Genomic DNA, 288,358 nt, shown 5'->3' on the forward strand with positions numbered 1-288,358 from the left:
TCCCGCAGTCGCATTCCCTCCCGCCTTCTCGTGAACCTCCGGCGCTTTCCCGTGCTTGCTTGCCTGCTCTCCCCGTTTGCCGTTTTTCCCCATGTGGCCTTAGCCGTCTTCTTTTCCATTCCCCTCGGTTGTCCAGATGCTTTCCGACGAAGCTTCGCTCGCGAAAGATTGGAGGGTCCAGACAGCCCAACCCTGCCCTGCCATTAGTAGCGAGTGTTTTCCCACGCGTCTTGCCTCTTAATCTTTGCATGGTAAAAATCGAGGTGCGATGGAGGGGACAAGTACGCCGTCATTATAATAGATGACCTCTTTAAAAAAAACAAAAAACCTCTGATTATCTTTCTACTATTCTCTCCCTGGCCTCAAGAGTGCTTTTCTTCCCCTTTTCTATAACACAAATATCCCTCATTTTCCCTTTCTTTCTTCTTTGCATTTCCTCTTTCGCTCCATTTGCTTCTGTGTTTTTAAAGAAGAATTTTATTGTGCAGATTCAGTGAGAGTTAATTTAATTTCACTAAGCCTTCTGATTGTAATCTTCATTTGCTTTCTTATACCTCCCCCCCAACATAAACATGGACTGAGGTGGGAAATATGGCATAGCTGCCCACCTGCAGAAGAGACTTCGGTGGGTAGTGCAAGGTGGCATCTTTCCATAGCAGGACATTTCCTTTCACGATTGCCCCTTCTTCCTCCTTTTCCTTCACATCCTCTCTTCATGGTTTTATGAGATGATGAAGATCATGACTATTATTTTCCATCTTGCCGTTTGTCAAGTAGGTGGAGCAATAATGCCAAATGAAGCAGGGTGCGAATGGCAGGGATTGGAGTTTCTAGGGGGAAAATGAGGAGGTCATTAACTCTGAGTATCAGTTGAGGCATTTCTGCACTGCTGAAATGAAGAGCTGTCAATCTATCGCTCCAGGTCCATTTATGAATTAGCATTGAAGTATATATGCCACATGACTTTACTGGGCCATGATTGATCTTTATCCTACTTGTATTGCCTCTTGGATTATTGAAATCTTCTGACCTCTTTCAGAGGTATTGGGTAATAAATGTGTGCCTTGAGGCTACCCTTGGATGGTGTCAGAATAAGGGAGAAAATACTCTTACCATTTAAGCCTGGCTGTCTCATGGATGGGACGTGAAAGGAAGGCAATATCCTGGGAACAAAGCTGAAAAGTGTTACCAGATAATGTTTATGACTTAGTTAGGAACAATGGGAATTGGGCCTTGGATAAAAAAAATAGCCTCTTTGCTAAATTTCTTCAACTATCACTAGTTTAGAAGATTCTGGGTAAACATAGTGTAGTGAAAACTGGGGGAACTAATTGGTGTTTGTGAAATAATTTAAGCCCCTTCTCCAGCTTTTATCTAAAATTTGGGTATTGTTTGGGTATTGTTCTTCTTACTTTGCTCATTTATCCTTTATATTCCAAAAACATTTTTATTTCCTGCAGCCTTTAACATAGTTTTTCATCCTTTTATTGATTTTAATTTAATATTAAAAGAAAAGGGTTGTTGCAATTTATTAGAGGACAATTTAATATTAACTTTTTTTACATTTTGTCCTTGCCTTCTTTGTTCTTCATTTTCTTCTGTTTTTCTCTCCCTGTCTTTACTGTTACCTGTTGCTCTATGTATCCAAGATGCAGCTTAACAGATATCACATACAATACAGCTTGGCAGCTGTCAGGGTCAAGCTTTTCCCAGTTCCTAAAAATGTCTTGTTCTGCCAAGTGGAGGATGTAAATCTTGATAATATTAGCTTCTTGGCGCCTTTTTTGGCATCCAAATCTGGCTTCGGTGAATGGGGTCAAAGCATTCTATTGTGAATACTCAGCTATTACCTTACCAACCTGTGGCAAAGGGTTAGAATATAAAGAATAGATGAAGAATTGTGCTAGTTTACTGCACTTTCTGTCACCTTATAGGCAGAAAAAAAATATTCTAAATAATTATTAAGCCCTTTCATAAACATTCAGTATTCACACAACCATAAGTCAATCAAGATCTAAATATGCCTGACAAATGCACAACAAAAGTGTTCTTACTTTACAGCAGTGGTTCCCAAACGTGGCAACTTTAAGACTTGTGGACTTCAACTCCCAGAATTCTCCAGCCAGCAGAGCTGGGAGTGGAAGCCCACAAGTCTTAAAGTTGCCACGTTTGGGAACCACTGCTTTACTTACACTGAAATAAGTAAATAAGTAAAAATTGATACCCACTCTCTGTATAACTATTTATAGCAATTTTAAAAAACGTTATTTCAAACATATGGGGGACTTACTTTTGCACTGACTCTGGAAGAGCAATTTAAGATCACCTAAAATACCAGCAAGATAATTGTGTTGCATGCTTTAAAATGTCTCTGTGGGCGTCTCTATATTTTGTGTTCAATCACATATGTTTAATATTTATTCAAACAGAATATATACCATAAATAAGAACTTTTGATGCTGTTGGTATTAGTACAAGTGTCTAGAGGGGTATTGTGGGCATGTTATTCTGCAGCAAAAAGGACTTAAAAACTCACTTTATTATCATGGAAATTTTTGTGGATCACAGGCTACTTCATCAAATGAATGTAATGACAATGTTAACACAGTAATTTGAAAGCTGTGACACTCATACTATTCCAGTCTCATATAATTGCACAATTATGTTATTCTGGTAACAAATTAATAGCTGAAAAAGTGAGTGCTTTTACACCTCATCTAAGACGCTTCCTTTTGGTTGTACCCAGTAGATATAAAAGTGAAACATGCCTCACAGAAGCAATTTAATATTTTTATAAGCAATAGGAAAAATAGTGCTTTTTCCTTCAAGATCTATTAAACATTGTTTTAAAACTATTTTATTCTCTATTTTTAAAACTAGCTTTATTATTTATTAACACTATTTTATGGCGATTGTTTAAAAATATTTCGTTTATTGATCAAGGCATTTTATTTTATACATCATTTAGAATCTATTTTATTTCAAAATTTCAAATTAATGAATAAGATCTACAAATAACGTTTTAGAAATTTGACTTTATTATGTTCATATTTTTTAAAAATAAAAGGAATTATCAGAACCAAATATGCTAAAGTCAGTTATCGGATGTAGGGCATTTAAGCAGAGTAGTTTTAAGAATCAGATACATTATACTAAAACAATTGGTAGAAGCAATACAAACTGCAATTTCAGTTAGATCCCTCATGTAAAAATTTGAATGACCATTCGATTTCAGCAGAGAGATATAGCAAATGCTAATTCCCAAGTACTATGTACTCTTCATCCAGTTTTTTTGTGGTGCAGTAGAACTAATTTCTAACAGAGTTCTAGTCTCACATATTGTACTATAATGATACAGAAATCCACCTTCTCATATATCCTCATTTTTATAATAGAAATCTGGTAGTCCTAGCATATTATAAAAGATTGGCAGTGATATTCTGGGAAAGTTGAGCTTTTTCAAATATTATCCAGTGTTACTGATTTTCTGAATGAGGAAAAACATCCAGAAGGAAACAACAGTTAAGCATCCAGTACCATCAACTTTGAGAAAAGTGAAAACAACAATTTTATAGCCTTAACCTTATCCTCACTCCCAAATGGGACATTTAGAAAAGCAGAATGTGAATAATGTTTATGACTAAAATGAATTTGCCTAAAGGATTTATTACCATATAAAATGTGCCATGGGATTCTCCGTGGCCTGTAAACTTCATTCATCTTGATTGATTTGAAGTTCTATTTCAGCTGAATATGGATAAAATACAAGGTAAAATCTCATCTGCACAGCTTACATACTTATAAACAACTTGCCAGCAACTTGTACAGCATTGGTAGGTCCTAATCATAGCCATGATGGCGCTGGGGATAGCATATTTTGTGATGTGTTCGTGCAACATAGCAAATGAGCATATGCACAGGAAGAACTAAGTTGTATAAAATTCTACTGCAGTAACATTTTACATAGGGGACATGGTGGCTCAGTGGCTAGGATGCTGGGCTTGTCGATCAGAAAGGTTGGCAGTTCAGCGGTTCGAATCCCTCACGCCAGGTAACGGAATGAGCTCCTGTTACTTGCCCCAGCTTCTGCCAGCCTAGCATTTTGAAAGAATGTAAAAATGCAAGTAGAAAAATAAGGACCACCTTTGGTGGGAAGGTAACAGCATTCTGTGCACCTTTGATATTTAGTCATGCCGACCACATGACCACAGAGACATCTTCAGACAGTGCTGGCTGTTCGGCTTTGAAACGGAGATGAGCATCGCCCCCTAGAGTCAGGAATGACTAGCAATGACTATGTGCAAGGGGAACCTTTACCTTTATCTAACATTTTACAATATATTTTAATGAAAAATACTGGGAATTTTTTCTGTCTGGAAGTATTTTTCCATGGTGATCATTCATTTCTCACAAGTGTAGACTAAAAATTATGTTCAGAATAAAGCAGAAGTTTCTCCTGTAAAAAAAAAAAAATCCCCACAGAACTTATCTTTGTAGCTGGCACTGTACATAAATTATCAGTACTGGTTGTGACTTCATTGGCTAGGTACTCTGAAAGGTGATAGTCAGCTTGTTTCTCACATATTAGTGCCTGAACATTTTGTCTTATATCTTATTTTCCACAAGGTGAAATGATCTGTGTCCTATTTGTCCCTTTTTTAATTGATAGTTAATTAAAGACAGTAGCCTCTTCATACAATGCTCAAAATAGAATTAACAGAAAGAAACACAATAAGAGGATGGGAAAAACTTCACTTCTTTATTGTCATTGGTCAAATAGATAGAGAAATAAAAACAATGCAATCATAGTAAATCAGTGGTGGCGAACCTTTCCGTAAAGGCGTGCAAAATTGTGCGTGCAGGCGCAATAGCACTTGCGCCCACCCAAATGCAATATACCCCACCCACCTGTGCACACACCGTACGTACGCGCATGACCCCCTCATGCATGCACGACACCGTGCATGTGCGCATGATCCCTCCCGCAGGCTCCAGAGGCTTTCCTGAAGCCTGAGGAGGGAGAAAACAGCCTTTCCCAGCCACCCAGAGATGGATTATTTCTGAACTTCTGGTTGGGCCTGACTTTTGCCCTCCCCAGGTTCCGGAGGATTTCTTGAAGTTTGCAGAGGGTGAATACGAACTCCCCCGGCCTCCCAGAGGCCCTCTGGAAGCCAGAAACAGGTCATTTCCGAACTTAACAGTTGGCCCATTGAGCCCGTTCTTCGCCCTCCTGAGGCTCCAGAGGCTTTTCTGAAAAAGGAGGGTGAAAATGGCTTCCCCTGGTCCTCCAGAAGGCTGAAAATCATCTGGCCAGCATGCGCATGCGCGCTGGATCTGATGGCTCACGTGACGGAAGATATGGCTCCCTTGCCATCTGTGGCATGCGTGCCATAGGTTTGCTATCAAGGTACTAGATGATGGTTCTTTAAAGATGGCTCTCCTCTCTAGCTGAACTAGAATTATTCTCTGCCACCAAAATGTTAATTGTTTTTAGTATCTTGAACTCATTAGATTAATTGGAAATTGCAGGCCCAATATATAAGGAACATATAAAGTGGAGGAGGAATTCTGTCTTAAATTGATTTGATTGAGGTCACAGGCCAGGCAGCCCCAGTCAAATGGATTGCAACTTCCACATGAAATATGGTAGTATATATGTCTCCTTAGATGCCAGAACAAAACAATATCTCCTTTATATAGCTTCCCCATATGATAATGTGATGGGAAAATACAAACACCAATCTAACTTTAGTGTAAAACGGTCATGAAGAGGTGTGGCTGAAAATGATTCACTGATCTAATCTAAATTTCATATTCTGGAAGCATATGAAACAAAGTGAATGCAAATAACAGGTTAGTACTGAGAACTACTACTCATGGTGCATTTAGATATTTATCTTGGGCATATTGTTTATGGAATATACTATTAAAATTAGAGTTACTATCTTTAATCACTGTGAAGATATGTACATAATATTCAGTTCTGTCTCAATTTTTCCTTGCTACTATAGTGTATCTCTCATTGTGATAAATAGCATGTTATTTATGTGCATTTTTACTTAGAAGGGATAGAAGGATAGAACTAACAAAGTGAATGGTATACCATGCCTAAATCAACATCAGTTTGATTTTTATTTTAATCAACTCCAACGCATGGTTGTAATTCTAATCAAATCTTTCATAATTCATTCTGGAGAAAGTAACATTTTTGTAAAATCTCTGTGGTAAGCATGGATTTGGACTAAATTCCCCCTTCTAACTATTTATTTATTTATTTATTTATTTTGTTTATTTATTGTTTGGATTGCCATTTGTCAAGCAGATCCCCCTTCTAACTATATTATTTATTTATTATTTTTGTTTGTTTGTTTGTTTGTTTGGATTGGATTGGATTGCCATTTGTCAAGCAGATGTCCCATTTCTGAACCACCCATGTCCCTCAAAGAGAGAAATCTTCCAAATGACATAGTGTTTATGTTTCTTTAAAATGCCATGTTGGCTATTTAATCAGAGAGAAACTTAACTCAGCATTCAGAGCGAGTTTTAAAAAATGATATAACTTTAAAAGAAGAACCAGGTGGCAGACAACTACCCAGGGAGAAGATTAAAAACATATAGCATTCAAAACCACTAAGTGCAGGACTTGCTGAAAAGGCCAGGTTCTGATAGCATTCCTGAAGGACTATGCAAACTTCTGAGGAAATGGAGTCTCAGAGGGCAGGAACAAGTGATGTCTCATATTATGGGACTCTCGCAAAGTAACATTTCTTCAGTAAGGAAACAGGAGTATGCTTATTCTGTTGGGTCATTTGAGACAGAGACAATTAGTAACAGAGTAGTAATGGAACAACAGAGTTGGAAGGAACCTTGTAGGTCATCTAGTCCAACTCTCTGCTCAAGCCGGAAGCCCTATACCTGTGATGGCGAACCTATGGCATGTGTAAGTGCCATAAAAACAACAACCCTCAAACAATAAATCAGTTTTAAACTAAAATATGTTGTTGTTAGTTACAAAGTTATATCCGACCCATCGCGCTCCCTGGACAACCTTCCTCCAGGCCTTCCTGTTCTCTACCATCCTCTGGAATCCATTTAAGCTCACGCCTACTGCTTTGGTGACTCCATCCAGCCACCTCATTCTCTGTCGTCCCATCCTTCTTTTGCCCCCAATCTTTCCCAGCATCAAGCACTTCTCCAGTGAGTCCTTCCTTCTCATTAGGTAGCCAAATATTTGAGTTCCATCAATAGGATCTGGCCTCCTAAACAGCAGTTCATTTAGTGACCATTTGAAGTACGACGACAGTGAAAAAAGTGATTTATGACCGTTGTTCATACTTATTACCATTGTAGCATTCCTATGGTCATGTGATTTATATTTGGACGCTTGACAACTGACTCACATTTATGACATGCAGTGTCCTGGTGTCACATGATCCCCTTTTGCGACCTGACAAACAAAGTCAATGGGCGCGCCAGATTCACTTAACAACCCTATTACTCATTTAACAACTGCAGCAATTTACTTAAGCAATTGTGTCAACAAAAGGCACAAAATGGGGCAAAACTCACAACCAATTTCTCACTTAGCAACATAAATTTGGGGCTCAATTGCGGTAGTAAGTTGAGGTCCACCTGTAGTCAAGTGTCATCTATACAAGGATCATGGATTTGGGCAAATCCTGGGAGACAAGGGGAGGACAAAGGTGCCCGGAGTGCTATACGGGGTTGCAAAGAGTTGGACCTAATTTAATACACAGTACATAATTAATGTATATATTTTTTTAAAAAACTTAATATTCCATTACATTTAAAAATAATAAATAAAGAAACCCGGATAGGAGTGGGGAAAAAGGCAGATTCGGGTTTAAACACCCAACACTGGCACCTCAGTGCAAGAGGCGGAGAAGGGAAGGGAAGAGGCAGGGCGGAAGGACGGCGTCGAGGAAGACGAGCCGAAGTCACCAGCTACCTGCTTGCTGTCCGAGCACCCCGCGATGGTCTTAGGAGTGGTCATGGGAGTGAGCGGCTCCGGGAAGTAAGCGCAACTTCTGGGATGGGAGGGGGAGGAGAAGAGGAATGCGCGACCGGAAATACAAAAAAGGCCGCGCTGCCTTGTTGCCGACAAGGGAGGGAAGTTTACTTTCTGTCGCTGCGCCCGCGGGGAGCCTTGCCGGCGCCCGTTGAGGGGAGCCGGGGCAGAGGCTTATCTGGCTTGCCCCATCTCCCTGGCGAAGGAGCTGGGGGCGGAGGGGGTGCAGGGAGGGTGGTCGTCGCTGACCTGCGTGAGAAAAGCAGCGTGGGAAAAGCAGCGTGGGAGGCTTTTGTTGGGCGGGGAATCGAACTTCCCCATCTATCCCCGGGCAGCAAAGGTGGGAAGGCAGAAGAGGGCTGTAGTGAGCCTTTGGTAAAAATGAGGATAAGATACACACACGTATATGCACAGACGAACAAGCAAAAGACGCACCGCATTTCGGCTAGGGACACTTCCAAGTCATTTCTGATGTCTTAGTCCTAGTAAAATTCAAAAAGTAGGTCAGTTTACCCTTATGTATCCGGTCTTAACTTAAATGAGGCTGGGAATTAGCAACCTGGAATTAAGGAGATAGGAGAAACTTCCCAACAGGATAATTAACCAGTGGAACAGCTTGCCTCCAGAAATCTCATGGGTGCTCCATCATGGTTTTTTTTTAAGAAGAGTCTCTAGACAGTCACTTATCTGAAATGGTATAACTTACCCTGCTTGAGCAGGGGGCTGGACTAGAAGACCTCCAAAGTCCCCTTCCAGCTCATTCTATTAATAGTCAGGAAATGCCTTCTCATTTCAAGTTTTATTTCTGTGAAGCTTCCATCTAAATGCAAAGACTTGGTTCTCTGGAAACTAACTAAAGGAGTACACCTGACAGTCATTCAGAATGAACAACTGAATGTATTCAAAGATGATTACAGGTAGTCGTCGACTTACAACAGTTTGCTTAGTGCAGTGATGGCGAACCTATGACACGCGTGTCAGTGCTGACACGCGTAGCCATTTGGGGTGACACGCACAGGATTTCATGCGATTCATCCTCGGCTCCTGCACGGCCGCCGAGGATGAAAGAATCTGTGCTGGAGGAACGGGGGGGGGACGTGTGGTCTCCCCCGCCCACACTCACTTACTGTATCGCCGCCGCCCCTTTCTGAGCGCAGGGGCTGCTGGTAAGGCGTGCGTGCCGTGCGCACACACGTCATCAGCGCGGCGAGGGAGGACCCGCAGGAGAGGCGCGCGGGAACAGTGCGCGCCTCTCTCCAGTCAGGCCGGCACAGAGAGTCTACACCTGGGACTGTCGGTTACGACCGCACCACAGGGAACAGCGGAGTGCCAACGGGAACTGTGAGCGCCATTAGCAGCAACTATAAATTGTGCAAAATTATGTTTTTGTCGAAGTGACACACAACGCGAGTTATGCTCGATTTTTTGCCGATTTTTGACACACCACGCCAAAAAGGTTGCCCATCACTGGCTTAGTGACTGTTCAAAGATACAACGGCACTGAAAAAAGTGACTTGTGACCCTTTTTCACACTTACGACCTTTGCAGCATCCCTGTGGTTACATGATTTACATTTGGATGCTTGACAACTGTCTCAGTTACAATGGTTGCAGTGTCCTGGAGTTACACAATCCCTTTTTGCAACCTTCTGACAAGCAAATTTGGGGGGGGACGACTGGATTCACTTAACAACCGTGTTACTTATTTAACAATTGCAGTGATTCACTTAACCAATACGACAAGAAAAATCGTAAAATGGGGCAAAGTTCACTTAACGAATTTCTCACTTAGCAACATAAATCTGGGGCTCAATTGTAGTTGTAAGTAGAGGATTACCAGTGTTGTGCAGGAAAACAATGCCTTATAATGCTTATAATGTAGGGATCTGGGAAATAGTGCCTTACTGATTGATTGGGGCCACTTTAGGATGTGCTCCGATGTTTGGGAGGTAGACCTAGGTGCTTGTGGACTTGTCTATTCAAACCTTTCTCTGTTTATGTGGCATGGTTAACTTTAATCATTGGACCACTCCAAATCATATTCCCCCATGGCCATGAGATGTGTATGAATTAATAGGACTGTGAAGATTCAGAGGCCATAAGATCCAACGTTATGGAATGAACATTAGCATCTCCTTAAACCAAAAGTGTCTTTCCGACTCAAACCCAGGAAAATATGCATTTGGTTTACATCCGTGCACATTATGAAGCAGTTTTTTGTCTTTGAATCTGAATTACTTAACAGATTAGTTTGCCACTGAATTATTTATCAATAAAATTATCAATAAAAAGCAGGATAGAAATGTTACAAATATAGAGTACAAAAAATACATTTGCATATTTCTTTGCAAGTATATTATTGGAATCCAGATTCCAGAAATATATATGGCACCATTCTCTACTTGTGTTTTCTTTAGTACTTACGCCCAAGCACTTGTGAGAAAAAGAGTGACATTCATTTCTTTGTTTAAAGCCTTGCCATAATTATGCAGTTAACCTTATGAAGAACAAGCATCCAGTATTGTGACTAGGACATTCACAGCAGGTCTAGCAGATGCAGAGAGTATGTTTGGCCTTGGTCTTCATATCTGGCCCTAAAATATTTCACTGAACAAAGTCTTCTGATACTTGTGTGGCTCAAATGATTTTTCCTGAAGAGAAGCAGCAGCAGACTGAATAAGAGCAATTTTGAGTCAGATGAAATCATGTAGTCTCAGTTATTATACAAATAGAACTTGTACTCAGATCCTTGATCAGTTGGTTATTAGTTATTTGTAACTGAGACATGTTCATACTGAGAATTCCTACAATTTACTAAAATAGAAAAAATATATGGCATATTATTTATTTTAGCATTTAGCCAAGCGAGGTTATAAATACAAGATATGTTTACAAATAGGCTGAAAAAATCTATTAAATATATAGAAATAATTTATTTTACACTATGTTGATTGGAGATACTTCACATTTATATAAACCTTGTTTACAATGTTTAGAGTTATATTTCCCTAATAGCATTGTTGGAAAATCTTCTGATGTAAAAATGTAATTTTGTATTGCATAAAGGAATTACTATGGGTGTGTTCACTACCCACACAAACATGTCAAAATTAATCTGGTACCAGAGTAGAGTAGAGATGGCCAAATAGTTACCAAAGAATAGAACAGAGCATTGAAAGAATAAACTTGCAAGGAGTTGTGAGTTGCTTCTTCGATGAAGTTGCTTAAAATTGTTATAGTCATCTACAGCTATTACACTTTATGTTCTTGGTTATTTATTTATTAAAATTATTCACTTTCCATCATAACCATGGAAGTGTGAAATTTATGTTCCAAGCATGCTGTTTCATGGTGGCTGGGTCAGATGATCCAAAGATGCAATCATGGCTTTTTCCATCTGATTTTTGGGCAGCAGCCAGTATATCAAAAGTGATTACAAATTTAACTATATATAATTCACAATATCTGTGTTAGTTTTTCATTTGTTTGTCAAATTCACCATCAAAAATAATCCCTAAATATGTTAAGATTAAAGTGTCAGCTGTGTAGGTACATGTGTTGGTGGTTATCAACTTTTAACAGAGAATTATGTCCGTAATTGCAATTTAAATTGTTTATTTATGTCCCATCATCATATATGCTATCCTCTGTGGCGTTAACTTCACAGCAGGCCTGTAAAATAAATAAGACAGAATTCATGTTAAATTCTAAAGTACATTAGAACTTTATTGCTTGGGATAGAAAAGTCTTAATTCTATAATTCTCAGTACTAATTCCCCTATTTTTCTAGAGGATCTTTCAGGGAGCATAAAAATTGTAGGGAAGAGAGAATCAGCAAAACATTCAATATGACTGCCCATCTGTTTTTTGTTCTTGGAAATATTTGAAATAGTGAACAATTGCCTTCTCATTTCCTATCCATATAATTTGAAGAAACTAATAGTATATATTGGAAACTAGGTATTTTTTACAAGTGGGCTGTTCAACCAATAAATGATTCTAAAACATCATCCCTGACCACTTGAGAATGTTTGGGGGCAACAGATGGAAAGAAAACCTCTGATTAAGACATGTGTTTTAAATGACCAGATTCATGCATGATGCTAAATCAAACCAAACAACCTTATCATGATGTGTTTATCTGGACTTAATGTTTTCTTCTTTGTATGTAATTTTTATACATGCTTTATTTTACAGATCCACAGTGGGCACACTTCTGGCAGATAAGGTAGTTAATATTTGTATAATTGTTGATTGTTTATTCACCATTTCTTACACGTATCTTTGAAGGTAGATAACAACTGTAATAGCTCAGTGCAATCATAACATATAAATATGAAATTCTTAAGAGTATTGGAAAGCTAGTTCCTTGATCATTCACACTGTTTATACATTCAAAAGTAGCCTTGATTTTGCATCCATGCTGTTGGTTTGCCTTGACATGCAGAGGCAAAAATAGTGACGCGACCCACAAATTATATTTCTCTTGGCATTGCATACAATAGAGTTGTGGCCTAGGTTGATTTTCCATGGCTTCTAAGACCCAGCAGCCACAACAATCATCGCGGTAACCAACTGACATTATGAATGTGATTGTATAAACTACTGTACTTTGTATGTGTATCAGGATATTTGACACAAGTTACAACATTTACATGATTATGTCATCACACATACCATATTTTGCCCCCCTCCGATAGATGCCCATGAAGCAAGTTGGTCTTAATTCTTATACTTCCCAAATACCAGACAATAATGTTGATTGGGGAATTAAGAAGTTATTCCCAATGTAGCTGGAAGGCACAAGGTTAGGGAAGGCAGGAAGTACCTGAGACAATAAAACATATTGTCATAAAATACAGTTTATGTATATAAATTGCATATATATATATATGCAAATATATATATGTTTTTTATTTGTGCTGATAAATAAATAAAGGGAGAAATAAAAAACACAAATATAACAAAAGGCAACAGTAAAAATATTGGGTTTCTGTCGTGATGGACTCTTGTGACGAGCCGATTGACAGATGTTGGAAGCAGTTAGCTTCCTCCCATGATTGGGGCTTACCAGGGGTTGTGACACTAATAAATATATATTTATATATATATATATATATATAATTTGGTGTGTGATATTGTGTATGTGTATAATATATATACATACCTACACACACACAGACACACACACACACACACAGAGTGAGGATACGGTCTATTAGATATATTTATTTCCTTAATTTGCAGACCTTTAATTTTGAGAGAAATCTTGTATTATTAATGTGAATCATATGATATACAATTGCTACAACAATTGCCTTTGCTCTAAAATAATTTTTTTTATTAAAACTAAATAACCCATTGTTATGTAGCTAGGCTGGAAATTCTATGAGGGTGATGACTATCATCCAGAGGAGAACAGAAAGAAAATGGCTGAAGGAATACCTCTAACTGACCAGGTATTGTACATAGTCTTGAGGTCACTTTCATCTAATAAACAAAATTATTAGTGATGGAGCTGGAGACACTTCATTACACAAAAACTGGATGATCTGAAGATACCAGATGAGTGAATTAAATACTCTGCTTCAAAACTATGTCATTTGATGTCACTGTTTCCATGGGAGTCAGTCTTTTTCGTCTTGAAGAGCATTGTATAAAATAGTCCTAGATGATCTGATTGTAATTCAGCTGACCTTGTAAGGAGTCTTTTCATCCAGATTCTCCCAAACTGATAGCTGGCTAGTCATTCCTTTGCTCCCTCAGTAAACTGAATTTTAAATAAACCCAATATTGATCATACATTAAGTACATAGGTTTAATTATTCAACAAGACATTCTGGAGTATGACCTTAAATGGACTCAGAAAATATTTCTAAAAGTTGTAAGAATTAACAAAAAACCAGCAGTTTGAACTCTTAATGCTATGGGCCAGGGAGTAGAAAAGATTTGTCTTTCAATATCAAGAGGCATTATTTGAGAATGTTTCAATTATTAAACATTTATACCTGTCTCACATGCAAGTAAGTCAATAATCAAGACTTTGTAACTAGATTTCAACAATATATGGAATGAGAACTGCAAGGTACAGAATTTGATTTCGGAAGAGGCAGGGGCACCTGAAGTCACATTGCTAACACTGAGTGGATAATGAAGGAGTTCTAAAGATACAGCTATTTTTACTTTATTTCTTATTCTAAGGTTTTTTATGTGATAGACCAGAGCAAATTGCCAATTGCCCTTGAAAACATGGATATATCAGGCCACATCATCTGCTTATTAAATAAACTGTATGAGAACTAAGAAAGAAGAGTGAGATGGAATATGGAGCAATTACTGTATATAAATGGTTCAGATTGGGATAGAAGTGCACCAAGATTTATATTCTTTATATTTATATTTATTTAACAATTTCAATATTTATCCTGATACATGCTGAACTAATGAATAGAAATTGGAATTGAAATTGTTGGGGAAAACTAAACTACGAAAGAATGTTGGTGATTGCATTTCAATGGCTTGTACAAAATGTGCTTGGTATTATATGTCATTTATACAGCTGAACTGATGTCTCCCCCGCTCCCCGCAAAAGATCAAGAGCTATGAATTTTATATGTGATCTGTTTTCTGTTCCAGTGCTGACAGTATATGATTTCTTGAAAAGGCGATTACTTTCTTTTTTAATGAATGAACACATATTCCATTCACCTTTCAACACTGGAGTTGTCCACTCAGAGTTGTCAGTTATAAAAAAATTGCCTAGTGCCATTTAAGTGAAAATGTGATGCTTTCATAAGCAACTATGAACTTTGAATAAGATAGTTTAATTGGATTATACCAAGAAATGTATTAATCGTTTTGACTAACTTGCCTCATTTATGACAGAGGAGGCAGAAATTGCTGCCATAAAGAAAGAGCTATATGTTGAAGCCGATAAATAATCTTCACTAGTATAATGAGGCTTTGATACACTTTTAAGATTTCTGACAGGAAATATTACGAATTGCTAATGCTAATTGCTTTTGCAAATGATTCAGATTATTTCAGGTGAATATGCATTATTTGCTTAACTGGTCTGTCTTGTTTTTTTTTTAGGATAGGATACCATGGCTTTGCCACCTACATGATATATTAATGAGGTAAAAGAATGTTCCCATTGTAACATGAAACTGGTCCTGAACACATTCTGTTGCTGAGCATGCAGTTCATCTAGCTTTAGTGTCCCGAGTTTGGTGAACTTCAAAACTCCCAACCCCCTAAATCTAAGTATAAATGCTAGGTATTAAATATGAATAATTTTTGAGACATGGCTTGGAGTAGAGTAAGGTATCCCATAGATAAAGAGATGTCCTAAATCCTTTGAGTAGCATTGTTTCTCTGTGACTGTAGGAAGCAAACTTCTATAATATTAAGATTTGCTGTATATTGATTTTTAGTAGATCTAACCTGTTAACAATCAGTATACTGTTAGCTTTGGGATTTCAGTGTTGGATAAGGATTTGTTGAACATGGTTAGTAAGGGATGGACTATAACAGAGGGTTCCAAAAAGGTAGCAGTTGAAAAAGTGGGGGAATTATGTGGTTTGTTGCAAATTATTTAGTTGCAAACTAAATAATTACATAAACTGGTGAATTGGGACATCAGTCAGAATGCCTTTGTTCTGGCAGTTTTCTACACACAGAATTTTTGCATGGGAGAATTTAAAATATTTCATTATCTTAGTATATCTTAATTGTCTGAATGCCTAATTCCAGTTCTAATTAAGTTAAAACACACACACACTCCACTAATGCATAGATATTGTCAAATTCTAATTTTTACAGAGAAGATGCATCTGGACAAAGTGTCATTTTAGCTTGTTCAGCTCTCAAAAAAGTGTATCGGTGCATTTTGGAGAACGGAGAGGCTGGATGTCAGAGTTTGAACAATCAACAAGAAGAAAAAGAGTCTGCTCCAAGAAAGATCCTTTTTGTCCACCTGGCAGGGCCAATAGAGCTCATTGCCAGCCGCCTAGAAAAAAGAAGGGGACATTTCATGCCACCAAGTCTACTCCAATCTCAGTTTGATACTCTTGAACCTCCATGTGCGCCAGAAAATTTTATCACTGTTAGCTTGGAAAAGCCTGTTTCAGAAACTGTATCTGAAATCGAAAGACATCTTAGAAGTTTGTATTGATGTTTCTCCAGGCTTTCTTGTTTTGGAGCCTGATAACCGCAAATAAATGTTCCTCTCCAGTAATGGTATCCTATTTTCTTCATTACGGGTTCGGTAGCGGGAGCCCATGCGCATAAGGTCCATGATGATGTCTGGGTGGGTGGGCAGAGCCTTGCGCCGCCACCACTACCGGTTCACCCGAACTGGTGTGAACCAGCAGAATACCACCTCTGTTACTCTTGCATAATGTATTCTCCTGATTAAGCAACATATTTATGTGTTATTTACTATACTTGTAGCATGAACAGAAAATTAAGCCTGCCTAGTTTTTTTATTTATTTATTATCTTATACTATTTTTTTAAATTGTATCATAATATTGACATTTATTTTAAAAATTGCAGTTGAAAGTTTAAGATAAAACAAACTCTTGGTGAGCAGTCATATACTTCACATACTTGCTGAGTGAGAGAGAAGACTGCTGCTGCATTTGGTAAAATGGAATATCAGAAAACATATAGCAGTATCCTTGAATCAACTGGAAAGGGATACCATTGTAATTTAATAGTAGTAAAATGCTGTCAAAAAAACCTAGAATTGGAACATTGAAAGCAGGAGGACTGCTTATTCTAAGGTGGCTAATGCAAAACCATACTCTGCATCTATCTATCCAGCAAGGGCATATTATTTTTACTGTGGAATCTACATTTTATTTTGTATTAAAAGGCAAAATCATAACATCAAAACTCACTTTTGTCATCATATTTTATTTTAAATTATATAGTCACCCATCTCAGCATGATGAATCCTGGAGGCTAACAATGGTTAATATCCAACATAATAAACACCACAAGCCCAGATTCATAGCTACCTCTTCAAAGCTTTACCAACAAGAGTAAGAATAATTTATAATGTTCCAAACAGCAGGCACAACAATTGAAAGATATTCTTTCTAGGTCCCACCAGTTGGCATTTATTTATTTATTTGAGGGTCTTGTCTCCTGCAAGCAGCACCTTCGCTTGAACCTAGAAATCATTACTAGAGTTTTACAATAGGAGTACCTATATGACATTAGATTCCTACTCTGATCTACCTTGAAGGTCTGATAGGTAGGGGTAAGCTCTTCTTCATCCACCCCCTCCCCCCTATCTTCAATGCTGAGAAAACATACGCAGGATCCCTTGGTTGGTCAGTAGTAGAGATAAAGCCAGGTATTGGAATATTGATATTTCATCCCATGCTTTCAGATAGCTTCACCAGCAGTTTCATGTAAATGTTAGTAGAGAGTGGTGAGGTACCATCTAGAATCTGCCCCATAGGAAGGAGAGAACCAACATAACCCAGTGCTGTTTACTTCCAACCAACCAAGTTGGTTCATAAGACTACCAGGATTAATTGTATGGAAAGCCACTCAGATTTTAAAAGGATGTGTACAGTACACCATTCGAATTCTGCTCCTGCCAAAATGTCAGGCACAACCAGACCTGTGTGTAAGGTTCACTGCTTTATTATATCCTGTCTATTATAGAGGAATCCCTCCAGACTGCCAGCCTTAGCCAAGTAACAGGTAAGATTCTATGGAGCTCAAGGGGGAGTCAGTTCTGAACCTCTTGCAGCTGCTCAAAGACTTGAGGTTAATTCCGTGCTCTAGGCTTCCCCGCTCTCTGGTTGGAGGTTTCCCAGATCATCTACAAGCACAATGTAGTTTTACTGTCTGACAGCAGAACTCAAGACTCTACTCTGAAAAAGCTCCTCTAACTGAATCAGTGGAATATCAGCCTCAGGAGGCACCAAGTCAGGAATCACCTATGACTGATCAAACCAGGCACTATCAGAACAGCTAGATGAAATTCTGCTTCTTAAGCTCTCAGACTTTGGAAGTTCAAAGAGACTACCTGGAGAGCAGAGCAAAATCACTCAATAAGGTTCCTTGCAACAACAAAAAAAGGTATTACTATCTTAATTAAACATAGCTAGTGGTAGTTGTGAACCATATTCTTCTGTGGGAAACAATTATCTGATCTCCTGTTGTGTCATTCCTGTGAATTCGGGTCATATAAAATCCTGAAACTTGACTTTGGAGCTAGGTGACAAATCTGACTTGGGTATCTGAACTCTGGACTGGATTTTGACCTCTGTATATTCCTATTGAAAGCAAAAGTGCATAGACAAGCTTTCTTTCCCAGAGCCTGTTTGATTTACACTCCTTTTCTTTCCTTGTCTGCTCTTCATCTACTCAATCTTGAATAAATTTCTATTCTCACCTAGCAACTGTGGGTGTGGGCGAGTTCAAAACCTGGTCTCGGTTTCATGCCCAGATCTGAATCCTAAGAGGTCCAGATAATTTGCTTCCATGTTAATATTCTCTACAAACCTCCCCTTTTAAAGAAACAATGACATCACACCTTCACTCAAAGAATTCACCAGTTAAAATCCAATCACATCATTTCAAAAGATATGGATCTAAATATACATCTGGTTGAGCTGGTGTATGTAGTCTTCAGTTACTATCCATTCAGTTAACATTTGAAGTTATGAAGGCACTGAATGAGACTTGCAGCTAGTCCTTAAAGTTGTGGCCATCAGAGTCCTGGAGTCATGATTGCCATTTGCAACCTTCACTGCTGACTGGACAGTCAACGGGAAAGCGGGCAGATTGCAAATGGTGATTACATGACATTGAATCTAAAAACTGGAACTGCTTAACTACTATTGTAATGGTTGCATACAACCATCAGTGTAGTCAAATGACATTGTACTTTATGACTCCGTTGCGTAATGATGGAATTACTGGTCCCAATTACTATTATTAGTAATTACTCTCCTAAGGCATACTTAACTCATCTTAAAGTATCTAACCCTCAGAGGGCCTTTACTCTGGCACACCCACACCTTATTTGTCCTTGAAGGCCAATACAAGATCATCCCTACCCAGAGAGACAAGGCCTGTGACTCTGGATATGCATAAACTACAGAACATGCATATTCATCATTACTACATAAAAAACGAGGAGACAAAAAAACCAATTTTACACCTCCCTGCAGCTCTTGGATACCATGCCTGTCACGTTGCCAAGTTCTGCACAGCCACTCTTAAAATTAACCAGATAACCCATGCCACAAACCAGTTTTATTATCTAGCTTTTTGTTCTAGTGCCTTATATTTTGTTTCCTGTGCTCCCCTATGTCCATCTATTTGCTTCTACCTCTCCATTTAGGACTTGTTTTTATATTTTAGCTGTTTATAATTGTATTGCATTTTTAAATATTTTAATGTATTCCATTCCCCTCATGCTAGCCTTTGACCTTAATAAAGGTTTGATTTGATTTGTTGACCAAGTGCTGTGGTCCAAAACCTCTACAGGTATTCCTTGACTTATGACTGTAATACAGCTTGTCTATTACAGTCCTAAGTCATGACAGTTGTAAAATGGGTTAGCCATGTAACTGACCTATTTTATGTCAGTCATTAAGCAAGTTCATTGTTTGCTATGAGCCAATTACCCCCCCCCCCCCAAAAAAAAAACCAGAAGGAAATGCCAGGTTTTGGCAGAAACGCCATAAAACAATTATGTTACTCTGGGAGACTATAAACGGCCATAAATGCAAGCCAGTTGCTGAGTGCTCAAAATACGGCCACATGAATGCTGTATGTGCATGAGAGAGAGACAGAGACAGAGAGAAATATCATTGGAATTGGGTCATAAATATCCCCAGGGAGTCATTGTAACATTGACCGGTCACTTAAGAGACTTTATCCACTTACCATGCCTAATAAGTTCAAACTCCTCCCAGGTAACCAAGCCATTTGAGCTTCAATCATCCACATAGAATCTGCTTCACAGGCAAAGTCCAACTTGGAATAAAGGTACCCTATTTTTCAACACTATAAGACGCACCAGACCATAAGACACATATTAGCTTTAGAGAAGGAAACGAAGAAACAAAAAGGCCTTTGCCTCCCAGCATCCATCCGGTATTCATCTGGCTAGCGTCCTTGCAGCAAAAAGCTAATAGTCTGGTCAGCTTCACCACGTTATTGCAACCCTAGCCCGTGGCTCATCAGGGCTCCACTCCATTGCGCCCACCACTGGTCAAGTGAGCTGAGCTGCTGCTGGGGAATACTGAAGTCTTCGCTGCTAAGCAGCTGATTGGTGATTGGATCGGCCACTCGGAATATCGTCAATCAGCTGTTCTAGGTGGCAAGGATTGCTGCCACTTATGGCCATCACCATTTGGCAGTGGCTGGCACAGGTGGCAGCAATCCCTGCCTAGAACAGCTGAATGGCGGTATTCCAGGCAACCGATCTAACCACCAATCAGCTGCTCATCAGCAAAGGCTCCAACATTCCCCTGGCAGTGACAGGCAGCACCAACCCCCTGCCGCAATATTTGCTCTATAAGACACACAGACGTTTCCACCGACTTTTTTGGGGGTGGGGAGGGGGGAAATGTGTCTTATAGTGTACAGTGACTTTATCTAACAGATATCCAACAGCATAGCAACCTTGCAGATGAACCTTCAACCCTGGGTTTTTTAAAACTACTGGCATTTCACCACCCTTATATGATATAAAACTGAATTGTGATCCACATTGGAACCCACTTCGTGATGGTTGAAAATTTCTGGCATATCTACCAAAATAAAGTAACTTGAGACACTTCTGTATTATTCTTTGCTTGCTTACTACAATAATATGTTATCCCACCCTGAAAAATATACTGCAAGTCAAAACTTCACAATTTAATACATGGTGAATGTGTGCTTTATTACCTCCAACAGAAAGTGTGTTGCTCAAAATAATGGCCTACAGCAAGAGTGTCATGGCTGTGACTTTTAATTAGAGTAACAGGCGATAAAGGGACTGGAAATACCAGTTACCATATGTTGTTTTGAAAAAAGGGAAACAGGTTATGTGGATATAGCTAAAAGGGAAAAGGCAGCACTATGTTAACTGAGCCAAGTCGACAATTATGGTTTGTTGTTCACATAAATCCAATAATCCAGAATCAGAAAGTTTTGGTCTTAATTCCACGGGTGGCCTGCTATTGGAAAGGAAATGACTTTTTTTTCTAACCCTTTGTTCCAGATATTGACAGGTGTAATAATTGTTACAAAGATTATTATATCACAGGGTAGATGGAGAATCACAAATGTTACAATGTTGTAGTCATAAAGCTACAGCTTTGAAGATGAAATGTTGCTTTTCTGTTACTGCAGAATGCTGAGACTGTTCAACTCTTTCAAAGATAGCTACCGAAGTTATGTTCAAAGCATTGCAGACTTAGAGACTTACATAAAGTGTGCCCTCTGGTGGTAGAATTATTAGTAAAACATTGTTACTTGATGTATCTCAATGCTGGCATGTTGTTTGAAGATTAGAAACATTCTGAATATGCTTAAAATTATCACGCATTTCCATGATATATTTTATTATGCCATCCGACAAGTTCTTCATATCTGAAAGTATAGCAAGCATTAAATAAATTTAATGTTTTGAGCAAAATTCAGAATGGGAGACGTGTGACACCCCAACCCCCCCCCCAAACTTTCCATTTGAATAACATCTGGAGTTAATGTTCCTCAACACTGACTCCACGAATGAACTGTAAACTAATGAAACCTACAAATTCCAAACCAATAGTCCAAAAAAATGGGGGAGGGAAGGCGGAAATGCTCTGTATGAGATAAACCTACTAATAATTATTCATTTCACACATTGCATTCTACTGTAAAATGATTTGCTTTCTATGTGGGGGAAACTTGGTTTACTTAGTAAACATGGATAAATGTTAATTAATATATGAATCCAATCTTGTATGTATGTGTGTGTGTGTGTATCTATCTATCTATCTATCTATCTATCTATCTATCTATCTATCTATCTATCTATCTATCATTGAATATCATTTACATTGATCACTGAAAGAATATTTGGGAAGTGTTGTGGTGGTATCTGTACTAAGAAGTATGAATGTTTCATTAAATAAATTACAATTGTGTAATTAAAAATTAGAGTGGAGACATCAGCCAATTAAACAATATACAACTGAAGAAGAAAATATGTTAAGATCAGTAATTGTTTTAGTCTTTTTTTTTTTACTTTTCATCTATCTTTATATTAAGAATTCAAGATCTACAAAAATGGTGTAAAGACAAAATCCTCCCCCTCTAAACCAAACTACAACAGCAAAAACTACATAGTTGATGTCACATCTAACAGTCTCTGTGTAACTGGGGACTCCACCTGGCAGTCAAGGGTGTCTCTAACACGGTGAAGTAGAATGGTTCTTTTCCTCAAGCCTTGTGCACAATAAGAAGCATATAAATTGATTTCCAGGATAGAGCTCCATATTTTAATTCTCATATCTTGTTTTAAAGAAAAGATTAATAGTTGATCTGAAAAAACAGAGATACAGCCAGAGAGGGGGGCTAGACTGACAAACAATTTGATCTAAAGCAAGTAGTTTTGGTTTTCACACTGCCAACGTCTTCCAGCTCAATTCATATGAAAGGTTGGCTAGGAAATCTATTACTGGACCCAGGAATATTTGTTTAGAGCAAAGAATGCAGCTTGAGACCTCAGGACTAAATATGATTTCCCAAAATGTACTACCATAGAGTAATCTTTAATGTGGCATGAAAGGAAAATAAATGATTGATGTTTATCACAGTAATAGTTAAAACTCAAATGTAACGATAAATCTATTAAAATATAATTTAGTTAACATTAGAAATTCAGCAAAAACCCAGATAAGCTGATTTGAGAAAATGTAAAATGTTCAAATATGTGAAGGAAGCTTCTATAGCAAAATTGTTTCAGATAATACTTCATTTCCAGAAAGAGCATCCAAAATGCATATTATTTGGACTGGGAGAGAAGGAAGCTGAATAAGATGGTCTCAGCTTTAATACTGTATTCTGAATTTCTTTATCAGGATAAAATGACTTTAAATTGTTGCTCACAAAGAAGTTTAATTTATTTATTACCTGTGCACAAGAGAAATAACTACCAATAAAAACCCAAAAGATATACAGTATTTTTACATGGTGGTTAAAAGTAATTAAGAGTATCACATGACAGGGTCAGTGAAAATATGCATCAATTACAAATCATAATGCAAGTTAGAATCTCAAGGGGATAAAGTTGAGAAGCTTTAGCCAAAAGCAGTCTCAGATCAAATGTGCTCCTCCAATCTGCACAAAGATGAAGGTAATAACAATCAATCCTTGTGAATATTGAGACAATGTTACAATATAATTCTGTACATTTATCAAGATCAGATCAGCAATCTCAGTATTTTAAAAGACTCTGCCAAGCACTTTTATCAAGAGATGCTCGCTAAAGATGCTGTAAGATTCTATTACATTGGAGATGTCTTGCACATTTCATTTATTCTGGGCTCTGAGATATTTTATATTATTGCAATGAAAAAAATCTGCTTGGAAAAAAACTCTTTTTCCAAATGTATATACTTTTTAGAGATAAAAGAGCAAGAATAGCTAAATCAAGTGGTATAAATCTTGCAGCATTTTGCTAGTAAGAGAGACATGCCAAGTCACAATAAGCAATATGTACCCACAAATCATAGCTTCAATTAGTTTCCTCTTTAATTTTTATTCTACATAAATTACTATCAAAGGCTAATGTTTAAAGAAGCAACTAAATTGGACAGTTGAAGGTCAGATAAAACCTGGTCACTCAACTGTGGAAACGGATTTCCATTTTTTAAAAAAATCACAATAAATGCAAAATGAAGAAGTGTTTGATGCATGCAACAACCAAGTGAAAAGCATTGATTCCCACTGTTCGAAGAAAACTACTGCACTCCACCTTAAATGCATCAGACTGGGATTAGTTAGAACAAGACAATTCCCAAGAGTCAGAATGAAATAAAGCTGGTAATTTTAAAGATTTAAGAGCTGTTATCAAAAATAAATTACATTTGTCAAGTTTCAGAAACGTTGCTATGATGGCTGGGAACCCAGTAGCCTTTCAATGGCTGCATTGATGTCACCTCCTGTTGCTATTAGAGCTTGTAAATTGGCTTCACGGTTCAAGAAGCCCATTGCGCTGAGCTGCTCCAGTTGCTGCTGAAACCTGACTTCAGGATTTTGTAGTTGCTAAACAGAAATAAATAAAAACTTTTAATACTTTTTTACTTTTCCATTCAATGCACTTTGGAGGGAAAAGAATCAGAAAGTTAATTTCAATCACTCTTTTGTAATCAAATATCCTATTATTTCCCAAAACATTGTAATGATGTGAAGCGGAATACTGTAATACCGAAGTAAAATCTTATAGATTCAAATGGTTTCTATCCTGAGAACATGGGTAATAATAACATAATAAGAAATGGATAATAAGAATTCCCACAAAAAGTTCATACAGAACTTGCAGAGCAGATTTATAAAAAAAATCTGCCACATTCCAATTATCCCTCATACCTGATGCATATGCCCTAAATATGTGGGGCTTTAAAAATACATCGTAAGGGAGGTTAGTCCAAGTTAGGGAACACAATGTACAAGTTATATCGGCTAGCATGAACATCATGCTAAAACCAAGAAAGGATAAATTACAGCTTGAATATAAAGACATGACTATTACTTTGTTTCTGTGACTAGGAGGTAAAGCCAGCCACCTCATCCAAGGATAAATATTAATTTGGAAAATATTAAAAGTCTTTGAATACATACATAATGGCTCGGTTGAACATGTAAACCAAATCTGGAGCAATAGACTTGTATGCACCTCAATGACTTGGAAATCAAAGCTGTACCACCATTGCTTTGGACCATTTATACCAACCGTTTCTATTGGCTATGCTCTCTGCTTCTCTAATTCCTCCCTAAATCAGAGGCTTGGTCAACTCTTTTACCTGAGCATTTGCTCCAGCAAGGGCCTGTAACATCTGCTGAACAAACTGCTGGTGTCCAGTTTCACTTGTTCCTGAAGCTGGGTTTGTATTTTCATTTGCAACTGAAGTGGGCACTGTTGTTCCGGTAGGAATAGCAGTATTCCCTAATCCAGCACTTCCTAAACCAGAATTTCCTAGTCCAGCTATACCAGTATTAAATCTGCATGAAAAGAAACATGGAGACAAATTATTTATACTGTGAACACTAAGAATCATACATAGAAATGCAAGTAGCCAATATATTCGAGATGGACAAAAAATGTATAGGGAAAATCACAAATTGTACAAATAAAATTCTTGCCCAAACTTACCCAGGTATAAGGCCTGGAGCTTCTGTTGCTAGAGTTTGTAAACCTTGCTGAATCTGTAGCAAAGCCTGCATTGCTCTAGGATTTGACATTGCAGATAAAGTATCAGGGTTCTGCATCTATGAGAATGAAGAGATGTTCATTTGAGAATGATTGAGAACGTCTCCCTTCAAAACTGTAAATAAGCAGCCAAACTTTTCATTTTCTTTTTGAGGAAAAAAAAGGTGGCAAACCTTCGGTTCTATAACTGCTTGAGTTCTCCAAGCTCAAAATCTTAATGAAGAATTGAGCTTTCAATAATGCAAGCAAATGTTATTTATCTCATGCCATGAAGGGAGGAGAAGAAAGAGAAGTACATGGTGTAGGCCTTCCAGGAAAGAAATGGCAGAAGACAGCTCCGGAAAAAGCAGAGCCAATAACTGCAGCAGAATGAAGGGCCAAAGAGCAGACCAATAATCAAGATTCCCCCCCCCCCCCCCACACACACACACAAGTACTTCAGATAGCTGCTCCCAAGGAGAAGATCCATCTCAGGCTGATTTAAAGCTCTAGTATGTAAGGGAATAGTCATCTTGCTCAAACTGTGATCAGTGCCTTCAAAAGGACACTGGGTTTGCATACAAGCAATCCCCAGGTTAAGAACAAGTTCCATTCCTAACTGTCTTTAACTTGAATTTGTACATAAGATGGAACTGGTAGTTACTTACTGCCTATTACTAAAAATGGCAGATGGCATTTTCCTTCCTTGAGCAGACAAACTGTTGAAACCGCACAATGTTTTTATTAACCTCTGAAAACAAGCTGTATATTAAAAACAGGTGTCAGCGGCTTGTCAGTGCAAAGACAAATATTGGTGTTTGCCACTTTTAGTAACAGACAGCCTGTTCATAAGTACAGGTTGTCCGTAAGTTGGCCATTCTTAACCTGGAGATTGCCTTTACTTCCTTTTCTAATCACTTTTGGAAATTGTTTATCAATTGTGTCTCACAGCACTAGGTGAATCTCCTTCAATACTTTCTAAATAAGTTTTAAATACAAATGAAGGAGAAAGAAATATTTCATTATGCAAATTGTACCACTAAAGTACAATAAAGTTCTTAAAAAATGGGCAACATTCTGGGAGTTTGAGGACAACATTGGATGTAACAATGATTTTAACTTTAGGGGAAGACTTTTTAAAGTTATAGGCAAGCCTATTATTTGACTTACATTACAATTTTCATGCATTTTGTGGCTGAAACTAGTGAAAACTATTTACAAGAATTTTCAGCAGTGCAGACAGAAGACTTTCTAAAGGATTCACAAAGAAACAAGTTGCAAGAATACACAAGACACCTATTCCTGTACAACAGAAAAGTTCAAAAGGATGAATTACCCCTTTTCTTAAATACTAGAGGTGATCAGATTGTAGCTCAATGATCTGTGAAAAGTTTCATATCTTTTAATATAATTATCAGATGCAGTGTTAACATCCTCTTTTGACTTACTTGTTGAAGGAAAGTTGGAATTTGTTGTCTCATTTGTTCCTGAAGCTGTGGATTTCCAGCAAACAAAGGGTTGTTCAGCATCATCTGTAGGGATAAACAGACATTTTATCATCATAAAACACTAAAATAATATAATATAATAAATATAAAAGAAAATAAAACCCAGGTAAACTTCCACTTAGCAAACATATGCTGAAGCCATACAATCTTTCATGTATGTTGAACTCTCTCCTTACCTAGCAAGGCAAGAGGCACAGACACATGTAGGTAGTTCTTGGTTTATGTTCAATTGCTTAGTGACCATTTGAAATTATGATGCACCTCCACATGGCTACTTATGATGCAGATTTGAAGTTACTGTGCAACCCCCCTAGTCACATGATTATATTTTGGCAACTTGGCAACTCGCATTTATAGCTATTTGCAGTGTCCCGAGGTCACGTGATTGTAACTTACCGTTTTTATTGGAAACCTGTATTAACTTCTGATTTCCTGTGAAAAGGCCCATTGTAGACAATGGATTTTCTTAACAACCATAGTGCTTGCTTAACAACTGCAGTGATCCACTTAATGACCACTGCAAAATGGGATGTAAAATAAAGTGCAATCATGTGTGACCCATTTAATGACCAGCACAACTTGCAACTGTAATTCCGGGCTTCATTACAGTCGTAAATCAAGGACTATTAAGCAAAGCAATATATAATATACATATTATAGACAAAAGCTGAGTTTATCATGGTAATATGATTTGCAATGTGTCAATCCAGTGTGTAGTTTGTAAGCTATGGTTAATTGGTCAGTATTCTACATGAAACTTGTTCAAACAATAATTAAAATAAATCACAGCTCAGTAGAATGAAAGATTCAAACTTCTGGTAGGAATAAAGCTTCTATATTCTTACCTAATTCATCTCAATCCACTCAATTCCACACCTTATTATGCCTATTTACTGCCTCATCTTTCAACTTACCACACCTTTCATCATTCAAAACTGTGTTCCTCAATCTATTAATTAGCTAAATTTCTTTTTATCCTCTTCACTGAGCACAAATATTTATACATTTCCATCTGATTTTTCCATTTGAACATCCTTTTGACAGTCACTTTGTTTAAGCCTACTTTGATGTCATCTCTTCAAATTTTTAGTTTTTATCTTATTAATAAATGTGCTAGGAAAACAGCTTGTTTTTACCCCAATGGTAAAAGTTTGCATAGTCCATTACTAATAAGTGTGTACAAGGCAAATTGATAAAATACACCTTGCCTAAGAAAAAGGGGGTTCCTAGCATTCCCCCCCCCCATGTGCCTTATTCCTTACAAAAGGAATAAGGGCTTACAAAAGTCACAAAAGAACCAGCACCAATCATTAGGCCTCCTCTGACTTCTCAGAGATTTAATTCAGGCAGTTCAAAATTTTATTAGCATGTTATAATATTTAGTAAATTAGTATTTACAAAACAACAAGTATAGCTAAAAGGAAGCACTTGGCACTGGAGGTGATAGAAGCAAAGGTACATTTGAATTTCACTGGATGTCTTGAAAGGTCTTTGAAAAATCAAATATAAATAAAAACAATTTCAAAACAGGTCAGAAGTGATTGTGGCTGGAAACAATGAAGTCAAAATGGTCATTAAAACTTTGTTGAATTCAGGAGAAAATATCAGGTATTTTAATTATTATCACTTGGACCAGAGGATAAGGAACAAAGTGGCAACTTACCAAAGTGGTAATTTTTTTGCTATTTATATCTATATAAATTAATCTATTATATTACATATATCTATGTAATGTAGTAGATTAATAGAAGTCCACATTTTACTAGTTGTGGGATAGACCACCGGTGAATTCTAATTCAGCATGGATTTTTGTCAAGGACTTACTTGGGCTGCAAGATCGGGATTCTGGCTCAGTGACTGCATCATGCTTCTCATGTAAGGCGCAGACAACATGTTCTGCATCAACTGTGGGTTTTCTGTAATTTGCTGCAACAAGCTCTGCATGCCAGGTGTGTTGAACATACCAGCTTGAAAGGGGAAAACAAAGTTTCAGCAACACAATGCCATGGCATCATCTCTCTCTCTTTTTGACTTAGATGACCACCCATCTATTCAGTGCAATTATTTTAATCACCCAGGACCAAACAAACATGCAATTCAACAGTCAAGATAAATGAAGAAATATCATGCTTATAGATATTTTCAGTCATCCAGGTCATGGTTGTCCCAAAGGTGCTTTTTCAAGAGGCAACTGGACTTTCTGGTTTTTCGTTGAAAACATTTCCCTGCTCATCTTCAGCTTTGAAGGAGCTTCTTGGATGAGAAGTGAAACGTCTTCAGAGAAAAATAAGAAAATCCAATTGCCTCTTGAAAAAGCATATTTGGATAAGATACCATGTTATTTAATAATAGTCAATAAGCAGTATTTAATTTGCAATCCAAATTCATTAACACTCAACTTAATTTAGAACAGGACTAACGGGCATGCCTTTCTAGATAGGTAATTTGAGCAATGAGCTAGTGTCACAGTGGTTAGAATGCAGTATTGAGGGCTAATTCTGCTGACTGCCTGTAGTTTGGCAGTTCAATTCTCACTGGGTTAAGATAGACTCAGCCTTCCACCTTTCCGAGGTTGGTAAAATGAGGACCCAGATTATTGGGGACAATATGCTGACTATGTAAAGGAAACCGCTATAAAGCACTGTGAAGCGGTATATAAGTCTAAGTTGCTCAGTGTTATTGCTATTTTGAGAAAATCAAGTAAGTTGTTATGTAAACATACCTCCTAGCCCAGGACCCAAATTTGGCATTGCTGAGCTTTGTCCTGTGCTTTGTCCTGTGCTTTGTCCAGTGCTGCTGCTTCCAACACTACTGCCTCCTACAGTATCTCCACTGTTGCTACTGCTGCTGTTTGGGGAGCTCTGTGTGGTACTTTGAGGAGCCCAAGGATTTGGTAAAGGGTCTCGGTTTTCTGTGCGAGAAGGCTGGCTGTCTCCACCTGATGAATTGCTTACTAATGAAGCAAACGGATTGCCCCCAAACTATAAAAAAGTTAGGAAAGAAAAAGATTTACCAAGCAGGAAAAAAAAACCCAATTCCTCTGGAAAAAGAATGGTCCATTAAATTTGCAGAACCAAAGTAACCCAATTGTTCCACAGATGGCCTCACCTGTATCAACCTATTCATTGTTTCAATTGTTTTCTAAGATTTTACATTAAGACTCATCAGATGAGAGTTGAAGATTTTCTGCTTTGTTAGAGATCTTCTGGGAATGTTTGGCTTATATATGAAAGCAAACAAGAGTGTACAGAAAACCTCTAGCCACAGAGTTAGCAAAGCTATGTCCACGAGATGCCAACACGTCTATGATTTCTCACTCATCACAAGTGATGTCCACGGAACCGTAAAGTTTAAATAAACATTATTATTTAATTAAAAATGATCACTATATTACAAGATCATCAAATATTATGGGATTTCATTGTTCTCATCTCAATCAAGACAATATTGTATTACATATACTTCTGATATTTTTATATAATTACATGAAATCCTGAGAGTGAGTTTCTTGAAAACTCACAATATAATTGCAATTTTTAAATATTTACTTTCAACCTTACTTTTTGATTCTTGCACTATTTTGCACAATTGCACAATACTGTCCCCAAACGTTTCTACATTAAGTAGAATATCTGAAAAAATGTTTTAGAGCAATAGTATGAAATAACTTTACAAATTATTTGAAGGAATTTAAGTCAAGGGTTTTGATTTTTTAATTAAGCAGCACATTACATTCAGCAATTCATCATAGCATCAAAGGAAAAAAATAAAATAGAAGCTAGATATTCATTGCTAAACATTTCTTATTTTAAGCACCATTACAAAAAAGGTTTCTCAAAAATGAAAGCATCACATGATAGGTACTGTATTTTTCGGTATATAAGAGGCACTTCTCCCCCAAAACTGGGTGGAAATGTGTGTGTCTTACAAAGCGAATGTTGCCGAAGCCCCACCCACCTGCCAGTTCCTATTCTCCCAGCAATTTGCCTCCTTGCAGCAAACAACAAAAAGCCAGGTCAGCTTCAGCTCAAGCAGCTGATTAGTGGTGGGATTGGCTTCCTGGAATACTACCAATTAGCTGTTCGAGGCTGATGAGATCACTGCTGCTGCCTATTGCCACCTCCGTGCACCCCATTTTCGGCCTTTGCACGCTCCATTTTTGGCTTGTTCCAGGCGGCGGGGATAAGTGACAGTGGTGGGTATCCCCGCTGCTTGGAATAGGCCAAAAAGGGGAGGTGTGGAGGTCGAAAATGGGGAATGCAGAGGCACCGATATTTGGCAGTGCTGATGGGTGCTGCTGCCAATGGGCAGCAGCAATCCACAAAGCCTGGAACAGTTAATCAGTATTATTCTGGGAGGCAGATCCAACTGCCAATCAGTTCTCCTGCTAAATCAGGCTGTGCTGAAGCTGACTATGCTCTTTCCTGTTTGCTACAAGGAGCAAATTACTGGGAGGCAGAGACAGATTTTTTTTCTTGTTTTCCTCCCCAAAAGCTAGGTGCGTCTTATAATCCAGAACACCTTATAGTCTGAAAAATACAGTAATTATGTGTCTAATGACACCATAGTAGTAGCTTTTCTATTTCCTCATTTTATAGCTTAGCAGGATATGTATACTAAAATTCTTGAAGGCAAGACGAGAGAACTCAATTTTCATTCCATCAAATAAAATGAAGGATTAAGTTAGCCAGTTAATTTCAGCTTAATTAAGGTTCTAGGATTATTCACCTGCTCCTGTGCGGCATTCAGCATTGGCTCCTGTATATCTGTGTACATTCGTCTCAAAGCATTATAGCCACCAGGTATACTTTCAAGATTACTCAAGGCACGATCCTGATTTCTCATCATTTCTTGCATCATTGCAGGATTTCTAGCAAGTTCCAAAGTCTAAAAAAGTTAAGTAAGCTCTATTAGAAAAGAACAATTCTACCAACAGATACATATATCAGGAGCCAAAGGCCACTTTCATGCTTATTCCAAAGACCACTTTCATGCTTATTAACCTACAAAAGTATAATAGTTTTGTAATTAAGATTAATTGTGAGAGATGTTAATAAAAAATAAGGAGAAATTCTAGAAAGAAACATCTGCAAGGAAGATTTTTGATAGTTGATCTCATAAATAGCATTTCTGTCTGAATTGCAAAAAAATAAGGAAAATGGAAAATGTTCCTTTTCTTATATATTGTGTGTCTGCTTATTCTCTAATTCTCTATTCTCCTTTCCTTTCCAATGGATGTAAATACAAACATTAAACATTAATTCTCTTCTTGCTAATTATCCCAACCTCAGGGTGAGCATTCCAAAGAGCAAAGGAATAGGGAAAAGGACTATGAGATTTGTTCTTCTATTTAGTTTCCTTGTAAGTTGCATTCTGAAAAACCTTTCCAGCCATTTGGGCTCACCCATTTGTTTCAGGTCATATCCTTCTAATGCTATGAAGCAGGGGTGTCAAACCCGCGCTGTGATGGCATCATCATATGACATATTGTGACTTTTCTCCCCTTCGCTAAACCAGGCGTGGGCATGACCAGCACGTGATACATCTGGCCCATGGCCTACAAGTTTGACAGTCCTGCTGTGAAGCAAAGGAAAGCTGAAGTAAAGCACAGTTGTAATGTGATTTTCACTTAGCAATCACTTCACTTAATAACCAAGTTGCTAATTCCAACTGTAGCTGATAAATAAGGCCTTCTGAATTTGGGTTATAAATAGTTATATATTACTTTCCCAAATCACAACACAGTGTAAATGCCTACTGCTACAAACAACATTCAACATTGCTATTGTTGTCCTATCCATGTGTGTGAATCTACCTGGTTAGCTTTAGTGTTACAAAAGATGCTAATCCAGAGCAGCTCTTCTTGTGTTCTTATCTCTGGATGCAGCTAATAACAGCATGGATAATTCATCATTGAAGGAAGGGATGTTCTCGGCACTATTTAAAAAGGTGCCCCTGAACCTCCTTCTCAAGAAGCCATTGTTGGACCCACCATTCTGAATAATTTTTGCCCCCCTCTCCCAACTTCCCTTTTTGGGGAAGGAAAGTCTAGATCTAGATAATGTATCTCAGCCAGGATCCTCTGGAGCTGCAGCACAAACATGGACTGTCCTCTACATGGGCCTGCACTTGAAAATATCCGAGAGCTGCAGCTGGAGCAGAACTCTGTTAAGCTGAACCAGGTACCAGTTTGCTTCCATGTCCAATTAAAGGGGTTGGTTATTACCTTTAAAGCCCATCATGGCATGACCAGGCTACCTGAAAAACGTCTCATTCAAATTACATCAACCAATCTGACCCAGTCAGGCAGAGAAGGTATGTTGTGAATCCTCTTTATTAAGGAATTTTGATTGGTGAGGTCTAGGAAGGCAGCCATCTCTCCCATTGCCCCTGCCCTATGGAGTATCTTGCCTCTAGAAGTGAGGCAGACCCACACTTCCGGCCTTCTGGAAATCGTCAAGATCTGGCTCTGCCAGCCGGCATTGGGATCTAAGAATGGCATGCAAATTTGAGGGATTGTGGGTGATTTGAGGATGCTCCTTCTGCGTTTTTTAAAACTTTTAAAATTTGTTTTTACCTATGTTTCTTTTCTATGCCTGCACGGCTTGTATTTGTAAATTACCTAGGGTCACTTAATTGAGATAATGGCTGTATAAATTTGATAAATAAACAGACTGTATTTTTAAATACCTTATTTTTTGGAGTATAAGACACACCTTTTTTCCTCAAAAGAGGCTGAAAATCTGGGTGCGTCTTATACATCGAATACAGCATTTTTTTGCCTCCTGAAGCCCCACCCCCTGCACCAAAATGGCCGTGCATACCCTTATGGAGGCTTTCAGAGAGCTCCCGGGGGCTGGGGAGGGCAGAAATAAGCAAAAAATGGGCCGTTTCCCCCCCCCCCCCCAATTTTTTGGAAGTTTGCAGAGTGCAAAAACTTTTTTCCCCTCTTGGAAAGCTCTTTAACTGATGAGAATTACATTGATCAAGTGCTGTTCCAGCAGAAACAAAATCTTAAGGTTTGTCAGCGATTTCCTTCTCCAGCACATGGATAAATACACCTGGAAACATTTACCTATCTACTCTCTCTCCCTACCTACTGTATTTATCTATCTATCTCTATCCCTTTACCTACCTACCTACCTACTCTCTCTACCTACCTACTGTATTTCTCTTTCTTTCTCTCCCTCTCTATCCCTCTACCTACCTACTTTTTTAAAAAATTTCCTTTTCAAAATCTTGGTGTTTTATACTCCAGTGCATCTTATACTCCAAAAAATACGGTATGTAAAGGATATATAGTAAAAGTGCAATGGCTATTCATGATATCTAGGGTTAACCAAATAATTTTTGATTAGGTATGATGAGTGACTAAACTGCGCTCAATCTGAACATGCTTAAAATATAAATATTCTGTGATTAAGATTGTATTTTGAGAGTCCAGAGTTCAAATCTTCTCCAACGGAAGAACTTGCAACATCTTTGAAATGTTTGGTGTAAATGCAGATGATTGGCAATATTAAGTTTGATTGGCCCAAGGTATGAATCATTATAAACCAACTTTGAATTCATCTGTATAAATATAAAGCAACAACAAAATGAATATATATATATAATTATCTCATTCATGATTAATAAATGAACTATGCTCTTGCTTATATTTTATGTATTAATTATAAGCTATTAATTTACTGCTTACGGTGACAAAGTCATGATCTAATACCTATTGTATGATCAAACTGTTAACTTACCTGTCGCATAATATCAGGGTTATTGAGCATATGACTGATTTCTGGATTTCTCTGTATCAGTTGCTGCATTTGAGGGTTGGCCATAATTAATTGTCGCATTAGGTCTGGATTTGAAAGCATGCTTTGAACGAAGGGATTCTCCATAATCTGAACCATCATTTCTGGATTGGACATGAGCTGTCGCTGCATTTGACTTTGTAATTCTGAAAAGTTTGAGGTACTAAGACCTAGGCTACTCAGACTTGCAAGTCCTCCAAGACCACCTTCAAGAAACAACAAAAATATTAAATATTGTTTCAGGATTTATTCTGTATCACTTTTTATTAATAAGGCATTTGTTTAGTTAAGGAAAGTTTCATGTTCATAAGTTGGTATGCTTTGTTAGCTGTCCAATTTTGTTTTGTGCCATTTTTTGAGATAATTGTGTCCAATACTTAAGGATGAATGTTAATGTCATTTGTACTGACGCATCTAAAAGAAAAATGTGATGACAGTATGTGGTTCAGCAAGATTGCTGACATTGTTAAAAGTAGTTGTCTTTTAGGCCGAAAACCAGTTTGTGCCTATATGGCTCTCCCTCCTTTGTTCATAACAAAATGGTAATGTAATCCTTAAGGAACTGTTTCTTCTTACCTTAACAAAAAAATAATGATTTGCTTTAAAAGTTAGAAAAGTCGAATTATATTCTTGCTTCTTACAAGACAATAAAAATATAGCACAAGTAACAGAAACCTGGTAGAATGGAGAACATTTATGGGTTTTTTTATTTGTTTATATAATCTCATAAAAATGCCAGCATCTCAATAACTCTGCTTATTGGAAACCAACAGTGGACGTTCCAAATGGCGATCACATCACTGTGTGACATTGCAACATCATAATTGCAAGCTGGTTACCAAGTGCCTGAAACATAATCACGTGACTGCCTTGATGCTGTAAGTTCCCCTTGTTCAGGGCCATTGCCACTTTGAATGGTCACTGAATAGTTTGTGGCCCTAATCTATTTAAATTCAGTTTTACATCCATACAGTATCCCTGTGTGTACAACCTGTGTAGTGTGAAACTTTGGACCAATATTTCCAAAATACTTAAAGTCACATAAAGTCAATAAAGTCGATTCCCAAACTTGGGTATGGCTAGCTGATGAGAGCTAAATAGCTTGAAATAGATCTATACTAGTCTCCCTTTATTTATTTATCAGCATAAATATAACATATATATATATATATATATATATATATATATATATATATATATATATATATATATATATATATATATATATATATATATATATATTTCCTATTATTTATGACTGGTCATTTACTATAAATTTGGAAAGTCAAGATATATCTGGCAATGAACAACACAAATCACACCAAATTAAGTCTTATTTAGAGATTATCCTTATTAAGGGCCTTACCCAAACCAAATGGTGTGGTATTTGTTGGATTTGTAGAGGTACTATTGGTTGATGCTGTTGTGGTGGTAGTAGTAGTACTCCCTGAAGTACTTGTTTGTTGAGCTGAATTATCATGTGATCTATAAAACATTTAAAAAACATTTCTGCAATGAACAAATTTAGTAAAAATGAGGAACAGAAAGGTGTTTGAAAGCAGCAGTTCAGTGATAAAAATGTCTGATTAACTTTATTTTATTCAAAGTAATTATGGTTGGATTTAAAGAGTCTTGTAAGATCATGCCAGTTCTCAACTGATGAGTCAATAGATTCCAGACATTCCAATGCAAATAGAATGCATTACAATTTACTTTTTTTTCTTTGAGAAAAGTGAAGAAAAAACAAAGGGAAATTAAGATGATCATATACACTGACTTTGCTATTTTCAATCAAGTCTAAATCAAGTCCTCTGCATCTAAATTGAGTAAATTGATAATCATCATATACCATGTTTTTCGGAGTATAAGACACACAGACACACCAAGAGCATGAAAACGTTGGTGCGCCTTATACATCGAATACAGCCATTTTTGGCCTCCTGCCCCTGCATCCCATTTTTGTGAAAAATGGGCAAAAAATGGGCTGTTTTTCACCAAAACGGGGGCGTTTTTGCCTTCCCCACCTCCCACAAGCACTCTGCACGCTTCGGCAGGGCTGGGGGAAGGGAAAAATGCCCCCGTTTTGATGAAAAACAGGGCATTTTTGCCCTACCCCAGCCCTGCCGAAACCTGCAGAGTGCTCCTGGAGGCTGAGGAGGACAAAAACTTTTTTTTTCTTACTTACCTCTTTGAAATCTTGGTGCATCTTATACACCATCTTATAGTCCGAAAAATATGGTACATATTTTGTAATAGTGTACAGGTAGTCCTTAACTTGCAACCATTTGTTTGTGACCATTCAAAATTACGATGGTTATGAACCATCACAAAAAGTTGAAAAAAACTGATCTGTGCACTTACAACTGTGGCAGCATTTCCACTGTCTCAGGATATATGAAAATATAAACTCTTGACAACTGGCATGTATTTATGAAGGTTGCAGCATCCCAGGATCATGTGATCATCATTTGTGATCTTCCCAGCTGGGTTCTGATAAGAAAAGTCAATGGGGGAACCTGGATTCGTTTAATGATCATGTAATTCATTTAACAACTGCAGTGATTCGTTTAACAACCATGGCATAAAGGTCATAAAATTTTATGTGACCTAACCACCTTGCTTAATGGAAATTTGGTCTCGTATGTGGTCCTAAGTCAAAGACTACCTGTAACATTACTATATTTTTATAGTTTTGAATGGGATAATTTTGTGCAAAGAAATATGAAAAAAACTATAAAAGACATATTCATCAAGTAGTCTTATTTGATCAGTACCATTGTACTGCATGCAGAACAAATGACCATAACTATAATCTGAAACAATTACAATGCATTCAGAAAGTATTCAGACCCCTTCACTTTTGTCAATTTTATTATGCTGCAGCCAGATTCTATAGTTGTTGAAATTGATTTTTCTCTCTCATTAATCTACATTCAGTACCCCATAATGGCAACATGAAAACAGAATTTTAGAAATATCTATGAATTTATTTTAAAAAACTGAAATATCACATTGGCATAAGTTTTCAGATCTTTTGTAACAATGTGAAATTTAGCTCTGATGCCTCTCATTTATCTTGATCAATGCTGACATGTTTCTATACCTTGATTGGAGTCCACCTGTGGTAAATTGACTGGACAAGATTTAGAAAGGCATACACCTCTCAATAGAAGGCCTCATAGCTGACAATGCATACTGTAGCAGAGCAAAAGCCATGAGGTCAAAGAGTTCAGAGACAGGATTATTGCAAGGCACACATCTGGGGAAGGCTACAATTAAATTTCTGCTGCACTGAAGGTTCCAAAGAGCACAGTGGCCTCCATAATTCTCAAATGGAAGATGTTTGGCATAACCAGTACTCTTCAATAGCTGGTTGCCCAGTCAAACTGAGCAATTGGAAGACAAGGGCCTTAGTAAGAGAAGTGACCAAGAATCCGTTGGTCACTCTGACTGAGCTCCAGAGATCCTGTGTGACGATAGGACAGAGTTCCAGAAGGACAACCATCACTGCAGCCCTCCATGATCTGGGCTTTATGGCAGAATGACTAGATGGAAGCCTCTCCTCAGTGCAAAATATATGAAAGCCAACTTGGGAGTTTCCAAAAAAGCACCTGAAGGACTGTCAGATGGTGAGGAACAAGATTCTCTGGTCTGATAAAACCAAGACTGAACTGTTTAGTCTCAATTCTAAATCTTATGTTTGGAGGAAATCAAGCACAGCTCATCACCCACCCAATACCAACCCAACAGTGAAGCATGGTGGTCGCAGTATCATGCTGTGAGGCTGGGAGATTGGTCAGGCTTGAGGGAAAGTTGAATGGAGCAAAGTACAGGGATATTGTCAATGAAAACCTGTTTCAAAGTGCTCGGGATCTCAGCCTGGGCCGAAAGCTCACTTTCTAACATGACATGATCCTAAGCACATAGCCAAGACAACAGGAGTGGCTTAGGGACAACTCTGTTAATGCCCTAGAGTAGCCCAGCCAGAGCTGTGAGTTGAACCCTATTGAACATCTCTGGAGGGACCTAAAAATGGCTGTCCACCAATGGTCACCATCCAACCTAGCTAAGCTTGAGAGGATTTGCAAGGAAGAATAACAGAAAATCCCCCAATCCAAGTGTGCAAAGCTTGTCGCGTCATATCCAAAATTTTGTGTTGCTCAAAACTATACACAGAAAATTTTACTTCCTTCATTACTATGTTGCCAAGGTATTTAGCATATCAATTAAAATTCAACAAAACCCATGATATCATTTGATTTGTAACCCTTCTTTTCTGTTCAAAGGACGTTTAAAATGGATATACTGTACATCACATCATGTTGTTATAAGAAATTCAGATTAATTTGATGGGTGTGCATACTTTTCTAACAAATATATTACTGATCACAAATCAGTGTAATATTAGTATTCTCTTAGTTAATTTTTCTCTCTTCTCACTCTAAATTAATCACAGTTATATGTAACTTACTTAAAATATATTTAAATCACTAGCACTGATGATGTTACCTACTTTAGGTAATTAAACATCTGCCAGAAAACAACCAAGCTCAGAGAGCACCAAGGACCCCTCATACTTAAAACATTGATACTGTTACAATATCTATTCAACTAATCAAACAGAAAGAATACAAACCTAATTAGTAGCTATTGTTTGATGAAAAAGGCTATGAAACCTTAGAACTGCCATAACATGATGCAAGGTAATGAACAAATTGCTATAATTGTTCAGCTTGTTCAGAAGCATATTCCAGAAGGATTTTTGCTCCTGGGGCTTATTATAAAAAGCAAATATACTTCAGAACTGACAGAATTCAGCACACTTCTTTCTATTTGGTTTTTATTATTTTTTAAAAAAACCATCTGAAATAATATGAGTCATTAAGATGAAATAAAACTATTAATCAGAGGTTTACACAAACCAGCCTACCTGTTTTGTGTCTTAATGACAAGGTGAACAGTAAGTCCATCATGAATTCCATGTTGGGTCAACGTATCTTGATCTTTTAAGATTTTTCCAGCAAATATCAACACAAGTTGGTCAGAGTGAGCCTTGAAGCGCTTGGAGATTTCTTCCTTAAACTAAAAAAAGGGAGAAATATAGTTTAGATTATGCATTAATTTGTTCAATTAACTTAACATTTTTAGTAACAGATTACCGTACAATTATATCAACTGCAGAAATTTGGCCCATTCAGGTGCCAAATATTTTATAAGACAAAGTATACCATAAACCTACAATTAATGCATATGAAAACTGTATCAACTATCTTTGTATAAAAAGTACATATCTATCTATCATATATATCTATATCTATATCTATATCTATCTATCTATCTATCTATCTATCTATCTATCTATCTATCTATCTATCTATGCTTAAGAGAAGGCATCTCCATCCCATGGCCCACATGTGGCCCTGAACAGCTAGTAATGTGGCCCCTAATAAACTTTTAATGTGATTTATCTCATCCCAAAGGATTGTCTCATCCCATCCATGGCAGCAAAGGAGGCTTTCTAAGAGCCTGGGAAGAGCAAAAACAGCCTTCCCCCCTTTCACGAAGAGAAGCCTCCGGAGAGCGAAAAACATCCCAATGCACAAAAAGGAAGTGTGTTCCCGAACTTCCAGTTTGCACGTTGGGTGGTTTTTCGCTATCCGGAAGCTTCAGGGTAGCCTCCAGAGGACAAAAAACAGTCAAAAATCAGCTTGCCAGCACACACATTCGTGTGGAGTTGACAGAGCAATGCTTCGAGTGCCCTCAGAAATGTCTCCACGTACCACCTTTGGCATGCGTGCCATAGGTTTGCCATCACGGCCCTATGGTAACATGAGCAGCCAATACATTTAGTAAATAAATAAAAATACATTAACGATATTGTATATTTTATATGCAGCATAAGAGAATTATTCTTCATTTGATGTGGCGCAGGAAAGCCAAACGGTTGGACACTCATGATTTAGAACTTCATTCTGCAGACTTAAATACAGTCAGGTCTACATATCGCATTGAAATGTGATTAGGTTTAATTTATGTGGTTCACAAATTGAACTATGGATAACATTATGGTCAAGACAGAAAATTTTAAATTTGACATTGGTTTAAAATTTCACCTACATTTACCTATAGTTCAGCTTATTATTCAAACAAAGCTAACATATAATTTATCAGGCATTAGTTTACTAGGAAAATGAGTTAGGGTACAAGGAAAGGCACACGTCAACTGAGAATACAAATGATCGACGTCTCTTCTTTCCCAACACTTGCAAAGTCCTTCCAATGATACAAAAAATTCAGAAATTGCCAAATGTTCTGCCAATACAGAAGTTGCCAATCTAAATGAGAAAACATGCCGTGTAAATGTATTTACTGTCACAATTTAAGCAGTCCTTCAAAATGCCAAATTGTTCTTCAGCTTTAAAAATGATTAAGGATCTCTATGTCTGTGTTCTGTTCAAAAGTTAACAGTTTAGAGCCAGTTTGATCTAATGGGTTAAGATCCCAGACTAGAAACCAGGAAACTGTGTGCTAGTCCTGCCTTAAGCATGTAAGCCAGCTAGGTGACTTTGGGCCAGTCATTCTTTCACTACCAGACTCATCTTACAGGGCTATTGTTGTGGAGAAAATAGGAGGAAGGAGTATTAAGTATGTTCATTGCCTTGAGTTATTTATAACAAGTACAAAACCAGGATTTAAAATCTAAAATAAAAATTACCATTGAAAATTGGTCATTGAAACGGCTACCATTGGTCATTGAAACGGCTATGTAAAATACTGAAAATATAGTCCTCTGACATGCTAAGCAGAAGATTGGAGAGGATGTGCTTTGAATAACTGCAGCAATTATAATATTCAAGAGCACATGCATATTCCCTACAGAAATATTACTCTCTATTGGCAAGCAGATTATTATAATAGAAACTGCCATAATTTTGCAATTAAGACAATCAAATACATGACTTACTACTAGATTTAGAATTTAATTTTTCTTTCATTTGCTTTCATTTTTAAAAGGTGAAAAGTAAAAAAACCTAAGCAGACATTTCAATGCTAGATTCAGTGTTTTTTTTGTTATAATAGTTTATACAGCATGCAGAATTCTTCTTTTAACACAGCATTTCTTTTACTTCTAACACAAACAATAGACTCATCCTACTGTAAGCAATATATGACAGTCTGGCCTCAAACCTCAAAACCAAATGTTTGCTTGTTAAAAATGAATAATATAGCCAAGCTATAATCAAGCAATATGGAGTTAGAGAGAAGGCCATAGAGAAGTAGAAATAACTTAACAGTATTTTATCAGGAATCAGATGCACACATAAATTGATTTGTCTGTATTCTATTTGATTTTATCTCACAATTGAAAAGAAACTTCTACAATTATGTTTTGCTGAATAGTTTTTTTTGTTGAAAATCTTATTCATTAAAGTCTAGCACTAAATGGTAATAGATTATTATATCATATAAAATAAAATGGCAATATCCAATTATTTAAAATCAAGTTGATCCTATCGACATTTACATGAAGCAACTTCAACCTAGTCCAAAGTTCCCAATTAAAAGAGCATGGATGTGAAACCTTTGCCTGCTTTGTGCATTTGTTTGCAACTTATTTTCTATAAGTAAAAATTACTTGAATATAACCTCTTCAATTTTCATGAACTCAGGGTAAATTTTTCTCAATGGAATCTGTTCACACTTTCAACTGAAAATAATTAAATAGCAAATAAAAAAAATGATATTCATCAAATGTGAACAAACCTCTCATCCTTACCTGGAATCCACAAAGGCAGTCACTAGCAATATCCATACATTTTTTTAAAAAAACTATCTGTCCAGGTTTCTATTAGAAAGAGAACCACTAGATTATTGGTGTCAAACTAGATCATGTCACGTGACGTGTTACAATGTTTTTTACCTTTGCGGAGCCAGGGTGGGCATGGGTTGCATGTGATGCATCCAGCCGGTAGGCCACCAGTTCGACAAGCCTGCACTAGATCCTTCCCCAAATTCTTCAAACACCTGATAATAATTGGCCCAAAGAATGGAAACTTGCAGCCCTTAACCTAATTTCAAAAACTTTGGTGTCTTTGGATAGAAGGTAGAATGAAAGGACAGATTCAACAGGCCATCCCAGACCAAAACCATCTCAAGTAAGATCTCACAAAAGTCAACATTCCTGTCATTGGCCTGAACAAAACAAGGCTATCAATTAAAACACAAAACTTGCACAATAATGGTAATGAAACATATATAGGTGCATGCTCACAATGCATTGGTTGATCTAAAGTGCTGCTAACCAACATACACAAAACAATCATTATAGTATTTTCCATATCATTCAACCCTCAAAATAAGGATAAAAGGCCCAAAAGACCTACTGTGATGACCCGGGTCAAGGCACAAAGGTCACACAGCTGAGAGTTCAAATTTCCCTCACACTCCCATGTTCTTGCCAAGTCCCAGAGTGTGTGTGTGCGCGCGCCATGCGCGCACATGCGCACAGCGTCTGGCTGCGCTCAATCCAGCAAAGCAAAAGAACAGGGAAATGAGTACACAAAACAAGGAACAACGAGTCCACAAAGTATGGAACAAGGTATTGAGTTGACAATGTCAGGAACAAGACATTGAGCCCATGAAGTAAGGAAGAATCAAGCAGTCCTGCAAACCCCAAATGTCTGTACTGGCACACCAAACTCTACTAATTCAGTGTTTGTTCCCAACAAATACCCCTCCACACAGTGTGTCCTTAAATTTCAGTCCCCAGGTGTGCTTTTGAAGAGGGGTGGGGAGCTCTACTTCCAAGTCATTGGGTCGGCCTGTGCTGTTCTTGCCTTCTCCCCACACTCCGCCTGAACTCCATCTTTCATGTCCACTGCTTGCCCTCTCTCAGACATCCTGCTCACATTCCTCCCTAACAAGCCGTCCCAATCCTGAGGGGCTTGGGATGGCTCGGCCTGCTCCTCCCCACATTCATCCGAAGACAACAAAGATTCCCCATTGATCTCCATCAGCTCCAGCTCCGGCTTGTCTTCCTCTGCAGATTCAGGCTTCAATGGGGGCATGACACCAGCCATTCATTGGTCAATGCCATTCTCCCCACAATAGCAGTGACAAAGATGAAACCAAATGCTTCTCCAAAGTACCTGAATAACAGTTAACCCAATTTGTCCATAAAAAGAAAATTATAGGAGATATAAATGCTTGAGTAAGCTCAAGCCACATGAGTAAAAGCTTCATAGGCAAATTCTTACGTGAACCAAATTAAAATGATGAACAACTAGCAACCTTCTCTAAGCTACAAATAATGTAGGTGATGAATACCTAATTTGAAAAATCAGCAAAGAAATGCTGGACTTGGCATTTTCCTAACAAGGAAACCAAAGCTGGGAGCCACCCAGAGTTGGCTAAAAGACAGGCAGCTATGTTGTAAAATAAATTAGATCTACTACATATTAAGAGCCATGGTGGTGTAGTGGTTAGAATGCAGTACTGTAGGCTAGTTCTGCTGGCTGCCAGTAATTTGGCAGTTCAATTCTGAGCGGCTCAAAGTTGACTCAGCCTTCCATCCTTCTGAAGTCAGTAAAATGAGAACCCAGATTGTTGGGGGCATTATGCTGACTCTGTAAACCACTTGGAGACGGCTGTAAAGCACTGTGAAGTGGTCTATACGTGTAAGTGCTATTGCTATTGGGCAATTATATGAAATTATCACAAATGTTAAAATAGTACACTGACTCAACATTGATAGTACAATGACAATAGATACAACTGTACTTAAAAAATATTTTGAAAAAAAATGGGAATCATAACCTTAGTGCTATCCCAACAATATGAATATCTCATCAGGAAACTCAAAAACTGCATAGCAGCAGCAAAAATTCAGACAATAGTTGAAAGAAGCTCTTGCATTAGCAACAGAGCAAGAGCTCTTAGAGAAGAGGAAGGAGGTCAAAGGAGAAAATACACTCAACAGGATTAAATTCTATAAGCAGAAATGCAAAGTGAAGCTAAAAGAAGACTATGAAAACGACTGAATTACAACTTGTGAAAAGGAGGAAGTGAGAAGCAGCATTTAAAAATGCCAGAAGGAAATGGAACAGAAAGAGGAGCCTTCAAGAAGGATACCAGCACAATTGATAATGAATATTTGAAAAATGCAACATTTTCATATTATGATCTTTGCCTCAAAAAAAGCCATGTCCATGTTGAATTTATGTAAAAATTCAACAGTATCAAAAATGAGGCTTTTCATACAATTTGACAGACAATATCAGATAAGGCCAGAGGCCCACTCATCATTATCTTTAAAGTTTACAAAACTGATAAATCAACTGACCACATTCTTTAACGACTACCTAGGCACACGTGACATCTCTGACCAATGTAAATCTTCAAAGACAATTCTTATATTTAAAAAAGGGACTCCAAAAGTTTGCTAATTATCATCCAACATAGTTTCTCATAAGCTCTTAAGTTCATTCAAGTTATAATGATCAAAATTTGAAAAAGTTGACACTAGTTATGAAAGGAAACCAATTTTCTCAAAGGATACTCAACTATCAACAACCCCGCATAACTAGTTAATGGAACAAACAAGAGAAATCTGTGTCTCTATACTTGGTATTTGCTAACTGTCAAAAAGCATCTGATAGTATATAAATGAATGCAACCAGAAATGCATTGAGAAATCAAGATATCAATAAGTTAACCCAGTTAACAGCAGATGGCTTAACTGACACCACTATCTTTTACTGCCCATCAACATCCGATTACATGGGTTTGGAAGAAATACCAATATAAATTAAATGACAAGATACCCATGTGGGCAATTCCTAGACACGCAATTGAAAATATGAATACAGCACAAAAACAGGACAGAATTACTTACAGACAGCTTCTTACCTCGGAAAGGGGGGTATTACAATTAAAATCTTTAGAGGTATTAAAAGAGGAGAAGGTAGTTCAAACATGGTTCCAGTATGGGCAATTACAGGCTAGGTGGAAAATAGATCAAAAAATTGGTTTTATCCAAGTTGAGGATAATCTGTTTAAACAAATAAGAGATCAAAGCTTAATGCATATAAAGAGGATATATAATGTATTAATACAGATGGATTCGGAAACAGAATTAGTTAAAGATTGTATGATAAAATGGGCTCAAAATATTGAGGAACCAATAATGTTGGATACATGGGAAAGAATCTGGGTAAGAAATGTGAAATTTACACAAGCTCAAAATCTGAGAGAAATTTTTTACAAGATGTTCTATAGATGGCATTTAGATCCTAAAAAGTTGGCTTCTATGTATCCGAATGTACAGCCTAAATGTTGGAGGTGTGGTTCTCTCGATGCTACATATTATCATATATGGTGGACCTGCCAAAAGGTTAAGGCATTCTGGATAAAAATATGGTGGGTCATGCAAAATATTTTAAAAGAAGGATAAAGTTTATTCCTCAGTTATTTTTACTAGGTATATGTACTGACTTTACAGTGGTAGAGACTAATTTGATTCTGCACCTAATAACTGCAGCAAGACTGTTGGTGCCGCAATATTGGAAGAAGGAAGACTTGCCTACAATCCAAGAATGGACATTGAAAGTGACAAACTTAGCCGAGATGGCTAAAATATCGGCATATCTTAAAGATCATTCAAATGAGAAATATAAACGAGACTGGAAAAAATGGATTGACTATATACAAAATAAATACGGGACCAAGAAATTCCAGTTAGCCTATGCTTAAGATCAGAAATGATTTAAACTGTTAAAAGTTAGTTCAGTAAGAAGAAGCTAAGGTCAATGTAGAATGTCATTAATTTCTTTATTTCTTTTTTCCCAATAGATTTTAGACTGTGTTAGTTAAAAATCCATACCGTGTACGGGTTCTGGGAAGTCGGGGGGGGGGGGGAGGAGGAGGAGGGTTGGGGGGGGGAGGGAGGGAGGGGCACACCAAAAAAAAATTGTACTTCAATGTCTTAATGATTGACAAATGATGAAATATTTGTGTTTTTTTTTTAAAGAAATAAAATAAATATTTGAAACATCCTATTACATGAAGTTATTCAACAAGTGATGCAATCTCTCTAAAGCTTTTCACAATGGATCTCAAATGAAATTTTCAGATGGCTCAACTGGGCAGATAAAGGCAAGAAGCTCATCTACCTGCAGTTTTAGCTGATGATACTGTAATCATCAGCCACAATGTCCAAGAGGCCAAGCAGCAGCTAATTGAGTTTAGCTGCTGCTTGGTAAACAGAGCAGTTGGCTTGGAAATCACCAGGAAAAAGATTAAACACTTGCAAAATGTATTCCATGAAAAGAAACTAGAAGATGAGTTGACAAAGGATGTGAACTCCTATACTCCACATTGGCTGGGAATCAATGCCATGCACACAGCGAACTAATAGATTTTGTACCAAAGAACTATAGCATGACTCAGCTTTAACCACATAACCACATAAACCAATCCTGTACCACGTGGAATACATCAAAGCAAGTGCAGATACTCTAACCTAAGAAAATTGGAAGTAGAGAAGCTTCAAGCAACATAGTGTAAAATAGAAAAGTGAATACTTAAGATCTTGTTCAAAGACTGAATCCAAAAACAGACATTTAAGCCACCCGGAGTCCTTCGGGAGTGGGCGGCATACAAGACCAATCAAATCAAATCAAAATCAAACATTTGTATCAATATTTAAGGCATTGACAAAGTTGTTAGCCACCTACTGCTGAAATCAATCTTGGAATTTTTCCTTACAATAAATGATGTACTTTCTAAAGAGCACTTCTACATCATGTGTGTATATATATTGGGCATATGCAAAATAAAAAACCCACTGTCAGGTCAAAAAAAATATTCATGGAATTAATAACTGATTAATACTCTAAATGAAGAAACTCATTTTATAAAACTACATGAATTTTTACAAATACTATACACTTGAACATGTATAGCTATAAGTATACCTTTATAAAGAGTTTTAAGTTATACCTGTATTGAACAAACAAACATAAACTTATGCATAAAGTTCAGGTATGTGCCTCCACCTGCTGCAAGCACCTTCCCTTTTGATAGTATCTACCTATATTTGAGGAACACAAGATGAAATCCTTCACTGCAAATTATGGGGTTAGCAGAATTTTGATTCTTTATGAATATAGTATTTAATCTAGTAACTATTTAACAATATTCAGATGCACAAATTTCCATTTCTATTATTCAAATTTTAAAATATACTCTGTACACAAACAATAATTATATGTAAATTCTATCAAATATTACAACACTTTGGTTTGACTATCCATAATCTTCAAGACAATCTAACATGAAAGTTTCAGACACTAGGAAAGAAAAAATATTTTACTTTTTTTAGATTAAATCATATTTATAAATTTATAATAAATTTATCATCCAATGTTTAGATGCTCAATATGTCAGTTTGTAACCCAAACATTCTGCTAATATGGGATGATTCAGTGAGATGGCAAATTAGTTGTTCTTTTTTATAACTTTGTCTAACTGGGTTTGAAAAGCTACATTAGTTCTCAAATGAAGAAGCATAATTAGATACAATAAATATATTTCTTAGTTTAATAACTAAATTTAATCTTTGTCGTAGCCTTCCTAAAACCAGCACATTATTGTACAAAAAACATGAATCAGAATTCTGATAATAGGTATGGTTGACTACATTAAAAAACTTATTCCTTCCTGAACCAAACAGTAAGATACTATAGAAAGTCCTATTTTATTCAGAGCCATAATCTACTGTCTTTCTAATATTGGTAAAAGAGAATTTTCCATTCCTATGACAGCTTGAGGTCTTTTTGATAAAGTAGTCAAATACTATGAATACTTCTTATTCCAGTTGACAGAATGTAATAAAAACTCACCTGTAGAGTAGATAAAAAATTCTTATCTCTTCATAAATAGCATAAAATCTTAAAAATAATTTTAAAACACCCTTAGAAATTGACATGCAGTTTTCTGAACCATGCTTTCTTAATATCTTAAATTTCTTAAAGTATTTTTCAGCCATATGTAAATGATATGATTGACATATTATGCAGAAATTATAATTTAAAACGTCTTGGCACCTAAGTATACAAGAATGTAAAATAACAAATTCTGCTTTTGAAACATTTATCCAGACAAACTTATCTAACAGGAGTATTAAAGATTTCTCATAGGCATTCTGATCCCACATTTGCTTCTTTTCTTGCTGTAACTTCATACTGTATTCTTCAGATGAGTATTTGTCCCACAGATATGACAGTAACTGTATATTGTAGCCATATAGCAAAACATATACAATGAAGCAAGTCATTTAAATAAATCATGAAATTGGAAGCTTCAAAGCCAGTATGCCAGAGAAAAATAATCTATACAAATTGGTTTCTAACATCTATAAAATTATTATTTTTTAAATAGCAAAAAGTTATTACATTGGACGTAATACTTATGGCCAGTCTTCAGTTTTCAGACTAAACTTAGTTTCACTTTAATTAAATAAGCTGTTTACAAACTCATACATCCCAAATATTTCAAATTAAAAATACCTTTAAAAACTAATACTTGTGAGCAACTTGTATATTTCCTCTGAAAGTGATGATTCTTCTAAAAGTCAAATAATAAGGAATTTTGTGTCTGTTATAGAGTTTAATGTTGAGATAAAAATGAAACTCTAACTTCTCTTTTAAAGAGCAGTATGAACCAAAACTTTACCTCCAACTCCATAGCTCATGGCCCTGGACAGTTAGTAATGCAGCCCCCACAAGAGCATAAATCATTATGTGATTTATATATATATTATATATTTTACATGTGTCCCAAGATGATTTATCTTCACTCAATGTGGCCCATGCATATAATGTGGCCCAGGCAAGCCAAAAGATTAGACACTAGAATGCTAACCAGCCTATTCCTCGAAATAAAACTAGAATGATAAAAAAAATATTACTGGTACAATGAATATTCAGTTTATTTAGCATCAATACATTTCCCTTGTTTGGTAAATTTTACTCTGTTGAATACTTGTTAAATTTTGTTCACAGAAATTCTAGATTTTGCCAATAATTTCTAAATTTGTCTTTATATTACAATGATGTTTAGCTCATAAGTTTCCATCTCAAAATTGAAATTAGGCCTAATTCAAATTACAATTCCAACATACCACATTATTTTTCTCTATAGGCCAGAGCATAGTCGTGTTAACAGGTTGGCAGATAGTATGCTTAAGAGCATAATGCCACACATATATATGTTTAAACATCTGCAATACATGGATTTTGAAATAGAGGTAGTCCTCGACTGGCAACCACAATTGAGGCCAAAGTTTATGTTGCTGAGACATTTGTTAAGCAGATTTTGCTTTATTTTATGACATTTCTTGCTACAGTTAAGTGAATCACTGCAGCTGTTAAGTTAGTAATATGGTTGTTAACTGAATCTGGCTTCCCTATTGACTATTATTATCAGATGGTCAGAAAAGGTAATCACATGACCCCGGGACACTGCAATCATCCTAAATATGAGTCAGTTGACAAGCATCTGAATTTTTAATTACATGATCATGGAGATTGTGCAATAGTTGTGTGAAGAATGATTGTGACTTTTTTCAGTGCCATTGTAACTTTGAATGTCACTAAATGAAATGTTGTAAGTCAAGGACTACTTGTATACCAAGACCATATTTCAAGAAGACCAGTACAGATAATGCACCATGTATCATTCTGTATCTACAATATGTATTACTTCTCTATCATGGATCACTTCCAGAAAGCATTCTTCTACAAAAGAAATTATGGTACATGTCAATTACTACAATTCTTCAACATGTAAATATGTAAAGAAAACAAAACCCATGTTCCAAACCAAGAGACTGTATAACCATCTACTTGTTAATGTATTGTAGAACATAGGAGCGGAATCAGACCAAAGGTCTTTTAACTCCACCGTTTCTTTCCTAGAGCTACAAGCACTCTCCCCACTCCTGTCCACAGAGGCCTAAACCATCACCAGCAGCCATTTCAATAGAAGACACGGGGCTCATGTGAAGAAGTAGAAAACCAGCCTGTGCTTGAAACGACTCCATACCTTCCATTGGTTTCCCATGCTAAACCCCCAAAGGCCTGCTAGCACGTGAGAGCTGTGCTCAAGACAGAAGTGAAGATTATACCATCACCCCCCCTTTTTTTTGTTCCTTTCTAAGGCAAAGCCTAGGTCCCTCGTTAGCATCTCCGGCCTCCAAAAATTACATCCAAGTGTTCCCATTGGTCAGCCTCCCCCTTCTCAAGAACTGGGATCTATCCAGGACACACTGACTGGGAAGTAAAAGCCCCTTGAGCCACACTTCTCTCCACAAACCCACCTGGAAGAAAAACGCTTCAGCTTCCAACTCTGAAGCCTAGTCCGTGTCCAATCCCTTTTTCCAGGGCTTCGATGAGGCAACAACCCCCGGCCCCCGCCAACAGCTGGGCCAGTGACTGTGCAGAAGCACCGCGCGCTCTCCCGGCCTTTGGGCGGCCTAGGCGCCGCCGGTAGGAGCCACCGGGTGGTCGGTGCTTCCCTCGCCGCCGAACGGTGGTACCGGCCACGCCCCTCCCCCTGCATAGCTCTGACTCCCCGCCTCACCTGCCGGATGCTGCTTGTTTCTGGCACCGCGAACTCCTCCTTCTCTTTCGGGGTTTTCACGGTGACTTTAATGATCCGCGGCTCCGATGCTGAGGCAGACGCGGCCGGGACGGGGGGATCAGTGGGGCTCTGCGGCCCAGGAGGGTTCTCGCCGCTCTCAGACATGGCGCGCGCGGGGCGGGTGGACGAACGGCGGGCCGGCCTCCTGTGCTCGTTAGCCAAGCCGCGCAGCGAATGCTGGGTAAGGTCGACCCTCTCCTCTCTCCTCACCGCCTAGCGCGCGCGCGCACCCCACCACTATAAAGGTCTCCCACTCTCGGAGAGTTCAACGGAAACAGCCCGGCTCAATAGTGGCGCCTATTGATGACGTCATGGATCGGGGAAGTTACTAGAAAAGAGGAACTGACTTGGCCGGCGCATGAGAAATCTAATAGAGGGCTACGCGCATGCGTAGAACGAGACTAAGATAGTGAGAGCGCGTGCGCATTGGGCCTTTATTTTTTTACTGCGCAAACGCAGTTGAACTGAAAGGCCTAAGTTGGCATTGTTAGGTGAGCAGCTACTCTGACGTTGTCGGGAAGTACTTGCGCCGCTTGCTGACGTATTTTTTGACGACTCATGGATGGTTGTGGCGCAGTTTTTAGGGTAGCGTTTGCTTCGTGGAAAGCTTTGCAATTTTAAAAGCTAAGGGAGTGTTTCTTTAATACTCTCTCCAAGTGGCTCTGGGGGACGAACTGTATTAAAGTTTCTAGAATCATTATTCATAATTATTTAAGAGCGCCCTTGAAACTTTTATTCGATTGAATATATATCGGCTCAGGAAGACGGCTGAAGGCATAACTCTCTGAAATCGGAATCCACAATGAATTGTAAAGCCAACGAGAAATTGACGCTCCAAATACAGTTTCTACTTCTCTACCCGCTTGTCCGGTGGCCAAATCTAGCTAGGATCAAATAGAACGCAGAAGGGTCTGGGGCTCTGGGCTGGGGAGATCAATAATAGTGACTGGCATGTTTATTCTACCTGAAGTGTTGATTCATTTCAAAGGTTTATTGCTTGCACTTTCAGTTTACATTCCACAGTAGCAGAAAACATCTAGTACTATTGAATTTTGGCAATTCAACTTGAAAATACTGGGGGGTGTTTAAAAATGGCAAGTTGGGGCCACAGAAATCTCATGGTCTACCTACTTCTCAGCTATTAGCAAGATAAAGAACCACTATTACACATACTGAGTAAGTTGTGCAAATCTTGAGACGCACTTCATTTGAAGGAAGATTGGACTGATGACCAATTTTATGTCACAACATTTCTATGAAATGCTGTGATAGCTGCTTCTAATTGATAGAGTAGTTGTGTCATTTCACTTGCCAAAATGGGTTCTGGATATACATAAACCTACATCTGTTGAAGCTGACTGACAGATCATACCCATTGCAACACTGCATGAAGATGTAACAGCTTCAATTCTAAGAGGCACTTGGGAATGCCTCTCTGAAGCAAAGAACCACATTAAAACAGATGAACGTAATACTTTGTTTAGCTATTGTATGAACCCAACTTGCGTGGTTCAGTTTAGAATTAAAAAAACTGCACAGAATAACCCATGATTAAAATACCTATTTGTGTGGTTCAGTTTAGAATTCAAAAAAACTGGACAGAATAACCCATGATTAAAATACCTATTACCATGCATTTTAGCTAGTCCACATTTAAAACACTTGAGAATCAGTCTTAAAGGTAGCATAAACAACCGAGATCAAAATCACCTTTACATTGTCTGTACACTAAATGTATGTTTCACTAGTAAATGTAAATGTGCTTTTCGAAAAGGCAACTGGACTTTCTTGGTATTTTGCCTTGAAAGCGTTTTGCTTCTAATCCAAGAACAACAAAGACCTGGATGACAGAATCTCCACTGACATTTCTCTGGTAAAGGAAAACAATTCCACTTTGCTTCATGTGAGATTATGAGAACTAAAACCGAATTATCATTGTCTGTCTAGTTCTTTCCTGAACTATACCTAAAGAGCAGACAGCCTACTTAGCAAAATGTACTCTTTATTACCTGATATCATTGCAAGCAATAGACATCTAGTGTGGGATGAAAACTTGTTTCCTTATTTTAGGAGAGCTGAATTTCTATTGCAGCTATAAACAACTATATTCAAATGGGTTTATAAAGTACATGTTAAAACTAAAAAATAGAAAAGTTAAATGTGTATGTTATTTAAAATAGCGTCTTTAAAAAATGAATTTTTAATAGATATTTTTGTCTGCACAAATAAAAGTTCAACTATTACATAAGTGACGGCTGATGGTGAAAAGATAAATAAAATTATATAGAATCTTGTTTATACTAGACTTCCAAAATATCTGTGTTGTATTAAAGTGTTTATCATTTTGCCGTTATAGCTGATTGAATTTTTTTTACAAACCCCATGCTTTGAGCTGTATCACAGTATTACCACATTCTTTTCTGTGTTATTGCTTTCCTAAGACAGCCCAAATATTATTTGTAACTGCTCATCAGTAAAACACACACACGATAAAAATAAAAATATTAAAAGGTAAAAATAACCTTGAAAGAAGAGCCATTAACTATTATTTATTTTTCAATGAAATTATACATACTAGAATAATAAAAATGACAAAATTTTGATTGATGAAAAACTAGATCTGCAGCATTAGAACACAGAGCTTTAATGTATTTCATTTCCAACTTGAAATCAGAATAGCAATATATTGAATTAACTGTTAGTTAATTAAACTGTAATCACTACCCCTTACCCCCCCCCCAAAAAAAAACCCCTGCATAGTTAAGCAGTAATATAAATATACATTTCTGCAAAACCCTGAAGATCAATATTCCTCTTTTTGGCTCTAAATTTAGTATAAATGAAATCATCTGCCCTGGTCAGATTCTGAGTTTCTTTTCCCTTTTCTTCCACCCTGAAAAAACAGAAATGAAGGGATATTGAATTAATAATGATAATGAGAGGGGGGGGAGGAGAAGAAGAAAATATATGTTTTTTAAACCATCTGTACAGCACCAACAGGTTTCACAAAAGCATTCTAAGGTAAATTCTCTTTTAAAAACCCTTCTAAGCTGCTGACCTTTGTGATAAAAAAATCAATCAAGTGAAGTTCAAACTACAGATTAAATTAAGACAATTTGTTCAGTGACTGTTCAAAGTTATGGTAGCACTGAACGAATGGTGCTTACAGCTGTCACCCAAAGGTATAGCTGTTGCAGTGCCCCTGCAGACATTCGATCAAAATTCAAGCACTTAGCAGCTCACTTGCATTGACAATTGCAGGGTCGATTCAACTATCCTCACCCGCTCTTTCGATCACTGTGCACACTGGCATTCCTTGATGGCAGTAGCATGGGGTTGAAGTAGAGGCCCTGGATCAGGGGTGTCAAACTCATGTCATCACAATGTCACATGATGCATCACAACTTCTTTCCCCTTTGCTAAACTGGGCATGGGCATGGGCGTGGCCAGCACGTGACACAACCTGACCTAGGGCCGCAAGTTTGACAGCCCTGCTCTACGCCTTCAGCAGTCTCAGGTGGCAGCTACTGACATCTCTACTTCAACCCCACCATTGCCAAGGATTGCCATCTCAAGTGCTATGCTACAGTTAGCTATCCAGCATCACAGTCCCAGATACTCCCATATCCTGCTGAATCTCCTGCTGTTCTCCAATGACTCTGCCTTTTGTTAGTCTTGCTGCCTTGTACTCTACTGGTCCTGCATTCACTGGCCCATACTTCCTAGCTCTGTTTCCCTCAGCTGCCCTTTATCGTCTTCCACTTACTATTGATGAGGGGCACCTGGCCTAGCCCTATGCAAGCAGCAGCCAGGCATTCTTCCCGAGGTCTTTTTTCCTATTCTCAAAATAGTGTGCACTGTATTCCCCAAGTTTTGGCAGACTTCTGAGGCCTTCTAAATCCTCAACAGAAGGCTATGGCTGCCATTCTCCAAAGTGCATGGGCTGAGCACAGGATGGCAAGGCTAGTGAGCACAGGGCAGGCAAGATTGGCAGTCTGGAAGGAGCAGCAGAGTACATGGTGGCAAAGCCAGGAAGGTAGCACAATGAGTGGTACACAGGATGGCAAGGCCAGCAAGATCAGCAGAATAATAGAGCTAGTGGAATGGAGGGCAGGCCAGCTAGGCAAGTGGAGGCTGCAGATTGCAAGGTGGACAAAAGGGCAGAGATGGCAGGGGAAATAGGCATGTATGGGGTAATTGAAGAGAAGACACCCTTTATCTTATTGAGCCTCAGAATTGGAAGGACCAAAGCCAGAAATAGCTTGGATTGTGATGGGTCATCCCCTACCCATTGGAATGGGGTTAATGATATAACAGGGAATACTATAATTGCCATCATTAAATGATGCAGTCCCATGTCATGCTTTAAGACCACATTACTAAATTGAAGGAAATTCTGATCTCAATTACCAATGTAACTTGAGGACTAACTGTATGAAAAATTCTTATCAATGTTTAGAATAGTCTATCCTATAATAGTTCTTATATTCTTTCTATTCCCTGTAGTTCAGCAATTTCCAATCCATCAGAGAAGCATTTTAGTAGAGTAAAAAATCTCAACTGAAAAAAGGAATATATTTTTTAATAGCTTGTATTATTATTTAGTTTTATTATATACCGTATTTTTCAAACCATAAGGCACACCTTTGTCTCCCAAAAGGGAGTGAAAATGTCTGTGCGTCTTTTAGACGGAATATTGTCAAAGCCCCGCCCACCCACTGGCCATTTTTGCCCTCTGCCCGCCCTGTTTTCAGGCCTTTTTTGGCCTGTTTTGGGGGCTTTTTTCAGCCCATTTTCGAGGCTTTTTTCAGGCCGTATTTGAGGCTTTTCTCAGCCCATTTTTTAGGCTTTCTTTGGGGCTTTTTTGGGGGGGGGAAAGGACTGAAAATGTGGCGTGTGGAGGCCAAAAACCTTATTTTTTTGTTTTGCTTTCCTCTTCTAAATTTAGGTGTGTCTTATAGTCAGGTGTGCCTTACAATATGAAAAATGCGGTAGTTAAATATTACCTGGTATCTTGTTAATTCAGATTGAAGTATTTTCACTTTAGATCTTTCTTGTTCCAATGCAGCATGAAGACTGGCAACCTTAAAAAAAATCAAATAGTTACTCTAAAAGCGATTTATTAAAACAAATTTTACATTTTTAATTAAAGTTATATTTTAAACAGGATGACATTATATATCCTATTAGAGTGAAAAATATAATATGGTTATATTATTTTACAAAATGAGTTTATAGTGTATAGCGTATGTTATGGTGGTTCAGCCAGTGGATTAGGAATGGGAAGACAGGTTCTAGCCTTGCCTCAGGCACAGAAACCAGCTTGGTGACCTTGGGCCAGTCACTCCTTCTTAATCCTATACCAGAGTTAGGCTGTGCAACATACTGGCTGAAAAGTAAAACCTCTTGTGACATTTTGCATAGATTGCTTTGCAGTGTGAAGTAAGAACAGTGCAAAATGTTATAATCAAATTGGACAAACACTAGGAAAAAAACATTTTGTGTTCTAAACATTAGACCTAATTCCTTGTTGGTGACTGTTCACAATTTCAGCCTATGATAGCAATTAAAACAGAATTTTGAAATTTCCCTGGAATTATGTAAATAACTGCAAATTATTTTTATGTCAATATTTTTCTACAAGGATTCAATAGACATATCCTATTACAGAACCTGAAGCAATTTCTACCTCTGAAAATCTGGGAATGTAAATCCTATCTTAAGCATGAAAGCTGATGAGGTGACTCTAGGCCTGTCACTCTCTCTCAAGCGAACCTAGCTTGCAATTGTTGCTGTGGGGAAAACAGGAGGCTGGAGATTACATATTTTCATCACTTTATATTAATTACCTATTTGTGGCTTTGCTTCACTGACCGGCTGATCTTCCCCATGGTTTTCATATACAGAGGCGGTGTGGTACTATCCTGGAAGTGGGCGCCATTTAATAGTAGCCACAATGACACAAAGCAATCTCTGCCACTCTCAAAATGGCTCCCATTTCCGGGACAGCACCATGCAACCTCTGTATAGAAAGACCATGTGGCAGATCAGCTGGTTCTCCTTCCCAAAGGTTATCTTCAGAAAAGGTCAGAGAAACGAAGCCTCATATAGATAATTTAAGGCAGTGAACATACCTAATTTCCAGTCCCCTGTTTTGCCACAACAACCACTTTGCAAAGTGGGTTGGCCTGAGAGTATGTGACTGGCCTAAAGTTACCTACTTTTCATGCCTGTCAGGATGTACACTTTCCTGATTTCTAGAATATGATGCATTGGTTCAGCTTCTGTAATAGAATATGCTGTTTCCATGACAGGCGACAGTCACAGAAGGCCCAAGAGAGTGGTACCCAGTGGGATGGAAAGTGGACATGGGGTACCTTGCTGTAGGAGAGGCCCAGGACAGGCCTCATGAGCTGAAAAAATGCTGTCTTTACAAAAGAACATTTTTCTAAGTATCCTACACTCCCTGGCCCTCAAGAATAATGTTTGCTTGATTGCAGTTTAAGTGGGAAGGTCCTATTCTAGGAATAAAACTTCCTCAGAATTTTTCCAACAACTATCCTGACTTGCTAATTTACAACAATATATAAAAAGCCACTGAAATATTTACCTGTAAAGTTAACTCATTCTTAATACTTTGAGATTCATCAACCTGAAGGAGGATTTCAGCTTTATCTTTCACTATAAAGTCAAACAGAAAAAATGTTTATTTCCCATATCTTCAAAAATGGAGTAGAATGGTATGCCAGCCCTGGCAAGCTAAAAAAGAAAGATGGGGGCCTGCACTAAATTTAAGAAATCATAGATTGCATAGATCTCCTCTAAGGTAATAGAACACATACCAGCAGAATAGAACTATTTTTCCTCAGTATTTTGTTAAACTGCTTCCAGATAGTTGAGTGATTGTAACAGTTCTTTTTTAAAAAATGAAAAATTTGAAAACATATAGCAGTACTTACTTTCACCTTCTTGAAGCATTTTAAGTAGCTGCGCATTTCGTGCTTTTACTTCCTTGTATTTTACCTGAATATTTAAAAATAATAATTAATACAAGTGATATATTTCACCAAGTTTGTTTCAACATAAGAGTGTTGCCTGTTAGTTCACATATGTTAAATGCATTGATGATAATCAAAATTGAAAATTCATTCTGCAATATATGAATTTCAGAAAATAAATATAATTGCATATTTAAAATGTTCAATTTAGGAAAAAAGTCCAAAGATAAGATCTAATAATGAAACAAAGGACAAGGAATGACTGGGTAGATTCACAAATCTCAAAACAAGTATTAAAAAGGAATATTTGGGCTATACAGGTAGTCCTCTAGTTATGACCGTAATTGGGTCCGGAATCTTGTTTGTGAGATGCCACATAACTACTATGCATAACAACCATATACTGGCTCTTGCAGTTGCAATCACTGGCAGTCACCTGAGAGAGGGCCCGGACCTCCAGGGAGTAGTGAGGCAGGAAGAGGACCCAGACCTCCTGAGTCTTGTAGGGCGGGAAAACAGCTAGATCTCCCACTATATCTGAGAGATCTGGGCTCTCTTCCAGATCCCCAGGAGAATGATTGCAAATTGTTCAGTAGCATTTTAATTAGATTTGAGGTCTGTTTCTCGAAGGCACCGAGGGATTTTCCCTCTAAATTCTTTGGATCTCAAATTAGGCAAATGTGCTCTACTGAACACCAGCATTCTGAGCCTTTCAGACCACTGGCATTTTCATTTTATTCTCCTCTCTGGAAGGCTCAGAGAGGGTCTGGAACAGAAGGGAAAACAATACTGAACACCAGTGATCCTAAAGACTCAGAATGCTGGCATTTGCTAGTGTTCTTACAGGATTTGAGGTCTGTTCCTCCAGTATGCAAGAGGATTTATTTCACTGCATGGAGAAGAGGGGAAATGCCTCGAAGAGCTGGGGAGAACGTATTTCAAATCCAATGCCTCCCTCTGCTTGCAACCTTCTCTGCCAGATTTACTTATTCATTGCCCACCTTTATTATTTTTATAAACAACTTAAGGCAGCAAACACATCTAATATTCCTTCTTCCTATTGTCTCCACAATGATACTATGAGGTGAGTTGGACGGAAAGAGATTGACTAACCCAAAGCTACCTTTCTGGGGAAACCAGTAGAGAAGATTGCAATGATTATCATATGATCTCAGGACAGTTGGCAACCAGTCATAAATGCAAATTGGTTGCCAAGTGCCTGAAATGTGGTCATGTGACTAGGAGGGGCCCGGCATGACATTTTATGATGGCCAGAGGTGCTTTATGGGCTGTAAATTCTCAGGAAAATACATACCTCCCATTGACTGATTACACTCTTTAATTGATGGATTTCTGCATCTTTCTTTTCAAGTTCCAATTTTGATCTTTCTAATCTTCCATCTTTTAGAAAAATACCCTATAAATCAAGAATTAAAGAATATAAACTTAAGGTTTATATCAATTACAGAAATATAGAATATTAATTAATGCATTTTCAAATGCTGAAATATGTTCAGTGATGCTATACATCTACATTTATTATATGTCAGAATCATAATAAAACATCTTAATAGAATTGATCAGATTAGCAAAATTCTGTTTTATTTTAACATGTTTACAGTACTTATAATATATGATCATAGCCTGTCCTTGCATTTTATTTGCTCATGGAAAGGATACCTTTTCTCACTCTAAACAGATTAATTAACAGGAAATTTAGTTTGTGAATCTAGTTTACAAAAAACCAAATAATCCAGGATTGAAAAAGAAATCAATATATTTTTGTTTGCTTGCAAAAAACGCTAGCAGACAGAAATATAACAGGAAAGAATAGATTGTTTTTATTAGTACGTCATCCATAAGTTGTGACTTTGCAGAATCCTAGATAATTTTCAGTACCCATTTATCCATTATATGGAAACTGAATTTTAGAGGTAACGAGACAATCTGTGAATGTTTAAGGCATAGTTTCAGAGACATTTATTTATCAGATTCCTCAATGACAATGACAGAGCTTCTAACATACTACCTTCACTGAAAAAGTTATTAAAAATTCCAGGAAATATTCAGGAAAATATCTGTCTTGAAAATAACCCATTTGAAATGTATAGCATAGTAAAACATCAGGAGGTGACAAAGAAATGTTTTATGACAGTTTCTATTATTTCATCAAATGTTTTATAACATTTGTCAAATTTAATTCCATACGAGTCATGGATCCCAGATTTTGGATGCATTGTGTAAGTTCAGCCATTTGAGGTAACTTCATTCAAAAATTGTTGCACTACAATGCTGTTTTCTCTAGTTAAAGGTTACACAGTGACAAACAGGAGTGTTTTAATAATATACTTGACAACCATGACTCACTGGGTCATCATTTCAGAGATATTTCCTTAACCTAAACAGATAAACAGAATCACCAAGGGTAGGCAAAAACAGCAGTCACAATGAGAGTAACTTCCAATTTCCTGCTGGCCTCTACATTGATTTTGCTTGGGGAAAGTTGGTAGGGAGCATCGAAAATCATGACTATATAACCGAAATGACTGCAGAGGTGATACAATGGCTACAATTTTGCCAACAGGAGTGGTCTAAAGATTCTTCAAATTTTAATCCAATGGGATTGAATGTAATGCAGTAATGGATTCTGGACTTTGGATGTTTAAAGCTATCTCATTTGAGGCACAGATAGTTCTCAACTTACGACCCCACAATCTTGATCATAATTCATGATGATCATAAAGCGGGACAGAGCCGAGCTTACCTTTTTTTGCTAGGTCCTTAAGCAAACATAGCGGTTGTAAAGCAAATGCAATTGTAAAATGAACGAGATGCTTCTTAAGCAAACATCAAGATCACTAAGCAAACACATTGTTTGCTATTGGATGATCTTTGATGGAAACTAGAAGTAAATATTGGAAACCAGCAAAAATGTAGGTCATGTGACTGTGGGATGCTGCAAATAGCCCTAAATGCAGTCCAGTTGTCAATTGCCCAAACTAGAAAAAATTTGCCAGAATAGAATCCAGGTTGTAAGTCCCATTTTCAGGGTCCATTGGCACATCAAGAGATTGCTAAGTGACCATCTGTAAGTTGAGGACTACCTGTACCTTGAGTCACAAATTGTTGCCCTTGGATGCAGCCTTCTGGCCTTAGAATGTTCCAAACAGACAGGAGAGTTTTAGTAGTACACGGGACCACTTGAGACCTGTTAGGTCATCTTTTCAGAGATTATTTCCTTATCAGATGCCTCAGTACTTTCAGTAATTGCTGAACTTCTAATGCATTGTCCTCACTACTAAAGTTGGGATACATTCAGAGATGTAGCTGCCTTGAAAATAGCCCATTGAACTATATAGCACAGTTAAACATCAGCACACAAATGTTTACTGCATTTTGTATTATATCATATGATTTTATGATAATTTTATGTCATCAAATGTTTCACAAAATAAATTTGTAAAATTTCAATTCCACTGGAGTCAGTGGTCCTGGATTTTGGATTCATTCTGTAAGTTACCCAATTAGATGCATCTTAGTTGAAAAACTGCTGAAACAAAAACAGTATCATATACTGTTTTATCCACTTAAAGATTACAGGAACAAAAATTTATTATAGAAAGATTATTGACAAATATTTTTGAAGGAATATGCAGGTTCAATTCAAGACAGGTTCAAAAATAATCTGCCAAGAGTTGGCAAGGTAGAGTATCCTAACCAATATTAACATTAGCTTTCCTGAGCATCTAAAAATCTTTCGTTGCTAGAATAATTTGCATAATTGCCAGATTTATGAAAATAGCAACTCTATTTTATTTGTGGACTTTTCTGTAACATGACAAACCAGCTACTAATTTGTTTGGTATTTATTTAAAATATTTTTATCATGCACTTGAAATATAAAAGCTCCAGAGTGACTTAACTAAGATTAATAGATAGTCTGTCTATATATTTGACACAATAACAACAAAGATGAAGAAAAGAGAACAAGCAAAACCATAGCCCATTCTTAAGGTGATGTAATTGCTTGTCAGATAATTTCCAATATCAAGAAATGTACTGATTTTTTTTGCAAGTCTTATGCTGCTTGTTTCTCCTTTGAGTTGTTCGGAATAATCAATGTTGACTCTTCTAATTTATCTATACTCCTTATACTGCTGATATTATATGTATTTAATTCCTCTTAAATATACCTGTGTGCGGTCACAAAATGTACTGTTATCTATTCCATAATCTGTGATAGGCTCCCTTCTTTTTTCTTTATTTAGAATTTTATGCATATCATCTTCCAGTCTATTGAAGAATTCGCCATCATTCAAGAGAGTATGTGGCGAGTTCAATTCCTGTAAAGAAACTATAATTAACTTCTAACAAAAACCACCCAGCAGCTAGACAATTATTGTTTTAAGGCTCATGGATCAATTTCAAAACAGAAGTTATAAATCCTTATCAAGAAATCCTATGCTCATGGATAGATTTAAATATGAACTGTCACTGTTGATCAAGTTGTAATAATTCCCCATGCTATTAAGATAACAGGATGCATACAAATGTGTCCAATGAATGTAACACTGAAGTAGTTATAAGAAGTTGTAATAAGCCTTAAAGCCACGTATGTGTCCTTTCTTGTTTTATAGCTTTCCATCTATTTTAGATAAGCCACCTGAAATAAGAGTTCTCAAATTATACTGTGACCCCTAAAAGAAAAAAATGAATTTGTGGAGGCAAGATAGAACCATTCTTAAAATTTATCTCAAGCTTTGTTATAGGGCAAAATTGAGAGGGAATTTTGATAGCACTTCTGTTTTGCTGCTATGGTACTAAGCCTGATCAGCTTTCAAACGAAAACATAAATTTTGCACTTGCTCCCAAGCTGCTCATGCTCTCCCTGGGAGAGTAATGATTTGTTTGAGAACTGCTATCCTAAAAAGTACAGGTGATCCTTGACTTATGACCACAATTGAGACCAGAATTTAAATTGCTAGGAAAGATGGTTAAGTGAGTCAATCCCAATTTTATGACCGTGTTTGCCACAGTTGTTCAGCAAATCACTTCAGCTGTTAAGTGAATCCAGAGTTCCCCATTATTTTGCTTGCCAGAAGCTGGTTGAAATTGTAAATGGTGATCACATGAACCTGGGATGCTGCAACTGTTATAAATACATGCTAGTTGCCAAGCATCCAAATTTTGACCATCTGACCATGGGAATACTGCAATGGTTGTAAGTGTGAGTATCGGTGGTACGTAATTTTTTTCAGTGCCATTGTAACTTGGAACTGTAATTAAATGAATGGTTGTTAGTCAAGGATTACCTGTAGCAAACATTAACTCTAATTTATTGAAACTAACCAATGATTTTAAGCCTCTATGATTCAAACTAGGCCTCAATAAATTCAATCATAGTTTGTCTTGTAAAACTCAATTGAAAATAGGCCTTGAATTGCTCACAAGCTATATTGATATAAAACTCATAATCCAAGGGGAGCAAGGGAAGCTCATGTAATATTTGCCATGTGGACTCCATTAAACAAGACATACATAATTATTAAGAAAGAGCCCTCAAACAAGGAAGAAGAAAGTAGTGGTCAATCAATAGAAAGGTAAGGCATGAGCAAGCATAACGGATACACAACAATGAACTGGAATTTGGGATTATTATTTTGGACCTTAAGAAACCCTATTTTTTATTACAAATTTATTCAGAAAAATGTTTAATCAGTCATTAGTCACAACTAAAGAATGTATAAGAAACAGAACTAAACAATTTGTATTACTATTCGTTTAATTTAGTGGGAAAATAAAAAAAAATTCCTATCTTTTTGAATTCTCAGTTATCTATATTCTCTGAACAAAAATGTGGTTTGGAATATTTGAAGTTGTGATGGAATGTAGTTGGCTGGATTCCCAGGAAAGAGGAGAGGTGTATTCCAGAAAAATAAGAGACAGCTCAGTCCTGTTATTTTGTGTGAGAGAAAGCCGGTCTACAAAATTTTAGAGTTCACACAGTATATGGCAGATGCAGATATTAAAATACTTAGTCTGGCAAGATTCTGTCTATAGTGGAAACATAAAACAACGTAACTAGGAAAAATAACTACATATTATTGATTTTAGGCCTGACAGAGGTGCATTCCTGCAGCGTAATGATTTCAGGCCTTTAGAATGGTAGCAATCACTAGCTTTCTAGCTTTTCTCCCCTAGGAAACTACATAGCAAATATAATTGTTTTCATGATCATGCAGAAGGTCTCTTCTCCAAATTACATTAGCTGATGACGCAACCTTCCAAAGATCACAAGAATGGAGTCTACTTGTGGGATTGTATGAGGCAGCCTTGATGGAAGACCATGCTCCACATTGACTGGGCATGCCTGAAGCTGCAGAAAAAGGCAAAAATAAGTGGACCAAAATGTGGTGAGGTGGGGGTAGGCTTTATTCCCAAGACTCAACAACCAACATGGTAGGTGGGACAACCTGGATTGCAGTCATTGAGCACAGCAGTCAAATGGATGTCTTCTTAATGACTGAGAGTCCTATCCCAATTGTAGTCATAAGTTGAGGACTACTTGTATATCAAACTGTAGAGGTACAGGAAATGGCCTTGAACAACAGGAGTGGTCAGGTAAGAAGGGCGCGAGACTGGACCAAGAAAATAATGTGAGAAAACATCTCAGAAAAGCCCTTCCCTAGTTCACACAAAGATAAAGGTTTCCAGATCCAATTGCAACCAGTACGGTGCCCAGCGTCCACATGAATGCGCGCAGTGCGCGCATGCATACTTACCGTCTGCAATGCTCCGCAACACCTCCACAACATTCCAGCTGCTCGGTGTGCTTGCGCGGAAGCCCTGAAGAGCTCAAATACAGGTAAGGATGGTGAGCGGGCTCTCCAGAGCACCCTACCAGAACAGTAACCGGTGCTTCCGGCAGGCACCGGTACACCCGTACCGGGGTGTACCAGTTGTAACCCACCACTGGAAGGAGGGGAAGAAAACTCAGATTTGCCAGATTCTGTTACCATAGCTGCTACAATCAAATTAATCTGGGCCTATAAGGTATTCACTTATTGGTCTAGTCAGGGGTCCCCAACCCATAGACCGGCACCGGGCCACAGTATGCCAGAAACCGCTGCACCAACAAGCAAAGGTCTATCCATGGATGTAACCAGCACATGAAACCACTCCCTCTGGTCTGTGGAAAAACCTTTATCCACGGAATTGGTCTCTAGTGCCCAAAAGGTATGGGGGCCACTGGTTTAGTCCATCTTCTTGGGAAAAATATTTCTCTGGGCTATTGAGGACTGGACTATCATATAAAAGAAAGTATTCAGTAGCAATTTGCCATATATAATTGAAAAAGTTATACAAAATAGCAATCAAAAAATAAAAAGTATGTCACTTAGAAATTTAGAATAATTAATGTCATGTTAAACTCAAGAACATACCTCTTGCCTTTTGGGAAAATGATCTGAAACATAGAAATGTCACAGGTAAAATTTTTAAATCAATCTGAAGGCCCCCCAAAATCAGAGTTCAATACCATATATTTACAAAAATTATAAAACAAGATACCCTAAATTTAAATTCCTTGTTTCTTGATTTAGCAAGTTCTTGAATCCAAGCATTAACCACACAAGAGAGTACCAGAGTAGTATTTTTGCACACTAACTGTGGAGGAAATAGAGATAGTTTCCGAAGAGAAGGTATGGGAGGAGTAACCATGGGTATTAACCAAGCCTTCTTGCCTATTGGAGACTGAGGAAATCTTTGGAAGCCACACCTCCTACTGTTCCTGTGGCTACCCAGATTAACCTCAGTCTCGACCTGAACGGAGTGTTTTTTCCTCTCCCTTCTTTCCGAAAACTCAGGAGTTTTTTTTAGTTTCAGCAAGGTTTACAGCAAGGATTTCAGATTGAAGATCATAAATTCGTCTCACCTTCCTTCTGCTGTGCTCCGCGCCACTAATTCAAGCCTCGGCTTGCCAGCGCGCGCGCAGACGCCCGCGGGGCCACCCGGTTGCGCCGAGGGGGTGGAAGCCCTAAAAAAGCTACAGGCTCGAAAGGAACATCCACGCGATGCTCGGAGGAGTCCAGGAGAACCGAGAACCCTTCGAGGATTGCGAAGGAGGATCCTGGCGGCGAGAAGAGACTCCCAACGGCACCAGCAGTCGCCATATTGGATCGCCACCATCTCAGGAGCACGTGGGTGAGCACGTGATCAGCGTTCCGACGCCGAAAGCGCTCACAAGGCACTAGGAAGCTGGAAGAGGCTCCCTTTCTGCTCTGCCCCGCCGGTGATCCGGGGGGTAACCCAGGGCCGTGCCTGCCTGCAGTGGAGACCACAGTCTAGCGAAGAGAAGCAGCGGATCCAAACCCCAAGGAGGGGAATCCGCCTTACAGCCGGCTGCAGAAGGAGGACGTGGGTGAGCAACGAACTGTGAGTAATGGCGGAGGCAACCAGGAGTAAGGATCCTAGACCCAGAGCCCCAGGGGGGGTGCGGATCCGGAGGAGGGGCCCTCTAGAGCGATTCCTCCTGTCCCCAGAGGCAGATTCCCAGTTAGGAGGGACAAGGCCAGGGCTCCCAAGAAGCCAACCTCCAGGAAGGAGGCCAGAACAACCAGGGCCTCGGCCAGGGAGTACAGGGCGACCATCAGCCCTTCTCCCTCCAGATCTCGCTCCCCCCGCAGGCCTTCAGCCCGGGCTGAGTACAGAGCACCATCCCCAGCCTCTCCAGAGGGCTCTCTTAGAGGGCGCAGCTCCCTTTCTCCTCCTCTCTTTCCTGCCCCCTTAGCGGACTCGAGAGCGGATCCCTTTGGCCGCAGAGCAGCCAGCCCAACCCGGCATCGCCTAGCACCTCTATCCCCTGAACCCAGGGAATATTCCCAGCCACCAGAGCTCCAGCCTGCGCTGCCTGACCTAACCAGCAACTTCCAGGACATGCTAGCCAGAGCTCTGGCCCAGGTTATGGCTTCCAGCCTAACTCAGCAGCCACAGGTCTCCAGGAGCAGAGCCCCTCAGGAGCCTCCCAGAGGATAGAACGATCGCCCTAGCACCTCGGCTGCAAGGGAAGCCAGGTCTCCCTCCCCATCCACGGCTAGTGAGGCATCCGATCTAGAGGAGGAAGAACTTAAAGAAGTGGGTTTTTCAGAGGATGAGGACCCCCAGGTGGAGGAGGATTCCACCGTGGCGGGCCTTTTTCCCCCCTCCCTATTCAGTTCCCTATTACGCAAGGCAGCCGCCACAGCGGATCTGGATCCACCCCCCGGATCCTAAACCTACAACTGAGTCCTTTGGCCAGAGTAAGAAGAAAAAGGGACCCTTTCATAGGTCCCCTGTAGCTAAGGAGGAAATTCCTACGCCAGAAATGTTCATGGAGGTGCTTAAATCGCAATGGGTAAAACCAGGGTCTTTCCCCACCCCAGGGGGGAATGAAAGAAAATTTTATAATCTCAATCAGGCTTTCGCCCAGGCTTTACAGGTACCTGAAGTGGACAATCCGGTGGCCACCCTGGCATCCTCTTCAGCGGTTGTAGCAGGCGACACCGCCAATTGCCTCAAACCTGAAGATAAGAAGGCAAACATAGTTCTATGCAAAACGTTCCAGGCCATCACCTGGGCTATCAGGGCGGCCGCCTATGCTTCTTTCTTTAATAGGTCCACGGTCCTGTGGTTGGAGCAACTGAGGGATAGGACCCCAGCATCTGAAGTGCGACTCTTACAGGACATCTCCAAGATGATGGCGGCAACGCAATTCTCAGCGGACGCCACCTTGGATGCGGTAAAGTATGCTTCGCGAGCTATGTCTTCCTCAGTTGCTTCTAGGCGACTACTCTGGCTACGTCATTGGCAGGCGGAATCCCGGATGAAGTGGCACCTAACCGGCGCAGACTACACCGGGGAAAAGTTATTTCGAACAGCACTGGACCCTCTTCTTGTAGAGGACAAAAACAAACAGAAAATCCTCCCGTCAACAAACAAACGGTCGGACTTTCGCCACGCGCCGTACCCCAGGAGAACCTCCTACAGACCACCTGACGGAGACAGTCAAGGCCAGAGGTACCAAAACTCCAGATTTCACAGGCAGGGGGATAGACAATTCCAAAACAGGTTCAGGGGCCAACATCAGGGCAGGCGGCCCTTTCGAGGAGGAGGCGGTCACCCCTTCCGCAGATTCAAGTGATCCGAACCCGGATCACCCCATCGGCGGTCGCCTCTCCATGTTTGCGGATGCCTGGGGTCGCATCACATCGGATGAGTGGGTACTCCAGACGGTAAGGCTCGGGTTTGCCTGGAGTTCCGCTCCCTTCCTCCCAGTAGGTTCCGCACCTTCACCTCCTCCTCAGACCCGACCAAAAGGGCCCTTAAGGCCAAGGCCATTAAACATCTCCTAGACATCAGGGCCATAGAGAAGGTCCCAGAGGGGGAGAAGGGGTCAGGATTCTATTCGAACCTATTTCTAGTCCCTAAGAGCTCGGGGGGTTGGAGAGCCATCCTGGACTTAAAGTTACTCAACTCCAGGGTGGCATACCGAAAATTTAAGATGGCCTCACTGAAATCTATCCTGGAAGGCATCCGGCCGGGTGACTTCCTAGCATCCATCGACTTCACAGAGGCATATCTCCATATCAGGATCGCCCCGGAACACCGTAGATTCCTGAGGTTCTCCCATGAGGGGAACCATTTCCAATACAGGGCCTTGCCCTTCGGGTTGGCCTCAGCTCCCAGGACTTTCACCAAGGTGCTCGCAGCAGCAGCTGGTCACCTACGTTCCCTCCTTGTCCGTATATTCTGCTACCTAGACGACATCCTTATCTTGGCCAGGTCTCCTGACTCGGCTGCAAGGGACCTGGGTACCACCATCGACACACTCAGATCTCTGGGGTTCTCCATTAACCTGGAGAAGAGTCACCTCGTGCCCTCCACTAGGCTCCTTCACCTAGGGTCCATTATCGACTCTGTGGCGGGGGAGGTTTTTCTCTCCCAGGATCGCAAGGACAGCATCGTTAAGATGATTCACGAGGTTCGCAAGTCACGCTCTGTCCCTGTAGTTCTTCTTTCCAGGCTCCTGGGGAAGTTCATCTAGTGTATAGGGATCTTCCCGTGGGCCCGACTGCCAGGGAGCTCCAGTGGCTCCTGCTGCCACATCAGAAGGCCGGGACGAGGGACGCGACCTTCAGGATCTGGGTATCACCCCAGGTGCTGCTGTCCTTCCGCTGGTGGCTGTCTCCAGCCCTGAACAGAGGCTGCCTCTTCAGGGAACCGGCAAGGATGACGCTCACCACCGACGCAAGCCTCTTCGGCTGGGGGGCCCACCTGGAGAACCAGATCACCCAAGGTCAGTGGACCCCAGCAGATCTAAAGCACAACATCAACTGGTTGGAGCTCAGAGCCATCCACCTGGCCCTTCGACACTTCAAAAGCAGGATCAGAGGTCAACATGTCCTAGTCCTGACAGACAACATAGCGGCCAAGGCACACGTGAACAGACAAGGCGGCACCCACTCCAAGGCTCTCCACGACGAGGCGCTGCGCCTGGGACACTGGGCAGAGAAACATCTGTCGTCCATCTGAAACCCTCAGTGGTCCATCGATTCCCCTCCTGGGACCTGTCCATGGTCCTCCAGGCCCTAACGGAGCCTCCGTTTGAGCCCCTGAAGGAGGTTTCCTTCAGTTACTGACCCTTAAGGTCGTTTTTCTGGTCGCCATCACTTCGGCCAGAAGGGTCTCGGAGATCAACGCCCTCTCCAGCAGAGCAGACCTCTGCACTTTCTTAGATAACAGGGTCGTCCTCAGACTCGACCCTTCTTTCATGCCCAAGATCAACTCCCCCTTCCACAGAGGGCTAGAGATCATTCTTCCGGATTTCTGTCCCCATCCCTCCGGGGAGAGGGAGAAATCTTGGCATAAGTTAGATGTTAGAAGGGCCCTGCACACATCTACCTGAAGCGTACGGCGTCCTTTAGACGCTCAGAGGCCCTCTTCGTGTCCTTTCAACCATCCACCCGAGGGGCTAAGGTCTCCCCGGCCACCATCAGCAGATGGATCAGAGTGGCCATCTCACAGGCCTATGAGGCTCGGGGTCTCCAGGTCCCGCAGGGTATCACAGCACATTCCACTAGAAGTGCTGCCACCTCAGCTGCCTGGTCCACCCAGGCTCCATTAGAAGAGATTTGTCGAGCGGCCGCCTGGGCCTCCCCGTCCCCCTTCATTAAACATTACAGATTGGACGCCTACGCCTCTGCGGAGGCTGCCTTCGGCAGAAGGGTCCTTCAGGGCGTCCTGGACTCGCAGGGGGGCTCAGGCCCGTCGAATCCCTCCCAGGACATCTAGCTTTGGTATGTCCCATGATTACTCCTCCCACACCTTCTCTTCGGAAACTGGCAGTTGGACTTACCTGAACTGCATGTTTCGATGAGAAGTGTGGGAGGAGTCACTTCCCACCCGTTAAGGCGCCCCGCGCCGTGGGGGGGGGGGCTGAGCACGTCCAGGTTCAAGCAATGGCTAGGAGGAATTTGTGTTGGCTGTTTCTTTTTCCTTCCTTTCAGATGCCGTTACAGTCCATCGGTTAATCTGGGTAGCCACAGGAACAGCAGGAGGTGTGGCTTCCAAAGATTTCCTCAGTCTCCAATAGGCAAGAAGGCTTGGTTAATACCCATGGTTACTCCTCCCACACTTCTCGTCGAAACATGCAGTTCAGGTAAGTCCAACTGCCATTTTGAACCTTGATATCCAATCTCTTTTTCTTGCTTTCACTGAAAATACTGAGTAGGCATTGGGCAGGAGTTTAAAAACTCCAGAATTCAAGAAAATAGAATTTTGGCCTGCTCTACTGAAGATGTTTCCAATTCAACTAAATTTCTAGCAACCATGTTTATTCAAATTCTAATTCATTAGTCAATTTGATTTTTCCATCAATATGTTAATTTTCTTTGCTCTTAACAGTTAAATGTCTTTCAACATCTACCCCAGCAATCAACACAAGCCAAAATACATTTTCTAAGACATGTTTATTCTCTGAATTTTTAAACCATAAACTGCCTTTATCTTGAGGAAGATGGAAAACAACTGCAGTTCAATCTGGTGATTTGCCAGGAATGCCTAATATCGTCCTAAACCATTTCTCTAGGTCAAGGATTACATTTTGCAGTGACTTCTGAATTCCTGGATAATAGACTTCACTCAGGTTCAACTGCTCTAAACGTTAAATGATGACCCATAAAGTATAATGTAATAACATGGATTCCTCAGGAATCCATGATCTTCTCAACTCCAAGTACTATATGCAATGAACTGTATTTGTGGCTGCCTTTGAAGAATAACTAGAAGCTGCAAGCTGCAATGATTCTGACATAGAATCCCTGTTCATAACATATTACAATACTTTCAACAAGCTTCTCTGGGTGCTTTCAGATTAGGACTGAGTTCTTATCTTGAATTTTAAAGGGATGCCAGCAGAATTAGCTTGGGAATGCTCTTATATGCTTTTCAGTAGAAGGTGGAAAAGAGCATTCAAGAAGGATGGATCAAAGAGCATTTTCCTCTCTCTTTATTACATGCAGTTAAGTAGCCTTAACTGGAAGACAGTGTATGCAATTTATATGTGTTGTGATCATCAACTATAATTAAATATTGCTTTCAGCATTTTTTTATATTTAATCTACCATATTAGTCGTAAAAAGTTTCTTAGTGGTAAAAAGTTCAATGTATATGCCATAATGTAATGTAATGTTTTTATGATTACATAAAAACAATCTGTAAAACATGCAATATTTTACAACTAACAGCATTTTCAGTAATTTTAATATCTCCCATTAATTTCCTGAATGCAATTCCTTTTAATTGTCTTATAAATCAGTTTCCTCAACCTGGCAAAAGTTCTAAGTTTAAGGACTGTTCTGAGCATCTATTCTTGTTCACAATTAAAAATAAAAACATACCCATGTTAGAATCAGACTGAAAATCTTTTAAAGACACTGTGAGAGGTTTGTCTTTTCCTTGATGAATTTTTCGTTTCTCTTTTTTGTGTATCGTCTTTGATGGAAGAGACGTATTTTCAACATGTTCATATTCCTATAACAGAATATATATTTTTCTAATTATTTCAAAAATGAATATAGTAAACTTCTATCAAAATGAAATTAAGCACAAAAAGGAAATAAAACATATCGTGTAACATTTTGATTGGTGCGATTCATTATTTTGGGATATTTTTCCAAATAGGTGAACTCTATTTAGCATTATACAATGAATTATATAACATTATATAACATTAGTATAAACATTTTCTTAATTTGCTATTCACTTGATTGTCCCAAATGCTTTTATCCTTCATATGAAGCAGCTCTAGGCCTTAGGCATGAAAGTTAACTGAGTGACCTTGGACCAGTCATTCTTTCTCAGTCCAACCCAACTCACAGGATTGTTGTGGGGAAAATAGGTGGAGGAAGGCATATTAGATATGTTTGCTGCCTTGAATTACTTATAAAGTAATAAAAGTGAGATAAGAATCTAATAAATAAATAACTTGAAATATGATTCTATAGGTTTTACTGTCATGAATGTATTACTTTAGTGAACAGAAATGATCTTACAGGTTGAATTCAAATTTTATATTATCTTATATATCTTAAATACTATATATGAATTAGTCTAGCATTGCCAGAGTATACTGCTAGATTCCACTCAAGGGAACATAAGCAGTATGTGTCATCATGAGTAGTCAATAAGTTTTAACATCCATTAATTTCTCTAATAAGTTGCATAAGTTGTATTTTTTGTATTATTGAATTATGTAGATTAATCAAATTTTGTAGACTATAAAGAAGAAATGTGAAATTAAATTATTTGTGGACACAATAGTTTAGCACATTGTATATTATTGGGTTTCAAGGAATAACCTATGAGGGTTCATACCATGTTTCCCCGAAAATAAGACATGCCCTGCTAATAAGCCCAATCGGACTTTTCAGAGCATGCACCATAATAAGCTCTCCCCCAAAAATAAGCCCGCTCCCAACTATTTAAGCACATACGCAACCGGTCCCTGCCATTACCACTGTACCACCTACCAGTACAGCTTGCGGGGCAAAAGGCGAAGCAAAGTGCTTCCAGCTCCCACCCTTCCCTCCCACGCAAAAAGAGCCCGCCACAAAAACAGCGGCAGGCCAATGCGATCACCCCCTCCCACCTGTTCCTTCTCGCACAAAAAACCACCATCTACCCCAATGGTAAAAGCAGCCTGCCTGGTTCCCTTCCGTCCCTTTAGCGAGTGGTGGCAGGTGGGGGGGGAGAAGCGAGACGCGCATCCTAGTGCTATCAGAGACTGACAGCTCCATTGCGTTCCTCACCCTTTTGTCCATTGAATCCCCTTGTAAAAAAAACTTGCGAGTTGAACTCATAAAGATTTTTTTACAAGGGGATTCAATGGGCGAAAGGGCGAGGAATGCAACAGGCCTGGAAAGGTAAGAGGCACATCTCGCTTCTCACCCACCTGCCACCCCTTGCTAAAGTGACGGCGGGGAAGGGAACCAAGCAGGCTGCCTTTACCATTGGGGCGCGGTGGGCGGTATTGGCCCGCGAGGCGCACCTCTTACCTTTCCAGGTTTAGGAAGTTTTAGGAAGTTTAGGAAGTTTATTAGCACTTGTATGCCGCCCACTCCCAGGGACTTTGGGCGGCTTACAGACAACAAGGAAATATAAAAAATTAAAAATAGATATACAATTATTTAAAATTACACAACATACCTACCACTTAAAATGGGGCTGGATGCTGATCAACAGCCCCAGGCCTGCTGGAACAGCCAGGTCTTAGTAGCTTTACGGAAGGCCGGAATAGTAGTGAGGGTCCAGATCTCTACGGGGAGATCATTCCATAGGGCTGGGGCAGCAACAGAGAAGGCCCTCCTTGGGGTCACCAGCTGACATTGACCCGGCGATGGCACCCGGAGGAGGCGCTATCTGTGTGATCTTATCGGTCTTTGGGAGGTAAATGGCAGGAGGCGGTCTCTCAGGTAACCAGGTCCTAAACCATGTAGGGCTTTAAAAGTAACGACTAGCACCTTGAAGCGTGTCCGGAGACCAATGTGGAGCCAGTGCAGCTCACGGAGGATAGGTGTAACATGGGTGTATCTAGGTACACCCATTATCGCTCGCGCGGCTGCATTCTGGACCAACTGCAGTCTTCGAGCACTCTTCAGGGGCAGCCCCATGTAGAGCGCGTTACAGTAATCCAGTCTTGAGGTGATGAGGGCATGAGTGACCATCCGAAGGGCCTCCCGGTCCAGATAGGGTAGCAACTGGTGCACCAGGCGAACCTGGGCAAAGGCCCCCCTGGTCACAGCCGACAAATGATGTTCTAATGTCAGCTGCGCATCCAGGAGGACTCCCAAATTGCGAACCCTCTCTGAGGGGCGTATAATTTCACCCCCCAGGCTAAAAGATGGAATAACTGGACCATCCTTGGGAGGGAGCATTAATAGCCACTCAGTCTTGTCAGGATTGAGTGCAAGCTTGTTCGCTCCCATCCAGACCCTGACAGCCTCCAGGCACTGGCACATCACTTCTACTGCTTTGCTGAGTTGGCACGGGGCGGACAGATACAGTGTCTGTTCCTCGCTCTTTCGCCCATTGAATCCCCTTGTAAAAAAAACCTTGCGAGTTGAACTCATGAGGTTTTTTTTTTACAAGGGGATTCAATGGGCGAAAGGGCAAGGAATACAACGATCCTGGAAAGGTAATAGGCGCGCCTCGCTTCTCCCCCCCAACTCTCACTAAAGGGACAGCGGGGAAGGGAACCAGGCAGGCTGCCTTTACCATTGGGGAGAGGTGGGCGGTGTTGGGCCACGAGGCGCACCTCTTACCTTTCCAGCTCCGTCATGTTCCTCGCCATTGTGTTCAGGGAAGCCCCTGGTAAACAAAATCCTTCTCACAATTTCAAGAAGTTTGACTGAACTTGCGAGAAGGGTTTTTTTTAAACTAGCCGCTTCCCTGAGCACAATGGCGACGAACGCGATGGAGCTGGAAAGGTAAAAGGCGCGCCTCGCTTCTCACCTGCCCCAGAAAATAAGCTCTCCCCTATAATAAGCCCAAGGCCATATTTCTCAGGGCAAAAGAAAATAAGACCCTATTTTATTTTCCGGGAAACATGATAATAATAATGATCAGGAAAAATGAAACCACTGTCAAAACTTCCACAAGACTTTTTTCTTTATTTTTCCTGGACAAATACACAGTGTGCTTCAAAGTTTGAGAAACTCTGTGTTGGAGAGATACTGTCCAAGCCAGGTGAATGAATCAAATGGGGAATTAGCCTAGAATCCCTACATGGCCTAAAATGGCTGTCTGATGCCCACCTTTTGAATGCCGTTGAATCTTATCTAGTCTCATCCAGATGCAAACTATAACTCTGAGAAAATTCCTGAGAAGCCTGTGTAATTCTAATAGGTTTGAGCAATAAAAGAACTAACTGAACTCTTTACATGTCTGGTTGTCCACACTTGACACACTATAATGTATTACTTAAAATTTAATAATTTACTCATAAAAAGTGGTCTGTTTAAATATTGATTGTAGAAATATAAAACCGGTATAATCACTATTCATATTAATGGGCCATATGAAGGGGACTTACACAACACTTATCATCATAGGGGTCACAATACCACAATGTTTAAGAATCATTGTTCTAATGGCTTCTTAATATTGTTTTGGTAGAATTTCCTATATATTTTTTTTATTTCTCCTTTTTATTGGAGCAATTTGTAAATGTTGTCAAATATAATTATTCTACATAAATCACAACCTATCTGGACTACATTGGGGGAGATATAAACAGAAAAGGTATATTGTCCTCTCTTATAACGCACAGTTCGTTTTACTTCTGGTCAAACTATTTGAAGAAAATATGAAAAACACCCAACAGTCTCTCACCATGAATCCTGCTGTTGGTTTATTGTCCATATTTCCTATGGCATATTAATTGAGGCAACATAAGCAACTGATTTTTTATTGTTGATAAATTTGTTACAAGACGACTGAAAGCTATTCTACATCTTTCATTAGAGTAGTGGCATTTAGAAGCATGAGAAATTGCTATGGGTGAAAAACTGACAACAACAAAGAACTGAGCATGAAAGTCTGTATTTCTCCCTAAGAATCTAGTTTACAAATCTGGGATTGCTTGGTGGTGTGCCAATGAGGTAGTAACCAGTTACAATTTGCTTAGCTTGCAAATCTAGGAAAATTCAACTGGGAGCTACAATCTGCAAATTTAGCACTTCATCTTCTCATATTTCTTATGAGCATATTTGATTTTGTATTTTCTGGGTTTTTTAAAAGAAGAATCCAGATAACTTGCAATTTGTGCAGCGACGTTCAACAAATATGGCCAGGAAATTTAAAAAATGGATAAACAAAATTATCTTTAAATAAAAGAAGAAATTAAATCAGTTGGCTTTGACAAAAGAAAGGCTGAACAAAAATATGAAAGTATCAAGTACTTGAAACTCAAAAAAAAGTCAATCTATTTTCTGTAATTCCAGATTTCAACTCCAGATTTCAACATCAGGAAAAAAAATTCCCTTAAGGATAATTCAATAATGGAATGTTCGGTGAGGTAGAGAGTTTTGTGTCTTTTGCTATATTCAAGCAAGGTTTGATTAGCTACCAATTTAGGTTACTTTAATTTTTGCATATAATTGTATGCCTTACCCAGCCCAAACAGCTCTTTTAACTCTTTCAATTCTATGCTTTAATAACCATTCCATTAAAAGTTAGACAAGGAGCAAAGGTGTCCTGTAGGTAGTATCTTAATAAACATGGACACTAACAGTCAAATGGCTGCTCATGGATATGAATACCAATGTTAGTGTTGCCAGAGTAGAAGCACTGAGGTTTTTCTTGGGGAAAGAACAAAAATGTGTCAACTATAGGCACCCAGATTTATTTTGGTTCTTACAAGAAAAGAGGATTACAAAGAAAAAGCTTATCTACACATCTGAACGTCCTGAATTTTTCTGAGAGACTTTGAGAGCTTTACATACATCCAGCATACGCCTTCCCTCCTGGTTCAACATGATGAACAAAGTCCAAAATCTTAGCTATAATCACCTCTTTGCAATAGTAAGCTGCAGCCCTATCTAATAGCATCATTCAGAAAACAGAAGAAATACGACATCTGATAGATAATTTTTACCTTTTCATAACAAAGAAACAAAAAGTTCTAGGTGATTTCATAGCTGTTTAATGTGTTTCCATCTAGGTGCTTTAGACGTCTGTAAAACTCCAGTCTCACCTACTTGTGCTTTAAATATGTGCTGTTCAATCTTCAATCATGGAGGTTCAGCCATTCTGTATCCGGATGGAAGAAAGGACCTTGGCCAAATATCTTGCAACTGGCAGCTGCTTCATTCCTGTTGATATGAGTCTTTGCAATTACATTGTCACCAATATCAGCATATGCTTGCCCCTCAGCCCAAACAGGAAAGGCAGTAGTTCTTATCACTTTACACTATGGCAATCTGAGGTAGGTGCCCTGTTTCGTGCCAGAAAGCCCTCCCAATATATATTCTCAGCTTTTGATACTAATATTTCTTTTACTCTGTTATTGCTTCCCCTTAAGGGAATTGTTCTTCTCAAAAACTGTTGATGTCCATCATGTCAGAGAAGCTTTCATTTAGACAAGACTCTGATGAGTAGCACTTGTAGCACTGAAAGGCAATGCTTCACTTAGGTGATGATTCTTTGGTCTTGATTCCCTGTCAATGAGGGCAGGAAAACGAGGTCTAAAATACAGGATGTGAGAACTGCTCTAATTGCAGAGCTATCTTCTTCAAGGAAACTGTGGAATCTGCAATATTTTATTGAAATGCCATGAGATTCCCAATATCCAAGATGTGAAATTAAGATGGACAGCAGTTTTGTAACTATCTTGGAAGCTGAGGAAAACTCAAAAGGGTGAGGATATGCACTGAAATGTATTTGAAATATAAACCAGAGAAACTTGCAATGTCTTCAAAGGGTGGAACTATATATTTAGGCATCTATGAGATCACCGAAATGATAAAGTCTCCTTTCAATACAGCACATTCGAAAGATCTGAACATCTCCGTACAAACTGATGTGACTTTACATGCTTCTTGAGGTCTTTAGAATATAATGACTCTTCCATTTCATTTTCTTGGGACTAAAACAAAAATTGAATATATGTCTGAGATCCTGTTGTTTGAAGGAAGTGCTGTTTATCAGATGAATAGCACTTTTTTCTTTTTAAAATTTTAAAGAGAGAAAAAGCATTTTGAATTTTTGAAAACAGTTCAAAAACAAAGCCCTCCTTGACAGAGCATGGCTCAGTGATCTAACATACACACTTCACAGGAGACTACAACTTATTAGAATCTTTTCTACTACTAAGCGTAGGGTATCGTGCTAAGTTCTATCTTTTATTGTACCTTGAGGAAGCAGGTTTTGGAGTTGCTTATTCTTGCTGCTCATTTTATCTTAATTTTATTATTTGAATTGTTTAACCCAGTAGTTTTATACTTTTCATTACATGTTCATAAGAAAGAAAAATAATTATTGGTGATTATAAGCATAAACATTATCTAACCTGAAAAGAAAGGATAAAAATCTCTGCCACCAAGTTCACTATTTGTGCTTTTTGGCTGAGGCATAATGGAGAAAAAATGAATCTAGTCATTTCTCGGGTCTTCTTATACTCTCTTTATATTTTAACATGCATGTCATGAAGAAGTTCCAAAGACACTACGGCCCATTAAGGAGAGAAAGTCTGCCACATTATTAGCTCTCATAGCTTTTGCAGCAGTTTATATGATATCACCATATAGGAAACTCAATAAAAAAGTCTGGCATTGCCTTCTAGAGTACGTTGGAGGAGAACCCAGTCATGAATGTCTCCTCTGCTGTAAGAAAGCAATTCCTTCTCCGAAAAGAAAAATGTATTACAGCTGTTGACTTAATGACTGAGTCTGAAGCTTACAGGATTTGGGGACAAACAGGATTTGGGGACAAAAGCTTCCTGTCATCAGAATTCCTTATGGCCTCATTTTTATCTTTGAAACCCATTGTACCAAAACCCATCACAGGTACTAAAAAATTGATCACAATCTATAGTTCTTAGGTTATATCCTAGTGGATACCTATGGAGTTTCTTAGGCTGTTTGGGGCTAAACCTTCCCAAGCCATCCATGTGTTGCATTTTTGCCCTCCCCAGCCTCCAGAGGTACTCTGCAATGCTCTGCATGGCCCATTTTTGCCAAAAACAAGCATGTTTTGGGGCTCCCAAGCTCTCCGTGCATCATATTTTCGCCCACCCCAGCCCCCAGAAGCACTCTGCAGTGCCAATTTTAGCCAAAAGCGCACCCATTTTTGGTGAACCGGCCATGCAGAGCACTGCAGTACTTCTGGGGTCCAGGGAGGGCAAAAACGCAATGCGCGGAGGCCAAAAACCTTTTTTTTCTTCTTCCTGTAAATTTAGATGTGTCTTATAGTCCAAAAAATACGGTACATTTATCACTAACTCAGCGGAGCTACACTAACTAGTCACTGTGCCATCTGGACCTTCTTCTGTATCATAGCAAAGAGCAGTGACTATTGAAGGAACAATCAAAGCACATAGGTTTTTCTTCCTTCTTCCTTGTCCTGACTTGGGACTTATCTCCAACCCTAGCCCTGAGATTGGAAATTCCTGTTTAAATGCCTAAAATAGATGCAGGAGGAGTACATGTTTTGATTTCCTCCTTGGAATGTCTATTATACTATTGTAAATTCAAGTTCCAATTCATTCCTCAGAGCTTACACGGAGTTCTTCTTAGCAAAAAGGTATTTTAAAGAGAGAAAATGATATACCTAGGAAATGTTTATAGGTACATTTAAAAAAATTAAGATTCTTTTTAATGGACGGTAGGTAGGTAGATAAATTTCAGCATTTCTACTATTATTCTGGGAATATTTTTCCTACTAAAACAAAAGTCAATCTTATTACAATATTATTACAAAGACTCTTATAATTTATTTTTACAAAATCAGTTTTATAACTAGCAATGGAACACCTGCCACCCATATTTTGAACTGTGATCTAAAATTAGAGAAGATCTAATTACATTTTGTTACTCTAATTCCAATACCATACTGAAAAACAACTCTTTCACAGATTACTTTCTTATGGGACATTAGAAACCAATAGATAATTTGGTATCTTCTATTTTCTGCAAGCACCTGAAGACTCTACTGGTATATGAAATAAATTAGAAAAGGCTCAATACATTTGTAATATAAAGGCAGTATCACTGGTTTTCAAGAACAAGTTTCAGTGTGTTGTATACATTTTATTCGTCTTTCCCCTGCTTCAAACAAAAATTGTAGTTTGTTGTTCCCAGACAAATTAAATCAGAAGGCAGAGTTTGTTGTTTGTTTATAGATCCTGATTTTTTTGGACAACCAAGCAGAATCCCAGACTTCATGTAACAGAAAGCTATCATTTCTTAATACTAATAATTAGAACAAAACCGAAATGAGAAGAATGTAGGTATACTAATGCACAGCTGGTTAATATGTTAGTTCTAATTTATGGTTCTATGATTTGATTAGTATTTTTCAGATGAAATGATAAATGCCTATAATTTAATGATAAATTGAAATTATATAATTTAGATTAATATTTTATTAACTGATTCAGGAATTTTATAATTCATTTTCAATTTTATAACACTATATTTTAATATAAGCTATGACAAAAGATTAACGATTCCTTCTCTTCTGATGTTTTTATATACACACATAATTTTTGTCAATGGATGTTTCAAAACAATATTGAGGTTAGATTGGTAAGCCGGTTTATTTAATCAAGTCATGTTGAATCATATAAAACCTGTACCTGTACCTGTACCTGTCTTTAGGACTGGACTCGCTGGCAATTGGGATTGGAAATTCCACTGTTACATGATGTGATTCTTCTGAACAACACGTGATCACATTGCTTAGTGGTGGCAATCCCGGCAGTGCTAGTTGCTATTAACAAGCGACTGTATCGCTTGTTAAACAAGGAACTCACTTGACCATGACATGAGAAGAGTTGTGTGTTGGCAAGGAAGCTGGCAGATGAGAACTATGGGTATGTGAGTGCCATAGGCAGCCAAGTGTTTTAAGCAGGCACTATGAAATGTGAGCGGGTAGAACCTACAGAATACAAGCAGGTAGCGAATAAGAGGCGAGAATGGGAGTGACTTGTGACCCTCCTGCTGGTTTCCCCATTGATTTTGAGGGAAGCCAGCACAGAAGGTCATACATGGCAATGGTATGACTGCAGAAACCTGAATGTTTTAAGTACAAGCCAGTTGTTTGTATTGCAGTCACATGACTGCAGGGACACTGTAAAAGCCACAACTTTGAGGAAAATTGAAAGTCCACCATTGTTCAACAGCCTTATATCTCTAAATGGTCACTGAATGAGTGGTCATAACTTGAGAATTAAAGAAAGAAATTAAATTAAAATAGGAAGAAATTAAAAAAATATTTCCTTTTTAGTGCAAGAAAAACAAAGTCTTATCTCGTTATAGACAAGATTTGATAACACATTTTAAATATGAGATAATGAACTGAGGTTTTCTTTCCTGACAATATTTAAATAGTTTTAAGCTTCTCAAAACTTTTGTACATTAAGAAAATAATTGATATTATGGTAGATCCAGGATCTGGAATGGATATTTATTATGCTTTAATCTTAATGAAAGTAAGAAATACCTTTTTGTGTTCTTCATATTCCAGTTTGCTTAAAAGTAAAGCTTTTTCAAGGTCTGCTTCAAACATTTCAGAAGTCAGCTGAAAAAACAAGGTGGAAATGCAGATGTGACAAAACATTTAAGTATACATTAAGTAACATTTAATTTAAACCTATTCTTTGATGAAGTGGACTCAGACAATTTGTCACTGTCCTTTACTGTATTCCTTAAGTGAAATTAAGAAGACCAGGGTAAAAATGGTAAAATCTTGCTCCTATGAAATAAATGTATGTAGCAGCATGTGTATAAATACCATGTATGCTGGATCTACACATCATTTTTCTCATCATTGATGTCTTTAGTAAGGTTTAAGGCAATTGTGTTACAGCTGATGTTGTACAGTTCCAAATTCAAAAATATAGTAACATAAATTCTGAATCAAGGAAGACTTTGCTATAACTCAGGGTTCTCTAAAGTAGTCTAGCTGATTGTCAAAAGGAGGTCAATAAATGGGAACAGATTGAACTTGGAAGAGTTTGATGATTTATGAAAAAATTCACCAATCTCTAACCAAGTATCAGTGTCCATTTTGATGGTCATCAAATGCATCCTTCCCATTAATGATAACAAGTTACAAATTTAAAATGGTATGTTAAATCCTGTATTTATCATATTTCAAATATTACCCGTATATACTCGAGTATAGGCCGACCCGAATATAAGCCGAGGCACCTAATTTTACCACAAAAAACTGGAAAAGTTATTGACTCGAGTATAAGCCTAGGGTGGGAAATGCAGCAGCTACCGGTAAATTTCAAAAATAAAAATAGATACCAATAATGTTTTTGAATATTTATTTCAAAGAAAAACAGTAAACTAGCGGTGTATTCAATGAAATACTTCACTCACCTCATGATGCTGATGTCCCGCTGTGATGATGATGTCCCGTGCAGCCGCGGGAGCGATGTCCCGCCTCCTATGACACACGGCACAGTGATTCCTATCATTGGATCACTGTACCAGAGGAGGTGGGACATCGCTATGTGGCTGCTTGCCATAACAAGGAGGAGGTGGGACATCGTTGCAGAGCGGCAGGAGGGGGAGGAAGGGGAATCGTAAGACAGCCCTGCATTACATTAGAACGTGAGGAGGGGGGATGGTGCGGTGCGCGCTGCGCGGCAAACTGACACAGAGGGAGGGGAAACTCACAGGGGCACTGGGCCATTCACGAGTGTCACCCAGCGGCATGGCCCCGCCCCTTTTTCTCCTCCATTTCAGGCAAATTTTTCACTGACTCGAGTATAAGCCGAGGCGGCTTTTTTCAGCCCAAAAAGTGGGCTGAAAAACTAGGCTTATACTCGAGTATATACAGTACTTGTTTTTATAAATATTATTATCTATTATACTGTAGTTGCTATTGATATTCACAAAGATTTTTTATATATAATTTATGTTTGGGGATTGATAAACAACCTTCAACTTAAAAAAGAGGTTGATGAGCTGAAAGGTTTGGAGATCCCTACTCTAAATAAATTTGCTCAAGACTGCAGTCAATTGCATACAAATTCTATGCATGCGTATCCAGAATTATATTCATAGGACTTACTTTTAAGTATATCCAAACCTTAGGCTGCAATTTTATATCTACTTTTTTGCCAAAAGATCTAAGCAGCACTAGTAAGAGCCAATGTGATTTAGTGATTATGATGCTAGGTTGGCACTGGAGAGCCATGAGTTCAAGTCTATGTTCAGTCATGGAACCATACAAGATGACTTTTGGGGCAGTCACTCTCTCTCTTCAGCCAACCTCCTTAAAGTTGTAGCTTTAAAGTTGTATGGCAAAATAAGGAGTGTTAGAATTTGGCAGTAATATATTGAAAAGTAAAATGCGGAAGTACCTGCTCATCTCTTTGCCTCCATTGTTGCCAATCCTCTTCTTGGGAGTCTTTCCTCCCTGTATGGTTGAAAGCTTGTTCGTGTAAAGAGAAGCAGGCTCCCTGGGAGGCTTTTGGAGGAATTTTTTTAAAAGCAAGATTTCTGAGCTAAAAAAATGAGAAGAATGAACTATTTTCACATACGAAAGAATGACTCGCTGAAACTGTTTTCACAGTTTAACTGTATGGTGATTTATTTCTCATATTAAGGTAATTTAGGGTTTGTTTGTTTTTTCAATTTAACCGACACTTAACCTCATTTGCTTCACTCTGCTGCTGCTCCTTCTTTTTCCTCCTCTTTTCTCTTTTCTTTTCATTTATAGTCGACTTGTTGCCTGCAGTTTGTGTCTTTCCACCACTTTGATTACTTCTTCCCTTTCCAGATTCTGAATCGGAGCCACTGCCACTATCAACTTGCAAAAGAGCAAATCTAGATGCAGTTGTAGGGACTGAACTAATTACAGCAGAAGCCATTTTAGTGCTGCAAATGTCTGAAAACAGATTTCCAAATCACAGTATTTTCTGGAACAAGAAGAATATAATAGTAAATTATGGATTCCTTATGGCTCAGCATAAATAGAATGACAATCATAGCTATTTTGACCAGGCATAGAAACTTAGCATGATCAAAACTCTAAAAATACATTTCAATCTTAACTTGTGTAAGATACAGGAAAATAATTGATAATTTTTCAATAAGTTGTATTACCTAGTATAATTGTATCCTGGTAGGTTCTAAATCAGTGTTTTTCAAACTTGGCAACTGTAAGACATGGAAACGTCAACTCCTAAAATTTTCAGAATGCTGACTAAGGAATTATGGGAGTTGAAGTCCACATATTTTAGAGTAAGTTTTTTAAAAAACTTCTTTCGCTAAGAAAACTGGAAATATTTTTATAATTAATATGACCAGTAGTATTTTTTCCTAAAAACAATTCTAGGAAGTTTGCCTAAGTGGTAGAAATTTTTTTGCAGAAAAAAATACATTAAAAAAATAAAAATACTTACAAGGGAAAATGAAACCTCAAAATTATTATTGGGAAATATAAAGCAAAGACTCATGAGGTGATGCTTATTTCCTGGCATTTATTTGTTAAGATTTTTTTTTACCCCACCTTTATGGTTGGAAACGCAAGACAGTATAAGACTCTCTTAAAACATTAAGCCCTAATGCAAACATAGCAACACTGCTTCTCCAAATCTGCCACACATTTAGATGATGAACAATTACTGTGAGAGTAGCTGCTGTCACTTTATTTTTAGTGAGAATTATAAAAGAGTCTTTGTGGATTGTTTCCAGTGATTTGCATAAAAATATAGAATGATTTTAATTGGGAGTTATCTGGAAATATAATGTTGATGTTTTAATGATTCAATTAGATATATAATTATCTTTATATAGCAAACACAGAAATATCTGTAATAAAAATACGGCTTATACTCAATTTTGCAGTATCTGAATGAGATAAGCTCCATATTGTTTTGTAAAAATATAAATAAGACATAGATGCTTTCTCTACTTTCTGGTGAAAACAACTAACAGATTATTTCTGTATCTTTGATCTTCAGCTGAGAATAAATGCTATAGCCAGGATGATATTCCACTATTTTTTCAGATACAGTATTTCAGATGCTGCCATTTAATAAGCTAGTTTATACTTATGTCTCAAACTAGGTGTTATTTTTTTTGTCTCCAGGAATGTCCACAAAACTTTTACTATTTTTGCTTCCAATTTCTTTTTAAAAAATTATTCGTTTAATGCTTGTCTTAAAAGAAAAAACTTCTTTCATCCTCTATAGTATTTATATTTCTTGTCAAGAAATACTAAGTCTAACAATTTACATAAACAACATAAAATGAGCTTTAAACATACATATCTACATATTTTAATACCCTGCGTGGACTGAATTGGAAAAAGTCTTCCAAAAATTTTGCAAAATGAAGTAATAGGAATTTATATTATTCAAATAGCTCACCAAAGCTGAAATCCCTTTTTTAAATCTGTTAAAACAGTCTATGTTATTAGTACGAAGTATCCAATTAAAACAATCCTTTTGTTACTACACTTGAAAGAAAACATTGTGTTCACCAAAAGCCTTGGAGGAGATATTTTCTATTTACAGACAGGAGGGCATAGACAATGTAGCCCCAAATAATGCTTGAAGTTGTGCTGTAAGAGAATTAGTACCAAGAGCTATCAGGCCATTCTTGGTCAGCAGGAAATTATACCACCATGAAATTGGATGCCATTGCTGATGCCTCTCCTCTCCTTTCTTCCTTCCTTTGAGGCAATAGGTAACAAAAAAGAATTTTATCCATCTAGTTACTGTTCTGCAAGTAGACAGTTTCATAATATGGGGAAAATGCTGTTCAAACCACTGATATCATAGTTGATTTAAACCCATTTCACCCCTAGGCTGGGAATGAGATAAATAAAAGCTAAATGCAACACTTTGTGGAATGATTAGGTGCAAAGTGTGGGCAATAAAACATGAAAAACTTGAACGTATGTGCCCTCCGCATTTACTCCAAGTAATACTTTCTGAAAGCTCTGTTTGTTCAAATCAACAAATTGGACCCTTTTTCTCCTCAGGAAGATGGCCTGACCAAGCTTTAACCCCGGGAGTTTTGTCACAAATCAATTGTGGCTCCTTGTATTGCTGCCTTCCGAGAGAGCTTTTGCTCAGTTTCAATCCTGGTCGTCAAAGTAAAAAGGCGCCGCTTTTCCTTCTGAAAATAAAAATTAACGGGGTTTCTTCTGCTCCAGGACCGGGTCACTTCCAATATAAACACGGCCAGGCCGATCTACAGCCATACCAGCGAGCCTTGGGCGTCCTCGCCTCTCCCCTCTCTTCGCCACCCACCCCCAGCCCAGCCTTTTGAGTTCCCGTTTCCCCGAGAGGGGGGGGGCAGGCATTTCTTGCTCTTTTCGAGGGAGACTCCACACAGAAGCGGTTAAAGGAGAGAAATAAGAGCCCTCACCCGCCTTTCTGAGCCACTCTCGGGGGAACAGACGGAGCGACGGCGGCTTCCCTGCAGGCTAAGCGGGCAGTTGCCGGCGTCTAGAAAATGGCTCGGACGTTGTGGCCGCCAGAGAGTTCGCGGCGACGGCGGGAGGACAGAGGCGGCGACGGCGGCAAGAACGGGCGAAGGCGGCGCGCGGAGAAGCGGCAGGGCTTCGCAGGCGGGAGCGCGCGGACGTGCTTCGCTCGGCCGCTCGCTCGCTGAGTTTTGTTTACGTCTCGAGTAGCCCGGCTGGTACACAGTACCAGAAAGGGGCAGCTAGCGCATGCGCAAACAAAGTGCGTTTGTGACGTAGCGAGGCCACGAGGAGACCCCCGCGCGCTTGCGGGGAACTCGGCGTGAGGCGAGGGGCGGCTGGCCGGGCGAGGGAGGAAGAAGGGCGAGAGGCTCGGTTCCCAAATCCACACCTACGATGTAATACAAGAGCTGGAGAAAACTAAAGGGCCAAAATATTTCCAAGTCCCTCGGATGGTCGCGCCTGGCAGCTGAAGTCTTGCGCTGCTCATCTGTTACCGACCGGGTTGCTCGATGCACCTAATTGTCCCGCGATACCAGCGGCTCTGTATACTGGTGGGAGGAGATGGCAGCAGCACTGGAGGTAAATGACTTCAAGCTATTGAGAAGTTTGCTGCTGGGAAACGTGTAGCGCTGTTCTAATGTATCGCTTTTTTATTTCGTGGCTTCACATAAAATGCATCACTGAAATAACTTTTCTGTAGGAACCTTCTGCAAGCTGACTTAATATCGCTCTTGTTTGTAGCATAGCATCAGTTTAGGAAATTTATTGGAGATGCTCACTCCCACAGACTATGGGCGGCATACAAAACAATAGATAAAAGTAAAAGGGTCCCCTCGCACATATGTGCTAGTGGTTCCTGACTCCAGGGGGTGGTGCTCATCTCAGTTTCAAAGCCAAAGAGCCAGCACTGTCTGAAAACGTTTCGTGGTCATCTGGCCGGCGTGACTAAATGCCAAAGGAGCATGGAATGCTGTTACCTTCCCACCAAAGGTGGTTCCTATTTTTCTACTTGCATTTTTACATGCTTTCAAACTGCTAGGTTGGCAGAAGCTGGGACAAGTAATGGGAGCTGACTCCGTTAACGCGGCACTAGGGATTCGATCTGCGCATCTTAGCCACCGAGCCACTATATCCCATATACAAAACAATAAAAGCAGTTAAAAACACACCATCCCGCAAGCAGCCTAGACCCAAATAAAGCAAATCACAAAAACATCAACCCCAGACTTAAAACCAAAACCAGGTCACAAGCCCAGGAGAGAGGGCACCCTTCATTTCTCTGAGAGAAGCCATGCCAGAGAGCAGGAGCTGAGACAGAGAAAGCAGGCTTTCTCTTACCAAATAGTAATATTTAATTAATTCACTGTGCCCTACTGTACAGGTAGTCCTTGACTTACAGCCACAATTGAGCCCAAAATTTCTGTTGTTGAGACATTTGTTAAGTGAATTTTTACCCCATTATCCAACATTGTCTCAGTTGTTAAGTGAATCACTGCAGTTGATAAATTAGTAACCTGGTTGTTAAGTGAACCTGGCTTCCCCTTTGATTTAACTTGTCAGAAAGTTCAAAAGATGATTACATGACCCTGGGACACAGCAACAGTCATAAATATGAACCAGTTGCCAAGCATCTTAAATTTGATCACATGATCATGGGGATGCTGGAAATGTCATAACTGAAAAATGGTAATGTCACTTTTTTCAATGCTGCTGTAACTTTGAACAGTCACTAAGCAAACTTGTAAGTCGAGAACTACTTGTATCTGGTGGGCAGCAACAGTTGGAGACAGGTGGTCCTTCAAATAACCAGGGTCTATAGTGTAAAGGTCTTTATAGGTAACGACTAGCACTTTGAATTGCACCTGGAAGCCAATTGCCAATCAATGCAGCTCCCTCATTAGTGGTTGCACATGGGCGTACTATGAGGCACCCTATACTGTGCATGCAATTGCATTGCAGTATAGGTGAGGGTTGGGGAGTTATGAATGTTTAAACTATGAACTTTAAATGTTGTACACCACCTAGAGTCACTGTGATTATATATATTTGTTTGATAATAATTAAATTTTATACCAAATGTAATTTTTGCATGGTATTAAAAGGCATTTTCATTTAGAATGCATTACAATAAGGTGACCAGGGCATGAGTATCTGAACAGCCTCCCGGTTAGAAAAAGAACTGCAGAAGATGAACCTGCAGATAGACCCTGTTCACTACAATTGCCACCTGTTTTTTGAGAAGTAACTATGAGTACAGAAGGACTCCAAAGTTGTTCACCAGTCTAGAATAGGGAACTGCTACCCCATCCAAAGCCAACTATGGAAACATAATCAAGTTTAGAAGTCAGGAAAACGGCTACATCCATTCAGTTTTGTCAGTACCTGAGCTGAAATCTGTTCTGCCCCATCTGGATCTGAACAACCTCTAGACATTAGCTAAGCACATTGATAGATTCACCTGCACAGTCCAGAATTGTGATATGAATTAAGATCACTGGTGTACTGATGATATCAAATTCCAAACTGACAGATGACCTCCTACCAGCTCAATGATGGCAGAACATGAAAAGAGATCAGGGCATGAAACTGATATACCTTAAGACAGGAGTGTCCAACTTTGGTAATTTGTGAACTTCAGATTCCAAAATTATGAGAGAGAAAGTCCACAAGTTGCCAAGATTGGACACCCCTGCTTTATACACTTTATATATTTTTGATCTTTATCTTTTATTTCTCTTTATTTTAGGAATATAATTGTTTATAATTGTTGGTTTTTATCTTTTAACAATTTTTGAAATAATTTCCTTTTAAGATATTTTATTATCACAGTATCTTGTGGCATACAGGCACTACCATGCATGTATTCAGATGTAGGATCTACTGATTGGAGTAGGCATTAGGGAACAGGTGGGATTACCACTATTAAACCTGGATAGCAGTGTCCTTATCCAACTCAGTGGCAGTAGTGGTGGTAGTATTCCTCAAGCTTATAGTTTTGTGTGATTTCTCTTACAATCGACCATGGTATCCTTCTGCGACGACTGCGGGAGGTGGGGGTGGGAGGCACTGTTTTGCAGTGTTCTCCTCTTACCTCTCGGACAGGTCGCAGTCGGTGTTAGTTGGAGGGCAGAGATCGACCCCTAGGCCCCTAAGATATGGGGTGCCGCAGGGTTCGGTCTTGTCCCCCCTACTTTTTAACATCTACATGAAACCGCTGGGCGAGATCATTCGGCGGCACGGGATAAAATACCACCAGTATGCGGACGATACGCAGTTGTATGTGTCCGCCCCGTGCCAACTCAATGAAGCGGTGGACATGATGAACCAGGGACTTGAAGCTGTTAGGGACTGGATGAGGGCTAACAAACTCGTGCTCAACCCAGATAAGACCGAGTGGCTGTTGTATTTCCCTCCCACCAATTCGGCAAGCATTCCACCTCTCAGGCTGGGGGGGTCAAACATTATACCCCTCAGACAGGGTCCGCAACTTGGGAGTCCTCCTGGATCCACAGCTGACTTTCGAACACCATTTGTCAGCTGTGACCAGGGGGGCATTTGCCCAGGTTCGCCTGGTGCACCAGTTGCGCCCCTACCTGAACCGGGAGGCTCTCACAACAGTCACTCGTGCCCTTGTGACCTCTAGGCTGGAGTACTGCAATGTGCTCTACATGGGGCTGCCCTTGAAGAGTATTCGGCGACTTCAGCTAGTCCAGAATGCGGCCGCGCGAGCGATTGTGGGTGCACCTCGCTTCACCCACATAACACCTATCCTCCGCAAGCTGCACTGGCTACCTGTTGATCTCCGGGTACACTTCAAGGTGCTACTTGTCACCCATAAAGCCCTACATGGTAGTGGATCTGGGTACTTGAGAGACCGCCTACTGCCAATTACCTCCACGCGACCTATTAGATCTCATCGATTAGGCCTCCTCCGAGTTCCATCTGCCGGTCAATGCCGACTGGCAACTACGCGGAGGAGAGCCTTCTCGGTGGTAGCTCCGACCCTATGAAACGATCTCCCCGTGGAGATTCGTACCCTCACCACCCTCCAGACCTTCCGCACAGCCCTCAGAATCTGGCTATCCCGTCAGGCCTGGGGCTAAGACTGTAACCCGCCCGAATGGTATGAATGTTGTGTTTTTAATTATGTATTGTCTTTATGTTAAAAGTTTGTCTCCCCCTCCCTTTTGGGTTGTGAGCCGCCCTGAGTCCCCCCAGGGAAAAGGGCGGCATACAAATAAACTTCTATACTATACTATACTATACAACATATAGACTGAAGTGATGGACAATTTGAGGGTCCTCTTGGACTCTCAGCTTCTATTTGAAGAGCATGTGGCAGCCGTGGCCAGAAGGACCTTTCCACAAATTCATCTTTGAGCCAGTTGTATCCATTCCTGGATTGAGAGACCCTACTCACAGTCATGTCTTGATCACCTCCCTTTTGGATTGTTGCAATGCCAGTAGTTGGGCTGCCAGTAACAACAATTGATTCAGAATGCAGCGCTGTGGGTAGCTATATTTACACAATCAATGCATGTAACATCACTACTTCATGAGTTCAGGTCTAATTCAACATGCTAGTTACAGTACAATCTGTAAAGCTCTTCAAGCCCATCCAAGTTTCTTGGGAGACCACTAATTTCTACTAATTGAATCGGCTCATCCCATGAAATCTGACAGGATCTTAAAGCAATGTAATCTGCTTGAGAAAGACACTTTCTTTATTGCACTGCCTGCCCCCGTTATCCCTTGAAATTCAAATGGATGCAATTCTGCTATGGTAACCTTTTATAATGCCTTCATAATTGACTTTTCTCCCAGGTTGGTGAATGGGAGGTTCTATAATAGTTTGATATTGAATGATTGTAGGCTGGACTTGAATTTGTTGTAATTTTAATTTATCCTTGTTTGGTCCTGTTTTATATTAGTTTTAAACCCATGTTAACTGTCCAGAGTTGCAATTATGAGTTGGGCAGCCATGTAAGTTGAATGAATGAATGAATGAATGAATGAATGAATGAATGAATGAATGAATGAATGAATGAATGAAAAAAATGAACAGTACTATATATGTGAATTACCTTAATTTTTTATATGAGTGTTCTCATGTTTATATTTTTACATAGAAGACACTATGATAGTATGATAAAAATTCCAATCATCATCAAATGAATCTAATGAAGTCTAGATCTTGCCACTGTCCACAAAATAATTGCTATTGCTAAGGTATGGTAATCATGATTTTTTTCACTTCTTAATAAAAAAGCATTAAATCTGAAATCATGTTTATGTTTACTTGAGAATCACCACTGAGTTCAGTGAGCTTGTCCGATAAACATGGATGAGATCCATCTGCAGAAGGATCACTAGAATAGGAAACAGGTTAAAAAACAATACTGCTGCCAGTTTCTAAGTGCCAATGTACATATTGCTTTTAGCAAACAAAACAGATGCCTGAAAATTATTACCCTATATTATTTAAAACTCTCAACAATTATATTGACCCAGCCCAAGATGTTATTGGCTAGTTTCCCATTGCTAAGGACCAAAGCATGGTATATGTGCGTTTGTGTGTGTATATCAAGAAAATCAATGAAAATAGTGGCTACACATAGCTTTTCCCATAAAATTCTGGATTTCTCATTTCAGTCATTACTTATTCCAGTGTTATTGAGGAAAAGAAACATTATAACCTCACATTTAGTGAAGTATTCTGGTTTACAAGTTCCTAAATATAAAATGTATCACTACCTTTGAAAGATTGTAATCTCAGATCATAGACAAAAAACAATCAACAAAAATGTATAGGAAAACACAGCTAAAAAAATATCACCACTATTTAGTTATTTCAAGGCTCAGTTCTAATACAGTGATCTTGTTTGAACAAATTTGCTGATGCATTGTACTCCTCTTTGTTTTTTCTTTTGTGGAAGTAGCTAAAACACAGAACTGCTACCCATCATTTCTTAACTTTTTATCCAAGAAAATATCTTAGGGTGTTCTTCTCTTAATACATCTGGCATACAATTCTGGCTTCTGAAGGCTAAAACTTCAGTTTGGATAAAATAATAGCCTAGATAAAAAATTCCCAAGCTTAAGCACTACTGCTGATAGGAGAAGCCAAATAGGGGTAAACAAGCATTACCAAAACTCCATTTCCACATACTCTGAATTGAACCAGTATGTCAAGCAACTACATTTTTCAGATGATTTCATCTTTAAAATAGTACTTAATGCTTCTAAAATTGTATTTCAGAGATGATCTGTATTTCTGGTTGTGAAACTAATTACACACAAATGTACCATACAGAAATAAATATATTTCTTGGTAAAAAGATTTCTCTCCAGAAATAAAAGGAAATCAACATTTATCTCTGCCCCTTTCACCAGCAGAAGCTTTTATTAGATTAGAGTAACTTCTGTTTCTAGAACAGTGACTCAGGAGCCAAATATTTTGAAAAGATTTGAAAGAATCTCTGGCTTTATTTTAATTAGTAGATTTAACTTCATCTTGGGTTAAACAGTGGGATGTACAGATATTCTCTGACATAGCAAAATAATTTTTATTACACTTCAATTCAATTAACTGAGCTTATCCCTGTCTATATAAACAATCACTGGAATAGATTTAATGTTGATTATAGAAATAAAAAGTTTTACTTCAAAAATGGTATCCATCAAAATTATACTAGTAACAGATCCAGGCCTAGTTCAAATATGACTCTTATAGCCAAGTAAGTTAGGGATAAGGTTTGCATTTGAGATGTAAGTGTGTATTTTAAATGTAAGTTTTAGCAATCAGGGATTTTCAATTTTTTCCTTTTGTTAACTACTTAATATCTTAGAAAAATAGTTTTTAAAGGTCATTTCTACTTCATTGTATGCTGTCCATATCTATATGGGCATCAGGGCAATTGATTTATCTAAAAATTATCAATTACAAATAAAACGATAGCCCTTTCTTCACTATGGTGTTTTTTCATAATCATGGAAGGTATTGAGTACTTTGTTATTTCTTTGTTCTCAATATTATGCTACAAGTATTGTGTGAACCAGTTCTCTGTATTATGCAGATTAGTATAATGCTGCACAGAACTGAAAGAATAAAAATCTATGTTAATAAAAATAAGTAAAAGAAATCTTTAAAGACAAAATTGTTCCCCTTTATATACTACTATGCCAGTGCCAAAAAGGAAAGATTTCTTTAAAGCAAAATAAAAGACCAAGGTGAAGAATAACCGCTAACAATAATTCATACAAACATTGTAACTTCCTGTAATAATGTGGAAAAATAAGAAACTGCAAAATTGCTTTCTGAATTGTTACATAGTATGGTCATGAGATTTTCTAGGCATTTCAATGGAATCTGCAGAAATAGAATTTATAGTAGCTCGTCTTGATAAAAGCTCAGAAACTGGGATATGGCGTAATTCTTTACGGGAAAATTTTACTGGAGTTATTCCTTGAAGTTGGGTCAGTGGATTGCTTGTCTGTGAATGAGTAAATGCTTGTGAATGAGATTTCATGAAATGTACTTTCCCTGTTGGCTCCTCATGATTATTAGGGGTAGAGAGTACAGCGTCTGTAACTTCCTCTTCAAGTGTTTCCAGTGAAGTCTGCTGTGTTCCTATATTGCCTAGGGTGCAGTTTATTTCTTTCAATTTCCCTACAGTTTGGGGTCTCTGTCCATGTTCTTCTAAAGAAATACTTGTTTCTTCTTGATTTAGCATCCCATCATTAGAAGCATAACCTGAAATGGAATATTCAAAACAACAATTAACTTAAATGCTTGAAAATAAATATTACAGTTTTTACTGTTACAAATTTCAGCTGATTCAATTATTCACTGTTATTGTAAAATGACCTGTTTGTGCAGTTAAAAGTTAATAAAGAAGAATATTGGCATTTGGATCTTGTATTACTCTTTCATTTATGGAAAGGATTTTAAACCTGAAGCTTTCATTAATGGAAATGGGATGTGTTTGTGTGTGTGTGTGTGTGTGTGAGAGAGAGAGAGAGAGAGAGAGGCAGACAGACAGACAGATAACATTCAATTTTCAGATATTGTCCCTGCTATGCTGCCAATACTTCCATATCTTTGCAAAGGACACTTATTAGTTGGAAATTAAAATCAAAACCAGAGACTGCATTTGCAAAAATTAAAAATCTTTTATCTGAAATCTTGATTTGTGATCTGAAAATTAAAATTTAACTTCTGTTTTTAAAGTAAGTACCAATATTTTTCAGACTATAAGACACACAGATGTATAAGACGCAGTAAGATTTCGAAGAGGTAAGTAAGAAAAAAAAGTTTTTTCTCTCTGGCCCCTAGGAGCATTCTGCAGGCTTCAGCAGGGCTGGGAGAAGGCAAAAACACCCCCGTTTTTTGCAAAAATTGGGCCATTTTTCACCAAAATGGAGGCATTTTTGCCTTCCCCCAACCTTACTGAAGCCTGCAGAGTGCTTCTGGGGGCTGGGGGAAGGCAAAAAAGCCTCCATTTTTGCGAAAAACGGTCCAATATTTTCAAAAATGGGATGCGGGGGGCAGGGCTTTGGGAGGTCAGGAAATAGCTGTATTCGGTATATAAGACACACCAATATTTCCATGGTCTTTTAGGAAGTGAAAAGGTGCTCTTATACTCCGAAAAATACAGTATATATTAAAAACTATTATAAATAAAACAAACGTAAAAAAATTTCACAGTGTCTGTAATCCACAAATCTAACATTGCAATCTAATCCCACTCAAAAAGAGATAGGTGGTACTTAAATTTGATAGATAGGTGGATCAGTAGATAATAGGTAGATCATAGAGAGATCTTTATGAGAACTTTTCTCTTAATGTGAGTTACTATTAAGTTTTAGTTATATTAGGATTGTAGCTCTAATATTCATACATTTACTTTGTTTAGGGTGATATGTTGCTTCCCCAACAACATCCTTTAATTTCTTCTTTAAATCTCGGCTGGTTTTCTTATAAAAAAACAAATCTCGTTCCAACTGCTGAACTTTAGCTTCATAGGCTTTAATAGTTTCTGCAATATTTTCCCCTTCTTGGTCTAAAAAAAGATAGAAATTTGTTTTACTATGATACATTTTATTACAACACAATGAACAAAGCTACATTTCTTTCACATCTTGCTAGCATTTTGTCTCCAACTTTGTGAAAAATAATGCATGCATGTAAATATTTAAAAGAACTCCTATGATTTTAAAGTCATAGAAAAATGAATAACCATGGATAAGAAAACAAAACATAATTGAAGCACCTAACAAAAAGTAGTTCATTGAACTTGTGAGAATTAGAAGAAATGTGGTCATTAATGTTTTTAAAAAGCAGAAAATTGTACCTATCATAAAGTAATAATTTACTGACAGAAAGAAAGTCATTAATAAGTTTGAAGTTTACTTCTTTAAGCAATAATGAGATCAAGTTGGAAAAAGTACATCTAGATGAACCTGAGGATATTGCACCCAGGTACAGATAGTCCTTGACTTAAAACCATTCATTGAATGATGGTTCAAAGTTACTACAGTGGTAAAAAAGTGATTTACCATCCATTCTCAAAGTTATGACCATCGCATCTCCCCCATGGTCACTAATCACAATTTAAGCACCTAACAACTGGCCTACATTTATGACCGTTGCAATGTGTTATGATCACAATTTGTGACCTTTTCATCTGCATTTCAACAAGCAAAATCAATGAGGGAAGACAGATTTGCTTAAGGTTCAAGGTTTATTACACTTGTATGCTGCCCTATTCCCGGAGGGACTCAGGGTGGCTAACAAACCAAAAGGGAAGGGAATAATACAGAAAAAAGCAAAAGGCAAACAAACAAAATACGGAAACAATTTAAAAACAGTCAACAGCCACACAGTTCGAGTGGGGATGGAAACTCATCAGCCCCAGGCGTGTCGGGACAGCCAGGTCTTGACGGCTTTGTGGAAAGCCTGAAGGTGGTGAGGGTCCGGATCTCCACGGGGAGATCATTCCAGCGGGCCGGAGCAGCCACAGAGAAGGCCCTCCTCTGGGTGGTCGACAATCGGCATTGGCTGGCGGATGGAATTCGGAGGAGGCCTAATCTGTGGGATCTAATAGGTCTTTGGGAGGTAATTGGCAGAAGGCAGTCTCTCAAGTACCCAGTCCAATACCATGTAGGGCTTTATAAGTGACGACTAGCACCTTGAAGCGTATCTGGAGACCGATAGGCAGCCAGTGCAACTCGCGGAGGATAGGTGTAATGTGGGTGTACCGAGGTGCACCCACAATCGATCGCGCAGCTGCATTCTGGACAAGCTGAAGTCTCTGAATGCTCTTCAAGGGCTGCCCCATGTAGAGCGCATTGCAGTAGTCCAGTCTTGAGGTCACAAGGGCGTGAGTGACTGTTGCGAAAGCCTCCTGATTCAGGTTGGGACGCAATTGGTGCACCAGGCGAACCTGGGCAAATGCCCCCCTGGTCACAGCCGACAAATGATGTTCTAAAGTCAGCTGTGGGTCCAGGAGGACTCCCAAATTGCGAACCCTGTCTGAGGGGCGTATAATTTCACCCCCCAGCCTGAGAGATGGAATACTTGGCCAATTAGTGGGAGGGAAAAACACAAGAGACTCGGTCTTGTCAGGATTGAATACAAGCCTGTTTACCCCCATCCAGACCCTAACAGCCTCCAGGCACTGACACATCACGTCAACCGCTTCGCTGAGTTGGCACGGGGCGGACAGATACAGCTGTGTATCGTCCGTGTACTGGTGATATTTTATCCTGTGCTGCTGAATGATCTCACCCAGCGGCTTCATGTAGATGTTAAACAGGAGGGGGGACAGGACCGAACCCTGCGGCACCCCATAATTAAGAGGCCTAGGGGTCGACCTCTGCCCTCCGACTGCGACTGCGACCACTGTTCCCTCTAAGGTGCGCGCGTGCGCGGCCGCGCATATGAAAAGAAATCCCCGCGCAGCAGTTTCTAACTGCCGCGCAGAGATTTCTACCAAAGCAAACGTGGGGAAGTCCTTTGCAGGCGGCTAGAACTGGCCGCCCGCAAAGGACCTCCCCAGACTTGTTTTGATGAGCCGCCAGTCCTCTTGCTTCTTCTGCACATGAGCTGGCTCCCGCGTTATCCCTCCCCCTTCCTCCTCTGCCGTGCTTTTGAGGCTGCGGGAGCTAGTAGGAAAGCGGCCGAGGTGGAGGCGGCAGCTGGGCTCTGGGTTACCCCTGCCGCCGCCTCCACCTCGGCCGCTTTCCTACTAGCTCCCGCGGCCTCAAAAGCACGGCAGAGGAGGAAGGGGGAGGGATAACGCGGGAGCCAGCTCAGGTGCTCCGCGTGGACGGAGAGGCACCACTGCCATAGGCGGGGAAGCCAGCGGGAGCTTTGCCGGTGAAGGAGAAGAAGCAAGAGGACTGGCGGCTTTGAAATGCAACCCCCTGGTCCCGCCGGCCGCGGATTTGATTCGGCGTAAGTGGGGGCCGAACACATGCTGAGCCGACTTTGCGCAGTGAGGTGGAGTAATTCAACCCCCCCCCAAAGAACGTGTGTGTGTGTGTGTGTGAGAGAGAGAGAGAGAGAGAGAGAGAGAATTGGATCAAAATTGGTGGCCAAAGGAGTGGAGGGAGGGAGGGAAGGAAGGGAGGAAGGAAGCCCTGCCCCGTGAAAAAAACTGAAGATGGAGCAGTGAATGAATAAACCATAAAAGCAACAAACAGTTAATGCGTAAGTAAGCTGAGGAGCAAGTTCTCAACTAAGGAAGAAATATAAGAAAGAAATATAAAAAGCTCAATATGCCAAAACACTTATTTTAGTCTTCATTTAATTACTTGTATTGTAGTCTGATGTAACATCTTTTTAAAGTTAACGTTAGTTAGAAAAGATAGGGTACAAAACTTAAATAATAAAAAAATTGTACATTCATTTTGAAAAATAAATGCAATACTTGATTAATTTCATATCTTTATTTAAAATAGTTTTGGCATGGCATATGATTTTATTGACTCAGTTGGAAATGATGTGGATGTTGTATCTGATTCTGAGGTATATATATTCTTAAGTAACATAGCATATTGTAATATAAGCATATATTATATACAATATAGCATATTGTCCAAACTTGCTAGACTATTTAATTGATCTTACTACTTTAAAGCGGGATAGTTTCATGATAAATTATTTTATTACATTTATGTTGCATTTATATATTATATTTATTACATTTATATTCCACATTATATATTTGTATTGTTATTTTAGTGTATATTGCCAATTTTGATAGATATTATATTGATATATCAATACTGATTTTAATCATACTAAATAACAATTACTGCTATTATTTATCAGCATTACATATTTACAGTTTTTAATATCGAGTTAGTCATATTTTAGAATAATAGCGTTATCTTTTAATAGGATAATTGGCAAAATCTAATTCACATGTGATGGGTTGCATGCCAAAGGAATGTGAGAGGACAGGTTGCCTGCAAAATGCCAGGACCCAGGACCCTGTTGGTGCCATGTCTCTCTCTAGCCAGTCTAACAATCTAAAAGCTGAGCAGAGAGCCTTTTTTTTTTCAGGGTGAGCGGAAAAGTATAGTGTTTGAGTGGCACTTTTCATGTCTGGCATTCATCGGGCTGAAACCTCGCTCGCAATTGGCACTTGACGCTTGGAAGGTTGCGCAAATGTCCAGCAGACGCGACAGCAGTTCAAACTGTGGCTCTCTTAGGTGCTCAGGCATGAAACTGTGCAGCTCACACACTATACTTTTCCGCTCACACTGAAAAAAAATTAGAGGGAACATTGACTGCGACCTGTCCGAGAGGTAGGAGGAGAACCACTGAAGAACGGTGCTTCCCACCCCCACCTCTCGCAACCGTCGCAGAAGGATACCATGGTCGATGGTATCGAAGGCTGCTGAGAGGTCAAGGAGCACTAGGAGGCATGACCCCCATCCCTGACTCTCCAGAGATCATCGGTCAGTGCGACCAAAGCAGTTTCCATGCTGTAGCCAGGCCTGAATCCAGACTGAAAGGAGTCTAGATAATCGGTTTCATCCAAGGACCGCCGGAGCTGAGAGGCCACCACTTTCTCAACAACCTTCCCGACGAAGGGGAGGTTGGAGACTGGACGATAGTTATTTAGAATGGCTGGATCCAAAGACGGCTTCTTGTCTCACCACCGCTGCCTTTGGGGGGGGGAAAGAACCCCTCCCGAAGGGAGGCGGTAACTATCACCTGGATCCAGCCCCGTGTCACCTCCCTACTGTTCGCAACCAGCCAGGAAGGGCACGGGTCCAGCATACACGTGGAGGCACTCACTGCTCCCATGGCCTTGTCCACTTCCTCAGGAGTAACAAGTTGAAAATCAATCCATAGATGCCGCTCAAGACCCTCCCCCAGTACCTCGGCTGGCTCTGCACAATTGGAGTCCAGGTCTGCCCGAAGCCGAGCAACTTTATTCGCGAGAAATTGGACAAATTCCTCAGCTCTACCTCGTAAAGGGTTGCCCGTATCCCTCCCTTTCAGGAGGTAGCGGGTTATCCTGAACAAGGCGGCTGGGCGGGACTCAGCGGATGCAATCAGAGCGGCAATATATGTGTTTTTAGAAGTCCGAATTGCCAGAAGGTCAGCTCTGATGCAGGTCTTTAACAGTGCTTGGTCTGACTCGGACTTACTGGACCTCCAGCGGCGCTCTAGGCGTCTCTTTTGGCGTTTCATCTCCCGGAGATCCTCAGTGAACCAAGGAGCCCTCCTGGATCCACTGCCTCGGATAAGCCGTAAAGGCGCAATCCGGTTGAGAGCCTCCGACGCTGCTGAGTTCCAAGCAGCGACAAAGGCCTCCACCGGACTGTGGACGAGAGCATCAGGTACAACGCCAAGTGCCATTTGAAAGCCCTGAGGGTCCATAAGGCGCCTGGGGTGGAACCACCTAATCGGTTCCTCCTTCCTACAGTGGGGGATTGGCCTTCGAAAGTCAAGCCTCAGTAGGAAGTGGTCCGACCATGACGGGGCAAGATCTCACTACCCCTCAAACCAAGATCACAACTCCACTGCTCCGAGAGGAATACGAGGTCGAGCGTGTGACCCGCTGAGTGAGTCGGGCCCCGAATTACTTGGGTCAAGCCCATGGCTGTCATGGAAGCCATGAATTCCTGCGCTCCATCAGAGTGCTCGCCGAGCGAAGGCAAATTGAAGTCCCCCAGCACCATAAGCCTGGGAAACTCAACTGCCAGCTCGGCTACTGACTCAAGGAGCGAGGGGAGAGCTGTTGTCACGTTGTTGGGAGGCAGGTACGTTAACAACAAGCCCACTTGACCCTCAAGGTCCAACTTCACCAGAAAGGACTCACACCCGACCAGCTCCGGAGCAGGGATCCTACGAGGAACTAAAGACTCCCAGATAACAATGGCCACTCCCCCACCCCTTCTCTGGGGTTGCGGCTGATGAAGCACCTGAAAACCCTCTGGACACAGTTCAGTGAGGGGGACTCCTCCCTCCGGGCCCAGCCAGGTTTCAGTAATACATGCTAGGCCTGCCCTCTCGTCTAAAAGTAGGTCCCGGACGAGGGGAGCCTTGTGAACCACAGACCTGGCATTTAGCGACAACAGCCTGAGACCAGGGTCCTGACTACTCCTGCCATCTGGCCTTGGAGTGGGACCAATAGGGCTGGAAGGAGGGATCTCTGTGACGTAGCGAACCCTCCTTCCCCGGTAATGGCTCGCCCTAAAGTCCCCGCCATATCTGCCCCTCCCTGTTATGACCTTAATGTTCCGGTCCACTCCCGTGTCCATGGTCCCTCCCCCCTGGCCACCGTGTTCCCCGGCAGGCCCTTCGAACCAGACATTCTAAGGCTGGGATTAGGCATAGGCCCCCCTGACACTTCTGCAAAGCACTCAGTGCAGGAGGTGCCCTGCAATGGTCCCAGCCTACTCAGACATACAGAACCATACTATCACACAATCCCCACAAACAAATTAAAAGCAGAATAACAACAATATAGTTAAAAAGTGGGTACATTCAGTCAACCACACTCATATCAAACACTCACCATACAAAAAATTTAAAAGCCGCGCGGTAATACCAAAGCAAAAATTAGCTCAGAATTGTCCAAGTGTGTAAGAAGGAGTTGATATCCCGATCTTCTCCCACAAGGGGTAGGGTCCAAAAGTCTGCAAAACAGTATAATGACCACAACTGGAGGGGGGAGTAAACTCCTCAGCCACGTCCTCTTTGTCCATTGCCCACTCTCTCTGACGGAGTAGAGATGAAAGATGACCGGGGAGGGCATAAACAGGAAACCCACAAAGGCCGGCGACAGAGTCATAAGTCCCAGTTCACTCCCCGATGATAGGGGGAAGAATAGTTGGAAGGCTAGCAGGCCGTAGGCAGCAGATATCACAGAGCCAGCCATGGGCCACAACTAGCTGGGATCAAAGCACAGCCTCCTACAGGAACAGGGGACGCCAGAGGACTGCTCCCACAATGCTAAGAACTAGAATTAGTAGCGGAGGTGGGGGGAAACCCCACTCTTAGCTGAGCTGCCACGCTCTCAGATGGTGGCAGCAAACCGGCAGGTCATCAGGCTAGCAACCCCCCCCTCCCCCTAAGGCTAACCCTAACCCTAATCGGCCCTAATCTAAACCCTAAGCTTAACCCTAACCCTGACCCTAACGCTAAACCTAACCCTAGTCAAATCTAACCCTAGCCCTACATCTAACCGTTGCACTGACCCTAACTAACCCTAACCCTAACTAAACCTAGCCCTAACCCTAACCCTGTCCCTAGCCTGGCCCTGCAGCAGCACACCAGCGGTTGAAGGGTCGGGCAATTGAAGGGGTCGCCCCCCCCAAGACAGGCCTCCAGTAGCCGCCCCTGTAGCAACCAATGGTGGTCTCGGTAGGTCGAATCTCCTTAGCCAACTCCTCCAGGCCCCAGCATCCGAGCAGCAGTCAGATGAACCGATTCTGGCAATCTCCCGAGGTCTCCTGTAGGTGGGGCGCTCAATCCTCTCAAGACCTCTCTGCGGTCTTAGCAGACACTTAGCAGAGACAAAGAAATGTCGGCCAGGGGGCAGCCAAAGCCGTCCCTAGCTCTTCCCGCAGGCGCAGTAGTTCAGCGTAGCAATATGAAATAACAGCTCAGTCAGGTGATTTAAATAGTACTTCAAAACGGAGGCAGCTGCAACAGTGATGGCCCAGAGCAGCTGTAACCCTCGTTTCACAGTCGCAGCACAGTTGCATGCACTTAATCATATGATTCACTTAATAACTGAAGTAAAATGGTTATAAAAATTGGGTCAATCACATGATGACTGCATTGCCTAGCAATCAAAACTCCGGTCCCAACTGTGATTATTAGTCAATGACTACTGGTATGTTCCTCTATAAATTGTAGATACCAAGATCCTGTTCCCCTGGTAAAGGAAGTCTTCAAAAATTTTCCCTTTCCCTCTGTGGTCTTAATTCTGACCCTGCTACTGGATAACTTTGATATAAGACTGGGGAAAGTGGAGCTTTGAAAAATTATCTCCCCTTTTCATCAGTTCTAACATCCAATGAATGAATTTCTTTTCATAGAAAAAGAAAGTCATTCTTGACTTCACGTGTCTAGTTATGTATGGAATGTTAAAAGAATATGAATAATCAAAGCATGTTTACCTGAGTTTATTACAACTGACATTTTAAAGCAAGAGCTAATATAATAAGTGTCTCATAACTTTGTCTGTAGTACTATGAATTGTAATTTGTGGGTAAGCTGTGGCTGTAACAATATTTAAAGATTGTATATTTTACATTAATTTTCAAGATTATACAAGATCCAATACCTTTACAGTGAAGTAGTATCAATTGAATCTTTTGTTCATGTTCTTTTTGTTGAAGGGTGAGGCGCCTGTCACATTGTAGCATGAGATGTTCAAGTGCCAATTCAAGTTCTCTTATTATATTTTCTTGTTCCATTGCCCTCATTTTCAATTCTTCAGACTGCAATTGCAATTTACGTTCACTCTCACGGAGTCGAACAACCTAAAAATAAGTAGTATTTTCTTTGTACAAGTCTGTTTGAATATAAATTTAATGCATTTCTTGTTTAGGATAATTAAAAATAAATAAATTTGTAAGCTTGAACAGGAATTGTTAATAAAATCATCTAATTTGAATGTGCTATGAAATATATGTTTCACTGCTGTCAGAGTTATAACACATAATTACCAGAAACAATATTTTTAGATAATTTGTGATACATGCACTCAGATAGAATGGCTACTTTTAAAATATGTGTTATAATTTAAATTAAGAGAATAATAGAACATAAATATCGGGAAAAATCATCTCTCTGTCTAGTGTAAGAATCCAAAAACAAATAATCAGTTTTTGTATGGTATATTTTCATTCAAATTTTATTTTTACACAACTTCTGTTCATGTATTATCAGAAGTACCGCTACATCAGTGGCCATTTTGTACCAATAAAAAGAACAGGCAGAATTTCCATTGCTGAATACTATTCTGACAAACCTTGTTAAAGTACTTTAAAAGAATTGCGCGCAGTTCAGTAGCAGACAATGATACCAACTTTCCCATCACACTGGCTTCATTTTGGGTAAGGATCTGTGATGACACTCTGATTGAGTTTTGATGGTTTTGTATGCTTTCATTCTTATAAGCAATGGCCGCTTCCAAAGTTTCAATACCTTCCTCAAGCTGGAATAAAACATGTTCTTCCTAGGAAGAAAGAAAACAGAAATGTCAAATGTATTACAATAAATCTGAAGGCTATTAATTAATCTCACAATTCCTGTGATTATGAACATACCGTAATACATTATTATAGTTATATTTATATGTGCTATATATATATATTATGTGTTGCAGGAAATGTTAAAAGTCTAATTATGGCATTCAGTTAGTACAGTGATTTTCAAACTATTTTGAAGAACTCATGGGTTCTTCAGAAGCCTATCATATGCTTCTTAGCGAAAGCAGAAACAGTATATAAGCATCTACAGAAAAGTAGCCAATTCTCAAATTTCTCATCTATTGTGCTTGAAAAAAATCTTTTCTGTCTATAATAGAATTATGTATGCAAATTGATTCTATAAACACACAATTTTTAACAACTTTCCCTTATTTTTTTGTTTAATGAAACCACATTCCTTAGTTTAACAAAACTACATCTTTTAACACAAGGATGTCAAACTCAAATTCATTGAGGGCCTCTTCAGGGCTGTGGTTGACCTCGGGGAGGGGAAGCGTGACCAACTGGGTGGGTGTGGCCAACTGGGTGGGCGTGGCCAGCTTGACACCATTCCTCAAACTGTTGGCATGTTTCCTCTTCACATTGGGTAGACCGGGCTGAAGCCACGCATGTTTGAACTTTCCTCTTTGCATTGGGTAGACCAGGACAGCCCCATGGGCCGGATCTGATCACGGGCCAGATTTGGCCCATGGGCCTTGAGTTTGACACCCCTGTCTTAACATATAGGGGCTGCTGCTTTTTTAGGAGAGAAGAAAATACACAAAAACGGAAAATGGGAGAGGAGGGCATCTTTCTTGGAGATACTTTTCACTGTTCAATTTCTTCTGAAAGGTTTTAACAAAATATCATGATTCTTTAAAAAAAAAAAAAATTACCAGCTGTACATATTAACAGTTTGCCTATTAATTTGATTGCATTTTGATTTTTCTATTAACAGCAGCTAATTGTTATCAAATAGATAATAACTTACTTCTGCTGATAACACTCTGCCATTCTTTAATTTCTCATCCACGCTGTTTCTTCTTTTCAACAGCTGATCCCTTTCTTTTTGCAAAGCCTGAACCTCTTCAAAAATCTTTCCTTGTTCATCTGTGGCAGTTCTTTGAAGCTGCTTATTTTTGTCACAAAGTTCTTGATCTAACATACTTAGACGGGTAGATAATTTCAAACTATCTTCATTGAGAGCCTATGAAATCACAAATGAAGATATCATCCCTTTAAGAACAATAATTTTGAAGAGAGATGTGGCACTTTAAAGACTATTCTATTTAACCTGGCATAAATCTTCATATAATATATTCCACTGAATACTCTTTAGATCTTAGGGTATCTTCATTCCTCATGGCTGAACTATTAGTATGTACAATGACTATAATGTGGACTAAATACAGATAGTGTTTAGCCAGATTTGATGACTAATGATTTCACCACAATTTCTTTAGCTTCTTTTGTGATTTCAATTTAATGGCCATCTGGTAAGAGCATCTACCATGTTACGCCTGAGCTTCTGCTCAATTTAAAAGGTAAGTGAAAGGGAAGCATATGTCTTAGCAGTTTAACATTACAGACATGAGGGAAAGTGTAGAACTAAGGAGATGGAACAAGTTAAGAGTTTCTGTTAATGGAACTCTAACTACCCTAAAATGTCAGTATTCATCTTGCAAAAACAATTCCACAACAATTTAATAACAACTCCACTTGCACCATAGCACAGAAAGAAGTTAACTTGCTATTTTGATTAACAGAAAAAGAGTAGGCATGCAAATGCAAAGTCAATCTAAGAATGTCACAAGTACTGCTTCTAGCAAAACCGTATCACCTATTTTGATAACAGACTATAGTGTAACAAAATACATTTTCTATGTTGGTTTGACATAGTTAATGTATTGTTTATTATGGGAGAAAGAGCCAAAAAAAATCATTACAAAGCATTCAGCAGTAGATGTACCCCATATTTCTCATTAAAAATTAGTTAATTTGAAATTGCTAAAACATTTTTATACTGAAGACAGAAAGCTGAGTGCAAGTGCAGAGTGCTAATTTCTAATTTCAATTCCTAGCATGCAGCAGTATTAAAAAGTACCTGGCTGGATCTCAGTTTTTTAATTTCCAAATGGCTTTTCTCCTGCATTAGTGTTTCCTTCTTTAAAATAATTGCTTCTCTTCTTTTTAAATCTTCCTCCAGAGCAGCTAACTCTTGATGCTGATGCAAAATCTTTTCTATTTCTTCATCTAAGCACTTCTTTTTCTCTTCTAATTTCTATATTGAGCAGAAATGATGCACAAATTTAGCTCCTCAATTATACTAATTTTAATGCTGTAATACTAAAACCAGCTTAAATAATGTTTTTTTCCCCCCCAATGGGCTAAAAGTTCCAATTGGCATTTATAGTGTAATTTTATGCACATCAATCCAGAAGTAAGGCACGTTCAACTCAATGGGACATACTCCAAAATTAATAGTAGAGGACTATTTAATTTAGTCAGGTCAAATGGCATACATCATAAAACACTAATTTGTCCATGTACTAAAAAACACAAACTTTTAAGTTATAACATCAAATCTGACAGATACAAGATAAATCAATACTTATGATTTTCAAATTAGTATGCACATTAAGGATCCCATCACAGTGTTTTTATAAATAGAAATATGAACATAGATTTTTTAAAGTACATTTTAAAAGATTACAAGTATATCAATGTATACTTCCAAACTGCCTTTTAAAATAATGACTTCTATAGATGTAGATTTTACTGGGGAAGTGGGGGTTGTCCTTGATGCTGTTTTTTTTATTTTCCATGCTTTATCACTCTTTGTTTAAGAAAAATAAAAACAAATTTCTGTGTGGAAGAGCATTCTGCAACCTGCAAGGTCTCTTCCTTCCCTTCCTTCCCTTTTTCTCTTTGGAACTGTGAGGCAGCTGAATTATCTGGATCATGCTTGTACCTCAAATACAAAACAAAGAGTTCTGAATCAGGATGCACTGGAAGAATAGAATGTACTTTGGTTCTCTGTAGTTTTGCCCACCTCTGAGTTCTGTATATCAAATATGTTTGCTTATTTCAACTGACTTGCGCTTGTTTTGCTGTCAGATGGGTTAGGGTTATTGAGGGATGGTTGACAATTACCTCAGCAAATGTATATACCTATTGTATAATCCCAACAAGGATATTTCACCAAGCAGGCAAAAATGTGGGGGATATGAGATTATTCATTTATTCATAAAATGTATATGCTGCCTATCTTTTAACATTGGGAGGGGAGGGAGAGCAGAAAAGGAACAAAAGCCAATGTTGCATTGGTGAGTGCTGAAGAGAGGGAATGGGAAGTTACATAACTTGTCCTCCAGCTGAGGTTCTAGCGCCAGCATTAAACTATCACTAATCATAATAAACTTTTGAAATACTCTATGTTCTTAGTTAAAAATAAAAATTTCCCCATAAGATAACAGAGTTCTAGAAAATCATATAGGCCAAGGGCTAACATGGAAAACAAGATTATCTGTAATCCTATAAATGTGGAAAGGTTGATTGTATGATAAATGATTCACACGACCACATGACTGGTAAAAATCAGATCTTGTTTGCCTCCCTACCCCAATTCATAATTTTCTTTGATTTATCAGTAAAGCATTTTTTTCCAGAGTATCACTTTCAATTTAAAAAAACCACAATTTCTTTAGAGTTTAGAAAAGCTATAATGCTGCTACATTTTGCCAAGCTTTTCATTGTTAACTCATTCTATTACATTACTAATGTTAACCTTTTATCTTTTATCTTTTAAAAATTATTTTAGCTGTCTAAAATACTTCTTAGAGGAGAAAAACCAGGAATAAGCCACAGAAATTAAATACTAAATAAAGAGTTGCAGGATTCAAGCCATTTAGTGGCCGTATGTTATGGATAGAGTAGAGCAAGGCTATCAAAAGCGTTTTAGCAGACTAGCATTACAAAATTTCAATTGCCTGCAGTTGTTGGGGAGCCCCAGTTGAGTTTCTTTTCTTAAATGCAGCAATCTCTTCATCCTTTAGCTTTAGAATCTTCTCCTGCTGTTCTGTTTTTTGTTGAAGTTCCTGTAAGTAATTTTTTTTAAAACACATATTACTAGAATATTGACTTTTTCAGTTCTCATTTTGAAACAAATTTTAGAGGCACAAAGAAGACTGAAGGAATTTGCCCACCTAGTCACCAGGAGTTAAGACTGACTCAAAGGTTCACATGTGCGTGTGTGTGTGCGCGCGCGCACACACGCACACACACACACACACACACACACACAGCAGTAATCTTTACAAGTCTCAACCGTTGATATAGACTTTCTACAATACTGTAGAAAGCCTGGAATTGAAGTAAAATACATGATGTCTCAAGTAAATTTAGAATTCAAATATGATTTGAATTAGGAACCTTTTGGGGGCTCGACTGTAATATACAATTTCTGAAACCTTTATTCAATGAATAATGACATGCAGTTAATGTATAGATTTGTGGAAATGTTTACACATAAAATTGTACATTAACTGCATATTATATTCACTGAAGAAGTGTTTTATAAGTTGTGCATTACAATCAAATGAAATGAAACTATTGTCATTAAACATAGTTATAATTTACATCTGAAATAAAAACTTTTACCTTGATTTTCAATTGACCATGCTGAATTCCTGTTTCCAATATTTTCTTTTTTTCATTCTCTTCCCGCAATTTTTTCTGTAATTGGGCTTGTTGATTTTTCATGTGATTAATATTCTGTTCTAGTTCTGATATACGTTTCTTATTCTGGGTAGATAATGATGCTAGATTCTTAGTTTCCTGTTGTTTTTTCTGTATGACCTGAAGTCACATAGTACATTTTATTTCATCAGTTACTGTTATATAATATACTATTTTATTGTTTGGTTAGCTTTCTAATTGGACTGTTTTACTAACTTGCTGCTTGTTTAATTATGGTTCATTGCATATATGACTAGCTTTGGACATTTTCAACATACAAGTGAACTATATATATTAAAGTGATTTTCCTTTTATTTATAGTTTTGCTATCTATCTATCTATCTATCTATCTATCTATCTATGAAAGACACAAACTATAAATAAAATGAAAATCATATTAATGTCTTGGTACTTGGCACAATATTGAGTACATCATTAATTACATTGTCAAGGATTTTTACAGGTGGAGAACATTACTTTCAGAAAACAAATCTATTATTGGAAATGCTCAATAATTAAGTAATTTTATAGCTTATTTCTTAATATCCAGGTTATATAAAATATACAGAATTATATGGACAAGAATTGCATAGAGTAAATGAGCAAAAAACTACATTTCTGGAGAAAAGATCCATACTATATTTGGAAGAGAGATATATAGATAGTCAGATAAGAAAGCATTGTAGTAACACCCCCCCCCCCATTGAGTAGATTTCTGATCTCCAGTTTATGTTCCAAGTCCCTTTGTTGCCACGGCTATTAAATCTATTCTACTATATCGCACGCACCAACCTAGCAAGATTCATGAATTATGATGATATAAAGTATATATTTTCTAGTTGAGAGACTAGGTGAGATATTATCTTGTATTTTTTTACAGATTATGCACAGGTTTTTAATGAATTTCTCAACTGCAAATACCTGAACTTTCAGTTTTGCTGCATCCATTTTTTTTCTGAATTCTTTCTGTAATCTGGCTTTTTCAGCAATGTCCCTTAGTTCCTTGTTCCCCAGTTCTTGGAGTTGCTTTTGTGTTTCTGCTAAATCAATTTTAGCCTGCTCTGCTTCATGTTCCAGTTGTGTTATTTTCAGAGAATATTGCTGACTTACCGATCGAGCATCATTACCTTAAAAAATATTAATTTTAAATAATGGAGATCTCATTTGTGACTTTTGGCATTGTAGCAGCTATTGTTATCATTTTTAAAAACCATTTAACATATTTATTACCAACAAAATTTAAAAACTGGTCCAAGTGATATTAAAGATGGCTCCTCATAAACATATTTTTTCTCAAAATAACCAGGTGGTAGATTAGGCAACAAAATTAAAATAAATGGTTCAACATAATTTAATGTAACTTTTTAGAAAAAAATCACAAACTGAGGATTGTTCCAATGATAAATGCTGTACATTGACTTTACACTGCCTTTTAAAAAATTGTTTTTTCACTGTGCAGCAATAATTATCTCATATAAAACCTGGTTCTTTTCTTTTATATATTTATATTCAAAGTGTAAGTTACAAAATAAATTTACCCGTTTTCACCAATTCTTTAATGAGTTCTTCTTTCATTCGGATATTAAGGGTAAGTTCATTCATTTTTTGCTTAGCAGCAATAAGTTTTAGCTCTGAATTCTTTAACTTTTGCACATTTCTTATTTGACTTTCCTTGATAAGTTCAATATCCACACCTTTAAAGAAAGTATACTGTTTTAATAACATAAAACATATTCTCTGAGAGGCCTAAAATATTAAATGTAAGCAGTTTTGGGTCTAACAGAACAAAACTAGGCTAAGTATATTATAAAATGAATTGCATTTCTGTACAAGATTTTTTTTAAAAGGTTGAAATCTATTTTTAGTACACAGTTAAGTACAGAAAGTTTATGAACACAAGTGATTATATATGAACACAACTACAGGAAGCCTTCAACTTATAACAGTTTGTTTAGTGACTTGAAGTTACAACAGTACTGAAAAAAGTGACTTATAACAATTTTTCATACTTATGACTATGTCAACATTGCCATGGTCACATGATCAAAATTCAGATGGTTGGCAACTGACTCCTATTTATAACAATTGCAATGTCCGAGATATCATATCCTTTTCTAACCTTCTCATAAGCCAAGTCAATGACAAAGGCAGATTCACTTAACAACTGTGTTACCAATTTAACTACTGCAGTGATTCACTTAACAATTGTGATAAGAAAGGTCCTAAAATGGGGCAAAATTCACTTAACAGCTGACTCACTTAACAGAAATTTTAGACTCAATTGTCCTCATAAGTCGAGGACTACCTATATATGTATCAAATATATGAATGTGGATTTCATATATAGCATAGTGAGTTACCTTATTTTTCGGAATATAAGACGCACCAGAGTATAAGACGTACCAAGGTTTTGAAGAGGCAATTTTTTAAAAAAATTAAGTAGGTAGATAGAGGGATAGAGAAGGAGAGAAATACAGTAGGTAGGGAGAGAGAGAGAGAGAGTGAGAGTGAGTAGTTAGGTAGGTAGATAAAGGGGGAGAGAGAGAAAGAGAGAGAGAAAGAGAGGGAGAGAGAGAAATATAGTAGATAGGTAGGGAGAGAGAGACAGTCTGCAGGTAGGTAGGTAGATAGGTAGGTAGGTAGAGGGATAGAGAGAGAAAGAGAGAGAAATACAGTAGATAGGTAGATGTTTCTGCTGGCACAGCACTTGATCAATGTAATTCTCATCAATCAATTAAAGAGCTTTCCAAAGGGGGGGGGAGTTTTTACACTCTGCAAATCTCCCCAAAACGGCCTGTTTTTCGCAAAAACGGACCCGTTTTTTTTTAAAGGCAGGAGTAGCCTGGGGGGGGGGCTTGCAGAGTGCTCCTGGGGGGTGAGGGGGCAAAAATGAGCAAAAAATAGGGACATTTTTTGTCAAAAAAATTGCACTGCCCATTGTTCACTCATTTCTGCCCTCCCCAGCCCCCAGGAGTTCTCTAAAAGCCTCCATAAGGTTATGTCCGGCCATTTTGGTGAAGGGCGGGGCTTTGGGAGGCAAAAATGCTATATTCGGTGTATATGACGCACCCAGATTTTCAGCCTCTTTTTTGAGGGAAAAGGGTGCTCTTATACTCCTAAAACTATGGTAGTTAAGCTTCCAGGTATAGTTTGAAAACTAATTGTGTGTACATTGGCCAATGCAGATAAACTTTAATATATTATTCAAAAATAGCATGCAGTAATAGGGAGTTATGTATAATATCAAAATATCACCTATAATATGTTAATTCTCATTTGCTGGCATTCATAATGATTTTCCATATTTATTGATTACAACTTAAAATGCTACATGTTTAAATCTCTGTGTAATAAAATATATTTTAAATTATGGTTTAAGTTTTACTGACATATTATATTCATTACATATTTGAATGCACTGCTGGGTTTTTTTAAGAGCCTGTTTGCTTAAAATATTTTAATTGAAAGGCATTTCAATAAATAAATATTTAAAGTATTAAAGAGCAAATATGTATATTTTATGAAATTTAATGTTAATATTATAGTACAAATGTCATCCTCATTAATTAATTATGCATTGCTTTGAATACAAATCCTTACTTCCAGATTCCCATTCCCATTTTATTCTTTGGACTACATAAGACACAATAATAGTTGTAGACCAATAATTGGTAGATCAATTTACCTTCTTTATCTGTAACAGCTTCTGTTGATGAAAGATTTCCGATTTCTGAAATGGCATTTTGCTGTACCTCTTTTCCTTTAGTTATATAGCTAGAAGAAGCCGGCTTCTGTGTCCATGTACGGTTTAAGGACTGTCTAAGTAAAAATTGAAGCAGGCATTTAAAGAAAAATACAGCTTGAGATGACAACTGTATTACAGATAGTCCTTGACTTGCAACCATTTCTTTAGTGACCCTTCGAAGTTACAACAGCACTAAAAATGTTACTTATGACTATTTTTCACACTTATGACCATTGTAACATCCCCATGAATGTTGAGATCAAAATTTAGATGATTGGCAACTGACAAAGTCAATGGGAAAGCCAGATTCACTTAACAACTGTGATGAGAAAGTTCGTAAAATGGGGCAGAACTCACTTAACTGTCTCGCTTAGTAACAGAAATTTGGGGCTCACTTATGGTCATAAGTCGAGGATAACCTGTAATTGTAAGCATTTTTACAGTGAAAGAATGTTTTATGAACAAAACATTGCTATGTATATTGCTACTAAATAAAAATGTGATTATTTTCTTTTGGCACATTTGTTATCTTGTTTATTTATTTATTTTTTTGTGTATAAAGTTTTTTATTTTTTCATTTTCATAACATATAACCACATGTATACTATTACATAGCCAACATTGTATTGTATTATTAAATGTTTACATCAATTCGTCTTACCATCAACTCCCAAAAACAATTATTGGCTCTTCTGTTCTCCATACACTATATTTGTACCTTATCCACCACTTTCTTCTCCCTCTCTCCTCCCCCTCTCTACCTCCTTTCTTCCCTCTGTCACCCTTCCCTTCTCTACTTCCCCTTCTTCTCCTCTCTCCCCTTTCCACTCCTTTCTCTTCTCTTCCCCCCCGCCCTCTCTCCTATCCCTCTCTTCTTCCTTTACCTCTCTTCTCTACTTCACCTCATTTACTTGGTGTATTTCAGCTTCTGAGAGACCTCCATTTTATGTTTATGGTATTTATAATTCCTTATCAATATACATATTTAATTTTAACATATACACTATCTTCCTCCTCCTTTTTTAAAAAAAGAGGGGGGGGAGTATACATATATAGTTATTGTGCTTTTAAATCTCCCCCCCCCCAGCCTAATTTGGGCTGAGATGTAGACCTGGTTACAATTCCCAGCTATTCTCATCATTATATTTATATAATTATGCATCCTTACACGCCCCCCACTTTGTGATTCTGTCTTTAAATCTCAATAGTTTTCCACTGTAAGTATATTTCATGTTCCCTCTCCATTTTTCCATATCTTGGTTTAGGTTACTCTTAATTGTCTATAAATGGCAATCCTTACTGTTCAATGTTCATTACAATTCCCTTAATCTACTAGATAGAAAAACAAGCAGTACACATCTCACTTTTTTCATTATCTTAGAAGTTCTATATATGTTCATGTTTCGTATATTTTAACCCATGCTTAATTGTCCTTCTATTGTCATATTCAATCAATTAGCAACTTAGTTTAATTATCATGTATAAAAGTGAATCACAAACCTCTGCTTTACAATCTCCCCATATCAGTTTCATATTTGTCCATATTCCATATATTTTAACCTTTATTTAATTATCTTTCCATTATCATATTCAATTAGTTAGCAACTCAATTTTATTGTCATATTTAGGAATAAACCTCTTCACTTTAGCTTTATATTTTCCCATATAGCAATTTCTAGTTGTCTGATTTTTTTTCCTAGTAAGTCTTTTGTCCCACTTCTCTATTCCTGCCTTCTCCCTTTTCTTTGTTTTGACACGTTCACCCTCTTCAATTTTCCCCAAGCCACCATCAGAGCTCTTTTATATTTCCCTTTGTTGGGGTGTAACTTCCTTCTTCAATTTTTTCTTCAATTTTCCTTATGCCACTATCAACGTTCGAAACATCTTTTGTTTGCTTTTTATTTCCTTTTGTTGGGACACATCCCTCCTTTTAAATTTTCCCCATACCATTGTCAGACCCAATGGAGTTTTTTGTCTGCTTTTCATTTCCCATCGTTTCTACCCCTTCATTATCTCCCCCCTCCTTCTTCCTTCCCTTATTTTTTAAATACCTGCTTCTCTGAGTTCAGAATTCTATTTAGGCTTGATTTTAATGAGTTTAATGATTTATGCATATTTTTTATAATTTCACATAGTTCTTCAAATTCCCACCTTTCCATAATGTCCAGTTCCAAAGTTACAGTTAATTATACAGATCTTATTTCAGAGTTCTGGTCCACCTTAAATTTATCTAATTCAACTGCTGTGGAGAAGAGCGAAGGAAGCCATTTTGATCTTTTGTTCTTCCTTAATGTTCAGTTCCAAAATTGCAGTTAGTTATACAGATCTTATTTCAAAGTTCTGGTCCACCTTAAATTTATCTAATTCAACTAATGTGAAAATGGAAGAGAAGCTGGAGCCTTCTTGATTTTTTGCAGAAAAAAACTTTGTATTTCCCAGTTCTTGTTCTTATTTTTTTTCCCTTGCCACCTCTCGTTATCTTTCCACCTCTCGTTAGTTATAGTTGCTCAAAATATTATTAATTGGAACAAATTTGCATACAGCCAAAGTCGGGTATGTTTCTCTTTGCCTTCTCTTCGCCTCCTGCTTTTCCAAGTTCTGATTTATGGCAGTTCATTAATTAGAACTTCCCGCACAGGCAAGATTAGGCTATCAGTTGTCAGTGAGAAAATAGTGCTTTTTCTTGATCTTTCTCCCTTGTTGCATTCCACCTCTCATTAATTAAAGTTGCTTAAAATATGTTAGTTAGAAGAAATTCGGATGAAGTAAATCTTCACACTCCTAGATTCCTTTAGAAACACAATCTTTTCAAGTCCAAAACAAAATCTAGAACTTGTGTTTGAGTGGGTTTGTCACTTCTCTACTTTCTCCTTTCTGTCCAAATTGTGTCAAGCAAATGGTTCTCTTTTGGGCTTGTGATTCAACTCTCCATTTTCCTCCTCCTTTCTTTCTTTTTGCCCAAATCCCAATCTGTCCATCAATATTATTTATGCTCTCAAGGTTCTTTGCCTTTTCCAAATTCTGATTTATAACTCTGGGTTAATAGATCTTCTTACCAGGCTTTCATCTCACCTCTGCACATTCCTGCTCAGCTGCTTTGGCCTGAAGCCAGCTTCCTGTGCAGCAATGCTGCCATGCTGCCACTCCGACTCCGATTCAGAGGGCAAATCTCTGACCTATAAGGGACCTGTTGCACGCCCTCTGAGTCTGGTGAGACAATGGCCCTTCTTCACACACACACCCAGGAGGTTCTGATCCAAAAACGGATCTCGGAATTGGTTTGTCAGACAGGGTTCATGTGAGATTCTTCAAAGCTCACATCCCCCACGTTTGTCCAGCTGGAGAACTTCTGGTCAACTCCTATTATCTTGTTTATTGATGAATTCAAAAACAGTTTTATAAGTACTATCGCATCCTACAGAAATACAACTTTCTATTAGCTATTCTGGAACTGAACTGCAATGTAGTTTAGGTGGGTTACCTTTGTAAATATCCAGAAATTGCAGTTATTGGGGTATAATGTCATATCTAGGTTACTAAATGATACAGGGGACAGAAATAATAAAGAACTTGTACTGAACGATCGGCAGTGGTTGCTAGTTGCCTATAAAGCAAAATTTAAAATGCTAGAGTTTATCTTTAAACTATAACTAGCTTAGAACTTGACAAACTAAGGGACCATCTCCATTCGTGACCCGTCGAAACCGCGTTCCACAAAAGCGCGGTCGACGAAATCGCGTATGTGACGTCATCACAACGCGACGAAAAAGATCGAAAAATTGAAATAAAAATTAAATTACAGCAAGCCGATTCACATAAAGGTAAGCGTTAGGTTAAGGGTTAGGGTTAGGTTAAGGGTTAGGGTTAGGTTTAGAGCGTTAGCGTTACGTTTAGCGTTGGGTTAAGGGTTAGCGTTAGGTTTTTCGTTAGGTTAAGGGTTAGGTTTAGGGTTAGGTTAAGGGTTAGGGTTAGGTTTAGGGTTAGGTTTGGGGGGGTTAGGGTAAGGTTTTTGCTTTATTTTTACATTTTTCGATCTTTTCCGTCGCGCTGTGATGACGTCACATACGCGATTTCGTCGACCGCGATTTTGTCATCCGCGGTTTTGTGGTAGAACCATCTCCATTAACTTCCTCTTACTCAGATCAGCAGAAGAGGACGCTTTGAAGGTCCCCCACCAGAAGTTACACAACACATTGTTGACTGTTGGTTCAGCTTCTTCCTGCCTGCTATAAAATTATTCTTTCACATTTAAATATATTTTCACAGCATGAGCTAACAGATATACATGTTAATATCACAAGCTATATATTGGTCATATCTGATTAAAAACATACCTAAATCTGAATCTTCTTCCACTCTTGGCATTGTTTTCATCATCATCATCATCACTGTGATCAGAAAAGCAATAATGAAGGACTTCATCTTGCTCTTCTATGTGATCCATCATGATCTGATTACGGGTCTGAAATCCAGCTATAACTTTACTTAAGGAATACATCGGAGGGCTTGTGTGTACCTTTTAAATAAGTTTTAAAAATAAATTTTTAAAACAGGTTCTGTTTAAAAATTACTCAGTGTATATTGTAGGGCAAAGTAACTTTATATGACTCAAATTCCCATTTTGGGGGAGAAGGTTAGGATGAGTTATTGTGTTTACATCTTTGCTTGTCCTGATAATCGGAACTATATTAGTTGCTATTTTTATTTATTTGTCAAAATAGAAATTTGCCCACCTCCATAAAGACTGTACAACATTAAAATTAGTAAGAACAATAAAACAAAAAGCAATGTACATCCCGAAGAGAAAACTTTCCAACTAACTTAAATAAAAATCCATAAGATAATTACCAACTATCTAATCCAGGTCTGGGGGAAAGCAATGTTTCACAGACTTTTTAAATGAAGTGGGGGTGGGATATGCAATTCCGAGGGATCTGCTATTACATAGAGCAGTCATAATAGAGAAGGTCAAAAGTCCAAGGCCTGTTTGATGAAATTATTTGACAACTGGAACCTGTAAGGTGTCCGCATTGTCCAATTGTATAGGATAGACATATGCTATCGTAGTCAGATAGCCAGGCCCTATGCCATGAAGGGTTTTATAGGTGGAAACTAGCATCTTGAATTGCACCTAGAAGCCAAATGGCAACCTGTTGAGCTCATGGAGCATTAGTGTTATGTACGAATGACAAAAATGTCCATTACTACCCACCTCAGTGCATTCGGACCAGCTATAAGTGTTCATCCATCCAGGACTCAACATGGAAAATTTCCAGGATTTGGGGCCCTAAATACCCACAGCCCCTCAGTCTTGATGTGATTGAGAGTAAATGTATTCCTCTCCATCCAGATTCTCAGCCTTCAGTCTCTGACAGCCTCATTTAGACACCAAGGATTGAAATGTACAATTGGAAAACATCAAGCACCGACAAATGACCTCGCTCAGTCACTTATGGATGTTAAACAGAAGGGGTGAAAATATAGAACCCTATAGCATCTACAAGTGAGTAGCCATAGGCTGCAGCGCCTTTCTTCCAATACCAACTAGAATTATTTGCATAGGGGGAAAAAACATAGCACAGCATCCTCTACTCAGTTCAGAAGGATACCCCAATTAATGGTATCAAAACCTGCCAAGAGATCTCTGGGATTGAGTGTATACCTCATATCGGCCTCTTCTAAAGGTCTTTATTTTATAATATCCAAATGACGATATTCTTTTTTTCTGACATTCAGAGATTATTCAGGCCAGTTCCCAATGCTAACTCTGCTATGTTCCACAGCTGTCCAATGCAGGCATATCAGGAATGGGCAACCTTTTAAAATATTGGAACAGAACAGAACAAAGAACCCAGCTCTAGTGGAAAATGGGGAATATCAAAACCACCAGATAGAAATGGAAGAAATGGAGGAAATAAATGCATTATATTTACCATCTTTAAATGGGATGGGAGAAATTATTCATTACAGTTTCTTTCCTCAATTGATCAACCTACAGATGTTCATGTTACCATAGTTCCCTTCAACTTTGATTAATAATTTGAAAATAATAAAGTTAATTATATATATATATTTTCCATATATACCTTTCGAGAATCCAATCTTAATGGTATGTTATTCATCTGCATCAAACTTTTAGTTAATGGAACACTATAGGGCCTTTTAGCTGATATTACCGCAGCTGGTCCATCTCCAGAAGCACCATCAGAGGCAGATGCTTTTGCCATTTTCTCCAATTTGTCATTTAGCTGGTTAATTATAAGTCGCTGCTCTACCATTTTTTCATTCTTGAAATGAAAAAAAAAAAGCATTTATTAAACTACAGAATTGCAGAAATTAAAGCCACTGAAATTTGGATTCAACTTAAATTTAAAATTGCATTCTTATATGGACTTACATGGGAATAAATCTTGATAACCCTAATTATAATCTTTTCAAACTATTTATGGTTGTAATATTTTGGTTATTATTATTATTGTTATCTATGATTGATATAATTGTGTGTGTGTGTATGTATGTATGTATGTATGTATGTATGTGTATATATATATATATATATATATATATATATATATATATATATATATATATATATAGCCTAAATAACTTGCAGAAAACTTAAATTACCTGTAACCTATTTGTATCATGTGCCTCCTTTAGTGATTCCAGATATTCATGATTTTCTTGTATCAGCTTTTGTATCTGATCTTGCAATATTTTTATTTCCAGTTCTTTTTCACTGAAGACTTCAGCATCTGTTGCAAGAGACTGCTAGGTAATAAAGAGAGAATGACTGAACATATGAAATGGAAGTCCACAAATAGAAATGCATTGTGATATTTGCTGCAAATATAGCAGTTATGCTGTAAGTACTGTATTGCATTAACTATATATATTTTATTGTATATAACCCAAGTATAGTATGCAAAAATTATGAATACATATTGTCTCAAACAATCAAGTGCCTTTAATTTAAACCAACAAAGTACTTAGTAAAAAAGCCTTTGCCACATTTTGATCTTCTAGGGAAAATGATGTGTATTAATAGCACCCTGTTGTTTCCTCAATTCCTGCAAATAATAATACTTTAAAAAACATGTCTTATATTTCATGTACGATTTGAGATGGGATAGCTAAAAAGAGAATTACCATGACTGGAAAGGAAATTGAATTCCAATTGTGAATGGTATAGTATTAATAACAGTTGTTCAGAGAGTTACTAAAGGAAATGTTCTTTTTCATCATTCTATAATAATCTTCCTAAACATATTTCCTTGTAGCAGCAGAAATGAGGAGAATTAAAATCTATTTTCTTGTGTCACTACAGTGCTTGGTACTGAACAATACATCTGCCATCTGGAAACTGGCAAATAGAAGGAAAAATGGAAAAAAGTAAATAAATAACCTAAGGAACAATTAACTTTTTAACGAATTTAATTACTTTCCGTAATTACAATCCACTTGGCTAGTAAGACATACTACAACTAAATCTAATTTATTAAATCTAGTTATATCAATAGAGTTATTATGACAAATATAACTGGCATTCCTGTTTGTTGTCATTAACTCCAAGATGCAGGGGGGTGGGGTGTCTCAAATAAAGAGTTTGGGGATGCCATAGGAGAAACAAGAGAAGGGCTGGTGTAGGCTGTATGCGAGCTGGGCTAAGATTAGGATGGTCTGGTGCAGGTCACATACAAGCAGGAATGAATGCTGATTGGACAAAAGAAAGATCGACTTGGGACCTTCTCTGCCAACCTCCCCATTGACTAGGCTTGTGAAGCCAGCAGGGAAGGTAAAAAATGGTGAACATATAACTGCAGCTCATTGTGAGTAACTGCAAGTTATGTAGTGCCGGCTGGCTACTACGCGGAGGAGAGCCTTTTCAGTGGCAGCTCCGACCCTCTGGAACGATCTCCCCGTGGAGATTCGTACCCTCACCACCCTTCAGACCTTCCGCGCAGCCCTCAAGAACTGGCTCTCCCGCCAGGCCTGGGGGTAAAGATCTGATCCGCCCCCACCCGAATGTTGGATGAATGTTGTTTACTTTTTAATTATGTGTTATGTTATATGTTATTGTCTGTATCCCCCTCCCTATGTTGTTAGCCGCCCTGAGTCCCCTCAGGGAAAAGGGCGGCCTATAAATAAACTTATTCAATTCAATTCAATGTACCCACGAACTGGGATTTCTATGACTGTTAAGAGGACACAAACCTGGAGGACATCTATTTTTTCATGATGACCATAACTAAGTGATCACTAAACAAATGGATACAAGCCTAGAATTAACTGTACATGTCAGGTAGGAAACAGATGTTTCAACCAGAAAATGGGGGGTTGGTTTTCAGGCTGTTTTTAACTCTGAAAAAGACAGGTAATCAGGCAGGTTGCGAATCACATTAAAGTAAGATTGTTACACTGTTACAGAGTTCCCAGGAGCCAGATAAAACGTAGAATGTAACATATGAATATTTAAACCCTACCATTCCAGGGAATCCATTATCTTTATTAACATCACTAGAGTTTTGGTTGAATGTATGGGTTCCTGATGAAATATACACTATATTGCCAAAAGTATTCGTTCACCCATCCACATAATCAGACTCAGTTGTGAGCGAATACTTTTGGCAATATAGTGTATGTCTGAGAGCTCGCCATGCCAGTATTACCATCTTTAGTCATACTCTTGCTAGATGTAGCATTATATGCTAATGATAACGACAGTACCAATCAGCCTTAGCATATTTTGGCCAGCAAGCCACAAGTACAACCAGTAAAACCCAAGTATGTTCATGTTGTTCTGTGCAAACTAGAATCTGATTCACCAGCTATCTGGTTATTACACATCCCATTCTAAAGATAGTCTTGGATGGGGTGGCACTGCCCCAAACAGACCCTGTGCGTAATCGGGTGTGGGTGTTTCTCCTGGACTCATGAATCCTGCTTGAAGAGTAGGTGGCCAGGAGGGCCTTTGCACAACTGCCGATTGTGTACCAGTTATGCCCTATCCTGGATGAACAATTCTTATTCACAGTCACTCATGCTTTAATCACCTTCCGTCTTGACTATTGCAACGTGCTCTACATGGGGCAGCCCCTGAAATGCATCTGGAAGATCCAGTTGGTGCAAAATGCAGCAGCCCACATGGTTTTGTGCAGACCTCGATGTGCACATGTATCACCTCTCCTGCGGGAACTGCACTGGTTGCAAATTGCTTCTGGGTGCACTTCAAGGTGCTAGTTGTCACCTTTAAAGCCCTTCATTGCTTTAAACAGGTTATCTGAGGGACTGTCTCTTGCCAGTTACACTTACCCACTAGAGCAGGGAGGTAAGGAATACTGCAAGTACCAGCCCCTAAGGAGATACATGTGCCGAGACCCAGAAGAACAGCCTTCTCCCTGGAACATCATCCCCCCCCCCCCAGACATTAGACTGGCCCCCACTTTAACACTCTTTTGGAAGGCCCTGAAGACGTGGTCCTGCCAGTGGGCCAGGGGATGGAGCCCATTAAATGGGTAGCATGAATACATGTTGTCACTGGGGTGGGGAGTTATTTTATTTTTTTTATTTTTTTATTTTTATTTCTTTTATATGGTGTTTTTATGTCCTTTTAAACTGCCTTGAGTTGCCATGTGCAAGTAGGCGGCAATATAAATTTTATAAATAAATAAAAGCTACACATGCAGTTTTCTCATATTCAAATTTGTACTAAAAAGGAAAAAAAGACAAAGCAGCTTTAACACATTTTACTTATTAGAAGCAATTTCTAGTGATCAAGATATACATTTCCTGTTATCTATAAGTATAGACCACTACCTATTGAGGCTTGACTTTCGGAGACCAAACCCCCACTGTAGGGAGGAGGAGCTGACCAGGTGGTTCCGCCCCAGGCGACTTATGGACCCTTTGGGGTTCCAGACGGAACTTGGGGTTATTCCTGATACCCTCGCCCGCAGTCCGGCAGAGACTCTGGTTGCTGCCTGGAACTTGGCAGCGACGAAGTCTCTTAACTGGATTGCGCCTCTACGGCCGCTCCGAGGCAGTGGATCCCGGAGGGCTCCTTGGTTTACTGAGGAACTCCGGGAGAGGAAGCGCCAAAGGAGACGCCTAGAGCACTTATGGAGATCCAGTAAATCCGAACCGAACCGAGCACATTTAACAACCTGCACCAGAGAGTACATTCGAGCAATTAGGACGGCTAAGAGAACATACATTGCCTCTCTGGTTGCGTCTGCTGAGTCGCGCCCAGCCGCCCTGTTTAGGATAACCCGATCGCATCGATTAGGCCTCCTCCGAATTCCATCTTCCAGCCAGTGCAGACTGGCAACTACCCGGAGGAGAGCCTTCTCGGTGGCTGCTCCGACCCTCTGGAACGAACTCCCCGTGGAGATTCGGACCCTCACCACCCTCCAATCCTTCCGCGCCACTTTAAAGATCTGGCTGTCCCGGCTGGCCTGGAGTTAAGACTCTAACCCCACCCGAATTGTGTGACTGTTGTGCTCTCTTTTTAATATGTTGTATTGTCTCCTTTTGGAATATTGTTTGTCTCCCCCCCCCCTTTTTGAACTGTGAGCCGCCCTGAGTCCCCCCAGGGAAAAGGGCGGCATACAAATAAAGGGAAAACTAAAACTAAACTAAACATGTCTGCAGGTAACAATTTCATATAAGGGTGTATTAAATTTGGTTTGATGAAAATGGAAGGCAAACGTACTGAACTTGTAAAATCTAGAGCTTTGCATAAGAAATACAACATTCTAGATTTGATGAAATTCCTTACTTTTGCAAGAAACTTTTAAAACAAAATTCATAGTGTTCAGTGGTTTCCCCGATTATGCATATTTCAGAAATCTAAGGGAAAAAGCCTATTGTATAACATTTTCTTCTGCTAATTTAAGATTCATTCATAACTATTTCAAGCTTACGTCCCACTAGGCCTACTCAATAATTTAAATAAAGCGCAGAACATTACTTCCATTAAACTAGCTCTCATAGGCAGGTAATGGAAATATAAGAGCTATGTTTAATAACCAAAGAAAATTATTTGTTTACAGTTCACATATGGAAAAAAAAATCAGGCCCCTGGATGTTGGATTTACCATCTTTATGATTCAGCCAATATGCATATAATTTGTAAAAGATCCCTAACAGAAGTAATGTTATAACATTTTCCAGAAATAATGTGATTTGTAATTTTTATATACTATATTGCAGCCTCCCCGGTCTGGTGTTTCCCAGGTGTGTTGGGGAAGACTGATGAATAACTTGTAATTCTTGGTGCTATTATTGATTTTCATCAGTTTTATAATGACAATATCCAGTGATCATTTCTGTTAACAGCTACATTCTTGTAATGTAAGCATTTTAGATCAGGGAGAAAGAGACAAAAAGATTTGCAAACTAAGGAACTGTATAGAAACAGTTCATACTGAAATGAAAATGAAATATTAGCCAAGAGATAGATAATAGAACCACCAAAGTTTTAAAAGAATGCTTCACTGTTTATTAGCTTTAAAAATAATAAAAAAATAATAAAAGATCTATGTTAGAAAAAGTAGCTAGACAAGTTCCAAAAGATAAGCTGAAAGACTTCTTAAGCTAAGGATGACTTGCCAAAACTCTGACCTTTGAAAAAAATCCATAATTTCCTGAGGGAAGATTTCTTATGCTGTATTAATGATTGCATATTGAACCATTTCCAAATAAAGAATCCATCTTTAATATTAAATTGTACTAAATTGAGGTATTGTTCTCCTGCTTGTTTTTTTAACATGCCTCTCAAATTATCCCATAGCACTGATCAAGCTGATATGCTGGAATGGGAGTGAAGGTAAATTCATTTGAACAAAACTTTGCCTTAATGTGCAGACAACGCTTCTGTATGCAATCTTTTATTAAATTTATCTTAATTTATAATACCCTTATTTATAACTTATAATACCCTTATATTTATAATTATATTTATAATTTATAATACCCTTATATTAAATTTACAGTAAGTACCTGATATTTCTTCAGCTCTCTTTTAAGCTGAAGAATCGTAATATGATATGGTCCTTCTTGGTCGGCTACTGTTCCACTGTTTACCTGGGGAATAGATGCCTCTCTCCTAAGTTCCTGAGCTACGTGGATCCATTCTTGCAGTTTTTCAAGTTGATTTTTTGATAGGTTGGCAATGTTTTTTAAATCAACAAGAAATAAATAAGCTTCTTCAATGCAATTTCTCAAATTAAAACTTTCAATTTGAAACTGAGCAAGCTGCTGTTCAAGACAACGAATTCTGTTTTTGTCTTGGCATAAATCCTGTGACCCTTGGCTACCAGAAGACTGTCCATTAGTTTGTTGGTTTTGCAAGGCTTCCCGAAGCAACTTGATGGCAAGCTCCATTTCATCTATACGATCCCAGTCTGGGTTATAGTTGACAATAGGTTTGTTCCTAATATTTTTTGCTCTGTTAGCATACTTGATGGAATTTAATGATTCATCAAAATCAGAAGAAGATGGACTAATACATGTTATCATGACAGTCTTTGCATTGCCTCCTAAAGAGTCTTTAAGGATACGTGTGATTTTAGCATCCCTATATGGAATGTGTACATTTTTTCTTTTTGGGTCTCCAAGTGCACTTATCACATTTCCCAAAGCTAATAAACCACTGTTGATCTGAATAGATTCTTTGAATCTTTCACCAGTATTGCCAGTTTTTGTAACTCTTTCTGATCCGGCAAGATCTACAAAGTGGAATTTAGAAGCGATCTGCTGTCCTGAATTTTTGGGTGAATTTTGTGCACCCTCTTTGTCCTTCTGCAAAGGCTGCTGTTGTTGACAGACACTGATGGTAAAAACAGCATGGGATCGGCTGGAATGCTCATTCATTTGGGTTGTCCCTGTATGTCTAGCAGCATTCCCTGTTTCCAATAGGCTCATCACTTCTTCTGTACTTTCTACTTGGCAATCTTTGGCACCAACGATTACTAAAACAATAAAGGTTATAAATATAACATTTTCAGAAAAATTAGATTAAGTTTTTAACAAATATATAGGCAAGCCAGTTATTTTTCAAGCAAGAAATAATTCATATAAAATAAAATATTATAAAATAAGCAGCAAATGAAGCTTTCATCAAAATGTATGTTGTGATACCACAAAGATGCTTTGCCTCTTACATACTCTGCATTGGTTGCAGAGTCAACCGAAAGTAAAGTAGGGGAAATTCTTGGATGTGCTGGTATATGTAGTTAGCTGTATAAAAATTTAATATTTTATGATGATCCACTGTGCCTCTAAGTGAAATAACAAATGGAAAAAAGCTTTAAATGGAGAAAAAAATATCCATAGCATAACAATGGGCATTTGAAGAAAAGATATGCATTGTTGTCCCAAAGGTGCTGTTTTCAAGAGGCAACTGGATTTTGTTTTTTTTCTTTGAAGACGTTTCGGTTCTCATCCAAGAAGCTTCTTGAGCTCTGACTGGATGGTGAGGAATGGAGAGATTTGTATTCCTTGCAAACAGCTGGTCATTTGCATTCTTTTAGTGGGTTGTTAAGGTCACCTGGAGGTTTATCTGTGTCATTAGGGTCACCTGAGTGGTGTAAATTGGTGTGGAACCTTCTTGGAAGGCATTCAACAGTTCTAAGAAGGCTCCAACCAATTTGCACCACTCAGGTGACCCTGATGACACAGATAAATCTCCAGATAATCTTAACAACCCATTAAAAAAATGCAAATGACCAGCTGTCTGCAAGGAGTATAAATCATTCCATTCCCCACCATCCAGTCAGAGCTCAAGAAGCTTCTTGGATAAGAAGCAAAATGTCTTCAAAGAAAAACCAGAACGTCCCATTGCCTCTTGAAAAAGCACCTTTGGGATAACCATGACCTGGATGACTGAAAATCTGCATAGACATGTATGCGTTGTTGCCATGTTTCCCTGAAAATAAGCCCTCCCTGGATAATAAGCCCAATCGGGCTTTTGAGCACATGCGCTAAAATAAGCCCTACCCCAAAAAAATCCATCCCTGAAAATATTGCAACCCAGCAGCAGCCATGAGGTGACCATGCTCACCACCTCCTGCACCTCAAAAATAATAAGACTTCCCCAAAAATAAGGCCAAGTGCTTATTTCGGGGGTCAAAAGAAAATAAGACCTGTCTTGTTTTCGGGAAAACATGGGTATTCTAGAAATATTCAGCTAAACAGTAACACTTCTCTAAAGGACTTTCCTGATTTTTTATATCTTTTTAAAGCAGAATAATGGAAAAAGATTAACTTTGTTGAAAGATGCTATTTTAGTTATGAGTGACAGTGATTATTAAACACAGGCAATTAAAGCATTACATTTAAAGTACAAATTACTTTGCATAAAAATTAAAGTTAATTTCCTCTGAATAATTCAAATTTAATAAAATGAACTTAACATTATTTTAGAGGTACAGTACATCTATAGAAAATATGAGCATACATTATAAAAATGTTTCAAAATTATTAGAAAACAAAAACTTAGTTGAAATTTATATTTCTACCTGTATTGCCCTTTTCATCTTCTCTAATATGCAAATCTTTCATAGATGTCTCTAGTTCCAAGAGATCTCGGAGTTCTTCTTTATAGACTTCTATGTACGAAACTTTAACTGCAAAATCAGTATTATGGTTTTCAGAAATAATCTGAAATATTTCTTGAATTGCCCGTGGAATAATACCCCTCTCTTCTTCTGCAACTGATGCTAAAATGAGAAAATAATTTTAATCCAAACATGGAGCTGAAAGATGCAGGCTCCGAAATATCATAGCAACACTGAAAATGAAGTAAAAGGAATCTGAATGACTTTTAGCTCAATATGCTGTGTGTGTGTGTGTGTGTGTGTGTGTGTGTGTATGTATGTATATGTATGTATGTATGTATGTATGTATGTATGTATGTATGTTGTATTTGTGCTGATAAATATTTGAGCATACCGGGGGTTGTAACTCTAAAATAGATATGTATGTATGTATGTATGTATGTATGTATGTATGTATGTATGTATGTATGTATATAGATTATATATATATAAGGGTCAGGGTCATATAAATCAGTCAGTCATACCATCAGACATTAAAATACAGGGAAAAAACGACTAATTATGGCTTATTTTTGGTATGGTGGATTGAAGGAGAGGATAGCTCTCATTTGGAAGGATTCTCCCCTTCTTCAGTTCCTGACAATGAGTGGTAGAAGTACTTCATAATTCCAGTGTGATGCTGATTAATGTTCTCATCATGTGTAAAGTTTTATTCACAATGAAAATGTCACCAGTATAATTTTAAATTTAGAATTACCCAACTTTTAGTCCCAACCTGTTCTAAAATGAAGAGCTAGGAACATCAATTATCAATAAATATTCAGTTTGTGAAAAGATTGCTCTTATTATTCCTTTTACAGTGCATTTTTTGATCATATAGTTAAATAACAAACTTTTTCAGAACATACCAATGTGACCTCCTCCAATAGTATAAGTCTTTCCAGAGCCTGTCTGTCCATAGGCAAAAACTGTAGCATTATAACCTTCTATCAAAGATGCTACCAATGGCTTAATACATGTTGTATAGACTTCATCTTGGGTTGAATGCTTGCCAAAAACAAAGTCAAAAGTGAAGACACGGTCCTTTCCGATGATAATTTGCTGAGTATTTGAGATTAATCTCACACATACTTGATGATTGTGAAGTATTTCTTTTGAGAGTAAAGGTCTTATTCGTACTGCCACTTTTACAGGAATTTCTTCCATTGCAGCTTATATGAGCATGTGCATTTGTTAATCTTAATATTCACAACTTTTCTTTAATTCTTTCTTCATACTATTCTCCGTCTTCTACATTTGACAAGGAAAGATATTCTATAGGAAGCAAAAAAATATTTGAGAGATTACTTTCCTTGAAATAAAAAAATGCCAAATCGAGGAACATTTTGTTTCTCAACCAAAGCTTACTACTGAATTAGCTTTGTATATAGTAACTGCTGAAAGGATAATATATGTTGTTTGTTCAAGAAGAATGATTAATTAAACTGTGGCAGTACCCTGGATGTCCAAAATAGCTTAAAACTCAATGGGCCCCATCTGGAATGAGGGTTACTCTTAACATAGGTGAGATATAGATGACCATAACTCTTAATCTCAATGTATGATTTACACTGTGCTGCTTTCAGTTGCTATTTCACGTATTCAGATTTTAAGTGAAAATCTGACTTTTCAAAGCCAGGTATTTTGTTACTTAAAAACTCATCACTAAAACAGTGGAAACTCCTTCTGTGATGCAATTTTGTACTGTTTTTTTTTCCTTTTGTGCAGGCGTACCTTTTTCTTAAACTTTTACCATTAAAAACCGCTATATACAAGTATGCGCTACATTATAACAGGCGTGTGCTACTACGAGAGGATTTTTTAAACCGTTGGTTTTTTTCACTCAACTTCCCCCCCATCCCTCCAACACGTTCAAACTCACCCCGTCGCTCCCTCCCTCCCGAGCGCATCCGCCTAGCTTGTGCTATTAGCGTTAAGCCTCCGGGTGAAGATCCAAACGGACTTGCTCGCGGCGGGACCAGCTTATCAGGCAGCACCTGCCTTGCCGAGCTTGCGACGGACCCTTAAGACTCCCACTTCAAGGCTGCCCCCCAACAACAACGGTAGCACAAATATGGAACCCACACCCCCTGCTTCCGACTTTTGTTTACATTGGTTCACTAGGCAACTACGAAACTCTCCCGCCGCTGACAGAACCAGCGTCTTTCCTGAGACAGCCGGCGCCGCCCTCGCCTCCTCTGATAGGTCGCCGAGCGTAGCGCGCTCTATCGGCGCAGCCGCATTGATGCCGGCATTTCCATCCGCCCGGTCTGGCAAGCGTTCCCGAAAGCTGAGGGCGAGAGTAATGCGCCTGTTTCTTTTTTTGCTTTTAAGGCAGGGTTGTCTAGCCTTGGCAACTTTTAAGACTCGTCGACTTCAACTCCCAGAATTCCCATGCTGGATTTGAAATCCACAGGTCTTATAGTTGCCAAGGTTGGACACCCCTGTCTTAAGCAAAGGGACCACGAAAATGAACTTAATTTACACTGAAGTGCTTCACTTGATTCCATTGCTACTTGATTACAAGCATAGTGGTGTGTGTGTGTGTGTTGGGGGGGAATCCTAGATGGCAATGAAACATCTAACTCCTCCACATGTTATCCTCAGATGTTATCATTCCCAACTCTCCTTGTTGATGCAGGGGGTGCAGGCATCTCACCCCTCTCCCCAATTGAAAGCTGTTTGGACAAATCCCCCCTAAAGTCAAACTTCAGGAACGGTTTATCTTCTTTACATGATACTGTATCAGCTGGAAGAATCCATGATTTTACTGCTGGTCCTTGATTTATGACCACAATTGAGCCCAAAAGTGAGAGAGTTGAGTTTTGCCCCATTTTAAGACTTTCTTGCCACAGTTATTAAATAAATCACTGCAGCTGTTAAGTTAGTAACACGGCTGTTAAGTGAATCTGGCTTCCCCCATTGACTTTGCTTATCAGAAGGTCACAAAAGTTTACCTTTATTGTCAGAATTCAATATGTGTGTGCAATGAGATTGTCTGATTCTCCCTTTGTGCACTCCCCAACCCAATATAACTCACAGTGAAAGACAGAAAATCCATAACCCAGTGTATCCTTCTAACAAACACACAATTCTATTGCACCATGTGAACTTAGCAATAGCAATAGCAGTTAGACTTATATACTGCTTCATAGGGCTTTCAGCCCTCTCTAAGCGGTTTACAGAGTCAGCATATCGCCCCCACAGTCTGGGTCCTCATTTCACCCACCTCAGAAGGATGGAAGGTTGAGTCAACCTTGAGCCGGTGAGATTAGAACCGCTGAACTGCAGATAACAGTCAGCTGAAGTGGCCTGCAGTACTGCACCCTAACCACTGCGCCACCTCGGCTCTTATTACATGTTGCGCCGGCCCCGCAAGTCAATTGTACTATGTTGTTGTAAACTTATTTTCCATTCAGAAGTCTGACAACCCACAGATAAAAAACTGTACTTTAACCTTTGTTTGGCTGCTTATGCTTCTATATCTCCTTTTCGATGGCAGGAGAATGAAGAAGTGCTGACCAGAGTGTGAGTTGTCCCTGAGAATTTTCCTTACTCTTCTAAGGCAGCGAGCCCTAGCGATGTCATCTTGTATCAAGGGACAGCACACAATGTTTTGTGCTGTGCTCACCACCCTCTGTAATGTCTTTCTATCCATGGCTGTCGAGCCGGCATACCACACCGTAATGCAATGAGTGAGGACACTTTCTATTGTGGACTGGTAAAAGGAGATCATCAGTTGTTGTTCCACTTTGTTTTTTTTGCAAGACCCTGAGGAAGTGGAGAGTCTGTTGGGCCTTGACGCTGCAACCATCATAAATACAGGTGAAACTCAAAAATTAGAATATCATGCAAAAGTTCATTTATTTCAGTAATGCAACTTAAAAGGTGAAACTAATATATGAGATAAGACTCATTACATGCAACTCCAGGCGATTGTACAAGACCCTGTATATATTTCCCATTTTATCTTACAATCCAAAAATATTCTAGTAGTCTCTCATCCAATTACTGCTTAGTCTTTTGTATCAACCAAGTCAACTACTTTGTTTTCCCGAAAATAAGACAGGATCTTATTTTCTTTTGACCCCCAAAATAAGCACTTGGCCTTATTTTCAGGGAGGTATTATTTTTGAGGTGAGGAGACAGCAAGCGTGGTCACCTCATGGCTGCTGCTGTGTTGCAATATTTTGGGGAAGGGCTTATTTCAGCACATGTGATCAAAAGCCCGATTGGGCTTATTATCTGAGGAGGTCTTATTTTGGGGGAAACAGGGTAGATGTTATATTTTAATAAACTAGGAGCAAGTTGTTTTTTCCTTTAAAGAATCAGTTAATAATCTTTTTGTTAACCTGGCCTTTGCATTTTAAAAATACTTTTAATAATTGAAATATTACTGATTGTTTTTGTTATTGATTTTATTCTTTAGTTGTAATTTCTGAATTTTTTTTAAAAAGTATTGTGTATAAACTTTGAATCAGTGTTGCTAAATGACATTACAATGTTTTGAACAAAATTATTCCTGATGAGCAGCACACAACTTCAGAAGGTACCATCAAATGTAAACTTAAATGGTCCTTACTGAAATGCATGTTTAGATATATTCACACAAGTAGGTAATTTGATTACAATAATATTAATTTGTAAGGTATCTTTCGATTTTATATATAATCCAGATTTTTTTTAAAGTTTCATACATTTTAATCAAACCCATTAAAGAAATATATTGCTTATAGAATTGGAATGTCAATATGCAAGAAAACACCTTTCTTCTTTAATCTCCATAAAATAGAGATTAAAGATCCATTTTTTTAATAAAAAAAATCAAAATTATATATAGAGATTTTGATGCTTTTGATGCTTTATATCATTATCATTTATAAATGGTATTAATAGTATATGGAACGTACACAGTGAAAAGGTACTCCTTTCATATCTTCTCGATGATCCCGAGCATAGTCCCATAGATAATAATCAAGGAGAACTGCATTGATCTTTTCACTCATGTTGTCACCTTTCTTTTTATAAAGTTCAAGCAAACTGCTGCAAATGAGCTCACAACACCAAATGCTACAACCTCGAATCTCCACTTCCTGACTGTCTCCAAACTGGAACATATGCCCTGCAAGGTAGGGAAGGGTCAAAGAAAGTCACATGAATAAAGAAAATGGGAATAAAAGAGGAAATATTTTAATCAATGTATGCCTAACCTTTTTTTTTTTTTTTACATTAACCAGGCTCATTCAAGTTACATATTTTCAGTATCTTAATCTACCAAGTAATTACCATACTACTAAATCGAAAAGGGTTGCAGTAGTTTTGAATTGCTTATTTATGTCTTATTCCCCCATATTTTCTTTGCCCTTCATAACATTCCTAATACTTTTCCTAACTAGGGGCAAATGTGCCCTTCAGAAGGATCTTTGATAGTTCTGTTTGAGTAGGCTGTTACTCAAGGGGCTGCCTATAGCATATCAGGAGAAGGGCTTCACATTAGAGGTATTGTTTCCTGCATTGTACTCCACAGAAAAAGGCAATCTTTTTGCAGAAGGAAGCATCTAACAAATTACTGGAATCTCAGAAAGAAAATGGCTCCTCTCAGCTCAGTATACACTGATTGGATAATAGCCATAGATTTTTGAATGGCAAGAGGAACAAAGATGCAGGAAGTTTAAGAAATGTAGTAGAAATCAAGAAAAGTGGTCTAATAATTAATTTCCACATACAAGATTAAATCCATAAATGAGAGATTCCTAGTGCTTCTGATATAACAGTAATAGAAAGTGAAGGTTGTTGAATTTTATTAGAATTTATTTTAGAGTAGACAAAGAAGTATGACTTCAGTGTCAATATAAACTATTTAGCAACAGTTAAACAGAGAATTGTAAATAGGCCGACATGTCTCCCTGATAAAGTTAAACATACAACTATCTGCAGTTATTAAACTTCTTGGTAAAAAAAAAATCCCAATCATGAACTTGCAACATGGGCAATTGAGTGGGCAATCGAGTATTTGCACTCTTGAATGCAAATCCTCAACCCTTACAAAAGTTCATTTTTCAAATGGATTGATGAAATCTTGTCCACTATTTTAAAAGCTTGCATAGCTTGCCAGCTATGTGTCTTCAGAATCATCTTAAATTTGGTCTCCCTTGTTAATACACATATTCTGGAAGACGTTGTTAGTTTTTCCCTGCTTATATGACATAAGGAGAGGAGAGGCCAGGCACTGCTTTCTGTTATGGCTCTGGCATTTTGAAATAGCCCCTCTAGATTTTTAATTTTATTTAATTACATTTAAACACTATTTTGAAACCATAGCAACCCTAAGTGGTTCACCATGTCAACAGCCAACAAGATACAATAAAAATGGTTTGCAATCTAGATATTAATTTAACCCAGTTGGTTAAGATGGTAGTTGCAATCTCCTGAATAAAGACCTTCCTCTTTGTATATGCAAGTGACATTGACACTTGTACAAAGGGTTTAATTTACATGGTGACAATTACCAACTTTACTTTTGATTCCTCAATACTGTTAGAAAGGGACATAGATGGATGGAAGGAACATAAGATTTGGAAATCACAAGTACACGTGGACTGATGTACCAGGGAAAAAAACCTGGGTATAGATGTTTTAGCAATCAAATTCCTTATGTTCATCACCTAGAAATAATTTTAAAATGAAATGTCTTCTTTCCTAGACAAGAAATGACATTCTATATTTGAAATACCAGAACAGAACATTTGTAAAAGAATTTTACTTTTCCCTTCCTTTTATTTTTCTTTCTTTCTGCATAATAAAAAATGAAAAAGTAAGGTACTCTGTTAACACTGTCTTTCACATTTATACACAAAAGTTAGTAATTGGGGCTTACTCCAAGGTTTCTTTGTAGGAATGTAGACTGTCACGAATGAAGGCAATTGTAGATAACTCTGGGAATACATAACTCTCAATTTCTCTTATGTTTATTTCTGTTTTCTGTTTATTTTTTACTACCGGTTCTGTGGGCATGGCTTGGTGGGCGTGGTAGGGGAAGGATACTATAAAATCTCCATTCCCCTGGAGTGAGGAAGGTTACTGCAAAATCCTCATGGGACTCAGGAGGTATAGAATAGATGGGGGCAGGGCCAGTAAGAGGTGATATTTACCTGTTCTCCGAACTACTCAAATTTCCGCTACCGGTTCTCCAGCAATGGTCAGAACCTGCTGAATACCACCTCTGCTCAAAAGACTACTGATAAAACATGTCAGGTGAAATAGAAATTCTTCATGATCATGAATATTTTAATACCTTTCTTAAGTTTGTTCATTAATTCTTCTGAATATCTCATTGCTTCTAAATGAACAAGAACTTGTGGTATCCTGTAATCAGCAAATATAGAGATTTTGGAAATATCACTGAAGCAGCCATCTCCTTTCCCCTCCAACACGCTCCAGGTGTCAGCCACAAGGATCTGAGCCCGTTTGTAAAAAGCTACCTTTTTACCCTGGTAGGAAAAGGAGAAAAAACAACAACAAAGTAATTAGAATGATTATAGTCACATTTACAGATTTTAATTGTTATTTCAATATGTTTTTCTTACCACCTTTCATTTCAAAAGAAGCTAAATATGGGAATTATATGAAATATGACAGCTTATACAGGAGGAGGTTAAAGTACCATATTTATGAGTGGGAAGTTACAGGGTCAAACCCACCAACATGAAACAAAATCTCCTGGAGGATTCTTAGGCAGTCACTTTATCTTAACACAAATCTACTCCATAAGGTTCTTGCTCTGTTAGAGGAGAGAACACTATGTACTCTACACTATTTTTGCATTAGTTTCATTATTGCAAAAGCATTGCAAAAAATCAAAAACAGAGATGCAATAAAATATGATGTAAGAGCAAAACACTGTAAAAAGTATTCAGTAATGCCTTCCCTCTTTCATTTTTCCCAAACTATTACCTGTTACAGTGCTTACGGTAATTATAACCTGCCTTAAGCTTTTAGAGTTATTGCTGATATATTATGTGCTTGAGTCAATTTTTCCAGTTGTTTTAATCAATCTCTTTTGTCTGAAAGCCATATCTTGTCTTGCTAACAAATATGTTTTATTTAAGGGAACCATTTCTGCCTTAATTTGGTTAGACTTTTGTTCTGAATATTGGATATAGCCTATTTCTCTATTGCTCTCAATCTTATATCATCAGCAAAGGTTATCTTTTCTAAAATTGTGCCCACTGGATTCTTGCCATTGTCATCATATATCTTGGTAAATGGTGATATTTTTTATTTATACACACTGGAATAATTCTTAACACAAATAGGTGTGGTTTCGATTAGCAGTTTGGGAATATTGGTCATACGATTAATGGCCTCACTATCTATGTTAGATAATAAGATTACAGGAGATGTGTGCTGTGATATTTTCCACCCTGCCACAGCACAAAATGAGACACTATGGTATGCAGCAATTCCTTGTCCATTTTTATCATTAAAAAAAAAATGAAACCAAGAGGCTAGTTGAAAATGCAGACTATAAGAGATTTACCTGAAATGTAGCTTCATCTCTAAAAGATGGGAAATTTTCCACTATTGTCTGTAATAATTTTTGGGCACTTTTCCCACTTTCTTTAACACATGTGACGTAGGAGCCCCCAAATTTCTCCAGCAGAATTGTTCCAGCTTCATTTAGTACACGATGTCTCTCCTCGATTAAAGGCATAGGCACTTCTGTATCAGAACGAAATGCATGCTTCAACTGACCCAAGGTCATAGTGGCAAAATAAGAAGCACTAGTAATGGGTGTTCCTTCAGAAAGGGCAACAAATAGAAAAGAATACCTCTTAATTACATTTGAGATAATTAGTAAAATACAAGACGAAAATTTTTTAAAAATGTTCCAATTAGGAAGCAAGTAAACAGAATTTATTCAGGCTGATTATTGGATCAACGTAAGAATTTATTTCTCAGTTAATTTACCTCTAAACATGATATACTGGACCTGCTATTGGAATTACAATTTAATATACTTTTCTATTGAGGTTATTTTTTAAAAATGGAAATATTTATAATTTTTAAAAATACTTTTTTCTTTTGACTGACATTAGTGAAGACAACTCAGTAGCTGAAGATGATCATTCATGAGAAAGAGGGGAGGATACCTTAATGTTCTCTGAGTTGAATTTGACTGCTGGTGACTTCAAAGACCTGTCCATGCATGTTCTCTGCGTAACAGCATAGAAGAAATTTACCATGATTGATCAACCTCTAGTAGCCTTATCCTGCTTAGCTACTTTTTGACCAAGGTGATGCTGAATGCTCCAATGGATAGAGACCTTGCAAAAAAAGCTGTGGTTCTTGCAATTTTAAGCAATTAAAATATCTTTATTTGAAATGGAACTCAATTACATGGGCGGCAATAAGCAGAAAAGTGTGACTTAAATGGCCAGAGTAAGTCCTCGTGAGCATTTCATAATTACGAAACAAATTGTTTTATAATTTATTTAGGGTTGTTTACATAAAAAACCCTAAAGTCTCCAAAATGTGTAATGGTGGTTGTATCTCTCCAGTCTTATTACATTACTTATTACATTAGTTTTAAATTCTTTCCTTAGTGTCCTCTTCCAAACTTTAGATTCTAATGCTTCTTCTAACTGATATATATGTTGGCAGATATAAATCAATACAATGTCAATCTACTTTTTTATTTTAAAAAAATATTTCAGTTGTGAAAATCTAATGCATCTGAATACCAGATGTTTAATCTAAACAAGAGGAAGATGTTGACTTTTCCTGCTAATGCTGTATTTGTAAATTTCACAAAGACATGCATCTTACTCATCACGGCCTAATTGCGTTGATATACTTTCCTGTTTATTGGGAGAAGACTGCAAGAGAAATTAAAGTGAAATTTGAAGAGGCAGCTTTCCAGTCTGGGCCAGCTGCTTCCCACTAGACTGCACTAATACCATGACAGCATCTGTTTGGGGGCCAAGTATCCATAGCAGAGGCAAGGGAAGAAACATATAGATTGTTCTTTATAGTCATTTTCTGATCCTTTTTGCTTTATAATAAGGCATGTCATGGGAAATTTCCTAATCTTTATTTTATTATTATTGAAAGCAAGCTCCAGCTCTTAATCCAGATTAGTCGCAGTCAGATTTGTAGGGCGAAAGCATCTGAGAATTAATCCCCTCCTTCTGTTATTGCAGCCAAGTTTCTCCATATTCTTTCTTTTTGCAGAAAAAATTAAAAGTGGGGAAATCCCTCCAATGGGATTGCCTTTATTTTATTTTGTCTAATTCCTGGTCTGATGGGCAGATACTGGAGAGGGGGAAAAAAGGAAACTTAATTCGAATCTTGATACTTTGGGATGAGAATAAACATTTTTATGCTGTTCGTTCAGTGTAATAGGTTGCTTAGCCACTGAAGTGATTCAATGCTGTATTACAACAAGATAGTTTGATGGTACCATATAAAATTACATTCATAATCACTTACAAGTAACCATCGATATACGATAGTGACCATTCGAAGCTACAACAGCACTGAAAAAGGTGACATGACCGTTTTTCATACTTAGGAACATTGCAGCATCTCCAATGGTCATGTGATCAAAATTTGGAGGCTTGGTAATTGCCATGTATTTAGAACAGTTGCATTGTCCTGAGGTCAGGTGAGGTCAGTATTTGTAACTTTCCCAGCCAGCTTCCCACAAAGTCAATGGGGGAAGTCAGATTTGCTGAATGACAGAATTATTCATTAAACAACTGTGGCAGAAAGATTGAAAAGTGTTACAAAACACAGTTAACCACTGTCTTGCTTAGCAATGGAAACACTGGGCTCCATTGTGGCCATAAATCAAGGACGACCTGTAATTTCTAGTCAACTTTATTCTACTTCATGAAAGAGTCGTTTATTCTACTGCTATTCATATATCTGTAGTGTAAAGTCCAAACACACCCTTCAGCTCTAATAAATGTAATTCAGATAACTAACCTTCATCAAGTGCTCTGTTGATGGCAGCACAAAGAGACCAATAGCCACTGTAAGTCTTGCCTTTGTATTTCACCAAGCATTTGTGGTCTTCATGTTCAGACCAAAAGGAAAAATTGAGCACATCAGCAACAAATACCCAGTTTACTGCATCTTCACTTGCTTCTTGAGGGTTTAATTCATGTGAAGACTTCCAGCCAGCGACACTGAATTCCTTCCCTGTGACTTTATCAAACAACATCTCTGCAACCTTTTGCACACCACTATCTTCAATGTACACATCTTTGCTGTTTTCTGCTATAAACTTGGCCGATTCTTTAGGATTTAAAAATGCTTCCATATTTTCCTTGTTTCTGAACAAATGTGATAAATGTTAGTCTTTGACCTATAAATACAGAGTTGATAGAATTCAAGAAAAATACATAACATTTATTATGTTGACAATTAATTTATCTTCCCAGGTCTTTCCAAATCGTAAGCAATCCCTGTACAGGTTTTGCAGTAGTAAATCCTATCAGTTTAACAGAGCTTGTTATCAACTTCGTATACCACTGTACCTTTCACCATTAAAAAATGTAAAACTTTTGTTCTTAAAGCAGCAACAGCAGCAATTTTAGCAATAATGTTTGTTATTCTCTGGTAAAGCAAAGCCTTTACCTATATATGCTAACTGCATATATACTAAAATAACAAAACATCTTATTGAGCCTAGCCCAAACTGAAGAGAATGGGAGAATTACACAAAAGCCATGCAGATGGATACATATTTATTATTTAAATGTAGCACTTTGCAATTTTTTTAAATGATCAAACCATCCTTGAAAATAGCAAATTTGTGGCATTACAAACAGAACTCTTTCCAAAAGTGCCAAGAATTTCAGGTGTTATTAGAAGAGTATATGTGAACATTAGCAACTAAATATTCAAGAAATGGGTGAGAAATGAAGTTTGTGCTTCCAATATTTCTGACATATTTCTGATTTTTTCTTTCTTTCAGAGTCCCTTTTCTCAAATCAACCGAACAAGGGTTCACTCGAACAATAGGCGTGAAAAAAGTTCCACCCATTCTCCGTCCCCCCCTACCCGCCACGATTCGCACTTTCCCCGATCGCTTTAGGAAATCTTGCTACAAAGTAACAGCGAGGCCACTTTGGGGCTGCGCTTCTTCTCCACATCAGAATTTTGAAATGTTGATCTAGCCAGTACCAGTCATCGAACACACAAAAGCGGCGCGGCCAGAAGCGGATTACCAACAGGAGCAGCGTTCGTCTGCCAATCCGATCCGATTTCCAGGAACACTTCCACACTGGCAGGCGCCGAGTCGCATTCAGATTGATATTTGATTCTTGGCTGTTTCTACGGTTTTCATGACAGGCAGGAAGAGAACAAAAATGTGTTTCTTTCCCTCGTTCTCAATTCACATGGCCAAACAAGGACTGCCTGCGGACCTTAGGCCTACGTAAAACACCCGGAAGTGTGCATTCTAGCAAAATGCCACGTTTCGCCGAGATCAAATCCATCTTACCTTTAAAAGATACCGTACTCGATTTGGTTATGCTTTGCTCAGTAAACCCGCGAGTAATCTCCTTCGGTACAAAACAGCGTTTCTTTCTTTCAACCTTTCTCTAATCGTCCTTGCTTCACCCTCCAATCAGAATGGACTATATTTGCATAAATTAGTGCGGGACTCATAAGGTTACCGGATATCGGTGCCAGCTGCAACATGCCCTTATCTCGCGAGCAGCTACACCCATGTTTTACTGTATTTTGTGGAATGATTTGACTCCTTGGTGAGTTGTTTTTCTTTTTTTGCACTATCAGTGTTGACTCCTGGCAGCTACTTTTCGGTCCACGCAGACTTTAAAAGCTTTTCAAAAGCGGCCTTCTTACCGAGTGTAGAGGTGGTTAACTGGCCCACTTTCACTCGTTTTTTTTGTGGCTAAGGCAGAATCAGAGCACATGTATGTGGGAGAATCAATCTTGACTCCTAGCAAGACCATGCAGTTTTGAAATCGACTCTTCAAAATCTTCAGTTCAGCAACCCGTAGTCTGTAATTCAATCCTCTTTACAACACGTTGGTCTCACTGGTTTTAACGTTTCCTATTAGTTTTTGAAAAAATCATCCCACACCATCCTACAGGATCCCTTATATTAGGACTTTCTCTCTGCACAGGGTACACTTGGAAATATTGTTCATTCAAACGAATTACTTTTAGGAAATATTCATTCATGGAAATCCCATTGAATTCCACAAGGTTTACTTGACAAGATAATCTAGACCATTTTGCTTATAAAAGGTTGAACGTTTTTGCATGGTTTTGAAATATCTCATACCTAATTGCAAACAGGAAGGGGTTTTGTTTAGCATGAAGTAAAACACAACAAATACTATTAAAAAACAGGATCTGTCACATCCACATCCAGCTCAGTATTATTACAATTTTAATTTTATTCAATAAAAGAAATAACCTTGGAAACTATCAGTACAAATGTCCAGGATTTTACATGAAAACAGATTGATTTAGCACGCATTTTCTATGCCAGTCAATATGAAAGATACAATTATTTCATTCAAATCTTTGTACAATGGAAACATATTAAACATATTACAGTTTGGGCAAATTTGCCAAGGCTGTTATCAAGCTTTTAATTTTTTTCTATAATTTCTCGCTATTAATTGACAAAACAGGTTTTGTAAGAGTTTATTCAAACCAATTTAATGCAATACAACAATTAGGGAAATACAACTTGAGAAACAGAAAGAAAACCATTTGTATGTTAATTTCTTTACACATACCAAAGTTAAAATCAGTGCAATCAATACTTCCTATTTACCAAAATATTTGAATTGGTACTCTGCTTCTCTGGTCTAGAGAAGTGAAAAAAAGCCAAGCACAATAAATGTAGACTGTAGAGTGTATTTTAACTATGGAAATATTCATAAAGAAAGAACTGCAAGAATTGTTTCACTAAATTTATTCTTAAAATCATAGAACATTTTACAAAAGAGCGCTTACATTTCGCACACTGCGTTGAATGGATGTTGGGGTAAGTAGACTATCAGCTTTACTACCCCATTTGAAAAACAAAAAAAGTATGAAGCAGATGGGTTCACAAGTGACAAAAAACATTACAGTTTACAACCAACATAGAAAAAATAAAAATCTACTATCTCTGCTGCTGTTTCAAAATACCAATATTAGTTTTGCAGGCTGTCCCAGCCCCTCCCACCTATATGTAAAGAAATAAAACATTACATCTGGTGACAGCAAAAATTTCACTACACTTCAAATGCAGAACACCTATGAAGCAGAGGAATGTTGGCTTTTTAAACAGAAGCAGATTTTAAGAAAAAAAAAAGATGCAGGACTCCTTCAGTTCTTCACTAGTCTTAGAAAAACTTTCCAGAATACTGCTTCACACTATAAAAAAGAAAAAATATCTTGCATTAGAATCCTTCAACATCTGCATACTGCTTCACACTATAAGGAAAAAGAAAAAAAAGGCATGTATTAGAATGGTTGAACAAACAACTTGAATCAATATTTACAAATACATTACAAATATAAAATTATATAAAATTATATTATATAATATGTAACATTTATCAAATTATAATTAGTAGCCAATCTACAGGCAAAATTAAAGTTATACATTACAAGATGCTCACTAAATAGTTGGTGTTAAAGAAAACAAAACATGTAAAATCTAAAGCTGTTATACATGGCAGAAAAGGAAGCGGTGTGAAATGCTGCATTAACTGCAACAAAAGCTTTCAACTTGTCCTGTAGAGGCATGGACTGTGCCATATGGTAGACTGCGATTTGTTGTCACTTTAGTAATCTAAAAACAACAAAATCACTAGTCTTCCACACAGAACTAGACCAACATCCAACTGAAATCTTCTATATTTTCTACAGGCTCTATATAAGATTAAAGTAGGTTTTTTGCAGCAGTTTTCACCAAAGAAATGAGAGCTGCTTTGGTTAAGGAAACTTCCTGAAAGATTAGTTTTGAGTGCTTCTTCAATGAGTCAGAATGGAAGACAGAAGAGAAAGGCATACTACTAAATTGAGAAGTTAGTATGACTGATTTTTTTCTCTCTAAAGGCTCTTTTTATAAAAACATACAAGCAATATATTTACAAGAAGTTAGTAAATAGCAACTTAAAGGCAACTTGCCTGTTTTGCAGTAAATACTGTGCATTTTGAATCTGATCCTGTGTGCCTGTAATAGTTATTATTCGATCTTCTGAGCCCTCTAAGGGTTCATCAATTTTGATTGAAGCTCCTGACTCATGGCGTATCTGTTTAATCCTCTGACCGCCTTTTCCAATAATGGAACCAGCCAGCTGAAAATAAGAGTATATTTTAGTGAACTAGTAACTTCTAATTCATAATTAGCATGAAAAAACAAGATAAATTATGACTGGTACATGAACATGAAAAACCAAACATATTATCACTTATTCTCTTCATATTCTGAGTCAAATATAAATTTGGTATTGGAACTTGAGTAAATATAACCAACTGTCCTAGAAAATTGCTTTTTGTTAAGAAAAGTAAAAAGGAAGTAAATGTTATACTTACATCTTTGGGTATTGTTACTTGTGTTGTAATGATGGGTCCACCAAGATCTCCGTAAGAACCACGACCCCCTGCATAAGAATAGTCTAATTTAAAACGTATGCATCTTGCCCTTTAAATCACTAAACTATAAATTTTGTTCAATACATATACATGAAAGCTTACCATAACCTGATCCACCCTCGAACTAACAAAAAAGGGAGAAAAACAAATCTAAGTTTTCACATAAGCAATTTTAAGCTATATAATTAATGTTACAAAAGTATTTCACAAAATAAAAATGACAATTGTTGGAAGAATCTTATGTCATGTATTTTTAGAACCAAGCTGACATCTAATAAGAACCTTGCATTAAAAAGTATTTATATTTTATATCAGATATAATCTCAAGCTGAAATTGCAGGGAGAAATGTTACAAACCATGATCAAAAAAAGCACATTTGCCTATTTAGAAATATATCCCATCAAATTCAATGGTAATTATTTTCAAAGAAAATGATTTTGGATTTTACTTTATTACTAAAATGTAATGAAATTTATCAGCTTTTCTCTAGGGCAAGCTATTAGTAAAATTAGCTCTTGATTAATCTTCTCTTGTATCAAGAGTATGTTTAAAGACATTTTTCTTCCCTTTCACGAACTGTAGCAAATCACCTAACTCTACAAGGGAGACAGAAAATGTACCTACCATTTCTGGTGTTTCTATGTCATCACAAGCACTGACATGACACTGCATCATCTTGCCAAGCAGAACACAGCACAAAGAAAGGGGGGAGGGAGGAAATCAGTGAGGATCTTCAAGCAAAATTGTAAGCCAAGTTCTAAATTATAGTATCATTACAAGTGTATGAAAGCTATAGTTTTACTATTAATCATGTCAGATGAATATAGAGTTATCATAGGACTTGAGAGTATAAGAGAGTAAGAAAAACAAAGACACTCTCGAAATACTGGCAATTTAAGCATACTCATACACAAAATGTTATTTATTGCTGAGTTACAGACTGAAATACACTATGACAATGTTCATTAATCCAGACTTGCTCCAGTTATACAATAAATACAAAGAATCTTCAGTGAAGAATTTTGGATCCAATAGAGCTTCCCACTCAAGTGAGGGTCATCTGCAGCCTTAGAAGGACGATAGCAATTCAGGGCTGCAGAGGAAATCAAAGAGGAATCACCTCATTCCTTCTTCTAATGCCAATGAAAGACTACTGGGTGAATTTCTAGATCCAAAATATTTACTTCCTATGTGTATTAACTGACTGCCATAATGCAGAATCAAGCACTTCTGGTCAAAATGCTGTTACAATTTGCTATACAATGAATAGAAATATACATCTCCTAGCTAGAGATAAAGGGACCAATATACTTCATTATTTGGAGTTAAATTAGTTTAACTTCCAATTTATGATTTCAAAACATGTTCATTCAAAAAGCAAAGTATTAATTTCAACACCTCAATCATCCATATATTTTCTTGGTGGAACAATTCTACTGAAATTTTATGCAGACAGAATAGTTCCAGAAACATGCATATTCTGCTTTATGCAAATAAGTACATTGTACAGATTAAACATTTAAGATTTTTAAGTACAATTATACAGTTGGAAGCAAGTTTTACTAAATCAGTGGGACTTATTCCATTATAAACAAATACAGAACTGATGAACCCTTAATCACAATTTGTCTTACTTAAAAAGCAATAACAAAACACTCTTTGAATCATGATAAAAAGCAACAAAGAAAAGCAATAACTTTTTTTAAACAAACTGCTCAGTCACATATACTATTGTATTGCTGTAAACAGCACTAACAAGGCAAAACATTCTCACAATATTCAGATGTCTCAGGTAAATTACTATTACATACTCAAGGGAAAAAAATCCTGAACATCGAACATCAAGGCAATTATGTTATGCATGCATATAGTCATATAATACATACACATGATTTAAATTGCATTAACTTATAAATTAAACCAAACGTGTGCTTTCTCTCCCCTCCCCAATTTTTTTTTTCTCTTATTTACTTTTCAATTTCATAAAGTAAAAGTTGGTCCCTAATAGAAGAGATTCTGAAAGTCACTGATTTAATAAAAGGAACCTCACTGACAGAAGGAGAAAGAAGGCTATTTATTACCTCTCTTTCCTCAGGATGCCCCCCTCCCCCTTTTCAGGAGTAGTGAGGGACTTTGTGGCATTTGGAACAAGGAGAATTAGATTCTTCCTCACCATTCCACCCCCCCCAAAAAAACCACAAAGAAAACCCCAGATTTAAGCCTTTCTTTGCATAAAACAGTTGTACCATTAGCCATTTAAACTGTTGCTTAACACGTTTTTTTTCTGCAATAATCATTCCAAAGTACAGAATTAGTTGCTCTAAAAATGGGCAATTGCTAACAATCCATCTATCTTTTCAACATCTTAACTTCCTCATTACATTCTCTTAAGAAAATTTGGGAGAATTCTGTAAACAGGGAATTGCATTTGGAGTAACATTCAAATTCCAACAATAGAACTGAAATAACCTAAATATAATTTTATATTTGTTTTTTAATAAGTGAGAATTTATGATCTGTTTTCTCATACTTGTTAAATCTTTTAAGTTTAAAACTAGCTGAAAATTATTCAACTAGAAGGTATAACTACTTTCTTACACAAATATTACACTGATTTTAAAAATACATATAATCAACATAATATCTGTATTTTGAAAATCTTGCTAAATTTAAAGTTAGCTTGAAATAAAAAAGAACATTCTATCATCTTTAATATGTCTTTATAAAAATGATACAGCATGCTTACATGGTCAGATTAATTCTATTAAACCAAACTTACCATTCCATCATAACGATCCCCAGGTCTGCCTCTTCGATCATAAGACATAAGGTCCCTTAGAATATAAAATAAATAATTTAGAATATTTATCTTCATCGAATTGAAATTTTACTTTTCTCCACTATCTCACGTTTCAAAATACAGGGCCTCCAAATAAATAGTAAATTCATTTGGTGATATGAGGCATATCTGCTATTAATTTAATAGAATATTCAGCCATCAAAGTTGCACTTATTCCTGATCCATTCTTACTAAAACTTGCAGAAACTGCTACTTTGACTGACTTGTGATCTCTTTATCTCCATCCCTAGTTCTGCTGAAAAACACACTCGAGAGATCATCCTTAATGAGAGTTTTAAGAAAGTAAACTTACCCGCCTCTAGGAGGAGGAGGGGGAGGAAGAGGAAGATTGCGAGCTCTGCTGCCACCTCTACCACCACGACCTGGAGGAGGTGGAGGCGGTCCTCTGCGAGGGCTCATATCATCATAATCTCTTCGTGGAGGCATGGGGCGACCACGGCCAGGAGGCATTCGATCAAATCCCCCTCTGCCCCGCATTGGAAACCCCACAGGACGTCCTCTTCTGTCATCAAACATCATTGTAAATCCACCATAGTCATAAGTTTCATCATAAAAATTGGGGTCATAAGGCTGTGCCCGTCCTTTAATTGGTGACTAATATAAAAAAGAGAAACAAGTAACTCAATATATTCAGTCATCTCATTTTAAACCTTTGTAAACATTGCGTTGCATTTGCTTCTTAATATACTATTTTGATTGTACTATTACAAAGAAACAATAAAACAGCAATAAAAGTCCTGACCAAATATCTATTGTAGAAGTGTCTAATCTAAAATCTAATCTTGTATCAGCTAAACAGTTTTGCCTTTCTATACTTTATTATATCCCTACATATTCAATTCTAAATATACTTTATACAGAGGGAGATAAGTATGCAAATGTGTTCTGAATTAAATTACCTCTGATATAAGATCCAGTATTATTTTGATGCATTCCACAACTCTATCAGGTTTTCCACCAATTAGTACCACTCTGTCAGAAGAATGAGGGCAACATTCTTGGAAAAGCTTAATAGTGGTTTGAGTGTTCTGTCAAGAAAATGAAGAAACTTTTAAGTCAGTAATTTTTATTTATTTATATCCCACTTTTATTGTTTTTTACAAATAACTCGAGACTATGAACATATCCAACAAACCCTATTTTCCCCACATATTTAATAATGTTTAATACTTCTTACTTCTTCCTAGCAATGTTTCCCCGCAATGTTTAATACTGCCGTTAAAACTCTGACCTTCATTAAACCCACTCTAGAATACTTTTCCATTACATCTGAACTGAAAAATCAATTTTGCTTGTGAAGGATTTCATTTCAGTTACCTTCAACCAAATCCTTACTACTGGTCATAATTCTAGACAGTATCTTTTAAAGATGCTATAACAGCATAGAATGGAAAGTAATGCAATGTACAGAATCTCATATGCTAGCATGGAAAAGAATATGAGCTGGCAGAACAATTCACCTACTGAATTGATTAATTCAGAAAGATAATACTGGTGAGACGTATCAGAACATGAATGTAAAGAAATTCTATTGTAGCATATTCCCTTCATGAAAATAAAAGTAGTATCTCCAAATTTAAAAATCTAAAATAGAGCTACATGTTATAATGCAGTTTTTATTGTGTTGCTCAGCCACTATTTTGGATAATGGAAATGAATTATCTGTACCCTGGTCTCTTTAGTGCCAAAGGTTCCTTAAATCCAACAAAGTGTCATTAATATTTTTGCAAAATTTATTCAGTTGGGCTGCTTGACATAGTACTTAAACATGACTTTTGTGTTCCACTGAATTAATATTTTAACTATTTTAATTGGCATAATATTCAGTTATCCTTTAGACTACCAAGAATAATGGCTACATAAACTACTGCCATTACTATGAGTTGTTTCCACTTGCTAAGGTACACTAGCAAGAAAAACTAGAAAACGTTTAGAAACTTTAAGCAATATAAATTTCATCTGTAAAATTAGATTTAAGTATAGTGCTATCCAGCACTCCCAGAGACTATGATATGGTAGAATTTTTTCCTTTTCTTTCACTGAATATATTTCCATATATTATAAAATATTTAGGCTTTTTGAGGTTGATATTCTACAAGCATAGTCAACACTAAATCTCACCTGTATTTATAATGTTAGCTTTGAGGCTTTATTTTTGTAATTTCACATCATACAGCAGATTGTTGTATTTCTGGCACTTACCAAGTCATTTCTAGCTATTATCCAAAAACCGCAAGATGCAGCAGTTTACACATTGATGATACAAGCCAGTTCAGCAATAGAATATCTACTTTTTGGATGCTGCATTTGCTTCCAACAGGTGTTAGGAATAGAATTAAGTTTTAACCTTTATATCCTTACAGGGTAAACACCAAATAACTGCAGGATAGCCTCCTCCAAGCTGATGACCTATTCATTTTGCTTTGAATTTACTTAATTCAGAAAGTGAGATTCTGAAAGTAATGCTTCTCTATTGCTGTCCTTACTCTTTGAAATACTCTCTCCACCAATATTATTTTTCAGAAAATAGTTTTTCTACAGGTCTTTGGAGACTTAATTTGAGTTCTTATTTAATCTATTACAGATAGCATTTTTTGAAAATTTTTACAATTCAATTTATAAAAAGCCTGCAGATATGTAACTGGACTAGTATAGACACACAGGAAAAAAATACGCAAGAAAGCTGGCTACATCTATGCTGAGAATATAGTATTTTTAAAACTTTCAATTGACAAGTTTGTTACCTCTCGAAGTTCTTTGATTTTAGCTCCCTTGACACCAATAATTCCTCCCGCCAAACTTTGATGAATCAATAGTCTCAATTCACAGTCAAAGTCACTTCCTTTGTAATGCTGGTACTGTTATAAGATGTAAGAAATTAACAAGACAATGATGTGAACATGAAATTAGTACATTTTTAAAATATAGTGTTACGTAAGTTGAATTAAAACAGTGCGGCTACATGCTGTTTTCTTCTGTTCTAATTTCTAGAACTCCCCATCTACTAAGTCTAGATTTAGTTTTTTAAATTAAATATGTTGTGATTTGAAGAAACCCATTCTAGTTATTTGCAGTTAACATATTCAAATAAAATTATATTTCAAACTACTGTGATGCTTTGGGAGTCTGATGGTTAAAGCAAATAATCCTGCTGAGGGTTTACATTAATAGATTTTCCAAAGATGTTTTTATTTTTTACATCAAATAGTCAAATATATATATGTTATATTTATGCTGATAAATAAATAAAGGGAGACTAGTATAGATCTATTTCAAGCTATTTACATAAATATAACAAATGTAACAAAAAAGGCAACAGTAAAAAATATTGGGTTTCTGTCTGGATGGTCTCTTGTGACGAGCCTAATGACAGAGAGTGGAAGTGTGACCTTCCTCCCATACTTGGGCATACCAGGGGTTGTGACTTTAAGTATATATATATATATATGGAAGACCAAATAACCCTTACTTATTAGTATGTGATTATACAACGATCTTTATAGTGTCTGAAATGTTAAAATACGATATGCTTTTGCTAATGGAGATGGATAGAAAATGTCTACTATGAGGTCTTGGAAAATGGCTGTCAAATCAGTTCAATACTGAACTAGGTACGGTTATCACCTTACTTGGCAGAAGAGAACTTCCTAGTTCCTGTAATCGCAATATAAAATTCTTCCATATGTGCCACCATCTTTAGACACGCTTTCTCGTGTTAATTGGCAAAATTCACTATCAAAACATGCGCATCCAGATCTAAAGATTCGGTTATGTAATGTGAAATAGATCAATACTCACTTCCTCCAATGTTGGGATAATTTTCTTCAGAATTTCTCCAATTGTTTCAATATCTGCACTTATACTCAGTATACTGTTAAATCACATCAAGGTGTTACAAAAAGAGGGGAGGGGGAAATGAAGTAAGTTCTATATTCATATGTATGCAGATTATAAATCAATTCATAGAACAGAAACTACAGTTAATATTCCCCACTTAATTCTGTTTACTGAAGATACAGAACATGCACCTTTGTTTATGCCCAATATTATAAATGGTATAAGTTTAAAATAAGGTTCGGGAGATAGCGAATGACTTTCTTGGAAGGAGTCAGATTAAGTGGACAAGATACTGATGAAGAATTGAAAGCAGGAGTGAATATTTATGTTCCCCGCCACCATTAATTTAGGACACCCTCACTATTACATTGTTAAACTGGCACACCTTCTCATAAGGAACGTGAATATGCAAGAGGTGAACACTGTATTTGGAATAGGGTTATGAGACCAGTTAAAATTAGATTACTAATGGGCTCTGCAAGAAAAGAAATACAAATGCAAGACAAAAAGACAACACAAATGAGAAGTGAAGGAGAGTGAACCAGGAGTTAGCATTTCATCAGAAAAATTATGAACAGGCAATGCTGAGGGAGCAAGGTGGGCCACAAAGACAGAGCAGAGCGAGACTATTTTGAAACAATCTGATTTACAATGCAGAAAATATACAATTGAAGCTGTGCTCCTTCCATTGAAATAAAATTAGTGGTTTGTTGGGTGGGAAACTCACGTAAAAGTTCAGTGACAAAAAGACTTAATGGGGAAAATAAGACAGAAAACTTAAAAACAATACACCGTCTACGGGGATACTATTTAATTATATAAAAGGCAGGTAATAATATACATTTCTCTCTTTCTAATCAGGCAGTGAGGCATAAACTGTTGGGACATACCGCTCGGGGCCACTGCTGTCTGGGACTGAAACACTGGCATTGTACTGCATTGGTCATTGGCGTTCGTGGATGTTGGCAATGGGCATGGGCATTCAATCAGAAGTTGTCAAGTAAGGCACCCGTTTGGCAACGAGCACATTTTTGGGCATAGCCAACCAGGGTTTTCACATGGGCGTTCAGGGGCGGATGGGCCAACGTCATGGTGGGCAACGCAGGGGCAAGTCGATCCAGTACATGGGCAACGGAGAGATATATGGCCAAAAAAACAAGGAGAGGGAAGAGGGGGAAAAGCAATAAATTTTAATTTAATACAAACTATACTCATTACAAGCTTAAGTTGTTCTGAAGACTTAACACAATAACGGATAGCTACATTGACTGTGGCTTAACAGTTATGGACGTAATAATGAGTTACTTGGCCTAAACTACTTTGAAAGTTAAAAGTTGCAGTAGCAGGCTGGCTCATGAGGGTAGACACAAGATCTGTAGAGATTCAGTTTTCTGAAATCCTGGGAAATAGGGAAAGCCACTACTAATCCAGGAATTATGTGTATGAAATCTGGATTTAGGTATGTGAAATTTTAAGTACACTAGCTTCAGAAAGGTCAGTTAATGTACAAGTGATTACTACCCAGTCCTTGCTTATACCTCAGATCTAGTAACTAAAGGTTGACAGTTATAACATTCTACAAGAGTTTATTTTACAATATAATGAAAATATCAAACACAATGTGAAACAATGTAGTGCCAAATAATTCATTAAATACGAGTATTACTATATTGAAAAAATTGATTATGCACAATAAAGATATTGCTTTTTTACAAAGTTTGGTGCTAAACTATAAAGCTTAGATAATGCTAAACGTGTCTATTCACAAGAGTCAACCCACTAAAAATGTGTAAATATTTTTAAAGTTACATTCACGTAAAATTCCTTCCAGATGAGAAAGTAGCTACTATGTTGTTTCTATATATAATACTCATATGAATCTTTCTCTATTAGAGAAATAAGCCTGATGGAAAAAAAGCATTGTATACCTAAGTAAAGAATAGTAATCTGTAATGTCTTCTAAAAACAACTATTTTAAACAAATTTTCAAGTATAAAAAAGTATGCTACCACTCTTTGCAAAGTTACTGTAAAATAAAGGATAGGAATTTCATCATATTACTTTCTGTCTTAATTCAAAGAATGAATTGTGAGACTTGAGTTTAAAGATGATTACAAATGGCTTAGACTAGCCTATTACTTAAATTATACATGACTAGAAATATATTCTTAATGCTATGTTTTGCAAAATAAGGGTTTAGTTTGTAAATACTCACGTCTGTACGAAGTGCTTTAATATTTTTGCCACCTTTGCCAATTACTGCTCCAGCATTCTAAAAAAAAGAGTTACAAAGTAGTTTAAGGTTTCCTAAATAACTTCAATAAAGAATAAATGGGGGGGGGGGGGGGGGAGGAGAGAGATAGGAGGTCAATGTAGTCAGTAAATTAGGAAATAAACATACTTTACTCTGAAGCAGAATGCGCAGTTCCACCATCTCATCAGTGTTCCTTGACCTTTTGAAGGCCTGTTCCTCTTCTGTATCCTCAGCTGGTCGTTTGCCTAACATTTAAGAGAATAAACTGTTTACAAAAAATGCTTTTTAATGGCTTCTTGAAGCATGGAAGCACGTGCATCTTTATTTCATGCACCAATAATTTATTTATCTATCGTAAAGAGCCCTGTAGGATTGGGAAGATAAATATTTCAAATGAACTTAAATGAATTTTTTCAGGTTTTAAAATTCAATTTAAATCAAAATTATAAAAATGAAGATGTAATGAGAGTCCAAAATCTCAAGCAGGGTTTTGTGAATGTTTTAGAAAAAAAAATTGACAGCAAAACAAATTTACACTAATCCCTAAACCCTCACCTGGAATACAGGGAGCATGTTTCAAGTTTCAGTAACTGTTATGGGGCTCATAATAAATTCTATTATATAATTAGTATTGTAAATTTACTATTTTATCATTTATAAACTTACCATTTGTCTCTGTGTTAGTAAAGGTCTCCTCTTGCTGTTCAGTCTCCATTGTTTTCAAACTTGAAGACAAAACCATTAAATATAAATATACCGAAGCGTTCAAACAGAATCTTAGAGAACATGACAGGGGTTAGCAATGGGTTGCCAGCACTTACCAGTATTATATATCTTTGCCAAGTAAATCTTCTGGGCGGGATCAACAATCAAGTAGCCTATGAAAAGCAGCATACATGAAGGCATGATCTTGTTAATTTACAGGGGAGTGCTTGTATGGAGTCAGTCTTGACTCCTGGCAACTACATGGACAAGGATTTTCCTCAGTGATTTGTCACTGCATTTTTTCTAGAGTTGAGGGAAAGTGACTACTCTAAAGTCACTCTGCTGACCTCCAGCCCTAAAGTAGGACAAAATTCAGGTTTTCTGGCTTTAGTCCAGTACTAACCACTAAACTGAACTGGCTCTCAATTTAGGTTAGGCTGCAAGAATTAACATAAAAAGTGAATCAGTAAATATGTTTTAGCAAATATATTGCTATTCTGCAGCATTTATTCCTTTGACTAACTTTATCAACAAACCATGCTGTATTTTAACAGGCAGAAGTTAATTTTAACAATTTTAATTTCAATTTGAAAGCACAAATATTAAGAAAAAAGATCACATTCTGCTTTCTTTTTCTTACGAGGTGCAAGTTACCTGCTTTGGTAGCTAAAATGTATTTCTATATATGTATAATTCTTCTAACAACCAAACATTGGTCATCATACTAAATTCCAACATATGCAATATATGTTTTTGTATAATCTCTATATTAATCTTTATTAGATTGCCCTTTAGCTCATCTTGGAAGAACAATGAATGCAAGCTAAACTCAGAACTGTAAAATTAAATGATCTGAACTTTTTTAGATGAACTTGCAATTATGTACAATTCGGACACAAAATGTTCTAAATAAGAAAAATCAACCGATAATTTTAAAATTGCAATGAGCCTGGTATTGCTACAAAGTACAATATTTCTTCAAGTTTAGTACAACCTCATTACAACTGGTAAAATATATGCCCACTGCACACAAAGGATTTTGGTTATTTGCTTGGGGGAGAAATCCTATTTACAGTCCTTTTAATAATCGACAGGAGCAACAGCTATATTAGAGAGGACGCGTCAAGCATGATTAACTAAGCCCTGGTTGTAAGCGAAGAAAAGGTGCCTGAGCTAATAAAGCAATGCTCTGTTCAAAACCGATCTCCAGGTCTTTCTCTCCTCAATCACGCGAGTTGCGAGCAGGATGGACAGCAGGGAACTAACGGCTCGTTTCCGGCTCTGACAAGGCGGGCCTGATTTAACCACCTTAACCTAAACGACTCCTTCCCTACCACACAATGATACAAAAGGTGAAGAAGCCTAGCCGCGACCAGACAATCTCGGACAACCTCGGCTGAAATGCTAACTAAAAATGGCGGCTTTAACCCCAGCTTGAGCAGTAATGGCGATCACGAGCTGCTAAGGAGGAGTCCCGAGCGGAAGAAACACCGCCACGCGGCAGCTCCAGAAACACGGATTCAAGGAGACACAAAAGATGCCTGGAACCTTTTTGCCCCCTATTTTTTTCCTTTTCCCGGGAAGGCGAAGCGGGCGCAGGGGCCTCCGAAATCCGACGGGGCCACCAAGAGAAGGGAACGCCTCGCGCTCTCTCCTCCTCGCCCCTCCCAACTACAACCAGCCGCCATGATTCCTGCAGCAGGAGGCACATGCGGCAATCGACGGTGGAGGGTTAAGGATAGCCGCAGGCCGAAAAGCGCCTCTCTTGCCGTGGTGTAATAACAACACCGGCCCACCCTTCAACCGAAGACATTTGCCCATTTTAAACACGTACCGGTTAATTTTGTAGGCCTAAGTATGTAGACGCTACATATGTAGTTCCCACCAACAAAAAGATGGAAGGGCGTTAACGGTCAGTCCGGTAACCTCGCCCGGTTTCCTCACCAGGCAGCGGACTAAACGCCGCTGAAGCTGCTTCCCGAGTACGATAAAAGCTCAAAAAGCAAGAGCGCGCGCACACTCACCGCGCTACTGTCGCTCCTATTCGCTCGCCGGCTGCACTCCTGAATCCTTATTGGCTGTCACAGGTGTCGTTCTTTACCTGGAAACACTATTGAGTATTACTCCCGCCCACCGCGGCAACTGTCGGCGCGCCGCTACAGCTAATTCTGCTTCAGGCCGTTAAAGCGGCTGACACTGTAACATACCTGTATATATTATCTATATCTCTATCGCCCCTTCTACCTATCTTTTCTCTTTCCTTTCACCCCTGTTTAGAGAGTGGGTACTTACTGTGGGGGGGGGAGGGGGGAAAGAACGTTAAAAAAATCGATCCCAACCGCTTTACAGTCGTTACTGCTGCTTCAAGGAGAGCGAAATTGACCCTAATCAGTGGGCGCGAGGGGAAAAACAAAATGGCGTCAGCGAAAACTCCGCCTCATCCTCACAGTCGATAATGGACAGAGGGAGGAATTCTCGCGAGAGCTGAGGAAGTTTGGTTCTCGGTCCGCTTTGGCGCTTAAAACAAAAGGAGGGAGAAGCGGGGGGGGGGGCAGGGCCGGACATCAGTGTTGTGGGGACCAGAGGAGAGCCGTGAGCTCGTCACTTCGTGGGGCTGGGGCCTTGGAATTATATGTCGCAGAAGTGGTAAGAGAAGAGAAAGTCTTCGGGTTTCTCACCAAAAACACTGAAACCGAACAGCCTTGAAGGAAGGGAGGGGAATCTGCAAGAAGCCCGAAAACAGCATCTTGTTTACCTATAGCTAAAATTGTATTGATTTGCACACTTTTAATTGGACAATAGTGCAGTTCAGTCCCAAGTGTGGTTTTTAGATGATATCCTCTTGCGTTCAGTGAATATATTTGAATGCCAATGCTTCCTGCGGGTTTCTATGCGTGTTTTATTAAAAGCAAGCTGCCTGATAAATGAGTTTCTTAATGGGACACCATTATATTGCTTTTGTTCATTAGAAATAATCTGCCATGCTGTTAAATTTAAGAGAATCAACGATATGAGAGTCAGAATAGAATAAAGTATTATGAAACTCATGCACAAAAAATCTGCCAACCCCAAAGATTTATGTAATGCCTTTTTTAAAAAAAAAAACATTTTTTCTTTTTTATCTTAGAAGAAAATGACCACATCAGGTGTTGCACTAAGAGTGGAAACTTGGCTCTTATCTACCTGGCATGTGAAAGTACCAACTCGATGGCTAGAAGCTTGTATTGATTGGATTGAAAAAGGACATCATGGAAGCAATTTGGCTCAGGCTGCTATTAACAAGAAAGTTTTTGAGCAATGGCTTCTTACAGATCTCCGAGATCTTGAATACCCTGTTCTGCCTCAATTCATTTTAAATGATCCAAAAGGAGAATTGAATGGCTTTTATTCAGTGCAAATTGATTCAGTTGTTGATGTGAGTCAGCCTGCTTATTCCCAGTTGCAAAAAATAAGAGGAAAAAACACTGTAAATGAGGAAGTAACTGCTTATACACAGAGATCCTTGAGGTCATGGGAGGAAAATCCTACTCGAATGCTTCTGCTACAAATAACTGATGGTATACATCATATCCAAGGTATGGAATATCAACCTATTCCTCAACTCCATAGTGGTCTACCTCCAGGTACCAAAATTATGATACAAGGGAAAGTTGCATTTCGTTTAGGTGTTCTTTTGCTTAAACCAGAAAATGTGAAATTATTGGGAGGTGAAGTTGATAGCCTTCTAGAGACATTTGCTTTGGAGAGAGTGCTTGCCAGATTAATTGGAGAAGAAGACTGTAGTCCTAACATTGTCAGGTCTGATATTGGTGAAAATGAAATTGCAAGGCCTGATGATGAATTAGGGCTTTCTGATGAAGAGCTTTTGGCAACTCTTGAAGAAAATGATGAAATAAGGATAAATGAAGTTCCTCCTGAAAGTGGATACTATTCAAGAAGTACCAGTTTAAATTCTACTGTGCCTTCTTTTCCTCAGAGCTTTGGAAACTGCTCACAACAAAGATCTGCAGAGTCAATTTCAAGAAATGAAGAACTACAAACTGTTTCAGTTCTAGAAAATATGGAAGGCGATTTTGATGGATTTTCAATGGATGACGACTTACTTTTAGTAGAAGCGATACAGCAAGAACCGGTACATGTTCTGAACACTAAATCTAGTATAAATAATGAAGCTGTTCAAGAAAAAAAATCTAGTGAAAGAGCAATGTATAATGTGTTTGAAGAAAGCACGGCAGTTTTTACTACAAATCATAAAAGACAGTACACCCAGAATTTAGATGGCAGTAAAAAATCCTCTAAAATTTCTAATGATGGAGTAATAGACATCAGTGCAGAATTCGGATTGTGTTCTGAGCAGGTAGAGATGATAAAAGTAAAGAATAAATGTCACAAAGTTGATTTGGATACTGCTCCTTTTACATATCTATGTGTTCTGTTTAGTAGCAAGTGCAGAGATAATACTACTGTGACAATCAAAGCATTTATAGTAACTCTTACAGGAAATCTCACAAGCAGTAATGGTTTCTGGAGTGTAACAGCAAAAATATCTGATGGCACAGCTTATCTAGAAGTTGAATTTGCTGATGAGATTCTTACAAGCTTAATTGGCTTTTCTGTGCCTGAAATGAAGCAACTGAAGAAAGATCCTGTCCTGTACCCAAAGCTTAAAGAGGGATTACAGAATTGTCAAACAGAACTAATAGACCTCTGTTGCTTGATGACTATTGAATTTAATGTTTGCCAAACAAAAGGAAAAGTAATAGTTTTGCAAGATATTAATATAAATGATTTGAATCACTTAAAAAGACGCTTATATATTTAACATTTAGCAGCAGGTTTTAATCTGAAGAAAAACCTGTATCTTAGACTAGGTGTTAATTATGGTGTTACTGTTTGAATTCAGGTTCAGTTGGAGAACCGAGAAATATTTTCATGACAACATATATTTTCTTTAAGTCACTCAAAAAATGTGTTTGTTTTAGCAATGGTTAATGCATTTTAACTATTTCCTCAAAATAACGCTTTTTAAACATGAGAAAAATAAAATTAAGAATTTATTCCTAAAAGCTATTTATCCTTTGCACTCTTACAATGAGTAAAATGAAGTACATGTATTTTGAATGAACAAGCCAGTCTCTGTTTGTGATTTTTTTACAATATTGACATGAGATTTGTACCCAGTGCATTTTGAAAGACTTGGAAGTAATTGAAATTGTTAATTGAACAATTGACAATTGAAATTGTTAATTGCCCCAATTTTTCAAGTTTGGAAATTTGATAGCAGTAACTTTTATACAGTATTTACATTGTATTTAGGTATTTATACAAATCTTTAGAAATAAAATATATTCAAAGTAGCATGGAAGTGATTTTGAATAAATCAGAGTGAAGCCATTTTAACCTGTTATCTGACAGGATGTCTCTAACAAAGAATATGATAAATGAGCCAGCTGCAGGGTCAGCAGAGAGGGTGAGAATAATTGGATATGATGAGAGCTGGGTTTAGTATTTATAAGGAAGAAAACAAAGATAATGAAGGGATGTTTTTAGATTTGATTTGCTACTTTAGTATAAAATATTTCTATTATGCTTTTTGGAAGCTTTAGGAAAAGGGGATTGTTTTTTTAGCAATTTGTTATCCACAGTAATAAATTATTTGCACTTTAAAATAAGTGTAGACTTGATTTCTCTTTGCAATAGTTTTTTTTTTAATGATATAAATTATTTTCTCCTGAAGTTAATATATTTGGTAGTTGTATCTTGACTAGGAACAATAATAGGGAGTTAGAATAAAAGCTATCCTCAGCAGTGTCATGCATTCTTTTCCATTTTTATTCAAGATAGTTCTCACTTAGCAGTGGAATAGGACTTCAATTTAAATGGGATAAAACTGCAGTTTTATGATAAAGAATTGGGGATGGGGTTAAATAGAGACCAGATACCCATTTTCTAGGATATTATATTTTCTATGGGTTGGATCTATGGCAAAGATTAGGGGAAACAGTGTTTTATATATGGTATCTATTTTTTATAACCCAATGCCATTGAAATGCATTGGTGCCATAACCTCCTGGTAGTTGTAGCCCTAAACCATTTAGAACATGCCTGATTGGGAAACGCTGCATAATTAATTTTCTGTTGCCTGTAGTCCTTCAATATTAATCCCAATACTTTTTAATTGTTTTTCAGATACAACAAAATGTTTTAAATCTAGCAAACTGATGGGAAAGGAAAAATGACAAATAGCTGCACTATACAGATTGCATAACAGGGTTTCCAATTGCGAAACTTCCCATTAATGTTTTTATTCCAGGTATAGACATCAAATTTTAAAAGGACATCCAATTATATAGTGGGAGCTACCAACTGGTGAAACTTTCCATTAATGCTATTATTAAAGCAAAACAGAAATCTTCAGTAACTAATGAGATTGGAGAATAGGGTATTGATTTTTTTTAAGTAGAATTGGAAAGTACACTTGAAAAGAGTCCCTGGAACTCTTGAAAAAATTTGTTGAATTCTAGATAATTTGCTCCCAAAGGACATCAGTTAAAGTATGTTAAAAGATTAAAATGTATCTTAGTTTCCCAAAGTTATATAATGAGGCTGAAAAATAATGGCTTACTTAAGTTCAAAATAAGGTATTTCTTACTGCAATAGTAACAAAATTATTCCCTAATCTCAGGTTAATTTTGAAGTGGAATAGAATATTCAGTATTAGTCCGACCACACATACTATGTTCAAGTATATACATTAAATTTTAAAAAGATGGTAACAATTATATGCTGCACAGTAGGAGATACTAACTGGTGAAAATTCTGGAAACCAGTGCAGACCTAAGGATTCTTCCTCTGAAGTTTAAAGGAGGCAGGATGGCAGAATTGTGGTCACTGAGGAGATGATTCATGCTGAAACTAAAGAAGCTGATCACTTGCAACTATCTGCATTATACTCTTTGAGGGTGGTTTATTAACCTGTTCATCATAAACACCTGTAGTTTCTTAAACATTTTTCAGGTGCTACATTATCTTAATCTGTAAGAAAAAAATAAGGAATTACTAAATTTTGTTTAGCCCACTAAGTGCCACAGAATGTAGAGGCTGCACATTCATGCATAATAAATGTTTAAGCATTAGATATAGTTTCTTTAGTTCATTTTGTTGTTTATTAGAGTTTGGGATGTCTGATTGATTTAATGCTTTTAGTTTTTATGTTATTTGTATTTCTTTATTCCACCCAGAGAACATGCGTTGGGTGGTCAATAAATTTGAATAAACAAATAATGATTATAACAGAAATAAGGTATTTTATCCTCCCAGTTCAAATTAAATACTAAAGGAATGTCTTTGATTTGGAGTAATTTAAACATATTTAGAAACATCAATGTAAGAACATGCACTATTAAGAATCATTGCCACTATACAAATACAAAAATACAGTATTAAGAATGATTTTCTAAGAATGATATAATCTTATAGAGCCTGGGAAAATGGCAATTAAACCTTTGATTAAGCATATCCAGAAACAGTCTATTCCACTGTTGCAGTAGTGTACTGTTATGTTTTTTTTAAACCTGATAACCAATTATTTAATTTAAAACCATTGTTTCTACTGGAAGAAATCTAAGCACTTTGACTCCAGCATCTATATAGCAGCCCTTCAGATACTTTGAAACAGCTACCCTGTCTCAATGCAGTTTCCTCCCAGCTTAAATAAATTACTCTAATTTTCCTCATAAACATTTCCTTCCAAGCCTTTATCATTGTGGCTGGAGATACCTCAGTGTAACAATGTCTTTCCTAAATTGTAGAGCCTAGAATTGTACCAATCCATAATGGAAAGTTTGATAGTTGATCTTGATAGTTATTTCTAATACAATATAACCCAATTTTTTTTGTAGTTGTATCACAATTTTTGCTCATGTTCAGTTTGTGCTCTACCAAGATACCCAAATCTTTTTTATCTGTTCTGCTGAAGACAAGTATCCTCAGTTAATGAACATTCGTTCAGTGATTGGTGCTCAATGAGTGGGACTTACGACCAGTCCTCAAAGTTCTGGCTGTCCCAGCACCCCAGCAATCATGTGACTGTGATCTGAGTGCTTGAGTGCCCAGCTCACACCTAATGATGGTTGCAGTATCTCATAGTCATATGATTGCCAAATGCAACCTTCCGTGGTGGCTTTCCACAAAAACATCAAGGGAAAATTGATCAGGGAAGATGGCAAATTGCTCAGATAAGTATCTTGCACTTGACAGCAGCCACTCCACTCCACACTGCTCACATCACACCAGATCTTCACACATGCTCATGCTGTATATCCTCCCCGACCCAGCAGCAGCCACCCCAAGCCACACTGCTGGCTCTGCACCACCCCTTTGTAGATGTCCCTTACCCTTGTAAGCTGCCTGAGATGTGCAACTTCCTGCTGGTTCCCCATTGATTATGCTTGTTGGAAAATGGCAGGGTGTTGTGAAGAGGTCCTTGCTTAATGCCCTGTGAATCTTGCTTAATGACAGCAATAGGTATTGCCAGGATTGCTGTTGCTAACTGATGCTAACGTGATTTCACATTTTACAACTGCAATGGAATGGAAATTCTGGTCCCAATTTTCATAGTTAATCAAGAACTAACTTTATGGTCCTTTAATCTTATATTAATGATTGACTTGGTTGAGCTAGTTGCTCCAGCAGATATTCATGGACTCTTGTACATTTTATCTAATAAATGTGAAATACATTTTTTTAAAATCTTATTGCAGCCACATAAAACTAACATTAAAAAGTTAAATGTATTTCATGCATGCATGATCATTTTATACATATCAACAAAATTACAATTTTGCTGTTTGCAACCAATTTCTCTCACTGAAATCAAGAATGAAACTTATTGGGCTTCCGCTGGCACCGTAGGTGTTGAAAGACGCTCCTGTTGGAATGCCAGCCCCATGATTGAGTGTAAGCTGCTAGAACAGCGTAAATCAGCTTTCTAGCAGCTTGAAAACTTTCCCCTTGGGAAAAGGGGGAGGTGAGCAGCTGGGCCAGAGTAGAGCTCTCCTAGACCCCCAGGAGCAATTCTGGGGCTTGAAGGGTGAGAGCTCCCCAGCAACCCGACAGAGCTCTGCATCCGGGACGTTTCTGCTGTAGCAAAGCAAAATGCTGCGACCATCCCGCAAACAACGCTTTAATCAACATCTGAATAAGAAGCAGGCAGAGCAAAGACAGGAGTGATTATAGTTGCAAGTACAAACTTTAACTCTGATGCAGTATTACTTCCTTCGGTGAAGATTGAGGGGAATAAAAGGGAAATGAAGATGGCGCCTGAAAGTTAAGGGTGTGGTGGAAGTGAAACTTAAAAGAAAAGTACTTGTTAAGTGCTTGTTAACGTCGTTAACCTTGCTCTAATCAATGGACTCAATTTTAAAAGAACAAAGAGCTCAAGATTAAAGAAAACAGCATTGGTTCACTAACAGACTATAAGATTTAACAAATTTGGGGATTAAGTGGACTTTTTGGACTCAATTTGGCTGCTGCAAAGTGTGATTTGAGTATTTGAAAATGGCTTCAAAGCAAACAAAAAAAAAAGAATGAAATTTATTCAGAAAAAAGGGCTGACATCGCGACGGCACGACATGTGATCTTGATGTTCCGAGATCACAGTCGATATTTCTGCCGCTGGACGGTTCATTCAGACCTAAACCATCCCGCAGAGATGGTGATTGAGAAGGGCACCTGCTGATCTCAGGGACACCGCAAAGTCACTGAAAGATCCAGGAATAGCCTTTTTTTCCAGTGACAGAAACGCAGCTAATGAAGCTGCTGAAGTTGGGACAGCTCCGGAACGGGAAGAAAGCAAAAAGAGAAAGTGTCAAATTGGTGAGGAAATTTTATTACTAGAAAAAGACTACCCCCAAAAAAAATTAAGTTAAATTAAAATCGAAGATAGAAGACTGTAAGCAGTGAAATTAATCTACATTAAACCTGCTTTTAATTTTTTTTATAGATGGAATTTTTGCAAAGGCTCCCTATATTTTAAACTGAATAGATTAATTTTTTCTTCTTTTTTCACTTTTGCTTACACCTATGGATTAAAATTTTCCTTTTTTTAAATAATGCTTGATTCGATTGGTTGGATTGTTTTTGATCTCCATTTAAGGGTTTTTTTCTTTCTTAAATTTGGAATATAAAGAAGATAATAAGAAGGATTATAAATAGGGTTGTAACAACAGGAAAAGCCGTTACACTGCCACTTAGAGGCTGGAGGCTGGATACATTGTTTTTCTTCTTTCTCTTTGATCACTTGAGATTCAAGGTTCTTTCAGTTTGTTTATTGACAGTGATAGTGGGAAGAGCACAAGTTGTTTATACATGTGCTTTTTGGGAGTTCTATCACTAGCTATTGGAGGGAAGACAACATTTGGACTTGAAAGATAACGTAACATTACAAATGATTATGTTTGAAATTCAAAATTTATTAGTTGTGACAGAAAGAATTGAAAAGAGATTGGTGAATATGGAATACAAAACAGAAAAATTTGATGGAAAAACAGGATGTTTATCAAATGAAGAATGTGGAGGACAGAGTTCAAAAAATGGAAGAAAAAAATGAGCAGAGATAAGAAAACTGTAGATATTGACAATAAAGTGAGCGTTTTGGTAATGGCAAGAGCAGAATATGGAAAGGGGAGATAGATGGATTGGAACTCTACCCCAGACTTCAAAGCACAGAAGAAGAAAAGAGAGAAAAATTGACAGAGAGGAGAAGAGAAAAATTGACAGAAGCACCAGTGATAACCAAAGATAAGCGGATGGAAAGAGCAGATGCTGGGTTTCGAGCTTTTATGAGATATGAAAGGAACAACATGTTGCGAAGAGAAGTTCATACAAGATTTATTAAGAAAATAACTAGAATATTAATGCTACAAATGGCAAGAGATATAAGACTGCACTATCACTGGAAAGATATAGGTTGATGCAATGAAAATGTATAATAAAAACTAATTTAGTTTACTAGTATGTATAAAATGAAGTGACAATAGCTATAGTTAAATAATGATTGATACTGATAACAATACATATAGATATATTAGTTTGATAATATGACATTTTATATAAACAACACATGGAGAATATGAGAAGAGGTTTAAAAGCTTTATCTAGAATATGTTATAAAGATATATTGCGATTGGTTGATTTTAGGATGATTTAATAGAATGTTATCATATAATCCTATTCTAGATTTTGAATATTATATATAAAAGGATGTAAAAACAATTATAGTCAAATTAAGGTTGAAATATAATAATCATGATATACATGAATATATGTGAATTTAAAATATGTGATTTGATATGAAAAGTAGGTGATGATTATGAAAGAGATGCATGGAAATACTGTAACCAACTGACACTTTCTACAATTTGTAATGGAACTGTTTTTTTATTTATTTTTATGTTTGTCTTTGTTCGAAAATAAATAAATATTTTTTTTAAAAAAAGAATGAAACTTACTTCATCAGTTACGTTACTAGCTTAGTGGAGGGGGGAAAATGTCATAGGAAGAAAGATGGCATATTGCTTTTAAAAATGCTTTGTAAATTTAATATATAAAGCCATAAACAGCATGAAAATGATGATTTGGGAATTAACTACTGGTATTTGTCATACTTTCCAGATGCCATGATAACAGGAAAAAACCTTACTGTAAATTTTCACTTGATTCCAGATTAGATCAGCTCCAGAACTGCCTAACTAGATAACAGTCACATTGTTAGAAACAGGACTTGATAAATAATGCAGAAACCTCATTTACAGGACAAGGAAACTACCGAATTTTCACATTCTGTTTTTAAAACAATGAATTTATTCCTCTTTTTTTTCAGCATCTTCTCCTGCTGCGCAGTAATAATTTAGGAGTATTATGTCCTGTCACTACTTCATTTGTAAGCATTCAAGGCCTGCTAAGTAATTACTGAATAACCTTCTAATGAAATGCAGTAGAGGATTCTAATTAAATTGAAAAGTTGCTTAACATCTATACCACTTAAAATGAGATTTTGCTAAACATGGGTCATAATGAGTTCTCAGAATACATTACTAACATGTATAAATGCCAGGGTCAACACAGAATATTGCCTCCTGGGTCTGCGAGAAGAGGTTTTATAGGCAAAATAAACAAAATACACCAAAATTAGAACAATATATTGCTGGGAAAGTGAAATGATGTGAATATATATAATGCACGCTAGGAGAGTGGCATGCAGCATGAAATTAATCCTACAATAAATAATTCAAAATCTATTTTAAAGGTAAACAGAATGTAAGCCTGTTTATGTATTCCTAATTAGCAAAAAAAAAAACAAAAAAAAAACTAGTAAAATACAATTAAGGTTAGGTTTCCTTTTTTTTTAACCAGTGTTGTAGACATTTTCCACACACTATTTTCCACCAATCTTAACTAGTTATTTCTATATTGCACTAACCTATATTACGATGAATAATCACTATTTGGAGAATTTTTAACCGTGGCCAAAAGCTTTTGGGCTCCCAATGCAGTATTTTTCTCCCAAATATATGCTTACTCCCTTTTTGTTTGATAACGCTTATCAAATTATGATAGTTCAAACTAGGCATATTGTGGCATTCCAGAGTTGAGTTGTAACAGCCTAGCTCTCACCAGGGTAGCCTATATCAAGAGAAGCAGCAAACTGTAGCTCAGTAACTGCATATTATTTGCCAAGGTGTTAATATAATTTCCCACAAATCATCTGTTGTAAAAGGTTTCTTTGCGTATTCATAAATCTCTCTCCCACACCACCAATTCTTAAAAAAGAATGCCAAATAGATAAAACTATGTCATCTTTATTGCAACAGGGAAACACAAGATAAACACACACCAGATCTAAGGGAAATAGGGAGATATGTGTCTGCACTCCAGTTCTCACAATGCATCTTGTAAAAAGCACCCTCAAAAGCACAGTAAACGAACTTTACCATGCATAACTTTGGTCTGATAAAATCTGATCTGTAGATGTAGCTATTGGTGGCCATCAGGATCATGTGTAGGATCTCTCCAAAAGTTTCCACTGGTTTGTAATTAAAGAGAGGAATTTACTAACCATGTAGGAAAGAAGAATGATTTTATTAAACTGCTGTAACATTAAATCAAGCCAATTTTAATGGTCCATTTCATTTTGTCTTAGCTACATCTATTTTTTTAAGTGCAGCCCTCAGCTTGCCAGTCAAATGCCAAATATAACTCTAGGCCTGAAAAGACTCTCACTAATTGACAAATTCCCTGACTCTGTGCCTACAAACTAGAGTAAGGAAGAGACAAACACAGTGACCAAAGAATTGTGAAATTTATCCAGAAAGAAATTTTATGTTATTCAAAAGACTTTTTTGCAACAAGAGTTGCTTTTCTCAACCTCCCTCAAAAACTGCAGCTTCTTTAATAGGTGCCAAGACCTGCTTCTAGACACATATACACATCCTTTCCTTTATGAATTTTGAAAGAATGGGCAATGCTCTTGTTCTTTAGCACTCGTATGATAAAGTAGAATTCACTATTTTATGTTGTTAGAAAAGATGTATAAGCTTTATGCAGTAGATATAACAAAGTCAGAAACTTTCCAGAGGATGGAGGCAGCAATTTTATTGTATACTAAAAAAAAAAAAGTTAACGATCAACTTATGCTTCTTCCAGTTTAAAATGATTTGACAATGATAACTCATGCCCTGATCAATACTTGTTTGGGATTATTGCCATGCTCTCTATGTGAGACAACTTTTAAAGATGACCTGAAAGCTGCAATTGGTCCAGTGTGTGGCAGCTGGATTGTTGGTGTGTCAACTTCCCCCTTGCAAAGTAACCCCACTTAAACTGTTGGACTAGTTGCCAGTAGGTTTCCAGGTCCAATACAAAGCATTGTAAAGTGTCATCACTTACAAACCATATATAGAATGGCACCAGGTTACATCAGGCACCACCTTGTCAGAATGGAATCTATAGATCTGTATAATCTGTAGAAACAACTTGTGCAGGCCTGCTGAGAGTCCCTCCTTTAGGTGAGGTTGGAGGAGTTGAATCAGGTAGCAGGATTTTGTGGCCCCCTTGTTATGAAACTCTCTGCTGCCAGAATTTTGCACAGCTCCTTTCTTTCAGATGTTTCTTTATAAGTTCTTTAAAAGAAACCTATGCCACTAGGCCATTAATCCTTGAAGATTGTTTAGAGAGATGCTGGTTTTGGGGTAGGTTATTATTGGTAGTCTTAAATATTTCTTTTTATACTTAATTGTAGCCCATCAGAGTCTGTGGATTGGAGCAAATTTTGGAAGGGTGGGTGGATCCAGGGATGTACGCTTTGTATTTTACTCATTGTTAAGCCTTGTGAATTAGATTTAAGACTTAATTTAGTTTACTAATTGAATTAAGCAGCTGGATTAGTCCTTTTCATTCAAGTTAATAAAAGAAAATTAAATTCTGGTCATTATTTCAGTGTATTAGGTTTCTCCACATCCTGACTGACTTCAAAAATCAGCAGAGAAAAACTTTGTTTTTCTCAATTTCTGCAGAAACCCAAACATAAGAAGGCTAAAAAATCTTCACCTTACATTAAACATATAGTACTTTCATTTGTCTCATTATCATTTTAATTTGGTCTGAATTAAAACAGCAGCCATTCTTTCTCAACCAGGAGCTTGCATTTATGCATGTCTGTATATGTACCCTGTTTCCCAGAAAATTAGACTTCCCCAGATAATAAGCCCAATCCGGCTTTTAAGTGCATGAGCTAAAATAAGCCCCCCAAAAATAAGCCCTTCCCAAAAATATTGCAACACAGCAGCAGCCATGAGGTGACCATGCTCGCTGCCTCCTGCACCTCAAAAATAATAAAACCTCCCTGAAAATAAGGCCAAGCGGTTATTTTGGGAATCAAAAGAAAATGAGACCTTATTTTCAGAGAAACACAGTATATGTCCTTCAAAGGCCATAGAGGCTACTACTGATAGAGTGATGTAATTAGGGAACAGGTTTTTAAAAAATATTTTAGAGCATGAACTTTGGGATTATGTACCGTTCACTTTGTTTTACAAAGTTTTCCTTCTCTCTGTTACTATTCCAAGCCAATTTTATGGATAATCTTAGAGCTAGAACTTCTTTGATGCATATAGGTTTACTCAGCCACTGTCTCATTATTGACCCAAACTTGGTCACAAAATGTATTTTTAAATGCCGCAAGAGAATGGTTTTATGTCTACTTTGTGAGGGGAAAATTCTAATTATATAATTGTTAATTTAAAGTAAATTCCTAGGCAGATTTTTTTTTCTTAAAAAAAAATCCCAGTCAGGAGCACATCTTCAACTGTATCACCACAGAAACATGTAGCTCTGGCTGTAGCAGAAATTGTGTTGAGAGAAGAGGGGAAATGCTATTTAATGCTGAAACAGCCAAAGGTGATTTTAAGTTGTCTCGGCTGGGGATTGGCGATAAGAGTCAAGGCAATGACATGAGAACATCTCATAAAAATGGTGGCTGCGATGTATTTGCAAGACAGGTATGTAAAGATGAGACTATAAGCTCTCTTACATGCTTATTTATAAATTATCATCACTGAGATACAAACACAAGTAGTAGAACAAACTGAAACTAGAGTCTTGGATTTTAAGAGAGCTAATTTCAATAAACTTAGAGAGAGCTTGGGAAAAATTCCATGGATGAGAACCCTCAAGGGGAAAACAACTCAAGAAGCTTGGGAAATTTTGAAAAATGAGATTACAAAAGCCCAGTCTAGCACAATACCAATGAAGAAGAAAAATAACAGCTCCCCAAAGAAACCAGCATGGCTGCATAAAGAACTCTCTGACAAATTGAAAGACAAAAAAGATAAGTATAAAAAGTGGAAGGGGGGGGGCATAACTAAGGCAGAATATCAGCAAATAGCCCAAGCATGTAAAGATGAAGTGAGGAAAGCTAAGGCTCACAATGAAGAAAGGCTTGCCACAAAAGTAAAAAATAACAAAAAAAGCTTCTTCCAACATGTTAAAAACAAGAAAAAAAGTTTAGGAAACAATTGATCCATTGCTGGGAGAAAGTGGCAAGAAGGTGACAAGCAACAGGGAGAAAGCAGAACTATTTAACTCACATTTTGCATCTGTCTTTACACAAAAGGATAAAACAGTCCAACCTATCAAAACAGGCACTACAAAAATCAGACTAGGAACACAAGTTGAAATAGGGAAGAAAATGGTAAGTGAGCACCTGTCTACCCTAGATGAGTTTAAATTACCAGGACCGGATGGATTGCACCCCAGGGTTTGAAGGAACTGGCAGATGAGATCTCAGAACCACTGAACTATATCTTTCAGAGATCCTGGAGCACCGGGGAACTACCATAGGACTGGAAAAGAGCTGATGTGGTTCCCATCTTCAAAAAAGGGGAAAAAAACAGATCTAGGAAACTACAGACCTATCAGCCTGACCTCAATACCAGGAAAGATTCTGGAAAAGATAATCAAGCAACGAATTAGTGAACACCTAGAAGCAAACAAAGTAATAGCCAAAAGCCAACATGGGTTTGTCAAAAACAGATCATGCCAGACTAATCTTATTGCATTCTTTGATAATATGACAAAATTAGTGGACCAGAGGAATGTTATCGATATAGTTTACTTGGACTTCAGTAAGGCATTTGATAAGGTAGACCATAACCTACTACTAGATAAAGTAGAAGAATGTGGATTAGACAGCATCACCACCAGATGGATTCGTAACTGGCTGACCAACCACACTCAACATGTAGTTCTCAATGGAACTGCATCTTCATGGAAGGAAGTAGTAGTACCCCAAGGCTCTGTTTTGGGCCCAGTACTCTTCAACATCTTCATCAATGATTTGGATGAGGGAATAAATGGGGGGAACACATCAAAATTGCAGATAACACCAAGCTGGCAGGAATAGCCAACACTCCAGAAGATAGGCTAAAGATACAGAAGGATCTTGAGAAACTTGAACATTGGGTACTATCTAATAAAATGAAATTCAATGGTGAAAAGAGTAAGGTTCTATATTCAGGCAACAAAAATAAAATGCACAGGTACAGTATAGGTGGTACTTTGCTCAACAGTAGTAACTGTGAAAGGGATCTTGGAGTCCTAGTGGACAACCATTTAAATATGAGCCAGCAGTGTGCAGCAGCTGCCAAAAAAAGCCAACACAGTTCTAGGCTGCATAAACAGAGGGATAGAATCAAGATCATGTGAAGTGTTAATACCATTTTATAATGCCTTGGTAAGGCCACACTTGGAATACTGCATTCAGTTTTGGTCACCATGATGTAGAAAAGATGTGGAGACTCTAGAAAGAGTGCAGAGAAGAGCAACAAAGATGATTAGGGGACTGGAGACTAAAACATACGAAGAATGGTTGCAGGAACTGGGTATGTCTAGTTTAATAGAAAGAAGGACTTGGGGTGACATGATAGTAGTGTTCCAATATCTCAGGGGTTGCCACAATGAAGAGGGAGTCAAACTATTCTCCAAGGCACCTGAACAAGAAGCAATGGATGGAAACTAATCAAGGAGAGAAGCAACTTAGAACTGAGGAGAAATTTCCTGACAGTTAGAACAATTAATCAGTGGAACAGCTTGCCTCCAGAAGTTGTGAATGCCCCAACACTGGAAGTCTTTAAGATAAGATGTTGGATAGCCATTTGTCTGAAACGGTATAGGGTTTCCTGCCTAGGCAGGGGGTTGGACTAGAAGCCATCCAAGGTCCTTTCCAACTCTGCTATTGTATTGTATTGTATTGTATTGTATTGTATTGTATTGTATTGTATTGTATAGATGAATGGCTCTCTTTCTTTGCAGTGTGCTATAGCTTGCTCTGGTGCCATCTCTGATGTCACCTCTCTGCTGTTTTCCCTTACCTAGTCATCACTCTATTATTAAATGTTCAAGGAAAGATGCAATACTAATGTCAAACCATCATCAGCTACCGGTCATCACTGTGCTCTTAGTAATAGACGAAATGCTATTTTCTGTTCCCAAAGATGTGGATTTATTAGACCTTTTATCAAACAATTTGGTTCCACAATGCATTACCAGGAATTAGTGAGATTGGTTAGGACCCTAATTATGTTTTTTTCTCCTTAAAAAATGTTCTTGGTCGACTCTGGGAAATTTTTTTTAAGTGGGCCTTTATTATAGTTGCAAAATTATATAAAAGGGTGCTGCCCTTATAAAATGAGGGTCACAGGTGGAGTGTAGCTGGACTAATAGGCAGGGTAAATAGAAAAATCCACTACTTGTGTACCCTACTTAAATAACATGGTTGGGTAAATGGATTTTTTTACTTCCTAGGAGTGTGCTTCTACATTAGTCTAGCAGCAATTAGAGGAAAGAGGTTGCTCTGCAAATTGGCTCCGCAAACCCCAGTGGCTCATCTTTTTATTGTACAAAACATCAAAATTGCTCCTAATCAATCCACTTCAACTTTGAGTATAAAATTATTTAGCATCCCTTTCAACCTAGAGTACTTTGGCAATGTTTTCCTTAAATTAACTAAAGGGGAGGAGGTATTTGTATCAATATGGAGATTATGGTCCTGCAGCACAAAAGTTAACAGGCCAGGGAGTAAAGGGATCTGCAACTGATTAAGACTTCTGGAGTAATTAGTCCATATTTTTAGGACTAGTAATTAAGGTAGGAGGGCATTATGTAATGCAAAGAAATAGCTTATTAGGATTTTGAAGTGTAGGTAGTAAATCCATGGAACTTTTATTTTTATATTATTTTTTTCTGGCAGCCAAAGGTTAATGTCAGACTTATCATCATTGTTCTTACTTGAAGAAGCTTTTATGGATATTACCCTTCAAAGGGAGGTAACAAATATTGCAGCTATGTAAATTTATGTATTTTACAGAATTCATACACGTTGCAATGCTGTGTTGTGTTATACTGTATAACAACAATATAGCAACATGGAAGTGAGGAACTCAAGGTTCTCCAGATGTTGTGAAACTAATTTAGCACTTCCAGCAGCTTCAGCTGACATAGCCAGGGGTGAGATACTGTCTATTAGGAGTTGTCATTCAACCCAGTTGTAGCTCAGTTGCTATGCATAGTTAATAAGGAAATAAGAATCATTGACAAAGTAGACTTGTCTTCTGAATACAGTAAAATGCATAGACTTGTTTTGTGGGAATGAATTATTGTAAACCATCAGAGTGTCTTTTATTTCTGCCAATTCAAGATTTTGCTCAGTGATTAAGTGAAGTGAGTGTAAAACAGAAAATGACGTGCAGATGGGGAGAGGGTTAACACAGGGCATTATTGCCCTCCCAAGTAGCAAATGGGACTTACAATATTAGCATATTTATTTCAACATAACAAAGTATAGTGAAGTGACATTTTTCTGGGACAGGAATTCTGTTTGGATTTGCACTTTGAGTGCTAGGAAACAATGGGAACAATAAAGCTGCTTGCTAAGTCATTTATGTTAGAGACCATCTTGCTACCTGAAGAGGTCTAAAATAAGGAACACTCTCTAGGACTTCAATAAAATGACAAATTACCCATGTCAGTGCCTGTACTGCATAATTAAATGATATTGTAATTTTATTTATTTATTTATTTAACATATTTATATTGTGTTTTCCCAAATAAATAATTTTAAGAATCCACAGTATTCAGGATCTAGTTGCTTCACTGAAACAAGAGGGGTTCAATTAAGAAAGTTCAATGCAGTTTTTATAAATAACAGTCTAAATGCAGGCATTAAAATAGAGCAAAAGAGCAATCTAACTATTTATTTATTTATCAAATTTATTTACCACCTATCTTGTGGTTCAGGTGATTCTGAGCAGCTAACATTAAAACCTTAAAAAATTAAAGTGGGGCGGGGTTTGTACCAAGGATGCTTCTTTCCATACATATTTCTCATTATGCACTGCAGTACTGAGAAAAGACGTCCTTTTATGGCCATCACATAAAATTAGATAGATGCAATATCTACATTCATTCTCGCAAAGAACTTGCTCTTTGTTAGTTCTATAAAACTCCTATTTTAATTCTTATTCCATTTGCTTTGATTATGCCCAGCACATCCATCTGAAGCAAGAATGTCTGGTGCAGATGAGTGTCCAGAAAGCTTTTGGGGAAAGGCATAAACACAGGAAATGGGATGAGTAATGCCTCTCTAGTGGAGAGCAGTGATTTTTCAGGTTCTGTTTCTGTTATTTCTAATTTATAAAAGATGCTCTGAGTGCTACAACTTCATCATGCAGTTTATGCCTGTCTTTTGAAATCTGGAAGAAGAAAGCTTTCTCTGGGTCCCAATTCTTGGAGAATGCTTTCTCTGTCACTGCCCTTCTTCTGCAGAATAAAATATATAACAGGTTTAGATGCTGTTAGTTGTAAAGCAATTATTTGGGTTTTTTATTAAGAATTTTAATTACAATAATAAAAAACTAATGCAAACTGAACAGAGAATAAAAAAACTAAGTGCAAGAAAAGAGAAAAAATAGAAGAAAGAATGTAACACAGAAAAAGAAAAGAAATATATGAATAAGTGACTTCTAACCTTGTCTGAAACGGTAGGCAACTATCTCTCCCTCTTAGTTTGTAAACGAGTATAAGAGTTATGGTTCTTCCTGGACATTTAAGTAGCTTATATTGCTGTATTGTTCTATCTTTCAGTTTTTAATCTCATTACCAGTGAAGATATGTAAGCAGCTTAGAATGACATGATTGGAATGGCATAAGCCTAGTAAAATAAATACATTATTCTACTGTATATTCTATTTTTGTAAAAGCTCTGTAAGATTCAATACCATAATATATGTTTAATAGCTCTAAAAATGCAGAGTACAGTCTACCGTCTTAAAGGCAAAATAAAACTAGGATTTGCAGCTGCCTAGGAACAGCCCACTAAGAATGAAAGTATAACTACCTTATTACTTTACAATGAATTTCCAAGGATTAAAATCTTGGCCATGGTTTAAATGTTAATTGCAACCAAATGTGACCTGCTCTAGATATAAGGTACCTCATCACATCATGTGCTATGCAAACCTTGTACAGTTAACAAAGGTGTTTTATCTTGTCACACAATATTTTTGCATTTACCTGACTTCTTCATGTTCAGCTGGAAATTTAGTTAAAAAGATGCCTTCAAAATATAGAAGCCCAGATCAAACACTATATTCCTATGTAGAATCCAGTATGTCAGGATTAACAACATCAATGAACTGTCCACATGGCTGTCTGCAGAAAAAAATTAAGTTCTTCCCATTATCTACAATTTGAAAAGGGACATTTTGGGAGTTATAACAAAGCTTCCTTTTATGATCTCAGAAATAAAGCTTTTTTTGCATTTGCTATCACTGAACAGGCTATTCTGGATAACTAGCTTCCACCTTACTGGTTTTACTAATTTAGTATTCTCAGAGTTTAATTCCTATATTCTGAATATAGATCTTATGTTAAAAGCTGAGACTTGGAAACTGTCAAACAAGAAAAGTGAAGATGTGCTGCTTTTAAGATAGTAAACAGATATGATATATAAGGCTTGATATAGTGAAATGCAGATTGCAAAAAATATCAAAATGGAAAGTATTGGTATGCTATTTTGTTCAATTAAATAGGCTTCTGAGCCTTTTCAGGTATCAGACAGCATAGTTTTTCAGCTTGCTTAGTTGTGAAAATCTGACATTCCAAATGTTGTAGCGAATCATAGCCCAATTTTAACCACATCCTAACACACGTCCTTTCAGAAAACTTCAAAAGTGGCACATATTTACCCTGCTGAATTAACACCTAGTGGCAAGCATGCCATCTATTTTTTAAAAAAATTATTGGCCAATGCAATGCCTATCCAATCAAAAACATTCAAGCTATTTCTTTACAGTAACATGCCACAAATTATATTATTTTAGTTGGGAAAATTACCAGTCCAATTTGAAATGCAAAATAAAGAAAAAAGCATTTTATTTTGTTTTTAATATATCATTATAATTAATAATATAATAACATATGTTATTAATGAATGTTAAATTATGGATGACCAATAACAAATAACTGCCAAAGGGAGCAGATATTTAGACATTGGAGAAGAACTTGTTGAAGGAATTAAAGCACCTATATAATTAAAATGGAATTGCGCTATATCTGCTCAGAATACATTTATTCCAAGTGAAGTATATAAAACAACCACTGGAATGAAATTAAAAATTGGTGAGAGTTTAAAATGGAGGCAAGGTACATTTTATGGGACTGGTAAAGAAAGCTTAAATTAAAACAATGCTGCTTTAGTTCAGTCTTTCAATATTTGAGAGGCTGTCACAAAGAAGATGGGGAAAGCATATTCTCCAAAGCACCTCAACACAAGACAAGGAGTAGTGGATGGAAACTTATCACATAGAAATTCAACCTAGAACAAAGGAGACATTTCCTGACAGAACAAATAATTAATGGAACTGCTTGCCTACAGAAGTTGGTGCTCCATCATTAGAGGTTTTAAGAAGAGATTGGACAGCAATTTATCTGGAATGGCACAGAATCTCCTGCTTGGGTAGGGGATTGTATTAAAAGACCTCCAAGATCCCTTCGACCTCTGTTATTCTACATTCTGCATTTTATATGTTCAAGTGGAATGGATGAGCTATACCAGAGCAAGCAAGCTGAGAGCCCACTGCAAAAATGATTATCTTTCCCATTTTGGTAGAAATAATTTCTTGGATCAGAGCAAACAGTCCACATCTTATCTATAGTCAAAGGACTCAGGTGGTCATTAAAATTTACTTGTACTTCAAGGACTTTTATAGGAAAGACAGCAAATCAGAAATCAATTACTTTAAAAAGATCATGAGAAGACAAATCTGCTTTCCCTGCAATGAGTCATTTTAGAGGTTGCTGATTAAATTTATGTCTGTACCCTTTAATGATTATCTGTAGTTTCCTGATATTCCCCTAGAACTCTATCTTCAGATCTGTGCTATTAAATGTCTTTATAAATGACCTAGAGGATGGAATGGAGGAACTATTCTAGACTGTAAGGGGAAGTTAGCTAATAACTTTAGACAACAAAATAATAATTCACTATGGGCTGACCAGATGTAAGAAATGTGGGGTCTTGTATCTTGATTTCAAAAAATAGAATGCATTAGACCAGATTTGAGGAGGATTTGCTTGGTAGTAATGGGTGTGTGGAGGATCTAAGTATTAGTGAACCATCAACTGACCATGAGCAGCAATGTGATGCAGCAGCTAAAAAACAACCAATGCAATGTTGGTCTACATTAAAAGAAATACTAACTTTAGAATATGTGGGAATAAAAATTCCAGAAAGCCCTGTGCTGATTAAACCACACATGAAGTACAGTACCTAGTATTGGACCACACTTTAAAAGTGACATGGAGATCAGGAATGGGCTCAGAAATGTTGCCAGAATTATGAAAATCCTAGAAAGCAATGCGGCCATGTTTAATTTGTTTGTAAAAGTAAAGATCTAATAGAAAATATGATAATCTGCAAATATCTACAAGATAATCACGTGCAAGGATTTAACAGAGGGGTGGCACTACTGCTGGTTTGCTCGTGGGCGTGCTGTGCATGCGCGCATGCACAGAGCAATGAAAATTGTTCTGCGCATGCACAGAAGCGAAAAACAAGATGGCAGCTCCTATGGCGCCACTCAGAGAACCAGTTTGGGGGTGTGGCAGGCCTGGGTCTCTGCCAGTTCCAGCAACCCAGGCTGCCAAACCACTACCGGACCAACCATCGATTTAACCTCTTGGTATCTGTAAGCTCAGCCCCTTTTAAGCGTGCATGCAAAATCACAACACATCCAGATAGGGTTTAGTGTATCCATTGTTTTCACCTTCATTTCTATTGACACTACTCACTGATTCCAATGTTTTTGACTAAAAGAAGTGAGATTCAGGCTAAATATTAGGAAGAATGTCCTCATGGCTTAAACAGTGTTAATTTTGCCTAGAAGTATGGGACCTTTGCCCCATGGGAATTTTCAAACAAGGACTGGATAGCAGTCTGCTGAGGATTATTTAATGGGTTCTTGCAATGAACAGAGAGCTGGTCTATATTTTTTTATATTATTTATTTATTTGTATCCCACATTTATTATTATTTTTATAAATAACTCAAGGCAGTGAACATACCTAATACTCCTCCCTCCTCCTATTTTTCCCCACAACAACTACTCTGGAAAGGGACTGGGGTACGAAAGAGCAACTGGTCAAAAGTCACCCAGTGGCTTGCGTGCCTAGGTCAAGACTAGAACTCACCGTTTCCTTGTTACTAGCCTGATGTCTTAACCACTAGATCAAAGTGGCCATATAACCTATAAATCCCTTTTAACTCAGAATCTGTTATTTGACGATTTGATAATATTTGGGATGGCACAGTAAAAATCTCAAGGATTTAATTCTGAGACCTTGGGTCTGCAAAACATATGTTATATCACCAAAATTTCTCTTTTGGAAAAGGTTTTAGAATTTTCTGCAAAACAGTAAAATGGAGCAGCAAAAACATTCCCTATTATTTTCATCATGTAACATTTTCATCCCTAGTATCTTGGAAGCACAAACATGTTGAATTATACGCACCTGAATATTTTGTTTTCTTTCAATGGTGCATGTAGTAGCAAAGGAAGTTAATCTTTAATTATACTGGGCATGCTGGGACCCCAAACCATAGACATACCATAGAAAGACAGATGATGCCTGTTTTGACATATTTTACAGAAGTAATACTTTTATTTTGAAAGGTAAGCTGTATGTGCAGTGTTTATATACTTTAGTTCTTCAGCATTTGAGTCAAGTAAAATGGAAAATAAAATATACACAGTAATTTACCTTGATTTACATCCCATTATTTTTCTTGAGAAGCTCAAATCTCCTTTCCCTTAACTCTTTTGGGCTAGTTTAAGAGAAAATGACGGATGAACTTTCCACCAGAATCTCATAGAAACTGTGGGTTTGAACCTACATTTTTTTCACTTGTAGCCTGATAGTCTAATTGTTGTACGCCTGATTTTGAAACTACTGTTATCTTTAAGGAGGAGGTGATTTTTAAGATAGCAAGTTTCAAGTCAAGTAAGCCTTTAAAGAATAATAGCAACAGAATTGAGCAAAGAAACAATCACTGTCCAAGTCTCTTAGTTAGGAGAGGCAAAACGTTTTGTATTCACATTCTCCCCCAACACCACTTTAATTACAGGTAGTCCTTCACTTACAATCACAATTGAAACCAGGATTTATCTTCCTAAGTTGGAAATTTGTTACGTGAGTTTTGCCCCAATTTATGACTTTTCTTGCCACAGTTGTTAAGTGAATCGCTACAGCTCTTAAATTAGTGACATGGTTATTAAGTGAATCCGATTTCTCCACCAGCTGTGCTTGTCACAAAAGGGGATCACATGAACCTGGGACACTGCAACCGTCATAAATATGAAGCAGTTGTCAAGCATCCCAATGTAAATCATGAGACCATGGGGATGCTGCAATGGTCATAAGTGTGAAATATGGTCACTTTTTTCAGTACCATTGTAACTTTGAACAGTCACTAAATGAACTGTTGTAAGTCAAGGGCTACCTGTACATTCTTGCTTGTATCATATCCACTAGCTCTCACATAGACTAGGATTTTTGCAGGAAAAATAAGGCACATAAGAGCATCTGGCATTTCTGCATCTACAGAATATCAGAGACTGGAAAAATCATCAACCAAGTTAGCTAAAAATCTCCTCAAACCGCCAGCAATGCATCACTCCTCCATTTCTACATACTTTAGAGGTTACTAAATAGCTTAATTTTTAAAAAATCAAAATCTAATCAAGCATGTCAGTATGATGGCTTTATTCCTTGACCTCCAACCTCTGTTTTCTGTCCTATGATCCAAGATCACCAGATCAAGCCTATTTCCTGCAGAATAGTAAATGAAATCATTTATTAGTTGACCCACAGCAAAAAAATAAAATAAAAAATAGTCACATCCAATGATGCCTCAATGTAAGCCAGGATAAAAAGGTGGCCAGCAATAACACAGAGACATGTATTTTCCTTTCTCCATGACCCTAGCAGTGTTTCTCAACCTTGGCAACTTTAAGAAGGTGGGATTTCAACTCCCAGAATTCCCCAAGCAGCAAAGCTGAGGTCCATCCATCTTAAAGCTGCCACGTTTGAGAAACATTGTCCTAGCACAACACTGAAGACTGAAAGTTGAATTGTGGCAACTAGACTTATTTTCTTGTTGGTTGGAGACATTTGAGAAAAGTCTAATTGCCATGACTCAACTTTCAGACAACTCTACAACCTGGATAACTCAGACTCTTTATCAAATATTGCTACACACCTTGAGGTATAAACTCTGAGGTTGATGCTGGAGGAATTGGTATATTTCAACTAACCCCATGTCTAATTATCTTACTCAGACTGATGAAGCGAATGAGCCACAAAATGTCTCTAACAAGAAAGTAAGTCCAGTTGCCATGATTCAAATTTCAGAAGACTCTACCTGGATGACTAAGAACCTTCATTGACATTTTTCTAAATACTGAAATCTGTCTTTTTAGAGGAGGGAGAGGAGAGAGGAAAAAGAGAAAGAAGAGGAGAGAGAGAGAGAGAGAGAGAGAGAGAGAGAGAGAGATTATGCAATCTACTTACCTAGTTCTAGCATTAGAAAGGCCAGGATTTGGGTCATGATATCGCATTTCTTAGTCTTTCCCCCATTTACATTGGTACCTTTACAGCAGAACCCCAGTTTGAAGGCTCTTCTTAGCAGTCCTAATAAAGCTTTGCTGATGCTGAATCTCCACACTGGCAGGCCTTGTACAGGTGAGCAATCCCATCAGTGGTCTCCTGTATCTACCAACGATGCCCACATCACATCTTCTAGGATATTTTCCTCTGGAAATAGGGTTAACAGAGGATTTTGTCTGGAAATTGCATCCTCCATTGCTTTTGCTTAGAATTTAAAAGAGAAAAAAGAGTAGAAGGAAGCCAGCCTTTCCCAACTCTTTTGAAAATAACATTTTTTCTCCTGCTTCATTTCAGCAAGAGAGAGAGAGGGAGAGAGGGAGAGAGAACAACAAGAGAAAGAATCATTACCCTTATGTGATAAAGTAAAACCCACAGGGGGTATATTTATTTATTTATTTATTTACAATCTAGGGTCCTGAGATAGGTTAAGTGAGGAAACATATAAAAGAGAGATATGGATTTATGAAAAACAGGAAGAAAAACAATAAAAAAGCATGAATAGCTTTTACTGAACCAGGCCCCTGAAATGAAATGTTTATGCCTATGAGACAAAAAAAGATCTACGTATATGAGAGTGCTGTTTCTATAGCCAAAATGAGATGTACTCCTTAGCAATTTACTTGCTACTTGAAAGAAAACAGTTTCCCTGGCAACTGTGTAACAAGCAAGAATGAATTGCGTATGGATGAAGCACGACCTCACCTGAAAGACAAACAATCAAATGTGTGCTTGTGTTTGTAAGTTCATGCCTGTCTATGTTCCGATACTGGCCCTTAGAATGATTGGGAATATTACAGTGATCTGTTCCATTGTTTCCACTCTCTGATCAACAAAAGGCAAAATGCATGTCCAGGGCATAAACATAGGTTTGCTGTTGAAAAGGATTTCTTCCACACAAAAGCCCTGCTCATAATATTTATTGGGACTGAGAACTTTTCCCTCTGCATTTCTGTCATTCTGCAATGCTTAAATGTAAACTTTAAGCACCTCCCCCGGCCCCAAAGAGGAAATACCATGCTCAGCTTGGAGGCAAGCAGTACGTGAAGGGGGTTGTGCCCGCATGCGCATGTGGGAGTGCGCTTTGCATTATGGGTGCTGGCACACTCACATGCCATTGCATGCACACACTTTCATTTTTGGCACCCAACAGCAAAAAGCTTAGCCATCACTGGACTAGAGCATGAGCAACTGTGAGCAGAGTCTCCCAGTCCAGAAACATGGGGCACAACATGAAATTGTGTACAGGTTATCCTGACAATGGCTGATATCTGCTCTTTGAGTCCAGGAGAACCCCTGGGTTGCACACCCAATCTGTTTGGAGCAAGATGCCACCCCATGGCATCTGCAGGCCCCCAAATCCAAAACTGTCCAATCAGTCTTGCTAAGATTGAACTGAAGCCTATTGTTCCCCATTCAAACTCTCATAGGCTCCAGATACAGGCAGAATATCAACAGCATTGCTTAATTTGCTAGGGGCAGAGGCAATGGTGGGATTTAGCCAGTTAGCATCTATTCGGGAGGCCCGGTTGTTGGAAGAAATCTCGTTTTGTTTTTTTCCACTTTACCGGGCTAATCCTTTAAGAAATGCAGAAAAGAAACATTCTGGTGTTCTTTCTAGCCCTAATATTTATTCCCTTGCTTACAGAAATTGCCTCTCCTATGTAACTCTTATTACATTTTAACAGCTAAGGCAAAGTGCCCATCGCCATGAGTGATGTTGAGTTGGCCACACCCACCCAGTTACATGACCACTGAGCCACGCCTACCCAGCTAGTCATTAGGGCAGAGAACTGGTTGTTAAATAATTTGAATCTCACCACTGGGCAGAGAAATAAAGCTGGGCATCAGTGTTTGATGAAACCTCATGTTGTGGTGATGGATAACCTCACCTAACAGTTTCATGTAGGTGTTAAATAGGAATGAGCCCAACAGCACCCCACAAAGCAAGGGCGAAGTATAGGACCTCTCACTCCCAATCAACACCAACTGCTGCTGGCACTGGAGGAAGGAGTAGAGCCAGTACAATACACTGTTGCCCACTCTAGGAGGCCCACAAGGATACTATGGCTATCTGCATAGGTTGATGCACTAACCCATCCCAAGGTGGATGCACTAATCCATTCTGCTTGTGCCAAAGGTGATCCAAAGGCACAACCAATGCTGTTTCAGTCCCATATTCAGTGCCATATACCCATAGGCCAGAAACCCAACTGAAAAGGATCAAATAATTCCATTTCTTCCAGGATCCTCTGAAACTGTTGCACAACCACCTTCTTGACAACCTTCCTTTTTAAGGGCATAATCACTATTTCATATCAGGTCTGGGATGACCTGGTATAAGCCCTTGGCTGTTATAATAGCCATGAATTCCCAAGCTACCCCAGACCCCTCTCCCAGAGAAGGCAAATTGAAGAACCCCACACAAACATTATAAGCCGGTAAAACTCCACTGCCAGGTTGGTTATGGAGTCAAGGAGCACAGATTGCCACATAGCAGGGAGGCTGGTTCAACAGCAATAGTCCCAACTGATCCCCAAACTCAGCATAATAGCAATAGCACTTAGACTTATATACCGTGTCACAGTGCTTTACAGTCCTCTTAGCAGCTTACTGAATCAGCATATTGCCCCCAACAATCTGGGTCCTCATTTACCCTGACCTTGAAAGGATGGAAGGCTGAGTCAATATTAAGCCAGTCAGGTTTGAACTAACAGTGGGCAGAGTTAGGCTGCAATACTGTATTCTAACCACTCTGCTACCATGGTTGGAAATAAATGTCAGAAATATAATGAGCACATTGGATCTTTTTATCTTATCTGGTGGCAATGTTGTTATGTCCAACCACACTGGAAAATACTAGAATGGAATAAACTTTGAAAGTTGTAGCCACCATTGCAATCTCAGATTTCACTGAACTACATCCCAAATTCCTTTTGTATATATAAATTGCAATAATTCTATTTTTTCTATTTTTACTAGAAAAGATCTCTGACCTTCTCTTCCGAAGAATGGCTAGTTAAATTGTGGGAGTATGTCTGTCTCCATGTTGAGAATAATTTCATATTCTGATGTAGGCTAAATTCTAATTGGAAACTATTTTTGGATTATCATTTTATATATGGAACTGTGCCACATTGAAAATTTGAGTTTTAGAGTTTATATCTTAATTTGAATGTACAATTTACAGTACTGATTTAATGAATTGTTTACCATCTTTTTTTAACATGCTGAACTGTGTTAACAAAGCCCTTTTGGCTTAAAGTTCAACAATGTGACTTTTTATTAGAAAAAGATATGAAATATTTCATGAGTCTCTAATGATCATTGGAATATATTCATTTTATGGTATTTCTGATTTATTGCTTTTTGCCTGTTTATCCAGTCAATAAACCTGTATCTGATTCTTCTATTTGTATCATATTTTTCTTAAATTGTTTCAAAAAGATATAAACAATAGCAGGGGAAAATAATTAAATGTGGCTCCAGGCTAAATGAAAGTTACTAGTTCTCTAGAAAGGATAAAATAGGTTGTTTGTTCACCCTTCAAAAAGATTCACTATTCCAAAAAGGCAATATATATCTGCGGTTGTCTCACAAAAGAACTCCAGCTCTTTAGAATACATGTGGGTGATTTTATTTCATTTTCTTTTCTTTTGTGAGGAAGTTCCTGCATCTTCTCTATTTTTAATGTATTTTGGGGATTTTTTAAATATCTATTTTATCTGTTCAATATAATACTTAATAAAATTATTCAAAAAGGAAAAACACAGACACTTCTCCCCAAATGCATTTCATATTTAAATAGAAAAACACAGCCCAAATTAGAGAACTTTATATTTTCTAGACATAATGTACATACAAGTTTTGTTTCTTTTGAAAGATTTTTTCCTTTTCATGAAAGACTTCACATTGCATCTGGATCTGGGTAATGGTTAGAAGCAAATTTTGCTGTCCTACTTGAGTTAGGGAACACTTGCTGGGGGAGATAATAACACTCTTTGTTGGCTGGCTGGAATGATAACTGGAGAGTGATGAAGATGACAATGATGATGATGTTATCCATTCAGTCAACTTCAACTCTTGGCAATTCTATGGGCCAGCCCTCTCCACATCTTCCGATCTTGCACTACTTCTTTAAGTCCTTCTATGCTCTGGCTGGTGTTAGATTTGATAGTGTCCAGCCACCATGTTCTTTGATGGCATGATTTCTTTTTATCACTAACTCTTCTAAACATAATTGCTTTCTCCAGTAAATTATCCTGCATGACATGGCCAAAGTGAAACAACTGGGGAAACCCAGATTTAAGTCCAACCTGACTCCACGCTCTTTAGATCAGGGATCCCCAATCCCCAGTCTGTGGACTGGCATTGGGCTGTGGCATGTCAGCAACTAGGTCACGCAAACAAGCCAACCCCCATTCATGGGATGAAGGCAGCACACAAAACCATGCCCACTCCAGGCCATGTAAAAAACATTTTCCATGGAACCTGCCCCTGGTGCCCAAAAGATATGGGGGCGGGGGCACTACGTTAGATGATTTTCCTTCTCAAGCCAACTTATTTCACAGCGTTGTTGTGATTATAGTGAGAGTACGGACTCCCATGTACATACCCTGTTTTGAACTTCTCAACCACAGGTAGCATATACAACTAACCACAAATAATATATTAAAACACAGCACTTGGACAGGGCAGGATATGAATTATGCATAAAATAGTACTAAATAGGAGTGGAAAAATGCAGCCTTGAAGAAAGTGTTAACTATAACCTACAACATCCCTCACCACTGTTAAGGGAATCTCCTCAGGGATGAGGTGAAAAAGGCTGTTCACCACAACCACACAATCAAAGCCTTGCCCCATGCCAAGTGCATCACAATGCAAGGCAGGACTTTAGTCACAAGGTTGTGGCCGCCATCTTGACTTTTTTAACCCTGCCCGCAGGCGCCCCTGACCTGGCCATGCAGGAGAGTATAATCTAATACACCAGAAGGCACCAGATAGAGGACATGCAGCCTAAACAACAGCTATGTAATTACAATATTGTACATAGATAAAATGTCGGGAATAATGCACAGCATTCTCCATTAGGAAACAAAAACAGTACAAGTTTGCAGTCTAAAAAAGAAGAAGAAGAAAAACTCAGAGTTACAGCAATCACACTAAATGAAGTGTGTAGTTCTTTCTTTGTCTCCTATAATTAAACTAGATGTTGCTTCTTTCAGCAGACCTATGGCATAATTTGTGATAGCTACATAATACGCATTTTATTTTGCTTGGAGAAACACTCTAAGAGCAAGAAAAGCCCATCTCTCTTAAATTACCAAAATATGTATTATTGTTAAGAGATGTGGAAACATAAATGCAGCACAAGGATGCTCTAAGACAAGGTGTAATTAGACACGAATTAGAGCGAAATGCTTGATGTACAACTGACAGTGCCACAGACTATTCTTTCACCCTCAAAATGGTGAATGGAGGTTGTCCATCAGTTTTCACTTTCAGAAAACTCAAAATAGAGGTATTAGTTTCCCACTTGCTCTACCTCCTTTTTCCAGGCAAAGTTAGAGTGTTTGTAGATTTGATGATTTTTTAAAAAGGTTTGAAGCAAACTTGTTTCAAGGTAACATTTGTTGACTCAACTGCACTTAGACATCCTGAAGTAATAACTGTTATTTACAGGTTTTTTTCTTTTTTTTATAATTTTTTTTTTTACATAGACAACATATACACACAACAATAGAAAAAGAAAAACAAAAAAGAAAAAAGAGAAGAAAAAAAAACACACAAAAGAAAAAAAAACAAAGCCCATCATTACATACAGCATGTCGTTTGGTTACAGGTGTTTTAACATTTATCATTCTTATACATTTATTATTTCATTTAATAGATTATAATTTAGTATCGTTTCTTATTCCCCTACCTGTGGCAATCCATCCCAACTCCATTTCCCCCCCCCACCCCATATCTCTCTGTTATATATTTAATACACACAACAATAAAATAAAAATAAAATAAAATAAAAAAGAAAAGAAAAACCATCATCACATATAGCATGTCGTTTGGTTACAAGTGTTTTAACATCCACGTCCTCGAATAATATTTACCATCTCAAACTTTTCATCTAGTATAACTAAAAACCTCATTTTCATTCTACAATATATATTCAGTTACCATTAGTATTATTTTTTTCCAGAAAATATACTTATGTTCATTATTATCCTTGTACTTCATACCTTCAAACAGAGGTCTTATTCCTTCATTTTTCAACAAAACGTCACTGCATATATATACCAGTTTTCAATTATTCCCTTATTAAAATTGTTTATCAGCAGCGAAATATCATTATAATACGTTCTTAACATTATACATTATATCACCAGACCTCTATTAAATATACATAAAATCATTATTATCCTTATCCTTTTTAAAGCAAAAAATTCTAAAATATTCAATTCATTGATATATTAATTTTTCATTGTATCATTGTTAGATTATTTCACAGCATAGTTGTATCATCATTTAACTTCTTCAATTAAAACATAAGTATATCATTTTTCATTTCCAAGGTTTTTTTTTTCCCCTAGCCACCGATAAAACAAATCCCATATCTTATAAAATTGCTCATCCTCTTGTTATTTAATTTCAAGTGTCAATTTACTCATTTCAGCACAGTCCATTATTTTTCGGATAACTTCTTCCTGTTTTGGTATTGTTTCATTTTTCCAGTTTTTTGCAAATACAATTCTGGCTGCTGTTAATACATTTACAATCAAATATTTTAAGTCTTTGTTGTAGATTTCTGATATGATCCCCAATAAAAAGACCTCTGGTTTAAAGTCTATTTGTTTGTGTGTCATTTTCTCCAACCACATGTGGATTTTAGTCCAGTATCTTTTAGCTTCAATGCAAGTCCACCACATGTGGTAGTATGAACCAGGTATCTGGTGACATTTCCAGCACTTTTCTGATTTATTCTTGAACATTCTTGCAATTCTGGTTGGGGGTAGATGCCACCTGTAAAACATCTTATACAAGTTTTCTCTATATGCAGTAGACATTGTCATTTTATAATTTTGAGACCACAATTTCTGCCAATTCTCTAAGTCAATCCCATACCTAAAATTTTTCCCCCAAGCTATCATAGTTTCTTTAACTTGTTCTTCTTGCAATTTAACCTCCAATAAATATCCATATAGTTTTTTAATTACTTTTTCATCAGTACCTGTTAAAAATTTGTCTCACTCAGTCATTTTATTGTAAAAACCTTTGGTTTTTCTATCTTCATTATATCTAGATTGTATCTGTACATATGAATACCAGTTCATTTCCATCCCTTCTTGTTTCAACTCTTGAACAGATTTGAGTTCACCCTCTGCATTCAATAATTCAATATATCTAACTGTTTGTTCCTTTTTATATATTATTGGATATGAAAATGCTTCAATTGTTGATATCCAGACTGGAATTTTTAAATAGTGTAATCTTTTTACCTTTTCCCAGTTTAATAACAACGCCTCCCTTATATAATGTCTTCTAAAATAACCATGTGCTTTAGTTCCCTTATATCATAAGAAAGCATGCCATCCCAACAATAAGTCATGACCTTCTACATTCAATAATCTAGAGTTTTTAATGATATCCACTCCTTAATCCACATCAAGTTTGTTGCTTGATAGTATAGCTCCCAATCCGGTAGGCCAAATCCTCCTCTAGATCTAGCATCTTGTAGTAATTTAAGTTTTATTCTAGCTTTTTTCCCTTGCCAAATAAATTTCAAAACTATTTTATTTAAATCTTGAAAAAAGTCCTTACCCAATCTGATTGGGATTGTCTGAAACAGGTATAGAATTCTAGGTAAAATGTTCATTTTAATTGTAGAAATTCTTCCCATCATTGATAAGTGCAGATTTTCCCATTTCTCCAGATCAATTGCTATTTGTTGTTTTAGTCTGGTATAGTTGTCCTCCTTAAGAGTGCTACATCTAGGTGATAGGTATATCCCCAAATATTTAACCTTACTTGTAGTTTGAATCTGCAACATTTCTGACAACTCTTCCTTTTGTGTTGCTGGGATATTCTTTGTCATAATCTTTGTTTTATCTTTATTTTCAAGCCTGCTACTTCTCCATATTCCTCTATTCTTTCTAGCAATTTGGGTGCTGTTTCTAATGGATCTTCAAGAATAAAAACTAGGTCATCTACAAACGCTTGTAATTTATACTCTTCTCTCTTAATTTTCATTCCTCTTCTTCTTCTTCTCTGATCTTTCTGTTTAGGACCTCTAATGTTAAGACAAAGAGTAGTGGTGATAATGGGCAGCCTACAGGGTTTTTTTCTTGATGATCTTTTGCAGGGGTGGTATACACTTACCTTCGCTACCGGTTCGCAAATGTGAGTGCGTAAGCTCTTCTGCGCATGCGCTGTTAGCAAAAAAAGGGGCTAAATGGGATGCCATAGAGTGGGGCATGGGTGGGTGGAGCCAGACACGATTTCCACTACTAGTTTGTGTGATCCGGTCCAAACCAGTAGAATATCACGTCTGATCTTTTGTAATATTCCCCTGTGATTTAAAATAATAATAATAAACTGATGTGGGAGAAAAGAAAGGAGCTTTATTCTAATTAACATGGGTTTTTTTTTAAATTAGCAAGCAGGATAAAGGATTTCAGCTCCTTGCAGATCTCTTCCACTCCTATTGGTTTGGGCTTCCCAATGATCTGGCAGGGCTGCCATCTGTATTAACTCAACCTGTCAGCAAATTGGCACCTGAATCTCAGCATTCATTTGGTGCATTTTAAATTTTGCTGCTGTAATCAATACAGAAAGCATCATCATTTATGGATGCCATATTTATTACCTTAACATTGCAGAAATAAGGATGTATTATTATACCCTTTTATGTACAACTATAGCTATGGAATTCTGAGATTCTCAGCCAGCTAGCTCCTAGTTGTACCAAAAGTGGTTTTATTTTTGAAAAGGCAAGTGGACTGATTTTTAAAAATTATTTTTTATTTTATTTTTTTGAGAAGGAAGAAGAAAAAGACAAAAACATTTTACTTCCTATCCTGGAAACTTTGTCAATACAATTGGATAGGAAGTGAAACGTTTTTCCTTCTTCTCAAAAAAATCAGTCCAGTTGCCTTTTCAAAAATATAATTGTAGCTGTACAATTAATTTTTGTTCTAGTGATCTTGACTTGCTGCTGTTTTAATAGTGTTTAAAACTTAGGTTGTATCATACTATGCAAAAGAAGGAAATAAAATATGACAAATATGACGAGTGGATAGTAACCTTTTTGCAGCTGGACCTGCTTTTTCCTTAGGAAAAAAGAAGCAGCTTAAATTTCCTAAAACCAGAGGAGATATGGCCAATATTACAATGAGACTTCAAGGAAGGTATTATGTTCTGAATATGGCTTTGCTACGACTGTGGCAAAGAACAAGAAACCAATGAATAAATTGGCTCCTTCAGCCCACTCTGGAGAAAAAGGGAACCCCAAGTTTTTCCATTTTTTATTCCATATGTATGCTCCTAACTAGGAGACTGTAAGACAGCAATCTCCAGAAGACAGGAATTCTTACAACTCAGGAAGGATTGTCAGGAAAGCTTATAATCGCCCCACGACAGTTGCAGAATTGCAATTGAGAGATTGTAGCTTGCCTGTAGCCATCCAAGGCTGTGCTACACTGTGAACCAAGAATTACTATAACTCACAACTAACCCTCTAACACATTAAGTGGACTATTTCAGCTGTCAGTCAGTTGCTCCCTTCTTACTCCACACATGTCATCTTCATTCTCTCCAGGTAAAGAATTTACCTTGGGAAGCTGGAGAAACAAGACGTGTGGCTAGGCTCTCTCCCACGTTGCATTAAGCAGGTGTATTCACACACGTGGCATTATCTACATCACCTGCACCCTAAAATTTCAATGCAGCTTCCAGATTACATTGCATTGTTTGTTAAGTGTGAATTTTACTCAAAGGCACAAAAAAAGGTTTCTAATATTCATCTTTGGATATTAGCTTCTTAAAAACCCTAAAGGATAATACAATGTCTGAAAGTTCAGATGATAATCAGCCCATTATTATTCCCCTAGAGCTCATTAAAATGGCAGAACATTGTTTCTTGAAAGAGACAGGATGCTGACTAGAGTGCTGATAATACAATATTGTCTCCTTCTATCCCTCTTTTTGTCTCCCCTTTCAAAAGGTTGTGGATGCATAGGAAACAGGCTAGCCTTGGTCACCATTAAGTCAAGCGCACCTCACCTCCTTTCATAACTGTGAAATGAATTTTGAGTGACACTGATTATAGCAACTGCCGTCTGGCCCTGGTTAAACCTAATTACAATCTCATGTCAGATTGCACTCCATTATTGTTTCCAGGTAATGTGGCCCCTCTCGTTCCCTTTCTTTTCAGGGCACAGACATTACAGAGAGCTCCTCTTTAATGAATAAAATAGTGGGCAGCAGGGCAAGGTGGGTAGGGGGAGGGGGAGGAGAAGACTACAATCTCAAATGATCTCTTTTGCATTGTAAAAAGATACATGGATTGATAAATATCCTAGGATGTGCCATTATCCATTATTCAGATGCACAATTAGTGAACACCTGGCATCAGGAAAGTGAGATGGTTGTTTGCTTCCCTTCTGAATTAATGTTGATTGTCCAACTGGACCCCCACCCCCAGCATACGATTTCCCTTTTATGGGGGTGGGGGCGGGGGGGAAGTATGGTGGTGATGGAGAAGAGATCTAGAGAGACAAAAAGCTAAATAACAACAAAAATAAGCATATGATATTTCAAGATGGTGAACTGGAATATTCACTTGGTGTGTGCATATGATTTACATGTGCCAGACGGATTAGGTTTTACTCAGATTCTTTCTCAGCCCTGTTTCTTAATCCAGAAATAAAAGCTGATCCCACGTATAAGGAATGCTAACTTCCCTCTAACTGATAGCAATAACATTTTGGGAATTCCGAAGACTGACAGAGTATTTTCTCCTCTCCTTTCTGTTAATCATTAGCAGCATATATTTGGCAAACTAGAAATGAGTCAGAGAAGTCAACCCATCAAGATCTCCAGGGGCTGGTAGTGACTTTCCAGGATCTCAAACTGGAGATCTAACCCCACCACCTCAACATAATTTGGCTGCAATACTATATAGTTTTATACATTTCATTCTTTTAATTGACAAGATTCTGTAGATATTGGCGAACTCAATGGAGAACAGAAGAATAGCTAAAGAATTAGAATGACAGAAAAACACGCATTAAAGTTACATTTGATTGGATTCTGCTGTTCTTCATAAGTTAAGGGACACAGTTGTCCTTCTCTCCCTCCATTTCTACTTTTGTAGGATACTTTGGGAAACAACGAGCAGGATAGCAGAAAGAATGAATTCTTAGAAGGGAAAGTGTTAGTGGACCATTCAGTCTTATGGTGTGTGCTCCACTTTTAAAAATGTTTTTCGGGCCAAGTTCTTGCAACTTGTTTACTTATAAAACCCACTCTCCAATTTATGCAAGGTTTGTATTGGACATTTGTATTCATTTATAGTTCAGCTTTTCTTCCCATCATGAAACTCAAGACACAAATGAGATGTTGATATACTCTCTAGCCATGATTAGATCTTAACTTAGCCTAAATGTATATGCACCAAATGGCAATTTGCAAATAATTTACAAGGAATGAACCCCAGTAATATAGAACATCAGAGACTTAAGTTCTTGGTGTTTTGGGATTCTGTACCACTATGATTCCAATACTTTCTAATAGGAATTATGAGATTTAACTACATAACTATGGAAAATTTTGGCATGTTGTAGACCAGGATCCTCAAACTTTTTAGGGCCAATTCAAGGCCCCTCAGACTGTTGGGGGATGGGTGGGTGTGGCTAGGTGGTCATGTGACTGGGTGGGCATGGCTAGGTCATGCGACTAGGTGCGTGTGGCCAATTTAGCAGTCCATTGAACAATTCACACAAATTAAAGTTTAATTTGTTTTGCTCCTAGGGTATTTTATTTGCTTTTGTTTGTATGTTTCTCTTTTGGTTGCCTTCTCTTTTTACTAGATCATTTTTTCAGTTGTTTAATAGTCTAGTGGTCCAGTTCAGGAAACACAATTTTGCAACAATTCTTCTCAGCCCCAAGGAGCTTGAGAAATGTCTCTCTGTCTCTTTCTCTTTCTCTCTTTCTGTCTCTCTCTCTCCATCTCTCCCTCTCTCCTGGAGGTGGGGAAGGTAAAAAATGGACCACTTTTGACCATTTTTTTGGGCTCCTGGGCCTTTCGTGCAGGCCAAAATTATTGGCCTTACCTTTTAGTTCCAGCCTGCAGGGCTCTCAAAGATAAGTCCTGCGCTTGGCCGAAGGGTTGGCGGGGCAATGTGGGTGTGGCAGTCTCATGGTCCTGCACGGGCTGGATTAATGGCTTTGGTGGGCTGCAAGTGGGCCATGGGCCGTAGTTTGAGGACCCATGTTGTAGGCATTAGGACTACTAGATTTGGGATGCAAAAATTCAGAGGACCCCTAGATGATAGCAAAAAATGAGGCTAATATGTATCTCTTTGCTATCCCCTAATGGCCATTCAAATATGATAATTCTACAGACATCTCACTGATCAGTACAATCGAAGCAAACTTTTACAAGTCACAAATCACCATTAAGCCTTAGTCTCAAGTTGTAAACATTGCTCTATCAGCACCTGAAACTGGATTTCACCAAACTCCAACTCCCACAAAAGAAGAAAATGAAATATCTTATTCATGTTATTGGAAAAAATATTATTTCTTTTATTTTTATTTATACATTGTAGACTATTTTACTTCATTTCCGAACTTCCAGTAGGCCCATTAGGCACGTTTTTCAACCTCCCCAGGCTCCGGAGACTTTCCTAGAGCCTGGGGAGGGTGAAAACAGCCTTCCCTGCCCCTCCAGAAGGCTGAAAATCAGCTGGCTGGTGTGCGCATGCGTGCTGGAGCTGACGGCTTGCGTGTCGGGAGATATGGCTCCATGTACCACCTGTGGCACGCATGCCATAGGTTCGTCATCATGGCTCTAGACACCTCTTGAATGGATTACTGTAATGTGTTCTACATGGTTCAGTCCTTAAAGAGCATTTAGAAACTGCAGCTGTCACCAAGTGCAGAGGTGTGGGCATTTAAGCACATTCCTTGACCAGTGCACATTAAACCTTTTGCTCTGTGGACTGCATGGATTGCCAGTTTGCTTCCAAACGCAACTCAATGTGCTGGTAATGATCTAGAAAGTCGGATACTGTGTGAGGTTATTGGAGGGACTGGCTCTTCCTGGTTTCATCTATTCATCTGACCCCATCAAGATTGGCAGGAAAGGCATATTACAGGTCCCGTCTATGAAAGAATGGCAGGTCCCATGAAGACAACCTTTTTTGCCATGGTGCCCACCAGTGTTGGGATTCAAATATTTTTACTACTGATTCTGTGGGCATGGCTTGGTGGGCATGGCAGGGGAAGGATACTATAAAATCTCCATTCCCAACCCACTCCAGGGGAAGGTTACTGCAAAATCCCCATTTCCTCCCTATCAGCTGGGACTCAGGAAGCAAAGAATAGATGCGGTGGTGTCAGCCAGAGGTGGTATTTACCGGTTCTCCAAACTACTCAAAATTTACGCTACGGTTCTTCAGAACTGGTCAGAACCTGCTGAATACCACCTCTCTGCCCACCATATCTTAGATTGGCCCCAACCCTGCTGGCCTTTCAGAAAGCCCTGAAGACCTGGTTCTGCCACCATGCTTGGGAGTCTGACATTGACTGGGAATTTTTACACTGGCTTTGTTGTGATTGACCCAAGGATGAACTTTAGCCATTGACCATGGTTATTTTTGTTTTTCCATGATTTCTGATGTTCTATACGTTTCTATACTGGTTTTTAACTTTTTAAAAACGGGATTGCTACTTTTAATTGTAACTTGTCCAGTCTCACTTTGATGAGATGGACAGCCGTACAAATTGAATGAATGAATATTTGGGGAAAATAATGTAATCATTTTAGCAATTAAGACTTATAGTAAAACATTTTACCCAAAATTTCTTAATTATTTTGATTAAGGGACTTGACCAATGACATCATGACTAAATGTCACTAGAGTGGGTGGAACAAATCTTTCAGCACTTGGGTGTATTTTAAGTGGATGAAATTGATGTGTTAAATTCATTAACATCCCTTCCCAGCCTTCTGCCAATAGAAAAACAGCCTGGCTGGTGGGAGATTGCCAGTTTAAGATAGCCATTTCACTCCTGAAACTGCACCTCCCCCAGACAATAATAGAAAAATTCAGCCCACAAACATTAAGGATGCTTTGGGGACCTCAAAACTGGTACTGAGCATTATTGGGTCTCAGGCTAGACTCTGAGTTCTAGTCCTGTTTTAGGCACAAGGCCATCTGCTTGACTTTGAGCCAGTCTTTTAGCCATAAGAAGGACCACTTCTAAAAAAATCTTGCCAAAAATATTGCAGGGACTTGTCCAGGTAGTCTCCAAGATCAAGGCAATTGAACAGAAGATCCCTCCCTCCCCCCTCTCTCTCCCTCCCTCCCCCTCTCTCTCACACACTATCTATCTATCTATCTATCTATCTATCTATCTATCTATCTATCTATCTATCATCTATCTCTAGATAGGTAGGTAGGTAGGTAGGTAGGTAGGTAGATAGATAGATAGATAGATAGATAGATAGATAGATAGATAGATAGATAGATAGATAGATAGGCAGGCAGGCAGGCAGGCAGGCAGGCAGGCAGGCAGGCAGGCAGACAGACAGACAGACAGACAGACAGACAGACAGACAATAGATAGAGATAGCTGGATGCATGGATGGATGGATGGATGGAAAAGAGAGAGAGAGAGGGAGACGGAGAGGGAGAGAGAGAGAACTCATCAGCACCCTAAATATTAACATCTGAAAGAAGCTATTTTTTGTAGTAGGAAAGACCACATTGAGATCATTGAAATATGTTTTTGATATTGATTATGGTCAGGCAGCATATTAAATAAGAACATACATACATTTAAGAGAGAAAAAAGACTTCAGAATTGCAATTCTGAAAGGCAAATCAAGAATAAATGACCTTGATCAATTGGAGTGAATAGCACAGGCTACACAAAACATCAATATGTCGTGGGGTGTTTTTTTTGCCTCAGCAAGAAAAAACTTAGTAGAATTAATCTTACCTGCCTGGAATACTATGTTCTGATTGAATATCTCTTAAAAATAACCATTATAAAAGTACATTGGATGACTGTGTGTCTTGCCCCAAACCAGATGGACAAATGCTCTTCAAAAGTAAAAATCTGAAAATATCTCCAAGGATAACACTAAAGAGATCATTAAAATGAACATTGAGTCCGTTTTTCTTTACAGGAGCTGTTAAACTGAAGCAGTATTTTGCAAGACAGTAGTTTTTTGATAGAGTAATTAGTCCAGGAGGAATTCTACCTTCACCCTTTAATAAACAATATGCATGACCCTTTGTATTATTGTTGTTTCAGCTATACAACAACCCCATGGTAATCACAAATTTGGAGTAACTTCCAGTTCAGGAAATTTCTACTCCATAGTTTAAATCAGGACTTATGGGCAACCAATTAGAAAAGACTTATGGGAGATTGATCTTGTACACTTTACGGTAATGGCAGCAAGATTATTGTCTTCCAGGACAAAGATGGAAGAGGAGTGAATTTCTCACAATGGATGCTTAGCATTGTTGGAAATGACAAAATTGATCTGTTCAGCCCAGAAAGAATTAAAAAAAAAAGACCAGACTTTTTGCTACAATAAGAAAAAAAGTATAATCATGATTTATGGATTTAAGGATTGAAAATGAGGAGAAATAAATATTGGGATGAAGGAATTCCTGTAAGTGTTAGGGGGAGAGGAGATGATGGATTTATTAATATCTGTAATTAAAAGGTTAGAAGAAGTCTACTTTAATTTCTTTAGTTTGTTTCCCTCTCTTTTTTGTTTTTGTTTTTGAACTTTCTTTTTTTTTCTTTTTTCTTTTCTCTTTTGAAAAAAATATTTAATAAAAAAATCCTGCATAGTTTATTGGCAATGAATGAAGTAGTCTCTGGGAGTTAACACTAATGGAGAGTGTGTATGTATGTATGTATGTGTATGTATATATGTGTGTGTGTGTGTGTGTGTGTGTATGTATGTATATATATATATATATATATTTATTTATTTAGTGTCACAACCCCTGGTAAGCCCCAATTATGGGAGGAAGCTAACTGCTTCCATCATCTGTCAATCGGCTCGTGACAAGAGTCCATCACGACAGAAATCCAATATTTTTATTGTTGCCTTTGTTATATTTGTGTTTTATTTGTGCTGATAAATAAATAAAGGGAGACTAGTATAGATCTATTTCAAGCTATTTAGCTCTCATCAGCTAGCCATACCCTTACTGGGATTTGAACCTGTGCTGTATTGCATCTTAGGCAAACGTCTTAGCCATTATGCCACAGGTCTCCTCCTTATCAGCTGAAGCCAGGGAAGAAGGTATATATTTAGTGTCACAACCCCTGGTAAGCCCCAATTATGGGAGGAAGCTAACTGCTTCCATCACCTGTCAATCGGCTTTATTTATTTATCAGCACAAATAAAACACACACACACACACACATATATATATATACACACACACACACACACATACATACATACATACATACAATGTCATACCTTGTTTGGAGAGTGTATATGTGTGTGTGTGTGTTTGTGTGTGTGTGTATTGAATAAAAGCATGACTGCTAAAAAATTGGAGAGACAGAATTCTTATTGATAAATTAAATAAAAATCTGTGACATAAACAATAAAACTCACTGAATTAAAATGTTGCTATTGAACAATTACCTACCGTATTAAATGTGCTTCAACACTAAAAGATTTATGATGTTTAGTTCATGCTTTATTAAAAGAACCTTTTAAATCTAGTCAAACTTCCTTAAATACAATTTACAATGTACTTTTGTGATGTGCGGCTTCCAATATCTGGCACCTGTATAGACTACACAATGAATCTCCTAAAAGCCACATTTACTTAGGAGTTAAGATCCCAAGGTAGTAAATGTTCATTAGGCCCTTAAATGATTGCTTTAAAGCAGCTTTTGTAATGTTGAGAGCATGGTTGCCCCTCCCCTCAGCTGCTCAATATTTATTTTAAATATATTAAACTGCCTTTGAAATATTCATTGCACGAAAACCCTTTTTATGTTTGCGTGGATTAAATTTACGCGTCCAAATTAATGCTATAAATTGCATTTACATAATTCATTTGCCACAAAGCAGCATTTGTTTCCCATGTATGGCTGTTAATATATGCATTGGAAAAAGCAACACAGAGCCGTATTGTTTTCACATCAATAATTTGGCCTAAACAATTTGTCAACCACTTCTGTGTCACTCAGTTGTTTGGCTGCAGAATTTCTTCTTCCCTCTTTTGCCAAACACCAATATCCCTATTTCACAATTAAACATGTACGTGTGTTCTCAGGCAAAAGAGGATCTTGTTTAGAAGGCTACTGTGATCCTTAGGAAAACATTTTATTTTTTTAAAAAATAATGTGTTAGTGTTGTGCTTATTAGAAATGGCAGCAGGGGACTTATAGAAGGTCAGCCTCTAATAGCTTTCCTTTTGGATGTTAAGCATCTTAATGAGGGAGAGAGAAGGAGGGAAGGGAGGGAGAGAAAGGAGTTAAAATGGGCAAACAAAATATAGCAGCTTAGAGGGATATCTCATTTTATCAGAGAAAAGCAACATAAATTATCATTATAGTTTAAATTATAAGTGGGTTGCAGGACCTAGCCCATTTTCTGTGCTCTGGAGGCAGTGGTGGGTTTTGCAATTATTTTTTTGCAAAAAAATATAACTGGGTGGTACAGATCAGATCTCCAAACCTGCAAAGTTTAAGAGCTTTGGACTTCAACTCTCAGAATTCCCCAGCCAGCAAAGCAGAATACAGGAAGTGTTCACCTGGGGATTGCTTTGTCCTTGCTTACTGATAGCTGCCTGGAAAATATTGGGAGTTGAAGTCCACAAGTCTTAAAGTTGCCAGATTTGGAGACTCCTGGTATAGATTCAAGATGTGGTTTAATAATTGAAAGAGTTTTGAAAATAATGAAGTTATATCTTTTTATATCTTAAATCTTTACTTACCAACCACAATTGGAATTGGCATTGCTGTTGCTAAGCTCCACAGTCTCTAAGTGAAAAATCTTGTGCCTATACCAGACATATGCCACCTCTACTGCCGTTAAGTAAAACATCATGGTCACCAAGTGAGACATTACATGAGTGTGAGCTACAGTTTCACTTCTGTGTTTGCTGTTAATTCAGCTTGTTGGAAGCTGGCTGTGAAGCTTGCAAAAGGCAATCAGGTGACTGCAGTGGTGGGATTCAAATTTTTTTACTACCGGTTCTGTGGCTGTGGCTTAGTGGGCGTAGTGTCAGGGGTGGATTCCTGAACCAGTTAGTACCAGTTCATTGTGTGCACACTTTGCTTGTGCATGCACATTTGACTAAAATTGCCCTGCACATGTGCAGAACCATGCCGGCAATGGCAAAAAACATCAGAGAACCGGTTCGGGGATGTGTCAGGCCTGGGTCACTGCTGGTTCTGCAACCCAGGCCTGAATTGCACTACTGGTTTGGCTGAATTGGGCTGAACCTGCAGCAACTCACCTCTGCGTGGCGTGGCTTGGTGGATGTGGTTTGGTGGGTGTGGCAGGGGAAAGATACTGTGAAATCCACATTCCCTCATGATCAGCTGGGACTCGGGAGGCAGAGAATAGATGGGGGTGGGGCCAGTCAGAGGTGGTATTTACTGATTCTCCGAACTACTCAAAATTTCCGCTACTGATTCTCCAGAACTGGTCAGAACAGCTGAATACCACCTCTGTGTGACTGTGAGGATTAATAGCTTTTTCTCAACTATTGTAAATTCAAATGGAGCAACCAGTAGGCCAGGAATAGCTCTATTCTGATATTTTTCTAATGAACTATTTTTAAATTAGCACACATTGAACAGTCCTCTCCTCTGCTACTCACAAATTCTGGACATGATGTAAAAAGGGAAAATATTTTATCTCTTCAAATGAAAATTATACTGCACTAGTAAGATCATATTTGGAATACTGGGTTGAGTTCTGGCCATCAGGATATAAAAAACAAAATATATATATGTTGCTATATAATTATAGGAGACAATTGCAGAATAGTAGATTGGCTGCCCAGGTACCAGCTGTGTTGTAGGAAATGCTTGTGTGCTTACCATGGTGCACCACAAGAGGGCAAGCTGACTTCGCACCACAAAGAAACACAAGCTGCTCTTCCTGAAGCATCATTCAAGACCTCTCCCTCCCCGGAACCACCTCACAAACAGGCGCCACAACTGGGATAGGTTCGGAGGGCAAGAATCTGACTGTCTGCATGAAATACCAGTTCCTTTCCCCCACCAAAGTGGTATCTATTTTATTTACTTGCATAGAACATGCTTTTGAACTGTTAGGTGGACAGAAGCTGAGGCAAGTGATGGGAGCTCACCCGGACACACAGTGCTAGGACTCGAACCACTGGAGCAGAAATCACCTCCAGTGTCATTAAGCCACTGCGCCTCTACAAAAAAGGTGTTGAGACTCTAAAAAGAGTGCAGAGAAGACAACAAAGATTAGTAGGAGACTGGAGGATAAAACATAGGATGAACGGTTGTAGGAACTGGGTATGTCGAGTGTAGAAAAGAGAAGGACTAGGGATGACATGGAGTCTTCCAATATTTGAGGCGCTGTCACAGAGAAGGGGGGGTTTGATCTCCCCTCTAAAGCACCTGAAGACAAGAAGTAACAGATGAAACTTAACAAATAGAGATTCAACCTAGAACTAAGGAGACATTTCCTTAGAGAAGAATTAATCAGTGAGAAAAATTAATCCCTGGAAATGCTTGTCTCCAGAAGTTGTGGGTGTTCCATCACTGGAGGGTTTTAAGAAGAGATTGGACAGTTATTTGTCCAGAATGGTATAGGGTCTTCTGCTTGAGCAGAGTGTTGGACTATAAGCCCCCCAAGGTCCCTTCCAATTCTGTTATACTGTTAATATTACATCACTGCGGTGAGCATTAGGAAATGACATACTTTCAATATCTGGGAAAACATACTTCTTAATTTTTGGTGGAGGCTGAGATCTATTGTGATGGAGTAGAGTAGAAGGGGTGAGAATTTCTTTGTAGTGGGTTTAAAATGATATTCTGGGATTTGCAAATCTTAAAAAGGCTTAAATGCTTTAAAAAATGAGTTACCCTATAAAAATCATGTTTCTTCTGAAAAATGCCATTTTTATGTACTTTGTGACCGAAATATAGTTTTGGGTGTTCTGAAGATCAGAAAATTATATATGAAGGGCGAATGGCTAGCATTTTCTAGCCATAATTGTGGGTTCTTCGGGTAGATTGTGTTTCAATATGAAATTGTGACTTTTGCATAATGCAAATACTTACTCCAATATTAATGTGATCACTCCATATGAAAAGAAAAGTCTGTTCTTGCTGTTTAACAAGTAGGGGTCCACTCCCCCAGTTCAATGTTTTAATTTTATATGTTTAAAAAACATCAAAATACGACCGTAAGGTTTCTAGTCCTTTCCATTTTGCCCATACAAGGAAACTTTTTAGTCTGCTCCATTGAGTGATTTAATTGATCAGTCTAAGACAAAAGGATCTTAAGAAGAGAAATACCAATACGACACATTTTACTTGGGAATAAACTCAAGTGAACAAAGGAAGACTTATTTGTGAGTAAATGTATTTTGGCTTGAAGGTTAGATATCGGTACTCGTTTAAAAAACACTAGTCTATTTTCCACTGCAAAAGCTAAATTCTCTTGGAATCAATTGAACTTTAAAATGATGTTACGTGCACATCTGATAAAATTACAGAAAAGGCTTCACTTATGCAGCACTTGGGATGATGCTTAGGTTTAAGAAAAAGTTATAACAAAAAATGAGCCTTAATGGCTGCTAGCATCATCTAAACTGGAATACACTTAATGTAATATCTTTTTGACAACTGTTATTTTATCTACTCACATTCTCCTTGTGAGCTTTTCATGAAATCAAATTTGCATTGATAAAGGATAATAAATTGATAGTATCAATCCCATTTGATGAGAGTTCTCCTTACTCTCTGCTTTCGATCCCAACAAAGATGTTTTTGTTCTTAGGGAATGTCCCATAGACTGCCTTGTCCCAAGCTTTTAAATACAGACAGTCCTTAACTTACAACAGTTCATTTAGTGAATATACAAAGTTACAATGGGAAAAACTTACGATCGTTGTAGCATTCCCATGGTCAGTGGTGGGATTCAAAATTATTTACTACCGGTTCTGTGGGCGTGGCTTGGTCACTGTGGTGTGGCTTGGTGGGCGTGGCTTGGTGGGCATGGCAGGGGAAGGATACTGTAAACTCTCCATTCCTTCCCCACTCTAGGGGAAGGTTACTGCAAAATCCCCATTTCCTCCTGATCAGCTAGGACTTGGGAGGCAGAAAATAGATGGGGCCAGTCAGAGGTGGTATTTATCGGTTCTCTGAACTACTTAACATTTCCGCTACCCATTTTCCAGAACTGGTCAGAACCTGCTGAAAACCTCCTCTGCCCATGGTCACATGATCAAAATCCAGATATTTGGCTACTGATTCATTTATGATGGTTGCAGTGCCCTGGGGTCATGTGTTTACCTTTTGCTACCTTCTGACAAGGAAAGTCAATGGGGAAGCCAGATTCACTTAACAACCGTGTTACTAACTTAACTGCAGTGATTCAGTTAACAACTATGGCAAGAAAGGTTGTAAAATGGAGAAAATTCATTTAACAACTGTCTCACTTAGCAACATAAATTTTGGGCTTAATTGTACCCGTAAGTTGAGGACTACCTGTAAGTGACACCAAGCACAAGGTGAAATTTGAAAGAAACAAAATTTACTTCAGTGTTTTTCTTTCAATCCACCCACTTTGGGTGCTTATTTGTCCTATGCTTTTATGGTTTTAGCCATCCAGCAGTGAGATTGGCGGAAAAGTATTGGGTAGATAGATAAATAAATAAATAAATAAATAAATAAATAAATAAATAAATAAATAAATAAATAAAAAAAAAACATGCAGTATTAGTGTAGAGCTAAAAAGGAATTCATATGCAAAGCCCGTGTATCTTATTTTTGCAACATATATGTGTCAGTGTAACACAAGTTCACTTTAAATATTAAACTGTGCAATTTTTATCACACAAACAAGGATAAGCCTAAGCAACTGGAATGGATTGATTACTTTCAATCCCTAGGAAAAAATATATATTATTCAGATGGTAAATGACCATATTACCCCATTTTTAATTTTCTAGGACATAGATAAAAGTCAGATTTATAATATTAATGAAATTTAAGCCTCAGTCAAGTCACAACAATAAAGGGTCATTAAGTTTTAGAAGAAAATTATCATGTGGACGATTCTAAAACAAACAAGTGTTCAGTGCAAAATATATTCAATTTTATGTTTTTCCCTTTTTAGGTTGATGTTTGTTTGCTCTTTGGAATCCACAAAACCCAGCCCATCTGGGTTTGGGCTGTTCCTGCTGAGGTGGAAACTTTTGAAGATTGATTTGAGTATCAAATACTTTCCATTTGATTTTGCTCCAAAATATGAGGGGAATGCAAGCACAATATTTTTTTAAAATTTCAACTTGGGCAGAAACCAATTTCTTTAAAAAAGGTTCGATACACAGTGCAATGACTGAGGCTGCTTTGTTCCAGGCTTCAAGTCCCTTTGCTTTTATTTTTTTAAAACTCCCTTGGATGTTGCATGTTTCATCCAACAATGTAGGTAGTTTTAAGTTACAGCTGGATTTATACTTATTAAAGATGCAAAGCCCCAATTGCTGCCTGCAAATCTAATAGTTCAGTTCTGTTTGCAAACAGAAATGGCCACAGGATCTTGTCCTCTCTTCTCCCATTCCATTTTAGGCACTTACAAAGTGCTCAAAAGGTAGCATTTCCCCGCTTCTTTTATTGTCCATGTTAACCCGCTTAGTGAAGAGTTCCAACATTCACAAATTATTTCCTTTCTTTTTAAGAAATATTTTGTTAGAATGTCAAAGTACAACGAAGTGAAAAAGAATGAAAAGAAATAACAATGAAAAGAAAAAGAAATATTAGAAAAAAGAAAATAAGTAAAGAAAAGAAAGAAAACATTGAAGTTTGACTTCAACTCTTCTTTCTATTAAGTTATTGGCATCTTACTTTTTCTCCTTCTTCGTTAACCCTTTCTAATCTCCAATCCATAAATAATCAGTTTTGTCTTTTCTTGTTTTAGCAAAAAGTCCATATAAGGCTTCTAGTCTTTATAATTGTTTTTCTCTGATTTCGCCATTTCTGCAAGCTGTGTAAATTTTTAAATCCAATTCTCTACTGTGGGTATTTTGTTATTCTTCTATTTTTATGCTTACAATAATCTTGCCATAGTTACAATATACAATAATGGTTTTTCATATTTATTTTCAAGTTCAACATTCACAAACCCTACATTTACTCTCACTTTGTCATAAAAGGTTTGTACATTATTTTCTGATCGTGAATTAGCCTAATTTTATTTCCTCAAAGAATTTCAGAAAAAATACAGGTTCTTTAAATTTGGAACAATTTAGAAATATCTCAGTCAGGCAAATATGGCTGATAGAAAAAAAGAAAAGAAAAACAAATTCATAGCTATTAATGTATTTGGCACTTACTGTTTCTTCTTTTTGAGATAATCAAATCTAGATAATCAAATCTAACTGTCCTGTGTGTAGAAGATGAATAAATAAATGTGTATTATTACTAATTCTTTGAATTGCCTGTTGCAGCTTCCCAGTATGTTCTTATGAAAGCTTCCTGTGGGATTTATCAATTGAAAAGCATAGCTAAAAATGTTTACAATAATAAACAAAGTACTCCATGTGGTCAATTTAATTAAAACAAGTTTTTGCTCTAAAAAACCTGTTATTCTCTTCTTATTTTTGAATGGCCCAAACAAATTACTGAGCCCCTGTATGAGGTAAAACTGGAGAATTATTATAATTCCTATAATCTTTAGAGAGTATATTTTCTTGTAGTTTCTATATATATATATAAAACCATGATATGGTCCTTGAGATATTGCAAATGGAACTGGCACTTAATTCCTGAGAGAGAAAAAGCACAAATGGAAATGGGAATAATATAATGTTATTGTAAATTAGAATGAGGTATATTTCTATAAACATTGTTTATTAGAGTTTATTAGTAGTTATTTTATATTTATTTCTTGTAAGTTGTATTGTTTTATTAATCTTAGGAATCAAGTCATAATAATAAGTTAGTCACTTGCATTCGCTCACAGTTGACTATGGTCTTGTAGTTCTGAGGGAACTGCCTGGGGTGAAGATTAGCCCCAGATATCTGAGAATGGTTTGAACCTGTTGAGCCTAAGGAAGTGGACAGGGTCCTGAGGACTGCTAGCTCATCCTTCTCTTTACAACCATGCCTCTCCTGACTTTTTAAGACAAATCCAGGATTGGCATTTGAGTAGACTCTAGGTTTGGTGAATTCCTTGAGTCACAAGATTGTTCCTTTACCTTTTAAGGAGGATTTGATCTGCCTGCTACCCAAGAAGCCATTTCTGGACCTCACAATACTGGATAATTTTCATCCAGTATACAATTTCCACTTTTTGGAGAAAGTGATTTAGAAATTGGTTATGCAGCAGCTTCACAAGGCCTTGGATTCATTAAATTTATATGCTACTCATCTTCCTGCTAATATGACTTTGAAGCGTTTTTATACATTCTATATAATTTCCCTGGCATCCTGTACCAAAGATACATAATTTAAAAAAATTGAACAAGGAAAGGACTTGAGATCATTCACAAGTGCTCCAGCCAGCTGTTCATCAGAGATAACTTGTCTCTGACAGGTTTCACACTCTGAAAGATGAGGGTATAGCCATCTTGCTCAAATTATGGTCAGTGCCTTTAAAAGGACAATAGGTTTTCATATTTCCTTAACCACCTTCATAAATTACTTAACTGTTTTTCAGCTATTAGGAACCTTTAGATGAACAAGTTTAGTAGCATTAAGTGAGTTTCCTTCAATCTGTAATAAAAGTTTTAATTATAATTTTTAGAACTAAAAAAAAACATTTTTTAATAAACAGAAAAAAGGTGATTAAAACTTCAATTTTAGAAAGCTACAAACAGATTAAGGCTCCAGATAGAGCTGAAATAAGATTTTGGAATTATTTATAAAGAATCCATGTTGGAATTTTTTTAACTTTTAAAATATTTTTATTTAATTCAAAATAATAAATTATTAATTTTGATAAAAAAAGACAAGACTTTAAAATTTGGACACTAGAGCAGAAGAGCCAATAATTGGTTTCTATCTTTTTTAGTTTTTTTTTTCTGGGAGTTGATGGCAAGATGAACTGATGTAATTATTAATTAATACAATATGATATTGGCTATGTAATAGTATATATGTGATTATATGTTATGAAAATGGAAAATAAAAAAAGTATTTTATAAAAAAATTTTTGGACACTAGGAGTTTATTTGTTCAGTGTTAACACAGATATATTGTTATTGCTGATAAACTTTAAGTGACTTTTGGTGACATCAAGACTGAAATAATGATGCTTAATGGACTTATTTATAGATAAAGATGGATATCAGAATAAGATTGTTAGATTGAGTGAATAAGGACTGTGACTTGGCCGCTTCGTGTGGACTTGGCCTATGGGAGTGTGGTAGGTGACTCTGATATTGCCTTCTGTTCGCTGTGGTGGCAGCTGCCATGCCCCTTGGTTGGGCCTCTGCTGGAGTTAGGTATGTTTCTGGGCTTCCAGGTTGTAGCGGGGTGATCGCTTCTGCAGACCTTGATGATGTGCCCCTTGAGTTCGCAGCATTGAAAGATGTCATTGCAGAAACGGCAATGTGTTCTGAGGTGGTTTTCTCTGCAGCTGGCGCAAGGTGGGAAACGCGGTTCAAATTTTCATGCCAGCTTGGTGCGATCACTGCGCATGCGGTAGCTGTCATCTTCGCTCTCCGAGCCTTCAGGCTCTGTGACTTCACGATGCACACCTGCGTTTTTCCGTGCGCTCTTTGGACTATTTTGGCGCTGCAGGGTTTCCATTGATTTAATTGAAGACTCAGTAGCTGTGGCTTCGTCTAGAGCAATTTGGAGAGTAAGATTAGTTTTTGCTAATAACCTCCTCTGCAGGCTAATGTCACTAACACCACATGTGATACGGTCAAGTAGTAGTTCATCAAGATATCTAAACTCGCAGTACGCCGCAGCCTTTCTGAGTGCTGCAACGTATTCGTTGATGGATTCCCCTTCTTTTTGGTTACGGATATTAAATTTGTGCCTCCAGACATATTTAGACCATCTGGGAGCGTAGTGTGTCCTCAATGCCTGTTGTAGAACCGACCAAGCGACCGATTGGAGTGGCATTGGCTCGGACAAATCTTTTGCCATCTCAAACACCTCTGGTCTGCAGTAGCTCAGGAACACATTCTTTTTCTGGCCTTCAGAAAGGCCCATGGGGTCGTTGGCTTCGAGGTAGCAATCGAACCTCATCATGTAGGATTCCCAGTGTTCAGTGGCTGGGTTGTATGGAGTTGGTCGGGCATGCGTTGTCATCTTGTGTTCATGAGCGCGTTTGAATTTGCCACTCAAAGATGGTTGCTCAATGCCGCGCTGTGCTCCAGGCTGGATTGACTTGCTGGATTGTCGTGCTCTTTTTGCCTGCCTAGTTGCCTTCCGATCTCATCCTCATCGCCAGTGTTAGATCGAGTGAATGAAGGCACACTCAGGCTTCAGAGTAGCAAACAGCTCTTTATTACTACAAGTCAACTATGTACAATCCAGCGAAGGTTCAGTCTGACAGCAGCCCTTTTATAGGGAGCTGTCAGACCCTTCAACCAATCAGATTGAATCTCTGTTCCCACCGGAACAGAGGACCTTGGTGTAAACCATTACCAATGTTTCTGGTATCTAACAAAGATCAATTTTTTCATTTTAAGAGAAGGTGATAAGTTACTAAAATTGTTCATACTCATGATAAATGTGAGAAGTCTTCTTTATGTTTCTTTTCTTTTTCTTTACTATATTTTTATTTCTTCTCACTTTATTTTTTGTTTTTTGTGTTTGTTTTCATCATCTTTTTTCTTTTTTTCTTTTCTTTTCTTTAAAGGTTGTATTAGTTTTATTTTTACTATAGAAAAAGGGAATAGGAGAATAACCCAATAAATTATTGGCTTTTCATTTTCTGTAGACTAATACTTGCTGCTCAATGGCTTGTAATTGGGAGCATCATATAAACCCAATAATTAATGGACAAATAAACAAATGAAATATTCCTCAGGAACAATTATAGTCATTACAATTTATTTTTTATTTTTTTAACAATGAAGATTGTATTCCACACGTGGATATTCTAGTAAACAGAAAAATGCTTTTTAAATGGTAACAATTATTCCAGAAATATTAGATGTAGAATGATTTGACTGTACCCTAACCTTACAAGAAATCTATGATATTAGATGCTGAAGTAACTAACTATAGAATGAAATAAACTTTTAAAGATGGAAATAACTCCTATACCATTGGGTATTTTTTTCAGGTGTCTTATGAAAATAAACCCTGCTACCTTCAAACAATGAAGCTTGAATCACTTTGAAGGTTGGGAGATATCAAGTATCTACAATTTATCACCCAGTCTCTCTTTTACAGGTAACAATCTTAAGGCAGCATATGTACAGTAACAATCTTACTGTGATGATAGTAATATTTTAATAATTACATTGTTAAGATGATGATCAAAGTATTGCAATAACTGATCCAGCACAATCTTGGTCCATGTTGGTGCATCATTTTTGGATAATAGACTCATCTTTATTTTTAAAATTTTAATAACCACAAGCCAATCAGGTTATTTTGTGGAAAAAGCTTTTGATGTGGTTCAAATTGGAAATTGGAAAGTTTATTTATAGGCCGCCCTTTTCCCTGGGGGGACTCAGGGCGGCTTACAACTCATAGGGAAAGGGGATACAAACAATGACACATAAGAACAATACATAATTAAAAAGAACACAACATTCATACCATTCGGGTGGGGGTGGATTACAATCTTTAGCCCCAGGCCTGGCGGGATAGCCAGATTTTAAGGGCTGTGCGGAAGGTCTGGAGGGTGGTGAGGGTACGAATCTCCACGGGGAGATCGTTCCAAAGGGTCGGAGCTACAACCGAGAAGTCTCTCCTCCGCGTGGTTGCCAGTCGACACTGACTGGCAGATGGAATCCGGAGGAGGCCTAATCTATGTGGTCGCGAGGAGGTAATTGGCAGGAGGCGGTCTCTCAAGTATCCAGATCCACTACCATGAAGGGCTTTATGGGTGGCAAGTAGCACCTTGAAGCGCACCCGGAGATCGACAGGTAGCCAGTGCAGCTCGCGGAGGATAGGTGTTATGTGGGTGAACCGAGGTGCACCCACAATCGCTCGCGCGGCCGCATTCTGGACTAGCTGAAGTCGCCGGATGCTCTTCAAGGGCAGCCCCATGTAGAGCATGTTGCAGTACTCCAGCCTAGAGGTCACAAGGGCATGAGTGACTGTTGTGAGGGCCTCCTGGTTCAGGTAGGGTCGCAACTGGTGCACCAGGCGAACCTGGGCAAATGCCCCCCTGGTCACAGCTGACAAATGGTGGTCAAAGGTCAGCTGTGGGTCCAGGAGGACTCCCAAGTTGCGAACCCTGTCTGAGGGGTGTAATGTTTGACCCCCCCAGCCTGAGAGATGGAACACTTGCCAAATTAGTGGGAGGGAAACACAACAGCCACTCGGTCTTATCCGGGTTGAGCACAAGCTTGTTAGCCCTCATCCAGTCCCTAACAGCTTCAAGGCCCCGGTTCATCACGTCCACCACTTCATTGAGTTGGCATGGGGCGGACAGATACAACTGGGTATCGTCCGCATATTGATGGTATCTTATCCCGTGCCGCCGAATGATCTCGCCCAGCGGTTTCATGTAGATGTTGAATAGTAGGGGGGATAAGACCGAACCCTGCGGCACCCCATATGTTAGGGGCCTAGGGGTCGATCTCTGCCCTCCAACTAACACCGGCTGCGACCTGTCCGAGAGGTAAGAGGAGAACCACTGCAAAACAGTGCCTCCCACCCCCACCTCCCGCAGTCGTCGCAGAAGGATACCATGGTCGATGGTATCGAAAGCCGCTGAGAGGTCAAGGAGAACCAGGATGGAGGCGTGGCCTCCGTCCCTGGCTCTCCAGAGGTCATCGGTCAATGCGACCAAAGCGGTTTCTGTGCTGTAACCAGGCCTGAAGCCGGACTGGAATGGGTCGAGATAACTAGCTTCCTCCAAGGACCGCTGGAGCTGGAAGGCCACCACCTTCTCAACAACCTTCTCCACAAAGGGGAGGTTGGAGACTGGACGATAATTGTTAAGAACGGCTGGATCCAAGGATGGTTTCTTCAGGAGGGGTCTCACCACCGCCGCTTTAAGTGCGGAGGGAAAGACCCCCTCCCGAAGGGAGGCGGTAACAACCGCCTGGATCCAGCCCCGTGTCACCTCCCTGCTGTTAACAACCAGCCAGGAGGGGCACGGGTCCAGTACACAAGTGGAGGCACTCACAGCTCTCATGGCCTTGTCCACATCCCCCGGGGCAACATCCTGAAACTCAACCCAGCGATGGTCTATCAGATTATTCCCTTGTGCCTCGGCTGGATCTGCAGAATCGGAGTTCTTTGTTCAATCATTCCAAAAGTTTGTATTTCTAATATATTTCATTTAATGGATTATCATGTATAGGTAGTTCTTGACATGATAATTCATTTAGTGACTGTTCAAAGTTACAACAACACTGAAATAAGTGACCGATGGCCAATATTCAAACACTAGGTAACTGACTCATATTTATGATGGTAGCAATGTCCCAGGGTCATGTGATCACCTTTTGTGACCTTCTGACGAGCAAAGTCAATGGGGAAGCCAGATTCACTTAACAACCATGTTACTAACTTAACAACTGCAGTGATTCAACTGTGGGAAGAAAGGTCATAAAATGAAACAAAACTCCCTTAACAATTGTATCACTGAGCAACAAAAATTTTGGACTCAATTGTGTTCATAAATCAAGGACTATCTGTATTATCTTAATGCTTCTGTACATGTAATCACAAATGGGATTATTTCACTAGCAATTAAAATGCAATGAAGATGTCCTCTATGTTTCAGTACTAGGATGCTTGTAAATAGGCATCCTGAGGAATGGCCACTGTTTGCTTATAGTAGTTTGCTTATAGTATGTAGCCTGAGGCTGTCATTTTCCATAGAAAGTTGACTTAAGTGATAAGTAGAACTTTTCAATTAATGGAACCTTTCAATGCTTCATTTAATAAAAGAGTATATCCCTTTGGCAAATGATAAGTTTTCCATCCTGTTAGCATTTCTCAATATTTTAATTTGACAAAGTTGGGCTAATATTTTTGAGTGAATTATAATGATTCAGTTTTTTTTCTAGAGATCACATTCCTCTTATGTTTACAGTTCCTACTTGGTATCCTTTTAACAATATAAGTTCGCTTATTATTACTTTGGGTCAATTAAAATTTTAAAAACATCCCAAAGGTGCTTTTTCAAGAGGCAACTGGACTTCCTGATTTTTCTTTGAAGACATTCCGCTTCTCATCCAAGAAGCTTCTTCAGCTTTAAAAACATATTTCTAAAACATTGAAGAATTAAGAAACGAATCTGAAGTTCCTCAGAATATTTTTGGGTAGGTGATTCAATTTAAGCATTTGTATTTGTGTAAAATAAAACACACTATTTTGTTTCTTCTGTTATAATTCTTAAAAAAAGAATTTCAGAATCTTAGTTCAGATATTATTGTTGTTTCTGAAAGTCTGCATCATGGGAAGTGCTTGAGGAATTAACTCTTAATTCCTCAAAATGTAACTCCTAAGGCAGTAATTCTCTTTTACACAAAGTGAAATGAAGCTGATGAAACCAATACTAGTTAGTCACATAATTTCTACAATGATGCATTTACATGTTCCAATTCTCTCAACTAGTGGAAGATTGTTTAAAATAGCATGAAATTCTATGGCATTAAAATTAGGTTAATTTAAAATTTTGTTTTAAATATATTGGACACCTTAGGGAATGTTTAAGATGGTTGCAGTTGACATGCTGATGAGAATGGAACTTAGAAACTGGAACATTTGCTCATTTTGGATAAGATATATTATTGTCACATTCTGGATTGAAATAAATAGTCTTTTTCGGGGCTACATTGTATAGAATTTGGAATCCAGAATTGAGGGTTTTATCATAAAACATATTACAAAGGAAGGAACACTCTCTCCCTAATTTGTATTGTTTTCAACTTTTTCCATTTTTTTCCCTCACAAAGAGACAAGGAAAACGGCTTCTAAATGATATTCAGCTAATTTGTCCAAGTGCCAGTATCACCCTCAAACAGCATATACAATATACCTGGCTTCTTCTTAGAGGTCCTAATAAATGTACATGTGTCGATTAATCTTGGATAGAAACTTTCTTTTAAAATGTGTAGGTTGCATCCTGGATTCAACAATACATGAACCATGAAGGGAGGAAGAATGTGATTTTTTTTTAAAAAGAACTTCCCTGATGAAACCCTGCCATCTAGTGTTACTTTTTCAAGAATTAGAAAAGAAGAAACAGTGATGTGCTTTATTTTACCCAAACAGAAACTGAGTTTCTTAAAACTCATCATTGTGCTTCATCAGCCTAATATTTAACAACTCTGGATTTGCAACAAGGATGCTGTATGATTTCTTTTATCTCTCTCTCAAAAGAACAAAGCATTGCAGCAGATGAAGGGTGGGAGGTAAGGGAACAGACACACAGTTCCGAATTAGGTCTCTATGTTACAAAACTCAGCCTGGATTTCCCCTCTGATATTATTACTACCCTGACTACTATATTTGACAGGAAATCAGTTTCCATCTCAAAACATTAAGAAAAGTAGCTATGAATTCTTTGGGCATAGGCATTTGACAAGGATAGATGAGTAATTTTTAAAGGATTAGGATTGGAGGTGGGTTCCTACCATTCAGACCGGTGGGAGGTAGGTAGTAGGTAGTAACTCAGCCTGCTATGCCTCTAAACCATTTCTATCAGGGGCGCCATAGGCGCCACCATCTTGTTTTTTGCTTGCGCAGAAGCATTCTTTTACTATTGCACATGCAGTAGTAAAAGATCTTGCAGGGAAGGCATGTGCAGAAGCATTCTTTTACTACTGTGCATGCATGCATAGCGCGCATCAAGCACACGCACACCCGAAGAACATCCTTGAGTGAACCGGCAGTAGCAGAAGCAGGAACCCACCCCCGATTAGGATGGTAAAAGAGCCAGCTGCTAGCCAAAATCATGTGGTCTCCCATGTTTAACAACAATTTTTTAAAACAACGAATATAATGCAATGTTTTCCACACTTAAAATATGGACCTCACAAGTGATCTTTTAGACACCGTTTTTTTCTTTCAGATTATCTCATTGTAGATTTGTTAGTATCAAAAAAACCCTCAAAAAACCCTACTCAGATTGTTGTATCTAGGTTGCAAGTAATTGATATGCCATGGCTACTTTTATATTCTACGTAAGACCAAAAAATGTATGCACTTAATTATTTGCCTGTGCAATCTGGAGGTCGTCCTGGACTTATGACTCCTGCTTGACCCCTGACAGTCATGGCTGGAGGGCCATTCCACAATTTTGTTTTGTGTACCAGCTGTATTAGTTCTTGGATTAGTGGGTCCTGTTTACACTCACTTGTGCCTTGGCCACCTTCAAGTTTGACGACTGCAATGCATTCTTCATGAACAGCACATGTTACAATTCTGCTCTACAACCTGCCTGGTTGCCAGATTGTTTCTGGGTCCAATTGAAGGTACTAGTATTAACTTTTAAAACCCTGTATGGCGTGGGACCAGGCTATCAGAGGGACTGTTTTCCCCACTTACATCAACCTGTCCCATCAGATCTTGCAGGGAAGGCATGCCGTGAGTATCACTGACCAGGGACCTAAATTTGGTGGATTCCAGAGATGTGCCTTCTCTGCTTTAGCATCTGCCTTATGGAACATCCTTCCCACCAAAAACAGATAGGCCCCATCCCTTTAGTCATTCTCCAAAACCTGAAGATCTGGATGTCATTGGAGATTCTCAGTCATGGGTCTGAGGGCATTCTAAAAGTGCTTTTTAGGAGTCAACTGGGCTTTCTTGTTACTCTTTGAAGATGTTGCACTTCTCATCCAAGAAGCTTTTTGGATGAGAAGCAAAACATCTTCAAAGAATAACAAGAAAGCCCAGTTGCCTTCTGAAAAAGCACCTCGGGGATTTCAAGATCTAGTTATGTGACCAGGCCTGGTCAACTGGAGACTTGACTAGATGACTCCACTATTGGCGGGGGGGGGGGCATAAAATTTCCCCTCACTTTGATTGTACTTTGAGGACTGTAGAAAGTTGGCACCCACCCCTCTCCTAGAAGAATGAAATATTCCAGGAAATATTAAAAAGGCAGAATATTATATTTCCCTGGATGGGAAATGGAGAAACATGTTTTTAAAGAGCAGCTCCCTGAAGCTCCCTACCCCAGCAGATATTTGGTACCATCAAGCAGGACTGGGCCAGCCTACCTACAATTAGATCTTCAGCTCCAGGACGATAGGATTAAGACATGACCTTCCAGAATATAATAGGATTATCTATCAACAGAACTCACCACATGGCACAACAAGCCCCTTCATTGCATCACCCAGCAAAGTTCAACCAAATGTATCTCAGACCTCAGCTATGACCCCTGCATAGCTCCCTTTGAGTCTGACAACCAATATAATACATTTCTTGCACAGGACCAGGAAGCTCAAGTTCAAAGCCCAATAGAGGGTATAAATACCTCTTTCTCTCTCCTCCATGTGTTCAGCTGCTCAGGACTTCAAACCCACGTGGTCCTGTCCATCAATAAACCATCTTTCCAATCAGCCTTCATGTTTCCAGTGTCTTTCTCCCCACTTGAAACTGAACCAGATGGTTATTTCTTCAAGCAGGACATTTACTACTATTTTTTTTTTACATTTTACTCAGTGTTTAATTATTTTTAATCTATTGTTGTGTGCCACCCAGAGTTGCTTTTGGTAAAATAGGTACCTATATAAATTTGATTAATAAATAAATTTGACTTGTAGCTCTCTTTTCCCTAAGCTAGTTAATAAAATTATTTACATTACATTGTGCAAAAATAAAAATCAATCTTGTGTCAACATTTCTGTTCTTTAACAAAACAAGAAAGTTTTTGATTGAGACCTTAAAAAAGAAAAGCTGTTAGATCAGTTTTTCCTATAAAAATTCTTATTTACTTACAGGTTTCTGTTTACAGCTCTATGTCTTGGCAAAATACACACTGAAAAAGATCTCTCCAAATTAACATTTGAACAAAGTGAAATTTGAACACAGATGGGCAAAAAAAGAGAGGCATCTGCTGTGATTTAGTTGGAAGTTATACGCAAACAGGGGAAGCTTTATTTTGGATTTCCTCGTAGTAGAGAGAAATTACTTCTTGTCCCAGAAAACCTTTGTGGAATCACTTTGGATCATCCAAAGTCTTTTTTAAAAAAATACCTGGAGATTAAGTAAACAGAGGAATCCTTGGTTCATGAACTATTGTTCCAATCTAAGTAATTTTATTTTCCTCGTTCAAGTCATTACATTTATAATTAAAAACCATACCTCTATTTCCTTTATCAAATTGGCAGCTTCTTATTGTTTTTTTTTTCTAAACAGGGAAAATGAGTAGAACAAACTGAGCTCATTCATGTCATATGTTCTTTATCCGTGTCAATTCAATTTAGTTATTGAAGTCATAGTCCAGAGACTGGAACAAATAGAAACACCCAGTGAATATACAAGTAAAAATTCTAGGATAAAATAATAAATAACAATTAAAATCTATGATAAAATCCAATCTGTTCTAACATGGCCTAACTATACTAAAATTACAATCCATAAATAAGGTGACCAGATTTTCATATTGGTAAAGAGGGACACCATTGAACGGGGGGGGGGGGGGAGCTAGGCCGCGGCGGTTACTACCAGCCTTGCTAGGGACGTCAGGTCACCTTAATTATACACATCCCCCCTCTCTCTCTATCCATCCATCCCTCTGTCTATATGCCTGCCTATCTAGTTATGGTATCCCTCTCCCTCTTTCCCCCTCTCTTTCTCCATCCATCTATCTGCTTGCCTATCTCTCTCTCTCTCTCTCTCTCTCTCTCTCTCTCTCCATCCGTCTATCTGCCTGCCTATCTGTCTATCTAGTTATGGTCTCTCTCTCTCTCTCTCTCTCTCTCTCCCCCCCTTTCCCTCTCCCTCCCTCATCTCATTATCATCTATCTCAGTGTTTCTCTACCTTTTTAAAAAAAATAATTTGTATTTATTTTTTTTGTTACATAGACGACACATATCCACAACAATTAAAAAAAAACCCATCATCACATATAGCATGTCGTTTGGTTACAAGTGTTTTAACATTTATCATTCTTATACATTTATTATTTCATTTAATAGGTTATAATATACAGTTTGGGTTGCTTTGTTTACCATCCCTTCCTCCTGTTATAACACCACCTTATTTTCCCTTTCTTTTCTCCCTTCTCTACTTTCTTCCTTCCTGCTCTCCTTTCCCTTCCTTCTTCCTGTACCTTTCTCCTACTCCTGCTCTTCCTCATCCCCTTCCTACCCTCTCTCCTCCTCTTTCTCTCCTTTCCATCCTCTTCTCCTTACCTCTTTTTTTTCACCCTCTCTCCCTTCTCTACTTTCTTCCTTCCTCCTCTCCTTCCCCTTCCTTCTTCCCTTACCTCTCATTTACTCCTATTCTTCCTCTTTCCCTTCCTACCCTCTCTCCTTCCTTTTCTCTCCCTTCCATCTTCGTTTCCTTGCCCTTTCCTTTCTCCTCCCTCCCTTCTCTACTTTCCTCCTTCCTCCTCTCCTTCCCCTTCCTTCTTCCCGTAGCTTTCTCCTACTCCTGCTCTTCCTCTTCCCCTTTCTACCCTCTCTCCTCCTCTTTCTCTCCTTTCCATCCTCCTCTCCTTACCTCTTTCTTCTTTCCCCCATCTTCCTTTCATTCTCTCCTCCTTTCTCCCTTTCTCCCAACTCCCTTTCTGGGAGTTGAAGTCCACACACTTTCAAGTCTCCAAGGTGGAGAAACACTGATATATCTAATTAATATAATTATTTCTCCCTCTCTTTTTCACACTCTCTCCAGCGCACACACGCAAATGCATAGGGCAGCCCACCTCACACACAGGTAACTCCAGGCGGCTTACGTGAAGAGGACAGCCGACCACTCACCCACGCGGGGGGGGGGGGGCAGGATTTCGCCAAGAAAAGTTAACTTTCCTGCGAAAGTGGCCAGCAGCCTCTCAGCCCTTCCCGGCCTGGGAGACCTCCCCCCACTTCTACTCCCGTGACCCTCCTCCCGCCTCCTCAGAGCTTCAAGCAAGCTAACTGGGAAGGGCGGGGAAGAAAAAGAAGCAGTGGTGTGGTACCCTGCAGGCACCGAGCCGCAGCACCCCCAAGGACCGCCGCGCGAGGTCGGCTGCTGCTGCTGCTGCTGAGGGCCTTGGATGGGCAGGAGGAGGAGGAGGAAGAAGAAGTGGCGGCGCGGTCCCCTGCAGCCGCTGAGCCGGGAAAGGGGCGCTTTGGCAGGGCTTCCGCAGCGCCCCCAAGGACCGCCGCGCGAGGTCGGCTGCTGCTGCTGCTGCTGCTGCTGCTGCTGCTGAAGGCCTTGGATGGGCAGGAGGAGGAGGAGGAAGAAGAAGCGGCGGCGCGGTCCCCTGCAGCCGCCGAGCTGGGAAAGGGGCGCTTTGGCAGGGCTTCCGCAGCGCCCCCAAGGATCGCCGCACGAGCCGGGAAAGGGGCCCTTTGGCAGGGCTTCCGCAGTGCCCCCAAGGACCGCCGCGTGAGGTCAGCGGTGGCGGCTGCTGCTGCTGAGGGCCTTGGGTGGGCAGGAGGAGGAGGAGGAAGAAGAAGCGGTGGCGTGGTCCCCTGCAGCCGCTTAGCCGGGAAAGGGGTGCTTTGGCAGGGCTTCCGCAGCGTCCCCAAAGACCACCATGCGAGGTCAGTGGCTGCTGCTGCTGCTGCTGCTGCTGAGGGCCCTGGATGGGCAGGAGGAGGAGGAGGAAGAAGAAGCAGCGGTGTGGTCCCCTGCAGCCGCCGAGCTGGGAAAGGGGCGCTTTGGCAAGGCTTCCACAGCGCCCCCAAAGACCGCTATGCGAGGTCAGCGGCGGCTGCTGCTTCTGCTGAGGGTCTTGGACGGGCAGGAGGAGGAGGAGGAAGAAGAAGCGGCGGCGCGGTCCCCTGCAGCTGCTGAGCTGGGAAAGGGGCGCTTTGGCAGGGCTTCCGCAGCGCCCCCAAGGACCGCTGCACGAGGGCCTTGGACGGGGAGGAGGAGGAGGAGGAAGAAGAGGAGGAAGCGGTGGAGAGCACGACCTGGGAAGCGTCGGCACAGCCTCCGACATTGCCAATCGCGCCCGTCCCCTCTCAAAAGGATTCGGCTTTATTTTGGCGCTTGCCGGCCCTGAAGGAGCGGGATGAGCAGCGAGCGGAGCCTCGTTTAAAAGCAATGACAGCCGTGGCCGCTCGTTCGCTCCACCACTCTTGTGTGGAGGTCTGAGGAGGCAGAGGGGTGGGAGGGGCGGAAAGGAACCAGCGTGGCAGCGGTGGCACTGGGAAGGTGCTGCCCCCGGAGCCCAAGGGTGGGCGGGCTGGCGAGTGGGCGCCTTTCTCGCACACAGGGAAGGGGAGGATGGCGGCGGCAGCTGTTTCACTAACCCCGCACAGGTTACTAATTCCCACCGGTTACTCACCAGTGAAGCTGAAGCAGCAAAACAAAGCAAATGGCCGCGAAGCGAAGGCGAAATGAAATGGAGACTACTGCGACTCACGCAGCGTGCTAAGCGGACTCCAGCCAATCAGTGAGCTGGCTGGGATGGAAAACTTTAAGCTGGGCTGGCTTAGATTTTTAGAAATAGATGGGGGAACGAATGAGCGAGCTAGCGGCAGCTGATGGGCGGGGGAGCAAGCGAGCCCCAAAATAAAGCGGGGTTTTTCTAGAACGGCCCGGGACGCGGGAAAAATTATGAAAAGGCATGCCTGTCCCACCAGATGCAGGACGTCTGGTCACCTTATCCATAAACTGTGTGGCCCGTTGTCAGCTTAATACTAAAAGGGAAAGGAATAAGCAGTGCAAAAGGTTTGCCACATTTGTTATACAACATAACTATTGTAGATTAGACATGTGTTTCCGATGAATCCCCAGTACTGCTGTGGAGAATCTAGCCACCTGCACTGTAATTATGGACCGTTCTTCCTTACGTATCTTTAGTTACTTGCCGTAAAATAAGTGGCAAGATTATTTGGTTTTGTATTTATTGAGGGAATATGCATAGAATGATATGCATTTTTGTTGATATAATGAATTATTTTGTTGTGAGGAAGTGTAACATGTATCAGACAATGGTTTTAAAGTCCAGGTTTCTAACAATATTGCTCAGATCTTTCCAAAACCAGTGAGAAATTGAAAAACATCATGTAGCTGTACTTGAAAGTTGAGCATTAATTTTAATTAAAACTAGTTCATTCCCCATATAAACTATGATATTTTCTTAGTATTCATTACTAAGGTAACATTTCATCTATGCTTTCATATTGCAGCCCTGGGTAGAAAAACATTTCAAAAATTTGACTGATAAAAAGTTTTGTTGGTTGGGAAAATTCCCTTCACCTGTATAAAAATACAATTTTGGTGAATTCAGTTCATGGTTCACTTCTTTATTAGATTTGAAAAAGGCAAATTCCATGTTAGGAAACATCAGGAAAATTAAACAAATGAATTTGTAATAACTTTAAGGAAATCTAAAGTGCCTCCATTTCTGCAATCGTGTACAATCCTGGTCATTACATTTAACTACAACAACAACACAACAACAACATCCAGCCACAAAAAAGCCTCGAATGGGAGTGTGGGGTAAGGAAGAAGCTCAAGACTGCACCATCTTGATTCTCTTTATAGTATAAAACGGGAAGGGGAAGAGAAAGAAAATTGTCAGGCTTTCATGCTTCTTTTACTATACTCTATAACAGTAGTTCTTGTGAAGTCTCTTTCTTGACCTGGCCTACCTTGAAGGATTGACATGTGCTAAACTTATATTTACCAAGATTAGACGACCTTTCCTTCTACATGTTTTCTAGATGTACTGAAGTTCTACTTCCACAATGCAGCATAGATTTTAAAATTACTAGAACTGAAGTTTATCATACCTGGAGAGTACTGCACTGAGATCAGACAAATACCAGAATGTCAAGAATATCAATGTTACATATTATATATAATATATTAGACTTATATACTGCTTCATAGTGCTTTTCAGCCCTCTTTAAGCAGTTTACAGAGTCAGCATATTGCCCCCAACAATCTGGGTCCTCATTTTACCCATCTCAGAAGGATGGAAGGCTGAGTCAACCTTGAGCCTGGTGGGATTTGAACCGAACTGCAGCTAGCGGTCAGCTGAAATAGCCTGCAGTACTGCACTCTAACCACTGCGCCACCTTGGTTCTGGAATAATTATTATACATTTCCAGGATCAGAAACAACATATCAGCAGCTGCAGAACAGCAAATTCTATTGCCATCATGTTCTTGTGATTATCCGAGTAGAAAATATATATATTCTGATCCCACAAGAACTCCTCCCCCTTTCTCACACACACACGAACTCATATACAGCATATTTTTGTGTTACACAACTAAACTACAGGAGCTTAAACTTACATTTTAAAAACACACAATAATTCTGTTAGATTTTTTTTGAAGAATGAGATCAGCAATTTTATATGACCAGAAAGAACTATGCATGTAGAAAAGAGTTTATTCATTTTATTAAAAATTAAATGTTACCATTAGAATATATACAAATTTCAGAATGATATATTTTATAAACATGTTTTCCAGAAATAATGTACAAAATACCCTTGGAAAATATTTTGAAAGTAAAAAAAATGACTGCTTAAATATTATTATCATTTATCATTTTTTTAAAACACAGAAATTTGATAAAGCTCTATTGCAACACCCCATAATTAAAAAAACCCAGACTTTTATTTAAAAACATTTCTCTCTCTCTGTTCTTTTCTATTAATAATTCTTTTCTTTTTCTCTTTTTTCTTCTTCATTAAAAAAAGGAAAATAAAGGCTCAAAGATATCTATTGATGTGTGGCAATTCCCATGTATTTATTCATGAAATAACAGGATAGATACTATGATCTATCAAAATCTCCATTGCAATGTTTTTCAAATTCAACAACTTGAAATTATGTGGACTTCAGCTCCCAGAATTCCCCAGCCAACATGCATGCTGGGTCTGGAATCCTGGGAATTCAAGTCTTCACAATTTAAAGTACTTCTTTGAATGAGGGGATTGTCTTTTTATCTCTTAAATAAGCCTTGGTTTGCCCTCTCTTTGCCTTATTAGATCCCTCCATGCTGGACAACTTTCATTCAATATTTAACCTCCCCCTTTTGGGGAAGGTGATTGAGAAGGTGGTTAGTTAGATTGTCGTTTCAGTGGACCATGGATGAAATGGATTATTTGGATCCTTTTCAGTCAGGATTCAAATCCGGTAATAGGATGGTAATGGCATTGATTGTACTTTTGGATGATCTCTAGCGGGTATGATGGGGGTTGTGCATCTATCCTTGCTTTTTTGTAAGATTGGCAGCAATACAAATTGATAAATATATAAAAGTAATTAAAACAGAGCATATTTATTTAATTATTTGGCATTATACCTGTTAATATTACCCACTCAGCTCATTAAGAATCTGGTAGAACAAATTCTAATAGTAGAATGTTTTCTTTTATAGATCATATAAAAGTACTTAAATTGATATTTTGTGAACATTCTAGCAACAAAAGTGCCTATGTGCCTATAAATTTTATTAATTTATACCCATGACTCTGCATTGTAAGAACAAAAGCTTTTCTATATATTTTTGGATGGTGGTGATGATGGGAAACTGATTTTCAAGTGGAACTGGTTTTCCTTGATTAGTGAATGAAAATATTCCCATCTTATAACAATTTGTTCTTACATCAACTGATATACAGTATGTAACTGTTAAAGTAAACAACAACTCAGTTCTGAGAAAGAAGAAGGTGTAGAAAAGACAGCCCTTTGATTTTGTTTGGCAGAAGATGGCCAAGAGGGAAACTCTGGCAGGATTTCATTATTATACCCTATAATACCAAAGCGGAGTTCCGTAAGTTTGTGAGTTTCCTGGTTTCTGACTTGGATTTGGAAAGAAGCTCCATATGGGAAAAAGAAGCAGCTTAATTCTGAGCAGACATACTTAGGATCACATTAAAATAACAATCTTCTCTCAGTAGAACAAAACAGGGGTTTTGATAGGTATCTAAACAGAAATTGAAAGGTGTAAATCAAGCAAATTTAGAGTCATTTTAAATAATTGTTCAATATTTTTCTGATTGGTTCAAATTGAATTCATGCGACTGAATGTGTCCCCATCACAGGCTGCATTTTAACCAAGGTTAGTAGTTTATTGCATCAACGTGATCCAAATAGGCATTACTGGGAATGGGGTGCAAACCAGACCTTTAATCTACAATGTGTTGTCAAGTTATTTCCATAAATCCAAGATGGAAGCCATTTCAGATTCCAATGTCATTCTAAACTTTAAATGTGTATTGTGATATATGTGTGTGCAAGTTTTTTTCCTTACAAATATATCAATATGCCCTTCATCAGCAACATTATGAAAATAGAGGGTGCAGATAGCTAACACTCCAGTTTAAGTTAAAATAGTTTTTTTTCTGTCTACGTTAGCAACAAGATCACCCCATTTTCATTTTGTCTTCATTTTGTTCATCCACCATGAATTTGAATTCTATACAGCAGCTTAAGATAATGGCGCAACCGAGCTGCAATTAACCTTGGATGGGCCCAGAAGTTGACAGCATTGGTGCAAGGATTTTAAACCGCTGTTAGACTTTGGGAAAAACTCTGCAGAACTGTTGCCACTGTTTGATAAAAATAGAAAATGATTTACAAAATAAGAATAAGAAAGAATAATAAAGTTACTTATCATACTTAACATTTCATCAGTGGATTACAACATTATTATAAACTGTAAAACAGAAAATACAATGGATAAAATGTCCATTATGAATAATATTTTCAAAATGTTCTTGCGCAACCAACAGATTGTGTCATTGGCAATGAATCGGTATGATTATTTCAGACTAGCTAGCACAGAATAATAAATTTAGCAAATGTAACAAAACTCCCCAGATTTTTTGAGAGGTTCCCATTCTCCCTAAATTAGCATTTGGCCAGTGGGAAAAATTCTGTGTATGCAGGAGTCTTTGTTTGTGTATTACAGGGTAGCCAACCTTTTTATACCTACCGCCCATTTTTGTATCTCTGATAGTAGTAAAATTTTCTAACTGCCCACCGGTTCCACAGTAATGGTAATTTATAAAGTAGGGAAGTAACTTTACTTTATAAAATTTATAAAGCAGAGTTACAGCAAATCCCTACCGCCCACCATGAAAGCTGGGCTGATCTGGGTACTTGAGAGACCGCCTGCTGCCAATTACCTCCCACAGACCCATTAGATCTCACAGGGTTGGCCTCCTCCGGGTGCCATCTACCAGCCAATGCCACCTGGCTATTACCCGGGGGAGGGCCTTCTCTGTGGCAGCTCCGGCCCTCTGGAATGAACTCCCCACAGGGATTCGGACCCTCACCTCTCTCCAGGCCTTCCAAAAAGCCGTCAAAACCTGGCTTTGCCGGCAGGCCTGGGGGTGATGAGTTCCTTCCCCTCTCGACATGTATAGTTGTGTGACTGTTGCCTACTTTTATTATTTGTATTTTGTCTTTTATGTTCCCCCCTTTTTTCCCCCCTTGAATTGTTCGCCGCCCTGAGTCCTCCCAGAGAACGGCGGCATACAAATAATAAAATACAAATACAAATACAAATACAAAGCTGTAATGCACACTAGTGGGCAGTAGGGACAAGGTTGACTACCACTGGTGTATTAGCATTCTGCTTGGAGTAACCACTGGTATATTAGCATCCTGCTTAGAGTAAGGATATTAACTGGAAAAAAGAAAAGATGTAAACTGCATTTCTCACTAATATTTCTGCTCCTGATCATACATCTATAAGATTTCCAAATATATACATCAGGTAAGAGAACTCTTAATGTATTGCAAATGCATCACTGAAGATAAAAAAATTACCATAAATCTTCAAAAAGTGTACAGTCAAACTAAACAAGTATTCAAATATAAATTACTGTGCTGTCTTGAACAGCAGAGAAGTATGAAAAAACCAGCCTTTTATAGCCGTTTAATTAGGAACTCTCTAGGAACTTCTGAAATATTATTATGTCATACCTTTATATATTATAGTTCATTTCACATACGATATTCTTGGAGTATTTACTGGCAATAAGCAGTTTGACTTCACGTATGATCTCTATGACACAAGATTCTGATCTACTGTAGTTACCTGTTAAAGAGGTTTAAACAGCAGGCAACTATTTCTGTGCTATTGTCATTCACACTGAAGTCACCTTGTAATAACGTTGTACATGGATTTTCAGATAGTATACCTGAAAAAGGATCAGAACAGATATTTGTATTAAGAAATAGTAACTCTGGGTTATGGAAACAAATTCACTGAGACACTGCCTTGTACTTCATTTTTGCTTTTCATAAGGTTTTTTTGATTTTAGTTAAACTGACATTGAATGGATTGGTTTGCACAGGAGCTGGATTGTGATTTTCAGAATCCATCTCAGGGACTGTGCATAATCTATCATACCACCACAGGTGGTATTCAGCAGATTCTGACCAGTTCTGGAGAACCGGTAGCGGAAATTTTGAGTAGTTTGGGGAACTGGTAAATACCACTTCTGACTGGCCCCACCCCCATCTATTGTCCCGAGTTCCAGCTGATCAGAAGGAAATGGAGATTTTGCAGTAACCTTCCCCTGGAGTGGGGTGGGAATGGAGATTTTACAGTATCCTTCCCCACCATGGTCACCAAGCCACGCCCACCAAACCATGCCACACCCACCAAGCCATACCCACAGAACTGGTAGTAAAAAAATTGAATCCCACCACTGCATACCACCTATATTTTTGTCTCATTCAGACAGAATCCTTGTGTGCAAACGCGACTCACCAGAAGTCTGTAATGTTTTTTTACAGAATTGAAAAATATCTCAAAGGCAAGACCCATTGCATATTAGATCAGAGATCCCCAACTCCCAGTCTGTGGCATGTCAGAAACAGGACTGCCCAAACAAGCAAAGTCTCATCCATGGGATGCAGGCAGCACATGAAACCATGCCCCCTCTGGTCCATGGAAAAACATTGTCCATGGGGTCGCGATGGGTCAGACACGACTTTGGATAAGGGCACCTGTGTGCCTATCATCCCTGTTCTACTGTCCCCATTTATTTGTACCCATTTCCTGTGTTCATGTCCATGCTTATACTTATGCCTGTTATCTCATACATATTTGACAAAATAAATGAACTAACAACAACAGAAACCCCACTGATTTCAATAGGAAAGTTCAATTTTCCCCATGCAGTATAAAGGATCTGGATCATGTCAAATGTAAAGGGTGGTGTGTAAAGTTACAATACCTGCAACGCAAGCTGTCATGAAGCAGGCCACAGTACCAGCAATCATGGCCCTGAAGGCTCCTCCTGCAATGTCTCTCTTCCTGGAGGGAGCCAAGGATGCTGAAGACATGAATAGAAGAAAAGAAACACATGAGCAATATGCAATGTTGAGACATCTGTTCAGTGCTTTTCTAACACTTTTATAATCTCTGGAGCAGCTTCAGTAAAGATTCTTTCTACCTAGGATAGATACGGTTAGATAACCATAAATAATATTGGCAATATCTTTTCAAAAGTAAGTTCGCTCAATAAAATTGTACAGAATTTAAACCAATTCTCTGTCCCTGAATCTACAAAGGTTTTCCTTGTCTTTAATTTCCATCTCCAAATTAATACAATAATTAGTCAAGTTCACATACATTCACATAAATATTGTATAGTATATTGACATAATAGAAAGTACATTTCTTTCTGTGTTCCTATAGTATAGCCTCTTCAAAGTCTGTGCAATTGCCTTCCATTCATCTTCTTTAAAGATGATATGGTATTCTTTATTTACTAACAAGCTATTGTTTATACTAAGTTTTTGATGAAACTGTATGGAATTTCTGTTTTATTTTCTTAACACTTCCCTTTTTTAGTTCACTGAAGCTAGTATGAATATCTACAGTTTTGTTTGAGGGCATCAGTTTGAATCTATTCTACTATCTATGTTTTGGGAGAATACAAAGTGAAACTTCACGTGGAAGAAACACAGAGAAAGGCAATAGAACAGTCTTTTGAACATCCTGAACTATCAGAAAGTGAAGACACAATACAGATCTTTGCCCCCAGCACAGATAAGGGTAATGAAGATCTGCATAGGTTGGGCAAAACTACAGTTTTGAGAGAATACTCAAAAACTTTGAATTGACTTGGAGGAGCTCATATGAGGCAGCAGATTTGCTGCTGAAACAGGACACATCTCATTCTTGTAAAACAATTCAAAATATTATGAAGTATAATTCCAAATAATATCAACTCTAGATAAGCATGGACACTGTTTCTCAGTGTCCAATATTATCTAGGCAAGGGCTGTTGCTGCTTTGCAGATCTGAAGTGCTTTAGATGCTGAATTTACCAAATATGGATTGAGCCCAACAGAGGCTAAAAACACAGGCTTAAGACTAAATTATTTTTTAAAGATTGAAGTGCATTTTAGTAAGAGTTCCTCAGCCTCAAAGCACTAATATTAGATTAAGTGATAATCTTGAAACATAATTACATTAAATGTTAATCCAGGAATCATTTAATTCTGCTTCATAGCATATAAAACAGAATATTTGGAATGTTATCCATACTGAAACCATTTCACTGAAACCATTTCCATGTTTATTTCATGGATACAATTACATACAAACAGGAAAAGCCTGCTTAATTCCTGAGCAGATCTGCTATTTTTGCATTAATTCTGTGATGAGAGGTTTGCCCAAGTTTACATGAAGCACTAGAGGCAGATTAATAAGTTTTTGTGCATTGAAATGTTTGAATGGCTCTGTTATTTACCCTGTTTCCCCCAAAATAAGACCTCCCTGGATAATAAGCCCAATTTGGCTTTTGAGCGCATGCGCTAAAATAAGTCCTCCCCAAAAATCAACCCTCCCTGAAAATATTGCAAAACAGCAGCAGCCATGAGCCTCCTGCACCTAAAAAATAATAAGACCTCCCCAAAAATAAGGCCAAGTGTTTATTTCAGGAGTCAAAACAAAATAAGACAGGGGAAACATAGTTAAAAAAAATCAGTGTGTATCAACAGCTCTTTCCAACAACTGATGAGTTGCAGAATGCTTGGAACGCTTTTGCAGTGCCAAAAAATGTCAGTAATTTTGATCATTCTACAATCTCCAAAAGTGAGGGTTGAGCAATTGCTCATCCCAGCAGAATACATTGTTTTAAAAATAGTCATTAGTCTTTCAAATTGCTGTGTGTATAGCAGGTGCAAAGGATCAGGATCATACATTAAGTTGAAGTTCAAAAAGATTTATTGCTATACACAACTCTCTAGTCAGCTAAAGTTCAATACTATATTGGCACCAGATAGAGGTCAACAGAATTCAAGAGTGGTTGGATTTAGACCATTTGTGGCAAGGCAATTACTCTAAGCTAATTTTGTGCTTAATGCCACCCACAGCTGCTCTTCTCTATAATATATGAGGTATACATGATTCTTACATAGTGCTCCAAGTACCATTCCCACTGAACCAAAATTTGCAAATCCACAAAGCGCGTAAGTGGCAATTGTTTCAGATCGTATCTGAAATAAAGCAAATAGAAGACCAATTACTTCCTCTTTGTTTGAGAAATAAAATAGTTTTTAGTTTCTGGCTAATGGCATTTGAACATACAATAAGGATATAATGTCAATGCATGGTTTTGGAATGAGAATAAATTTGAACTTTCTCCACACCCCTCCCTTCCCCGCTACAAAGAATTGCATATTAGAAAAAAACAGAAATAGAATATTTTTATACCCTTTATATATTTATCAGATAGAACATTTGGTTCCCATGACTAGATATGTGTGTGTGTGTGTGTGTGTGTGTGTGTGTGTGTGTGAGAGAGAGAGAGAGAGAGAGAGAGAGAGAGAGAATCTAGTCATGGGAATGAGATGTTTTATCTGATACACACCCACACCCACACCCACACCCAAAGTGCTGAAATAGAGAACTTGAACTTCCAGTAAAAAAAAAAAATCAAATTTCATTTTTTTTTGTAGCCATGTTGATGGTTTCCTGAGAGTGACTAGAATTTCTCAGAATGTAGCTAATTTCAACACTGGCATGTCTTAATCCATTAGCAAACACATGTAATACTTAATTGCCAAGGGCTATTTCAGACGTGCCAGCTATTTTGCATCAAAAACATTTCTTAGTAGAAAATGGAACATGCACACATTTGAATGTTATGCACATCGATGTCATTCTGCATATGGTTTTCAAAAGAATGAGTAGGCTTAGTAGTATATATGATATCTTAAAGAAAAAATATTTAAAAAATGAAATTGTCTGAGAGAAGCACAGCTTCCCTTAGTGAATAGATTTGCATTATCCTGTGGTCATGTGTAAAAAGATCTTGCATGTTTTTCAAACAATAAAATGCAAAATATTTTCCTGAACGTTTCCTCCAATTACACCACACAACTCTCATGATTAGGGCTAAATTATTAGGAACAAAATTCCTAATGGATTAGAATTTAGATTAATCAATGTAGGTTTAATGGCCTAGCAGTTGTATTTCTACAAAGTATTAAACTTGGTTAAGATTGGGTGTGTGTGTTTGTATGTTGTATCCCAGACGGTTTACTAAGTGTCTGATTCAACAAACTGTGTGAATCCAAAAAATGAGTTAATATAGTAGCCAGGTTTTGTTTTGTAAACATAATAAATATTTTAGTTTCATTATTTTCCCCAAAACCTAATATAAAATCCATATTACAAAAGCTGTATTACTAGTAGCAAATTTGCTTCCCCCATCAATGAATTCATCTAATAGTATCATCTTAATTCAAGGACAGCAAATGCATGAGAGCAAATTCTCACTTCTCTTCCCTGCTGTTCTCAATATGTTAGCTAAATACACAGTAGAACTGCAGCCTTAGCAATTTGGTCCTTTCATACTTCCATCATTACCCCAGAAAGTTTTAAGCTGACCCATGATCTGCACTTTGCTTGAACTTAAACCACAGAGATGTCATTCATAGCAGTGTACCCTCCCAACTGATTATAACAGGATGCACAAACTGACATATAACTAGGGCTTTTTAGGGGTGTTATTCACAATGAGCTTGGGTCTCTTCTATTAATTAAAAGGACTTAAAACTTGATAAGGGAATAGGAGGGCCTAGGAACTGACTGAAAACTAAAAACTAAAACCAATGGTAAAACTGCCTGTTCCTAATACTTCAGAGCAACAGAGATTATTCTACAAAACTGATTTCAATGTGTTCTCTTCTTGAACTTTAGATGCAATGGAAATTAATTAGCTTAGCTGATGAATTGATGACGTGAGATTGTATGAGCATGAATTCCTGATTATATTTGCAGCTTTGCAACAGTGTCTGAAAAAAAAATCTACCAACAATTCCCCCCTCCCCACCTTCAGCCCCTGATCACCAATTTATAACACATTATATATTATCAGGAAAACACATTTGCAACTTGTGCTTCATGCTGAATGCAGCAGAATGTGACTACAAATAGCTAGATTTACGTTTAAACCTAGTTTAAATTCCAAAGATCTTTTTTTTCTATCTTTGAATTAGGAAATATTACTGAAAAAACGTGTCCTTGGTCTCCTGTTTTGCCACAACACAGGTCCAAGAACTGAAGTTACAATTTTATCCATAACTGTTGAAGACGTCACATGTAAATTCCCAGAAAAGTCTATTTTGATGCCCTCAAACCAAATATGAAAATTTCCCCATCTGTGCCAAAGGTCCTTTTAAAGTAATGTAAAAAAAAAAATAGGACTAAGGTGATGCTGTTTTATTCCATTCCTTCTTTACAATGGTTCTCAAAAAAAAAAAAAAAAAACCCTTTACGTTACGTCCAATGTTGTGTCTGTAGCAAATTACTGATAAATCAGAATTCTCCTTCTCTTTGACTTCAATTCAATTCAATTCAATTTATTAAATTTATATGCCGCCCTTTTCCCTCGAAGGGGACTCAGGGCGGCGCACAACTCGAACCGGGGAGGGGAATACAGACAAAAAGATTTAAAAGCAACAAGATAACAATATATAATTTAAAAACTCACAACAGTCATACCATTCGAGACGGGGGCAACAGCTCTTTAGCCCCAAGCAACCCAAGTGCTAAAGTCATACACAGTCATACACCCCCAAATGTTCATTTGGTTGATAGGCAACATTATTAAATACCATCATAATTTGGATTATGAACCACAAGAAAATAGCATTACAAAAGTATTTACACCAATTGTGGCTTCACATCTGTAGGAACACATGCCTGACATAGTCACTTTAATTCAGAAATATGTTCTAGGAAAGTCCACTGGACAAAAATCTATGAAGCATTAGAGCTAATGAAACAGAGTTGTACAGGAATACTTACACTCAAGTACTGTTTCATACCATTGACGTACATTTGTCCGCCTTTCTTTCGTAGTTTAATAAAGTTTGCAAGATGTTCATAAGCCACAAATTCATTGAAGAAAGTCTTATAACCAAGGAGCCTACCAACAATAAAGCTGTCTTCCCAATCTACTCCCATCATAAAAGATAATGGCATGAACAGATATGAACAGATTATCTATAAGGGAAAAAACAAGAACAAAGAGAAATATGAACCATAAACCATATTAAGTACCTACTGACTTACTGATCACACAAGCAGTTTCTTGGAGCAGGGTAGTAGAGACAATAAATACAGTATGCCTAAAATGTATTATTATCAGCTAAAACTTTTATCTAGCAATGTAGTCTCAAGGTTAAACAGCCTATTTATTATGGACACTACATCTTTAGTCCAGAAAGAGAAAAAATATAACTGAAATAAAAAAAAAACCTTTTAAATGGCCCTAGGAATTGGTTTAGATCCAAGAATAACATAAAACTGTCCCCTATTTTCAGGAGATTGATGATTGAATTGGCAAAATTGTACATTGAGTGGAGAAAATGAATAGCAAAACATTATTACATCAATAATATATCACAAGAATACTACTCGCAAGATTATAAAATAAAATGGATTTCCAGAAAGTCAAACCACACTGTGGAATTCTACATCTCAAACTCAGCTGTTTTGTCAAAAAAAGTGAAAGAGATCCTAATTTAGAGGGAAAAAAACCTTAATTCTGTCCTGCCAATTTAGTTTAGTTTAATTTAATTTAGTCAGTACTATGCTAAAGTAGAGTGGCGTGGTGGCCTAGAGGTGGAGCTCTCGTCCCACAATCAGGAGACTGTGAGTTCGATCCTAGGTAGAGGCAGATATTTCTCTGTCTGGGCACAATGAGAATATTGAAGAACACTCGGCATTGGCAACAGGAAGGGCATCCGGCCAGTAAAACACTTTTCCAGCTCCCTTCAGCTGCCCAGATTCCTCTATGCAAGGGATTCGTTTTAAAGATGGGGTCGTTTTAAAGAAGATGATGATGATTCCTATGCTAAAGTCTTTTCTTTCTGGCCTGAGACATTTGAGAAAAAGATACCAGATAAGTGTTAATGGTAGGTGCAGCTCTCAGAGCATATACTGTTGAACTTTTATCCTATTGATAGGATGGCATTAGACTAACAGATGGGACGTACAACTGCCAGGGGCAGTGCAACCTCATTCATGACCAAAGATGGTACCAAAAATACCACCCAAAGTGGCACTCAAAGCCACTCTATCTTGCCAGGGCTCAATTTTAGCATATTCCTCCCTAACCAGATCTCCAAGCACTGAGAAAGGGCGGTCACAGCATTGCTTAACTCACCACATTTTCGAAACCTCAAAATCTGCTTCAGTAGATTTGAAGGCATTATTTTCCTTCAGATTGGCAAATAGCAAATACCCACTGAATTCATTCATAGCCTTTTGCTCAAAGGTAAAATGATTTGATATTTCTGAGCCACTGGAAAATAAAATTAATCTGGGCTGTTAAATAAGCATTAAAAACTTACGCAGGAGAATAAACTCTGTAACATCGCTTGGGACATGAGATACAGGCTCAATTCTCTTTCTACCCTACCTGGAGTCTGTGAATTGCAGTCGAACATCCTTTTTTCAAATGAATATTCAAAGTGAAGCAGAAAGGCAGGAAGGAGCCATGTTTTAACTAATTAGGATATCTTTGCCATTGTGCCTACTCTCAACTAGGTTGAATATTGTGCTCAAAAAGTATTTTTGTTCCCTTTATGCTCCATTAGAAAGCAGGAAAAAAATTTCTCTTGGGAAACTGTTCAGGCCAGCTGTATCCCTTTTGTTTACTGCCTTAATAACCTCCTCACTGAGTGCTTTTATAAATGGTCCCTTGTAGCTAGATAGATGAAGCATCATTAGATTGTTAAGCAATCCATTACTCTTTTCTTTAACTGCATCAGGACTGCGGCTGCTTCCAAGGTAAGCATCTGCACGTAGCTTGCCATATTTTTCTTCTATGCTTAAAGTGATATTCTTTTTGCTCTCGACGGGAATTGAACCCCTTCTTTCCTTTTTTGCCATTCTAAATATTGTTTTTCCCACCCATTTATCATTTCCACGGTACCATATGCTACATTAAGCGGAAGCACTTTAATGCAGAAGCTTCTGCATTCATGCATGCCCTAATAAGACATAAATAATTGGCTCAACCTGTAATGAATTAATTCTGCCTTTTTCTTCCATGTGATCATTTCCCTTTTTTATTTATTTATACTTGCATTTTAGATCCATCTACTCATAGTGCACAGTTAAAGCAGGGACAGTCATCCCGTTCTTTTCCCTTGCTTTCCATCTGATCATTTCTTGCTCATTGTGAATATGTTAACTGATTGTTTAGATTAATCAGCCGTTTTTAACTGAAGTGGGAACCTTTTTTTCTAGGCTTGTAGCAGATTTTTCATGGTTTTGAGCGGTTATAGTTGGGGATCAAAGGTGGAGTCAGGTTTTATTTCATGTAGGTGCAAATTTAATTAAATATATGTTTTAATAATATAATTCCATTCTACTTATATATTTAAAATTAGTATCCTTATGTGGCTTAGAAAAGCTAAGTTTGGCAACAGCTTTAGTCATATGTGTCTGTAAGCTTAATCATAATAATGATTACATCAAATGATTGTAGAAAAAACCTGTGAAGGTTACTCGGGCTGTGACTTTGAAGCCTCAAGTTGTGCACCCAATTTTCATACAAATGATCTGAGGATATTATTCAAACAGACAATATCATAGAAGTAGTGCCTTTATCTGTAAACTGCAGGATATAGCATTTGTGTGACTTATTTGTCATGACCACCTGGACACAAGCAGAATTTTTTTTCTTTAAGGTGTACAGGTAGTCTTCGACTTACAACTATTTGTTTAGTGACTATTCTAAGTCATAATGGCACTGAAAAAAGTGACTTATGACTTTTTTTTCAAACTTACAACTGTTGTATCATCCCCATGGTCAAATGATCAAAATTTGGATGCTTGTATCTTATGATTCACGATGAATGTATTTATGATGACTATGATCATGATTTATCACTTATATCTTGTATATACCGAGAGCTTATGCACCAAAGACAAATTCCTTGTGTGTCCAATCATACTTGGTCTATTCTATTCTATTCTATTCTATTCCATTCCATTCCATTCCATTCCATTCCATTCCATTCCATTCCATTCCATTCCATTCCAATAGTAGGCTGAAGTGAGATCTAGGCTGCATCGCCCATGCCTCTTGCTTGTGTGAAGTTTCCAAAAGATGACCTAATTAATTTACGAGCCTCGAAACAAAGTTCAAAAGAAATCCATTCATTTATTAGGATCAGCATTTTGGCATGTTCTTCTGCGGAGCCGAAACTGATTTCTGCTTTATGGCTTTACCCCTGTATCCCCTCCCTTCGGTCTGTGTCATAAATCACATCCACCAACAAGGTGCTGCGGCAGGGTATGAATGTGCGCATTTCACACACTAGGCGTAGAAATATGAGACCTGACTCTGGCCAAAGGTATGCATGGCATTCTCTTCCCTTTTCTCTCTTTTTTATGTCAACTTGATAATAGTCATGGAAACGCTTTACAAGTTGGCAGCTTGAGCTAACAGCTAACAGAACAATACCTCAAAGCTCAGTTGTGGGTAGTCAAACATATTCCCCAGCCAAGACAGGACTGCATTAAAGAAGGCCAGCAAAGCAAGGAAGGCAATCAGATTCACAGCAATGTTGGCTACCAGCGGGATGGCAGCACTGGCACCTTGGCTAGCAGCTTCCAGCAGGTTCCTAGCTTCTCTTCAGCAGCAAAAGAAAAAGTGCACATTAATATGATATTTCTATGGATCAAAGTACAAACTTAAACAACCAAACAGTCAAAACAATCTTTCCCTTACAACAGTGGTTCCCAAACTTGGCAACATTAAGACTTGTGGACTTCAACTCCCAGAATTCTCCAGCCAGCAGAGCTCCACAAGTCTTAAAGTTGCCAAGTTTGGGAACCACTGCCTTACAATAACAGTATTCATCCTTTTTAAAATATCAGGAGGGCCAGCAACCAGAATAATGTTTTTGTGAATGTAAAAAGCCCTTATGAGGGCATTAAACAAGAATGCTGATCTTTAGTGTCTGTTGATCCTACAGTGAAGGGAACAGAATAAATAACCTCAAGCAGCTGTTAACTAATTTAATGTTAATTAATAATTGAATATCATTAATTATTAGATGTTGATGAATTATTTAATCATACTCATTGCCTGTGAATTAGGAGGTGAATCACATTTGTGCTAAGGGAGCTTACCGCTACCAGAGAGCTGAAATGGCCAGTTACATTTTTCCTTCTTTAAAAGTGCTCAGATTATGAGAGATATGAGCTTTAATTCTTTCTGACTGATGCTTTGTGTTTTCAAATGGCTACGTGAAAACTAGCAATTCAGCAGCTGCTCTTTTTTCTTCTTACAGTCAAGCACTAATGGGAATAAATTTCAGTTGAAATTTGAGCTTCTGTCTGAGGCGGCAGGGTCTCATTGGCATGGGAATGATGGCAATATTACCTCAGTAAGTCCTTTTCATTACAGATGACTTTGCTCAAATCAATCAAAAGCAACTTTGTGTTCCCCAGGTATGTTTCCTCAAGTTTCAGTTAACTGAATCGTCCATAGATGAGCATCTATTTCTCTGGTTTTTCAAAGCATTACTAAGTCCAGCAGCCATGAAAATATAATACAAACATATACATTGCTTACCCTTTTTCCATTTTTGTATCCTCTTGGGCATTTATCTGGGGATTTTCAGTCTCAGGCCAGAAGAGTTTAGCAATAGCTAAAGCTGCTGGTGCTGACATCACGGAAGCAGTTAATAAATGAGAAGCTGAAACCTGACAAATGAAAACATTTTTTTTTACATTAGGACAATGTATTCCAACTTCAGCGGCTTGAAGTCAGTGTGGGTTTTACTACTCAGAATTTCCCAGTCAGCATTCTTTAGGGAACAGTTGAAAAAAATGTTGTTTTACGAGCTGTAATAAAATATTTATTGGAATATTGGAATAATATGAATGTATCTCTTCTTCTTCTCACTTACCTCTATATAGGTCCATGTAAAAATGGAGGCCAACAGGACTTTAAAGGACAGGCAGAATTTTGTACGAGAAAGGGGAATTTTAACTAGAGAAAGAAGTCTAGAAAAGCTCTGGAAATCATAGACAACAGGAGCAAATTCAATGGCCACAGAGCTAACTCTCAGTAGGGAAAAGACAACCTGACAGAAGAGAGTGGTATCATTAGTGTTAGGATAGCTTCAAGGAATGAGGAAACACACACACACACTCCCTAATGAGGCAAAACTGCCTATTGAAAACCGATCATGTTTAACAGCGCAAACTCCTGAGTACAAGCAAGATCAAGTAATCACCATCAATTACTGTGCTTCCATTCTTACCCCAAAGGAAATATATGCTCCTAAAACACTTCCAGCAATGGTGGCAAATCCAGCGGTCATGATAGCATGGAGTTCAGACTTGGTAACATAGGGCAGATACGGCTTTACCATGAGAGGAGACTCCGACTGCAAGGAAGAGAAATAAAGTAAGTGGATTTTAGTGATATATTCCTCTTCTACGTTAGAATGATCCATCAAGCACCGTGCCATAGGGTATTGCCAGGCGCAAAGGATCACATGCTAAGTTGCAACACAGAAGATTTATTATTTAAGCCTATGAACAAGAATCTGGTCAAGAAATGGTCAGCACTAAATTGGAGCTAGATAAAGATCAACAAATTCAAAAGGGGGAGGTAGACTTGGGTCACTTGTGGCAATGTAAGGACTCTTAAATGATGATGCGTTTAACTCCCTCCCCAAGCTCTGCCTATTCTTTACCTACAGATATGATCCAGGACAGCGGTCCCCTACAGTGGCTGATTAAGGCTCACTGGTGCTCTAAGCACTGACAAATCTTGGTGCCCCCTCCTTTGTACATATTGTACAAATCTTCATTGGTTTTTTTTATTTCTCAACTTTGTGGTGTCCCCTTGGGCTTGGTGCCTTAAGCATGTGCTTAGTCTGCTTAATGGTTAATACACCATTGGTCCCCAAAGTTTCTGGCCCTGTGGACTGGCAGTGAGGGGCAGAGGGGATGGTGTTGCACATGCACATACCCCTTGTGCAAATGGAGCTTCCTGTGCTCACCCACCATTTGTGTGGCCCAGTTGCCAAAGGGCTGAGGCTCGGCAGCTGTCCACAGACCAGAGATTTGGGACCCCTTATTCAGGAAGCAAAAATCATATAGACTACAGCAAGGAGTTTTGATGCAAAGAATTAGGGATAAAGATCAGAATCTCTGAAACTTAACAGAATCCTCCATTCCTCATTTATTAGTGAGCTTGTAAAAGAAGAGCCTTTATGAACATTTTGAATAACTTCTTCCTTGGCTTTTTGCAGTTTGAACGAGGTTATTCTTCTGGTAAAAAATGGTCAAAAAATAGAATAGTATAGGTTTCTGTTTTAGGAGGAACTCTTGACAGAAAGCATCTGCCTATTTTGGATATTGTTGCATGGATTTTTGATGCCCTTTCTCATATAATCTAATGCAAATCCAGATCTGAATATTAGACTACTGCAAAAGCATGAGCCTGCAATGTTCTCATACAGTATATCAGACAGAATCTCTGCTCTAGGTGGAATCCATAACCAATTTATCTTACTTCTGAGTTGTCTAGAACCATGAAAAACAAACAAACAAGAAAAGAAAAAAAGAATGAGATAATTGTTAAACTTTACTCCCCATGTAAGAATGTCTACTCTGCTAAGGCAGTACAATTGTTGACCAACCTATTATTAGAAATGCTGGATCTTTCTTCATGCCTGGAAACTAAATATTTGTATTGCTTTGTGTCTTGGGAATGGTACTGAGTTGTGCAATGGCATTTTAAGTAGAAGATTTCATGGCTATTAGTATTTACACAGTAAAATGTAAGAAAAATATTATGGAAGCTTAGTTAAAGTAGCAATAGCACTTAGACTTACATACCGCTTCATAATGCCTTTACAGCTCTCTCTAAGCATTTTACAGAGTCAGCATATTGCCCCCAACAATGTGGGTCTTCATTTTATCCACCTCAGAAGGATGGAAGGCTGAGTCAATCTTGAGCCTGGTGGGATTTGAACTGCTGAACTGCAGCTAGCAGTCAGCTGAAGTAGCTTGCAATACTGCATTCTAACCACTGCGCCACCTTGGCTCTTCACTCAGCATTCAAGTACATGTTCTTGTCTTGCCTGATGGACTATTTTCTGTCAAAAAGATTTGTCCTTAGCCTAGTAGCTTACTTCTCTGCTTCAGAAACTTACCATTCCCACAAATATATTGCCAGCTGCAACTAAAGATTCAACTGGACTTGTCTGTAAGGTAATTTGCATGATCCATCCAACCTATGAAAGTTACAATGCACAAAATTAATTTTTTGGACACATTCCAGCTGTTTCGTGTACATAGAATTCAACAAACATCTTAATTGAGTTAAAGTATATGTGTAAACTCCTCAAAGACTTCTCCCATGTCAGCAATTTTCTTTAGGAAGCTCTTTGGAATATATCAATTGTATATGCCAATTTATTACAATACGTGAATCCCTAACTCAGTCAGGTCTGCCAGTGTAGAATCACTGCCAGAAACATCGATGCGTATCTTGATTTAGACAAAATGTTATAAACTGGAACATATCAAGTTGCTTTGAGCTTTCATAACAAATCTATGAATAGATCAGTTTAATCTGCCTTATCGGCTACATAAACTCTAAATTGCAGAATTTGCATAAGACTAACAGAGCTTGGATAGTGTAAATTGTACAGTTTATGAATACTTTGGCAAAATTACAGGGACCTACATCTTCCAGTCCCTCCAGAAACCAGGAATTTAACCATAGCTCCATTGCAGCATCAAGTTAATGTAATTCTACCATGCCTGGGTTTTTTCCCCGCCAACTTGTCCAAAATTGTAACTTACTAAACATAGAGATGCAACTTTTAATAACCACAATCTTCCTAAATCTGTTGAACAGTTTAGATAGATGTTTGTCAATTGGAAGAATTTCGGAGAACAGAAGGCAAAGAAATAGTAGATCAGGGAAGTTTTTAGTGCGGGAATGAAATTAAAACATTTGGACTATCTAGTAGTTTTTTTTAATTTGAATAATGGTCAGATATGGGAGATTCCATTCTATATCCTATAATGAGCATCTTTGCATTTGCAGAACAGCAGCAGTGGAAGACCTGGCTCACATCCTATTTGATTGTTGCCGGTAAAAGGGGGTGAGAGACAGGTACCTTGGTCTATATACCAAACGAAGGACCCATTGGGATCCCCATATCAAAACAACTTACTTTATGTGCAGCCAGAACCTGAAAATAACATTTAACACAGCACAGTACTTAAACGAAATGGTTCAGTTGAGATCTGCATACGTGGGACCGATTGGGGTAGATTGTAAGGGTGACACCAAAATATAATTTTATGTCATTTTATTGTATTTCACATATTTATGTATTAAATTATATCGTATCATATCCTACAATTATTGTATTTTACCCTACTCTTATTTTAAATTGTTTGTATAGGATTTTATTGGTGATATGTGTTTGAACCTTGTGCTTTGATATGGCCTATAGGCTAATCAATAATGATAATGATAATGACAATAATAATAATAATAATAATAATAATAATAATAATTTGGATAATTGTAAAGTATAGAGCTAAGGCAGCACTTAAAACAGAATCAACTCAAAGTTGAACCAATGACTTGATACTATCAAGGTAAGATTTGAGAGATGGGAAGCCCCTTTGTCTCCCCAAATTCTTTCTACAAACTTCCAGCAATGTTTCTTCCAGTGAGAAGAGTGACAGAGTACATACAAAGGATGTAATCATTTCCAATTCCCTTCCATGAGAATAATTCAACTTTTATTCAGAAGAGGAGACCTAGATCCAGGCCATGGGTTGAAATTTTGTAATTCAGGGCTAAGGCCATATAACAAGATGATATCCTAGTACTGCTTCTAGAAACTGATAAAGAGATGGTGATATCCTATGAAGATTGATATTTATTCATAAAGCACCTGGTCCATGCTCTCTTACTTTGCACATCTTATTCTAGTTTTATTGCAGTTTGAAGTTCTGATCAACTTTTGTGTCAGGTGGAAGGAAGAAATTATATTCTAGAAGTGACGGTTAGTGATAGGCTTTGTTTTTATATTCAGAGCTTCCCTGAAACGTTCTTCTGACCAGTGTTTCTCAACTTTGAGATGTGTGGATTACAACTTCCAGTTAGCATGCCAGCCAGTATGGAAAATGGAATTTTACTTATTATCAGGTTTCATAGGCAATACATCTACTCTTCCATAAACTTAATCCCACATTTAATGTCTAGTTAATGGAAGAAGCTTCATAGACTCATCACTGTGAAATAATTCTCCCTCTTATACATGCACCCATGCATACATTCATACACTCACACACTGTGAGTCTCAGGTTTTAAATTCTAAGTCCCTCTGACCTTTCTCAATAAATGATAATTCTCTGCTCAGCCAATTGGAAGGTACCTACTCAGATTTACACACTAGTTCTATGTGATCTGAGGACCTCTGTTCCCACCTTTGCTAGCATTATCCCTTATACCCACTTAAACTCAGTGGATTGGGAGTCACGAACTCAAGGCATGTAGAATGCTTCAGGTTAAATAAAGCTAGTTTATGATAGTTTGCAAGATGCATCAGACTTAGGAAAGAAAAATGCTATATACTTTAAAAAAAAGAAAATTAAGAAGAATCGTCTGTTCCATATACTGCATATGCTTTTATAATTATAATTTTATGGCCAGAGACCAATTATAATTTTATAAACAGAGACAAAGTCCTTGTGTGTCCCATCACACTTGACCAATAAAGTATTCTATTCTATTCCGTCCCATCCCGTCCCATCCCATCCCATTTCTCAAAGTACCCAGGGCATTGTTACCTTTTTAATAAGCCACTGCATGAATCCAACATAGTATAGCACAGACATCACTGTACTGAAGAAAATGATAATAGGCAGCACCTAGTTGAAGACAAAACAGCTATTGTCAATAATTATTTCCAAGTTATCTAAATGCTTTCCTATGTTATAAATTTCAAACAGATCAACCCTGAAATACTGTACATCAATCCTGAAATCAAAGACCTACAGTTTGCCAGCATTCATAAGCTGAAATAAATTAAAATAATTCCAGAAGCATTCTTGTATATCAAAGATGCCTGGAGAAGGAATTTTAAAGCCTGAGTACCACCAAAGAAAGAGCATCTATCCTTTATTTCTTAAAAAAACATGATTTTATAGAAAGTTTTAAAGAAAAAGATACAAACTAATCAAAATTTATATGAAGTAAGGAAGAAAAAGAGGAAGAAATAAAAGAGAAGGTAAAAAGTACAAGAAAATGATTTTTTTTGAAAAATAAGAAAGAAAGAAAGAAAGAAAGAAAGAAAGAAAGAAAGAAAGAAAAAGATAAAAGAGACTAGTCAGTATATTATAGTATTTCAGACAGTGCCAAATAATACTTTTCCCATCAAAGAACTGGCTGAAACTGACTGATACTTTAAACAAGAATATGTCTTTTAGGAGAATATTGTACATACGAAATGTTCTGTGCTTTACTGATTTATTTTGTAAACTTACCCACTATAATTTGGTCAGTGTAAGCCACGGACAACAAAAACAATGGCTATTTACCTTGAAGGCAAAGAAGTGATCGGTATACTTTTCACCAAACACAAATTTAGCACCAGCATCAGTGTATCCTAAGAAAATCTTAAAGAGAAGAGAAAGAGGAAAAATAAGTTGTTTCAAGGGGAAACCCCCACCATCTCAATTATTCTAATCCAAATTTTTGAAGACACTTATTTCTCAAATATTCAATGAGTCCTACACATTCAATGTTCAAGTAGTTCAAGTATGATGAGGTCAATTGAAAATAAGAACTAGTGAATCATGAACTCGTGAATCAAGGGGAAGTCCTTTGATTAAAAAAATACACGTTCCTCTCTGATTTAGGACATTGTCAAAAACTGGATGTGAGGCATCTTTTTTTTTCTTTTTTTCCCCATGACACAGGCAACTTTTTTTTTCATTAAATGGAAATTAAGATTGCTGCCTTGGTTTTATTTTCATACAGACCACTCACTGCATAAATAGATTTCCCAGGAGCGAAAGACAAACTTTTCAGTGCTTCAAGTTAAGCAAAAGAATAAGCTATGTGGGAGTGGCAGTTATCTTTCTTCTTCCTGGTTCTTAGCTGCTGATCTAGTTTTATTTGTCATCACACAGGATTAATGTCCCACACTTTTAATGCTACAAGGAACTGTAATTGCTTCCTCCTGCCTAACCCAAGATAATAGGTAAATGAAATGTCTCAAGGTAGATTCTTCCGGGGGGCGTGGCCTGTTGCCGAGGAGGGCTCCACCGAGCTCCTCAGAGATCTGGTCTGTATATCTAAATAAGATCATAGATAGCACCCCTTTCTGGCTAAGAAAGGGGCAGGGAGAATAGCCCCGTAGGTTAGGATCTAATCGTAAACCACAGCCTTTTTTCTTTTTTGGCTGTGGAAAGAGATTAGTTCCGGCCGAAGCGGAGCTCTTATCTCCAGCCATTTCTTCTCAGCTGCCTTTTTTTTTGGCAGCCCCAGACAGGCTAGCCCCCCCCCAGGACAAGACAAAGTTTTTTTTCAAGCTAGAATTGATACGGGCGGGTCCCACCCCTGTGAGATTTATGTTTTCAGTACTATCGTAAATACCAGCACCATTCGTCTTAGAGACTTCTTTGTCTAATTAGACCTCAAAATGGCGATTTCTCTCCGTGGATGATTGATATACTTAGCCGGTGTTATCTTCCTGCAGACTGCTCCTTAAGAAAATAAATTTTTTTTTTTTGGAAATAGAGGGGAGCGAAGCTCTGCTTACTTGCTTATTTATTATGCCATCCAAATCAAAGAAGCGTCTTGCTACAAAAGAATTTAAAGAATTTTCATTGGAAACACAGCCTTTGTCTCCTATGTCTTCTGTTGAGGAACTTTTAACACAGGAATATCTCCTTAAAATGCTTAACGCTTTTAAGAAAGAAATCAGGGAATTTGTATTGGAATTATTTGATGATTTACAATCTAAAGTTAATCAAATGAAGGCGAATACTTTTGCAGCTGTGTCTGCCCTGTCAGATTACTCTGCTGAAATAGAAAACAAATTGGAAAGTCTGGAGAAGGCTAATTTTAATTTGACTAACAATATTCAAATTTTACAAGAAAAAATCAGAAATAACGAAGAACAGCTTATGATACTAAATTTTAATAGGAAGGCATTTGCAATTAGAGTCAGAGGATTCCGTGAAAAGAAGCAAGAGAATTTAAAACAGACCTTTGCTGAAGCCTTCAGCCACGCGCTGGGAAGCCCGGGACTTAACTTTGATTGGCAGATTCGGAAAATCTATCGCCAGAACTCATTGATAGCGGAACAGCGACAGCTCCCGAGGGACATAATTATATATTTCTCTACAAAAGAATCTAGAAACGCGATTGTGCAAAATTTTTATAATAACAGGCTCCGAATTGATGACCAGGACCTGATTGTCTTCAAAGAGATTCCTTTCCAGATATTGAGAGCAAGAAGGGACTACGCCTTTTTAACTAAAGAGCTTAGGAGTCAACAGATTCGATACAGATGGGAGGCCCCTGCCGGCATCACGGTTACATTTGAGAATCAAAGATTTCGTCTTAACTCTATTTCGGAGGCTCAAGATTTCTATTGTAGGATTCTGAAGGCGGGACTTCCTGACGTGCTCGGAAGAGAGGAGAGACAAGCGGAAGGAGAAAGCAAACGGCTGGCCATGCGGCTGCAAGATGGAGGGGGTAGCCCCTCCTCCCTCGGAGAAGCAGAAGAACGCAGATCGAGAATTTAGATACTTCAAAAGACTTCCTAAAGTTGAGGACTGAATGGGGGTTTGAGACCTCTCTCCGGTAGAAAAAGTGGACTAATTTTTATCAGAAGGGAAAGCTGGACGAAACTACTTTGAGCTAGATTCTAAAGTAACGTTAGCACAAATTTGATAGTGGTTAAAAGAATGCGGAATGATTTATGTTGTTTAAACTTTGTTAGATGGGACTATTTTAAAATAGAAGGTTAACTGACTCTTGCTGAAAGTATTATTTGAAAATGATCCATGCTATTTAACTTTTATTTGAAGGGAAAGTTGGTTGTTATAGTTACTTTTTAAATAAACGCTAGTATAAATTTGATAGTGGTAAACATTAGACAAGCAAGAGATGAGGGTAAAATGTATGTGGAATGAATTATGTTATTTGTGGTAAATACCAGACAAGCAAGGGAAGAGGGCAAAATTTACGTTGTTTAAAGCTTATTAGAACAGGAAGCCGCTTGGGATTATCTTAAGATAACTGTAAAAAGAATGCGGAATGATTTATGTTGTTTAAACTTTGTTAGAAGCGACTACCTTAAAATAGAAGGTTAACTGACTCTTGTTGAAAGTATTACTGGAATATGTGGAATGATTCATGCTACAAATCGCTCTGAGCTATATTTTAAACAAATGTTAGTATAAATTTGATAGTGGTAAATATCAGACAAGTGGGGGATGAGAGTAAAATGCATGTGGAATGAACTAAGTTATTTAAATTCTACTAGAAGGGGAAGTCGGTTGGAATTATCTTAAGATAGAAATTGATTCCTGTGTAAAGTAATATCTGATCTATGTTGCTTAACTTTACTAAGAAGGGGAAATCTGGTTAGATTATTTTGAATTACGGTTTGAAAAAGGGGTAAAGAAAGATCATTCACGTTGTTTAAATTTTACTAGAAGGGAAAGTTTGATTACTTGTCTGTAAAGTTATATTTGAATATATGGCAGGAACTATGCTGCTTAAATCTTATTGGAAGGGATCATGAGGTTTAGGAAGGGAACGGGAGAGTCTACAGAAGATCGGGGTAAATAGCAAAGAAGTAAGAGACGAGAATAAAATATAGATAGAATGATTTATACTACTTAAGCATAGATAAAGATGGGGGGCTGAGATCAACACAAAGAATGGTTTCTTTTTTTTTCTTTTTTATATATTACTTTTATTTTTTAATCCATATGTATACAAGATATCTTAGATAGAAGGTAGTGCCAGGTGTGGGCCCTGGGAAGCCGGGAGGATTAGGGATGGGGATTGTGGGGGGTGGGGTGGGGGGGGGTTAACATAATCTTAATAAGAACAAGAATGTATTTATATACGGTGGTTCCTTTTTTTTTTATTATTATTATTATCTTTTTTTTTCCTTGGTTCATTTTACATTTATTAGATCAAACAACACTCGAATAAAGGCATACACCAAGGAGGGAGGTAGAGGGAAGGAAGAGGGAGGAGTAAGGAAGGAGTAAGGGGAATGTAAGGAGTATGTAAGGAGGGTGTCTGGGGAGTAAGGGGAGAAGGAAGGTTTGAGGGGAAAGGGAAGTAGGAGGGGAGTGTTAGAGGGAGAAAGGAAAGTTGGAGGGGGTAGATGGGGTGTATGGAGGATGCAAGGGTTAGGTGGGGTTGGGAATGATGAGTTGTGTTTCCTTTTTATTTGTTCGTTTTATTCCTTTTTTCCTTTTTTTTTTTCTTCTTTTCTTATAGTAAATACCCTGTGTATAAATGATTGCAAATGGAATGTGAAAATTGAAAATTGAATAAAATATTTTACAGAAAAAAAAAAAAAGAAATGTCTCAAGGTAATTGAGAGATTCATGATTGTGACTGATCAGTGGTCACAGTTGGTGTTTTCTGCAATTTCATGAGGGAAAAAACCAATATATTGTTCTACAAAAAGAGGACAATTATTTCTGGGACTTAAAAAAAAGCTAGGTTGGGGGGGGGCATATAAATGCTGCAGCATTCTTAAAAGACTATGGAGAGTCTCAGTTATCCAGGTCATGATTGTCCCAAAAGTGCTTTTTCATACAGAGGCAACTGGACTTTTTTCTGTTCTTTTGAAGATGTTTCTTGGATGAGAAGCAAAACATCTTCTAAAGAAAAAACAAGAAAGTCCAGTTGCCTCCTGAAAAAGCACCTTTGGGAACTCAAGGTTCTTCTATAATAAAAATGGGACCCTTCAGACTGATTCTGAATTTCAAAAACCAAAACTAACAAGGAAATGTGCCATTTTAATAATGACCTGAGTGAAATAAAATTGGGGGACCTTATAACTCTGTCCTTTGCACCAGAGGTGGGTTGCAAATCCCGGCACTACCAGTTTGCTCATGCTCATGTGCAAAGCCATGTGTATGTGCGATACTTCTGGGCATGTGCAGAAGCATCTGGGTGGGTGGGTGGAGCCTCCTGCCACCACTACTGGTTCATCGGATCAGGGAGAAACCCACCTCTGCTTTGCACATGTTAATGGCAAAATTATTTTATAATTTGTGCAGATCAATGCAAACTTGCAAAGGAAACATTATGGGATTATTTAGAAATAAAGGACACTTCTATAAGGAAAGAATTGGGAAATTTATTTATTTACTTATTTGTCAATCACATTTCTTAACACCCCACCGCTCTCCCCTCAGAGAGGGACTTTAGGCATTGTAGCAATGGTAGTAGAAGAATATTTAAAAGAAAAGGCTGTATTTAAAAATTCTTCACTGACAGTTACAGCTGCTACTTGTATTGACATGGGGAAGAGGAAGACAATGACTGAATCATGATTTCAAAGGATGCAAGACTTAGATTAAGGCTCAATCAATATGGTTTTGTAATCCTCTGGTTTTGCTTTAGGTATGATTAAGACAAGAGTTTTTTGCTGCTTCTACCATCAACAATATTTCCTTGTTAATTGGCATGAAAGAGAACATTTTTCTGCTCTTGGTGTTCATCCACACACCCTCCACTCTTGGCATGAATAGCTTCCAATAACTGCTTTATATTCTTCCGTGACTGTGTGACGCTCTATCATTGCCAGCTGATGCAATTTAAAGTTTTCAATAGCTTTTCTAGTTTTTCCTTTTACCCCAGTTCAACTTCTGACATGGTTGAAATATAGCACACCTCACGATGATGCAGCCATTGACAGAATCAAGGTTTAAGATCTGCTAAGCAATTTCAGCAATTTTATATGATTGCAAGGAACACCTTCTCTCTGGTCACTGGGAACTCTCTTGGCTATTTTGTTTTGTGCTGTAGGAAAGACCTATTTCTATAGAGGCGTTTGTCCAAGTAATGCTTGACTGGCACCTATGAAAGCCGATTGTTAGGTCTTAGGAAGGGTTTTTAAAACAGAAGGAGTGCTAGACTTATGTTTGAAAATAATTCTATTGCTCTATTGTTAGAGATGCCTGCTGCTTCTATTGACCAGGTGTTTTGCTTAGCAATATTGTTTTTTTTATTACTTTGGCAATGGTGGTTGATGGGAGCAGTGCCATCTCCTCTATTCCATTCCAGTGTTGATGCATTGGTTGCCATGAAGAGGATTGCTGTTATTATGTGCAAGTCAAACAAAACTGCTGGTCTCAATGGGTGTGATCAACCATGAAGTCATAGAGCTCATCTGTTATCAATTGCTCCTTCCTGCTTCATCACACGTCCCTCTATAACAGGTATGGACCTGTTATCTATCAACCAGGCTTTCTTTGAATAGGGATTTACCTCCCCCACCTCCGCACTAGAAGAATACCAAATCTGTGTTTAGAAAAAGCTGAACTATGAACTATGCCCTGAAGACCTGCTGATGGGGAATCTTGACAAGCAGTTCAACACACAGTTCCAATCATGTACCTATATTTGTTCATCCATTCCCTATCCCACTGAAGGTAAAGTAATAGGTGACTGTTTACCCATTGACTAGCAATGATTAGCAAGAGGGGATATCAAACTGGGAGACTTCCTTAACATGTCCCACCTTGAAATACTAAGACTAGCACAATTTCTGGCTGTGTTTCTGTGGCAGATCAACAATGTGGGAAGTACAATTTATGTTGGAATATTTTTCTACTGACTGGAGGATCACACTGTAATCCAATAGCATTGGGTTGGACTTTTAAATATTAAACAGAACAATGTTTGGATAATAACATTGTGCATTTTTTCAAGTGAATGTGGCCCAATCAATCAGTTTAGTTGTGAGAAACCATAGGAAGGATAACACAGTCTGGATATAAGAGCCATGGGAAGCAAATATCCTCTTACAGTTGTCAACCCATATTATGAATGCATTTATATAATCTGTGTGATTCGTACTTCTTTGGTTTGCCAGAATTGCATTATGTTCTTTTAGTTTAATGCTATCTGTGAACCCAGCCAAATATGGTTTCTTAAGTAAACCACCACTTACCTAGAAGGCAAGCTGAGCTGTAAGTGGTGATTGAAAGTGCTATTTACAAACTGTATGGCTTTAAGTTGATTAAAGAAGGGGACTGCACTTTTAAGGTATTCCTTTATGAAGATAAAGTCTGCTCATCTCTATCCTTTTTAAGATTAAAAAAGATTGTTTTAAAAATCACATTTTTTGCTTTATAAGTGATTTTCTACATGCAGCCTGAACATTTTATAATTTAAGATGCACAGGTAAATCAAATTGCCTATTGCAGGCTAATTATAAGCAAATCCATTCAATTTAGTGAAACTTCATCACAAGTGAGGACATCTGACTATTTCTCTGATATTTTTTGAAGCAGACAAGCAGTCTTAGCTGTTCTTGAGAGTGATTCCATATGAAATCAGAATTCAAAATTTAATTGTTAAGTGAACATGCACAGGAATGAGGTATTAGCAAAATATTATAGCTGCTATTTTACTCAGTGAGTTCAATTATCTGTCTAGTTTAAAATTATCTTGACCTCTGACAAAATTCATCAACGTTTCAAGAAACACTACTTACTAAATGATGCTTTAAGCAGAGGCATGAATGACCGAGTTAAAAAATGCATCACCAAGGCACCCCTCCTTGATTCCAACAGGTATAAATAGATCACCTGTCACAAAGATTATAAATAGGATCTCCTTTATTTAACCCTTACCTGCACTTGATTACCAAGCCAGTTGAATGCATCAAATCCTACTTTGGTCCTCAAGGTTATAAGTCCAAGAACAAACTGCATTGCAACACCCCAGATTACTGGCCTCCATACAACCTATGCGTACGTAAAGAAAAACAAAACTATCAGATTTAAAATCAGCTCGAATTTGACAATATTGCACTAAATACTGTAGTAAATGCAGATGGTGATTCCAAATAAGTTTCCCTGAAATGAGTGGGAAATATATTTGCATATTTCTTCCAAGTATGTAAATGTTTACAAAAGAAGGGAAGGGTTTTTTTTTAATAATGCACTAAATTTAAAACTAAGACAGAAAAATTATGCATGTTTGATTTCTTCCAGTAACCTTCCCCAATCTGGTTGATTTTCAAGCAAGGTTCAATATCAAAATTATTGATAAAGACCAGGCTGGTTAAGGAATAGTGGGAACTGATCCATACTTCTGGAAAGGATGGAGAGGTTAAATTATAGTTTATAACAGGGGTGTCAAACAGGCCAGATTTAGCCCGTGGGGTGCTTAGATCTCATCTGCGGGCCCACCCTAGAAAAAGTGAAGGACTGGCCCATGGTGCCACTGCCTGCACAAAAGGAACTTGGGAGGGCCACATGTTTTCACTGGCAGAGGGTTGGAGGAGAGAGTCGCAGACAAAAATGGAATTTGGAAGCCTGTTTTTACTGGCAGAGTGCTTGGGCCACCACAGATGCTCCCAACATGAGTGACATTGAGCTGGCCATGTCCCCCGTGTCCCCCCAAGGTCAAGTACAACCCTGATGCATTCACGTCCTGCCTTAGCCATGAAAGACAACTGGATGACCTTAGGCCAGTCACTCTCTCTGCCCAATTCATCTGGCAGGATTGTTGTTGTGGAGGAAATTGGAGGGGAACAGTTCATTGGATATGTTCATCACCATGAGTTATTTATAAAAATATTAAAGGCAGGATACCAACAAACAAACAAACAAACAAATAAATGGCTGAATCAGGTAAAACAAATATACTAATACAAGACAGTGAATAAGCTATGTTATCGGACATCTCTTCAATTTGTTGCAAATAGACGTTAAATGTCAGAAAATATATAAATGAAAGATTGTAAACACACTCACTTTAGTTGGGTACTTGGAGAAGATCAGCATCAAGAGAATATACATAAGAAGCCCACCAAAGGAAATAAGCTGATTGGTCCCTTGCTTGGCAGTATCGAAAATTAACCAACATAGAACAGCGACTATTAAGATGACCCACACTACCCTAGAGAAAAGGTATTCAAACATTGCAGTGAATGACTTATGGGAAAGATCATCCCATTATTTTAGGCTGTATCTTTGTCCCCCCCCCTGCCCACACAGACTATTCAATACACACATCCTCACATCTATTTATTGCTAAAAACACACTGGCCACATATTGCTTCCCTTTGGATAAGTCATAACCTTCTTCTGTTGGCCTTGGACTGTAAAAAGAGAACATTTGTCAAACTCTTAGTTGTCAAACTGGAAGTACTGACTTCAATTGGAGAAGTTGTCAGCGGCAGCAATTGATGATGAAAAATGATTTCTGGTAAAAGCCATTAGAGAGTTAAGTAATCTCTACTTCCTTGAATTTTTGGATTGTTTCTTTTTGTGTGTATCCTTAACAAAAATGTGGCTGTATAAATCTGACAAATAATAACGGGTTTTCTTTCTCTTTCTTTTTTATTGTGTTTTGCTTGAGAGAAAGAAGGAAGGAAGGAAGGAAGAAAAAAAAGAAAAGAAAATCACTTGACTTCCATTAATGGAGAGAACCCAACCTTCTGAATTTACTTCTATATCTAATTGTTATTAAATGTAAATTAAGAGACTGCTTTACAAGAGTTTGATTAAACTTAATTTTCAAATACTAAAATGAATGGCGGTGTGGGGGAGGTAGCCAGAAAGACATAGAACAGTTCTTTTCTTGACACATATTGTGCACTCAATATTTTGTAACACTTGTTAGACAAAAACCACTGTTTAGTGAATGCCACATATTGAGTGAATACCATGGTCATTAAGTGAGTCGGTTTTCTCCGATGGGTGTTTGCCAAAAACTGAAAGTAAACACCAGAAATGGCAAAAAAATATTAAAAGTGTGACCATGGGACACTGCAAACAGCCATCAGTGCAAGCCAATTGCCAGTGCCCAAAATAGAATCCCATGACAGTGAGGAGTGGTGAGGGGTAGGCTACAGTCATTGGAACTTCAAAAGTAGCTCAGGGCAGATTAGTCATAATCTTGAACAGTCATTAAATGACCTGTCATTATGTGAAGACTGCCTGTATGTGGGTGTGACAAGAAAGTTGGATCACCAGGTATAAACATTCTGCAAGAAAAGGTATGAAGTTTACCAAATATATATGTCAATTCTGGTATTTGGATTAGATTACTCTGTTGTAAAGTTTTTAATTTCAAGGCATTCCCACCCCTCACCCCCCAAAGTTAAAGAACCAAGCAAATGTCCTTAAAATATCATTAAAAGAGTAGAGTCAATATTTTGGGCTCTTATAACTAGTCAAACCTGATACAATTTAAGTTGTTTAAGTCTGAAAGATGTTAGGGCTCTACTCCCAAATATGCAAGTGTATGATCATATCAAATGACCACTGGGATTTTTGTCTGAAGACAAGCTTTCAATAATATATGATTATATATTATCGGGTTAATTTAGCTCCAATAAATGTTTAAAACTACTCAATCTCCCCTTCCTTACAAAGGCTAATAGCTATAATTAAACCAGATGGCTTTGGTAGTATACCTATATGATCAGTTCGATGATGTATTAACTAACATTAGGCTAAACTTTTCATCTGCTAATTGTTACCAAACTCTTGTTAAAAACATAGCCATGGGAACTACTTTAATAACTGGCAATATTTGATGTTTTACTAGTACATCCCTTAAGAAGAGACTGAAAAGCACTTCTTTAGGACACAGAAAACTGAAATTTTATCCTGAGTTAATATCCCAAAGTCCCGTTATTTTTTTAATAGCTAGGAGGAAATGTAACATATTTTATAGCATTTATACAGTACTGAAAATCACAACTGCATACTCTCATTTTTACTTTTTTAAAAAGGAATCCTGATTAATTACCATTTCAGCCAAAACCATTGAGCTTTCAGAAATGTTCCCAAAGGAGACAGCAACTCTGCAATTTTATTCTCATATCTGGCTATGAAAAAGTCCCAACAGATGAAAAAAATGGCGAGGAGAGTGAGGATGAAGAGCGCTAAGGCTCTGTGAAAATTCAAGATGCAGGCGGCAATCACCACTGCCAGATAAGCTGTAATGGAGAAAAAGCAAGATCATGTCAGCTGCCCACACTGCATACCCCATATCTCCATCTCCTGTGTGGAAATGTTGAGCTTGGCTGTGGTCGTAAGTCACGGAATACCTATATGCTCCCTGCTGGAAGAGGGAGGGGCAAGATGCAAATTATTATGTTTTACCCAAGCAGACATAACAGCGGTTAATGAAACTGATATGGTGACTACTTAATCTTACTTTTGCCTTGGGAAAATTATAATTGCTACAGGAAGCTAAGCACAACTAGGTCAAAGCAATTTTGATATCACCACCTATTCCAAGACAGAGTCAGTTATTTCAATGCAATCTAATTATTTGAATCAACAAAAAACAAAAAAACCATCAAAGAAGTAAATAATAAAAGTGCAAAGATTTCACTCAATAGTAATAGCGGGAGAGAGTATTAAAAGAAGAGATGGTCCCTCAGATCTTATCCACCTGTCCCTCAAATCACAAGTAAAGATGCCCTCATGACATTACCATTGTCTCATTCCCATCCCATAGCAGAGACGTTTGTCTAATTTTTCCAGTTTTAAAATAATGTTTCCCTTCTTTTCTTAATATTTGTCATGGAAGCTTTACAGAGAGAGATTCAAAGTTGAAACAAGAAGGTGTCTCTTGATCTTGGAAGTCTTCTAATTCAATTCTTTGTCCGAGGTAAGAATCTCCATAATATCCAGGCAAAAAATGCTGCCCAAACTTTGCTTGGAAACCTCTAATGAGTATCCTTGTCTCCAGGAGACAAGTTCTTCCACAGTAACTCTTTGTAACTTGTCTAACCCTGTCCCACCACATGCTTAGGAGAACAAACATTATTTTATCTGCTAGCAAGTGATGATCAATGGGAAGAGAAACCAAAGCAGAGGAATCTATCAATCACTTTTCTTAATATGTCATCTATCTATCTATCTATCTATCTATCTATCTATCTATCTATCTATCTATCATCTATCTATCTATCTATCTATCTATCTATCTATCTGGAATCTATCAACCACTTTTCTTAATATGTCATGAGTGTGTGTGTGTGTGTGTGTGTGTCCCAGCTTTTGCCAACCTAACAGTTCGAAAGCATGTAAAATGCAAGCAAGCAAATACCGGGGAAGGAGGGTTCGCTTCATCACAGAGATCCCTTCTTCCGGCCCCACTAGTTCCACTCCAGGGCCAGATGGCAAGAACTGTCAGGGCCCTGGTCTCAGGTTGTTGTTGCTAAATGCAAGGTCTGTGGTTCACAAAGCTCCCCTTGTCCGGGATCTAATTTTAGATGAGGGGGCAGACCTGGCATGTATTACTGAAACCTGGCTGGGCCCGGAGGGAGGAGTCCCCCTCACTGAAATGTGCCCAGAAGGATTTCAGGTGCTTCATCAGCCGCGACCCCAGAGAAGGGGTGGGGGAGTGGCTGTCATCGTTCGAAGGTCTTTAGTTCCTCATAGGATCCCTGCTCCGGAGCTTGTCGGGTGTGAGTCCCTGTTGATGAAGTTGGACCTTGGTGGTCAAGTGGGTTTGTTGCTAACATACCTACCTCCCAACAGCGTTGCAACAGCCCTCCCCTCGCTCCTCGAGTCAGTAGCCGAGTTGGCGGTAGAGTTTCCCAGGCTTATGGTTCTGGGGGATTTCAACCTGCCTACACTTGGCGAACGCTCTGACGGGGCACAGGAGTTCATGGCTTCCATGACAGCCATGGACTTGACCCAAGTAATTCGGGGTTCGACTCATTCAGCAGGTCACACGCTTGACCTCGTATTCCTTTCGGAGCAGTGGAGATGTGATCTAGAGTTGAAGGGCATTAAAACCTTGCCCTTGTCATGGTCTGATCACTTCCTACTGAGGCTCGACTTTCAGACACCAATCCCCCACTGTAGGGAGGGGGAACCGATTAGGTGGTTCCGCCCCAGGCGCCTGATGGACCCTATGGGATTTCAGACGGCGCTTGGGGAAATACCTGACACTATCGTCCACAATCCGGTGGAGTCCTTAGTCGCTGCCTGGAATGCAGCGGTGGCGGGGGCTCTAAACTGGATTGCGCCTTTGCGACCTCTCCGAGGCAGCGGATCCAGGAGGGCCCCTTGGTTCACCGAGGAACTCCGGGAGATGAAGCGCCAAAAGAGACGCCTAGAGCGCCGCTGGAGGGCCAGTAAATCTGAGTCAGACCGAGCACTGATGAGAGCCTTTATCATAGCCTATCTTGTGGCAATACGGGCGGCGAAATGTTCACATTTTGCCGCCCTTATTGCATCCGCTGAATCGCGCCCAGCCACCTTGTTTAGAATAACCCGCTCCCTCTTGAAAGGGAGGGATGTGGATGACCCTTTACAAGGTAGAGCTGAGGAATTTGTTCAGTATTTAACGGATAAAGTCGCTCGGATTCGGACAGAGCTGGACTCCAATTGCACGGTACCAGCCGAGGTACCGGGGGAAGGTCTTGAGCATACTTTATGGATTTAGTTTCAACTTGCTTCTCCTGAGGAAGTGGACATGGCCATGGGAGCGGTGAGTGCCTCCACTTGTATACTGGACCCGTGCCCCTCCTGGCTGGTCTCGACCAGCAGAGAGGTGACACGCGGCTGGATCCAGATGATAGTTAACACCTCTCTCCGGGAGGGAATCTTCCCGCCCCTCCTAAAGGATGCGGTGATGAGACCCCTCCTGAAGAAACCATCTCTGGACCCAGCCATTTTGAGCAACTATCATCCAGTCTCCAACCTTCCCTTCGTTGGGAAGGTTGTTGAGAAAGTGGTGGCCTCTCAACTCTGACGGTCCTTGGATGAAACCGATTATCTAGATTCCTATCAGTCGGGTTTCAGGCCTGGTTACAGCATGGAAACTGCTTTGGTCGCGCTGATCGATGATCTCTGGCGAGCCAGGGATAGGGGTCACCCCTCTATCCTTGTGCTCCTTGACCTCTCAGCGGCCTTCGATACCATCGACCATGGTATCCTTCTGCAACGGATGCGAGAGGTGGGAGTGGGAGGCACCGTCCTCTGGTGGTTCTCCTCCTACCTCTTGGGCAGGTCGCAGTCGGTGTTGGTCGGAGGGCAGAGGTCGACCCTAAGGCCCCTCAATTATGGGGTGCCGCAGGGTTTGGTCCTGTCCCCCCTCCTATTTAACATCTACATGAAGCCACTGGGTGAGATCATACGCCGGCACGGGATTAAATACCACCAATACGTGGACGATACGCAGCTGTATCTGTCCATCCCGTGCCAACTCAGCGAAGCAGTAGAAGTGATGTGCGAGTGCCTGGAGGCTGTTAGGATCTGGATGGGAGCAAACCAGTTGGCACTCAATCCAGACAAGACCGAGTGGCTTCTGATGTTCCCTCCCAAAGATTGTCCAACTATTCCATCTCTCAGGCTGGGGGGTGAAATTATACGCCCCTCAGAGAGGGTTCGCAATTTGGGAGTCCCCCTGGATCCCCAGCTGACTTTAGAACACCATCTGTCGGCTGTGACCAGGGGGACCTTTGCCCAGGTTTGCCTGGTGCACCAATTGCGACCCTACCTGGATCGGGAGGCTCTTCAGACAGTCACTCACGCCCTTGTGACCTCAAGACTGGATTATTGTAACACACTCTACATGGGGCTGCCCTTGAAGAGTGTTCGAAGACTTCAGTTAGTCCAGAATGCAGCCGCGCGAGCGATTGTGGGTGCACCTAGGTACACCCACGTCTCACCTATCCTCCGCAAGCTGCACTGGCTACCCATTAGTCTCCGAATCCGCTTCAAGGTGCTGGTCGCTACCTATAAAGCCCTACATGGCATCGGACCTGGGCACCTGAGAGACCGCCTCCTGCCGATTACCTCCCTCAGACCGATAAGATCTCACAGGTTAGGTCTCCTCCGGATTCCATCTGCCAGCCAATGTTGGCTGGCGACTCCCCGGGGGAGAGCCTTCTCTGTTGCAGCTCCAGCCCTCTGGAATGACCTCCCCGTGGAGATCCGGACCCTTACTACCCTCCTGGCCTTCCGCAAAGCCACCAAGTCCTGGCTGCTCCAGCAGGCCGGGGGGCTTGTGAAACACCCAGCCCCATGGAAATTGTGAATGTTGCACCTTTTTTTAAAGTGTTGTCTTGTCTATTTATCCCCTTTCTCTTGTCTGTTGTGAGCCGCCCGGAGTCCTCCGGGAATGGGCGTCATACAAGACAAATAAAATGAAAATGAAATGAATGAAGCAATTTCAACCAAACTTGGTACACAGATGACCTTCTTTCTGGAAACAAATACTGTGAGGGTAAGGCACCCCTAAAACCCCTTGTGGGGTGTTCTGTTAAGATACAGCCTGTTGTGCCTTAAAATGGTTTCTACTGTACTGCCATAAAATGACTTCTATGTAGTGGAGTTGCCATTGTAATGGCTTCCCAGTACTCCACAATGGGTCTCCCTCTGGTAAGGAGGAAAATCCAACATTAGAAATTATGTTTGGTCCAGACATTTCCCCCCTATAAATAAATACCCGGGCAACAGCGGGTTATCAGCTAGTTAAAACTATAAGAAGAGTACAGCTTTTTGAGCTCCATTCCAGAGACAACATAAGGCTCAGCAGTCAGGACAGTACAATTTATGCAGCCTTACTTTTCTATTAACATAAGACTGGAGGTAAGCACATTAACATTGGCTGTATATTCAGGTAGTCAGGTTGTAATTCATTTAAGAACTTGAACACTAACATATTAAATTGTCCCAAGAAGCAATTTGTTGAACAGAACTTTCAAAATAGCCACTGCATAATTCCAATATCTGTTCTACTGTTCTACTCCTTAGCGGACATGTTTTACATAAATTAGAGCTTACAGGCTTTTTGCAAAGATAGCCTTATGGCAGGAGAAGATTGCAGTAATTAGACTGGAATATAACCAAGAGATGGATTTTATTTTATGCTATTAGTCTCACACTTATAGACCCCAAATTCTACATAAAATTGCTATTTTTCAGAATGTATAATACATACCTGTAATTAGTATTCCATAAATTATGTATTGTATTGTAGTTTTATGTTGCCTGCAAAATTGAAGGACCATATCATATTTCCTTGCAAGTTTCCTAGAAGGATAAATAAATAAACAGGATAATTTAAAAACAGACTATTTTGTAGTGTAAGTAGATAAGTATGCATTATCCAACATATTATAATTAAAATGAACAGTACATGTTAATTATACAAGAATTTAAGATTGTTTTCACATGTCTTCCTCATGTCAATAAAGATTTTTACAATCATGTTTAAAGGAGCAAACTATAGTAATTTTATTTTAGATATCATATGAAGCCAAATAGCAAACAATCCTCATGATAGCAATAGCACTGAGACTTATTAGTGGTATATACCACTTCACAGTGTTTTACGGTCCTCTCTAAGCATTTTACAGAGTTATGGATCCCAACAATCTGGGTCCTCAGTTTACCAACCCCAGAAGAATGGAAGGCTGAGTCAACCCTGTGCAGGTCAGAACTGAATTCCTAGCAGTGAATTAGCCTGTAGTACTGCAGTATCTGTAGTATCTTAGTGACATGTGTGAAGCAAGCCTAAGATTCAATGTGATGTGATTAGACTTTGTGTAGTAGTTGGAAATCAAGGAGACCCAGGTTCTAGTGCATCCTTGGCTACCTAAGTGAGTAAGTTTTGGGCCAATTTAATTAATTAATTAATCTCATCTCCAGGTGAATCTAGGTGGCTTACAAAGTTAAAAGCAATCAACAACACACACACACACACACACACACACACACACACACACCACACACACACATATATATATATATATATATATATATATATATATATATATATATATATATATATATATATATAATGAAACCATACGTTATGGTAAAAATGTGGGGCGAGTGGGAACAAGGTGTGCAGGGGATGTGATGGGATCTGATTTTAGTCCATCAACTACCTCCAGGGTGACACTCCCCCACTGGGGCCACAAGCCAAGTGGCAGAATCAGGTTTTCAGAAGGTCAGGAGGATAGGAGGAGATTTTACCCTGGAGGGATTAGATGTTCTAAAAGGTATCTCTTAATCCAAACTACCCCAAAAGGCTGTTGCTATGGGAAAAGAATAGGGGAGAGAATCTTATGTAAGACAACTTGAGTTCTTAGAAGAAAAATGGGATATGATTTCAATAATAATTAAATGCCAATAAGTTAGAACAGGGGTCTATAGCAGGGGTCTCCAACCTTGGCAACTTTAAGACTTGTGAACTTTAACTCCCACACTCTGGGAGTTGAATTCCACAAGTGTTAAAGTTGCCAAGTTTGGAGACCCCTGCTCTTTTATTAGAAAAGGAGCGAAGTATGACAGAGTGACCTGAAGAGCAAGTCTTTGCTATTTATGTATTGAAAAGAACCCTGTAACCAAAAACTGAACTCAGTGTTTCTGAATGCACTAAAATTTCACTTGATGGAGAAATTAATTGGTGGAGAATTCCAAATGAAATTATTACCCCTTGCACCCAAGATTCTTATTTTCTTCTGATTCAGGTTGGCTTCCATGTGGCTCGCTGTCAATATCAATGTTTGTCTCATGCTAGGACAAAATAAAGCAAAATGGGTTATTAATCCTCTGTTTTTATTTCCTTGATTCTCTTTCAAAGGCCAGGTACAAAGAAAACTCTCCTTCTAGTTCTCAGTGACTCTCAAGCTGTCTGTTCTTTATTAACCAACTAACATTACCTCAGTTATCTTAATAATCTTTAAGTATGTTTAATTGAAAGGGTGGGGTATTGTTACCCAAAGCTTATAACTTTACTTCCCCATGCCATAATCATATTCTGGCTTCTTCCCAGTTCCCAAAACTGCTTATTTAAAACACCTGTGGCATGAACACTACCAGCCAGAGTAAACCACAGTGTATTAAATCAGCACACAAAGCCAACATAAACAAAACTTATCATGACTGAGTGCGACCTATGAACCTACCCATTTTCCTCTTACCTCATCATGTGGAAGGGAGTTACTTCTTTCTAAGTTCCTGTTTCGTAATGCAGTACCGCTTGTCTTTGAAATATCAGTATCTTCCTGCAAGGCACAACAGTTGAAGATGACATGACTTGAGATGAATAGACTTTAGTTAGCACATGGGACAACAGGGGTGATGTTCATCCTGCTGCCCACTAGGTAGATCAATCCAATAAAGAAAATTCCACCTGCAGGTTACAAATACTTTTCCTGAGACTGCCTGTAATACCAAAATCTTGCAAATCTGATTGAGCTCATCTTCCTTATCATTTAGCGAATTAGGCAGGCATCTTTGCCTGAGCCATTTCTGAATGTTATCTCATTGTCCTGGACTTTAGATTTTTTTCATCCCCTGGAAACTGTAGAGAAATGCATAATAAGGGAAAAGGTAAAGGTTCTTCTTGCACATTTGTGCTAGTTGTTCCCGACTCTAGGCGGCGGTGCTCATCTCCGTTTTAAAGCCGAAGAGCCAGCGCTGTCCTAAGACATCTCTGTGGTCATGTGACCGCCATGACTAAATGCTGAAGGGGCACGGAATGCTGTTACCTTCCCACCAAAGGTGGTTCCTATTTTTTCTATTTGCATTTTACGTGCTTTCAAACTGTTAGGTTGGCAAAAGCTGGGACAAATAACAGGAGCTCACTCACTTACACAGCACTAGGGATTTGAACCACCAAACTGCCAACCTTTCTGATTGACAAGCTCAGTGTCTTAGTCATTGAGTCATATAATAATTATGGACCAGGGTGAACCACCTGCAACCCACAACTGGTTTGGGGCCTTGGTAGTAGATTCTTTGGAATTTTAGAAGTGGAATTGGAAATACCTTGCCTTCCAGAATCTTCCTTCTCCATTCCCACCCTTTATTTCTTCCCTAAAGAATCCAACATTTGATCCAAAAGATGATCTCACGCAGGTCAAACTGGTGGCTCATGGGGCCGGATACGTCACATGCAGGCCACACCCACCCAGGCTCCGCAAAGGCAAAGAAGTCGTGATATGTCATGATCCGGCCCACAGTGCGTACAACTTTGACATCTGTGATTAGGGGTTGACATTTGGCCATTTTGCCACTGAATATTTGTAATGGGATCTTGGGGTGCTATGAGGATTGTAGGGTGCTTCTTCCACTTTAAGATGTGTTGGGAGCTTCTGCTAAAACTGGAGGCCACATGCTGCTTTTTAGCTGACCTCTACTGACTACAAATGGTCCCATTGGCATTTTAAAATTTTAAAAAAGGATGGCTTTTAAGCTTAATAAATTATTTAGCTAAATCCAAAGAGGCACATTTTAAAGCTATTAAAAGCCACATTTTTTTGTATCTGTATTAAATAGAATCAAGTATCTTTATGTAAGAGTATTAAAATGTGAGAAATCTTGTGGACTGTAAATTTATCTTCCATCTGATAATGATAGTCCTTTGTTAAACTTACTTCTCAAACAACAAATGGACAAATTTAAATCTTAGTAATATAATAAGGAGAACCAGTTTGGTGTAGTGGTTAAAGTAAAAGGTCAGAAATGAAGAAACCATGAGTTCTAGTCAGAGGTGGGTTTCACATAATTTTACCACCAGTTCACTATGCACCAAAAATGTGATCATGTGCACCTTCCACGAATGCACACTTCTCTGCATGTGCTTTGCTTGCCTGTGTGGCTTGCACTCTGTTCTGACCTAGGCTTCCTGAGAAAGCAGAAATCACAATCTTAGTCCCAAAAACCAACTTTTATTTAAACGGCTGTGAATTATAGTCATTCCCAGGCCACAAAGCTTCACAAACAGTCTGTGAAGATTCCAACAGATGTCCGCTTGAGTTGCCACAGTCTTTCAGGGGCACGTTGATAAACACCCACCTTATCTCCCTTAGAATGCTGCCAGAGATCTAATTGCCAAACGCAGAGCAAGGCCAAACTTAGCACAGAGTCAAACAGAACTTTTCAAAGTGTGAACCGACCAGATGAACTAATTGCTTCCTGCAAAAGCTCACATCCCATTTGTCTTATGGGAGGGGCCAATCCAAGCCTTACTTCCGAGTCGACCCTATTACTCTGTTTTCTTAATTGTTCTTGCCTTTTGGCATCTCTGCGCATGCACACCCTGGGAACAGGCTCCTGCTGTTCTTCTGCCTTACTGATGTCAGACTTTGAAGGCTTCTGAGGCAGCACATAACTACCAGATGGCCTTGGCCCCATCTCTGCTTCCAATGTAGAACCCTCATCAGAACCTTCCCCTGACTCCAGGACTGGGCCATATTCCTCCCCAAACTCCTCACTGTCTGACTCTGCTGCCAGCTCCATAGGCTGCCGGTGTATCACAACGCACACTTGCAGGAAGCTTAGAAAACATGGCTAAATAGGATGTCATAGAGCCATGGCAGGTGGGCAGGTCCACCTGAAGGTCGCCACTACCGGTTCGCCTGAACCGATCCAAACTGGCTGAATACCACCATTCGTTCCAGCCCTGTCTTATGAACCCATCTATATGACTTTGGGCCAATTATTCACTCTCAGTCTCAGTCAAATATTTAACTTCTTGATATACATATATTATTTAAGCATTGAGGGAAATCCAGATTCAAATGTCTGCAAAGGCATGAAGGTTTTTGAGTGTCCTTGGCAGAGTTGGGTTCCTACTAGTTCGCACCTATTCGGTAGAACCGGTTTGTCAAATCTACCGAACCGGTTAGAAGAGGTTCCACCAGTGGACCCGGAAAGCAGGCCACACCTACAGAAGAGGTTCCAAAAATTTTGAAACCCACCACTGGTCCTTGGATATGATTATTCTACACTATCACGCTCATATTTATAAAACTCAGTGCCTCTGTGAAAGGTAAGGATGACTACTGCGTTTGTGGTGCAATCAGAACATTGCGTGTGTTGAAGTTGTTTTAACGCAAACCAAAGATGCCTTTTAAAAAATAAGTTTACATCATATTCTTATGCATGCCAGTGCTGTGTGTGAGGTAACTTAAGGTGGTTCTGACAAGTGTCGTCGGCATCTTCATATCCGGTCACATGGGTGGCAAGCCACTCCCATCCGGTCACATGAGCGACAAGCCACTCCCACAAAGGAGGCCACACCCACAGAGTAGGTTCAAACAATTTTTGAAACCCACCACTGGTCCTTGGATACTCATGCAACTCATTTCAGGGAGGATAATGTGAAGACAAAATGCAGGAGATACATAAATAGAGATCTAAACACACACAAACACAAATTCTGCTTCCTGAAGGAATAGAAGAAAGAGGCAAAGCCTCTTTCAATTCCTTAATTCCATAAAGTTTTCATTTTGTTCGTTTAAACAACACCTGTTGTCTGCCTGTCCTGATTCTGCCAAATAAGAGGTCAAACTGTAAGCGCTGCACTTTTACTCACCTGTTCAATATGCCACAAACTTTAAGATGCAATTGCACCCTCCAAACTTCAGCCGTGCAACTATAAAATGCAGGAACTGTATTTTTGCAAGGCGCATAAATTATTCTCCTTACTTTCTTCCTCTGGCATTTTCTCCTCTGAGGTACCGTAATTTGCTAAAGGTAAGTAAGAAAAACCCTTGTTTGGTTCCTCCAGTAGCTGGTTTCGCAACAAAGATGCAAGCTCTTAGGTTTTTGTTGTAAAAGAGTTTCTTTTTCCTTTTTTTAAAAAAAGCTTCCTACAAGTGAAAGACTTCCTACAAATCTTGCAGAGGAAAGAGGTGAAATTGGACATCTTGCAAAAGAGATTGCAAAGAGCGTTTTCCTCTTGCATTCTGAGGAAAATTCTGCTGCTTCCTCATGATCTTTTCTACTTTCTTATCCTCATCTGACCTTACTGAGCAGAATGGGAGGAGATTTTTTTTTTGTTAATAGATGGTTTGTTCCCATTATCCCATCAAAGTTTTGTTTGCCACAAAAGTGCCTCTTAGAAAATCGTAAGAGTTTTATTCCAATCTTGTGCTCGCGTTAGTAAATACTTTTTTTAAAGCATTCTCTCTTAGTTAAAAGTTATGACATGAGGGCTGAAGACTCATATCTAGTTTGCTGTGTTGTTGGTTATTTGATTTAAGTGATATATGCATATGTGAGTGCTTTCTATAATAGCTTTATCTTAAAGTTAGGTTCTACATTTGGAAACAGGTCAATTAGGCAGAGAATGATGTATCCCACCTGGGTACCATCCAAGGGTGCTATAGAAATTGCACTGTGGTGTAATGGTTAGAGAAATGGAATGAGGTCAGGTTAAGTAATCATTTCACTGTGGACCTCTCAGTTTACCTTTAGGCATATTTCAACAGGGTTGTGAAGATAAAATGAGGGTCATCCTATTAGACGCTGCTTTAAAAAAAGAATAACTATAGCTGGACCAGGATGCCATGATATCAGCCGCTCATAGCAAGAGCAAGAGTGGTGAGCAAGAGCAATAATTATAGCACTTATATACAAATGTCAGCATATTGCTCCTAACAATCTGGGTTCTCATTTACCAATCTCGGAAGGATGGAAGGCTGAGTCAACTGTGATCCCTGTCAGGGCCGTGGGCAGAGTTAGCTTGCAATACTGCATTCTAACCACTGCACCACCAGGGCTCTTTACCATGACTCATACTTTTGATTACCTCTGTCTGGTTGCAGGGTATTCTGTGTTGGGCTACCTAAAGCTGAAATCATCTTTAAATACATTTACAGCACAGAAAAGGAATATATCAGAACATGGAGGAACCTAAGGATGACATACATTTTACTCAAAATACTAAAAAAAGAAGAAAATGAATATATCAAGCAACATCTTGCCACGTACAACATCATCCTATTAATCATCTAAGGAGGGCCCATCAAAAACATGTTCCTTGTGAAAGCACCTTCTCTTTGCAACAGACTCTCCCTGAGTGTGACCTCAACCCTGCTGCTATTTCATAAACAAATACAGCCTGCTCTTTCAACAAGATTTTCCTCCCAAGGAAACCTCCCAATCTTGCTTTTGGGGTATTGTAGGCTGGCTCAGTTTATAAATATTGCTAAAGAGCACTTGTGCACAGCTTTAGTGCATGCACTTTTGGCAAAAACGGGGCCTTAATGGGATGCCGTAGAGCCAGGGCAGGTGGATGTGCCCCTCGCAATTGCCTCCACTATGGGTTTGGGTGAACCGGTCCAAACTGGTAGAATACCACCTCTGCCAGGGGCTGTTAATATGATATTTTGACCACGAGAAAACAGCTAAGTGCCACTGGATGATTGATATAGATTGAGAAATCTTTTACTTATTTTTTAGAATAAATAAATAAATTGGAAGACATTTATATTTGTGTTCTTTGTTTTAAGTTTAATGATTAATCTATGCGTCTCTGAAAATCAAAGAAATTAACTTGGTGCCAAAAGGATATGGGAGATCTAAGGAAAACATTTTCCCTTACTTCAGAGTAAAGGTTCTATCAAGCTGGGATGCTAACCTATTATTTTTCTTCTTTTTAACGAGCATGATTTAAATTGAAGCATAATATGGGTATCTTTGCTTCTCTCCCCCCCCACTTTCTTATGATGGGGTTATTTCAGTCTTCTCCCATCTGGCCTCATCTCTTCCAGATATTGTGAAATAAAACAGCCAGAATTCTAGCTGATTGGAATTGCAGTCGAAACATTTAGGAAGTATCCTAACTCCAAACTCTTACTAGATGTAGGAACCAGTCAGGCTGGGAGTGAAGAGTGGGGAGTGGGGGGGGGAGGCAATTTAGATTTGAATGAGATTTCAGGAGAAAACTTCCTTCCTAAATGCACTTGTTCCCATCAAAATCTGAGCCTCTTGATTTTCTACAAGTTGTTTAAAAATTAATTTTGACATATATTCTAGTTAATTCATCAGGCTATACTTTAGGAGTATTTTCAAATCACAATTATTTTACAATTTCAATAGTGTCTAGTGTGCGCTACTTTTTCTTTCTTTCCATTGACAAAAAAAGTTAAAAAATATTTGAAGTTATTCTAAGAAATGGTAAGTATAAACTGGGTTTTGAATCAAACTTTTTTTTTTGGTTAAAATAATGATATATAAGAAAATATTGGCATGGAGATACATAGTGTGAGAGCTTCCCAAGATTTAACTGCAAGTTGCTACAGATAATTAAGTAACAATTATAAAGTACTGACAGCCACTTAGAAAGCAATCATGTATAAAGTGAGGACCTATAGGTTCATTGTAGCCAAAGAAAATTTCTCTGCATATGGTACATGGGTGGGAACGTGCATGTGCCAATTTTTCACACTCAGGACAATAGTTGGTCTTAAGAAACCCCTGAGAGCTTCTGCCCCAAATCAAGTATCAGTTTGCTAAAACTGTGAATGAACCTTTACACCTGCAAGCTACAGTGCTGACTACGATGGCCCTTCTAGAGCTGCTAATAATTTTGAGAAGCATTCATACAACTTGAATATTCATTTAAAATCACACATAGATTGATTAAATCTATCAAGATCGAGTTGAGATTAAATGTTGAGACTGAACACTGATCTTTATGGATGCACTAAGAATGCATTTTAAAGAGGAAAAATTAACACAGAGAAGGACTTTCTCATAAAGGTTGCCTTTCTGTTGGAGGAAAAACCAAGGATTGGGTGCATGTGTGAATTAATTCAAAAAGTTGAACTGTTGTGGGTTATAAAGTACTATATAAAATAACAGAGCATTTTATAACCCATAGCAGCCAGCTTTTGACAACTCAAGTCTGAAATTTATAGAGTAAAAAAAAAAAGTTGAGCTAGTATATCTGAGTTGCAAAACTCCAGGTAACCATTAGATGGTAGCAAATATAGATACAAATATTTAACTGAAATTCCTATGTAGGTTTCCCCCCAACTGTGTGTATGTTGTAGATATGCTAAATCTAAAATAATGTCCTCAGCTATGACAGTGTGCCTTCAAAGTAAGGAAGACTGTTTTTTTTTAACCTATTGGAGTTATTTAATCAATCAGACTCTCCCATTCAGGTGTCATCCAAATGTGATGAGCTGCAACTCAAAGAATTCTTTTGATTGTGCTATTTGGGAAATTTGGGGTGTTGTAATCTTAACCAACCTGGAAAGTGCCAGGTTGAGGAAGTTACACTACTTCCTCAACCTCACTATTCCTCACTATTTTAGATGTAAATATTTTCTGTCCCTACGGGTACTATTGTAGGAAATACTAATTAGTGTTGATAACATTGCTGCAATGGCACATGATGCTTAAATATGCAATTACACATAAATACGTGTTGCAAAACAATCGCGCTGTGCAACAAACACTGCTACCACAATCATTACAATCTGTGCAATGTGATCTAGACTGGCAGTCTGATCCCCCAAATAGGTTAAATAAGTTCAGAATGTATCTAAAAGTTGTACTTGCAACTAATTCAATTCCCAAGTCAAACAGGTGTAGGATTAATTTGTTCTACTGATATAATAATCCAGGAAGGCGGAAAAAAACAAACAGTAAATGGCAAATCTCTTCACAATGGCGTAATTGTATCCAGTCTTTGAGAAAAGAGAAAACTTGCACTGACAGGGTTTTTCTTAGCAACTTTATTTGTTATTACGGTAAATAATAGTTGCTTGTTAAGAAACAGGTGACCGTATGCTTCCCAGAAACTGTGTTAACATATTTAAACTCTTTCTAGAACCACCACAACAACAAAAACATTTTAGACTTACCTCAAATCCTGGATTCTTGTAGCTATTGGAAGAAGTACGGTTAACCGTGGACATAGCTGTAGACTTAATCCCACAAAAGTATTTAAAGAAACAGACACCTTTCCTGCTGGCAGAGCTGTAACTAGGGTCCTACCCAGTCAGCAGCAACATCCAGTTAAGCTGGGTGTTCTCTCTTGATGTTTATCTGACTCACACCGACAGTCCTTACACTAAGATCATTGCTCCACTTTCCTGTGTCTCTCTGAGCAGTCATTCTCCAACTCAAAACTGTAAAACTCCAAGCTTGTGAAATTTGACAGATGACGATTAACACTTACCTATGAGCATCAAGAGCTTGTGGAACAATGAAACCACCCATTCTACAATTTGGGGAGGCAGCCCACATTTCTACACATTGTTATAAATGAATGTGAAAGGATATTGTTTCATAATGATTTAAGAACTTCTGAAAGAACTGTAGACTTGGATTTATGTCTGGGAGTGTCCTGGGGAAGAAATAGGCAGAACGTAGATCTAGAGCTTTGCAGAGCTAGGTAATGATTCATGACCAAGAATGGTAGCATGGTTTGATAGTGTACTTCAATGTAGTAAACTACAGTGTTACAATGTAGTTTATTCAATTTTGATTTAGCATGTTGTTTGTACCCAGCATGATGTGTAAACCTATTTATGGCTGAATGTAACAAATCAATATGGCTTAATAAAAAACATGATGTAAAATCTCACCAAAGGTGGGTTCCTACCGGTTCGGATTGGTTCGGTCTGGTCCGGCCGAATAGGTAGTAACTTGGCCAGCCATGCCCCTGAACCGGTACTAACTGCAGGGGCGCCATCTTGATTTTTGGTTCTATGCATGAGCAGAACAATCTTCATTACATTTTTTTCCCCTTTTCTAATGTTGTGCGCATGCACAGAACTTTTTAGGTGCAAATGCAGTAATGCCGGCAGCAACCCACCCCTGAATCTCACCTATCTTGAATTGTTAACTATATTCTTAGCCTCTGTTCAATTCTAATATTTAGAGCAAATTTAGAACAAATTTACACTTCTCATATATCAGTCAGCACAATTCTATGTATGCTCAGGTTCATGCATGTTCAGGACAAGTAAAGAAATAAGGATTAATGAAAATAAGGCATAAACATAAACATATTTTCCCCCTTCCTAGTGTTTTGGTGTCGGACCTGGGTACTTGAGAGACCGCCTCCTGCCAATTATCTCCCTACAACCAATTATATCCCACAGATTAGGCCTCCTCCAAATTCCATCAGCTAGCCAATGTCGACTGTCGGCCCCTCGGGGGAGGGGCTTCTCTGTGGCTGCTCCGGCCCTTTGGAACAATCTTCCCGTGGAGATTCGGACCCTCACCACCCTTCTGGCTTTCCGCAAAGCCGTGAAGACCTGGCTATTCCGGCAGGCCTGGGGCTGATGAGTTCCCAGCCCCACTTGAATTGCTGTGACTGTTGTGTTGTTTTTAATCTGTTTTGTGTATCTTGTTTCTGTCTTGTTTGTTTTTTGTATTTTCCCCTTCCCCACTTGTTTGTTAGCGCCCTGAGTCCCTCGGGAATAGGGCGGCATACAAGTATAATAAACATCCAAACATCCAACATTTTCCCACAAATGGAATGTCTGCATTCCCACCCTCAGAATCAATCAAGTATAAAGTGACCAGATTTTCAGATTGATAAAGAGGGACACCATTGACCGGGGGGGGGGGGGGGAGGGGGCTTGATTAAAATTTTAATTTTTTTGTCAAAAGGTCACCCCAGGACACTGAAACCAGCATAAATACGAATCTGTTGCCAAACAAAATTTTGATCCCGTGACCATGAGGATGCTGCAACGGTCGCTAAGTGTGAAAAATGGTTGCAACGGTCGCTAGGTGTGAAAAATGGTCATCAGTCACTTTTTTCAATGCCATTGTAACTTTGGTCACTAAATGTTTTCCCCGAGACACCTCACTTCTTCCTTCATTCCTCTTGCTTATCTACCTTCACCTTATCCGTATTCTGCTCTTTCCCTCTCTTCCTTCCTTTCTCCTTCCATCCTCTCTTCTTTCCTCACTCACTCCCTTCCTCCTTTTCTCTTCCTTCCTCCTTCCATTCTTTCAGCTTCATTTCTTTTGCCTATCTACCTTCTCTGTCTTTCTGCTCTTTCCATTTCTCTCTTCCTCTTCGCTTCTGTTCCTTCCTCCTTCCCTCCTTTCCTATTTCTTCCTTCTTCCTTCGTTCTGCCTATCTACCTTCACCTTCTCTGTCTTTCTGCTCTTTCACTGTCTTCCCCTTTCCTCCCTCCCTCCCTTCTTTCCTTTCTAGTTCCATCTTTTCTTCTTTCCTCTCTCCCTCCCTTTTTCTTTTTTCCTTCCTTCCTCCTTCCTCTTGCCTATCAACTTCATCCTCTATGTCTTTCTGCTCTTTCCTTCTCTTCCCCTTTTCTTCCTACCTCCTTCCCTCTTTTCTCCCTCCCTTCCTCTTTTTCTTCCTTTCTTCTTCCATCCTCCTCCTTCTCCTTCCATTCTTTCTCCTTCCATCCATCTTTTCTCCTTCCAGCTTCTCCCCCTCCCTTCTTCTTTTCCTTCCCCCCTCCCTCCTTCCTTCCTCTCCTTCCCTTTCTCGCACACAGGAAGGGGAGGGGGGCTTTCTAGTCGCTTTCACAGCATAATTTCTTTATCTAACTTTTAAAAAACAGTGTGCAAATCAAACAAGATTTTCGTAAGCTGCGAAGCACCAAGTTATTATCTTCTGTTGTTGTTACAAATTCGCAGCTACTCCATTCTTTCCGATAGGGAACTGCATTTCCCAAGATGCCTCAGGTCCTCAAAGCGCTGAACGCTGTTTTGCAATTGACTCTAGCAAGGTCCGGTAGCCGCCGACTGGGGTGGCTGGGGTGCTGACGGCGGAGTGGACACCCCATTTGTTACTGCTTCCAGCAATCGAGATGAACGAGGGAAGCGACTGAAACGGCCGCCGGCCGCAGGAGAGCGAGGCGGCTGCCGGCCGTTTCACCTTGCTCAGAGAACTTCCACTTGGTTCCGGGGCTTCTGCCGCCGGTCAGAAGCCCCGGAACCGAGTGGAAGTTCTCTGCACGACTGAAATGGATGCCGCCGCAGGAGAGCCTCAGGGGAGGGCGGCAGGACGCGACCACACCTTGTGGACCCGCGGCGTGGTCACTGGGAACCGCGCAGCACAGGCACCGCCACACCGGCAGAAGCTCCGTGAGTCCGTGACCGAGTGGAAGTTCTCTGCGCGAGCGGCGGGGGCTGTTTCACTCGTGCAGAGAACTTCCACTCGGTTCCGGAGCTTCTGCCACCCGTGGCGGCGTAGCACAGGGGCTGGCTGTGACACGAGGAGGTGAAATGAACTCCGCAAAGGGGGAGAAGGAGGAGAGGAGGGCTGTCTCCTCCCCCCAGTGCCTCCTGATTCCCACCGGTACCAATCCATTCCATGATTACTCACCAGTGAGTAAGCGCAGCTGCAACCAAAACAAAAGATGAAATGAAATGGAGACTCGCGCAGGCGTGCTAAGCTAAGCGGAGTCCAGCCAATCAGTGAGCTGGTTGGGATGGAAAATTTTCAGCACGCGGCGTGCTGAAGATTTTCCATCCCAGCCAGCTCACTGATTGGCTAGAGTCCAGGCCAATCCAATCAGTGAGCGGCAGGCTGGGCTCGCTTAAATTTGTAGGATAGAACGGAATGATGAGCCAGCCCAGCGAGCTAGCAGCTGATGGGCGGGGGAGGGAGGGAGCTGCGAGTGCCAAAAAAGCATGTTTTTTTAAGAACGGCGCGTGACGCGGGAAAATTTATGAAAAGGCGTGCCTGTCCCGCCAAATGCGGGACGTCTGGTCACCCTAATCAAGTACCAATCCATTGGTTGCAACAAAAATTGACCCAATGGCTTGAGGCCTGAGCCTGATGTTATGGGATTAGGGTGTGTGACTGGCTCAAAGTCATCCAATGGGCTTTCATTCATAAGGTGGAACTGGAACTCCAAGTCTCTTGGTTTCTAGCCTGCTGTTCTAACCAGTAAGCCAAACTGACTTTCACACATATATAAATGTATCTTTTTCATATTTCCTTTGGATAACTGTAATTGTTAAATACATTATTTTTCTGTAGAAATAGAGATAGAAAAAATTTAAATTTAATACACTAAAAGCTTGATTTTATGGTATTAGCAGAATACCATAAAGTAAAACAATAAATCAGAATCAGGGAAGTGTCAGCCATCTTATACTGTATGTATGTCATCGCACACATATCAAAAAGGAGATGGGGCTTCCATTGTACAGTTGAGCCTGCCACCTTGACTTTTTTGACTCCCTTAGGTATCTCTATTTAAAGTGTAAATAGAATAACATAACATTAAGTCACATTGTGGTTTGTATGAATTAGACTTAGTCTATTGCTTAGTCTATTGCTTATTCTTAAACAATGGTTTGTAGTGCATGTTGGGCAAACCTAGCCAATCATAATTTATTCAATAAAGTATGTTTAAACAAACCATGATCATTCAATATATGGTATGGCTTTTTGAAGGAAAAAGCAGAGATGGCCAGTTGCAAACCTTAACAATGAAGCATATTTCTGAACTTCAAGGGAAAGGCCACTGTTTATTTTGAGGAATATTGTCTGTTTTTTTTTTTAATGGCTGAAGATAGGGGGAATGTCAGAATGTCACTTATAGACCTAAAAGCAATTACACACAACCAGGGAAATGCAACTATGCTATAGGAAGTTAATTTCACAAACAAATAATCCCACTCTTTTTTTGATTGTGTTCCTGCTGTTTAATAATAACATGAATGAAAAACACTTCATAATTATGTAACTATTCTTCTCATGTTAGTATCATGTGAACAAGCAACAAGTCAATTACTCAAGAAACAGCACAGGAAGGGTAGTTTAGAAGGCACATAAGCCTTTTATTAATCTGTATATTACTAGCTGATTCTACCTGAACTTTTATGGAGCTTGTTAAAAACTGACCAACCAAGATTAATTAATCATTAGTTACCTTTTATGTAAAGGAGATATGATTGCTGACAGCATTGGCAATGAGTAGGCAGCCCAGCTGAGAGATCTTAAGGAACTCTAATGTGAACGCGTTGATCTTTGAATAAAAATATGCACGTTATCTGTAGAACTGGCCCCTACAGTAAATAGAAAAATGCAGTGCAATATTTCAGAAAAGACAAAGGAAGTTCATAGAAAACAGGTTGGGTAAATGGGAGGTAAATATTATTAGGTACAAAATTATAAGTTATATAACAGGAGAGATATTAACAAACCAGATACTGTACTTTCTGCAAAGATCTAAGTTCCTTGAGGGTGCCAATTGGCATGCTTATGAGAGGTATTTTTTGCATGTTCTTTAATCAAAATGTATACCAAAGTAAACTAAGAAAACACAGAATAAGCGCTAAAGAAGATGCATCTTTTAATAACACATGTAAGAAGTGGGTCCCCTCCAAACTCACTCTTGCAATAAAAATATCTAAAATACTATGTCCTTACAATGGATAGATCTAGATTTCACAAATATCTTTTTAGAACTGACTTTTAAAAATGTGTGTACAAATGGTCTAAGTTAATAATTATATTAAAGGCACCAGAGTATTTTAAATGGTTAAACAAAAGTTGAGTCTGCAGAACTTCAGAAGATATCTACAAGTAGGGGAAAGTAACAAAATGTTAGCAAGGTAAAATAATGTTTTTGAGGGGAAAATGTTATAATATCACATATATATGCACCATATGATGGCAGTGTTTGTTGTGCCATTCTGGGATTTGTGCATTGTGAAAATAATATTACCATCTAGAGCAGGACTGTCAAACTGCCACACCCATGCCCAGTTTAGCGAAGGGAAAAATATTCCTATACGCCTCGTGATGCTGCCATGACGACGTGAATTTGACACCCCAATCTAGACGTTCATTGGAAAGTAAATAAAACCATCCTTTTCACAATATTTTTATCCAAATAAATGGTGCAATTACCTGTAAATATCAGAATCATGCAAGCTAAGGTATTCCTTGTGATACTCTGAGGCCAGCTAGGTTTTCTTAATAAATAAACACATAAATCTCTTTTCCAAGGCCTTTGTGGCTTTTCTGCCAAGTGCTGGTCTCTGATGCATTTCTTGATTGATTGCTCCTTCAGTGCCCCTTAAATTTGTTGTACAATACCAGCTCATTTCTCACTTTGTGAACATTTTCCATCTCTTTGGAACAAATTCTGAGCAAATTTGAGGGATACTTTCTGTTGCTAGAAACCTTCATTAGCAGACAATGTGACAAAATCCAAAGTTATTAATTTAGTTACAGTGAAATATTACAATTGAAAAGAAGCCTAGATATTACATTCCACCTTACATTTATAGTTTGATTTTAAATGTCTCTTGAGAAGTAGATGATTTGGAATTTGCTGTAATGTTTACAAAAAAAAAATACTGTTACATTACAATCAGCATTACGATCAGTGGTGGGTTACGACCGGTATGCCCCAGTATGGGCATACCGGTGCCTGCCGGGAGCACCAGATACTGTTCTGGTACAGTGCTTCAGAGGGCCCACCTGCCTGCCCGCACCCCTTACCAATATTTGAAGTTTTTGGGGCTTCCTTGCAGGTGCACGGAGCTTATGGCCCCTGTGCGATGCTCCACTGAGCAGCTGGAGCGTCGCGGAGGCATCATGGGTGGTAAATATGTATGCATGCATTGCACATGTGTGCACGCGCACTGCACACATTCATGTAGTGGATGCCTGGCCTCGTTGCACCATACCAGTTGCATCGGGATCTGGAACTGATTACGATCAGCAATAAAACCAGCAAGTGTCCTACTGCATTTGTCTCAACAAAATGCAAATTGCCTTACAAAAGAATGCTGTGCCAGTATATGAATAGATCAAATTAGTCATAACGCAAATTCCTCAACAAGAAATTTATCTGGGGAATTAGACAGATATGGAAATTGTGCAATATATAATATTTTCATGTGGTAGGCTGTTGTATGTGTACGTGTAATGTGTGTGCGTGTGGAGCATGTAGTAGTTAGTAGGGACTTCCCTGGTTCAGTGCTGTCTAAATTTATTTGACTTGCAGTTCTCAGAATTTCTGACAAGAAGATGTCAGATTAAATAAGGCCAATAGGTGGTGCTATTTTTCAAGGCTATGATTCTAAGGTGCATGGAAAACCAACAAAACAAAAATGGATTTTTATCCTAAAAAGGTAACAGCAAATTGTATTTATTCACATTTCATAAAACTGAATGACATATTACTTCAACATATCCAGTTTAGCCTAGGCCCTAGAGGTTAAGGTTAAGGTATCACCCTAGAAACCAGAAGTCCCCGAGTTCCAGTCCTACCTTAGCCATGAAAACCAGCTGGACCAGTCCATCTCTTTCTGCCCTTCCCCCCACTCCTAGAATTGCTGTTGTGGGGCAAATAGGAGGAAGAAAGGAGTATGAGATATATTTTCCATCAAGTTATTTATAAAAATAATAAAGGTGGGATATAAATAAAATAAATAAGTGAATGAAAGTAATAAATTTCTATAAGGATACTTTCCCTTTTTGCGGGGGTTAGTTTGTATTTTAGTATACTGTATGATGTTGAAACTTAATAAAGATTTCTATCTATCTATCTATCTATCTATCTATCTATCTATCTATCTATCAATCATCTATCTATCATCTATAAGATTATATATTTATTAAGTTTCAACATCATACATTAGCATAAGTACACACACATGGAACATGTATGTATTTGTGTGTATGTATGTGTATATATCCTACAGATAATCCACTTGTGTATGTATTGTATGTATATGTGTATGTATGTATGTGTGTGTGTATATATGTATGTGTGTATGTATGTATGTGTGTATGTATGTGTGTATGTATGTATGTGTGTGTGTATATATATATATGTGTGTGTGTGTGTGTGTGTGTGTTGTGTTTGTGCTGAAAAATAGCAATAGCAATAGCAGTAGACTTATATACCGCTTCATAGGGCTTTCAGCCCTCTCTAAGCGGTTTACAGAGAGTCAGCATATTGCCCCCAACAATCCGGGTCCTCATTTTACCCACCTCGGAAGGATGGAAGGCTGAGTCAACCCTGAGCCGGTGAGATTTGAACCGCTAAACTGCTGATCTAGCAGTAGCCTGCAGTGCTACATTTAACCACTGCGCCACCTCGGCTCAAATAAATAAAGGGAGACTAGTATAGATGTATTTCAAGCTATTTAGCTCTCATCAGCTAGCCATACCCTTACTGGGATTCGAACCTGGGCTGTATTACATGTTAGGCAGATGTATTAACCACTAAGCCACAGGCTGTCCTTCATTATCAGTATTCATATATATATATATGAATGTATGTATTGGATATGTGTGTGTGTGTGTGTGTGTGTGTGTACACACACACACACATATCCTAGTAGAGGATACATAAATATCCTCTACTTAGGACTACAATTGTTCCCAAAATTTCAGTTCTTCAGAATTTCAGTGAGACATTTGTTAAGTGAGTTTCCCCACATTTTACAACTTTTCTTGCCACAGAAAGGTTGTTAAAGTGAATCCCTGCAGTTGTTAAATTAGTAACACGGTTGTTAAGTGAATCTGGCTTCCCCATTGATTTTGCTTGTCAAAGCCTTGGGACACTGCAATGGTCATAAGTATGAGCCAGTTGCCAAGCATCTGAATTTTGATCACAGGATCATGGGGATGCTACTAAGGCCAAGAGTGTGAAAAATGGTCATAAATCACTTTTTCCCCCAGTGCTGTTGTAACTTTGAGAAAACCCTAAATGAACTGTTATATGTATATCTATATCTTAATGTGAAGCCACAGTTGCCATTTTTATTAGCTGGTGTTGGTCTTCATATATATCAAATTCTTCTCAAGATGTTGTAATGTATTTGTGCAGTATATATGTGTGGATGCAAACACTGAAAAAGTGTCATTAGAAGAAAAATTCATAATATACCTGACATACTTTTTCTTAGTTTGCTTATTACTAGGAATCCCTATGTTACACTTGTACTAGTGCATTGATTTAAATGAAGAAATATGTTTCCCTTCCTTCTATTACAAGTCCCACAAAGGGCTGAAGAAATATTCAAAATCATTTTGTTTCTGACTTAGTAATTTGTTTTGGGACAGGTCTAATTACATACAATCGAGTATTCATTTCACGCTGTTTTACTCTTAAGCACTTAAAATATCTGTCATAATTCCAAATGGAAACAGGAAGTGAAATACCTTTAAAAGCTGCCTAAAGCAGTTAAAGCAAAGATGAACTGTCGGCATCAAGCTAGAATAGATGGGAAACATACAGGAGCCAAATTAATGACTGATGTGGCATTACGGTTCTCTCTCCCAAACCTAACTGCAGATATTGTTTTAAGATGATGGGGTGGAATTTCTCAAAGCATTTAGAAAGAGGCTCATACTGAGCACTATATATTCACAGTGTGAAATCTAACACCATGCAATGGGATATGCTATATTGGTATTATTGAAGACTATAGTTTAATTCTTAAGGACGATCCTTAGCTATTGTATAGAATTCTGTGCAGAGATTTGAGGAAGAGTCTTACAATAAATGTCTCATTTATTTTGAGCCCCAGAAGCTCTGTTTAGATATTACACGGTTGCTGTTTTCTAGGCCTGTGGCTTCATTTCTGTCCTTAACTACCATTTTTTTACTTGTGAAAAATAGCAATAGACTTATATAGCACTTTGCAGTGCTTTACATCCCACTTTAAGAAGTTTACAGAGTCAGCACATTGCCCCCCAACAATCTGGGATCCTTATTTTACCAACCTAGGATATATGGAAGGCTGAGTCAACCTTGAGCCTGGTAAGAATTGAACTTGAAAAAGTTAATATCCTCCCTTCTTGGACCTCCAAGATCCCTTCCAACTCTGTTATTCTATTCTATTCTATTCTATTCTATTCTATTCTATTCTATTCTACTCTACTCTACTCTACTCTACTCTACTCTACTCTACTCTACTCTACTCTACTCTACTCTATTCTATTCTTGGGAATGACGATGGTACCTGAGTCTGGTCTGTTGCTTTACAGAATCCAACTTGCCATTTTCTTGAATTAAAAGACTTCTAAAATAATATTAAAAATCAGGTGAAGCAAGGAAAGTAGCCAGTGCTAAAAAAACAGATCAACTGGTGCCCTCTGAGATTTTTGGATTCCAATCCTAGAGTGTTGAGATGATTGGTTTTTATTTCTGGTCTGGTTAAACACAAAATATTCAAATTTCATAAGAAGCAATGTCAAAACCCAGATAATATTAAAATAGATAGAATTCCAAGATATGTGATGGGCACCAAGAGCAGCGAGGAAGAGAGAAACTTTATAAACCATGAAAAACCTCAAAGCAAAATGATTGAACCTCTGAACAGAACCTGAGCTTCTCTGTTTTTGTAGGAAGCATTCTGATTTTATAAGCTAATACAATTTTCTCTTAGCACAATGACAGGTATTAAACACATGATGGCAGCATTCACTTGCATTCATTCATTTTTCACAATGCAGAGGCAAAATAGTAATAATAACAGTAATTTTTTTAAAATAGGAATTTATTCTATAGGTAGGATTAGGATTAGTATTTATTTCATTTATATGCCGCCCTTTTCCCCGAAGGGGACTCAGGGCGTCTCACAACTCAGTCAAGGGAAAGGAGGTACAAACAGGGGATAAAAAAGACAAACAAACAATACAAAATTTAAAACAACAACAACCATACCATTTGAGAAGGGGGGGCAGAAGCTCTTTAGCCCCAGGCCTGCCGAAATAGCTAGGTTTTAAGGGCTTTGCGGAAGGCCTGGAGGGTGGTGAGGGTTCGAATCTCCACGGGGAGTTCGTTCCAGAGGGTCGGAGCAGCCACAGAGAAGGCTCTCCTCCGGGTAGTCGCCAGTCGGCATTGGCCGGCGGATGGAATTCGGAGGAGGCCTAATCTGTGGGATCTGATCGGTCTATTGGAGGTGATTGGCAGCAGGCGGTCTCTCAGGTGTTTCCAATTATTAAAACTATATTTTAAAAAGAAATGCAACATTAATAAGTTGAGCTCCACATTAACAGTGAAATATTTGATATATTTCAAAACCTAAGACAACAAGATTTAGATCCTGTTAGTGTAACCTTACAATAAAGTAGAATTAGTTTAATTGGGCATGCTTCCTATTTTGACTACCACACAAGGCTGGCAAAATTCTGATATAAAAAGGAAGATTTTCAATTCCTTCCTGAATGCCAAGAATAAACGGAACCCAAATGCATCTCATAAGAGCATATACCCGTAATGTAGGGACAATCACTGAGATGACACCTCCGCCCATAACCCTTTCACTTTTTTGCAGACATTTGATCTTAAGTAGACCTTATCTAGATGTCCTGAACCATATAGGACAATGTGGTTACCAACCCAATGCTGTCAAATGACCTATGATACTCTACATGATAACCATTTGACAGCACCTGCAGCTCAACCTGCTGATAATGCCCCAGCACAAATCAACAGGTGAACTTTATCAGAAGTTTGATACACAGGGGTGGGCTTCAAAAGTTTTAGCAACGGGCTCTCTGCCTGTTTGCTGGGTGGGCATGGCCATTATGGGTGTGACCTAGTTGGCCTCCTGCACCACGGGGTGGGTGGGTATCTGCCCCCCCAGGCTCTGGACCCTCCAGGAGGGCAAAAATGGTGTGCTGTGGTCTGGAGGCCCCCCAGTGGGGGGAAATGGGCCCATTTCTAGTCTTGTGGAACTTCCGGGAGGGCCATTTTTTGCCCTCCCTGAGCCTCCGTGTGGATCCTGTACTTACCTGGCAACCCAAACGGGCCACATGCAGACTCCCAGGAGGGGAGGGTGGGCGAGGCCAGCCAGGGGTAGGAGTTGCAGGTTCACTGAACTGGGCAGATCCTTAGCTAGAGGATCTCCTGAACCTGTGCGAATCCTCAGCAGCCCACCCCTGTTGATACAGATGTTAAATATTAGGGGTCGGGGAGAGGATTCTGCTCAGTGATACTCTGTATTGGAGCACTGCTTCTCTGCAATGACTAATATTTGGAATTCTCTGCTCAGGTTTGGAGCAGATTTCTCTCTAAGTGCTGAGGGAGTCAGGAAGTTGATCATGGTTCACAACATCACCAAGAGGACTTATAGGATTAACAGGCATACACTGGTCCAATTGATTCCTAATGAACCATCCACCAATGGAACCAATGCTGCCTCCTTCCCACAGCCTGTCTTAATCCTCTTTGAAGGAGATTTATACCATTTGCTTTTTCCTACAGACTCATGTAGCTGACTCTTCACCATTTTCTCTATTTTTGTTAAAGAAAAATCTTTTATTTTAACATATTGTAGTAATGCTTGTAGTCTATACTACAGTACAAGAAAATACAAAAAGAAAAAAATGTAAAAAGAAAAGAAATACGAAGTGTCAAAAGAAAAAGAAAGAAAATAAAGAATGAAATAAGAAACAAATAAGAACAAGAAAAAAAGAATATTTAAAGAAATGACTCCTGATCAATGAGTGCAAGCATTGGGATATTTCTCTACCATCTGCAGAATTGGATATATCTAATCCACTTCTTCCCATAATCCCCCTTTTCCATTTGCAAATCCCAAAATTGTTGTCATTTAATTGCAGATATCAAGAAAAGTCCATAAAGGTTTTCCAGCATTGTATGATACTATTTTTTATTTTAACCCTTATCAAACATGGCAACTTTATATTTCTTTTTTGGGGGAGGGGTAACACTATTTAATTCATCAATTTGCTGTTGTGGGATTGAGCCTCCATCCTAACCTTCTTCCTCCAGCCTTAAATATTTCTTCAAAACTTAAAAAAACCCAGTTTATAAATCAACTGATAAGACTTTGTTCAGGACATTTTTTTCATCCCTTGGCTTATCATTTATATTTCCACTTTAACTGTCATCTCTTATAATCTACTTTATAATCTACATCTTAATGTTTCTATATCATCTGAAACTTGTTTCACCTCTTCATTCTATCATCTGTAAATTCCTGTATATTATTTCCTTTTTCATTTCCTCTTTCCTAAAGATCTTGAAGAAATGCACTAGCCTAGTAATTATTGCTGTCAATTTAATTATAAGTTTCTCTTCCAGTTCTTCAATGGTCCTTTGAAATATCTTAAGTGCCATTTCTGAATGTATTGTTTTATAAATTTTACTGTTGTTTTTTTCAAATCCAAGATAAAAAACAGGTTTGTCTTTTTTGTCTGCTTCCTGGAAATTTAGCCCCCTCTACTGTCCAATTTCTATAGAGTCTCAGGTTTCTTTTTTTATATATATATTCAAATTTCAACTCTTTCCTGGTAGGTTAAATAATTTAGTATTACATGAAGATATTATTTTATTTATCTTATTATTTCAAAAGTCTTGGCAACAGTTACTTAAAAAATCTTAACAAAGGTTCCAACTTTCCAAAATCTTCTGGTCCCTTGATTTGTTTAAAACTTCCATGTTAAAATTCTTATTTAATTTTTTACCCATTCAAATATTTTTTTAAGTTCTTGCACTTTTAGTTACTTTTTCCTCTATTTGGAGATGTAGTTTTACTCACCAGATAATTTTTAAAAACTTTTTGCTTGGCAGACGTCCTTTAACATTGAAATAATTGTAAATCTAAAACATTTTACAGATTGAGGCTAATAAACCCAATCTCTTTAAAGCAGTATGAAACACTGCCTTAAAGGCTCTGCCCTGGTTGTGGGTTTTCCTTGTCACCCAGTTTTCAGACCCATATGTTGAACCCATCCTACAGCCTCCACATGAAGAGAAATGGTTTGGAGTACAAGTGGACAATCTCTCATCCTTGTCTAGAGAAGTTCCATCAGACTAGGCTTATTGTCAGTTCTTTGATCTTTGTTGATAATGTTAACTCTTCTGTTCGGAAGATTCCCAGCTCACCATTGCCTCACCTGGAAGCTCCAATTCTCTACCATTTTATTGTCTGCCATTATTGTGACAACACGTTCTGACATAATGACAGGTAAAGCTTGAACCAAGTCAGTTTGTTACCAAACAAGAAACAGTCCACTTTTGTACCAGAGAAAATGTCTTCTCAATTGCACAGGCAAGATAATGAAGCACAAGAACAAGAACCTTCATTGTACTATAAATTGGACTTGTATTTAATGCAAAATCAGCAGACTTGCATTTCAGGTCAGTGGAATTCTTTTTAAATGGCTTCATTAACTTTGATTCAATGAATCTACTTATCAGATATTTGGTATCCTGGAAAGTTTATTCTTGCCTAGCTGCCAAGTGATGACTGACACTCCATCATGTTGAAAGTTTTTAACATGGCTGAATCAAGATAATGAATTGGCCCCTGATATTTATGTGGCTCCCACCCTGATATCATTCTGGGAAGCCTTGATGATCTGGATGTTCTCCCAGGACTTGGATTAGGATTCCATGTTTGGGTGTGGGTGCTGTTAGCCAGATTCACTATCTGTTCTTTTTCTTTTCTCCTCCTTCTTCCTTTGTTTTTGTTCTTTGAATTCTTGTATTTTGTTTGGTTTTATTATATAGCACCCAGAGTCACTTTGGAGTCAAGCAGTATCTAAATTGAATACATCAAGTTAAATTAAATTGAAAGGGTCTTTTCAAATAGGGCGTATGTTCACTGCTTTAAGGCAAAGGCTTCTTGCCATTCCTCAAGTAACCATGAATTAACCAGTTCTTAAATTTCTTAAATTCTGCCAAACATACAAGGATCCAGTTGAGGTATTGATCCAACCCACCAATGGCAAAATTCATTCAGAGCCCCTACAGCTTCCACAAACTACAAACAAACCCTGGAAACATTGCAAAGAGTTGATTTCCTTGCTTAATGGGGCTCTGTCCAGTTGGCACTCACTTCCAAATGAATGTGAACAATTTTATGTGCAAAGAAACCCACAAAAACATCTGGGTGGACTGCAAGCATCTTATTCTATTCATCCTTCTTCCAACAGGTCCAGAGCATCCAAATGGGATGTTGAAAGGAGCCAATGGATACAGTTAAAGTGGAAAAGTACATTCTTCACCATTTTATTGCCACTGAAAAGAGCCAAATCTTGGCAGGCACCAGTATTAAGTCATATTCAAATTCCAGTTTAATTGTTTATCTATTTTGGTTTTAAGAAGTTGTACCTTTGAAGATTTAAGAGTACGACATAAACTATTTAGATCTATTTTTGAAAAGAAGGACCATGGGTACTATTATAACTGAAAAAACCAGGCAGGTCCTTTAAAACTCTGTAACCTTTTATTCAGTAGCTGAAGTAGTGTAACAAAACTCGCAACAATGTATTAAATGAAGCCGGCTAGGCGGCTGCAGGAACAGCTGAAACAATATAGCAATCAACAAGGTTGTTGCTCTAACAAGACAGTTAACTGTTTAAACGGCTTGCCTTTTATACTGCAATCACCTGGCTCGTGTTACAGCTCGCGCTGATGACAGCTCGGCAACTGACAGGCGCGTCTGATTGGCTAAGACGCGCCTGGCTGCTTCCGAGCTGTCATTCGTAACAGCGAGGACTTTCTTCAATACACAACACTTCTTCCCCCCCAGCTGTGCGCAAGCACGCGTAGTCTTTTAAATAAGCAGGGGAACGACGGATTCGCTCAGACCGCCTTAATTCTATTGCAGGCGGATCCTGGCAACGATGTCCTTGTGGTAATTGTGGAGGAATTGCATAACTAAAAGGTGAAGTGTGTGGATGAGACATGGTGGCAGATGATGCTGGAGGGGCATGAGGCTGGTAGTCTGCCTCTGAGGGGTTTGGGCTATGTATATAAGGATCTGGAACCCTTGGAATGGGAGGAGCATTTACACCGGCTAGATTTTGTTGAACTTGCAGTTGAAACCCTTGAACATCCGCTTGAGAAGCTACGGCTGCTGTCTTCCGTTTCCTCAATTGATCCAGGTGTCTTCGCCATGAGGATCCATCGGATAAGTCAACCCTATAGGAAACGGGTCCTGTTATTTGTGATATAACTGCTGGAACCCATCTCAAGTCCCCTCCATAATTTCTAGCCCAAACTAGATCCCCCAGTTGGAAAGAACGGGATGGGGTTGGAGGCCCCAGGTTGCCAGACTGAATTCCTGAATAGACGGGATGCAATCTATCCAGGGTGGTCCGCAGGCGCCTGCCCATCAACATCTCCGTGGGGCTCTTCTGTGTCAGAGGGCAAGGTGTGGAATGCTGTGCCAGTAAGTAAGCATCCACCCTAGCCTGCCAGTCACCACGGTTTAGCCGGCCCAAAGCCTCCTTGGCCGATCTAACCGCCCTTTCTGCTCGGCCATTGCTTGCCGGGTGGTAAGGGGCAACCAGCGCATGTCGTATCCCTAGTTCGGCCAGGAAAGTTTGAAAAGTTGTGGCTGTAAATTGCGGGCCGTTGTCAGACACCACTGTGTCTGGCAACCCATGGGTTGCGAACAACCGTCGCAAAGCTCGCACCGTGCTGTCAGATGTGGTGGAGTGCATTAGCAATACTTCCACCCATCGAGAGTACGCATCCACAACTATAAGGAAAACCTGCCCATGGAATGGACCAGCGAAATCAATATGTAACCTAGACCAAGGCCCTCGAGGCATCTCCCATTCCCGGGAGGGAGAGGAAGGAGGAGAAGGCCGGGACTGTTGGCATGTCTCACATTTGGCAACCCAGTCTTCAATGTCGGCATCTAACCCTGGCCACCAAACAAAACTGCGAGCAAGAGCTTTCATTCTACTGACCCCAGGATGACTTTCATGAAGGCGTTGCAAAATCTGTTGTTGCAGGACCGTTGGGATGACCACACGGTCGCCCCACAACAGGCAGCCGGAATGAATTGAAAGCTCTGCTTGTCTGTTTTTAAAATGTTTGAATTGAGGTGGTAATGTACCAGAAGGCCAACCTCTCAGGACCCAATTAAGAAGTTTTGCCAAAGTAGGGTCAGACCGAGAGTGGGCTGCTATGTCTGTAGCAGACAAAGGCAATTCTAGCTCTGCAATTGCCAAAACTGAAAGGCAAGGAACTGGTTTAACTTCCTTCAATGGAAGTGGGCAGCGACTCAGGGCATCTGCATGCCCTATCTGCTTGCCTGGACGGTATCGTAAGGCGTAGGAGTACGCCGCTAAGAATTCCGTCCATCGTGTCATTCTTGGGGATAGAATAGGAGGGGTCGGCTTATCACCTGCCAAAAGCCCAAGGAGTGGCTTATGGTCTGTAAACAAGGTGAAATGCCGCCCGTATAAGTAATCGTGGAATTTTTTAATTCCTGACACTGCAGCTAGAGCCTCCTTGTCAATTTGGCTGTAATTCCTTTCTGCTGATGACAGTGTCCGGGAGTAAAAAGCTATGGGAGCTTCTGAACCATTGGGCAGGACATGGCTCAGAACGGCTCCCAAACCCACGGGTGAGGCATCACATGCTAGAGTCAGAGGCATCTTGTCACTGTATTGGACTAAGACTGCATCTGACGTCAGCAGGGATTTGACAGCTGCGAACGCTTGTGCTTCGCGACTGCCCCATTGCCAAGGCGCTGATCGGTCCAGCAACCGATGCAGGGGCTCGGCCAGTGATGCCTTGTGTGGAATGAAAGGTGCATAAAAATTTAAAAGCCCCAGGAACGATTGTAACTGCGCCTTGGAAGTTGGAGCAGGTGCGTCCCTGATAGCTGCCAATTTTGAAGGGGTAGGGTGAATTCCCTGGGCGTCAATTGTGAAGCCCAGAAATTCCACTTGGGGAACAGCAAAGAAACACTTGCTGCGTTTCAATTTAAGTCCCGCGCCCCTGAAACGGTCGAGGACTTTCCTTAGAACTTTGATGAGGTCTGATCGGCTGTTTGCAGCGATCAGGACGTCATCAAAATATGGTACCACTCCTGGAAGCCCATGGAGCAACCGCTCCATGAGACTCTGGAAAATCCCCGGGGCAACGGATACGCCAAATTGTAGGCGGCGACAACGGAAAGCCCCCCGGTGGGTGACGATGGTTTGGGCAGCCGCCGCATCGTCATCCACAGGAAGCTGCTGGTAGGCTTGCGCCATATCCAGTTTGGCAAAAATACAACCCTGCCCCAGGGAATGGAGCAGATGTTGTACAACAGGGACTGGATATGGGTTTGCTTGCAAGGCGAGGTTGATGGTGGATTTGTAGTCGGCACAGACCCTAATGGAGCCGTCGGGCTTCACTGGAATGACAATTGGGGTCTCCCACGGTGAATGGTCGACTGGCTCCAGTATGCCCTGTGCCACGAGCTTGTCGAGCTCGGCTTCAACCTTGGGCCTTAAAGCAAAAGGCACCCTGCGGGCCTTCAGTCTGATGGGAGCAACCTGGGGATCCAAGTTGAGAGAGATAGGGTTACCCTTGTACCGGCCCAGCTGGCCATCAAAAATGTCAGCGTAATCTGACAAAACTAATGCCACATCAGCAGAAGTGTCTGTCATGGAATGAATTCCATGTATTGAGAGACCCAGCGGGCTGAACCAATCCAAACCTAGAATGGATGGCAAGGGCTTAAGCACAATTAAAACAGGCAAAGTTGTACAATGCTGCCCATAAGAAACTCTGACATTATAGGAACCAACAATAGAAATGCTAGACCCCTGATAGTCCTTTAAGATAGAGTCAGGAGGAGAAAGGTGACAGCGTTTAACATGGGGGCACAAAAGAGAAAATTTGTCCCAAGATAACAAGGATTTGGAAGCTCCAGAGTCTACTTCCATGTTGCAAGGTTGACCTTCGATCAATGGAGTGACAATTATCTTGTCCGTACCCTCTGAGGAAGAATTGATGGAGACATCAGGAAACGGCAGGCCAGCTTGCTTGACGTTGAAGCAATTATCCTGTCGCTGAGCAGACGCACGGGGCTGAGGACTTCTGTTTGAAGCAGCTGTCCCATAAGGAGGTGGAGGAGCAGACGTTGCAGCTGTAGCAGGCTGAGCAGCTCTACAAACTTTGGCCAAATGTCCTTTTTTTCCGCAACGGCGGCACTCTGCAGCCTTAAAGGGGCAGGAAGCCCTGGCATGCGGACCACCGCAGCTAAAACAGGCATTTGAATTAGAAAGCGGACGGCTGATAGACTGCTGCTGACGCGGTTGCTGTCTGCGGGGCTGTGCCCCAATCCTGTCCACCTGTAAATTAAGTAAATAGTCTGGAAGAGGGGCAAGCTCATCAATTAAATTGGTGATGTACGTTGGCTGTTGTAGTGGAGGAGGAACCAAGGCAGTTGAGGCTTGACCCGTTGGTAAACTGCCAGCAACTGTCATCTGCGCGAGGTAACGTTCTATCTCGCTGGATGACGAATCTGCCAACTCCGCAGCGCGAGCCTCATCTATGGCATAAACTAACGTGACTTTAGGCTTGCCCAAAAGCCGGCGTCTGAGGAAAATGTCTTTTAATCCACAGACAAATTGTTCTGCAAGATTAGCCTCTAAGTCAGGAAAATCGCACTGTGCTGCAGCAACTCTTAAAGCTTGCAAAAACTGATTGACATTCTCTGCAGGCTTTTGGACGCGCCTGCGGTAAGCAAAACGTCTTGCTATTTGGGAGGGGGTAGGGGCATAGTAAGCCTGAAGCCCATCTGTGAGCTCTTGCCACGAGAGGTCATAAACCGCTCTTGGGGCGGCAAAAGACCTTGCGGTGGCAAACATTTCCGGACCGCAAGCTGTAAGAAAAAATCCGCACTTTCGCGCTTGAGAATAACCCTGGCGGTTATTTGCGATCAGAAAGCACTCAAACCTTTCCAGGAATGCTTCCCAAGTCTCACCTCCGACTCCAAAAGGTGCAAAAGTAGGCATACCAGCCATGACGGTGAGGAGAACTCTAAACAACTGAGAGAAGAAAATTGCAGTTGATTTTCTTCAGGTTACAGGTCCCCAGTCTTCGTCGCCAGTATTATAACTGAAAAAACCAGGCAGGTCCTTTAAAACTCTGTAACCTTTTATTCAGTAGCTGAAGTAGTGTAACAAAACTCGCAACAATGTATTAAATGAAGCCGGCTAGGCGGCTGCAGGAACAGCTGAAACAATATAGCAATCAACAAGGTTGTTGCTCTAACAAGACAGTTAACTGTTTAAACGGCTTGCCTTTTATACTGCAATCACCTGGCTCGTGTTACAGCTCGCGCTGATGACAGCTCGGCAACTGACAGGCGCGTCTGATTGGCTAAGACGCGCCTGGCTGCTTCCGAGCTGTCATTCGTAACAGCGAGGACTTTCTTCAATACACAACAGGTACCATGATAGCAGTTTTCTAATAATTGAGGGGCTACCACCAAGAAGAGGGAATCGACTATTTCCCAAAACACCTGAAGGCAGGACAAGCAATGGCTAGAAACTAATCAAGGAGAGATCTAACCTTAGTAGACATTTTCTGACAATTAGAACAATCCACTAGTAGAATGGCTTGCTGTCAGCAGTTGAGAGTGCTCTGTCACTGGAGATTTTTAAGGACAGCCATTTGTCTGAACTTGTATAGGGTCTCCTGCTTGAGCAGCAGGTTGAACTAGAAGATCTCCAATGTCCTTTCCAACTCTGTTATTCTGTTAGTCAAAAGACCACATTCATGTGCAAAGTTCCAATTAAACTGATTTATTGCTAAACCTCCTATGCATTGGAATCTTCTCAATTAATGGTTAGCACCTGGTTGGAGTTAGATAATGGTCCACAGAATTCAAGGGAAGTTGGACGTAGTCTGCTTTTGGCTATGTAGTGGTTCTAGGCTAATCTTCTTTTAACTCTGTCCCCAGGTTCCACCATTCCTTCCCACACAATTTACAAATAGATACTTGCCTTACCTGCAGTCACAAATATAGATTTCTCACATTACTCCTAACATTTTGAAAACAGATGCACACATAACATTTATAAGAATTGCTAACCTATAAAGGCTAAAGAAACACAAACTATTTGACTTTCTAAAAAAATATACACAAAGTAATATATTGGTGGGTGTACATATGTTAAAGATCTTAATCTTTGAAAAGTAAATATAGTTATCAGCAGAAATCAGACTGACCATGTTTTGTAATTACAATAAGAGTTTTATTTAAATGTTTAGGTTTAAGCATATTTGTTTCAATGAACAATTTGCCAGAAGTAAATTGGCTGTGTAGAGAGGAAAGATAAAAATGTGTAATCGAGTATGAATGATGGAAAACTCATACTCAGGGTGGAATTGTTACTCCTTGTTGCAAGAAAATCTCTGTTGCTCACATATTTAAGCTGGAAGAAGGGAGGGAAGAAGAAAGCTATCACACCAGCAGGATCCTATCCAAACAACCAGTTAAGGAAGAGAGTAGAAAATGAGATTTAAAAAGCTAAAAAGGACATTTCCCAGTTCCCCCCCAAAGCTAATGGCTGGGGAAATAATGGAAATTGATTTGATGACTGCTCTCGATTGGAGTGAATGTAAAACAAAAAGGCATCTTTCTGCATAAGTGCAGAACTTTAAAGCAAAGACTCAAGGGCCCTCTCTCTATTAAGAGCCAGATTAACATCATATTTTAAAGCAAGGTAATAGTAATTCCCTGAAGACAGCAGAATAGAAGAGAAAGGGCTGGAGAAGAATCACAAAATACAAAGCTCTGCAAATAGAAGTGAAATGGCTGTGGCAAAATAAAGGAAAATAGTATCAATGGTAATCAGGACCTTGGGTACAATCTCAAAACAACTTGAGCACCATTGGCATTGGCAAAATCACATCAGTCAGTTGCAAAAGGCCGTTTTACTTAGAACAGCTTATATCCTGGGATGATATCTTTAACACCATCAAACAACATCTGCCTATCCTAGGTCCTTGGGAAGGACTTGATAGGTGGATAAAAATGCATAATAATAATAATTGGAAACTATAGGCCAATCACCTGTTTGCCAACAACATACAAGCTCCTTACTGGTATCTTTGCAAACCAAATTTATGGATACTTGGAAAGAAATGACTTGCTTCCTGTAGAACAGAAAGGATGCTGCAAAAATTCAAGAGGAACAAAGGACCAACTGCTGATTGACAAACTAATCCTAAAGAATTCAAAGAAAAGATGAACCAACCTGTTCATGGCTTGGATAGACCACAAGAAAGCATCTGCTTCAGTTCCTCATAGCTGGATCAAGAAATGCCTGAAAATCTTTGGCATCAGCAGCAACATAGAAAAATTCATGGAAACTTCAATGAACCTCTGGAAAATGAAGCTTATAGC

General features: G+C 38.6%; 9 protein-coding genes and 2 long non-coding RNA genes across 26 annotated transcripts; 3 read left to right on the forward strand and 8 right to left on the reverse strand.

Moving 5' to 3' along the window:
- Window positions 1-7,838: 7,838 nt before the first annotated feature.
- IDNK (IDNK gluconokinase) lies at window positions 7,839-20,181 on the forward strand. Of its 2 annotated transcripts, none has more exons than XM_032212865.1 (5): window positions 7,839-8,035; window positions 12,226-12,256; window positions 13,401-13,487; window positions 15,124-15,167; window positions 15,853-20,181. In XM_032212865.1, exons 1-5 carry the CDS (start codon window positions 7,995-7,997, stop codon window positions 16,202-16,204), a joined length of 555 nt encoding a protein of 184 aa, XP_032068756.1. In that variant the 5' UTR covers window positions 7,839-7,994; the 3' UTR covers window positions 16,205-20,181. The 2 variants fall into 2 exon arrangements, with proteins under 2 accessions (XP_032068756.1, XP_032068757.1); XM_032212866.1 differs by having other exon boundaries at window positions 7,985-8,035; window positions 13,405-13,487.
- An 824-nt stretch (window positions 20,182-21,005) lies between these two features.
- Window positions 21,006-51,803, reverse strand: UBQLN1 (ubiquilin 1). Of its 2 annotated transcripts, XM_032212864.1 has the most exons (12): window positions 51,410-51,803; window positions 39,699-39,850; window positions 36,135-36,253; window positions 34,712-34,974; window positions 31,689-31,847; window positions 29,683-29,941; window positions 28,785-28,927; window positions 26,901-26,984; window positions 25,417-25,532; window positions 25,067-25,265; window positions 24,129-24,308; window positions 21,006-21,644 (listed from the first exon to the last, which is right to left on the reverse strand). In XM_032212864.1, exons 1-11 carry the CDS (start codon window positions 51,572-51,574, stop codon window positions 24,153-24,155), a joined length of 1,815 nt encoding a protein of 604 aa, XP_032068755.1. In that variant the 5' UTR covers window positions 51,575-51,803; the 3' UTR covers window positions 21,006-21,644; window positions 24,129-24,152. The 2 variants fall into 2 exon arrangements, with proteins under 2 accessions (XP_032068755.1, XP_032068754.1); XM_032212863.1 differs by lacking the exon at window positions 21,006-21,644 and having other exon boundaries at window positions 23,085-24,308.
- Window positions 51,804-54,290: 2,487 nt separating this feature from the next.
- On the reverse strand, window positions 54,291-87,370 carry GKAP1 (G kinase anchoring protein 1). Of its 2 annotated transcripts, XM_032212716.1 has the most exons (12): window positions 87,117-87,370; window positions 84,389-84,655; window positions 84,098-84,241; window positions 82,222-82,299; window positions 72,402-72,534; window positions 65,910-65,932; window positions 62,661-62,810; window positions 59,783-59,884; window positions 58,429-58,492; window positions 58,080-58,150; window positions 56,476-56,553; window positions 54,291-54,362 (listed from the first exon to the last, which is right to left on the reverse strand). In XM_032212716.1, exons 2-12 carry the CDS (start codon window positions 84,605-84,607, stop codon window positions 54,315-54,317), a joined length of 1,110 nt encoding a protein of 369 aa, XP_032068607.1. In that variant the 5' UTR covers window positions 84,608-84,655; window positions 87,117-87,370; the 3' UTR covers window positions 54,291-54,314. The 2 variants fall into 2 exon arrangements, with proteins under 2 accessions (XP_032068607.1, XP_032068608.1); XM_032212717.1 differs by lacking the exon at window positions 62,661-62,810.
- A 136-nt stretch (window positions 87,371-87,506) lies between these two features.
- On the forward strand, window positions 87,507-140,182 carry LOC116505482. 4 transcript variants are annotated; one of them, XR_004254946.1, is made up of 6 exons: window positions 87,507-87,756; window positions 120,116-120,251; window positions 131,486-131,808; window positions 133,014-133,112; window positions 137,082-137,279; window positions 139,967-140,182. It is a non-coding gene; the product is annotated as an uncharacterized LOC116505482 (long non-coding RNA). The 4 variants fall into 4 exon arrangements; XR_004254947.1 differs by lacking the exon at window positions 139,967-140,182 and adding an exon at window positions 125,178-125,213 and having other exon boundaries at window positions 137,082-138,957; XR_004254948.1 differs by lacking the exon at window positions 137,082-137,279.
- On the reverse strand, window positions 92,915-129,381 carry KIF27 (kinesin family member 27). The gene is made up of 17 exons (XM_032212726.1): window positions 128,853-129,381; window positions 127,906-128,106; window positions 125,387-126,357; window positions 120,014-120,157; window positions 119,473-119,673; window positions 117,721-117,902; window positions 113,327-113,460; window positions 111,180-111,335; window positions 110,563-110,768; window positions 109,564-109,761; window positions 108,894-109,001; window positions 107,009-107,185; window positions 105,896-106,111; window positions 104,685-104,891; window positions 103,995-104,193; window positions 96,078-96,239; window positions 92,915-94,930 (listed from the first exon to the last, which is right to left on the reverse strand). The coding sequence occupies exons 1-17, from the start codon at window positions 129,148-129,150 to the stop codon at window positions 94,503-94,505; spliced, it is 4,188 nt and encodes a 1,395-aa protein (XP_032068617.1). The 5' UTR covers window positions 129,151-129,381; the 3' UTR covers window positions 92,915-94,502.
- C3H9orf64 (chromosome 3 C9orf64 homolog) lies at window positions 132,845-141,304 on the reverse strand. Of its 7 annotated transcripts, none has more exons than XM_032212723.1 (5): window positions 140,495-141,304; window positions 138,973-139,322; window positions 136,523-136,782; window positions 135,278-135,473; window positions 132,845-133,105 (listed from the first exon to the last, which is right to left on the reverse strand). In XM_032212723.1, the coding sequence occupies exons 2-5, from the start codon at window positions 139,307-139,309 to the stop codon at window positions 132,873-132,875; spliced, it is 1,026 nt and encodes a 341-aa protein (XP_032068614.1). In that variant the 5' UTR covers window positions 139,310-139,322; window positions 140,495-141,304; the 3' UTR covers window positions 132,845-132,872. The 7 variants fall into 7 exon arrangements, with proteins under 7 accessions (XP_032068614.1, XP_032068609.1, XP_032068612.1 ...); XM_032212718.1 differs by having other exon boundaries at window positions 138,973-139,354; XM_032212721.1 differs by lacking the exon at window positions 140,495-141,304 and adding an exon at window positions 140,224-140,306 and having other exon boundaries at window positions 138,973-139,354.
- Window positions 141,305-141,840: 536 nt separating this feature from the next.
- Window positions 141,841-155,710, reverse strand: HNRNPK (heterogeneous nuclear ribonucleoprotein K). Of its 4 annotated transcripts, none has more exons than XM_032212715.1 (16): window positions 155,569-155,710; window positions 153,393-153,449; window positions 153,238-153,296; window positions 152,719-152,816; window positions 152,533-152,589; window positions 151,208-151,251; window positions 150,279-150,351; window positions 149,225-149,338; window positions 147,380-147,508; window positions 146,773-147,074; window positions 146,400-146,454; window positions 144,245-144,295; window positions 143,722-143,743; window positions 143,560-143,642; window positions 143,152-143,321; window positions 141,841-142,392 (listed from the first exon to the last, which is right to left on the reverse strand). In XM_032212715.1, exons 3-16 carry the CDS (start codon window positions 153,284-153,286, stop codon window positions 142,362-142,364), a joined length of 1,278 nt encoding a protein of 425 aa, XP_032068606.1. In that variant the 5' UTR covers window positions 153,287-153,296; window positions 153,393-153,449; window positions 155,569-155,710; the 3' UTR covers window positions 141,841-142,361. The 4 variants fall into 4 exon arrangements, with proteins under 4 accessions (XP_032068606.1, XP_032068603.1, XP_032068605.1 ...); XM_032212712.1 differs by having other exon boundaries at window positions 141,841-142,452; window positions 155,569-155,709; XM_032212714.1 differs by lacking the exon at window positions 155,569-155,710 and adding an exon at window positions 155,301-155,347 and having other exon boundaries at window positions 141,841-142,452.
- A 145-nt stretch (window positions 155,711-155,855) lies between these two features.
- Window positions 155,856-158,790, forward strand: RMI1 (RecQ mediated genome instability 1). Its single transcript, XM_032214135.1, has 2 exons — window positions 155,856-155,922; window positions 156,404-158,790. The coding sequence occupies exon 2, from the start codon at window positions 156,410-156,412 to the stop codon at window positions 158,096-158,098; it is 1,689 nt and encodes a 562-aa protein (XP_032070026.1). The 5' UTR covers window positions 155,856-155,922; window positions 156,404-156,409; the 3' UTR covers window positions 158,099-158,790.
- Window positions 158,791-220,319: 61,529 nt separating this feature from the next.
- SLC28A3 (solute carrier family 28 member 3) lies at window positions 220,320-256,718 on the reverse strand. Its single transcript, XM_032213845.1, has 16 exons — window positions 256,660-256,718; window positions 256,449-256,540; window positions 251,289-251,478; window positions 249,284-249,428; window positions 248,156-248,269; window positions 240,848-240,925; window positions 240,098-240,178; window positions 237,433-237,513; window positions 235,528-235,653; window positions 234,834-234,964; window positions 233,718-233,886; window positions 230,045-230,242; window positions 227,145-227,226; window positions 224,955-225,053; window positions 223,808-223,910; window positions 220,320-222,311 (listed from the first exon to the last, which is right to left on the reverse strand). The coding sequence occupies exons 1-16, from the start codon at window positions 256,716-256,718 to the stop codon at window positions 222,191-222,193; spliced, it is 1,869 nt and encodes a 622-aa protein (XP_032069736.1). The 3' UTR covers window positions 220,320-222,190.
- Window positions 256,719-257,947: 1,229 nt separating this feature from the next.
- On the reverse strand, window positions 257,948-266,183 carry LOC116505847. The gene is made up of 3 exons (XR_004254979.1): window positions 266,125-266,183; window positions 258,439-258,522; window positions 257,948-258,031 (listed from the first exon to the last, which is right to left on the reverse strand). It is a non-coding gene; the product is annotated as an uncharacterized LOC116505847 (long non-coding RNA).
- Window positions 266,184-282,284: 16,101 nt separating this feature from the next.
- Window positions 282,285-282,992, reverse strand: LOC116505925 (uncharacterized protein K02A2.6-like; the record flags this gene model as incomplete). The annotated part of the gene is made up of 1 exon (XM_032213422.1): window positions 282,285-282,992. A coding segment is annotated over one exon (708 nt), but the record flags the coding sequence as incomplete, so codon positions are not given.
- Between the last annotated feature and the right edge of the window lie 5,366 nt (window positions 282,993-288,358).

The sequence above is a fragment of the Thamnophis elegans genome, chromosome 3 (genome assembly GCF_009769535.1).
Source record: "Thamnophis elegans isolate rThaEle1 chromosome 3, rThaEle1.pri, whole genome shotgun sequence".
NCBI classification, from domain to species: domain Eukaryota; kingdom Metazoa; phylum Chordata; class Lepidosauria; order Squamata; family Colubridae; genus Thamnophis; species Thamnophis elegans.

Bases quoted from the DNA above. Each gene is read 5' to 3' on its own strand.
- IDNK (XM_032212865.1), top strand. From the start codon at position 7,995: ATGGTCTTAGGAGTGGTCATGGGAGTGAGCGGCTCCGGGAA. The intron at 13,488-15,123 runs GTATTGTACATA...TTTTTTTTTTAG, and splicing joins GAATACCTCTAACTGACCAG to GATAGGATACCATGGCTTTG. The intron at 15,168-15,852 runs GTAAAAGAATGT...TAATTTTTACAG, and splicing joins CTACATGATATATTAATGAG to AGAAGATGCATCTGGACAAA.
- UBQLN1 (XM_032212864.1), bottom strand. From the start codon at position 51,574: ATGTCTGAGAGCGGCGAGAACCCTCCTGGGCCGCAGAGCCCCACTGAT. The intron at 34,975-36,134 runs GTAAGGCCCTTA...TGTTTCTTGAAG, and splicing joins TACCACACCATTTGGTTTGG to GTGGTCTTGGAGGACTTGCA. The intron at 31,848-34,711 runs GTAAGTTAACAG...TAACTTTTTTAG, and splicing joins ACCCTGATATTATGCGACAG to ACTTTGGAACTTGCTAGAAA.
- GKAP1 (XM_032212716.1), bottom strand. From the start codon at position 84,607: ATGGCTTCTGCTGTAATTAGTTCAGTCCCTACAACTGCATCTAGATTT. The intron at 59,885-62,660 runs GTATATTTAAGA...CTTGATTTATAG, and splicing joins CATTTTGTGACCGCACACAG to GGTATTTTTCTAAAAGATGG. The intron at 56,554-58,079 runs GTAAATATTTCA...ATTTTTTTTAAG, and splicing joins AGAATGAGTTAACTTTACAG to GTTGCCAGTCTTCATGCTGC.
- KIF27 (XM_032212726.1), bottom strand. From the start codon at position 129,150: ATGGAAGAAATTCCTGTAAAAGTGGCAGTACGAATAAGACCTTTACTC. The intron at 117,903-119,472 runs GTATATATGGAA...CTTATTTAAAAG, and splicing joins TAAGATTGGATTCTCGAAAG to GTACACACAAGCCCTCCGAT. The intron at 109,002-109,563 runs GTAAAAGTTTTT...AATTACTTACAG, and splicing joins ATGGTCAATTGAAAATCAAG to GAACTTCAACAAAAAACAGA.
- C3H9orf64 (XM_032212723.1), bottom strand. From the start codon at position 139,309: ATGGAAGCATTTTTAAATCCTAAAGAATCGGCCAAGTTTATAGCAGAA. The intron at 136,783-138,972 runs GTTAGTTATCTG...CCCTTTCTGAAG, and splicing joins CAACAGAGCACTTGATGAAG to GAACACCCATTACTAGTGCT. The intron at 135,474-136,522 runs GTAAATCTCTTA...TTTTCCTACCAG, and splicing joins GAGATGAAGCTACATTTCAG to GGTAAAAAGGTAGCTTTTTA.
- HNRNPK (XM_032212712.1), bottom strand. From the start codon at position 153,286: ATGGAGACTGAACAGCAAGAGGAGACCTTTACTAACACAGAGACAAAT. The intron at 152,590-152,718 runs GTATGTTTATTT...TCTTTTTTTTAG, and splicing joins GCATTCTGCTTCAGAGTAAA to AATGCTGGAGCAGTAATTGG. The intron at 147,509-149,224 runs GTAACAAACTTG...TTTTCTTGACAG, and splicing joins AAATCAAAGAACTTCGAGAG to AACACTCAAACCACTATTAA.
- RMI1 (XM_032214135.1), top strand. From the start codon at position 156,410: ATGACCACATCAGGTGTTGCACTAAGAGTGGAAACTTGGCTCTTATCT.
- SLC28A3 (XM_032213845.1), bottom strand. From the start codon at position 256,718: ATGATTGTAAAAATCTTTATTGACATGAGGAAGACATGTGAAAACAAT. The intron at 240,926-248,155 runs GTAAGGGTTAAA...CTTCTCTTTAAG, and splicing joins GGCTTGGTAATCAAGTGCAG to ATTTTCTTAGGATACACTGA. The intron at 233,887-234,833 runs GTAAGCAATGTA...TTGCTGCTGAAG, and splicing joins GATACAAAAATGGAAAAAGG to AGAAGCTAGGAACCTGCTGG.